We start from the raw sequence: 288,358 nt of genomic DNA on the forward strand, positions 1-288,358 counted from the left end.
GAGGACGTTCAGGGTTTCATCCCCCCCCTACAGAGCTTTGAACAACCAGTAAGATCTAGAAGAAATATTTTTCTGAAAGCTACAGAAACAATTAAAGGCCTGCAATAACACTGCAAGTGCTGAATCAAGAGAACACCTACTTGCCACCTTAGGACCTCGTTGCACCCTGACCACTCTTCCCATCACCCTCTGGCTCAGTGCAGAGCTGGCCCGTGTTCTCAGTGCAGATCCCTGCTCCCAATCCCAGAGCAGGCAGAGCATCCCTCCAGCACTTAGTGGGAGCACATGTGTCTGGCCCGATCTGTCTTGTGGTGACCTCACTGTCCCAGACTTGCCCTGCATGTAGAAGGCGGCACACACAGCTCTCTTACCAAGCGCTGTGGGAGAGCAGGCAAGCTGTGCTGCCTTGTCAAGGAGTTGCTGGCTCTAGGACGTCCAGTGCAGTGGCCAGGACCAGAAGGACACTGTTTCCTAGGGAGGAGGGGCACTCCTCTCCACGTAAATGGGGGACTTGCTAAGCCGCACGTGCATGCCCACGACCAGACACATGCACAGAAAGGACCAGGGCGGCCGCTACGCTTCGGGCTGCTTCTAGTCTGTAAACTCTTCCTGTGGGTAAACTATGAAGGTGAACAATTGCACAGGTCAATCTGCAAAGCCTGAGAAAGGTGTTTTCTTTTTTCTTTATTTTGTTAGCTCTTGGCATTCAAGGAAAGCTCTGTCCTAATGCTAATTGGATACAAACTAAGGGAACAGGTGCCCAAGAATCTAAATTCCAGCGATAACACATTAAAGTATCAAAATGTCCAGGTTTCAACAACAGATTACAAAACATACAAAGAAACAGGAAGCGATGTCCCAGGAAAGGAGACTATTAAAACACTAGAGACCATCAATGAGGAGGACAGACTGCGAGCATTTCAGACAGACATTAAGAAGTGTTCCTAAATATGATCAAAGAGCCAAAGGAAAATAGACTAAGAACTAAAGGCAATCAGGAAAGCAAAACATGAACAGAAAGAGAAAATCAACAGAGAAATGGAAATTTTGAAAAGGAAGCAAACAGAGCTGAAGACCACTGCAACATAATTTTGTGCTCAAGGGTTTCAAGAGCAGATTGGAGCTGACAAAAGAATCCATGAACTTAAAGGTAAGACTATTGAAATTATCCAGTCTGAAGAACAGAAAGAAGAAACAATGAAGAAAAGTGAACAGAACCTGATGAAACTGTGGGACAGTATCAATCACATGCATCGTGGGAGTCCCAGGAAAGCCAGAAGGGAGGAAGGGTCAGAGAGAATGTTCAAAGAAATGCTGGCTAAAACTCCCCACATTTATTGAAAGACATGAATGTACACACCTGAGATGCTCAACGAACTGAAAGAGTATAAACCCAAAGAGACCCACACCATGCCATGTAATATCAAACTGTTGAGTGCTAGAGATAGAATTCTGAAAGCTGCAAGAGAGAAGCAACATGTCACTTACAAGAGAATCTGAGTAAGATTAAATGATCATTTCTTATCAGCAACCATGGAGTCGAGAAGGCAGTGGGAAGTCATATTTAAAGTGCTGAAAGCAAAAAAATTGCAACCAAGAATTCTATAACAAGCAAAATTATCTTTCAAAAATGAGTGGATTAAATCATTTCCAGTTAAACAAAAAGTGTGGGACTACATCACCACTAAATGACTCTACAAGAAATGCTAAAGGGAATTCTGCAGGTTGAAAGGAAAGAACACTAGATGAGTCCCTGAAGCTACATGAGAAACAAAGATCTCCAGTAAAGATAATTAGATGGATCAATCTAAATGCCATTGCTGTTGTATCTTTGGTTTGTAATCCCCCTTTGACTTCCTACAGGATGTATTAATAAAAGGCAAATATGCAAAATGTAATGATAAAGCAATGGTTTGGAACTCAATGTATAAATATATACTATATGATAAAAACTACTTAACAGTTGGGAGATGGAGGGGCACATAGTGGGTATATACTAGTGAAGTTAAATTGGAATTAGGGCAAATGAGATAGTTATAGATTTAGGATGTTAAATTTAAGGCCCATGGTAACCACAAAGAAAATATCAGAATATGCAAATTTATAGTGTCAGAAAGTAGATTATGGGTTAACTGGAGTGAGGGGGTGCAGGAGATAGGGGGTCAATGCAAAATGCAGGAGGGTTTCTGTTTGGGGTGAAGGGGAAGTTCTAATAATGGATGGTGGTGAAAGCACTATGTTTGTGAGTGTGATTAATCCCACTGAGTGGTACGCTTGGGGGGGGGAATATTTATGTTGTATATATGTTTCCACATTTTGAAAAAAGAAAGAAAAACTAAAGACAAAATGACAATTAAATGTGAACAATGATATTGGCTGGAATCTAAGAATGGAGGAGAAAAGACTCAAAAAGAAGTTATTAGGATATAAGAAAAAATTGGAGTATAGAATGTAAGCTTTATATCAATGTCAATATTCTTGAACTTGAATATTTTTGCAATTAAGATGATTAAGAGGTTATCCTTGTTTGTAAGAGAGGTCCATGGAAGATGTGTTCACAGAGTATGATGAGTGCAACCTTCTCTCAGATGTTCAGAAGATAGATGACAGATAGGTAAAAGATAGATAGATAAATAGATAGATAGATAGATAGATAGATAGATAGATAGATAGATAGATAGATAGATGATAGATAGAGCAAAGTTGACAAACGTTAGAATTCTTGATTCTGGGTATCTGGGGGAATGTGGTTGTGTAGGAGTTCTCTTTATGGTGTTTGGGTAATTTTTGTGCTTGTTCTGTAAGTTTAAAATTATTTTAAAATAAAAAGTGAAAAATTAATGTAATTTATCATATTAATAGGCTAAAGAAGGGAAATCACATAATCATATCATAAGATGCAGGAAAATTCATTTGACAAAATTCATGCTAAAATCTCAGAAAACTAGGAATCCTATTCATGATAAAAACTTCCCAGAAATCTGGGGAAGAGAGGAACTTCATAAAGTTGATAAAAAATACCTACATTAAAAAGAAACCTTTTACTAATATAATCAATATTGAAAGACTGAACGCTTAGGCTGAATGTTCCTAAGATCAGGAAAAAGGAAAGATATTTGCTCTCCCCAGTGACAGTCAAATTAGTATGCAAGTTCTAACCTCTGCAATAAGAAAAGCAAAGGAAAGAAAAACCTTAAGACAGACAAGGAAGAACTGAAACCATCTATTAGTACATGAGATGATAGTCTATGTAGACAAACACAAGGAATCTACAAAGTACTCAAATTAAAAGTGAGTTCATCAAAGGATTATAAACAAGAAAATATGTTCAACACCACCAGCCATTAGGGAAAAGCAAATTAAGACCATAATAAGGTATCCCTAAATAGTTATGAAAACCATTAAAATAAAAATATATTGACAATACTAAATTCTGGCAAATATGCAAAGAAATGGGATCTCTTAGGCATTGCTGGTGATATAGCCATTCCAGAAAATAGTTCGATGGTTTCTTAAAAATGCTAAACATTCATTTACCATGAACCTAGCAACTACACTCATCAATATTTATCCCAGAGAACTAAAAATTTATTTTTAGATAAAACCTTGTGCAAAACAGCTTTACAGAATTGCCCCAAACTGGAAACAAACTCTCTTCCAATAGGTAAATGGTTAAACAAACAGTGATACATTCATACCACAGAATAATTTACAGCAATTAAAAAGAACAAACTACTGATGCTCTCAACAAGTTGGATGGGTCACAAAGGTGTAATGATGAATTTAAAAAAAAAAAGAAAACTGATTTCCAAAGGTCACATCCTCTATAATTCTATAATGGTTTTCTCAAAATGACAAAATTATATAGATATGAGAGTTATAGAGATGAGAAACAGATTGCTATGGGTGACCATCAAGGTGAAGCATGAGAAAGTTCTTTGGGATGATGTAATAGTTGTACTTCTTGATTTTGGTGCTTACAGGAATCTAACCATGTGGTAAATGACACAGAACCAGACAAGGTCAATATCTCAGGTTTGATACTGTACTTTAATTGTGTAAGCCCTAACCATTGGAGAAACTGGAAACAGGGTAAGTATCACCGCTCTGTACTGTATGTATCTGTATGTCTTCCCTATATTCCTTCACAGTGATCCTTGCAACTGAATTCTCTTGAGGTTGTCGTGTTTCCCCATTGAATTTAGTAGAGCAAGCTTTACTATGAAACTCTAGGGCCACATGTTGGTCCAAAGGAGAGACACCTAAAGAGACATCGACCCCTCCAACACAGGTGTCAGGGTCAGCAGCAAAAGCCTGATGCATGAGTCACTGGACGAAAAACGTTTTACTGACATGGAGAAGACACAGAGCAAGGTCAGCTTTGCTAGTGGGCATCGGTTTCCCATGGACGGTGGGTTCAACTGTGGCTGAAGCAGGGTGAGGTCCATGGGCAGCACGCCTCCGTGGACTTGTGTGTCACAGTGGAGGAGCCCACTCCCTCCTTGCCAGGGACAGAAACACCTCTGGTGTGAGCTGGAGGTCAGGAGACATGCCCACCCGAGCCAGGCCGTCTCCAGCGAATCTTCCCACATGCTGGGGACAAGAGGGGAATGGATGTATCTGCAGTCCCCTTACCTGTTGGGGGATTGTTTTGTCCCACCAGGCCAATACACCTGAGCTGAGGATACATTTATGGGTCCCAGGTCTCAGGGAAAAGTGGCAGGCTGTGCTAGGGCTACCCGCTACTACATCATGTTTTCCATGATGCACACTCACCTCTAAAGTCTTTGTCAATGACATCTGCATTACAGTAACGTTAAGAAGATTTTTTTCATTTTATATATATTCATCTATTACATGATTTTTAATAAAAGCATGCCTCTTTTCATACAAGGCTTTCACAGCAATTTTACAAACAGTAATTAACTTACCTACATAATATCCTTAAGGAAAATGTAGTTACTACTCTGAATGGCCTGTTTTCTTTGTCCTGGGAGCTTTTGGTTGAAAGGGCAATCAATCACATATAGATAGATAATTCAGTACTCCCTAAATTTTTATTTCTCAGCATTTCACACCTGCATTTCTTTATATAATGCTAAGTGACATTTAATAAACAAGAAAAATTGAAGAAGTGTTTCATTCCTCCCTTAAGACAAGAATGAGACTGTGTGTGGGAAGTGGAGTAAAATGAAGGGAGCATGGTAGAATCGCCTGGGGTGCTCTGGCTTGTGTCCCAGCCCACGTGCTCCCTTTGTCCATCACACTACAATACATCCCTTCTGCTCATTGCTTCTATCAATCAAGTGAAGCTAATGTCTTCCTTGCATGCCCAAATGATGTTTTGCGGTTATACAAACTAGGAAATGACTCACAGAACTCATGATAAATGCCCAATGATGCTCTTTTTGAATGAAATGAGAGTACAGGTAGGAAAGGAACAAAAACCACAAGGCATAGTATCCGAGGGGAGAAGAGTACAGGCTGGGTCTCCACTCCTGGGGCTCTTCTGAATTTTTCTGAGTGCCCCATGGAGTCCTCACTGCAGTACCTGTGACTGAAGGAAAGCCTGAAGGAGAGGACAGACTCCCTCAGTGTGTGGTGTGCCCGAGAAATTTGCACTGTCCCACCAGCTTGCCCTGGGTCTTCATCACTTTGTTAGCTATTCTAGCTGAATGCTTACTGGTTGCACTTGCCAGATGAGCCCTACTCGCCTCTCCTCTTTCCTCCAGACTTCGTCCTTCTTTAGAGTTTGGTCCATTTAACTACTCTGGGAACTCAACTCTTTATTGGGTTGACAGTGGTCATGAACTTGGAGTTTGTTCTAAGGGTGGAAAAGAGACTCCTAATGCTCTACAATCGGGGATAGAAGCCAGAAGTCCCATGTGCTGGATTTTCATTTTCATTCAGCTCAAAATACTTTCAAATTTCTCTTTGAAACCTCTTTGAGATCTAATATTGATTTCTGATTTAATTCTGTTGTCGATTCCAGAGAATATACTTTATATCACATAAATTCTTTTAAATTTTCTGAGACTTGTTTAATGGACCAAAATGTGATCTGTTTGGTGACATTTCATGTGGACTTGAAATGACTGTGAGTTTCACCACTGTGGTTGGGTGGCGAGTTCTGTAAATGTCAATCAAGTCTAATTGTTTGATGATGATGCCCAGGACTTCTCTGTCCTTACTGAATTCTGCCGATTGGTTGTTGAGAGATGGGTACTGAAACCTCCTGTTGTGAGATTTATCTATTTCTTTATGTTTTATCAATTTTTTGCCTCATGTATTTGAAACTCTGTTATTAGGTGCATGTATGTTAGGAATAGTATGTCCTCTTGATAAAATGGCCTACTTAGCATTGGAAAATGACATTTTAAATCCTTGCAATATTCTTTACTCTGAAAATCCTTTGGTGTTAATATAGCCACTCCGGCTATTTTGTTTTTGACTAGTGTGAGCGTGGTATATCTTTTTCCATGCTTTTACATTTAACCTCTCTGTGTCTTTATAATTAAAGTGTGTTTCTTGTAGGCAGCATGTAGTTGCGTCTTGCTTTATTATCCAGTCTCACGATTTCTACAGTTTAATTGGTGTTTTTAGACTATGTACATTTAATATGGTTATTGATGTGGTTAATTTTAACACTGTCTTCTGCTGTTATTTTTTATTTTCCCTGTATGTAATTTGTCCATTTTAAAGCTATTAAGGTTGTAGATGCATTTTGTAAGAGGGTGCGTTTCATAAATGGCTATTAGATATACACTGGATTCTCTCCACAGGTTCAGCTCTTCCTCAGGAACACACTTGGGAGACAGGATGGTTTCCCTACCTCAGCCTGCAAAGGTTGAAAGAATCACAGGTGAAAGAACAAAGAGACAGGTTACAAGGCAGAAGTCCTATATTTTTTACTTCCAAATAGCATGGATGAAAAAAGACAGTAGTGCCTAAAATAGCATATTTGTGTAGTTGGAACAATTTTTTCACTGATTGAATTCAGAACTAAAGTAGATGCTTAAATTCCCCTCAGAAGTAGAAAAGACAGGGTGACTGAGAAAAATCTTGGGAGTATAAAGCTCAATAAGTCCCAGGAAGTGGGATGAGGATGAGGGAATTCACAGAAAACCGACCTCATCCTTTTTCCTAGAAAAGCTCAAAATCAGAAAGGAAGGTAAGGCTAATGGGGTAAGCTCTTCTCTCTTCCTCTCTCCCTCCCACCCTCCCCCTTCTCTCTCCCACTCACCCCAGACAGTTCCTGAAATTTTAACAACTTCTGTGAATTAAGATGCAGTTCAATGAGAGAAGAAACAAGCACATCTGGATGAAATTACATTAGAAACAATGCAATTATCTTAGAAGAAAGTGTCCCTGTGTGACAAGTTCGATTTAGTTATTTATTTACTGGGTATTTAAGTTCTCTATACACTGTTTGGCTGTGTTTATTTAAGTCACATTTACTTTGTTTATTTACATTTTGTGCCCTTGGATATTGCTCCTTCCTGGTACTAATTAAATTTTGAGGAAAACATTAATAATAGTAATTCCTATTATTACGATCATTTTACCTTTGAGTAATTTCCCTTCTAAGGTAGGAATATACTCTTTGTTTCTTTGTTTGTTTTTGTCTTTATTTTTTTAATATTACATTCAAAAAATAGTAGGTCCCCATATATCCCCCACCCCCTTCACCCCACTCCTCCCCCCATAGCAACGATCTTGTCCATCATCATGAGACATTCATTGCATTTGGTGACTACATCTCTGAGCACCACTGCACCTCATGGTCAATGGTCCACATCATAGCCCACACTCTCCCTCGCTCCACCCAGTGGACCATGGGAGGACATACAATGTCTGGTAACTGTCCCTGCAGCACCACCCAGGACAACTCCAAGTCCTGAAAATGCCCCCACATCTCATCTCTTCCTCCCATACCCCACACCCAGCAGCCACTATGGCCACTTTCTCCACACCAATGCCACATTTTTTTCAATTACTTATCACAACAGTTCATGAATAGAATATCAGTTACTGGAGTATACTCTTTGACAGCACTGACACTTATACCAGGTATTGTGTCACGGGGATTTTGTTGTTGTTACCAGTCGGAGGTAAGCAGGACTCACACTCAGAGCTTTCTACCCTGCTTTTTTCTTTCACTCCTCTGGGTAATGGCATGTGACCGTATGACCTGATGAAAACAGAGTTCTAATAGACACACAAAACATATAAAATAGAGGCATAATTCAGCCAAATTATTTATAAACAAAAAGTACTGAGTGATTGATAGGTCAATGATTATGTTCTTGGGCAGGCATAAAAGTTGAAAAAGGAGCAGACTTTCAAAATAATAGCCTTACTCATACCTTAAATAAGTTGGTTAATTTTCACATCTGTAAGGTGGAGATGATTAAACCAAAACGACTGGATCTTTTTCTTTAGCAATAAAATGTAATTATGTGCGGAAAAGTGTCTGGCAGAAATGTTAGCTTACAATATGTGCTTCACAGCTTTATGTTTCCCTTTCTTTCCTTATTTCCCACCGCAAAATACCTGGAAAACTCGAATAATTAATTTCCTCAGAACTCTGACATTTAAACGTGGTCGGCGATGGATAAATCAGGTGCCATGGTGTGTGATTTCATAAGAACAAAACTCTTGCAGAGCTCATCATCTGGTGGAATCACAGTAATGGTCCTTATAAAAATTGCTGCTCTTTAAAAATTAGCGCCTCACTGTACCAAGTGTGAGAGACAAGGGTCATTTACTCAGCAAGCCTCAGTCTCCTGTCGACACTGAAAAGTGGCTATCAGAATGTACACTGTGGACAGACGGGACGATGGTTGTGCCATGCACAGGCGCTGGGGGCCTGCGTGGGGGGCCCTTGGAGATGGTCCTGTCGAGTAGAATCATGGAATCGTGCCGTTTATTTACTGAGGTGTGCTGACAGGCCAGAGGCAGGGAAGGATGCAGCGGAGTGGAGAAAAAAGCCTGTGATTGGGAGAGAAGATGGACTGGTGGGACATGCCTGTAGCTCCCCTTTGTTTTTTGCGTGATGAAATTTCCTGATAATGCAAAAAATAATAATTACTTGATCAGTAATGGCCTCACTGTATGGCTTATTTGTATACCTCTTCATCGCAGATGAGCTCAAGTAACTGAAAATACGGCCATATTTTTATGAGGAGTGCAGCTGTTCAAACAAACAGCAAACAGAGGGATGCAGGCCAGGCAGGTTTCCAGGGGTCCCTGCCCCCTCTTGTAAAATCTCATGCTCCCAGGACAACAGGTCAGAAACATCCTGATTCATTTCCTCTTGTTGTGCTTCTCTACATGTGCTCCCATGTAAATTAAAATACCAAGGAATTTGTGGACAGGCTAAAGAGTGAGCTATCAATGTTGAATAATCATGATGAGGGAAAAAATCCAAAATGTTTAGTCATTTCTGAGAGGTTTCAGCTGACAGGTGTAGAATTCCAAATGTACAGATTCCAAAATTCCACACTAAGATGATGGGTTGGCTTGTAGCACCTATTTCACCTCTCCCAAGTCTTCTTACAAAGATCACTGCAAACGAGCAGACAGTAAAACAGCCTGGGTGTGCCGCTGTCCCCGTGTTGTACCTAGGCCTATCGGTTATGAGGCGAGAAGGACTTCTCAGGTATTGCACCTGCGGCGGGCCTGGGGAAGTGCAGCAGACCTGCGGCATCTTGCCAGGAAGGGGCCAGCGATATCCCCTGCTCTCCCTGCACGCCCACCTCTCAGGGACCTGGGCCTTGGCTGAACAGGAGTAGCTGAGCTGCCCTCCTGCCTGGGGGCTTCTCCGTGAGGTCGCTGGAACTATTCACTCCACAAGGCCCACGCGTTCTTTTTACAGTTATTTAAAGATCACCAAATCCCATCAACATCATCAAAAGTATAAAATAATAAAGCTGTGCCACAGTAAAGAGCACAGGTTCTGGATGCAGATCCCTGTCTGCTGCTTGCCAGCTGCATGAACCAAAGCAGCTTCTCAACACCCATACCCGAGGGCGGCTGGGGCCTTGTCCCATGTGTGCAATTGTTCAGTAAGTCCTAGTTGTTAAGTTGAGTAAGAATACAAGTGGGTAGGTGGGATGCCATTACATTTAGAAAAAATGAAGAGGGGAGAAACAAATACCTGCTGTTTCCACCAAGGGCTGAGGAAATCCACATACTGTCTGTGGCAGGGAAAAAAATTAAATGTTGCCTTAGATCATCCAAGAATAAATCTTCCCCCAAATAGAAAACTGTAGTACAAGAGTGGGAGATGCTTGAGGCATCCAGCAGTACTCCCAAATTTGAATAAGAGTCCCGGCTACCTAGCTGAGAAAGGAGAGGACGATCTTAGTGCCCACCGGACAGACAGTGTTGAGATCTCCACTCCCAGCTTGTTTACTAGAGCAATGCCAGGCTCTTCAGGTCCAATTCAGAGCAATAAAAGGCTAAACAAGAAGATGTGTACTGTATATTTAAGTGCCTGGATCAAAAAGGACGGTGTTGTGCAGATAGTACATTCAGAGGAAAATAAACCTTTGAACAAAGATTTACTTCAAAAAAGGAGGAGCCCTTAGGAGGAATTAGAAAGCTTGGGACTGTTCGGAAGGGTACTTAACGGGGAGCCGCTTGGCGAGTTTTGCTGCACCTCCCTGGAATACCTTCACTTGTCACACTGTGAACCTGGTACCACTGCTAGCTGTGTTGTTATAATATCAGACTTCTAATTGCTTATTTTACATTAGGCATGGAACTAAAGGTTTTATACAGGAGGGAATGGCTATTAAAAAATGCGGAGATGCAAAATGCAAGTACATAACTTTGTCTAACCTTTCAGACATTTCTATCAGAGCCTCTAAGTGGCAGAACTAGGAGGAAAGGAAAAATATGCTAATTTCCTCATCCTGGGGATTGCTTGTAGATTACTGCTTTTACTAGACATCGATTATTCGAGAAAGAGTGGTTCAGGAGTACTTTCATAGCATAGTCCCCAATTTTATTTATTAGACTGGAAGAATGAAAAACATCAATAAGACATCAGCAGGCAGTCTTATATTCCAGTTTTGGATGTGGCTTTGGTCAAAACAAAAACAGGAGCATTTCTGCTCTCCCTCCATCTTTTTTTTTTTTTTTGAAGATTTATTTTTTATTTCTTTTCCTCTCCTTCCCTCCTCCCCCACCCCCCGCCCCAGCTGTCTGTTCTCTGTGTCCATTTGCTGTATGTTCTTCTGTGACTGCTTCTATCGTTATCAGCAGTACCAGGAATCTATGTTTCTTTTTGTTGCATCATCTTGTTGTGTCAGCTCTCCATGTGTGCGGTGCCATTCCTGGGCAGGCTGCACTTTCTTTCACGCTGGGCGGCTCTCCTTACGGGGCGCACTCCTTGCGCATAGGGCTCCCCTACGCGGGGGACACCCCTGCATGGCATGGCACTCCCTGCGCAACATCAGCACTGCACGTGGGCCAGCTACGCACAGGTCAAGGAGGCCCGGGGTTTGAACCATGGACCTCCCATGTGGCAGGTGGACGCCCTAACCACTGGACCAAGTCCACTTCCCCTTCCATTTTTTTCAATACTTGATAAACTCATCACTACTCAAGACAGGAGGAGTGTTGCTTGCTCTCCTGAGTTTTTCCCATTTCACCTCCAGAGAGAGCACAGTGCTCTGGGTTCACCTTGACCACCTGCTATGCTGTGCTTTGAATTTTTCTGTTAAATGGTTGTCCTAGGAGACTATAAGCAACTTGTGGGCAAGGTTGGTGTCATCTATCTTTGTTTTCTATGGTAGGAAACTAGTCTCTCATGATTGATAAAGTGCAAATCTTACATAAGAGCAATAAAATAGTCCAAAAGGTGACAGGAGTATGGAGTGTCCACCTATGCCACATCAAGTGCCTTCTCCACTCAGCGGGACACCTGTACTCCAGAGAGTCAGTGGGTCATCGAGCTCAATGGGAAAGCAATCAATTTAGGATCCATCCATTAATTTCCTTTGTCTTTTCTGTTTTGAATCTATTATTTTTCTTAAATTTGATATAGGTTCACAATGTCATAGTGTTTTCCTCTCCAGTAGCGTAGATGTTATATAATTTCCTCATTTAATCATTTTCTCCTTTTTCTCTTTCAAAAAGCAAGGAGCTGGTGGTTGGTTGCCACTTGTGTCCAATAAATATCAGTGGCTGCAGATTGGCCTTGGAGAGAGAAGGGAAGGCACGGCTGTGGCCACCCAAGGAGGGTATCAGAGCTCTGACTGGGTGACCAGTTACCTCTTGATGTTCAGTGAAAATGGGAGGAACTGGAAACAATATCGATGAGAAGAGAGCATCTGGGTACATTTCTAATGAAAGTAATTGGTACATATTGCTGCAGAACCTGAAGAATTATCTTGAAGACATTTCCAAAGTGAAGGTAGGAGGTGTATATTTCATTGAAATAATTGAAAAATAATCTTGTTATAATAACTTTAAATAGTAAGGATGTCTCAAATACACAAGTCATGTATAGTTTAGGCAATGCCTTGTCATGATTTTACACGCGTAGAATCAATTCATTATTTTATTTCTTCTGATTTCATCTCATGTTTCTGAAAGAGAAAAGTTTTAAAGTACAATAAATAAGCAATTTCTGTATATGAAAAGTTCAGACACACAGACTTTGAACTTGAATTGTGTGTCCCTTATTATCTAGCCATTTTTAATAAGCTATAGGCTGTAGATCTCCTTGAGAGTCTCTGGAATCTTAATTATTTTAAATTTCTTTACTGCAGTGATATAATTTCTGAGTATATGCTTTTTTGATGAATTCTTTTCAACTCTTGTGACTTTTTAAAAAAGTATTTATTTTATTCAAACACATTTATTATGTAATAGCTGGAAGTAATGCATATCTATTTAAAACCTTGCTCTGCCTTGATTAATACAGTCTAAAATGTGATGGACAGATTCACTGTAAAATAGGTCTGTCAAAAAGGAACACTGTAAATTCTGCATTGTATTTGTAATTTGACTCTCCCCTCCCTGCCCGAAGAAAACATACGTGTTGGAGGAACCATAAACACATTTGTTTTCTTGTTAAGTAGGTCAGAGGAAAGCCATATCCAAGGCAATGCCTTCTGTCCTTCTACTTACCCTAAAAGATCATGTGCCTAGGGGGAAATTGAGTCAAGAATAGCATCCTATAATCCAAAACAGCAAAATTAACAACAGTGGACAATGCCCACAATCTTATCAACTCTAGGAGTATGATAAGCTTTCGCTGTAGTAAGTGGTTTACTTTCCCCTAAATGTCACTGTGCCTTTCATTCTTGCCACCCAAGAGCTTAATATCTTTGTCTGGTGAGGACTGGAGCATTAGTATGTATTTGGTGAATGAATGAATGAGTGAATGAGTGATATGCATCCTCTACGAAGGTGCTTTCTTGAACACCATGGTGAAAGTGACTCCTCCAGTTCTGCACGGCTCTAGGACTTGTTTTAAACCAAGCCAGTGGTACTTAACACTGTAAGGAGGCACAATGCTCCCTTCCACTATTTTGAGTTTTTTTCCATATAATAAACTTTATTTATAGAGAAATTTTAGATTACATAAAAGTTACATCAGGGAAGTGGACTTTGCCCAGTGGTTAGAGCATCCATCTACCACATGGGAGGTCCACGGTTCAAACCCTGGGCCTCCTTGACCCATGTGGAGCTGGCCCATACACAGTGCTGATGCACGCAAGGAGTGCCGTGCTACACAGGGGTGTCCCCGATGTAGGGGAGCCCCACGCGCAAGGAGTGTACCCCGTAAGGAGAGCCGCCCAGCGCGAAAGAAAGGGCAGCCTGCCCAAGAATGGCACCGCACACATGGAGAGCTGACACAACAAGATGACGCAATGAAAAGAAACACAGATTCCCATGCCACTGACAACAACAGATGCAGACAAAGAACACGCAGCAAATAGACACAGAGAATAGACAATGCAGAGGAGAGGGAGAGAAATAAATAAATAAATCTTTAAAAAAAAAAGTTACATTAAAAATATGGGCAGGGAGTGGATGTAGCTCAAGAGCTTTAGTGAATGAGGTCCAGGACTAAATCCCTGGTATCTCATAAAAACAAATGAAAAATCCAGCTCTCATTGAAAAGCAGATGTAGTTCAATGGTTGGGCATCTGCTTCCCATGTACTTGTACAAGGTTCCATTCCCAGTACTTCCTAAAAGAAAAAAAAAATTCACACTCTCCCCCTCCCACATTTTCCCCTAATAATAACATCTTACATCACTGCTGTACATTTGGTATACGCGATGAACAGATATTGAAGTACTGCTACTAGTCAAGGTCTATAGTTTATTTTATGGCTCACACTTAACTATACAGTTTTATAGGATTTGACAAAATGTATAACGGCCTGTATCCATCATTGCAAAATCATGCAGAATAATTCTAATGCTCTAAAAATGTCCTATGTTTTACCTTTCCTTTCCTCCCACTCCCTTCAGAAGCTCTAGTAACCAATACCTTTATATCACAGTTTTGTCTTTGTATCTCCTGCATCCACCACGTGAATGGCAAATGGTCACCATTAAATGAATTCATTTTCTACTGTATGACTAACTGTACAGAATTTTGGAGTTTAACAAAGAGTTAACATTACTTACAAAAACCCAAAAAATAGACCAGAGGTTATTAGAGTGAGGGTTCAACTATGGGCTACAGACCCCAAGAGAACGGGCATGAAGCAAGACTTCAGTTGGCCTCAAGAAAATCATTATGATGTGGATTGTTAGACAATAAATAAGGAGGACACTCTAGGAAGTAGAACTTATGGGAACAAAAGTATGGATAAGGAATGAGATGCACAAGAAATAGTGAAATGACTGTTCAGCTGGAATCTAGAGAGAATATGAACAATTTGATGGAAGTTATAAAATTGCAAGGAATGAGAGTCTCAAGACTGTATTATGAAGTACCTATGAAGATAATTGATTTTCTCAAAACATGAGCATCTCAGATAGCTTTTTCCTCCCCCCTGCCTCCCTTGCTTCCTTCCTTCCTTCCTATGAGCAAGGGAGCAAGTAAGTGAGTAAGGTAGAGTTTTAATAATACACCCTTGGAAAATGTGAGCTAAGTCATAATTATCATATTCTTGACTAGGTATGCCCCTTCTGTCTAGCATTTTCTTACCAGAGCTTCCTTCTCATAAATAAGGTTCACTAGTTGATTTTGTCTTGTATTTATCATTTCTTTGAATGCATGGGCTGACATTGACTGTTCTACAGTCTTATCATTGATACTTAAAATATTTTTTAAAAGTTATTACCTACTTTATTAGAGTTACTGCCTTTTACCTTGGCATTAAGGTAAGATTAATGGAGAAAGTTAAAATAAATTAAGAGATTTGCTTTTCTGCCTAAAATATCTGCACTCTTGATAAAGACAACTAGGATACTTTTATCAGCATATCATCATCCTTCTTAGCACAGCTCCATAACCATAGCTGTTTTACTGCTATATGCACACTCCTCTAACCTTCGTTCACCAGGAGAACAGAGTGTGTTCTCAGCCCTGTCCTGGAGGCTTACTCCTTTACTTTTATGTTCAGGATGCATTAAAAATTCATTCCCCAGCCTCATATGTTTCTTGGATGCTCTCCTTATCCTATTTTTTAATGATTTTTGCATTTGTTTGTCTCAGTCTGTTATTTACATTAATGCTTTCTATTATTAAAGATCCACAGTTTCTTATCTGCAATGTTATTAAAATAGTAAAATCTGAAGAGACTCATATTCATTTAGCAGCAAAACCTGACAGAGTTAACTCTGGGGCTGTCCACAGTGTGTATATACCTTGCTTAATGTGGGTATCAATATGTTTTATTCCAGAAATAGTAATGTGTACAATTACCACCTGTTCACTAACATTTGGTGAATACACAGGATAATCTTTCCAAAATCTAAAAAAATCTGAATTCTGCAACCAACCAGGTACCAAAGCTTTAGATAAGGGATTGTGCAACTGCCCTATCAATCACTGGCATTTGCTTATCCAAATAGATTAAAATCTTCATATACATTCTTACTAACTCTGTGCCTCACATTAACTGCTTCCACATTGACTGGACTAGGGCTTGGATTGGGAAATAAATAGTCAAACCAACTAGAAATAATTGCCAAATTCATGAACTCTTCAGAGTAATAAAAGGTGTGCTCAAAAGAGAGAAACACTCTTATTTAAACAGGATTAGGTGTGGCTTTTCTGAATAACAGAGGAACCCTCACTATTATTTTACTTTTTGTTACTGAAGTGTATTTCAGGATACACACTCATTTGGTGCGAGTAATTAATATTCTCATTTGATGTGTCATTTGAAAAGGTACCATTGTTCAAACAAGGTCAAAAGAAAAAATGTAGTGTGGCAGTTTGAGACTTTTATGGACCCAGAAAAATTATGTCCTTAGCGCTAATCATTCCTGTGGGTATGGACCTATTGTAGATGGGCCCTTTTGTTTAGGTCACTTCAATTAAGGGCCTTTTGATTAGATCACTTCAGTAAGGCATGACCCAGGGTGGGTTTTAGCCCTCTTAACTGAAGTCCTTGATAAACAGGATGAATACAGAGAGACAGAAACACACTGAAGCTGAGAGAAAGCCAGAAGCCAAAGCAATGAAATCAGAAAGAGAAGGAAGAGACCGACAGATATAGCCATGTGCCTTGCCATGTGGCAGAGGAGTCCAAGATCACTGGCACCCAGATTTCTGGGAGAAAAGCATCACCTGAAGAAGCTTGATATGGACATTTTCACAGCCTCAGAACAGGAAGCTTATACTTAATAAATTCCAATGTAAAAGTCAACAACCCGTTTCTGGTATATGGAATCCAAGCAGCCTAGCAGACTAAAACACATGCTTAGAGAAGAGGGCAGATAAAAGGTAATTTGTAAAAAAATACATATGCATAAACATATAAAAAACTTTATGTATATATAAATGTCGTAGTAGTAATAACCTAAGAAACCACCGGGCTTAATAGGCCTGTCCAGGAGCAGGAAGGAGATAGAAGTTGTGGTTGGCATCAAGCCTAGCCGTGTCCAAAAAATGACCCTGAGTCCCGCAGGGAGATCATCTAGTGATGATGGTACTGATGGTACTTTGCTTTTTGTTTTTTTGTTTTTCTTTTAAGATTTATTTATTTCTCTCCCCTTCCCCACCCCCCACCCCGGTTGTCTGTTCTCTGTGTCCACTTGCTGTGTCTTCTTTGTCTGATTCTGTTGTTGTCAGTGGCACTGGGAATCTGTGTTTCTTTTTGTTCCGTCATCTTGCTGCATCAGCTCTCCGTGTGTGCGGCACCATTCCTGGGCAGGCTGCACTTTCTTTCGTGCTGGGCAGCTCTCCTTATGGGGTGCACTCCTTGTGCGTGGGATTCCCTATGCGGGGCACACCCCTGCGTGGCACGGCACTCCTTGTGCGCATCAGCGCTGTGCATGGGCCAGCTGCACACGGGTCAAGGAGGCCCGGGGTTTGAACCGTGGACCTCCCATGTGGTAGACGGACGCCCTAACGACTGGGCCAAGTTTGCCGCCCTACTGATGGTACTTTGGTACTGACCAAAGTACCAGATTAGTGTTCACAGACAAGCCATCCTCCCCAATGAATGTCTGTGAGAATGAAGAATCAAAATCTATAAGGAAATATAGCCAGATGGACAACTTCCAGCCCCAGGAGGAAGCAAGCCTTCTAGCCTCTGAAACTGTGAGCCAGTAAATTCCTGTTGATAAGCCTACCTGTCCTGTGGTGTTTGTCTTAGCAACGTGGGAACAGAGACACTCACTTCGTTTCCTCTGTTATGCTTCCCTACTCCTGCCTGCAGGGAATGCCCATCGCCTTCCTCACACTCCCTAAGGCAGAAGAATTCCCCGGGGGAGGGGAGCAGCAATTCCTTGCCCCGACTCCAGTTTGCTTTGCTGGGTCCACAGCTCCTAACACAGTGATTGGAACTTGGTGGTTGCCCAATACACATTATTTGAGTGAATAAATAAACAACTCCAAGTCCAGTGCTCTTTGCATTACACACACATTTCAACCTGCAGCCCCGCTCACACCCACACTTGTCACTGCTGTGTTTTCCTACACTCTTACACTTTTCTTTCTTATGATTTTCTATATTATTATGGTGACTATATAGTAGTTTGTCTTAATTCTCTAAGTTATTTTACAAACCAGTCTTTAGAATAAACTTTCTGTCGTGTTTGGTAGGGTTAAAAGTCTTCAAACGAAACTGTAAGATGAGCTCCCCTTAGAAAGAGATTTGTGCAGGAGCCCATCTACCATGAAAGGGCAGCCGTGGTTAGTTGAAATCCCTGCTGTCTGCCTTGTGTATGAAGCTGGCCTTGACCAGGTTAGGCAGGCATTTCAGAGAAGAGCGTGCGCACGTGTCGGGAGAGCATTCATCCTTTGAGTCGGGCAGCTTTGGAAATAGGATAAAGAGAGGGAGCTGCGTCTGCAGCCACACCATGGAGAGGAGCCCAAGAAAGGCGGGTCTGGGGAAGGTACCCCTGAACGTGGGGCCCCAGCCTCCGCTGGTCCCTTCAGAGCACAGAATAAGGCCTCACGACTGAGTTAGGGTTCCTAGCCCTGGAATCACTGGGGCGCCTTAAAACCTGTGGATTTCTATTTCCCATTTTAATTCTTGCTGTAAATTTTAACTACTGCATATTTCATGGAGCAAAGGAATGTAGTTGTTTCCAATAAAGAACTTATTTAGATACAAAGAAGCATCATTGACAGCATTTTCTGCCTATCTCTGGCTTTACAATCTCCTGTGCTCTATTACCCGTGTAGCCAGTGCTTAAAAATGTCAAGGGAGGTCCGTTTGTACCAGGTCCATTTGTACCTGGTCCATTTGTGCCAGGTGGTCACTCTCTGGAATTCTCCCCTAGAAGAGAAGCACACAAGAACTCTTATCATTGATATAAAGGCAGTGGCCACCAGAGGTTCTGAGGGATGGGAGTGGGAAGAATAGGGGTAATATGGGGACATTTTCAGGACATTGGAGTTGTCCTGCATGACACTGCAGAGACAGATACAGGCCATTGCATATTTTGTCATATCTTAGAAAATTGTGCTGGCCAAAGTGTAAACTATAATGTAAACCATAGTCCATGGTTAGTAGCGATGCTTCAATATGGGTTCATCAGTTATTACAAATATACCACACTAAGTAAAAAAAGAAGAGAACCACAAAGAACTTCCTCAATCCAGTTCTCAGTTCACATTTCACTTCCTCATAGTAATTCTTTGACACCTTCTCACCCCACACACCCACCCTCCCCCCAACTATCCTTCGGTCTTGTCACTTCCCTCGTGTTGGGGTTGAATCATCCCTCACAAAAGGCAACCCCCGGTCCTGTGGTGAGAGCTCGTTTGTAAACAGGTGTTATTAGTTAAGGTGCCCACGCTGAATGATCCAATATGGCTGCCATCCATAGGCTGTCCATAGGATGCCATAGGATGCCATAGGATGCTGTCCATAGGATCTCCATAGGATGCCATAGGATGCCATCCATAGGCTGTCCATAGGATGCCATAGGATGCCATCCATAGGCTGTCCATAGGATGACATAGGATGCCGTCCATAGGCTGTCCATAGGATGCCATAGGATGCCGTCCATAGGCTGTCCATAGGATGCCATAGGATGCCATCCATAGGCTGTCCATAGGATGCCATAGGATGCCGTTCATAGGATCTCCATAGGATGCCATAGGATGCCGTCCATAGGCTGTCCATAGGATGCCATAGGATGCCGTCCATAGGATCTCCATAGGATGCCATAGGATGCCGTCCATAGGCTGTCCATAGGATGCCATAGGGTGCCATCCATAGGCTGTCCATAGGATGCCATAGGATGCCATAGGATGCCATCCATAGGCTGTCCATAGGATGCCATAGGATGCCATCCATAGGCTGTCCATAGGATGCCATAGGATGCCGTCTATAGGCTGTCCATAGGATGCCATAGGATGCCATCCATAGGATCTCCATAGGATGACATAGGATGCCATCCATGGGATGTCAGCAAGGAAATTGGACAAAAAGAGAGAAGCCATGGGAGCAGCCAAAAGCTGGAAGTCAGTGGAACTCAGAAGAGAAAGAAGACGCTTCCATGTGCATTGCCATGTGACGGAAAAGCCAGGGAACCCCAAAGATGGCCAGCAGCCAGCTCCAGAAGGCCAAAGTCTTGGTGGAGAAGACATCACCTTGCTCATGCCTTGATTTGGAACTTTCAGCCTCAGAACCACAGGCCAATAAATTCCTGTTTTTTAAGCCAATCCATTCTATGGTATTTGTTTTAAGCAGTTGGAAAATTAAAACAAAATGTTTTATATTTCTTCATGTTAATCATTATTTCCTGTTATCATGTTTTTAATTTTGTTTTTAGAATGTCTCTTCCCACAAGAATAATTTTATGAAAAGAAAGAAAATGCTATCTGAATAATATTATGTGGCTGTTCAATTTTTTAAGAACTTTTAAATGTTTTCTGCCAAGAAAATAAATGTATCCATAATTAAATATTTTTCCTATATGTGTTTAACATTTCATGTCTTTATTCCACAAGTATCATCTTTAATCTGCATGGAAATTCAGTTAAAATATTTCTCAATGTCAGTCATTTTTGTCACGATTTTAAATAATACCCATGAATAATTGGTCACCTAATGGAAAAGTTATTACATAAAATATATATTTATTTTTTATTAAGTTAAAGTCATACTAGGGTTATAAAAAGTGGTTTAAGAACAATGTTTTCTTTCTCTCTCGCGTTGTTCAAATATTATCCTCCTCCGTAAATATTCTGCTCGGAGATTAGCATGGGGGAGCCCACCCATGGCAACGGGGCGCTTTGGGCACGGTCAGAGGGCCCTTTCGTTGGTCTCCTGGGCCCTGTGTGAGTTTTCCCGTGATCTTCTCCTTTATTTGGGGGCCGATTGGAGCACCTGTAAGACAGCTAGAGGACGATGCAGAAGGGTGAAGGGAGCTGGCACTGGGCAGAGGGAGGGCAGGGCTGAGGACGCAGGCCCCTGCCCTCCCTGGGGCTCTGGCTGCCCAGCCCGTGGCTCGCAGCGCGCTTCTGCTGGAAGGTACAGGAACTCTTCTCTACCTGTGCCAGGTGCTGACTGCAGCGTCCCACTCGTTGCTCCCTGAGGGCAGGCGCAGTCGTGATCCAGAAAACTGCTCCCTCTGGGCTCTGAGCGGGGCAGGACGTGGAAGGGCTTCCCAGCCCCCGGCTTCCGAACCCCAGGGGCACCGCGTGCAGGCTCCAACCGGCCGCGTGGGCCTCGGGCTACTGAGGTCATGGCTCCTTCTCACTCTTTCTCCGACCTTCATGTGACGCTTCTCAAATCAGAGAAAATTGCCCTTGTTCTCACCAACTGCACGTCAGCAGGCCCAAGTGTACACAAAACACTGCCACGGGAGGTTCGACAACCCTCTTTTCCTTGAGGTGCAAGGAATGGAAGCAAGCCTGTTGGCTAATGTTGCAGCTCATGTTATCCCTCTGGGAAACTTCCGTCTCGCGCCATGCTCTGGATTTCCCCACACTTTCTGGTTTAATCTTGCACAGTCCCCCAAGGGCCACAGTCTCCATGGAAGTGAAAGGGCTTGTTTACTGATGACCCCTTTTCACCTTTCCTCTAGTTCCATTTCTGTCATACCAAGAGAGTGTGAGACTTAATGATGCCCTGCTTGGCATGAAGCATTCTCAGGTGATTTTAATTCTAACTACAATATATTCTATCTGCAAAGCAAAGCTTGGAGGAAAAAGAGCAAATTGATGAGAATACTGCTAGAAATGCATGGTAATTGAAAGGGAAACATTTATTCAAGCAGGTCTCGAGACCCCAGAGCAGCTGAGAACTTAGAAATTCCCTTAAGGTGGCTCTGTACCAGCCAGCAGCACAACATCTAGGGAAAAATGATCCAGCAATCTCCCAGTGCTCTAGGGACTTTTTTCCCCACAAACTAAGGGACACTGTGAGGGGAGGGAAACTCCCCGAGTTATTTAAATATTATCCCATGAGTTATTTCAAGTAAATATGGACTAAATCAGTAGGATATGTGCTACACAAACGTTTTGCTTTTTTCCTCTGGATTTTCTATTGGATCTGAGTTTTCAAAATAGACACCATTAGATCACTCAAAAGTTAATATTTCAACCAAGTTACTGGTCTGAGTTCAGTAGTGAGGTCTGAGTCCTCCAGGGCACAAGCCACTGGGTCTCCAGAGGCAACACCTGTCACAGGGAGTTGAGACAGCCAGTGCGGTGTCTGAGAGGCGTGCCAGTTACATCAGTGTCCTGAGCAAACCCACCCCCTCAGAAGACTGCAAAACAGACTAAAGTGATGACTGCCTGGGGAACTGCAATTGAAAAGCAAGATGGCAGCTCTGGGTGGAGCTGTGAAGTGAAGGCTGCGTGATGATCAAAGGGCAAAGGGAAATATGCGGCCCCAAACTCTTCCAGCTCTTCCCCCACCCTTTGCCTTTATTCAGATGACCTAACCCCTGGGAAGCACTGTGATGATACCAAGCTTAATAGGGCTAACTGATGTAGTCCACAATAACAGTTCTGTTTTGTAGGTGTTCTGTCCTTTTGTCATTCTTAAAATAAATATAGAACTTCAAAGCTGTCTTAGTTAGCCAGGGCTGCTATGACAAAGACCACACACTGGTTGGCTTAAGCAACCAACAGGAATTTCCTTCCTTACGGTTTTGGGAGTCAGAAGCCAAACATTAAGACTCTGGTGAGGCTGTGTTTCCTTCAAAGTCTGGAGCGTTCTGTCCATCGCAATCCCCATCACAGGGAAATCTCTCCCTCTAGTTTCTCCTCCTTCTGGTGGCTGCTTCTGTGTCCAGTTCCCTTTGTTTATAAAGACTCCAGTCATACGGACTAAGACCCTGGCTAATTCACTCTGGCTCATCTAAATAGTGTCTTCGAAGGTCCTATTCACAAATGAGTCCAGACCTTAACTAATAATAGCATTTTCTTTCTTTTTTTTGGTTTTGAAGTTAATATTTTTTGTATTTTTTTCTTGTTATTTTTTAATTTTTAATTTTTAAAGAAGCTTTAGATTACATAAAGGTTTCATTAAAAATGTAGGGGATTCCCTTATGCCCCACTCCCTCCCCTTCCCCACACTTTCCCACATCAACAACATCCCTCATTAGAGTAGTGCATTTGTTACAATTGATGAACGCATATTGAAGCATTGCCACTAACCATGGAAAGGTTCAATTCACAAACGGGTTTATACTCACAGCGTTGAAGGCTAGGACTTGAACGTGTATTTTTTGGGAGGGACAGGAGTTAATCCCCAGCAAGCATCGTTTTGTTTCAGTATTTGTGGAAATCCTCAGATACTTTTTTAAGCTGCTCTGCCTTTCAAATGACCCTCTGCCATCATCCCGAAGGAAACATTCTCTAGGAAAGCCCAGCTTACCAGCTGTATCCCCAGATTGCTCACGAGACTCCCAAATGGCTTTCAATACTTTCACCTTCTGAAAACAATTACCCTACAATTTGTACAGACTTTATAAAAGGCCTTCATTTTTAATCCAGTGACATTGACAAATCAGAGCAGTTTGTGGGCTAAGCAATTTTCTTTCAAGCCAGGTATCATCTATTTTAGTTCAATCCAAGGTATTGATAAGCAGGACTTTACACTGAAACATTGGCTATTGTGATAAATTATCTTCGCAGGAAGTATAACTCTTCATGTAATCAGTGAAAGTTCTACTTAAGGAATAATGACGTATTCTAGTTTCTTCTATACATATTCACTGGACAATGGTTTTCCTTTTCAGATAAAATTCCTCCATGTGCCTCTGTAGAAAATTCCTATGATTCATGTAATGAGGTTTTATTTTGCTTGTTGTTTTTTTTTAATCTTTACTGACTATTCTATTTTAGTTGTTCTTTTAGAAGTATACTTTTACTGAGAGACTTTTAAAAATCTATTTTGTTTTAGAGCAATACTTGTTTGTGTATTCTTAAATGTCACAGTAAATATAAATGTACTTTTTTGGTCTTAATCAGTTGAAACTGAGCTGAGCGTCTAGAGTCCTGTAGAGGCAGCTTTGAAAAGGGGAGTCATTTATAAACTATGTGAACCTGGGCGGTTTAACTTTTCTAAGCTCTAAGTTCCTCATCTGTAAAATGAGCGTAATTTTTGTGAGGATGAGATGAGACACACCATTTGAAGAGTTTGGCTTTATACCTGCCTTATAATAAGCTCCCATAAGAATTCTGTTATTTTTGTTATTTTTATTATCATGATTAATTTTACTATGAAAAATAGTCATTGACTTTGTTGCCATGCCTTTGTGCTTTGAAACTTTTCCTGTGAAGCAGTTTCATTGCTATTCTTTTACTTAATTTTGCTCACTTTATAGTATACTATTCCATTCTTCATAAACTTTAATAGGAATTTTATATAGCTAGATTAAATATAAATATATAAAAACTGAAACATGCAAATATATACCTATATAAACATGCTAATATGAATGGTGCTATTGCCTCAGCTTTTCCAAATTAATTAGTCTCTAGAAGGCAAAATAAAAACAATTTATAGGGGAAAATATCCAATCAAGCAGGTTTAGTTCCCTGTCAAGAGTATGCATACATTTAAGAGTTGACCAAAATCACTATCCAGAGTTGTAAAGTGTTTCAATACTTATATCTCCCATCATATTGTCAATATAGAATAATCACTGTCTTTTTTTCTAATATTTCTTAATGTTATATTCTCAAATTTTACTTCTCACTTCTTTGTATAGTTTAGTCTCAGGCTTCATTTAGAACTTTACTTATTTTTGTAGCAAGGAAGGTTTTTTATTCTCTCATTATAGTGACCATGGAAAAACTAATGTTGCAGGCCTTTCTTCAATAGTATCTATTTTTACTTTCCTAAGTTATTAAGTACATTTCAATTTAAGAGCAGAAATGGAAGAAGAAGCATACAGATAAGAAAGCATGTCAAAATTACCATCCTTTACTTCTTCAAAACACAAGAAAATCACCTGGAAGTGATTTTAAAAAGGAAATGAGTAATGCGCATGTTTGAAATATATTTAAAAACCAGAACTTATCTGCCTATGTATAAATCATTAGTTAAAAATTAAAAGAAACATAGGTTATAATAAATACAGAAAGAATAAAATACCAAACGGGGAGGGAACTAACAAATGTCCAAGATTGAAGTGAAGGAAAAAAAAAAAAAGATGAAAACACAGCTGAGGGGTATAAAAGGAGAATTTCATAAATCCCTATTCTTGGGTATGAAGACTCAATATTGTAAAGATGTTATTCCCCTCTAATGATTAATAAAATGAGAACCTTCTAAATTTTACTTGGAACATTTTGCATGTAAGAATAACCAAATCAATTAGTAAAAAAGAATACTGAAAATGGGGTCAGTCCTATAAATTAGGAAACTACAAAATAAAGCTTGGTTGGATGCCAGGATATTAGTACAAGGATCAGTGAAGGAACAAAATAGTGCCTATTAGCAAACCTAAATATGTGTGCTGCTATACCAAATGCAAGGTGTGACATTGTAAGTCAGCAAGAAAAGAACTGTTCAATAAATGGCAACAGGACCCCTGGGGAGCCATCTGGATAAAATAAATAAATCTGGATCCTACCCCACTCCTTTCCTCAAAATAGATTCTACAAGGATTAATTATTTGAAAGTAAATCATCCATAGAGACAGAACTATAAAGAAATCATGGGAGAAAGTTTACACATGTAGTATTGGAGTGGACATGTATTTCTAAGCAAGATCCAAAGCCCAGCCACATGAAAAGACTGATAATTTAGATTAAGTGGTAAATACGTGATAAAAAGGCCACCAGAAGAATACATGACTGAGTTAATTTCCTAATTTATAAAGTGCTCTTGTAAATCAGTGAATAAACATAAAAAACAATGTGAAAATGAGAAATATATTAAGGACTAGTTAACAAGAAGAAAAAATGACTCATAAGTATAGGAAATGATGTTCAGCCTCTTGAATGAGCTAAAGAAATACAGTTAAAATTGCAATGAGAGCCTATTTAACTTATAAGATCAGAACAGATTAAAACATCTGCTAATGTTGTGGTATTTAGAAAATCACAAACTATAATATAGGAAAAAGTATTTATTTTATTTTATTTTCATGGTTTCATATTTACCTTGAATTGTCTTAATAATATAAACAAAGCTATGATATCAGGTATATTATTGCTTAGTGTAGGTTCAGATCAGAAAAATCAACTATAGAAAATTCTTCATAATACCATATTCTTAGATCAAGTAGTCATTGGATCTAGGCGTGTTTCTGCTGGATCAGATCACAGGTGTCTGTGTATGTTTGGAAACACATGCATCCCTCCCACGTCCTGGATAGATACTTACAAGAAAAGCTCTTTTTCATGAGTAGCAAGACCTGAACCCCATGGCTTCTCCACCCATGTTTCTAGTTCCCCTGGGTGACCCACCCGTGATGAACCCTCTGCTTACAGTATCACCAGCACATTACTCCTCTCCCACAGGCCCTTCGAGTTCCCTGGGTGCTGTGAAAGACCATACTTTGGAAAAATTTCCAGACACTAGTCCTGAGGGCGAGGATGAGGATGAGGATGAGGAAAGAAAGACAGGCAGTGAATACACTGGCAGGTAGCATCAGAAGTGTGTCTATAAAACAGAAACAAGTCAGAAGTCAGATTTGATCTGCAGTCTGCAAATGAGAGTATTTGGATTTGAACTCCCTTTATTTTGTATTCTTAACGCCCTTATTAATCATTAAAACCAGCATCCAGGTGGAATCTGAGCCTCCTCTTGACATAAAGGTGCAATGGACACAACCAATCCAGTGTCCACATAGAAGAGGTGGCATTGGATTGGGAAAAGTGGACATAATGGACAAAGGGTATGGGGAAAGGCAGGAAGAGATGAGAGGTGGAGGCGTCTTCGGGACATGGAGCTGCCCTGGATGGTGCTTCAGAGGTAATCACCGGACATTGTAAATCCTCACAGGGCCTACATGATGGAATAGAGGAGAGTATGGGCCATGATGTGAACCAATGTATATGAGGTGCAGAGGTGCCCAAAGATGTACTTACCAAATCCAATGGATGTGTCATGATGATGGGAACGAGTGTTGTTGGGGGGGGGGAGAGGGGGGGTGGGGGGGTGGGGTTGAATGGGACCTCACATATATATTTTTAATGTAATATTATTACAAAGTCAATTAAAAAAAAAAAAAAAAAAACCCAAATAGCTTGTCTTTCTTTCAGAGCCTTGTATATTTCAAAGGCACGATGTCATTGTTTTTAAAAGAGAGAGAAGAGAAAAATTACTTGCACAGGGGAGAGAGATCCCCAGGGGCCCCAGGATCTATTGTGCTACACTCCAACTAAAGCTTTATTAGTTCTGGCTGAGAGGAAAAATAAATTCAGTTTCAGAAATAGCCTGTATTTATTGTATGAAAGTTTGTAGAGATTAGAGAGAAATAACCTAAGCACTCAATGCAAAATTACTCTGACAGTAGTTTTTCACCCTTGCTTCCCCAAATAATAAAAAGTTAAATGAATACTAAATTACATAGACTATTGGTTTCCCTCCCTTGAATCACAGTAAAGAAGTGCATTAATTAATTCAGCAAGCTCAAGTGAAATCTAGGCTCTCTAAAGAGCGTGTATGTCCATGATGTCAGGTGACGACTAAAACACCACTAAACTGAGAGCACTGGGCCTCTCACATCTCATTCAGTTGCTATAGAAAAACTTCTGAGCACACACATTGATTTCCTATAGGACTACTTTAGGTTTCTCTTATTGTTTTGTTTAGCTTTGTAATATTGGGAGATTTTCCTTACTCTGCGCTCAGCTTTTGAAGATGCGGTACAGAATGTTTTGAGAAAATTATTTCTTCAAGGAAACTACATTTGTATGCTGTGAAGCTCTAGATAACATCTGAAGTCAGGTTCAGGAATATATATTTTCTCGCCTTTGCACGATCTCTATGAAACCTTCTTGGGCATTGACAGGGTCTTCTCATCACGGGCTCCTGTCGGATCATATCTTGGAATAAGGTGCTCTCCTACCAGAGCGCCAGGCAGTGCTGGGTGTCTTCCTCTCTTCCTCTCTTCCCTCCTCTTCTTTCCTCCCCCTCCTCTTGTCCCACCTTCTGTGTGTTGTATTTTAAACACCTGGAAGGAACTTTCTGACTGTTTCTTACCAAGTTGATGTTCAGAAGCCTCATGTTCTGAGATAAGATTGAGGAGGAAAAAGCAGAGATGGGGCAGGAGAGCTGAATGTGTGTCGTAGCAGATGTGGAGTGGAAGAAGATTTTGACATGGAACAAACAAAGTAATCCCCTAGTAATAGAACCTTTCGACACTGATGGCCCTGTCTGGACCATGGCCTGGACAAATTAAATTGGAATGTTGGGGTGGGGCCCAAGCAGCGTGTTAAAAGATCACCAGTGGTACCAATGTTCCCTCAAGGTTGAGAGCCACTGTCCTAGGAGTGTATAGACTACAGACTGGGTCCCAAGAGGCACAACTGGGGATTTTCTCCAGCAATGCCCAGCTGCCAGTGTGCAGCACCCGAGGAGGACTGACCCAGGGCCAGGTTCTATTGGGATGCTGCCAGGTGATGACCAGGCTTGGCCTCTGTGGGGATGATGCCAGGTGACGGCAGGGCTGGCCTCTGTGGGGAGGCTCCTAGGTGAAGGCAGGGCCGGCCTCTGTGGGGATGCTCCTAGGTGATGGCAGGGCTGGCCTCTGTGGGGATGCTCCTAGGTGATGGCAGGGTCGGCCTCTGTGGGGATGCTCCTAGGTGACGTCAGGGTCGGCCTCTGTGGGGATGCTCCTAGGTGATGGCAGGGTCGGCCTCTGTGGGGATGCTGCCAGGTGATGGCAGGGCCGGCCTCTGTGGGGTGCTGCCAGGTGACGGCAGGGCCGGCCTCTGTGGGGATGCTGCCAGGTGATGGCAGGGTCGGCCTCTGTGGGGATGCTCCTAGGTGATGGCAGGGCCGGCCTCTGTGGAGATGCTGCCAGGTCATGAAAGGGCCGGCCTCTGTGGGGATGCTCCTAGGTGACGGAAGGGCCGGCCTCTGTGGGGATCCTCCTAGGTGATGGCAGGGCCGGCCTCTGTGGGGATGCTGCCAGGTGATGGCAGGGCCGGCCTCTGTGGGGATGCTGCCAGGTGACGGCAGGGCCGGCCTCTGTGGGGATGCTGCCAGGTGACGGCAGGGCCGGCCTCTGTGGGGATGCTGCCAGGTGACGGCAGGGTCGGCCTCTGTGGGGATGCTGCCAGGTGATGGCAGGGCCGGCCTCTGTGGGGATGCTGCCAGGTGATGGCAGGGTCGGCCTCTGTGGGGATGCTGCCAGGTGATGGCAGGGCCGGCCTCTTTGGGGATGCTCCTAGGTGAAGGCAGGGCCGGCCTCTGTGGGGATGCTGCCAGGTGATGGCAGGGCCGGCCTCTGTGGGGATGCTGCCAGGTGATGGCAGGGCCGGCCTCTGTGGAGATGCTGCCAGGTCATGAAAGGGCCGGCCTCTGTGGGGATGCTCCTAGGTGACGGCAGGGCCGGCCTCTGTGGGGATCCTCCTAGGTGATGGCAGGGCCGGCCTCTGTGGGGATGCTGCCAGGTGACGGCAGGGCCGGCCTCTGTGGGGATGCTGCCAGGTGACGGCAGGGCCGGCCTCTGTGGGGATGCTGCCAGGTGACAGCAGGGTCGGCCTCTGTGGGGATGCTGCCAGGTGATGGCAGGGCCGGCCTCTGTGGGGATGCTGCCAGGTGACGGCAGGGCCGGCCTCTGTGGGGATGCTGCCAGGTGACGGCAGGGCCGGCCTCTGTGGGGATGCTGCCAGGTGACGGCAGGGCCGGCCTCTGTGGGGATGCTGCCAGGTGACGGCAGGGTCGGCCTCTGTGGGGATGCTGCCAGGTGATGGCAGGGCCGGCCTCTGTGGGGATGCTGCCAGGTGACGGCAGGGCCGGCCTCTGTGGGGATGCTGCCAGGTGACGGCAGGGCCGGCCTCTGTGGGGATGCTGCCAGGTGACGGCAGGGCCGGCCTCTGTGGGGATGCTGCCAGGTGACGGCAGGGTCGGCCTCTGTGGGGATGCTGCCAGGTGATGGCAGGGCCGGCCTCTGTGGGGATGCTGCCAGGTGATGGCAGGGTCGGCCTCTGTGGGGATGCTGCCAGGTGTTGGCAGGGTCGGCCTCTGTGGGGATGCTCCTAGGTGATGGCAGGGCCGGCCTCTTTGGGGATGCTCCTAGGTGAAGGCAGGGTCGGCCTCTGTGGGGATGCTGCCAGGTGATGGCAGGGCCGGCCTCTGTGGGGATGCTGCCAGGTGATGGCAGGGTCGGCCTCTGTGGGGATGCTCCTAGGTGACGGCAGGGTCGGCCTCTGTGGGGATGCTCCTAGGTGATGGCAGGGCCGGCCTCTGTGGGGATGCTGCCAGGTGACGGCAGGGTCGGCCTCTGTGGGGATGCTGCCAGGTGATGGCAGGGTCGGCCTCTGTGGGGATGCTGCCAGGTGATGGCAGGGTCGGCCTCTGTGGGGATGCTGCCAGGTGATGGCAGGGCCGGCCTCTTTGGGGATGCTCCTAGGTGACGGCAGGGTCGGCCTCTGTGGGGATGCTCCTAGGTGACGGCAGGGCCGGCCTCTGTGGGGATGCTCCTAGGTGACGGCAGGGTCGGCCTCTGTGGGGATGCTCCTAGGTGATGGCAGGGCCGGCCTCTGTGGGGATGCTCCTAGGTGACGGCAGGGTCGGCCTCTGTGGGGATGCTCCTAGGTGATGGCAGGGCCGGCCTCTGTGGGGATGCTGCCAGGTGACGGCAGGGTCGGCCTCTGTGGGGATGCTGCCAGGTGATGGCAGGGTCGGCCTCTGTGGGGATGCTGCCAGGTGATGGCAGGGTCGGCCTCTGTGGGGATGCTGCCAGGTGATGGCAGGGCCGGCCTCTTTGGGGATGCTCCTAGGTGACGGCAGGGTCTGCCTCTGTGGGGATGCTCCTAGGTGACGGCAGGGCCGGCCTCTGTGGGGATGCTCCTAGGTGACGGCAGGGCCGGCCTCTGTGGGGATGCTCCTAGGTGATGGCAGGGCCGGCCTCTTTGGGGATGCTCCTAGGTGACGGCAGGGTCGGCCTCTGTGGGGATGTTCCTAGGGGATGGCAGGGCCGGCCTCTGTGGGGAGGCTCCTAGGTGATGGCAGGGTCGGCCTCTGTGGGGATGCTCCTAGGTGATGGCAGGGTCGGCCTCTGTGGGGAGGCTCCTAGGTGACGGCAGGGTCGGCCTCTGTGGGGATGCTGCCAGGTGATGGCAGGGCCGGCCTCTGTGGGGATGCTGCCAGGTGACGGCAGGGCCGGCCTCTGTGGGGATGCTCCTAGGTGACGGCAGGGTCGGCCTCTGTGGGGATGCTCCTAAGTGACGTCAGGGCCGGCCTCTGTGGGGATGCTCCTAGGTGATGGCAGGGCCGGCCTCTGTGGGGATGCTCCTAGGTGATGGCAGTGCCGGCCTCTGTGGGGATGCTCCTAGGTGATGGCAGGGCCGGCCTCTGTGGGGATGCTGCCAGGTGATGGCAGGGCCGGCCTCTGTGGGGATGCTGCCAGGTGATGGCAGGGCCGGCCTCTGTGGGGATGCTCCTAGGTGATGGCAGGGCCGGCCTCTGTGGGGATGCTCCTAGGTGATGGCAGGGTCGTCCTCTGTGAGGATGCTCCTAGGTGATGGCAGGGTCGGCCTCTGTGAGGATGCTCCTAGGTGATGGCAGGGCCGGCCTCTGTGGGGATGCTCCTAGGTGATGGCAGGGTCGTCCTCTGTGAGGATGCTCCTAGGTGATGGCAGGGTCGGCCTTGTGAGAATGCTCCTAGGTGATGGCAGGGCCGGCCTCTGTGGGGATGCTCCTAGGTGATGGCAGGGTCGGCCTTGTGAGAATGCTCCTAGGTGATGGCAGGGCCGGCCTCTGTGGGGATGCTCTTAGGTGATGGCAGGGTCGGCCTCTGTGGGGATGCTCTTAGGTGATGGCAGGGTCGTCCTCTGTGAGGATGCTCCTAGGTGATGGCAGGGTCGGCCTCTGTGAGGATGCTCCTAGGTGATGGCAGGGTCGGCCTCTGTGGGGATGCTGCCAGGTGACGGCAGGGCCGGCCTCTGTGCGGATGCTGCCAGGTGACGGCAGGTTCGGCCTCTGTGGGGATGCTGCTAGGTGATGGCAGGGTCGGCCTCTGTGGGGATGCTGCCAGGTGATGGCAGGGCCGGCCTCTGTGGGGATGCTGCCAGGTAATGGCAGGGCCGGCCTCTGTGGGGATGCTGCCAGGTGATGGCAGGGCCGGCCTCTGTGGGGTTGCTGCTTGGTGATGACTCTGATACATGATGCTAAGCAGATTTGCAAAAGTGGATGTGAAAATAATGTACTCTGGATGTAGCTGGTAAAAGGAGAACAGTGAGATCATGAGACGCTGATAAAATCAGAAAGAGTCCAGGTATCAAAAATGTTATTGAGTCTTTAAAGCAGGTAGGATGTGGGAGGGAGAGAGCTGGAAAGATCTAGAGGTGTACGGTCAACACACAGAATTTAAGTTCATATGATTTCAAGATGGCACTGCTACCCAGATAAAGACAGGTCTAGTCCTGGAAGGGTGCTGAGGGGACGCAGCTGGAGGCCAGGAGCTTCAAGGAGATTAAGTCGAGGATCGTCTCACCATTTTCCTCAGCGGTGCTCAAGTTCTGAGTGTGGGGTGGGGGAAATGGAATTAAATATGATGGCATACTTAGAGTTTAGAATATAACAATGGCCAGGTAGTGTTGAGAAAGCCAGAGTCAAACGCTATTTTTCTCAAAGATAAAGAGGTATTTTCTCATTTGTTTGTATTTTTATTGTGAGGGAGGACTCTGAAGTTGACAGGACATTGATGAACATGCTTTCAGACCCCAGGACTAAAGGGGCGAGGGAAATGGAGCTAACTGCACTCCTGCACGTTACCAGGTGAGGGGTGTCCAGGTGAGACCCAGAGCCGACCCCCTGCTCGGCGGCAGCTCCTCGGGAAAGGGCGGGGCTCCACTTCCGGTCGCCCGGGCGTCGACTTCCGGGCGCCTGTTAGCCGCGGTCTCTGCACGTCAGCTGCTCCTCAGGGGTGAGCGCCGGGGCAGGCCTTCTCCCCTGAGGCTCAGGCCGCGGGAAGCCGCCTGCTCTCCAGTCCTCAGCGTCTTCTGTAGCCGGCCCCGAGGGCCGGTCCTCGAGAAGCAGCCGGAGGGGAGCACGGAGGCGGCGGGAGGAGCAGGGGGCGCCGGGGAGGAGCCACGCCTGGGGGGTAGGGGGGAGGGGAGGAGCCACGCCTGGGGGGGACGGGGGAGGGGGGGAGCCACGCCTGGGGGGGACGGGGGGGAGGGAAGGGGAGGAGCCACACCTGAGGGGGGGGACGTGGGGAGGGGAGGAGTCACACCTGGGAGGAGGGGGGAGGGGAGGCGAGGAGCCACACCTGGGGGGAGGGGAGGGGAGGAGCCACACCTGAGGGGGGGACGTGGGGAGGGGAGGAGCCACGCCTGGGGGGGACGGGGGGAGGGAAGGGGAGGAGCCACACCTGAGGGGGGGGGACGTGGGGAGGGGAGGAGTCACACCTGGGAGGAGGGGGAGGGGAGGAGCCACACCTGGGGGGAGGGGGGAGGGGAGGCGAGGAGCCACACCTGGGGGAAGGGGGAGGGGGAGGGGAGGAGCCACACCTGGGGGGGAGGGGGAGGGGAGGGGCCACACCTGGGGGGGAGGGGGAGGGGAGGGGCCACACCTGAGGGGGGGAGAGGGGAGGGGAGGAGAAGAGGGGAGGGGGCAGGCGGCCAGCCCAGACGGAGGAGCATGAAGACAGCAGAAAGAGCAGGGGCCCCGGGGAGGAGCCCCACCTGCAAGGGGGGGGTAACGGGGGGAGGGGAGGGGGAAGGGAATAGGGGCGGGGACAGGGGAGGGGAAAGGAGGAAGGGAGGGGGGAGGAGGAGGGGGGAGGGGCAGGCGGCCAGCGGGACAGAGGAGCAGGAAGGCGGCAGGAGGGCACGGGGCGCCGGGGAGCCACACCTGCAGGCCGAGGAGGTTGGGGGGGTGGTCAGCCCACTGCCCACCCTCCACCTGCCTGGGGCTGGGCGCCTCCCCCAGCCTCATTTTCTGTCCATTGAAATTTGCTCTGTCATATTGACATTTCATTTTTAATTAATTTTCCCATTTAATCTTGCTCAGGGGTTGAATTTGCTTTCCTTTTTCTTTTGCTGTTTCCCCCTTGAGTTTAGCTTTATTAATTCTAAGTTATACCTGTTTTTCAGTTACCCCTCTCCTCTTATGTCTGCCACTTTACTCTGTGTGCCAAAGGCAAATGCTCTGCCTTGGCTCACAGTGATGCAAAGCCATGCTGGGAAGTCTCATTGTCCTTTTCGAAAATGGTCTCGTGTAGTAAGTGAGAGCACATTCACTCTGAACAGAGATCACGTGCTTGGTAAATCCCGGGGCACCCCTGGGCACCCGGCCACCCATGAATTCCCGAATGTAGTTGATGCCTCTTCAGCCTTATTTTAAAATGGAATATGATACTTAAGAAGACCACAGAAACGTGGGTTTTGGTTTTTTAAAATCTTGTGTAGCTTACGTCCCCCATTGAGTGCATTTTACACAATACAGGGTTGGAGGAATGCCATGGGCTGGATTGTGTTCCCACAGAGGCGTGGAGTCCTGGCCCCCAGCACCTCAGGACATGATGTTACTTGGAAGTGGGGTCGTTGTGGACAGAGTTAGTGAAGGTCGGTCCTCCTGGGTAGGGCCCTGGACCCGATGTGACGGCTGATCTTCTAAGGAGGGAGAAGAGAGACACCGCCCACCTGCCAGCCCGAGTGCCCTGGAGGACAGCGCAGGAGCTGGGGAGCCAGGCGGTTCCCGCACAGCCCCAGGCGGAGCGCGCGCTGCGGCTCCTGGAGTTTGGACTTCCAGCCTCCAGGATCTCGAGGCGGGAAACTGGTGGTGGTGAAAGTCAGTTTGTGACGCTCTTTTATAGCAGCCCCAGAAGCTGGGAAAGGCATGACTCACAGGACCGCCCTGTGAGAGGCAAGTGCTGTGCTGGGAGGAGAGACCCTAAAGGGGCTGGGCCAGCCCGCGGACGAGTGACCACGTGGTCAGGAGGGATCTGGCAATCCCGGAGGTGAGTGAGCACATGGTCAGGAAAGCAACTCCCTAGCAAGTTGTCTGGGAACTAGAAACAAGCTTCCTCAAAAGACAGACTAGGAAAATGTTTTGCTTTTTCATGCCAATGTATATGTGGAGAGAAAAAATTTCATTTTCTTCCAAATTCCCTTTTCCCTATATTCTCTTTCTCAATCTAATTATCCTTTCCCAAGGTGAAGACGAAAAACCAAGGTTTAACTCTGAGAAAGCTTAGTATAATTTTGGAAGAGATTGTTTAAAATTAACTGTCTTAAAATAGTTAATGGTAATCTGTTTAAAATTTTACATTTTGCTGGGGTTTCTAGCTTATTTGTAGGCATAAAGGAAGACGACTATGAAATTTCCACTTAGTCACCTTTTATTTATTAAAATAAAACAAAACCCTTGACATTCTTTTTCAGTCTTTTCCTATCTTCTTCCTACCCTACCTCATTCCAAAGTGCAGGGGAAATCATTTGCATTTTCCATAATGTATTATAGTTACAAGGCAAGTATACACCTGCCTGCAGCTGTGATTTCAGGGCACTCACCACTACCTCGTTTTTGCAAATGAAGACATGGGCAGTCAAGGAGGGTAAGTGATTTACTCACACAGTTGGGGTTTTCTGCCACAAAACCCAGTGCTGACTCCTCAGCTTTTACATAGGTCATAGGTGAGCAGAAAATCCCCGACTCCCCCTGGAATTAGTTATGTAAGCGGAAGGTGCCCTGAGTATGGAGGGTCCTGAATGCAGTATGACGGGTCCTTGTAGGAAGAGGGGATTTGGACACGGGTGAGGCCATGTGAGGGGAGCAGGCAGAGAATGAAGAGCTGGTGCTTGCTGCCCGCAGAGGCAGCGGGTGAGGGACTGCAGGGGAGGGCCTCCTCAGGCTCAGGGAGCAGGGCCCGGGGCACCTCCTCTCCTCCTCGCTTCCCTTGAGACTATAAATTTCTGTTGCTTTAATTTCCCTAGTTTGTGGTGCTTTGTTAGGGCCGCCCTAACAAGCCAAGACTGTTTTAGTTTGTTTTTATTTTTAATATATTTTTATTTATTTTTAAAAGATACATGGATCACACAAAATGTTATATTAAAAAATATAAGAGGTTCCCATATACCCCACTCCCCACACCCCACTCCTCCCACATCAACCACCTCTTTCATCAGTGTGGCACACTCATTGCATTTGGTGAATCCATTTTGGAGCACTGCTGCACAGCATGGATTATAGTTTACATTGTAATTTACACTCTCCCCCAGTCCATTCAGTGGGTTATGGCAGGATATATAATGTCCCCTACCTGTCCCTACAGTATCATTCAGGACAACTCCAAGTCCTGAAAATGCCTGCATATCACACCTCTTTTTCCCTCTCACTGCCCTTAGTAACTCCCGTGGCCACTTTCTCCACATCAATGATACAATTTCTTCCATTGCTAGAGTCACAATGATTCTATAGTAGAATACCAGTAGGTCCACTGTACTTCATATTTTATTCCTCCATCCTGAGGACCCTGGGATGGTGATGTCCATTCTACTTCTAAATCGATAGGGGTTTATATCCCACATGGCTGGAGGATGAGACTCTGCCCACAGCTGTAGACTCTCTCAGTTCCTTGGTGTGGTGGTTGACCATCCTCACTTCCTTGTTAGCTTTCCTGGGTGAGTCCGACGAACCAGAGAGTAGGTGTTGGAACACCACTGAGGCCAAGGGCCCAGCTAGCACATGGATAGTCCAGAGATTCAAGTCTCCCGAGCATACACCAACCCCAGCGCCAACCACAGGTTCAGTAAAAGTGACAGAAGAGGCATGTGTAGAGAGGTCACATATGAGTCCAACTCCATCACAGGAGCACAAATTCCAAAGTAGGGCCCACTGGCAAGGACTGAACTCCAGAGCCATCTGTCATGGCTGTAGGACCTGGGTGTCTCTGTGACCTCAGGAGCTCCACTGTTTGAGGTTGTATCTACTTTAGCTGTCTCTGAGATTCTGCTGAGATGTGCATAAGCACAACCCTTCTGATGGTCTTAGTTTGTGCACCAAGGAGTTGCAAGAGGTTCACTGATAGGAATGGCAGAATCCTGCAGCGATGGTTTAAAAAATGCTGGTTACTATCCTGGATTAAATCAAATCTTCATGATTTGAAGGTGGAGCTGAAAGTTTCATGCTAGTATTAGCACTTTGTAAATTAATTGATTGGTTTTCAATAAAAAAATGAACCATGAAACACACAGAAGACTGTTTCAACAAATATAGCACTCAAAATCTGCAAACAAGAATGTTTCTCTGTGACAAGGGACCAATGGCAGAATTCTGTCCTTTAGGAATGAAGCTATATTTGAAGTGATTACTTAGAATTGAAAAATTGTCATTGTGTTTGTGCTGTTTTCATTTAGAGTTCCTACTCAAACTGCTATGATCATTTTAAGAAAACTAAGCTCATGCAGAAACATAGGGAAATAGTATTATATAAGCCTATGGATCCTACTCTTAGCAGGTTCAATTTGTAAAGTGTTACGTTCTAGGAAAGTAATTATAAATTGGTAAAATGTCCTTTTATCACACTATAGTGCATTTTTATTGCTTGATTTGAATGCTCAACTCAAGATTTTTCTCTGCAATGTACTCAAGAGGAGAAAGCTATCCATTGTTGTGTCATAATGCTATCTTAGAAATACTCAGCCATAGTCTTTATAATTTTTTTAATGTTTGGTACATAGAACCAGCCTGAGGCAAAATAGTCAAGTATTCAAAATTAATCTTTTGTAGTTTCCCATGTCATTTACCTTTTCATTATCTACATTTCCCCAGCAACTTAATCTGAGAGCATTGTTGTCAGGAATAAATGAGACTAAACTATAAACTTTTCTAGGTCAGCGACCCCTCTGTCTTCTTTGCTGGTTGTGTTCCAGAACCTAGTACAGTTCCTGAGAATGTTCTAGTATAATAAATGGTTTTGAATGAATAATGATACAAGGTACTAACTCATGGGAATCCCCACCAAAGGACATTTAAATTTAATAAATGTGGGACTCCACCTTTAAAAGGCTGCAAGACTCAAAATAACAAGTATTTAGATGATGGCTCCTTAGACAGTATGTTAAGGGATAGAGGAGATTTTTTTAAATTAAATTTTTTATTAGCGAAGTTGTGAGCTTGCAAAACAATCATGTATAACGTGCAGCATTCCCATACATCACCCCACCACCAACATCTTGCATTGTTGTGGAACATTTGTTACAAATCATGTAAGAACATTGTAAAAATATTACTGTATCTATGGTCCAAAGCTTATATTTGGTATATTTTTTCCATATACCCCTTATTATTAACACCATGTATTAGTACTGTACATTTGTTATAGCTCATCAGAGAACACTCTCATATTTGTACAGTTAACCACAGTGTGTCATCCACTACATGGTTTTCACTGTGTTATACAATCCCATGACTTGTACACTCCATCCAAAGTGTACATTCAGTGTCTCTCACTTCCATCAGAGTTGTGGTGTCATTGCCTCAATAAATTTCAGAACATTTTCCTTAGTCCAATAGGGAAAATTCCATACCTTCCTGTTATTGACTCTTAGCATTCATGTAATACCTTCTTTGACATTGATGCAAGAATATTATAATATTGCTGTTAACTACAGCCCATAAGTTACATTAGTTATATTTTCCCCATGTATCATAGTATTCTTAACACCTTGAATAGTGATGTACATTTGTTCTGGTTCATAGACAGACATTCTTGTATTTGTATTATACAATCATCAGTCACCACTGAAATCACTCACAGTCCCTAGATTATTCTACAGCTTTCTTCCAGTTGACATTTACATCCAGAGAGTACCATTTTCAGCCACAGTAACATTTATAAGTAAGTGTAGTTAGTTATACTTACTATAATCTACTATCTTCAAGACTCAAAATAGTAAGTATTTAGATGATGGCACCTTAGATACTATGGAGCAATACAGTGGATATTTTGAGAGAAAGTGACTATTTCTGTTATACTTCAAACTACACTTTATAATTTGCAAAAGAGTTAGAAAGTCAATTGTGTTTATTCAAGTGCTGTGGAACCCATAGTAAAACACATTTGGCTAACATAGTTGTTTCTGCTATCTCACTTTTGTTTTTCAACATTTTATATATGAGATAAATCTTTACGTTCAAGTATTTTAAAGAATATAATAAAACACATCTGCATTTTAACATTTTTTATTACTGAACTTTGCAATAAAATATAGGAAATTAGCTCTACTATACTAAAACAAGAATTTTATTCTATAACCTCAAATCTAAAATCTATAAAATAATCTGGAAGAGAATTTATGAAATTAGTGTTATCTTGGAAGCTAAATATGGCACAGTATGGGAAGGTTTGTTTTATATACATATATTAAAGGGAGAGAAAATCAATACATAATATGTATCAGCTATAATTACATTCCTAAGAGAAGTAGTAAGAAGTAGTAAGACAACTAGAAATAATCAGCCTACAACATTTCTGACATGTGGCTGATAAGCTAAATATATAGTATCACATAACTGAGACTGGTGTTATAGCCAATTCTTAGATTTTCTGAAGGCATTTCATAAGAAACATTTATCAGGGAAGCAGATTTGGCTCAACAGATAGAGCATCTGCCGACCATATAGGAGGTCCAAGGGTCGATCCCCAGGACCTCCTGGCTCGTGTGGTAAACTGGTCCACGCACAGTGCTGCTGCGCGGGAGGAGTGCCGGCCCACGCAGGCATGCCCCCACATAAGGGTGCCCTCAATGCAAGGAGTGGCCCCTGAGCAAGGAGAGCTGCCCTGCATGAAACCACAGCCCACCATACAGAGAGCTGACACAGCAAGATGATGCAACAAAAAGAGGCACAGATCCCCAGTGCTACCTGATGAGAATACAAGCAGACACAGAAGAATACACAGTGAATGGACACAGAGCAGACAACAGGGGTGGGGGGAGTAAATAAATCTTAAAAAAAAAATCTACACCTTGTATCATTGTGTACTCTTATTTTCTTAGTTGCCTATGGTTTAAAAAAAAAAATCACAAAATTAGAGCCAGCATTATTTTACAGGGAAAACAAAAATCCTTCTAAACTGTAATTTAAATTGTATCCCCAAAGGTTTTCACTTTGAATACTTCATTATTATTTTCTGTGACAAAATGAGATCTCCCCCATCCATAAATTGTACTTCAAACACATATATTTAATTCAGAAAAGCACGGCCTGCTAAGAAACTTCTTTGCTGGGCAAGCTTCTTGGCAAGTGAGGACGTGGTGTGTCCTCCCACAGTGCTGGGGCCATGCACTGGGGCAGCAGCCTGTGCTGGCCTGTCCTGTCCTTTCTGCTTGAACACCAGTACTTTTACCAAACTGAAAAAATCCACAAGTTATGAGGCTCATCCTTGATTGAGTAGTGACTACTCAAGTAATTGAAAATAATGCCAATTGAAAAGTGAAATACCCTTGAACATCTTGGAGTTTGGGTGTAGACTTAAGTCAGTGGATTTTTTTTTAACAGATTTTGGTGAAAATAATATCATATTCACAGTTCATAAAATGTATAAACAATTTCATAACCTCTATAAAATTCATTCTTGCATTGAAAATATAGAGACAAGATAAACATGTAATATATTTGTGCTTTCTCCATATTGAGCATGGGTTTAATCAACAAGAAACAGCTGATTCTGCCCTTCAATTTATATCAAATGAATTAACATCCTGCTAATAAATATTAGCTTCTAGCTTATTATATATAGATGAACAAGGCTTTATTTTTAAATTGTCTTCATTAAATTAAATTAGTGAAGATTAGTTTTGAAGAGTATTGGCCAAAACATATGACCATTTTTTAATGGTTATATTGATTCTTTTCTCTTGTACAAAGTGTACTGAGAAAGATTTTGGTTTTTATAGCTATAGTTTTGAGTTTAGTCTTTTTTGCTGTTTTTCCTCAGAAAAGCATTCACATGGGATTTTGGCACATCTAAACATTTTCCAGTCTAAGAGTTCTGCTGTATCATATGAACATGTACCTTCAAAATAAATATTTGCAGAAATAATTTAAATTAATCCATGCGTTACTAGTAAAGATTTGCTATTTTTTCTATATAAACCATTCACCCTGATGTTTTTTCACTGTCTACCATTATATTCCATCGTGTGGACATTTATTTCAAACAGTAATATTCCATGCACTTCAGGCATTATCATGAGCTTAAATTCTCTCTGTGAAAATTATGTGAAGATGGAACAAAATGCAATCATTTACTTTTAGAAGAAGCCAGGGAAGGCAATGTCTTTCAGCCTTAGACTTGTTAGGGCAAAGCTTTAGATTTTGAAATAAAAACTATATAATGTATTTTAGATAAATGATACAAAAGAATTGTCTTTTTGTTTGTTTTTAAGCTGCAGTGTTAAATGGCAGAAAGGTAACCGAAGACTATGGCATCGTTTTTGGGAAGAGGCTGCATCTACTTTCTAAGAGATCTGTAAGCAGTAAATTCCCATCATTTTGGCAGTGACGACAGGGTGTTCTAGCAGACCCACGGGGACCGCAGCCTGCTTAGGGCCAGCTTCAGATCACCCTCAGCTCCAGGACGCAGTGAATTCCACTCGGCTTACGGACGGTGTAGCCCTCAGTCTAGTTTTATGAAAGTGAAGTTCATCAAGATGGACATGGAGTGTTAAAGAGAAAGGAGGGAGTGACTTCTTGAGTGCATGCTTGTGAATCAGGCATGTCCTAAATGCTTTATTTATCATGTACTTTTCATGAAGTCCTATGTGGAAATGGAAACTTAGCTAGGTGAGGAAACATTGCTTAATTTGCTCCTACTCACTCAGACTGAGTAGAGATAGAATTCATTTCTCTGAGAGTTTCAGAGGCAGATTGATTTCTTCTTTATCCCAAACATAGAGTAGCCACACACACTGGATTTTGTAAAACTGTCAAAAGTTAAGATATTCATCAAGTTTTCATTCCATATTTTATCTGATCATCGAATCCTTAGTCTCGGTCTTAGAACACTAATTTTGGTTGTAGTTTCTGGTTCATCATCATTCTGGCATTGCTCATTATCATCAGTGGCAAATACAGAACCTAAATGGCTTGTAACTCATTCAGGACTCCTGCTACTCCCGTTCTCCAGTGGAGAAGGAGGGCGAAGTAAGGGAGGGAGGAACTGATGTTAAACACAAGCCCCTGATTTGGGTAGGTGGAAGATGAGCCGAGACGTGGAGGAGCTTAGAGGGAAAGTGAGAAGTGTTCACTTAGCAGAGGCATGTCCTGGGCCAGTCAGAGGCAGGTAAAAAGATACCACCAAACGGTGTTTTGGTGATTGTGGACCGAAAGGGGAAAATGAGTAAAAATCAGAAGACTCAAACCTAGCAATAGCCATCCCTAGAATAAAGGAGTAATGCAGCCAAGCAGAAGATTAACAATTGGATGAATGACCTGTCCTCTGAGGGGTTCTTGGGCTCCCCTACCCCTTGGTCACCACCCCTTGTGGACCTTCCTTTCTCTTCCCTCCGGGCTGGGGAGGGTGATGTCAAAGGGAAGGTGATGTCAAAGGGAGGGTGATGTCACAGCATGATGTCACAGTGAGGCACACAGGCCGCGTTCCCCAGTGGCCCATGCAGGGCTGGGAAACCCACTGCAGCTGTAGGATAACCACCAGGATGGGACCAGCAGGTCAGGGGGAAGGAAGCTGGCACAAAGCCGTAGCCCAGGCTGAGCCCTGCCCCTGCCCACATCCTTGGACTGGAGACAACCCACCCCAAGCTTCAGATCCCAGGGTGTGGTCCAAGTGAGGGAGGAAGAGGCAGGAGGATGCACGCCCAGAAGAAAGGGGGAGGTCTACACAGAGAGACTCACAATAAAGCCTGGGTGAGGTGTGCGAGGAAATGCAGTGTAGCACCAGCATGCTGCAGGAGAGAAAAATAGAGACAGAAAGTAGAGTGCAGCTTGCCTAGGGTGTAGGAATGAGGCAGGGGAGAGCTGATGCAGAATGAGTGTGGGGTTTCTGTTGGGTGAAGGGAAGTTCCTAGTAACGGGTGGTGGTGAGGATATTGTAGTATTGTGTATACGATTGATCCCACTGAGTGGTATACTTGGTGGGTGGGGCGGGGGGGCAGTTTGGCATGGGAAGATTTACATTGCAAATAAGTTTCCATAGCTTAAAAAAAAAAGATAAACTAAAGAGAAAAATGACCATGAAAAGAATGGGATCTAAGAATGGAGGAGAAAATTCTCAAAAGGAAAGTATTGTGTCTTAAGGAAAAATTAGAACATGGAACATAAACTTTATATCCATGTTAAATTTCTTGAACTCTGATGACGTAACTAGAAAAAGACCTTGAATAAAAGGGTCAACTCAGACCAGCAGAATATTTCAGCCTACACATAGTATTAGGTGTTAAAAACTGCTTTTTAACCTTGAATAAAAGGGAGAAATGGAAAGGACAAATGAATTTTTATGGCTCTAAGTCTCCAAGAAAGAGTCGGAAGGTCATCAGAGGGGTCGCACTTATGCATGTCTCAGCAGGGTGCCAGAGACAGCCAAAGTAGATACAACCCCCGGTACTGGTTCTCCTGAGGGCTACAGAGACCCACAGGTTCTATGGTCATGGCAGATGGCTCTGGAGTTCAGTGCCTTGTCAGTTGACCCTACTTTGGAGTTTGTGTTCCTGAGTGTGATGGAGTTGGACTCAGATGTGACCTTTCTACACATGCCCCTTCTATCATTTTTACTGGACCTGTAGTTGGCGCTGGGGTTGGCATATACTCAGGAGACCTGAATCTCTGGACTGTCCATGTGATAGCCAGGCCCTGAGCCTCAGCAGACTTGTGGCTCCTACCATCTGGTTTATTAGACTTACTTGGCCAGCGAACAGGGAGGTGAAGAAGGTCAGCCACCACACCAGGGAGCCAAGAGTGCCTACAACTGCAAGCAGGAGAATCACATCATCAGCCATGTGGGATCTAACCCCCTTCTTGATTTAGAGATGGAGTGGACATCACCATCCCAGGGTCCACAGGATGGAGGAATAGAGTATGGATTAGAGTGCACTTACTGATATTCTACTATGGAACTCTTGTGATTAGTAAATATCCTTGTTTGTAGGAAATATACATAGAAATATTATGTGTTCAAGGATGATGATGTGTGCAACCTGCTCTCAAGTCTTAGGAAAATGATAGATAATCAGACTGGTAGATGGAATGGTATGGCAAAGGTGGGAAAATGTTGAAATTGGTGGCTCTGGATCTGTGTACCTGGCAGCAGGTGGGTATGCTGGAGTTCTGTGTATGTGTATATGGGGTTTGTGTTATTTTTGCAACTGTCCTGTAATTCTGAAATTATTTCAAAATAAAAAGTTAATAAAAGTGGATGGGAGAGTAAAATAGAAAGGCCAAAGAAAAAGCTACTGAAGAAGAATGTACAAAATAAGAGAATTAAGAGGATAAGAAAAGGCAATAAAAATAAGCCTTTAACATAACCATCCTAGGGTCCACAGGATGGAGTAATAGTGTATGGATTAGAGTGGACTTACTGGTCTTCTGCTGTGGAACTATTGTGATTAGTAATGGAAGAAATTGTAGCACTGATGTGGAGAAAGGGCCATAGTAGCTGCTGATGGAGGTGAGAGGGAAGAAGAGATATGATGTGGGGGCATTTTCAGGATTTGGAGTTGTCCTGAGTGGTGCTGCGGGGACAGATGCTGGACATTGTGTGTTCTGCCGTGGCCCACTGGGTGAACTGGGGGAGAGTGTAAACTACAATGTGGACCACTGTTCATGTGGTGCAGCAGTGCTCCAAAATGTATTCACCAAATGCAGTGAATGTGCCATGATGATGGAGGAGGTTGTTGATGTGGGAGGAGTGGGGTGAGGGGGGTGGGAGGTATATGAGGACCTCATATTTTTTGAATGTAACATTCAAAAGAAAATAAGAAGAAAAAATAAGCCTTTAAGACTTGTTATGTGTGTGGTTGGGGGCGGGGGAGGGAGGCTTCTACTTTTTATCTGTCCTTTATTTTTTGAGTTTTCTAATCAAGCATGCATATACTAGGATGTTTTGCTTGTTCATTCATATATTGATTTTAGACATGCACAAGGGTTATCAGACCAGTGAATCTATGAGCCATATTTTGCTTTTCTCTGTTATTTGTCCCAAAGCAAACAAAATAAAAGGGTAAACAGAATGAGTCTTCAAAATGTGCACTTATAAATCATGCAATAATAGAAACAAATGAAAGAGCAAAATATTTGTGTCTGTGTAATAAAATATCTGACCGACTGATTAAGAATGGAGACTTTTTGTTTAATGACTTAAATCACGTAGTCAGGTACCTTTTGTCCCTGTCCTGGAGCTCACAGAACATCTTCTGTGGACAGCCTTCCTGGGATGACTGTCTGTCTTAGCAAATCAGTCTCTGACTTACCTATGAAATGCTGGTTACATGTGGTGAAGGATAGGTATTGTACCAGAAAAAACAAAAGACCTCATACTTCAACTTGCTTTTGAAATATACATTTATTTTTCTTTTACCTACCATTCAATATTTAACTTTTTCTGAGTTGTAAGCATTCATTTCAAATTTATTGTTAATTATGTGGCTTTGGTTATTTTCGCTTAGCAATACTGCTGACTCAAATATTTAAATGCCAAGAAAAACATTTTTCCCAAGAAAACTACCAAAGTAGCTTTAAAGCACAGTTAGATGGAGATTAGCTGCTTATTTTAACATATTTTGAAACATAAATGGTTAGATTATGTTTAAAATAACACTTTCTTTAAATGCAAATATGCTATTATAAGTGCTGAGCAGTTCTTTGTATAAATAACAGAAGAATTCTGGGATAATAAGCATATTTATCTTATCAACCTAGTATAGGACTATATAGGACTAATAAGCATATTTATCATATTAACTCTGCATAGTCAAACAGAATCTGATTTGAGAAAGAAATTTGGATATGAAGGTCTTTAGTCACACCTCTTGGATTGTTTACCTGTTTCCTGGCATTGAAATGGACAGTTATCCTCTTAAAAAAAAGGAAAACCTTTGAGTAGTACTTAAATCTAGGTAGGTTTGGATTAGAATTATCATTGAATTTAGATTTAGTATTTAAGTACATCCCTTTCCTGTTAGGGAATTAAGAAATTGCCACTGAATGACATTTAGGCCAATTTAGGCTGCTTTGGTACAGGCTAGATCTGAAACTATTTACTGGGAAGTGGAATTTTTGTTCAATTCAGCGAATGTTCTTTTGACCAGCTATTCTCCTTTCTTGTGTTAATGAAGATATGAACACAGTAATAGTTAACGAAGGTATTAACACATTTACTTATTCACGTATTTTATAGTAAGCATAATTAGTAATCTCATTCTCAGAAACATTTACTGGCACATTGACCAAATTCTTGAGAAACAGCACATTGTTGCTCTTTACCGTATAAAGGTCTTAGGAGATACAAGCAGATTTGTCAAATGTCTGTCTGCATGACATACTGATTGTAACTCAAAAGTGTGAATGTCTAGGAAGCAATCTTCGCTTTGTATAAAAGGTATGTTTATGCCAGGTGTAAAGGGTGAATGCAGTACAAGAACATCATCTAAGACTCATTCAGTAGAACTCATATATTACACCTGTTCAATATGCCTCATTGATAATTGCCTGATATTTCTGTTAGTCCTAAGGTATTTTACTTTTTTCTCTAATTATCTTTCTTCTTCATCATCAATATTCATCAGTATTCACAGTTTTAGAGCTTCACTGCAATTTCATAGTCTATTTGATTTTCCCTAAAATGTCATTAGCCATCTTCTATGTTTTTCAGAGTTCAGTCATTTTTAAGTTTTTGAAAAGTAAATACATATTCAAACACACAATACTAACTGATTAAATAAATTGAAGAAACTTAAACAAAGCAAATCTTACATTCAGAATAAGTGGAAGATGTGTAAAGTCACAAATAGAGAAACTCTAAGCTAAACTTTAAAAAATTTTAAGCAAATAAAAGGATTGCATGGATATGATTTTAATCAAGTCTCTAATTCTTAAATAACCATGTTACTTACAGTCGCAAGGTGTTAAGAGGCCTGACATTTGCATAATCAGATGAAAACCACATCAAGCTGAACCTCAGAATTCATGCTGTGGGAAACAACCTAGCCTTACAAATATATGTTGAAAGATAGGATTAATTATATATACTAGATGTACTGTCAGGGGCACCTGTAGGAGATCATGATAAAGAATTGTAAGATCAAGCCTGATAAAGAAATATGAAAAACAGGGAGTCAAATTTAGTTTAATGTAACAACGGACACAAATTGTGTATCTCCTATTAACTAAAAGCAAAACGATGTGTAATAATCATAGTTTTAATTCTATTTAAATAGAGTTGAAAATTCACTGCAGCTCTGTAGCCCCTTGCTGGCTACCTGCATATATTCAGTGTATTTATTTTTCTTAATAGTAAAATCAGCGAATTCTCTATTTATGAATGGCATGTTACTTTGGGTCTTGGTTTCTTTTTTCCCAGCAATTTGGCTGCCAGAATGGAATTTCTTGAGTGAGTCTTTCTGCTGGGCAAATTTATAGGAGGATTGTGGCTACCTTTAATCAGATTATAGATGCTGACTGCTTAACAATCTCCCTTTGTCCTCTTTGGCTCAAAGGGATTGGGTTCCCAGGGAAAATTCCAAACTCTGACTGAAAATTTTGACTTAATGTTGAGCAAATAAATAATATAGGCTGTAAGTTCCTGTCTGGTTCACCACAGGCAGAAAACTATTGGAACACAGCTTGTTGCCATTAGGCATACTCTTTAAAGGCTTATTTCACTCTGTTGTGTTTGGAATGGATATACTTAGGAAAATCCCGCTTTGCTATGGCCAAAGAAAAGTTCTGAGATACGCAAATTGGCATATGTACAGAGATTTTTTTTTTTAATTCTCATAAGAAGCCAATGGGTTATTGGTAAGTCCGGGATGAATATTTACCCAGGAAATAAACAAAGGGATGAATCGGACGGCCATAAAGAATGAAATAAGAAACTGGAGGAAGTCATACAGAAACTGGACGCTCTTCAGGTTCCAGGTTCTCAGCTCTTCTCTGCTTCTCTCCTCCTCCTCCCCCTGCTTTTCTCTACCCTCTGCCTTAGTCTGGGACCTGGAAGGAGGGGCAATGCCTTCAGGTGGACGGTTCCTGATACCCTTGGGAACCTGGATGACTCCCTTTAGGGGGGCCACAGTGTCAGCCTTACTCAAATATCCTGATACCTGGTACCCAAATCCCTATTCCACCTCTGCGATCCCCTCAACCAAAAAATGCAAAACATAGGTAGGAAATCAGGAATGAGTAAGAGAAAAAGGCAAAGAATCATGGAGAATTTGGACAAGAGGCTTTGTCCAAGAGTAACATCATTGGGTTGATGATGAGTGACAGCTTCTGCTCTGGTTATCTTGGAGGAAGGGAATAAAAATAGAAATGATACTACAGCAAAGTGGGAACTTAAACCACAGTTAAACAAAACCACTCATTTTCATGTCATCATGAAGAAAATCAGCCTTACCTCTTTGGAGCGCCAGTGGCTCCGGTGTCTTTTAGGAGTTATTAGGAGTGCGGGGAGGTTGGGAAACAGTATGCTTGCATGTGGCCTTTCTCCCAGCTGATAGTGCCATTTCCAGAGTTCTTTCCCATTGCTCTAGGAAGATTTGCAAGAATCCATCAAGGTGCTCTGCAGCATGTTTTCAGCCTAAGCATACCTGGCGTGACAATAGCTGCCGTGTGAAGTGTTGCCTCTCGCTGACTTGCTCATCTAAAGGAAAAGGCATCATAGGAGCCAAATGATAACCCCCAGTCAGGGATTACCATGGACTCAGGAACCCACCTATCTGCCCTTCCAGCCATTCACGTTGATCTCTGAACCTTGGAAATCCCATGTGGAGGACCTCTGATGGCAGTTCTTGAATCCTATCTGAAAAAGTGTCCTGGGAGAAGCTGCAGTGCTGCACTCGTAAACCAGGGGAGTTCCCTATTAATTTTCATCAGTTCACAAAGGCATTTCCTAAACTAATGGGGACCAATCCAAGAGCATTCCCAGCTAGACTATGGGAACTCCAAGGTAGGTGGCAGCCTTTCTGCCAGGAATTCAAGCACAAGTCAGGGAAAAATGCATGTATGCTAAGAACAGTTTCTCAGGCTGGGTAAAATATGGAGAAAGGTAAAAAAGACAAGAAAACCTTAAGACTGCAGTGTTAACTGCCCGTTTAGAATATTCACAAAAGGGAACGAACCTTTATCTGGGAACCACCAACAAATAAGTGGGCACCCCTAATGGAAAGTCAGTTTGTCACTATGGTAAGAAGCCTGGATATTAAAAAAAAGAAATGCTGGAAGAGATTGAGCAAGATGAAAAAGATGCAGCCTAACACTGAAGCTATATCTCCTTCTCCAGGAGATTTTCCTTGAGGAAATCAGACAGGAAATAACTGGCAAATATTGCAGACTTAAGGAGCAGTATTGACCTAATGGGGCAACTTTGGGGCTGGGAATGGGAGAAACTTATGAGACTGTTTTGTTTTCCCTGCCCTTTCTTGTAATTTCTACTGATCTTTCTTGTTTTAAAGTTGTGGGTGTCTCTGGACGACGTTCCTCCTGTTTTCTCCTCAGAGTTTCTTGTGCAAATATGTCCTCAGAGGAACTTGCCTTCTCTTGTCTTCTGATGTGTCTGTTCCTACGTTGGAAGGGACCTGCTGTGTAAACTAATGACTGCCATATTCTGTGCTATCGATGGAGTATATTTGGAACTTCTGGTAGTAAAGGCACCTGAATTGGTAAATATGTGCCTTCTGAAACAAAAGGGAGACTTGGAGAGTGGCAGTTTCCCCTGATGCTGGAAATGCACCCCAAAATTACAGGATCCACCTTCATAGACCCTAGGAACAAATGTAACAGTTTAATAAAATTGAACAATTCCATTGCTATAGCTTACAATAATAAAACCATGCTCAGGTATAAAGCACTACCTTTCTCTCTTGCTCAAATACAAAGAATAGAACTTGCAATTTTTAAAAAAAGACAAGAATAATTATAATAAAAAAGGGGCATTTGCCTTGCAATACTTCCATATTTCCTGGGAGAAAGAAAGGAAACTAGGACAAGAAAGGTAGACCTGTTAATGGATTTGTACAAAATCTTATAAAAATAAATAATTTTGTGATTTCTCTGGCACCTGAGGTACGTGACCCTGGTACTATTTTAACCTCAATACCTGAGTCACCTAAGGATTTTTCAGTAGTAGATTTATGTTCAGCTTTCTTTTCTGTATCTTGAAATGAGGAGTCAAGTTTCCTCTTTGTGTTTACCCAAGAGAGCGTCTGATACTTCTAGCAATGGATCCCTTAGGGATTTAGAAACTTACCTACTACATTCTCGAGGCATTTACAAGAGAACTTAGAGATTTTCCCACCTTAGGGATTCACAGTGATTCACTATGTGGTGGTTTTTTGCAGACTCCGACCTGTTTTTCATAACCCCCACTGCTGAAACTGCTCCCACACTAACTGGGTTGTAAAGCTTCCATTCCTCTTTGTTGGTGTCCCAGGTTTTATCACAAGCCTATGGAGAGGAATTTATTGTGTTTAACAGCTCCACGCAGACTAGCCTTCATTAGCTCAATCCACAAAGATATGTGCAGTTAAAAGAAAGTTTACCTAGAAAAAAACCTTTGCCTAATTATATTACAATAGCAAAAATCACAGTTACTGAAACTGCCCTGTACTAACCCCCTAGAATAACCCTCCTTTTTGAGCTTAAGTTTCTCTTCCCTCTCTGAAGGATAATGACTGCGGTAATCCAAGGACGAGTTTCTACTTTCTGCTTTCTCCCATAACTGAGAGTAGATCTTGTGCAAGAACCAACTTGCAGTCCTGAGTTTGAATGCTTCCTAACCCATCCCAATGTGCCAAGGGCCCAGAAATCCCTACCCCCACTTCCTTTGCTTAAGTCCAGTAAATACCCCTCACCCTTCCTGCTAGCAACCCTCTAGTCTCCTCCAAAGTCTTGGCTAAATAAATCTTCTTTTCTCAAAATCCCAGTGTCTACTGATTAAATGTAAGTGCATCAGGCAGAGCTCATTTTCGTTCCATAGCACTAACATCTTGTTTATAAAGAAGGTGCTTTATTTAACTTTACCAAAAATTTATGCTTTCCAAGGACATAAAGCCTCCCTAGGTAACCTCCAGTTTTATCAAACTGAAGTCAAGTCTTTGGGACATTAGTTATTGGCTAACAGATAAAAAATCATTCCATCCCAAAGTCTGCCTGTTTTACAAGTGAAACCACCAACCTCCCCCCCCCACACACACACGCAAAAAATAACTGCGTTAACTTTGGACACACACAACCCCCAACTGCGTTAATTTTGGAGATTGGCTGGATATTGCAGGTAGTGGAGCCTACCTTTTGTCTAAAGGCTCAGCCTCCTGCTGAGATGTTGCAGGAAGCATGGTTAGAAGCTTTATTGTAATCAGAAGGAGCCTCACTCCTTGGAATTCCCAAACTTGCGATAAACCTTTTCAGTTTTCTGTCAGGAGAATAAAAGCTGAGAGGGGTGTGCTCACTCAGAACTCAGGCCTTGATGATACCTCCAGTGCTTGCTTCCTTCCCTGCCTTATTGGCTTCTGCTCTGGGAATGCCAGGCTGTTTGCCAGCCATTAGTAACTCTTTTGACTGAAAAGGTTCCATTTTGACCTACGTGTGCCTCCTGCTGCTACTACTGTTTTACAAGCTGGTACAGCACACTTGTTAGGGAAAGACCAGATTGTTCCAAACATGCCTTATTGTGTAATCCTGTCGGTATTCCCAGCAGGCGTAACCTTTAGAATGCAGCTACTCTGTTGCCAGCTCATGACTCAGGAAGTGAACTTTGACCACCCCAGGTCGTAGAAGGGATCCTCCGCTGGGTCCCGTGGGTCTGATACCCCCATTTCCGGTGCTGATTTAATAGTGTTCACTAGTAGAGCTGGTGTGAGAGACACACACAGGAATATAAAAGCATCTTATGCAGTAGATGTGTTAGAGATTTTTTCTGAGTGTACATTGGAAATGATTACGAATGTAACAATAAGGTGAACTAATTTTTGGTATTTTTTCTCTTCCAAATCACTTGTGAGGGCTAAAAGCTAAAATTAAAGATAGCAAATAATATTCTAAGAGTATTTGAAACCATCAGCGGTAACTGTTCTTAGACTATCAGGACTATGAGCTGTTGCCGTAACGCACACTAATCATAGCATGTGGGTGTGTATCTAGCATCTGACAGCAGGAAGCAGGTGGAATGGATCACCCAGCTTAACGCCCACATTCTAAGATTCCAGTGTGCAAAGATATGGATCTGCTCTCTGCTCAAATATATTAACTCTGTCTGATGATTGGTTACTGACAAGGAAAATAGCCAATTAAAGAAATTGCAATTTGCAGTTAGAATAACAAAAACACTTAGGCCATTTACTTAGTAATGGCTCTTCCCTAGATAAGATACTAATTTGGCCAGATTAGGAAAATGAGGAATGACAAAAAAGAGTGGAAACATTGTGCTTGTCATTTGCTCTGTGGTTGGTGGGAAAGTACTGAGTAATTGGTTTTGGTGAGTCTAGAAAAGAAGTGGAGGCACCTCTGAGCCATCCATGCGAAGAAGGTGGACCCTGTTCTGAAGAGTGGGACCAAAGCCTGGCCCAGAGAACCCGAACCAAATTAAGTTAGGTTAACCCTGACAGCTGAGTCAATTTACTTTTCTTTGCTAGGCCCCAACTATGTGTTAAACATTGGTAAGGACTGTGAGGATTAAGAAAGGTGTAAATTTTGGGAACCCTAAGCTTAAAATTCAGCACTGCACACAGTTCTTGCCCTTGAAGAATTCCTGATCTTACAAATCATGACTCTAAATGCCAGAAGAGACTGGTCAATCCAAGTCTCAGAGAAAGCAGAGAGCACCAGTGTGAGGCCTTAAACTTTAACAAAACACAAAGTATCCTCATCGTGAGAGCAAGAAAAGGATTTCCTGATCAAACTCACACAGCCAGTTAGTCAAAGGACAAGTGAGATGAACTGTTTTTACAAGGCACTTTACTATTTCATTAATGGTGTCACTTAAAACCAGTGGTGATACCCCACTAAGAAATCCTATGAAACTGTTAGGTATTTAGTTGCATTCAATATATACAGAGGACTAAATGACTAGTTCTGCTTTCATCTTCATCTGAAATATTTTTTAAATAGCATTCAAATTCTAACCTGATTCACAACTTCAATGCTTTTCCTGTTTTGAAAGTCCATTCCCAAATTGTCATTAGTGAGCACATACCAGGAAGTATTTATTTGAGGCATCTTTTTTAGCACAAACTACATTTTGTTTTAGTCTTTTTCACTTACTATTTGAAGTATGGAAAATTGTTTTTTTATTTTTTAAAAATTGTAGCATGCTCATATATCAAATGATACTCAAATACATTGTTGATATTAAAATTTTCAGTTATATATTCAATTAATTAAAGACATATGTCTAGTTATAGTCCTCATGCTGCTGTTGATTATTCATTCACTTGCTCTATAACAACTGGGCTTGTTTATGCCTTAAAGTTAAGTCACTATTTCAAGCCATGGCCTTCTCGTGCTGGAGAAAACCTTAGAATTAATGTGTATTACATCCTGTAGATAAACTGAGGTGTTGAGAGTTTACATCCATCTTAGACCTAATTAATGCAAAAGTCAGTAGTACCATCCACATTTCTTAATTCCTAGATTTCCCTTTCAATAATGCTATAGTAAGATGAAATCACACTTTCCTTATTTATGTTGATAAAGTATTCTACAGGTTAACAAATACATTAACAAAGTAATGACTTCAAGAGCAGTTACTGTAAAGTAAGTACAACTGTTCACATAGCTCATTAATGACACTAATTTAAATGAGCAGCATATTTGCATACTATATCATTATCTATCATCCTTTGAAAATTATAGGGACAAAAACCATACCATTCCTGCCTCACTCAGCTAATAAAGTTTTCCCATTCCAGTCATTAAATTTCATTCTCAGTTTGAAATTTAAAATTTTTCTTCCTTGAATATTTTTTAACCACTGAATTTATATCCTGCAGATGATACAGTGCTGTGATAACCATAATCCTGACTTACACTGAGCTTGCCCGCAATGCTATTGGAGCAGTATGATGCTCAATGTACCTGTTTATAAGGTACTGGGATTTATAAAGATTTTTAAAGCAACAAAAGGCCCACTTCCATATACTTTAAACTCAGATCCTTAGCGCCCTTGGAGTTATAAAAGAGTGCCTGGGGGCTATGTCTGGGTGTGTGGGCTGGGAGGGTTTGCAGCTTAAGGGTGAATAAAGGAAATTTCTATCAGAACAGTAATGACAACAGTGAAAGCGGCATTGACTGTTGCTTGTTTGGCAGATGCTCGTCCTACACTAAGAACTTTGGGGCAGGTGAGGTTCTTCTGAGGATCAGATGCCACTGTTGCCAGGTTTCAGAGGGGAAGCTGGCTGGCGTTCAGTGGGTTGCATGCCTTCCCAGTCGCTAACAAGTGCGCGGACTCTGACCCGGTCCCTCACATGCTCCTCCGTGGGATGGACCACTTGCAGGAGACTCCAGAACTGCAAAAAGCCTTCGGCACCAAAGGCAGGGGTGCACTCATCCTGCTGGATGACGTCCTGTGCAAAGGGCCCTGTAACACCCCCAGGGGCTCGTCACCTGCCCACATCCCTAGGGGACTGGAAGGCTGAGGGTTAAAGGACAAAGACTCTTGGGTCTAATGCTGAGGCCACTTCCTTTGTTGATTTGATTGTTTTATTTGGACATGGGCTGCCAAGGGTTGGGCAAGTCACATTCCTCCATGCATGGTCTGCTTATGTCCCTGTTGTCGCCTTAGGGTTCATTCACTCATCCATGTATTGATTCATTCATTCAGCATTCCTATCTGTCGCAATACCTGTTTCACATTCCCCCATTCCAGTTGGTTTTCTTTGTATGTGCTCCTTTTTTCTTCCTATCTTTTTTCTTTTTAGAGAAGTTGTAGTTTTACAGAACGGTTGTGCATAAAATACCCACATACCTCCCCACCAACAGCACCTGGCTCTGGTCTGGAACATTTGTTACAGTTGATGATAGCAAATGTTTGTAATTATACTATTAATTAAATTCCATAGTTTAACTTAGGGTTCACTGCTTGTGTAGTATAATTCCATGGAATTTATTAAAAATTTTTTGTTACCATATGTAAAATCTAATATTTCCCCCTTTAAATCATACTCATATATATATTTCAGTGCTGTTAATTTCATTCAAAATGTTGTTCTGCCATCACCATCATCCATTACCAAAACATAGCCATCGTTCATTTTAAGCCTTAATGTCCCATTCTTTAACACCACCCCATTCCCTAGTAACCTATATTCTAGATTCTGACTCCAAGAGTTTGCTTATTTTGATTGTTTCAAATCTGGGGGTTCATAGAACGTTTGTCCTTTGGCATCTGGCTTATTTCACTCAGCATAATGTCCTCAAGGCTCATCCATTTTGTCCCATGTATCTAGACTTCATTCCTTTTTATGGCAGAATAATATTCATTGCATGTGTTTATCACATTTTATTTATCCATTCATCAGTTGATGGACACTTGGGTTGCTTCCATCTTTTGGTAATTGTGAATGATATCACCATGAACAAGTGTACAGATACCTATTTGAGCCCCTGCTTTCATTTATCTATTTTTTCCTTTGTTGCTTGTGCTTTGGGTATAAAGTCTAAGAGAACATTGCCTAACCCAAGATCCTGAAGATGCTTCCCTATGTTTTCTTATAGGAGTTTGATAGTTTTAACTCTTATATTTAGGTCTTTGATCCATTTAGAGTTGATTTTTATATATAGTGTGAGGTAGGGGTCTTCCTTCAGTTTTTGCAAATGGAGATCCAGCTTGCCCAGCATCATTTGTTGAAGAGACTATTCTTTCCCCATTAAGTAGTCTTTGCCATCTTATCAAAAATCAGTTGGCCATAAATGCAAGGGTTGATTTCTGAGCTCTTAATTCTATTCCATTGCTATATGCCTGTCCTTGTTCCAGTACCATGCTGTCTTGATTATTGTGGCTTTTTAATAAGTTTTAAGATTGGAAAATGTGAGTCCTCCAACTTCATTCTTCTTTCTCAAGATGGCTTTAGCTTTTCAGGGCCCTTCCTCTCCCATATAAATTTTGTGATTAGCTTTTCCATTTCTGAAATATAGGATGTTGGAATTTTGATTGAGATTGCACTGAATCTATAAATTGCTTTGGGTAATATTGTCATCTTAAGGATATTTCTTCTTCCATTCCATGAACATGGAATATCCATCCATTTATTTAGGTCAGGAGTTCTTAACATGGGTCTATGAGCTTGAATTGAAATTCAAAATAACATTATTCTTGAAGGGATGTGTTGGTGTGTATGATTTATTTATTAAATAATACACAGTATAGTGTGGACTTAGTAAGGAGTCTGTGGTTTTTACCTAACTGGCAAAGGGGTCCATTGAACAAGAAAGGTTAAAAAACCCTAATTTAGGTTTTTTAAAATTTATTTTAGCAATGTTTTGTAGTTTTCTATATAAAAGTTCTTTACTTTCTTAGATATATTCCTAGATAATTGATTTTTCAGTTGCTGTTATGAATGGATTTTTTCTTGTTTCATCTTCTGGTTGTTCATTGCTTGTGTATAGAAACACTATTGATTTTGGGGTGTTGATATTGTATCCCACCACTTTGCTGAATTCATTTGTTAGCTCTAGGAGCTTTGTTTTGTATTTTTGAGGATTTTCTGTTTATAGGAACATATCATCTGTAAATAGGGAAGGTTTTACTTCTCCCTTCCCAGTTTGGATGTATTTTATTTCTTTTTCTTGCCTAATTGCTCTAACAAGAAATTCCAGTACAATGTTGAATAACAGTAGTGACTGTGGGCATCTTTGTCTTGTCCCTGATCTTAGAAGGAATGGTTTCAGTCTTTCACAATTAGTAGTAGTTAGCTATGGACATTTCATATATGCCCTTTATCATGTTGAGGAAGTTTCCTTCTAATCCTAGTGTTTTTAGTGTATTTATTTTTAAAAATGGTGTTGTATTTTGTCAAACACCTTTTCTGCATCAACTGAGATGATCAAGAAATTTTTTCCCTTTATTGTGTTAATGTGGTGTATTGCATTAATTGATTTCTTTTTGTTGAACCAACCTTATATACCAGGGATAAATTGCATTTGATCATGGTGTATGATTCTTTTAATATGCTGTTGGATTTGGTTTGTTTTTGAGTTTTGCATCTAGATTTATAAAAGTTACTGGTCTGTAGTTTCCTTTGCTTGTGTTATCTTTATCTGGCTTTGGTATGAGGGTGATGTTGCCTTCATAGAATGAGTTAGGGAATGTTCCCTTTCTTCTGTTTTTTTGGAAGCCTTTGAGCAGAATTGTAGTTAAGTCTTCTTGGAATGTTTGGTAGAACTCCCCCATGAAGCCTTCTGTCCTGGGCTTGTCTTTGTTGGAAGGTTTTTGTTTACTTATTCAATCTCTTTACTATTAATCTGTTTGTTGGTATATTCTATTTCTTCTTGAGTTAATGTAGGTAGTTTGCATGTTTCTAAGAATTTGTCTGTTTCATCTAAGTTATCTAATTTATTGACATACACTTCTATCATAGTATCCACTTACAGTCCTTTACATTTTAGTGGGTATCCCTTTACATTTCTATTTTTTATTATTTTGTATCCTCTTTCATTTTTTCTTGTTAGTTTATGTAAAGATTTTTCAATTTTATTTATCTGAACCAACTTCTTATTTTGTTGATTCTTTCTATTTCATTTTTCTCCATTCTAATCTTTATTACCTTCCTTCTGCTACTTTGTGTTTAATTTGCTCTTCCTTTTCAAATTCTTTCAGTTTTGAGATTACTTCTCTGATTTACAGTCTTTCTTCTTTTTTAATGTAAGCCCTTAGAGCTATAACTTTCCCTCTCAGTATTATCTTTGCCATATCCCATACATTTTGTTATGTTGTATTCTCACTTTAATTCACCTCAAGATATTTCCCAATTTTGCTTCTGATTTCCTCTTAAACCCCTTGGCTGTTTAAGAGGACATTGTTTAATTTCCACATATTTGTGAATTTTCCATTTTTCCCTCTTACTGATTTTTAGCTTCATTCTATTGTGGCTGGAGAACATACAATGTATGATTTCAATACTTTTGGATTTATTGAGACTTGTTTTGTGACCCAACATATGGTCTTTCCTGGAGAATGATCCAAGTGAACTTGAGAAGAATGTGTTTTGTTTTTGTTGGGAGCAGTGTCCTATATATGTCTGTTAGGTCTAGTCGGTTTAGTGTATCATTCAAGTCTTGTACTTCTTTACTGATCTTCTGACTAGATGTCCTGTCCATTATTGAGAGTGGACTATTAATGTGGAACAATAAAAGTCTTCCTTCAAATCTCTCAGTGTTTGCCTCATATATTTTGGGGCTTTGCTGTTAGGTGCGTATATATTTATATTTATGACATCTTCTTATTGAATTTTCCCCTCTGTCAGTATATAATGACCTTCTTTGTACTTCATAACTGTTTTAACTTAAAGTCTATTTTATATGATATTAGTATAGCTACCCCAACTCTCTTTTGGTTGCTACTTGCATGGTATATTTTCTTCTTTTCACGATCAACTTACTGTATCTTTGATTTTAAGATAAGTCTCTTGTAGACAATATAGTTGGGTCATGCTTTTATCCATTCTGCCAATTTCTGCCTTTTGACTGGAGAATTTAATCCATTTACATTTAAAATCACTGCTGCTGATACAGTTTCTTCTGCATTTTGCTAATTAACCTTTGCATGTCTTATACTTTTTTTGTCCCTCATTTCCATTAAAGCCTGATTTTATATTCTTTCTTGTGTTGTACCATATTGAGTGCATTCTCATTTCTATCTGGATTTTTTTTTCATCTGTTTTCTTTGTGTTTACCATGGGATTAAAATTTAACATCCTGTATATACAACAATTATATTTTGTTGATATTGACTTAACTTCAATAGCAGGCATATACTTTTTATATACCTTTTCTATACCTTTCTGTCCCCCCATCATTTTTTGTACTTTTTACCACTTATATCTTTCTACAGTGTATGTATGAAAAGATATATTTATCTTTATTTTTTATGCATTTGCATTTTAGTACCTGTAGTATGTAAGAAGTGGAGTTATCTATCGAATAATGCAAAGCAATACTATTGGCATTTATAATTACCCAAATTGTTACCTTTACAATAGGTCTTTATTTCTTTATGCTGCTTTGAACAAATGTCTAATGTCCTTTCCTTTCAGTCTGAAGATATCCCTTTAGCACTGCTTACAGGGCAGGTCTAGTGGTGATGAACTCCATCAGCTTTTGTTTATCTAAAACTGTCTTAATCTCCCCCTCATTTTTAAAAGAGAGTTTTGTTATATATAAAATTATTGGCTGGCAATTGTTTACTTTCAGCACTTTAAATATTTCAACCCACTGCCATCTTGCCTCCCTGGTTTCTGTTAAGAAATTGGCACTCAATCTAATTTGACTTCCTTGTACATAACAGGTTTCTTTTCTCTTGCAGCTTTCACAACTCTGACCTTAGCCTTTGCATTTGAGAGTGTAATCAATATATGATGGGGTGTATATTTCTTCATGTTTGTACTGTTTTGTGTTTTCAGAGCTTTTTGGATGTGCATATTAACATATTTTGCTAATTTTCAGAAGTTCTCTGTCCCGATCTATTTCCTCTGCCCTTTCTTAATTTCTTCTCCTTTAGGGACTGCCATATCATGTATATTGGTTTGCTTGATATTGTCCCATAGCGGTCTTAGGCTATTTTCACTTTTAATATTTCTTTTTTCTTATTGCTCTTCAGCCTGACCCATTTCAAGTGTCTTGTCTTCAAGTTCACTGATTCTTTCTTCTGCCAGTGACAATCTGATTTTGAAACCCTCTTGGACATTTGCCATTTCAGTTATTGTGGTCTTCAACTCCAATAGTTCTGTCTGGTTTCTTTTTAAAATCTTAATCTCTTTAGTGAGACTCTTATTGTGTATTCATTTCTTTCCTGATATCCTTTAATTCTTTCTCTGCATTTTCAGTCATTTCCTTGAGCATTTTTAAGAACTTTTAAAAAAAGTTTTGCTTAGTATGTTCACATTCTCATCATCTTTGTTGGTGGCTTTTTTTTTTTTTTTTTTTTTTGTATTTTTATCCTCTTTCTTTGGATGGGCTATCATTTCTTGTTTCTTTGTTGGACTTGTACTCATTTGTTGCATACTGTACATTTTAATATTTTAAAATGTTGACTCTAGGATTTACTCCCTGGGTTGTCTGTTTCTTGGTTTTGTAACCAGCTAGTGATTAGACAGAAGTTTACTTGACCTTCAGCCTTCCTATTAGGAAGGTTAGCCCAAGGTGAATGCAGAGCGCAGGATTTCCCTGTCTGTATGGGCCTCTGTCTTGTTCTGGGCTTTTGTTTGTTAGTTGTTTGAGAGTTCCCCTGTTTATAGGAGTTTGGTTGCCCCTCTGTTTCTGAGAGAATAAACCTCCTTCTCCTGGGTATTGGAAGCAAGCAGGCCTTTGTCCTAGACTGCCCAATTCTACTGATTTTCACACTTCTTTCTTTGTCTCAAACTGCATTTGCCTGGAAAGAAAATTCTGGGAGGAGAGGCTTTCCTAGTTTTGCCTTTCCCAGCTAAAACGGGGCCAGGAACCCTCAAAGTGAGTTCAGACCTGCTCCAAATGCCCTGTGGAGGGGTCAGGAAGGACACCAAACACTTCTCTCAAATCTGAGCTTTCCTGGCGTGCCTGGCACATGCAGCCCTTCTGCTAGCCTTGTCCCACGCCCCTCAGGAAGCCCTGCATCTTTAAATCCCCACCGCCTCTGCCTGAGTCAAGGAGGGGCTGATGCAACGGCAGCCCTCAGAGCCAGGACCCAGGGATCCAGATCTGCTCATCAAAATCCACGACCCATGCTCGGCTGTGCACACCCCTGTTCTTGGGGATGAGCAGCCTCCCAGGGCCTGGCCCCCATAGTGGCCTGCTGCAAGAGTGGGGAAGGACACTGGTAGCCTTCTCCTGGAGAGAGCAGTTTCCAGTCCTTTTCTGGAATTTATCAGCCTCTTTCTCCTGCTCTTGCCTGGATGCCGTACAGTGTTCTCAACTTGGGAGCTTCAAAATCGTTGTTTCAGACAGTCCCTGCCCAATTCATCGTTGTTTTGGTGGAAGGCCTGAGTCCTGGGGTGGCCTACTCCACTGTCTTTCCTAGAAGTCTGTGTGTGTTCTTCAAAATTTATGGTTGTTTTCTTTGCATATATTTAAACTTGCATGTTATATTTCTTTATATCTTTCATTCTGCTTTTTATTTCTTAATTTATACATGGGTAAAATTATATGGCTCATACAAATATGTTTCATAGTGCAATGATAAATATAACATACTCATTTTTCAGTACCTGTAGAGACATCATTTTAATTGCTTCATAAAATGACATCAGGGCATATGCTAGGGTAATTATATTCCTAATGCTCTATACTTAGTACTAATGCAATTTATTCAGTAACACTTAATAAAAATAACCAAGTAACTTAATCAAATATACTTCTTCACATATCATTTGGTGAGCAGATTCATGTTATCTTTCATTTGTATAGTTCCTTAAATTTTTCCAGGAACTTTCAGAAACATCTTCCAAGAACCGATAATTTGAGCAAAGACATTATTATCCCCATGTTACTCATGAAGAAGCTGAGATGGCAGAAATTAAAATTTTGTCTGATATCATCTCAGTCAGGCAATTTAAGGAAGCAGAATTAGAACTCAAAGATTCCAGAACAATTCCTTTCTACAGACAGCATCTTGCCACTTAACCAGGATATCTAAAATTCAGATTAAAAGTGGACTTGAAATAAGAATTTCTTTTAGTACACATGAGCATTTAGGAAATATTAAAAGAAACTGAGCCTGCTAAAGGACTGATTATTTTATCCAAGTTTTCCCAATATTCTTGTGAGTACTCAAGGAAATAATGTGTGGAACTGCAAAGTATAGTGGTAGCACATGAGATAGACAATATTATTTTTAAAAGTCACTGAGACTTATTTCTCTGTAACTCATCATTTAAAATGAAGAATTGCTTATAAAGGTTTTCTTAAGAGAAAAATGTTTCAAAATGACAAGTATCTAGGAGAGTTCTTAAAAATAATATTTGCTAATGAATCTTACATTGACAGAGTAATTTTTCCCAGTGTTGGCTGTCTGTCTGAGTATTTAATATTTCATCCAAGATTATTGATGCATTTAACATAATGCAGGAGGCCAGGACTTTATATGAGAATATAATTGACCCTTTCCTGTGATGGTTGGCTTTGACAAAAGTGTAAACAAATTAAAAGCTGGGTTTTGGGAGTTTTTCAGTAATGTCACTAATTCCTACATAATTTATCTAGGAAGCATACATACAGCATGTAAGTGGACTCCATGCCACAGATTTCAGTTGCTTTCATATGTACGTAAAGAACATGCTATGGAAGTTGATTGTCTTATCTGACGTTCATTTTTGGTCACTGGGTTCAATATTCATTTGGGATGTCCTCAAAACCAGCGAATCCACATCAAACCTAAGTGTCTTTTAGCAGGAGAGAGGTTTTATGTATCTGAATATCAGAGGAATGTTGTAAAGAGAAGAATTATTTTATAATCTTCAAAATGCCTTATATATACTAGCTGGTATAATCCTTCCCAAGATTGCCAAGTGGTGATATTAGCCTACTTATCAAGGGAAGATGGTGACAGCCCCCAAGGCTGCAAGACTGGTGGAGGCAGGAGAGAATCTGAATGGAGGACTGTGGCTTCCAAAACCCTTCTCTAAAACCACCGCTCTCAACAGTGCTGTCTGTTCCCCTACTATTTATATAAATGAAGATTTAAGCTTCTGAAAACTGCTAATGGCTGCATAGCTCCACAGAGAAGGCATATTCCTATTCTTATGTAGCCTTCATTTTCAGACTTGAGGAAACAAGGCAGGACTAAGGCTTTGTGTCAGTCATTCTTTCATGCCAACTTGTTATGTGCTGCCTGTGAACTCATGTCTGTTCTGGAAAGTCTCAAAGCAAACTTCGAATAAATTGCGTAAAAGACAGCACCACATAGTTTTCAATAATGTAAAATGTTTCAATAATAAACTCTAAATGTTGTGTCAATGAAATTCTAATATGTATACTCTCTCTGAAAAATGTATTCCATGTAATTTCTGAATGTTTAAAGAACCATGGTTCCTTGGGTTTGCATCCTAAGAAACTGTGTTATAATTCTATGTAATATATTAATAATGTGATTCCTTGAAATTCAAATGAATTAACATGTTCATATACATATATTAGATCATTTGAATATATTTAAAATCACACATAGCAAGTGTTTGATTTTATATTTAGATTTCTGACATTGTAAAGAATGTATTCTTTATCTGCCCTGTTCATAAGTTGTTAGAATCATCTGTTTAAAAGTTATTAAATATTAATCAACCTTTTTAATTCCATTGAACAAACATAGGCATTTAATATATTCTTAGTGCTATATGATGCTATACTCACATCAATGAGAAGTATATTTTTCAGAGTTTATATTTTAAACAAACTTGAGAAAGAAATAATATTTTCCATATAAAGACAATAACCACTTTTGTTTCCAGAGGTTTCCAAAGAAAGATTTTTGTATTGCATTGTTTGTACTTAGAGTTTTAAAAATTGTCAACTACAGACAAAATTGATTTTAATTCTTGAACTGAATTTCGATGTTGAGGTCAAAACGTAATAGGAGCCACAGCTCCCACCTTAGTGGTTTAGTCTGTATATCTTAGATATTGAACATGGGATAGAATCTAAATAACAGGATTCAGAGTCTGAAGGACGAGCTGTCCCTGGGACCATCTGCCAGCTGCACCAACAGTTGCCAAACAGCTTCACCACAGTTGCAGCAGCCACTGCTCAGCAAGGGCTTACCTGCAGTCAGGGTGAGGGCTTACCTGGAGTCAGCTCAGTGAGGGCTCACCTGGAGTCAGGGGTGAGGGCTTACCTGGAGTCAGGGTGAGGGCTTACCTAGAGTCAGGGGTGAGGGCTTACCTGGAGTCAGCTCAGTGAGGGCTTACCTGGAGTCAGTTCAGTGAGGGCTTACCTGGAGCCAGGGGTGAGGGCTTACCTGCAGTCAGGGGAGGGCTTACCTGGAGTCAGCTCAGTGAGGGCTCACCTGGAGTCAGGGGTGAGGGCTTACCTGGAGTCAGGGGTGAGGGCTTACCTGGAGTTAGGGGTGAGGGCTTACCTGGAGTCAGCTCAGTGAGGGCTCACCTGGAGTCAGGGTGAGGGCTCACCTGGAGTCAGGGGTGAGGGCTTACCTGGAGTCAGGGGTGAGGGCTTACCTGGAGTCAGGGTGAGGGCTTACCTGGAGTCAGGGGTGAGGGCTTACCTGGAGTCAGGGGTGAGGGCTCACCTGGAGTCAGGGTGAGGGCTTACCTGGAGTCAGGGGTGAGGGCTCACCTGGAGTCAGGGGTGAGGGCTCACCTGGAGTCAGGGGTGAGGGCTCACCTGGAGTCAGGGTGAGGGCTTACCTGGAGTCAGGGGTGAGGGCTTACCTGGAGTCAGGGGTGAGGGCTCACCTGGAGTCAGGGTGAGGGCTTACCTGGAGTCAGGGGTGAGGGCTTACCTGGAGTCAGGGGTGAGGGCTCTCCTGGAGTCAGGGGTGAGGGCTTACCTGGAGTCAGGGGTGAGGGCTCACCTGGAGTCAGGGGTGAGGGCTTTCCTGGAGTCAGGGGTGAGGGCTTTCCTGGAGTCAGGGGTGAGGGCTTACCTGGAGTCGGGTGAGGGCTCACCTGGAGTCAGGGGTGAGGGCTTACCTGGAGTCAGGGGCAAAGGCTTACCTGAAGTCAGGGAGGAGGTTTTATCTGGATTTGGGGGGAGGGCTCACCTGGAGTCAGGGTGAGGGCTAGAGCAAGGGGTGAGGACTTACCTCCCGTAAGCGGCTGATTGCCTTTCAGACATTATTGCACTCAATGGTACCCAGATTTTAGAGTTAGGTTTTACTGAACCAGTTTTATAGATGAGCAAACTGTGCTATAAAGTGGTAGATCTGGAATGATGTTTCTTTACCCACATCAGCGTCAGGTGAGCAGGTAAAGGATGTGGATGGACCTTCTTCAGTCCCATTAAGGGTGTGGAAGGGGTGTAAATGATTGACTGAAGGAGGTAGAGCAATTGGTAATTCTTGAAAAATGATGTTGACATGAGTAAAGAGGGTACACTCACTGGAATAAAATGATTGTCAGAGTTGACATTCACTAGCAATAAGGAAGTGTCACCAAATCTGACATACATGCCAGCATTAAAATTGACCTCATTCCCTAAGGCCTTTTCTATGTTCTTATTCCTGTTTACATATACCAAGTGAGTGATGCCTAGCCAATGCAAGTTCCTTCCTCCCTGTGCACTTTAAAGACCAATTTATTTGTTTGCACAAGCTGAGGAGGTCAGTGGGCTAGTGGCCCTCAAACTGCCTTCTCAAACTGCAGAGATTCTAATATTTTATACCATTGGGATGCTAATGAGTAACTGGTGTGGAGGTGGCACAACTTCCTGGATTAATACATGTTCAGGGGCTGGGCAAGATGGAGGGTGGGAGCCAAACCAGGGTGAGTCATACGGTCTAGCATAGGGGTGTAAGAACAGAGCTGAGCTACAAGGGTTTTCATATAGATATTAAACCGAGAAGGTGGCGTTTTACCATCACAGTAGTAAGCATAGACAGGGTAAGTCTAGTTCTGAAATAACCGTAGCACGGGTAGGTCAGTCCAGAATTACCGTCACAACAGTAAGCATACACAAGGCAAGGCTAAATCTAGAGCAACAATAAACGGGTGAGGCCAGTCTGGCCAGCTTCAGTCATTTCAGGTATTAGCCTTTGGCTATTTTATAATATAAAGGCATCTACATAATCATTTAGTAACCATCATTAGTAATTCTTACCCCTCAGTTACAGGAAGCTCTCTGGTGGTCTGAGGGTACACAGACCAATGGCTTACTCAATCTGTGTTGTTGTTATGTCTGGCATCGTGTTTAGAGAAGCAGAATAACAGGCAGCCGTCCTTGCTGCACTAAGAACAATCTGGCTGCCTTCCTTACCCCTGGCCTGCTCTTGTATCTTTTTTAACTGAATGCTTCATCCTACTGTGAGAAAGTATCATCAAGTATGGATACTTTCTACTTCCTGATTTCATTATGTCAAGTAAAGGAGTATCTACCTTAGACTTTTCTGTAATGTCGCTTTAATTGTAGGATCAGTTTTTAAAAGGCTGTGGAACTCTTCAGTCATTAAGCTACCACATTTTGTTTAGGTTCTTGGCTATGCTGCAGAAATGAATTTCAAGAGCAAATCAGGTGAGTTAGGCCAGTAATTTATTCAGGCATGGAGAGAAGAGAAATAAGAGAAAATAGATTCTGGGTCCCAGGTGAAGAGGAAGGAGCTGCAAAGTGGTTAAGCAGGGAGATTCACAGACTACCATTCCCCATTATAGGTTATAAATGCCCAAGTTTTATTGTGTGGCCACATGGCAGAGGAAAAACAGCAAGAGCAGTGTGCAGAGGCAGAGGGCAGGACAGGGGTGCAGAGATGAGAGAGCACATGAGAGAGCGTAGGCCTTGTGCTGCTTTTTGAACTGTTAATCATCCTATCCCTTTGCTAATGGCAGGGGAGGAGTTCTGGCCATTTACCATTTTGATTGCTTATTTCTCCCATCAGTCTCCCAGGAGGGCCCAATGATAAAGTCCTTGTGGAATATCCAGGGCTTCTCCTGGCTTCCGGAGGAAGTCTTCTTCTGAGTGGCAGAATCTTGGGGAGGGAATTCCAGCAGCCGTCTTGGGGATTACTGATGTCCATGTAGACTCTCTGCCAGGCTCCAGATCCATCTGTTGATTCCCTATCTTACTAGCCTGCTTCATTTCCCCCTCAGAGAGTTTACACCTTTATTCTTAAAGGGGTGCTGAAGGGATTTGGTCATTTTTCTATAGCTACTTCTTCTGGTTAGGGGCAGTAGGCCCCACCTGACAAGATGTGAAACCCTCCTGCTATTCTATCTTGGTTGGAGGAAGATGGATCTGGCATCCTGGGTGAAGCTGGATGAAGTCCCCATATGGCTAACAAGATGTTGATTTCTGGAAGAAATGAACTAGACTCTTGAAAATATAGGGTCCCACTAAGAGGATACCAGACCACAAAAGCAGAAAAGCCCAGGTGCCTACAAAGGTGCATTTACCTGAAGTTGATGGGAAAGAGTATTCTTCCTTCAGTAGAATGGGGAGAAGCATTGCCCTTTTTTTTAGTTAAAGGAGATGAAAACAGGTAAGGTTTCTTAAAGGGAAGTCTGGTTTGCCTTCCCCCTAGCAATAGACATTTGGGCTAGAGTTAGAGGGAACAGCTGACTTTGACATAGGCACTACTTAGCTTTTTCTCTTGAAGAGGGATTTCAGGCTGTCCAATGACTGGCATTCATACATCCCATCGGGTAGTTCTGGTGAGCTGGCACTTTCTTGGGCAACTGGCTTCACTCAGGATTAGTGTACCAAACTGGAAATTTCTTCAACAGCTGTGGGAGTGGTCAGAACTACAGAGTAAAGTTCCTTACATTTTAGTGAGGCTTGTTTTCTTTCAAAGTTTTTATCTGAACCTGGTTTGCAGATCCTGAGTGAGGAAAGTGTGTTTATGGACTATCTCAAAGGGACTAAGCTGAAGTGCCCACCTCATTTGCTGTTTTCCTTTGGTGGGAAATCAGTTAGCCCTGGTAGGATGGCTTGTGGATCTGCCAGCCCTCTCCAGGCTATGAGTGGGACAGGTTCTGGAATAAGGGCTAGGAGGGAGATCTGGATTAAGCACATTCATTAACTACTTAGAAAATGAAGTTTACCAGGACTTTTAACATGTTTAATGTTTTTCTGCATATAGTCTAGAATAGAAAAGATATCACCATAATCATCAGGCATATATCTAGAATAGGGTACAGGTACAGTACTTAATACTAATTAATGCATTATCTAATACATAAGTTTCTCTTTGAGCTGCAGTTAATAGGTTTGCATTCCAGGTTCACAATATCACACATGTTATCTCTCTGTGGGAGCAGATTATAATGCCAATTGTGTTTAACTTCTACTCCCCAGTACTCTGGTGATCATTGCTCCACTTGTTATGTCCTTCACACAGCCAGCATGCTGGAGCACCATTGACCCTAGAGAGAAGCTAGGAAAGTAGGTTCCAGTATTCCACTGGCCTGATGCATAGCGCCCTTCAACACTATGAAACAGTGCCAGTCTGGAGGTAATATCTATTGTACATTTGGCTATATTGAGCCATCATTGGCTACTGCAGGAGTTTGAAGCTGCAGTGTAGTTTCTATTGATTACAGGAACACAACCAGAGATGTAGTAGATACCTTTATTGTTTTAGGGATCAATGTAGCAGTTTGATATGGTTATGAATTCCAAAAATAGATATTGGATTATGTTTGTAATCTGGTCTGTACCTGGGCATCATTAAGTTATGATTAGGGCTTTGATTGGGCCACATCATTAGGGCATGCTAAAAGACATGGCAAAGGACAGAGTTGAGGGTTTTTGATGTTAGAGTTTTGATGTTGGAGTTTGATGCTGAAGCCTTAAGCTGGAGCCCTGGGAAGTAAGCTCACAGGGGAAACAGAAGCAAGCCCCAGGAAGAGATGAACCCTGAGCCAGGGAAAAAGCAAGACCCTGGAAGGGAGGAACCCAAGAAGCCTGAACCCTCACAGATGTTGGCAGCCAACTTGTTCCAACACGTGAAAATAGACTTTGGTGAGGGAAGTAAATTATGCTTTATGGCCTGGTATCTGTAAACTCCTGTCCCAAATAAATACCCTTTATAAAACCAACCCATTTCCGGTATTTTGTATCAGTGCCTCTTTGGCTGACCATTACAGTCAGTGACCAACCTAGCCAACAACTCAAATGGCGAGGCAACCTGCAGTGTATTGAAGAGCTGGTTTGAATGCACAAGAGAGTTTGACAATGCTGAAGTCTATCTCTTGACTTTTATACATCTTTTAAACATTTCCAATGCAGTGTGTTACATATCAAATGAACTTTTTAGTACTTTGCTTCTTATTTCTACACTTTTACTGTGAAGGTGTTAATTAGCAGGTAATCTTAGTTACAGTTTCTAGTAAGTTTTTATTTTAAGGTGAATTGGGTACTTTATTAACTAAGCCACAAGAATTTTATTAGTAACAACTTTGTCAAGTTTCTCTGCTTTTCTAGCAGTTGAATCAATTCTGCTTGTGCTTTATACATTAAATCCACTAGCAAGACAATATTTACATTTAAAGACATTACCTTTAGGTTACCTTTCACTGTTATCCAATTTCTAACAGGTGAACCCCAAATCTGATTTCCTGGCACAAGCAAACTTAGAAAGGTAAACACAGATTTCAAAGTTGAACACAAAGCTAAGCACAGATTGAAACAGAAGAGAGAAATTTTATACTTTTAGCATTTCTAGGAACTCTTTGATCTTATTTGATGGCACATGAGATTTCTTTATCTTGATCACTATTTATACCTTTTATAGGCACAACTGAGTTTAAACTGAGAAGGCTTTTTCTAAAAGGGAGTTATTCAAAGTCTGAGGTTTATTTCCTCATTTCTTTAAGGAGACATGATGTGAGGTTTCTGGGCCTCAGATTTATCTGTCCTCTTTTCTTACACTGGTTGAACTGGAATTCAGGGTCCTATACAGAGGCTGCTTTTGGTTATACTGTGACCATGTAGACCAGCAGTAGGCAGAATTTCCTGATTCCTGAGAAGCCACTCCTATGGGGAGTTTGCTGGTAGGCTAGAGGCTGTGCCCATTATTCTAGGAAGAATGAAGAAGCACCTTTCAGTTGACTGATCTGGCATCCCAGAGTCCTCATCTGACTAAAATGTTCATGGCTCCACATAATGTGGAGCTGCAGTTCTGTCCCAGCGTCCTGAGAATTTCAGTTTTCAGAGCTTATCTGACCCACAAGCATCCTTGTGGGTAACCTAGGTCTTGGGGCATATCTGATTCCTAATATCAGATCAATGCACCCAAGCCGAGTTGGTGGGAGACTGCGCAGTGGCCCCAAATCACAGCACCTGAGATGTCTGTCCCAGGGGATGTTTGGCTGCTGTCTGGATGGATGCACCCAAAGAATGGGGGCCATTCAATTTACTGCTCTGGTTCTCAGCACTCCTACATTCCAGGGCCTGAGACTGACTCTACTGTTACCCAAACAGAAGTTCCTGAGTTAAATCTCAGGAAACATTTGGCTGCTCTCTCAATCAAAGCGACCAACCCTTCAAGTTTTTGGGAGACATTCGGTTACTTCTCTGGTTCCAGCCACCCTGGCAATCAGAGAACCTGCCACCAGGCATTTCCAGGGCCTTCCTGGACTTGGGAGACAGATCAAATAGATCAGACACCCTCCATGCCGAATCCTGCTCCCTCCTTGGAGAAGAGGCAGAAAGCTTCTTCCTCCTATTCTTTCAGAAATCACACACAGTCCTAGTTCTATGACTTTACTGTCTGGTAGTTTCCCAGCTAGACCAGCCATCAAAAGGCCATTAAGTGATTTGAGATTAATCGTTCTAGCTAACAGGACTTGAGGCCCTGAGGCAATAGCTTCCTTGCTACCAAAGGTATTTACCCAGTTTCACAGGTTTTAAGATATATCAAAGCATTCTAACACAAACTTGTTAAGGAGAGAGTCAGTAGCAAGAAGTAGGAAGGTAAAACATGGGTAAAGGTTAGATCAGGGGTATCCTGGCCTGTGACCGCCCTGGGGAAGGGAACTCCCATGGCATCCATTTTGGCTCTGCCCGCTGCCTTCCTACTTCATCCCCTAGGTAGCTGGGTGTGGTCAGATAGGAATGCCGCTTGCAAAGGCGTGGACCCGCTGGGAGGGACAAGTCCCGGCTTTCCACCATTGACATGCACCCTCTAGGGGAGAGGGCAGGAGAAGGCAATGGTAGGAAGGCCCTAGGAGTAAGCCGCCAGCTGCTGAAAGGACTTGAAAAAGAAGCTTCACTCTGCCAGGTAACCTCTATCTTGGTGGGGCCATGATTTAAGCCATTGCCCTATGACCCAGCCATCCTGGCTGGGGTCAGATCTCACAAGCCTGGGTGTGTGGCACAGACACAGAGAATTTCAGAGCCCTGGCCCCTTCCCTCCCAGGGTTATGTCCTGTGGGGGCTTGTAGGCAAACCCATTTAAAATAGAAAACCAAAGGAAGGCGTTAAATAAGCTGTAGGCCATAGTTTCACTCAACAAGAAACTCCCAGATGGGCTCACCAAATATGTTGCTGGATTTTGTCTAGGTTCTTGACTATGCTGCAGAAATGAATTTCAAGAGCACGTTGGGGGAGTTATGCCAGTAATTCATTTCAGGTAGGGAGGGATGAGAAATGGGAGAAAATAGACAGATCATGGGTCCCAGGTGAAGAGGACGGTGCTGAAAAGTGATAAAGAGGGGTGATTTACAGGCTACGATTCCCTATTACAGGTTATAAATCCCCAGGTTTTACTTGCATGGCCAAATGGCAGAGGAAAAATGGTGAGAGCGGGTGCACAGAGGGCAGGACAGGGGTCCACAGGTGAGAAAATACAGCTTAGGCCTCACACCTGCTTTTTTTAAAATTATCCCACCCCTTTGCTAATGATGGCAGGGGAGGAGTTCCAGCTGTTCATAACTTTGATTGCTAATTTGTCCCATCACTCTCCCAGGAGGGCCCAATGAAGGTCCTTGGGGAATATCTGGGGCTTCTCCTGGATTCCAGAGGAAATCTTGTTCTGAATGATAGAATCTTGGTTTGGGGGTGGGGGGGTCTTCCAGCAGCCATCTTGGGGTTATTGGTGTCCCCTTGGACTTCTCGCCAGGTTCCAGATCCATCTATTGATTCCCTATCTGAGTAGCCTGCTTCAGTTAGGAGTATGTTTCTCTGGAAAGTGGATTCAGTCTGAAAACATGGATATGATAACTGTCCTACCTCCAGGGAATCTTTCCTACTCCCTGGACCTTCATTCCTCATTTACAAATTATGGGTGTGGCACTGGAATAATATCTGGGTCCCTTCTTGCTCTCTCATTTTAGAGTGTGGGGTTTTTATCTTGGATCCTTTACAAGTTACAGCTGTGCTTGATTGCCCTGACCATGTGCTTATATGGGAGTGTCTTGACTGCTGGGAAATGAGGGGTGGTATTTGTGGGCAACCATTTTAGAGAAGCAGGCTTTACTGGGGACACCATGTTTATAGGCGTTATATAGTATTGAGGAAATTTAAACTCCCTGGAAATAAGTAAACTTGGATCACTGTAACTAAGCCGGAGACTGAGGAGAGGTTAACACATCCTATTAAATGTCAGCAGAGGTGCCAACGCAAAGGTGATGTTCTGTAGCTACCTTCTTCTCCTTCTCCGTGTTCTCCAGGAAACACCAATGCAGACAGCGCGGTGCCTTGCGGGTTCCAACCTCCAGCCGAAGCCAGGTTCCTGTGCTTCCTCCCAGGAGCCTGGAACCCCAAGGGCAGGATTAGAATGTGGACTGAGGTGGACAGATGCGGATATAGTAAGTGCTGCTTCCCTTCCCGCTGAAATGAACCCTGCCATGGGATACTGTAAAAGTCAAACTACAAAGTCTTTTAAATGGCTGCCCCCTCTTGATGTAGAGGGGGACGGGACTTAACCATCCCAGGGTCCACAGGATGGAGGAATAGAGTATAGATTACAGTGGACTTACTTATGTTCTGCTGGGAAACTATTGTGATTAGTAAGAGAAGAAATTGTAATACTGATGTGGAGAAAGTGGTCACGGTAACTGCTGAGGGCAGGGAGAGGAAAGAAGAAATATGATGTGGGCGCATTTTCAGGATTTGGAGTTGTCCTGGGTGGTGCTGCAGGGACAGATTCTGGACATTGTATGTCCTGCCATGGCCCACTGGGTGGAATGGGGGAGAGTGTAGACTACAATGTAGACCACTGTCCATGTGGTGCAGCGGTGCTCCAAAATGTATTCACCAAATGCAATGCATGTGTCACAATGATGGAAGAGGTTGTTGATGTGGGAGGAGTAGCGTAGGAGGGATTGGGGGTATATGGGGACCTCATATTTTTTTAATGTAACCTTTAAAAGAAAATAAGAAAATAAGAAAAAAAAAGAAGGGGCATTTTTTAGACATTGGAATTATTCTGCATAATATTACAATGATGGACTCCAGCCATTATATATCGTGTCAGCACCAATAAAATTATGTAGGGCAAAGTGTAAAACAATGTCAACTAGAGACCGTGGTAAATAGCAGTGCTTCAATTTGTGTTCATAAATTGTAACAAATATACCACACTAATGAAAGATATTGTTAATGTAGGAAGGTTTGGGGGATGGGTGGGGTACAAAGGAATCCCCTATATTTTTGATGTGACATTTATGTAATACAAAGCTCCTTTAAAAATAAAAAATAGAAATTATTTAAAAATAAATAAATAGATAAAATAAATATCTGTAGAAGGAGAACTGGTTTTTATGGAAAGTCTTTTGTGTCTACCTGTGACAATGTAATCTTTACTTACTATCTTGTATAATTGAATTCAAAGGAGTCTTTGAAATTAGCTTCATTTACCTTTAGAATCTCAAAGTTTAACAAAATACTTGCAACATGGTGGACACTGAATAAAACCCATGAAATTCATACTAATAGCAGATAATGCTGTCTTTTCTGAAACTGAGGTGCCGTTATGGGAATCTGATAGTATATTTTCCCATACACTACTTGTGCCACTTGAAGGCTCAGTTCTCTCTCCAATCTCCTGTTTTCATCACCGTAAAGGCTTTTGAATATCACGATGTAGCATCTCTTGATCTTCATTTGGAGAAACATATGTTTACTTATCGTCAGGTCTCTTTTCTCATGTATTAGATTTGATAAAAGTACTAAGTATTGAATTGATATGCTCATAAGCACACATTAAAAGCTAGCAGTGATGTTATATGGCAGGACTCAATTATACGTTTGCTATTTAAGGGCCCAGAATATAATTGTATGGCTACTTTATATTATCTCTTATAAAATGTTTAAAATTATTATCAAAATAGAGTATCACACAAAATATTCCTTTAGAGAACTGGAGAAAAACCCACAGAATAAACTGGATGGGGAGATCTTCTGTGGCTTGGGTTTGGGTCAGGCTGGATTTTCAGATCACTTCATTTACACATAGTCACCCCCATTCTCTCCCTCATCATAGCTTTAACCTTGCAGAATACTGATTTTCTAAAGCATAATAATAATATCTATCATACATGCAGTATTTAAGGTCAAAGATACTCTGCTTTATAAACATTTTATTATTTAACTCTGGCACACCCCAATTAATTTCCTAAGACAACCACTGTTTTCCAGTATGCCCACTTCTAAGCTATATTTCATATAATGATGTTGCTTTAGTATCAACCTTTTGTTTCCTTCCCTCTCTGGATCCTTAGCTTGATGTTCCTTTGTGAAGAGAGATTTCTCCAGCTGCTTGAATTAGAGGTTGGTACCAGGAAGAGCAAAACTGTGTGCCTGGTTCCTGAAGGACCAGTTGGCTTTTAGGTCCCATCAGTCCTGCTGGCTCCCAACTTCAAAAGCATGAGCTGTTTAGCACAAGGGGTTACTGGCAAAAAAACAAAAACAAAAGCAAAAACAAGACAGGTGATATATCACCCCTCCTTGAAAACAAACACAATGTACATTGTCATTATTTCCCTTAGAAGAAAAAATGTTCAAATGTTGGAATTTATATTTTTATTGTTGACAGTAATATAATACTTTATGGTTTATGTTAATAATGACAGTTTTTATTATTTTCATTTGCATTTACAATGCACTGTTTATATTCAAGAACTTTGTTTATCATGACATTGAATATCTCTTAGATACAAGCTTTCTTTCCAGATCCCATTTCCTCCGCTCCATTTCCAATGATGCACTCATAGTTTCTTGAGACATGATGCATTGTCATGGATTCCTAGCGTGGCATGTGCATGTTCTCTATCTCAAAGCCCCTTTCCCCTCTTCTAGACTGGGATTGGTGTAGGGAGGCCCTCCGAGTCATGGCTCACCTGAACACCAAGACAGAGGGAGGAGGTCACCAGGACATTCTTGGAACCTCTGGATTTTCCTCGTTTTCCAAGCACGTTTGCATGCTCTGCTTTTTTTCCCCATCCTGTAAATATTACCATGTTCAGCAAATTTGTTCTAGGCCTTTTATACTACCCCAAGCTCTTTCTGGGCATTCTCTGGACATTAACCAGGTTTCAATATCATTTATATACTTGGACTGTAACTTCCAAATCTACAGCCTCAACCCAGATCTAAGTAGCTCCAGCCTCTCACACTCATCTCCACAGGGTACCTCTACCTCACTGGTCCCGTGAGCACTTAAACCTCCATTGTCTAAAATGGAATCATTGTCCTCTCTTGCCTTCTAAAAACATCTGCCCATTTTCCATTGCCTTCTATCTCATAAAATGAGACCAGCAGCCACCTCTTGACCCAAATCTGAATCTGTCTTCTAAATAAAATTGGAATCTGCCCATTTCTTTTTCCTGGAGCTTCTTATCTCCAGCATTTACCTCTCCAGTCTTTATTCCATACTGTAGTTAGAATGACTGTTGAAAAAATGCAAATTTCATTCCCCAAACTTGCTTGAACCACACCTAAATTGCTAGAAAAGCTTCCCTCAACCCTCAGTTAAAAAGCTCTCATCTGTGTCTACATTGTCAACCCCATCTCTCATGGAGAACATAAAGGGAAACACCGAGGTGCTTATTCCAGAAACCTGGAAGCCCTCGGCCCATCTGTACCCTTGCCCTGCATGCTCTGTGAACCCCAGTATCTGTATATTCTTCCTCCACATTACAACTTGTGTGATTTCAGTTCTCTCTAACTCTTCTCACCAACCTAATCCACACTGGGTGTGATGGTTGATGTCATGTATCAACTTGGCTAGGGCGTGGTGTCCAGCTGCTTGGTCAAGCAAACCCTGTCCTGATTGTTACTGTGAGGGTATATTGTGGTTTAAGCCAGTAGCCAGTCTATGGCTGATTATATCTACAGTCAACAAGGGAGCTGCCTTCAGCAATGAGAGAAGTGTCATCTAGTCAGTTGAAGGTCTTTATGGGAAGACCGATAATTTCGGCAATCAGAAAGAGGAATTTCTATCTCTACTATCTTTAGCCTGCTTCTCCTGGGAAGTTCATTGAAACCTTCATCAGAATTCCCAATCTGTGGTCTACCCTACAGAATTTGGGCTTGCCATCCATGGTCAGTTGAACCAATTCTATAAATAAATTATATATCTATATTTTTTCATGTGTATATACATCTCCGTGTCATATCTCCGTGGCTCCTGTCAGTCCCGTTTCCCTGAACCCTGTCTAATACACCCACTCTCATCCAGATTACTGAAATTGCTTTCCAACGTGAGATCTCCCTGTCTACCCTCAGAGCTACCTCCATTATATTCTCCACACTGCTGCTCAAGTTACCTTTTAAAAATGTAGATCAAATACAATCGCATCCCTGTTTAGAATTTTCAGAGGCTTTCCATTGCTCCTAATATGACATCCAAACTTCTCTGCAAGGCTGATAAATTACTGTCCCTGAATAATTCTCCACCTCACCTCTCTTCACCATCTCACACGCCACCTGTTCCCCTCCACTGTTGGTTTTTTGTTGTTTTCTGTCAGGCTTTTTGCTGACTGGAAGTTTGTGCACCTGCTGGAAATGCCCCTTCCCCGTTTCTTTTCACTTGGCTCTCTCCTTGTCGTTCTTTAGGCCTGGGCTCGAATGACACTTCCCCAGGTCCTTGGTCTACGTGTGGTTCCTGATTTTAGGTCCTCCCAGCAGCGGTGGTTTGCCTCGGTGGGCCCTAGTCCCCTTCTGTGAGCATATCTGAATCTGTGGGCCTCGTCGCCCTGTTTCCTTTCTCCTTATTAGACCCAGGGTTTAGGGGTAGGGTTAGTTTACTCCTGAAGCAACTAGTACAGTCAGCAACATACTGAGCGTACCATGCGTCTTTTTTGAATGTATGAATGAGAAAATTTTTTTAAATGTCTGATAGAAGAAAATGAATCTGAATAATTAATGAATCAAAATTTCCGATATTTATTTCACTCCTATATTAACAATTCACATAAAGCAGTTAACTTGGAGATTAAGTTTTGGTATTGGAGACTAATAATTCCAGTCATGTTAACAGATATAACACAGCATAGTCATATTTCCATACTTTCTTGTTTGGTATTCTCAGTGCATCTTTGTGTAGTAGGGAAGGCAGTTATCAATCCCCAAACATTCCCAAGTGAGCGTCCACAGAGAAGGACTACATGTCACTGTTAGAAAAAGCATGAGAAGCAGAAGGAGCACATGGATCCCCGTGGCCCTGAGGGGTCATAACTGCAAAGTCCCTTGAAGGAGAATGGAGATGGATAGTTAATTGGCAGCATATTTGCTACCCTCAGAGAAATGCTGTGAAAACCACTTTTTCCTCTGTCTAAACATTTGTTTTTTATCATGTGCATTCCTCTTTTTCCTTGGGCCAAGTTCAAATCATTTCAACTGCAGGTTCCTTACATTGCTCTGTTTTTTACAACATATATATATATATATATGCATAGTAATAGAACAACCCTTTTCCTGTTGATTTCTCAAGGGCTTAGTATCCTTTCCATCTCTTAATTGCAGCATCAAGTACCTATTCTACAGCACTCTAGTGCTCTATTATTTTCACTGAATAATACTTTAGCATTGCTTTCATCTGTTTCTGTTAAATTGGGATTAGGCTTCTATTCATTTGTAAATCATGTATAGTAATTCATGAATAAAAAATAAAGAAAGGTTAGTGTTCAAAGTTGATTTCAAAAATAACCAAGAAGAGATTGGTCCACAACGTTTTCTCTCCTTTAATGGAAGATCTGTTTGTGTGTGTGTGTGTGTGTGTGTGTGTTTTGGAGAGAGGGGATGCTTATTATTATTATATTTATTATATTTTGGCATCTTCTCTTTTTTTGGTGGGGGTCTTGGAGGGGAGGAGTCTTTTTTAACTTTTAACTTTGAAGCTCAGCCCAGAAAATTAATCGAATACCAAAGGGTTCTTTGCATGAAGAATTATTTTATAATGTCCCAAATTGAGATCTCTTTCATTACTCAGGGTTCTTCCTCTATTCACCCAATTACTATTGCCTATTCTAACTTAAAAATCTTACAAATGGCTTTACATGCCATTCAGACCCCATCTTAATGAGCAATGTTATTGTCAAACAGTCATTTCCTTTTTGGCCATTCCTGTTACAAAGTGTAGTCTATATTTTATGTCCAGGATATAGTGCTATGGTAGTCCCAGCTGATATTTGAGGGGTTTTACCTGGACTTATTTCCTTGAGCAAGCCCTGAGTTCCCCTGTCTAACTTCTCAATACCATGAGACAGCCATGCCTCAAGGGAAAAAGCAGAAATGAGTGCTTTGAGCTTTTCTCCTTCCAGTGGTCTCGGCATTCTCATATCATGACTACCTTAGTAGCTAGTCCCTCAATGACTTCAAGCAGATTTTAAAAAAACTTTATTTGATCTAGATTTCTGTTTCTTCTACATTTCATCTTCTGCAAGTTTGCCTGTTACAACTGGAATTTCAACTACAATTTCTTTTCAATGTCATTGAAATGTACTGAAGAAAACAAAGTGCTTATGCTATTATATGTGAGCATATGATGGAATTAATATTCTGAAAAATCCTCTTGTTACAAAATGCTTAGGTGCTAGGTAAATTTCAACAACTATTTCCAATAAATAAGTAGAAATCTAAAATAAGATGAAAGAAAAATCCACATCTGTCAGTAATAAGTAAGTTGTGGAATTGGGATAGGAGTCAACTCCTAATGGATCCGAGAGTCTGTGCAGTTAGCAATTGTACAACGCGTTTTCACCTGAGAATGAAAAAGGAAGGGAAAAAAGTGGAGAAATGGAAAAGAAGGACGGGGAGAGGTCATGCATGAAGATTGAGGTGGGAGATCAGAATCTTTACTGAATATGTAGAAACAAAGCATATTTTGCCTAAATTCCTCTCACTAAACCTAGAAAGCAAGAACATGTGTGTGAATAAGGACAAATGTTTTCTAAGAAAGCTTCGCCTGTTCATGGATTAAAGATTCAATATTATTAAATTATCATTACCCCTGAAAATAATCTGTAGGATCAATGCTACCTCAACTACATAAAAACATTAAACGTTACAATTAATCAGCACCCAGGGGAGCAGATGTGGCTTATGCAGTTGGGTGCCTGCCTCCCACATGGGAGGCCCCAGGTTTGGTTTCTGGTGCCTCCTAAAGAAGATGAGCAGATGCAGCAAGCTGACACAATGAGCTGATACATGAGCAGACACAAGAAGCAGGGAGTGGATGTAGCTCAAGTGGTTGGGCACCTGCATCCTACATAGGGGGTCCCAACTTCAGTTCCCAGTGCCCCTGAAAGAAGATGAGCAGACACAATGAGCTGATGCAACAAGCAGACACAATGATCAGGGAGCGGATGTGGCTCAAGCAATTGGGCACTTGCCTCCACATGGAGGCCCAGATTTAGTTCTGATCCTCCTAAAGAAGATGAGTAGATAATGAATGGACACAATGAGCAGAGACAATGAGCAGAGAGATGAGGGAGTCATCTGTGGGGCAGGGGGAAGGGTGTGAATTAACATCCGAGCCATCAGATCAATTAAACCACTACATACCACCAGAGTGTCTAAAATTAAAAGGAGCTAAAATACCAAGTGTTTAGGAAAGATGTGGAACAGTCAACTCTCATGCAGGGCTGGTGGGAATGTAAGAATGATACTACCACTTTTGAAAAGAATCTGACAGTTTCTTATAAATTAAACATTAATTTACCATCTACCCCAGCAATTTCAATAAAAAAATTAATGCATATGTCCACACAAAGACTTATACACATGAATGTTCATTTCAGCTTTATTTTCATAGCTAAAACCTGGAAACAATCCAAATGTCTATCAATAGATTAATGTATAAACGAATTGTCATATATCATATGTATCAAACTGTCATATGCAAGCAAATTGTCATATATAGGGGAATGCCCCCTCAGCAGTCAGTGGGAGCAGACTGTTGATACATGTAACAACATGGATTCCTCTCAAAAACATGACGTTCAACAAAAGAGAGGTCAGACACAAAAGAATACCCCATACGATGCCACCGTAACTTCCAGCACTGAGGAAATGAATCCTTGGCAACAGAGAGGTCGTTCGTTGCCTGGGTCTGAAGCTGAGGGGAAAGATTAATACAAATGGCAATTAGCGGTTAACATGCAATGCTCTGTATCTTGATTTTTTGTGACATTCACAGGGAACACACATTTGTTAAAATTTACTGAACGGTAACCTTAATGAGGGGATGTTATTGTGCATAAAAACTTCTATGAAGTTGATTTTCATGTTTCCACTTTGAAAATAATGAGCTCTTTATTAGTATTTAGGAACTTCTAAATCTACCCATTCCTGATAAATTGCCCCCAGGCTTTTGTGTGCATCCCAGCTACGCAGTTAACTTTTTAAATATGCAGATTCCTGGGCCCTCCCCCGCAGCAGAAATTTTGATCCACTGGCTTGGTTGGGGCTCCTTGTCTGAAGGACTTCATGTAAGTTACTCCCAATTGATTCAATTCACCACGGCCTAGAGCAATTTAAGAATTTTCCATGGGACACTTGTGTTATTTTTATCCCATTCTAGATTGACTACCTATTTCCAGATGGCTTTTGTGAGGTGGGCAGAAATAACCACAGTTCGGGATATAGATATATCCTTTCTCTGTACTGTAAGCTCCTTAAAGGTACCTCCGTGTCTTACGCATTTTTATCTTCCACGGAGCACATGGCATGAGCTCCTCAGTGTCAGCCACAGGAAGGAGGACGTACACATAAGCTGCTCCCTGCAGAGCCCTCCGCGCAGGGTGCCTGTTCTCCCCTCCCTGGGCAGGATTCGGGGCCTGGGACTGAGCAAGGAGTCCTGGCCCTCCCGGGGTTCTCTGGACGCGTGGGGAGGCTGCGATGACCGCCTCAGCTTGAGATGGCTCCCAGGCGCCCTCACCTGTGACTGCAGCGCTGCCTGGGCAGGAAAGAGCTGCGCACCTGCAGCTCTCAGCACCTCTCCCTCCTTGCCGGGGGGCTCTGACCCTGGGAGTGGAAACGGAAGGTATCTGGGTCCTTCAGAAGCTCGTTTTATCATGTGGAACTGCCTACGTTCCTACAAATTCCCCAAGTGCTCCTTTAAACTAGGTGCCACCTCTTTTCTCTGTTCAGTGCTCTAACAATATTAACTAATTTAATCTTGGCATCAACCTCGTGAGGGAGGAGCTTTTTAATTTTCAATTCATAGATGAGGAAACTGAGGCACGAAGAGGGATGGTCAGAACGGAGCCAATTCTTCTCTGACCTCGTACACTGTCGTCTGATATGGACCAATACACGTGACCAGAAGTGGGACCAGATCACTAGGGAAAACGGAGTTCTTGGTCTAATCCTGGAGGGCTGGTATCGAAGGGACCACGTTACCCATGCTAATAGATGTTCAGTGATCAAAAACGTAACCTCAGCTAATAAAGCTAGTAACTATGAACTCATTCATTTAAAATGAGCTAAGCACTCCCTACTTCCAAGCTAGAGTCAAGTTCCTACATGCGTTTCGGATGGCAGGTGCTCTGCTCTGAGGATTTTGAGGAACTTCTGATTCCTGTTCAAACCCATAAAAGGACACCTTAATTTTTCAATATCCTACTACAATTCATTTTATATAGTTGAAAGGAATTTTCTCCCCAAAGGTTTCAGATAAATAATTGCATTAAATATGATATCGAATGCTATTATTTTATTTTAGGGTTATCTTCCAAATAAATATGATAATGAGTTATTTGTATTAATTATGGCTGTGAAAATTTTCAGTTGCTCTTACCAGAGTTTTAAAATGTTAAAATATGACTTTTGTGGACAAGTGGGAAAAGATTAACCTTAGCACTTTTTTGCTTCTCCAGAGGATGGATCACGTTCAGGGAGATGGCTTGGGAATTTTCTGCCACCAGCTTTCTTGGAGAGCTAATTGCTGCTTTACTGAACCAAACTCTCAAATCGTAGTTGAGTACTTTGTACTATGTTTTAAACCTGGAGTGTTTTTCTATTCACTGATTTGTTTTCAATAAGATATTGATTGATATATATAATGAGTCAAACATGGCTAAATTTCTAGATATAAGTATTAACAATTGCAGTGGAGAAAAAGTCAAGGACAGAAGGATTTTTAGGTGATTGTTTCATGTCTCCTTTTCTGAAAAGTTTTTTACTATTCCATTTTGCCTGAGGGGAACATTCTAGGAAATACACTTCACATGCCTTAGATCAATACTGCTATTACAGAGTAGTTCTGGTGAAGATGAGATAAAAAAAGAAAAATTAGTTCTAGGGAAGATGAGATTAAAAAAGAAAAAATAGGTTAAAAAAAAAATTCCAGGCCCTACATTTTCAGGAACAAAATTTTAGTTAGCTACCAAAAATGAAAGAAAATAAAAGAAGCCCAAATATTAGCATTTTCTTTAAGCAACTCATAAAGACTCAGTCATGGCATTGCCAATATGTGAACATGTTTCATTAGTCACCTCAAGGTTTCTCTACTTTATTGCAATCTAATAATCATAGACTGTTTCATTTGGAGTTGACAGAGTTTTGTTCTTATCATACACATTCAATTAGTTTATAAAAAGGAATAGCAGCTTAGTTTAGATAAGTTTAACACAGACTGAGGTATTTATTCACTGTACACTTAAGACATTAATTCTTTATAAGTACCTTAACCTGTGAGACAAAAACCAAACTTCTGAGTTTTCAAGTGACAGCTTCATATAAAATGGATAACTTTCTGAGATGTAATTTACTGTGAATAGTTTATATAGTCAGAATGATATGTATAACCATGAGAAAAGTAGCAGTAATAGTTTTGTGAAATTAGATGTGGTAACTACTTACCATAAACAAATACACAACTAATTTCTTGGCTTGCATGGTATCAGCTAGTCAGCTACAAATAGCTTCATATTGCATTGGTTTTCCATGCATCATCGCATATTATACAAATACATATTTCAAAGAACAATTGCTTCTTTTTACTTTTGAAAAAGATGAGAGACTTTTGTGGGTACTCTTGGTTCTTCTGAGTGTCTAATATCCCATTTGCAGTTGATTTGACACATGTCCTTTTCTGTTATTGATGGAACATGACCTGTTTTTGGATGAACTGAATGTTTCTGTAGAGATAGAAGATCCTGTCAGAAAGCTCACAGAAAATAGCAGCATCGTGAATCTAACTGGTTTGCAGTAGAACAAGCCTCAAAGTGCTCTAAGGCTCTGGTTTCTCCACAAAGCAGCAGAGAAAACACAGAACATTTGTACTCTTCAGTGCTGCTATTACTAACAGCTCTGAAAAAAACATCAGTGTATTGAAGGGCCTTGACTGCCTCAAAAGCAGTATTTAGCTGTTATGGTATGTGTGCATGTGTCTTCTACAAGCAGACCAAATATTTGCAAAAGTAAGTACATGAGTAAGAATTATGAGAAGTCAAATCTTCCGGTTTACTGACATTTAATATAAGAGTGGTCTTGATATAAGCAAGGAGAGTTTATGTAGTGGAAGTATAACTTCTTTCTTGACCTTTATTTTGCTTTTTTAATAAAACAGAATGAGAAGAAATAGGCCACTAAAAAAAGTAGGAACCATTGAGAATACATAAAAGTGTTTCTAGGTCATGCTGCTTGGAAGCATGGTAGAAAGTTCCAACAGTAGATTTTAGGTATATCGACGTCTAAATAGAAAGTAGATTCTTGGCAGCAGTAGGTTTCACCTCCAATGAACAGACTAAAAACGTAGCATGTGTCTATGTGCATATGTGTGTGTATCTACCTGCATATTTTCAATGTGCTCATGAACAGCATATTTATATTTAGAATAGGTGGTTGATTTTGATGAACAAAGTTCCCTGTTACAGAGATTTGATTTAAAAAATCTGTAAACCCAATAAGAGATTCTATTTCTTTGAAATTCAAAACCATGCAGACTGATGGAATTCTACTCTATGGACAAAAGGGAAATCACATCACCCTGGAATTAAATAAAGGAAAACTTGCCTTTTTTATTCATTCAGGTAAAATGTATTTGTAACTTTTTATCAGTAGTTTAAAAAGAAACATATTTAGATGAAAGTATGTTTGTTGGTATTTAATCTTCTCATATTTAGGGAGAGGTAGTATAGAGTTGATCATCCAAATTAAAACACCTGTAAGTATGTTAAAAAGGCACTCTTCATAGTTACATTGGGACAGTGAATGCAAGGTAGGGCTGTCTCAGGGAAACCAAACTGGAAGTTTAAGAGTATTCTTAACAGATTCATTGTCACCATGGATATATTCCTTTTATATTGTGTAAAACCATATGTATTTTGATAATTGTGCAATAAGACCATCTATCTATCTATCTATCTATCTATCTATCTATCTATCTATCTACCTATGTATCTATCTATCTAAGAGAGTATGAATATGTGTGTGTATATATATAAAGTATTATAAAGAGGAGAATATGAGAATAAGTGCCTATAAAATTTTGGGGTAGTGCTGATAATGAGGTTCTACTGAAGAGCATATTTACAAGAAAAATTAGAATGCAATGATCAATAAGAAAAAAATTAATGAATGTAAAAGGAATTGCAACAAAGTGTAGAAATGAATAAAACTGGGATAAAAATGATGTGAAGATAATGTGAGAGGGAAGCAAATGTGGTTCAAGCGATTGGGCTCCCACCTACCACGTGGGAGGTCTCTGGTTCAGTTCCTGATGCCTCTTAAAGAAGACAGCAAGCTGGCACAGCAAATGACACAACAAGAGACAAGAGAAAAAACATTAGAGACACAACAAAGCAGGGAGCAGAGGTTCCCTGCAGTGCAGCAGAGTACCTCTTGAAGAAGACGAGCAAGACAATGAGCTGACACAACAAGATGACGCAACAAGAGACACAAGGAAGAAAAACATACTGAGAGACACAGCAAAGCAGGAAATGGAGGTGGCTTTAGCAATTAGGCACCTTCCTTATACATTGGAGGTCCTGGGTTCAGTTCTGGTGCTTCCTAAAGAAACTAAAGAAGGTGAACAGACACAGCAAGTGTAAACAACAAGGGGATGGGAAGAAATAAAAAACAAACAAACAAAAAAGCAATAACATGAGAGAAAGTCAAATGACCACTCTCTAGGATGGGGGCATAAAAGGAAATCGTAATGCTAAACTGAGTGAAAGCCATGATTTTAAACTGAAGTAACCGAGCCTTCGTTTCCTCTCCTGCCAGGCGATGCCCCGCTGCCTGCCCCTGACGCCCGTGCTCGCCTCTCCCTGGGGAGCCTGCTGGACGACGACACTGGCATTCTGTCCTCCTCGAGCTCCGCGGCACACGCCAACTTCACTGTGGACAGACACACTCAGCGTTTTCAGGCAAAGGGAGGACCACGTTACGTGGATCTTGATTGTGAGGTCCTTATTCATTGTATAATTTTAATTAACTGTAACCTGCAGAAGAAATCACTGCTTCAGGAAAGTGCCCTTTCAAAGAAGATCAGAGGTAGGCTGACTAGGATACAGCAATAGGGATAGCCAGGCACTACTGAAATGCTGATGACCACATAGGTGAAATTATTTTGGATCACCTTTTCCATATGAGAGTAAGTGGCTGTCACAGGTTTAGGAAATCATCTACCAATGAAGACGTATCAGGGCAGCAAGCAATATTATTAATATATTCCTTTGGAAATTCCATTTTATGCATTACATCTGTTGTTTGAGTAAGAAGACATAGCTGGGAGATTTCCTTTTGTTTTGGCTCCATCCTAGCCAGTGCAGCATTATCTAGGATCGCTTTGAGGAGTTGACAGCATAGACCTATGTATCAATGGATTTATTAAAGAACAAGAGCATCGCATGCACACAGCAACAATTTCTTAGTATTTGTTAAGAGTTTAATACTTCTTGCAACCCATTGCCCATATATTTCCAGGCTACATGTAATTTAACATCTGTTCTATCAGATTGTCACAGCATACCTTGAAGGTGAAGTATCAGAGCAAACCAGGAAAGTTTTGGTTTCATCTGGTATAAATAACCCGAGCAGATAAGACCTACTAAAGACCCTGATCCTGTACTAGATTACCCCTGATTTATTACCCTAATTTATTAACATAATAGGAAAAGATAGTACCTAATGCAGGGGCCATCAAATTAGAATGTTTGGGCCAAATCTAGTCCACAGCTGGTTTTTGTAAAATATAATAATAATAAAATAAATTGTTGGAAAGCAGCCGTGCCCATTACTTTAGGTATTGCCCTTGACTTCATCCAGGCTATAGGGACAGAGTTGAGTAATTGCCATAGGAAACATGTGACTCGCACAGCCAACAATGTTTACTCTGGGGCTCTTTATAGAAGTGGTTGCCCTACCCCTCCCCTAACGTTTATAGACAAAGGACTGGTGCCAGAAATATGTGTAACACAAAATGCCACTATAATACAACATTTCATTTTAAATTAACAAAACATGCTAAACCTGTTAATCATAAGTGTTTTAAGCAGATAATCAGAAAAGTTACTAAATGATATTTGTGTCAACTTTCTAAAGATCAGCTCTGGAGGGATTCTGGTATCTGGAAGATCACTAACATTCCCATGTAAAAACTTTCATGGATGTTTAGAAAGTCTTTATTACAAGGGAGTGGATATCATTGAATTAGCCAAGAAACACAAACCAAAGATCACCATTATGGTAAGAAAGCCTAAGTGGGAAGGGAAAAAAAGGAGGTGGTATTAAAAAAAAATGTTCCTTTTATGTCCCCATTTAATATAATATTTTAAAAATCAACCTTTACTCTTTTAACAACTGCCTCTGTAATATAACAAAATGTATTATGCATTAAAAAGGTAAAAAAAGATATACTTCGTGAATCATGGTTATTTTAATTTTGCGTTTTTATATTTATATGATCCACTTTGCATGGAAATAAGAATTTATATTTCTATTTTGTTTTTTTATTATTCTCAGGAGACCAGTTCTTTTGCAATGAAAATCCCCAATGAACTATTCCCTGGCCAATTGCAAATTCTCCTAATCTGTTAAAAAACTTTCAGTGTTTAAAATTCAAAATACTTAAATCTCAGGTTAAAGAATGAGCCCATGTTTAGTATAAGCAAGTTATAGAAGCACAGCATGGGAATATTTATTATTATTGCTTTTAAAGTATTTTTTTCCAGTCTGTCTCATAGGATGTTGGCCCAAAACCTGAAAGCATCTTTGGCATTATGTCTCCAAGACACAAAATGAGCACATCTCTTCAATTAGCATGAGAAAAAGGGGAAAAGAAAAGTTCAGCCTGATGTAAAGAATATGCACATGGAAAACTACAAAACAATGCAGAGAGAAATTAAAGGACCTCTCAATAAATGGAAGGACATTTTGTGTTCATGGACTGGAAGACATAATATTATTAAGATGTTAATTCTACCTGTGGCAGTTTGATATTATTGATGAATTCAAAAAGAAATATTGGATTATGTTTGTAAACTGGTCTTTTCCTCTGGCCATATGAGATTATATTGGATTCAGACATTTACTTGATTAAGTAATCATGTAAACCTCTTGTGCCAATAGGACATTGAGTCCCCACCCCTTAGTGGGTGGGAACTCGCAGATAAAAGACAGGGCAAAGGACAGAGTGAAGGCTTTTAATGTTGGAGTTTTGATGTTGGAGTTTGATGCTGAAGCCTTAAGCTAGGACCCTGGAAAGTAAGCTCACAGAGGAAACAGAAGCGAGACCCTGGAAGGGGGGATCCCTGAGCCAAGGAAAAAGAATCCTGAGGAAGGGAGGAACCCAGGAAGCCTGAACCCTCACAGACTTCGGCAGCCATCTTGCTCCAACACATAGAAATAGACTTTGATGAGGGAAGTAAATTATGCTTTATGGCCTGGTATCTGTAAGCTCCTACCCCAAATACATAGCATTTATAAAAACCAACCAATTTCTAATATTTTACATCAGCACCCCTTTGGCTGACTAATACAGACTTTGGTACCAAGGAGTGGGGAAGTGCTTTTGCAGTTACCAAAATGCTGAAATGGTTTTATAAATTAGTAAGGGGTATTTTTTGAAGGAATTGTGAATGCTTGATTGAAAGACCTAAGAGACTGTTGGTAGCAATATGGAGCGTGAAGTTATTTTTGAAAAGGCCTTAAAAAGAAATAATTGTGGGATGGATGCTAAAGAGACTTTTTATGATGCCTTAGAAGTAAATGATAAAACTATTACTGGAAACAAGAAGAAAGGCAATTTGTGTTTTAGTTGTGGAGAACTTAGCAAGATTAACCCCTGGTGTTTTATGGAAGGCAGAATTTGAAAAAGGCGAGCCTGGGCATTTAGCTGAAGAAATTTCCAAAGTAAACTCAGAGAATGTGGCTTGGCTTCTGCTTGCTGCTCATAGCAAAATGCTAGATGAGAGACATATGCAGAGGACTGAACTGTCAGGCACAAAGAAAACAGAAACTAATTCTGGAAATTCCAAGCCTCTGGAAATCAAGCTTACAGGTGAAAGTGCCCCACTGGAGGACTTAACTAAACTTGGAACTTGTAAATCAAGATTGAAGATGCAGTCATCTCAGAAAGATTTGTGGAAAGTCTTTCTCTCTGATGGCTTGGACCCCTGCTTCCTGCATGCTAAACCAACAAGGTTTTTGAGAGAATTGTATGAACAAAACCACTGTCAGCCTGGAATAAAAGGGACATGGAAAGGAGAGATTGAAGGGGAAACGACTTCAAGAGGAAAACCATGGCAGATGAGATCTGGAATTAAGATATTACCTTGGACCAAGAGAGGAATCCCACCCATGTCTACAGAAAGAGTGAGTTTACCTGAACAGTTAAAGAGGGTGGATGTTCCTGTCCGATGTTCTGGGAGAGTTTAGCTGCCCTTCAGTACAAAGAGGGTGAAGCACATTCCCCAAGGATTAGGCAGTTAAAGTCAGCACCCCACATGTCTGAGAGGGCTGGACCTGTTCCCCAAAGGTTCAGGAAGGCCAGGTGATCAACTTGTTGCTCTGAGAGGGTTGAGCCTGTGTGTCAAAGGTTAGGGGGAATGTTGTCTTCACATCACTGGACTAGGGGGTTAAGACACTAACCCAAAGATTGGGTAAGGTGTGGCAATCACCCCAACAATCTTGGAAGGAGAGATCTGGAGCTTGGTCGACACCCACATGCTTGATGAGGGTGGAACCAAGAAAATGGCCATTGGGCAAGCTTGTAGAAAGGGTGGGTTCCCATAAGATGCCAAGGAGAAGAAACTCTGATCTTAAAAATGACTCTCAGACTTTGAAATCGAATAGAGAATGCCCTTGAGGTCTACTGAACTGCAGAGAACTTGTGACTCGTGTTTCCCTCCAAATTTCTCCTTATTGTAATGAAAATGTTTATCCTTTTTCTATCCATTTGTATATACTGCAAGCAGATAAATTGTTTTGTAATTTCAGAGGTATATAGCAGATAGGACTTTGCCCCAGGACAAACTGTATTTCTTTAAATTGATTGTGATATGACTTAGTACTTGCATTGTAACTGATTTAAGGTATTTTGAATATTGTAATGTCTTTTTGGAATTCAGAGGGTGGAGTGTAGCAGTTTGATATTATTGATGAATTCAAAAAGAATTATTGGATTATTTTTGTACACTGGTCTTTTCCTCGGGGCATATGAGATTATATTGGATTCAGATGCTTACTTGATTAAGTAATCATGTAAACCTCTTGTGCCAGTAGGACGTTCAGTCCCCACCCCTTGGGTGGGTGGGAACTCACAAATAAAAAGCTTGGCAAAGGACAGAGTTGAGGGCTTTTAATGTTGGAGTTTTTATGTTGGAGTTTGATGCTGAAGCCTTAAGCTGAGGTCCCAGAAAGTAGGCTCACAGAGGAAACAGAATTAAGCCCCAGGAAGAGAAAAACCCTGAGTCCAGGAAAAAGAAGACTGAGGAAGGGAGGAACCCAGGAAGCCTGAACCCTGACAGACATCGGCAGCCATCTTGCTCCAACACATGGAAATAGACTTTGGTGAGGGAATTAAATTATGCTTTATGGCGTGGTATCTGTAAGCTCCTACCCCAAATACATAGCATTTATGAAAACAAACCAATTTCTGGTATTTTGCATCAGTACCCCTTTGGCTGACTAATACATTACCCAACATGATTTGTAGATTCAACACAATCTCAATAAAAATTCCAATAGCCTTGTTTGCAGTAATGGAAAATCCAATCATCAAATTCAAAAGAAGAGTGAAGTGTCCCTGAATAGCTAAAATCACCTTGTAAAAGAAGTGTGGAGGACTCACACTTACTGATTTCAAAATGTATTACAATGCTACAGTAATCAAAGCAACATGGTACTAGCAGAGGACAGACATGTAGACCAATGGGATTGAACTGAGAATTCAAAAATAAACCTTCATACCTAAGCCCAGATGATCTTTGACAAGGTTGCCAAGTCCACTCAGTGGGGAATGAAGTCTCTCAACAAATGTTCCTGGGAAAACTGGATCTCCATTTCAGAAATGGATATACAGAAAAATTAATTCAGAATCGATCAAAGACCTAAATATAAGAACCAAAACTATAAAAGTCCTAGATGGAAATGTAGGGAAACATCTTCAGGATCTTGTGTTAGGCAATGGTTTATTAGACTTTACACAAATGTTCTAACAACAAAAGAAAAAAATTAGATAAATAAGACTTCATTATAATTAAAAGCTTCTGTACATCAAATGTCTTTATAAAAAAAAAGACAACCTGCAGAATTGGAGAAAATATTTGGAAACAATATATATGATAAGGGTTTAATATCCAGAACATGTAAAGAACACCTACAATTCAACAATATTAAAAAAACAACCCAATTTTAAAAATGGGCAAGAGACTTGAACAGAGTGATCTCCAGAGAGTTAAAGAAATGACCAATAAGCACATCAAAAGATGCTCAGCATCATTAGACATCATTATTTTGCATTAGAAATACAAAATAAAATCACACTGAGATACCATTTCACACCCATTAAAATGGCTGCTATTAAGAAACCAGAAAATTATAAGTTTTGGAGAGAATGCAGACAAATAGGAAAACAAAAAGGAAGACTTGTACATTGTTGGTGGGAATTTCACATAAAAGGCAAAGATATATTTGCCTAATTATAATATACCTATGTTGGAACATAAGATAAATGTCATGGATTTCAAGCTTTTTTTGGGTAAAATGGTGCAACCTCTGTGAGAGACGATCTGGCTGTTCCTCAGGAAATTAATTGCAGAACTGCCATATGATCCAGCAATCCTTCTACTAGGAATATATTCAGAAGAACTGAAAGCAAGGACATGAGCAAATATTTGCACACTGATGTTCATATTGGCATTATTCATAATTGCTAAAAGATGGAAGCAGCCTAAGTGTCTATCAAACAATTAATAGAAAAACAAGATGTGGTGTATTCACACGATGAAACATTATTCATCTATAAGAAGAAATCAGTTGGGGATGCACATGACAGTATGGAAGAACCTTGAGGATAATATGTTGGGTAAAATAAGCCAGACTCAGAAGGACTCAAAAGGATTATTTTATCAACTTAAATACAATGAGTATACGTATGGAGTTGGACTATGAAGTGTAGCTTGGTGAGAGATGTAATGTGGGATAAGAAGGAGAAGATGCTGGATATATGTAGAATGTTTACTAAGGTCACATGTAAATGTAGTAAGGTTGGACTTGATGGTAACATGTTATAATAAATCTAACACTGTTGATTTATAGATGCGATTGTGACTGAAATGAGTAATCTAGGAAGATTGTTAGTTGGAAGACAACTGGAGGATAATTCTGAGAATGTACAATATTGATTTTGGAAGTAGATGAGGATTGTGGTTAATAATATAAATACAAGAATGTTCTACTACAGGTGTTAAATATGTGGTGCTGCATGGGGAAAATATAACTAATGTAATTTATGGACTATAGTTAACAACAACATTGTAATATTTTTGTAGTAAAAGCAAAGTTGGTACTATATTTTAAAAGTAAAAAAAAATGAATATGGGTTTGGTTTTATGAGACATGAACACAATTAAGCATTTTTTTCCTTCATTTTTTTTTCATTAATAAGGAGACCTTAACTATGTCATTTAACTAATCTGTGTTCACTTGTGTATCTTTTTGAACACTAGAGGAACAACTGAATTAGCAGTTGGAATTAGATGAGACAAAAGTACCTGAAAAACAACTTTTTAGAATAATGTTTACATGATTTGTTGAGCTGCTGTGTTCTGTTTCTTTTATTTTTTGTGTGTTTTAAATAAAGTTGTTAATTTAAAAATGTAAAAAGAAGAGAACCACCACCCTAAATCTTCTCAATATCTTCTTTTGTTTTGTTTATAGGGAAAGGTGTCCTTCTCCTGTCCACACCCACAAATTGTCCCTGTGACTTTTCTCAGCTCCAAGAGTTACTTAGCCCTGCCAGGAATCCCTGGAGAGGAAAAAGTGTCCTTCATGTTTCAGTTCAAACATGGAACAGAGCAGGATGTCTGCTGTCTGATGCACTTGAGTGTGGCTCGTGGGTCCTTCTCTTTCTTAAGGATGGAAAACTCAAAATGAGTCTTTACTGGGTAGGACAATCATGGAGGGACATCACAACAGGTAATAAGAGTTTCCCTGAAGCAATTCAATGATTCCATCACCTCTGGGTTCCCTACAGCCCTTACACACAACAAGAAGATGAATCATTTTTCATACATGAGTGAGAGCGATAATGAGATATTCAATGCCTGTATTTGGAGAACTGGATTGTCCTTTCCATTTAGGTGATTCCAGACCGATCGTGTCTGGAATGTACCGCTGCCACTAAAGTGCTCTGTATTTCCTTTTTTTTCAAATTTCACCTTCTCCTTGTTTTTCTCCATATTTTTGCTTAACATATTCTAGGGTTTTATTGTAAGATGCATGTAAGTTTAGACTTCTTTAACTTCCTATAAGGAAAATTTTTACCTTCATCTCTTACTCTCTGATAATATTTTAAATTTTTTATTGTGGTAACATAAAGTTTTCCATTTAACTACTTTCAGATATTCAAAGAAAAGTTATTCGAGTGTTCATGAAAAGTTTAGGTGATCGATGGGTTGATGGTAGCATCACAGTGTGAATGTAATTATCACTACTGAATAGTACACTTAAATTGCTCTCTGACACCAAATGACTATTCTTGGGAAATAGACATTTTTGCAGACATACCCCCATATACAAGAAGAATGTTGGATGTCCCTCAACTTCCTTTGCTGACACACATAACCAGCCTCCATTCTAAAACATCCAGACGGGACCCCATGAAACAGTCAATATGCTGTTTTCTTTACTTTCCTTTTCCTTCCCTTCCCTGCCCTTCCTCCCTTTCTCTTCTGTTTCTTCTTTTCCTTTCTATTTTACTTTAAATGCACCCAGAGTGGTGGTGGAGAATATTTTAGCCACATTGGGCAATTTTTAACTATTGTCTTATGGTGAAGGGTGCTAACAAAATCCAGAAGTAGTTTTCTGATGGCTGGTTGGTTTTCTTCAATAGCCCAGCACAAGGAAGAATCTCTGCCCCCTCCACTTATTGTCCATCTGACTTGAGCAAATCACTGACCCTCCCTAAGCCTCAGGTGTTTCAATTTGTGAAATGTTAAATGCTAGATTGTAGGGAAAACAATGGGAAGGAAGGAAATCTAAATTTATTAGCACAGTGCCCACTCCAGAATGGTCCCTCTGGTCCTCCCCTCCACCTCCCACCTCCAAGGACCTAGCTTTATTGGGCAAATGTGTTGCTATGCCTGCTGGAGTTACCATCTGAAATCCCCAAGGGGCAAACTGAGTAACAATAGAGGATAACTAATCTGCTTCTGATGGGTAGTGTGGTGTGGGCAAGTCTGATAACTTCAGGGCCAATTGCATTTGCAAGTTTAGGACTAGATCTGAGAGTATCATCACCAAATGGGGACATTTCAAAGATAGTAAGAAAGAGGGCCAGGAGAAGGCTTAGATATCGCTTGATCAAATACTCAAAGAGACCCCTTTAGCTAGTTAGATACATACTTGACTAAAACTTTGGACAGAGCTGTATGAAAGCAGAATTTTGAGACCTGCGAAGAAGGAATTCAGAGAGTGGGCCCTTGTTAAATACTTCCTTTATCTGAAACAATGGGTACAGGTCCCAGGTTTTATAATCTGTACTCACTGCTGACCCAAATGAAAATGGGAAGACAAAACAGAGGTATTCAAAAGTGTTCTATCTCCTTTATCTTTTAAAAATGCAAGGCTATTTTCCATTTCCTCACAAATAGGACTTTTTTTTCAAGAAAGTGTGAAATCATGATCCTCTTACAGATATTGTTGCAGCATTGAGGAGGATTCTATGATCGGGTATTGAAAGCCAGGACTCGAGACCTTCGTGGGAAGGAAGTTTATTACAGCTGGCCGGCCTGGTGGACTTGAGTCCAAAAACCATGCCCCAGACCAGTCTTTTAGGTTGCTTTTATACAGAGAGCATGGGAAAGGTGGGGTTAAGAAACATTTGGCACAAAAAGTTTAAGTTTTGGTTTGTCGGGGCTTGGGAGCTTTCCAGGAACCATGTAAGCGTGAATACACACACAGCCCATATCATTCTTGAGTACACATACAGCCCATATCATTCCCCCTTTGATGCCTGCTTAAATTCATTGAGCTTCAGCATCACTATTATTGGAGTCATGAGGTGGGTGGCTATCATTGTTTTTACTGCATTATTTATTAAAGCGAGTACCTTAGCTATTAGTAAGGGGAGGAAGCAGGGAAGTATGATGAGACATGGAAGGAGTTCTAGCTGCTCACCACTTTGACTGTTTATTTTTTTCATCAATTTCCCAATGATAAAGTCCTTGGGGAATATCTGGGGCTTCTCCTGGCTTTCAGAGGAAGTCTTTCTAAATGCAGAATTTTGGGGAGAGTCTTCCAGAAGCCATCTTGGGGGTTATTGATGTCTGCATGGACTTCTTGCCAAGTTCCAGATCCACCCATTGATTCCCTATCTTACTATCCTGTTTCATTTTCCCCTCAGAGAGTTTACCTTTAATCTTAAAGGGGTGCTGAAGGGAGATGATCTTTTTTTTTCTGTAGTTACTTCTTGCTGGTTAGGGGCAGTAGGCCTGACCTGACAAGGTGTAAAACTCTTTTGCTATTCTATCTTGGTTGGAGGAAGATGGATCTGGCATCCTGGGCAAAGCTGGATGCAGTTCCCCTATGGCTAACAAGATGTTGATTCTGGAAAAAATTAACTTAATTAGAATTTTGAGAATAGATGGCTTTACTAAGAGGACACTGGACCACAAAAGCAGAAAAAGCCAGGTGCTTACAAAGGCTGGATTTTCCCAAAGTTGATAGGAAACAGTATTTTTCCTTGAGTTATTTTACGCTGTTGGTTAACTCTAGAAATTGTAATAGACAACCGAGTTAGATATAAATTGCCAAGCATTTCCCTTTTCAGTTAAGCTATAGATGAAAACAGATAAGGTTTATTTTTAACAGGATGTTTGGTTTGTACTAGCCCTAGCAACAGGCATTTAGGCTGGGGTTAGAGGGAACAGCTGACTTTGACATAGACACTACTTAGCTTTGTCTCTTGAAGATATATTTCAAGCCGTCCAATGACTGGTATTCAGGCATCCTGTCTGGTGTTTTTGGCGAACTGGTACATTCTTGGGCAGCTAGCTTCATTCAAGATTAGTGCACCAAGCTGGACATCCTTTAACTTTAATAGCTGTGGGAATGATCAGAACTACAGAGTAAAGTTCTTTACAGTTTTGGCTTTAAATGAGTAACTCCTGGCAATTTTTTGACTGTTTTTACCAGACTTTGTCTTGAACACCCATTTGGCTAAGCTGGTTTAGAGTCACAAGGTAGGAGTGGAGAGGGGGCCCCTCAGGATCTGACTTTGGGCCCTCTACCATGTAGTGTGGTTCAGTTAAGAGTTTGACACACCCTTCTTTGCACCTTTGGGGTCTCTAGTAATTGAGGCTGGTATTTAATTAACCAGCTACCTGTAAGCCACTGGTGGCCCCTGGCCTCAAGCACATTCTTCACCTGGTGTGGGGTGAAGACTGAGAGGTTGCTCCCAAGTTAGTTTGGTAGCTTTTTCAATTAAAAGGGCTGTTGGTCCCACTGCTTTCAAGGAAGGTGGCCATGTGTTATCTTAGAGAGATGTTCATTAACTACTCAGAAGATGAAGTTTACCAGGACTTTTAATGTGTTCAGTGTCCTTCTGCATATGATTTAAAAGGAATATCACAATAATTATCAGAAGATTGAGGGAATAGAATATAGGTACAGAACTTAATACTAATTAACATACCTCTTAATGCATAACTTTCTCTTTGAACTGCAATTAATAGATTTAAGTTTCAGGTTTGCAATACCTTACATGTTATCTCTCCATGGAAACAGGCTATAATGCCAATTGTGTTTAAGTTCTACTCACAGTACATACCAAGTGGAGCAAAGTAGGTGTTCATTGCTCCACTTCATATGTTCTTTACAGAAGCTGCAGCACCGTTGACCCTAGAGAAAAGCTAGGAAAGTAGTTTTCATTATTCCTCTGGCCTGGTGCACAGTGCCCTTTGGCACTATGAAACAGTGCCAGTCTGGAAGCAATATCCATTTGGCTGTATTGAGTCATCATTGGCTGCTGCAGGAATTTAAAATTCAACATAGTCTCCACCAACTTCAGGAGCACAACCAGAGATGTAGTAGATACTTTTATTGTTTTAGGGTCAGTGACCAACCTAGTCAATAACTTAAATGAAGAGGCAACCTGCAGTGTATTGCAGGCGTGGTTTGACTGCACAAGAGAGTTTGACAATGTGGAAGTTTGTCTTTTGACTTATATATATATATATATTTTAAAACACATTCAATGCAATGTGTGACATATCAAATGAACCTTTTAGTATTTTTGCTTCTTATTTTAGCAGTAGAGGAAAAACTTTCTATTTTTTAAAGAAAAATAAAAACTGGAAATTTGAAATGGAATAAAGGTAATTTTTCATTACCACCACTTGAATATGCACATTGAGGTGACTTTCAGACAGGTTTTATTGCTATGAAGTGAACATAATTCTGGTTTCTAGTTAATAATGCTTTAGTTTAGAAGATGCTTTTACAAACTCTTTATAATTGACCACAACCACATAGTCTGGCTATTTTACCTTAGATTACAATTAGCAAATCGATGGAATTTATGCATTTAAGAAAGGGCAGATTTACATTTTCCTTTTTAGCTTAATTTCATTAAACATGAACTTACAAAGACAAACTGATTTTTAATTATTTCTGCTTAGAAGAGTTTTAATCTGTTACACCTGGCCTCTCCCTTGGAGCTCTTTCAAAGAGAGGGCCCTGGGAGCTGGGTAGGTCAAAGAGTTCAGGAAAATCCTTTTCCTTTTCTCAATAGTTGCTGTATTTAGATTTCTCTATGAGCAATTTGAATAATGCTCTTTTACAAATTATTTGTTAATTTGATAATATCATCCAGATGTATGAAGATATACACTGAGCAAATAAGCAGACATGAATAGTTTGACATGGAAACACAACTTAAAGCTACTTAAAACTTTCATGTTTTTTGCAAAACAAGTGTAACTATAAGAGAACATTTGAAAGATCTCCTTGAAGGCTTTCCTTTGCGGGCTTCCCCAGAGTAAGGGTTCATAGTTTCCCCCCTTTGTGGCTTCATGTAAAGGAAGGTGGAATGGTTTGCTGAGGTCTGGGAGCCCAAGGCTTGATGCTTCCATGAGGGCTCACTTGAGAGTGTTGAAGACTTTCCTTTAATTTGCACTATGACCATGCAGTTTTGCACAAGAATTTTGTTTCTTAATTAATGGCTTATAATCAAAATGTCCCCAATGCTTTTATACAATTTTCTTTTGCTTTAGAACCTTATATTTTACTTTGACTTTAGCAGACTTTGGATGAGCAAGACTAATGATATGTATACTCACTGAGGCTATTAAAGCCTCAGGGACCAGTAGGAAAGGAGACAGGCATGTCTTAAGTTTGTTTTCTCCTGAGCCATAGGGGCAGAGGCTGTTAGGCTAAATTTACCCAAATATAATTTTAGTCATTATCCTTCTGATATTTTATAATATAAAGGCATCTATAAATAATCTTAACTCTGAAATAACCATAAGCAAAGGCAAGGGGTGAGGCCAGGCTTGAAGTGACCATAAACATAGGTAAGGTCAGTTTAGAATTTAGTTACAGTTTCTAGTAAGTTTTTACCTTAAGATGAATTAGGTACTTTTATTAATTAAGCCACAAGAAGTTTATCAGTAACAACTTTGTAATTTTCTTTGCCTTTTCAGCAATTAAATAAATTCTACTTGTGATTTATGCATTAAATCCACTAACAAGGCAGTATTGACATTTAAAGATTCATTTTTAGGTTACCTTTCATTGTTATCCAGTTTCTAAGAGGTGAACCAGAAATCTGATTTCCTAGGCAGAAGTAAACTGACAAAGTTAAACGCAGATTTCAAAGTTGAACACAGAGTTAAGCACAGATTAAAACAGAAGAGAGAATTTTATACCTTTAGCATTTTTAGGAGCTCTTTGATTTTAATTGATGGCATATGAGCTTTCTTTATCTTGATCACTATTCACAACGTTTATAGGCATACCTGAGTTTAAACTGAGAAGTTTGAGGTATATTTCCTTATTTTTTAAGGAGACATGACATGAGGTTTCTGGGTCTCAGATTCATCTGTCCTCTTTTCTTACACTGGTTTAACTGGAATTCAGCATTTTATGCAGAGGCTGTTTGGGCTATACTGTGGCCACATGGACCAGCAGTAGGCAGAATTTCCTAATTCAACAAGAGAAACATAAAGTTCCCTAATTTGATTCATAATTTTTACACTTTTGGTATGGTTGTTTCCAAGCTTTCCCTCATTTCACATTTTTTATTTTTATTGCTTTTAAGATGTGGGGCTAAAGAGAACTCATACAGCATTAACTCACAACTTTTTGGTTTCTTTGTTTTTCTACAACTCAAAGAAGATTTGAACATTTGGGACCTTTTACCTATTTTTTTTGTTGTTGCTGTTTACAAAACAAGTTTAATTGCAATATAGTATTAAAATTCAAAGACCTATTTCTGGTCAAATTTTTCTGTCCTCTAATCTATATCTAGACCAAGCTTCATTACAAAAATTTATTTATTTATTTTTCTGTAACCAAGATCCCCCAAATGTAGGCCAGTTTTTCAGGATGCATCCTAGTGGGCAGCACTGGGGTACTGATGCCTCATTCCCCATGGCAGCAGAGAGTGAGAGAGAGAACAGCCAAAATGAAAGCACAAAAAAGCAGCAGGCTTCCCCTTAAAGGGAGTGAGAGAGTGGGACTCTAACTCACAATATCTCTCCCACTACCACCAAACTTTTACTACCTTAGCGAAGGTAAACAAAATGCTAACTTGTGTTATTATTTTTATTAAATGTTTTTAAAACATTCCAAAGCATTCTAACATAAACCTGTAAAGAGAAATTCAGTTGTAAGAAGCAGGAAGGTGAAATGTGGGTAAAGGCTTTCAGCATACAACTTAGTGGGGTCCTACTTTGTGTGTTTCCCATGTTCCCACCTCATGTTGGTGCTGTGCAACACACGTTCAGCCTTTCACTTTATCCATCTCCTGCCGCTCCCCTTGTGGGGACTTAGAGCACCTGTTAGTATGGCAGGATGTTATAAGCCACCGACTCGGATGAAGGACCCTTAACAGAGCTCCTCCACTGCCTCTCACCATACAAGGTCACCACAGAACCATGGATTGGGACTCCTCACTTGCCCCCCAAGGATTCTTTGTGTCTCACATTCTCACTTCTCACATGCACACAACCACCCTCCTGCCCTTTCTTTCTCAGACCTGGAGAAGACGGTTTCCTTCCTCTTGGGTGTACTCAGGTCTTCCTGGGATGTGGTCACGCTCCCCTTCTGACTTTCAGTGTCAGGCTTTCCCTATGCCCCCAGGGGACTTACCTATCTGATGGAGTTCCTTTACTTCATTCCCAGGGTCTCCTCCAGAACTTTTGGAGCCCCTGGTTCCTTGGGAGGGTCTAGTGGAGCCCGCTACCTTATACTGGCCTATCAGAGTCCAGGGCACCTCAGGCAGGGGGTTTGCCAGGACCCTCCTGGTCTCCACAAGGGATCTGAGAGGGGCAACTAAATGCGACCATCTCTGACTTTCTCAGCGAACCCAGATGAGCCCCCAGAAATGTTGCAGCATTGAGGAGGATTCTATGATCGTGGTACTGAAAGCCAGGACTTGAGACCTTCGTGGGAAGGAAGTTTATTACAGCTGACCAGGTCTGGTGAACTTGAGACCAAATCCAAGCCCCAAGCCAGTTTTTTAAGTTGCTTTTATACAGAGAGCATGGGAGTGGTGGGGTTAAGAAATATTTGGTGTAAAAAGTTTAAGTTTCAGTTTCTCAGGGCCTGAGGGCTTTTTGGAAACTAGGTAAGCTTGAATACACACACAGCCCATATCATTCTTGACTATACACACAGCCCATATCAATATAAAATGATTTTGTTTAACTCAGTAATTAGGGAGAGAACCACTTGGGGAAACAATTGAAAATAAAATCTCCTGACAATACTGTGAATCCTTTACACAAAGGTAGAAGAGAATTTAACAGTTTTATTACTGAATAATCATTAAGCCAGAGTTTGAAGTGCATCACAGGCAATCTGCCAAAGAGATTGGAAAGACAGAAAGAAATCTTACCTTTTATGTAGTCAAGCAGATATATCTAATATGGTTGTGTACTCAAGATAAAGGATAATTTGTCCACAAGAGGACTTGCTGGTACCACTTGGTACTGTATGTAGGTTATATGTATGTCCTCAACTCACCTATGAATTAGGGGTGACTGTCAGTATTAGCTATTTGCCTTTATCCAAAGGTAAAATAAAAGTTTATCTCTAAGGTAACAGGTAACAACTTGGAGTGAGTCACTTACAACCCCCAGATATTGAGAGATGGGGAAGCTGTCTGCTTTGGTGTTTACATTTCAAAGAAATGCCTCTGAGGCCCTCAAAAAATATCACTGGCTTGTAAAACTTGAAAGTCTTATTTGGCTTGTTAAAAGATACACATAACATCTCAAAGGGAAAAAGGAAGAATTTACAATTGCATATTTGCTAAATGAAAATCCTTAGGAAAAGGAGAGTGGGTAAAATCTCTGTCCTTTCTGGCACCAGGGGAAAATTGCTTTTCTTTTTTTTAGATATGTATTTAACCTTACTTATATTACTATTCCTTATTTCTGTTTCTGCTTTATATATCACTGATAATTAAAAGGGTGAGCTGAACTATGAATATTGGTTTTTATTTTTTAAGAAATACTATATTCAAAACTCTAATAATATAGTAACTTTACATAAATGCACTTTTAGAAAGGAAATAAATCAAATGCAAGTCATTTAAATAATATGCTTCCTAATACCTTCATCTGAAATGGTAAATTTTTAGAAAACTTGACATTAATCTAGTGATTATTATGATATATTTGACCTCTCTTGAGGCAGTGTTGATCTTGACTTAATTTGAAATATCAGGATGGTATAAATTTGATAGGTATCATGAAGCTAATTTCATTTTTAACCCAATCATTGGCATGTATCTTTGACATATTACCTGGTGAAAGAAAAAATGGAATTTTCCTATTGGTTTTTATATGTTTAAAATAATGTTTAATTTTACCATAAAAGCAATATATTATGTTATCATATTACTTCACAAGATTAACTTTATAGGTAATAATGAGAATCATGTATACCCTGCATGTAAATACATTTTTAAAAAACTGAGTACTTGTGATAATAAGCCTTTGGTTCTTTCTTAAGCATTTTCTTATCAAATAGTAAGTGATATTTTTAAGAGAAAGTGTACTCACAATTATACAGAAAACAAATGAATTCATGTCAGAGATTTTATTTAACTCATCAGCTAATGATAAAAACAGTAAGCTATTACAACCATTCAAAGAATTCAAAGTACTACATATATACAAGCAGATAAGGAGTGCGGGAATAAATTTACAGATAGATGCAAAGTGGATCAAGAATCATTTGCATTACACCTGTCATAACTGATCTGCATGTCTGTGGAAAAAATCGTTTTGCATTATTGTCAGTTTCCTAAATGGCTCAGACAGTGAACAGTGCAGTTGGTCTGGATGGGCACTGAGGAGTCTCCTCCCCTCCCGTTTCAGGGCACAATTACTCCTGACGTAATTTCACCATGTTGCCTTCTCAATTCTTTTGAATTTTTTCTTTTTGTTCAATTCAAGGGAGCAAATAAATTTTGCATTTGAGGATTGGCTAAATTGTGCTTTTTATCCCACTGGGAAAGACTTTTGACATGTGTACATTAAATTTGCAGTGTTACTTTAAACACAACAGAATTTATTACAGTGACTCTCTAGAGGGGATGAAGGGATAATATGGTTACGTATGCATCATGGTCATATTAAAATAAATACTTTCATTAAGGAAAGGTGGCTTGATTTTTTTTTTCTCACAGTGACTGGAGATGTAAATTATTATAACATGCATACATAATGCCAATATTTTATTATCATTTAAAATGGAATCACAGCTAAATTGTGTTGAATGTGAAGGTAAACTGAATTAAAATCTGCCAAAATGCTGAGTTACCATCAAGTGTTTTCAAAAATCCTGTGAATCCTTGTGTGATGCTATTTGAAATTGCCTTTATCATTATTTCCTCTATGAACCCCTCCCTGATCTGGTCCCCACCAAGCTCTGCTTACTTATTACGGGATTTTCCCAGTCCTGCCCTGGAAGGCTTAAAGTGTGGTAGCCCTGCTGTGATTTTGAGCATTTCTGCACCCATTGCCTAAAGGAGAACACCAACCATGTAAACACACTTATCTCACTTTACTGGCAGGGCCAGGCAAAAGCAGAATTACAGCTTTTCTATCTTGTTTCTACCTTGTTCACTTAAATGGGATTCGTGATGGCTCTAGACCTGACAATAGAGTTCTTTTAGGCTTGTCTTGCTCAGGGGAAGCCATTTGGTCTTCCTTCCTCACTTTGGCTTTAGACTGTTCCTGCCTCACACCTTAAGAACTGGTCTCTTCCTTAGACTTCTACTCCCTGAAAAGGGGATCAGTACTCATAGTTCCCAAACATAGTTTTGTGCTCACAAGAACAATATGGAAACCTACACCTTTGGCGTAAGCAGTAGATCTGGGCTTGGAAAGGCAACTTTAAGAGACAGCCTAACTTGTTGTTGCCCCCTTGAGTACTGGTGTATGTGGACCTGCCTTTTGCACCTCTGTGACCAGCTCTACCTAAACTGCAGACTTGTATTTCTCCTATAGGCAATACAAGTGATATGGACTGATGGTTCATGGCAAGAAGTGTCTGTAGAAATTGAAAACTGGTATCAGAAGTTTATACTCTAGGACATAGACATGAAAAGTTGTATTTATGCTTTGTTCTGTGGGTTTGTATAGCTTGAGGGTAAAGAGGAAAAAGATAGAACTGCATGCAGAAGTGTCTACCATCTGTCTATCTGTCTATCATTATCTCTCCATCATCATCATCTATCATCTATCTATCTTCTATTATCATCTATCATCTCTCTATCCATTATCTACCATGTATCTATTCTCACTACCTATCATCTATCCATCTTCTATCATCTATCATCTATCTATCCATCATCTACCTATCCAGAACCTATCATCTATCATCTATCATCTGTTTATCATCATTTATTATCAATCCATCATCTATCATCTATTTATCATCATCATCTATCATCTGTCTATTCATCATCTATCTTTAATCTATCTAATCTTCATCATTATCATTATCTATTTCTCATCATCTGTCATTTATCCCTCATCAATCTATTATCTGTCTATTCCTCATCTATCTATCATCTATCTATCCATCATCTATCCATCCATCTATCTATCCATCCATCCATTCATCTGTGGCAGTTTGAGATTATTTTATGAATCCCAAAAAGAGAAAGATTATGTTTTTAAACTAATCTGTTTTTCTTGATATAATACACTTTGATTATATTGGATTCATTTGAGGGGCCCTTGGTTAAACTACCTGTTAAGATTAGGGCTTTGATTCAGCCATGTCAGTAAGGCATGACTCAGGTTGAGTCCCCACCCCCTAGGTGGACCTATACAAATGGACACTTACTCAAGAAGATACATGGGAAGAGAGAGAGCACTGTCATTTTTGATCCTGGAGCCCTGGGGAGAGATGAGCCATTTGCCTGATAGTTTGCAGTTGAGCCCAATAGAGAAAGCCCAAAGAGATGAACCCTAACCAGGAGCAAGAGGACTGGAAGCCCAGAGGGGAAGGAGAGGCCAGGCAGAGATCAGCTACCATCTTGCTTCAACACATGGCAACTGACTTTGGTGAGAAAGCAGCCTCGAGATGGCCTGGTAACTGTGAGCTTTACCCCAAATAAATATCCTTTATAAAAGCCAACAGATTTCTGGTACCCCTTTGGCAGACTAATACACCATCCATCATTTATCTATCTATCTTTGTGTCTGTCTGTCTGCTGTCTGTCTGTCATGTATCTATCAGTTATCATCTATCTATCATCTGCCCATCAATCTATCTATCCATTATCTTATTATCATCGAACATCATGTATCTATCATCTTTATCCATCATCTATCAATTTATCAAGCCATCATCTATTTATCATCTGTCTATCCATCATCTATCATCTATCTTTCAATCATCTGTCTATATATCATCACTATATCTAATTCTTTTATTTTTAAGAAAAGGTCTGGAAACTTATGCCCCAAACTCCCTCCACTGCCATCATGACCACTCTTAATTACTTTTATAGCTAAAGGACATAATTAAACAGGAAAGGAATCCCCTCCTCTGTGAGCAAAGTGAAGAGCATTTGTTCAGAGTAGTACAGACAAGTCCAAACTTGCCTCCATGTTATACTCAGTGGGTTACTTTGGATAACTTGCTTTTTCTCTGTCACCATCTTTTAAATGGGATGAAATGACCCAATGTTTAAAAAGGTGAAGTGGGGAGTAAATGATGTACCAATGAAGCCCATAATAAAGTTCTGCCTTGCAGTTACAATACAATAAAATTTGGTGATTTTGATTCCAAAATTAACCCTTTGAATAATTGTTCAGGCAAATGACATCACTTAAAAGTTAAATTCATGAACGTGTATTGCTGTAAAAGAAATGGAATAAAACGTTGTGTTTGTATAACCCAGCATACTGGGTAATGTCTTCACAAAGAATGTGACAAGATTTCCCTCTTCTCTTTCCTTTCTCCCTCATTCCCATTTCCATTTGCTCTAGTTTTTTTTCCCCCCACACATAAAATGTCCACAGTTGGCAGTTATCTGTAACTGATTTCATTTCCTCCAGGGGCTGGAATGAATGGCGGGCGGTGGCATTCTGGTCCTCGCCTGCTAAAGGGAATCCCCTGCGCGTCTGGTGGATGGGGATTCTGCCTCCACTGCCCATTCCCTTGGGCTGGACACGTGGCTTCAGACAAGACCTGCTATTTTGGAGGTAAGTGAAGGCCACCATCTATATTGACAGTTGAAGTATTTATCTCTCTCCTGATTTGAAATCTGGGTCTCTTGTCATTTTTTTTTTAGGTTACTACTAAGAAATAATTGATTTCTTTCAATGAACATAAATACATCTTCTTTTAAAGAACGCAAAAAATGATGAGTCAATTGTTTTTACCAATGCAAAAGTAGATTTCTGCAGAAAGTTTATTTACTGTTTCAATACCTTAAAATTTCACAGTTTTAACAGAAAAAAAATTTTACCTCACAGTAAGAAAACAAATAAATGAAATCTTTCTTTTTGCTGTTGTGATGTCAGATATCACTGTGATTCTCTCTGCTTCATGGTGATTGTATTTTCTTCTCTGGGACTGTTAGATTTTTTCTGTTTCCAATGTTCTGAAATTTTATAATGATGTGCTTTGATGTGAGTCTTTTTTTGATCCATTGTGCTGGGTTCTCAATAGAGATCGGATTAGAAATTCATGTCTGTTACTTCTGTGAGATATTTTTGAATTATTTAACAGTTTTCTCCCCACAGTTTTCTATTCTCTCTTTTGGGAACTCTGTTATTTAGAGTTTGCATCTCTTATTTCATTGTTCTAATTTCTTCACTTTTCTCTCTTATTTTCCATCTCTTTGACATTTTGTACTGTCTCCTGGGTCTTTTAAAAATATACTTTATCCTCTATTTCCACTCCATTTTAAATATCAGCTCACATATTTTTATATTCTATAAGTGTCTTTTTAAGACTTTTCTAGTAATCATTTAATGTATAAATCTCCCTCAAAACACTGCTTTAGGTATGTACCACATATTTTGATATGCTATATTTTCATTTCTGTCCAGTTCAAAATATTTTCTAATGTCTTTCTTATTTTTGTCTTTGACCCATGAGTTAAAGCAAGATGTTTAATATTCAAATATTTGGGATTTTTTCCATATTAGAAAAGTTCAAATAACCGAAATCTTTCAAACATTAATTATCATAATTAGGTTTTTACAACAGGTAAATAAATTTAAACTTCTATCAGACAGTTTGTCAAAAGCAAATCCTATTAGTCAGCCAAAGGGGTGCTGATGCAAAATAGCAGAGATTGGTTGATTTTTATAAAGGGTATTTATTTGGGGTAGGTGCTTACAGAAGCCACGCAATAAAAGCATAATTTACTTCTCTCACCAAAGTCTATTTTCATGTCTTGGAGCAAGATGGCTGCCGACATCTGTGAGGGTTCAGGCTTCCTGGATTCCTTCCTTCCAGGGTCCCTCTCTGGGCTCAGTGCTCCTCTCTTCCTGGGGCTTGCTTCTCTTTCCTCTGTGTGCTCACTTCCCAGGGCTCCAGCTTAAGGCTTCAGTGTCAAACTCCAACATCAAAACTCCAACATCAAAAACCCTCCACTCTGTCCTTTGCCATGCCTTTTATCTGGGAGTCCCCACCCACCAAGAGGTGAGAACTCCATGCCCTAATGACGTGACCCAATCAAAGCCCTAATCATAATCATGCCCAAGTACAGACCAGTTTATAAACATAATCCAATATCTATTTTTGGAATTCATAACCATATCAAACTGCTACGTCACTTATTTATTTAAAATCTTACTAACAATGTGTCACACATCTGTCTATAACTATTTACTATTACAACAGCACTCAGTTCATGGATTAGAGAGAGGGAAAGGAAGGGAACAGAGAGAGAGGGAGAGAGGGAAGGAAAGGAGAGGGGGAAAAGAGGGAAAGAGAGTAAGAGAGAGAGAGAATTTTTAATGGGAAGGAAGGGACAGTAAATACCAAACTGGATATAAAGACCTTGGAAATAATAAACAGTAATGAAAAAGTGGGAGAAAAGCATATTAAATGAACCCACAGTGTAATTGGTATTATACTGGTATAGTTAAAGAAATGCAGACTGTGATTTGGGGGAATGGAGAGGAAAGTTGGCCTTTTGACTAACCAAAACATTAGCAACAAAAGCCTGCCCTGCAGCCTAGGGTGGCTGGAGACAAGGAGTACAAAGGTGAGGCTTGCACACCTGCAAACACTTCGACAAGGCTCAACCTCGTCAGAGCATGGATTCAAAGCTCCGTATCACCACATGCTGTAAGAAAACACAACCTTCTTGAGTAGGAGCATTTTCAGCTGCTTAGGAAGTCCCATGATGGATACAGGTACATACAGCCACCTTTCACGCAAATTTAGAAACTACCAAAACATTTATCATATCATTTAGGTAATACAACTACTGTCCTTCTTACTGGAAAGCAGTTTTTCTCTCTCCTTGTATCAAAATCCCATGTAATCAGGAATATCGGCTTAGTAGAAAAGAGTTCTTACATGCAATCCTATGCATTGCATTCTGGTCTGTGAGTGTTTTTTCTGGGTGTTTCACATGAACTATGTACATTTCCAGAATATACAACCGCACATGTTCAAAGTCTTCACTGAGCTGACCACTGGCTCGCAGTATAGGTTTACATGTACTCTATTAGTTTCCTGGGCTGCTGAAAGCAATACCATGAAATGGTTCAGCTTAAGCAACGGAAATTTATTTGCTTATGGTTAGAGTCAGAGAAAATGTCCAAACAAGTCATCATCAAGGCGATGCTATCTTCCCGAAGACCAGATGCCTGCGATCCTTGGCTCCTCTGCCACGTGGCAAGGCACACGGTCGCGTCTGCTGGGCTCTCCCTTTCTCCAGGGTTTTGTTGATTTCAGATTCTTCTGCAGCACTGCTCTCTCTCTTTCATTCCCTCCCTCTCATTCTTTCTCTCGTTCTCTCTCTCATTCTCTTTCATTCTCTCATTCTGCCATTCTCTCTCATTCTCTCTTGTTCTCTCTCGTTCTCTCTCTTGTTCTCTCATTCTCTTTCTCTCACTCTTTCATTCTCTCTTGTTCTCAGTCATTCTCTCTTATTCTCTCATTCTCATTCTCTCATTCTCTCTCTCTCATTCCATTGATGAAGCAGTAATAAGAGAAGGTGGGCCACACCCCAACTGAAGGCTCCTCCTCTAGGAGGCCCTGCTGGCAGTGGGTTCACACCCACAGGAATGGTTTACCTTTAAGGACTGTCCTTCTGGGACGCATACCACTTTAAACCACTTCTATTTATATCTCCAGTAAGATGCTTTTCTCCTTTCACAGACAGAGAGTCAGCCTGAAGAGTTAGATTTTTAGACTTCAGTAAGCTAATTTATCTTGAACGGTCATGAGTCCTCAAAGCATGTGCTCTGTATTCCAACCTTCTCAAAAGCGTGAAGTTAGCCTTAGGGTAATACTCTGTCCCAGACTGTTAGTGCTCTTAGAAACGCCATGTGCTGATGAAGACGCTGAGTTAAGGGTTTCCAGGTATGCTATGAGCCAGATGTGCTACTGGCAACAAGATTGTCTCTAACACAATTTTTTCAGACAAAGCTAAAGAGAACTGTAAACTGGATGGGATGTTCCTTATTAGGATGAAGTTTGTCTTCTTTATCTTTATGATTGCAAGTGCAGATGAAACAGACCGTGAAAGAAAGAACATTTGAAAATTTATATTCTTCAATAATGTATATTCCTATACATTCCTACATCCTTCAGAAACCAAGTGATGCTCCTGTAAAGCCAGATGAGTAAATGCAAGTAATGCTCCGTGAAGGAATACGTAGCCCTCTGTGGTAGGCAGATGGAGCCTTTAAATATGTACCAGGCAAAGGGACTTGGAAGATGTAAGAAAGTTACCAACTCGAAAACAGGGCATGTCCTGAGCTACCCAGGTGGCCCTTGCGAGCTGGGCTTTTACTCTGCAGAGGAGAGATGGGGCGGCGGGGGAAGGTCAGGGCAAGGAGGCCTCGTGCCCCGTTGCGCTTTGTAGACCGAGGGGCAGTGAAAAGAAGGAGGTGGGCGGCCCAGGAGCTGAGCGTGCCCCTGCTGACACTGATGGCAGGTCAGGAAAAGCTGGCCTCAGTCCTCCGTCACCAGGAGCTGGGGGCTGCCAAACTAGGAAGAAGCCGGGAAAGAGCCCTCCTCCCGTCTGCCCACAGACCTGTGAGACTCTAAAGGGCCTTGTTTTAAGCCTCTACGTTTGTGTTAATTTGTTATGGCAGCAAAATAAAACTGACACACATCCCAGCCTCCATCTGAACCTCCACTCACGTACATTTCCACTCAGTACAAAGCACCCGGACAATGGTCAAAGAGAGAAGAGCTTCTCAAATGCCTGTTGAGCATTTCCTGAAAAACACACAAACAGCAAGGAGGCTAGTTTCCCTTTTTGTTTTTGTTTGTTCTTTGGTGTGTGCGTTTGTGTTTATTTGTATACACAGAGCTAATATAATACACATCCTCATGAACCACACAGGGGACAAAATAGTAGAAATCATACTATCAGTCTATTACTATTCATGACCAGGTAACTGAGGTGATATAAGACCTGACATACACTATGATAGCAAAATTCCCCTTGATCCAAAATTATTAATATGTGAACAGTTTGACATAAGCATGCAACAACCAGAATGCAGAAATGCACATACCTAGGTGAAAATGTACTTGCTTCAAATATTGCAGATTAAAATTACGAGTTGCCTTCAGGGTTTCCATTAAGCAATTTCTTCTCTGATACTTTTTGTTTTTTTAGTATTTTCATTGTGAAGTACTCCTAAAACCAAGGTATAACTGGTGAAATAAAGAAGGATGAATATGTTTGGAATCTCTTTTCTTCATAACCAAATCTGTATGGCCATACATCCATGATCAGGCCAAATTTGCAAAAAGATGATAAAGCATTACAAAAAGGGGATTGTTAACCTCTACTTCCTCTTGTTACCATACAGAAGGTAACTACTTGTTGGCGGCTTGATTTATTTTTTTTTTAGCTTTAGCTCTTATCAGATATTTAACTCTCTCTTTATATAACTACATACATATATAATTATATATATGTGTGTGTGTGTGTGTGTGTGTATATATATATATATATATATATATTATATATATATATATAAAATCCATTGTTCTCTTCAGAACAAGCCAGAAGCCAATGTACTGATTTGCAAAGTAGGGAGGAAAAAAAGACTAGAAGGCATGGTCCCCTGAGTAAGGTGGGCCTTGACTCTGTTGCTGTAGGCCTTATACGAGAAGCCCTGGGGAGGGCCGGGAAGCTGGACATCAGCTGAAATGGCCAGGGAAAGGAGGGGACCTGGCCGTGTGCTGGGAAGGCCAGGGAGGAAGCCACCCTTCCAGCCTCTGAAACCGTGACCCCGTCATTCCCACTGTGTAAGCCAACTCATGGTGTGGCATTTGTCGTGGCAGCCTGGAAACTAAAGAAATACCCTCTCGTAAGAACTGTTGCAACTAGTTTTCTGCTTGATTCGGGAAATGTAAGCCATCTGAAGATTCCAAGGCGACTGACTGGCAACACTGAGCCTCTTAGCATTTGACTTAGAATTTCTGCCGTCGCTATTTAAAATCATGGTAGGCACTGTCTTTTCAGGCTACATTTTGAATCATAGCAGACCCCCGCTGCTCCTGCTGCAGCCCTGGGGAGCTCTACAACAAGCATCAGTCCAGCTGCATGGCTGTCTCATAGAACCATTAACTTCTGGACGCCCCAGAAAGTTCATTCCAATGGGTGCAATCTTGTCTTCAAAAGAAATGTTTTCATGCTTATTTCCTTCTTCTTTGAATTGGAGATTACTTACTTTTTTTTTAAGATTTATTTTATTTATTCATTTCTTCCCCCACCCCCATTGTTTGAATTTGCTGTGTCTGGTCTGTTGTGTGCTGGTCCTTTTTTTTCAGGCAGCACTGGGAATTGAATCTGGGGCCTCCCATGTGGGAGGGAGGCGCCTAATGGCATGAGCTACTCCACTCCCTGCTTTGTTGCGTCTCTCATTATGTTTTCCTCTGTGTGTCTCTTGTTGCCTCATCTTGCGGCATCAGCTCACTGTGCCAGCCTATTGCATCAACTCACTGTCTTGCATGTCTTTATCCAGGAGGCACCAGGAACTGAACTGGGATCTCCAACGTGGTAGGATCACTTGAGCCACATCTGCTTCCCTACTTACATTTCTACAAAAGACTTTTTTTAATCTGACAGATTCTGGAGTGTCCAAAAACAGCAATTATGTGTCATAAAACTGAGGTTGCCAAACCTTCTTGGAGAAGTTTGCCTCTTGAGAGGTTTTCACATCAACGATTGACGTGGGAGCAAGGGAGGTGAATGCCAGCACCTCATGTCCCTTGTCCAGTTACCTGGCCAGAGCCGGCCCTGGGGCAGCCCTGGGCAGCACCGGACCCCTCCCCAAGCCACTGCCCCCAGCCCTGTCGCTGCTGCTCCTCCTCTGAGCCCTTTATGTTTAACAAGGATGTTGGATGAGAAGATTGTAAATTATGGGCTAAATGCACATCTCCCAGGCTTAGTTAAAGGATCGTATACTGCCACTGGCTTTAAACAGGTTGCCCTTTATGGATCTTTCCCCATCCCTTTGTGATATAGAATTGCCACAGTCTGAACGATCACTATTCCCTTCCCTTCTGTTTTATGTGCTGCTTTTTCTCACGTACCATCTGCTAGTTTTCCAGACCTTTGGCTCCTCGGGAGCATCTTATTGCTTTCCCACTGCCTAATAAAGAAAGGTCTTGTGTTGCCCAAAGTGACTAACACTTAATCAGTTATTCCAATTTGTATTTATTGCCAAGTGATAATGCAGTGAAAATTTTTACTAAGTCTGGGAGGACATCGGCTTTCCCTGGACAGTGTAAACAGAACATTTGCTTGCTCTGAGCACAACTAGGGAAATGCAACTGAGAGCCTGGAGCTTGGAGGGGTCAGAGTTGAATGAATCTTCATCCTGGGGTGTTCATGGGAAAAGTCTTTTGCCACTAGAAATGCTATTTAATTCTGTCAATAAAACCTACTTGCCAAGCAGTGCTTGAGTTGCTTCCTGATATAATTATAACCTTGCATTTTACTACTTGTTTCTTTCTAAAATTATTTTGACATTATGGTATTATGCTACAGGGAAAGTAAAATTCTTCCCTAAAATAGTTTGTAAATACATAGATTATGAATCTATTTGTCTAAGCACTGAAAATCATCTGGAGCAAACTTTACTGTGAAATGAAGAATAACAAACAATCTTCAATGTTTCAGTTATTTCCTTCCTCATATTCTGAGTCTGTGCATATCTCCCTAATAATTGTTTGAAAACCTTGTCATGTATGGTAGATTTCATAACAAGCCTTAGGAATAAATTATTCTAAAAATAAATAAGGCAATTTATCCAAGAGCTATCATTTAAAAAATAAAAGATGTAGAAGCACCAAAAGGGATAAGAAGGAAAGTTCCAGCCATTTTTAAATAGACTACAGAAAATTACCTGCCCAATTATGAATATAGTATCATCTATTATATTTTAACATTCTACAAATAGAGTTGATTATGTCCACTTACTTGAGAGCACATGCCATAAATATATACATGATAATATAATAAATATTTTGTTTTTATTCATGCAAAAATATTCTCTATTTGTATAGTGAAACATTAAATAAGTATACTTAGGAAAATATAACCAATAATTTAATAAAATATACCTATCTGTTATGTGAATAGACCATATTTTATCAACTGTTCCATTTAATATTGTTAGACAATTTTCTTTTTTCATTTTTTTACTGTTATAAAAATTACTTTTATAAATACTGTTTTGCATGTCTCATGTTTTCCAGCAGTTTTTGCAGTTTCCTTGAGTGCCTATTTAACTGAATTTACCTGTTTATCTAGTACACTTTGAGAAACAACACCTCTATCTCCATTTTTTTTAAAAGATCTATTTTATTTAGTTATCCCCCCCCCCCTTGTGGCTTGCTTGCTGTCTGCTCTCTGTGTCCTTTTGCTGCGCATTCTTCTATGTCTGCCTGTCTCCTTTTTGTTGCATCATCTTGCTGCGCCAGCTCTCCGTGGACGTGGGCCATCAGGTCTCCGTGGGCACGGGTGAGCTTACCTTCACAAGGAGGCCCTGGGCTGCGAACCCAGGGCCTCCCATATGGTAGATGGGAGCCCAACTGATGGAGCCACAGCCGCTTCCCCTCTGCCTCCATTTTCAGCAGATCCATTCTACACTTGGGAAACACCCTTTTGCTCAACTAATATTCATTACCCAGTTCAGATGGTGTAGTAGTTTGATATTATTTATAAATTCCAAAAATAAATAATTGGATTATGCTTGTAAACTGGTCTGTTCCTCCGGGTGTATTAGATTTATTAAATTCAGAGATGTCATTTATACTTGACTAAATAATGATTAGAGCTTTGATTGGTGCATGACTCGGCAGAGGAGTTAGCGGGAGTTTTGATGCGGGAGCTCTGGGAAGTAAACACAGGAGAGGAACACAGAGCAATAGAGACAGCTCCTTAGATGAGACAGAGGCCCCAGGAAGAGACGAGCCTGATGGTCTACAGCTGCAGCTGAGCCCAGAGAGCAGTGAGCCCTGGGAGAGAGATGAGACTTGTCCCAGCCTACAGCTGAGATGGGAAGGAGCTGGGACCACAGAGCCTTACGAGGAAGAGGAAGCCTGAGCCCTGGCAGAGACCGGCAGCTGTCTTGCTCCAGCACGTGGCAACAGACTGTAGTGAGGGAAGTAATTTACTCTTTATGGCCTTGTGACTGTCATCTTCTACCCCAAATAAATACCCTTCATAAAAGCCAACAGATTTCTGGTACTTTGCATCAGCACCCTTTTGGCTACTCCTCCTGAATCCTGTGCAATGAAAGTGACAGAATGCTCTTTTGTTTTCTCAGTAAATTCAATTCCTGGAAAAATACTTGGTTACTACAGTTTCCTGTAAGACATAGCATCACTAAGAATCCAGTAAATGAAATCAAAGAGTTTAAATTCTGTAATAGTCTTAATGACTTAATGAGTCTTAATGAGTTTGTCTTATTGTTATATTCTTCCTTTTCCATTGTCCTTTTATATTGGCCCAGAGAAAATGGGCTTGATGGATAAAATCCAAAGTACTTTCTTCTTTAACCGACTTGTAAATTTAGAATGGCCTGAATATGCAGAGCTGAAGAGAGTAATTTCGCTCCTACAGTGCAATTTCTACCATTGATTGAAACTAATTTAGTCAACTGTACATTTTAAATCAATGCAAGGACAATCTGTTTCAGAAAGGAAGAATATGAACTGTTTTTTTCCTTTTTTTAAATAAAGCAGTACACCAAGCAAAAATAAACAAATGGGAAAAATACCAATTTCCTGATGCCAGATGAATAGAAAATGTTATTTCTACCAAAGAAAATCTGAGAGATAAAGACTTGGGCAAATCACTAGTGGATGCAAAGTTTTGGTTCACAACATATTTATTATAACATGAAGTTTAACTCACCTATGTGGACTTCTTCCACCTGGAATTTCATAGTTGCCTTTTGAATTTTAATTTTTTCTTAGTCTGAGATTACATCTTATAAGCAGCACACTGCACTATAGCACGTTGTGCAGCTATCTTTATTTTTTAGCTAGAGAAGTTGTAGGTTTACAGAAAATTCATGTGAAAATATACCCTCCTATTAATACTTGCCATTAGTGTGGTACCTTTATTAAAAATTGATGGAAAAATATAATTGTAGTATTAACTATAGTACATGGTTTGCATTAGGGTGTTTTTTCCCAATATACCCCTCCATTGTTAACACATTATATTATATTATAATTCATGAAAGAATATTTTTATAATTGCACATTTACTATAGTACATCATTTATAATAGGGTTCACTGTGTTGTATACTCCTATATCTTTTCTTGATTCTAGTTCTAAAATTTCCCCTTTTAACCACATTTATCTATAATTCAGTGCTGTTTATTATACTCAAAATATGTTACCATCACCACCATCCATTTCAGAAACACTACAATCAACCCAAATAGAAATTCTGTACAAATTCAGCATTCATTAACTCCCCGGTCCCTACTCCCAGCCCAGCCCCTGGTAACCTATATTCTAGATTCTAACTCTATGAGTCTGATTAGTTTAATTATTTCATATTAGCAGGATCATATAATATCTGTCCTTTTGTATCTGTCTTATTTCACTCAACACGATGTCTTCAAGGCTCATCCATGTTGTCCCCCGTATCACGACTTCATTCCTTTTCAATGCTGAGTAATAATTCCATTTTATGTATGTGCCATGTTTGCTTATCCGTTCCTTGGTTCAGGAACACTAGGGTTGCCTCCATCTCTTGGCAATCGTGATATGCTGCTAGGAACCTTGGTGGCTGTTCGAGTCCCTGTTGTAATGTATCTTGTATTTCCTGCATTGGTGTCTGAAATTGAGAATGGCCCGATGTCACATTCTTTTAAATTTACGTTTTGTGGAATCTTTGTGCTCTTCAGTACCACACCTTGTTCCATGACATGGTAATAGCAGATTGTCTATCTCAGTGTGTGAATTCCCACATCCTCCTGTGTGAAACCCTGCGTGTCCAGAGCACCTGTGATAGCACTGGCTTGAAAGCTTACCCTAGTCATTTCTGGTTGCAGTGGCGTACAGTGGTCATTTTTCCCATCATTCTCAAAAATGCTTAGACAAATGAAACTAACCTCAGCTAAAATTTTCTGGGATCTTGGTCTATTTATTTGTTCATTTCATAGCTAGAACCATGACATACTTTATAATCAGACATTTTCTTTTAAGTTTCATAACTTTTTCTTGGGCTTTTGTTTTGTTCCTAACAGAGAGTTATTGGATTCATTTTATTTAGGAATAACCTTAGGAATAACTCTAGGAAACAACACCTAGTGAAAGGAATGTTAACAAAGCTGTTGATAATCCCAGGATGGTCATTATTTTTAAAATTTTATTGAATTAATGTCCTTTGAGTTCTTATCCTAATGTTCTTAATCATCTTAATTGTTGCTAAAGTACAATAGAAATATATAAAGTCCACTCTATATCTCATTTCTCAGAGTTCTGAAATATCCAAATTCATGTTTTTTAAAAAAGATAAATGAAAAATTTCAATGTTCAACCTTTTAAAAAATGACATTAAATTTTATGTTCCTAAATCTATATGAGATGATATCTAAGGTTTAATGAGCTAAAAATGTCTTAACTATGATGGAATCTGAAGTAGGAAGATATATGTCTTCAGCTATTAAAATAGAAATGTAAACCCAACATTTATCTTTTATAGACAATTTCAGGGCAGAAACCAGAATGCAGCCATGAGGAAAATGCTGAATCTTCATTGACTATGTTTTTGAAAGTATACTAGTGATTAACAATATAAGGTCAAAGGTTAATGAAAAACACATAAGTGTGAATTCTATATGTTGTTTAAAAAAAAAAACACAACAACTTATAACACTATAGAGATGACTCAAGTCCCAGGTTAGAAATATTAATGTAACATGAGATCCTTTAATATTTAGTATTTATATAATTGGAAAAACAAAGAAACCATATTCCACAAATTAGAAAATAATGCTGTATTATCAATATAAACAAGGTTATTTGTTTGAGGCAAAGACTAACATTTTTTGAAGATTAAAATGTTATAATATACAATTAAATTATTAACTAAATGTATGTATGGTTTGACATTAAACCATTTTGAAATGAGAAACCTCTTTCCTATTTGAATATTAAAATAAAGTATGCATTTAGGCCAGGGGTAAGCAAACTACAGCCCATGACTTATTTGTGTACAGGCCTGAGCAAATAATTGGTTTTTATTTTTTATTTTTTAAAATCTTGTAAAACTAAAACAAGAATGTACAACAGAGACAGTATATGTCCCTCAAAGCCTAAATTAGTCACTGTCTGGCTCTTAAAGAAAACATTTGATCCAGATAAATGCCTTGTAATTTTCTTTGACATTTATGTGGCTCTCAAGTAGTTGCCCTTAGCTTCAAAGGCATTCAGCAATTATTGTGCTTTCTTTCTTTAGCCATAGAGAGTATTTTCTGCATTCTCCTTACTCATTTGTGACACATGGATCAAAGTTTCATTATTTAGGCTTTGTATTGTAACTCAGTAGAGGGTGGGAACAAGTTCAAGTCACTAATTTCCTATCTACTTTGACTGATGTGGAGGTACTGAAATTATTTACTTTAGGTCAAAGTAATGTCCTTTCTCATACTTCTTATAAAAGCACTGCCCTTCTGAGAAACCCAGGGAGAAAGGGGAAAATAGATCATAGACATTGCTATTTTTAATTTAAGTGAAACCTGTCCATGACTGTGATGGGACTTTTAAAATTGAACTCCCAATATTGAAAATAATAAAATCTCAGTTTTATTTCTTTTTATTCTTGGAATATACTACAGCATTATTTTTAAAAATATTTTGTAATGTGCTATGGCTATGTAATGAGTCCTGTTACTTTTTGCATTATTTACATTGGATTATATGAGATTCAAATTTGTCTAAAGCATCTAATACAAAAAAAAAAAAAATTACTAGTTAAGTAAATCTAACTATTCCTGGCAAGTCAGTATAAAAATCTGCTTACAGGTGGCAGACTTGGCCCAGTAGATAGGGCATCCGTCTACCACATGGGAGGTCCGCGGTTCAAACCCCGGGTTTCTTTGACCCGTGTGGAGCTGGCCCATGCACAGTGCTGATGCATGCAAAGAGTGCCGTGCCACACAGGGGTGTCCCCCAGCATAGGGGAGCCCCACGCACAAGGAGTGCGCCCCGTAAGGAGAGCCGCCCAGCGCAAAAGAAAGCGCAGCCTGCCCAGGAATGGTGCCACACACACGGAGAGCTGACACAACAAGATGACGCAACAAAAAGAAACACAGATTCCCATGCTGCTGACAACAACAGAAGCGGACAAAGAAGACGCAGCAAATAGACACAGAGAGCAGACAACGGGGGGGGCAGAGGAAGGGGAGAGAAATAAACGAATAAATAAATCTTAAACAGAAAAGAAGTGTATTTATAAAAACAAAAAAAAATCCACTTACAAATATTCCCAGATACATACACCACAACACATAAAAACACCTACTGTAGAGTTAACATTGCTTTTAGATCAATGGGCACTCAGCCACATTTCTTAAGTAGCAAGTTTCAAACTTTATAAATCTCACATATCCTAAAACAATGTGACCTCTGATTTCATTTCTTACTTAAATTTCACCTCCATTGTAAATTTCTTTCACTCACATTACATGGTACCAAAAGGCATTATCTGTTAGATGAGAGTTTTAGAAAGAAACCCAGCTTCCCTTCTGTTACACGTGTGGTAATTCCTGTTCTAGGACTTCACAGGGTTAAAATTTCTCCGTATATCTTTGTTCTCCAACTCGCAGTTCCTCCGTTTGCCTTTGTACCTTTGTCACCTCCTCTGAGTGGTGTAGCCTTCTCATAGATTATGTGGAAATGCGCTCTTCGGGTACCTGTAGACAGGAAAGGCACCGCCTTTCGTGCAGTAAATGCTGTGCATTTGTCATAATTGCTGATTTTCTCCCGGGCGCCGCTCCGTGCAGGCTGCCCCCACAACAGCTCGAGTCCTGGATGTGACAGCCCCCCTTGGGGCTTCCAGGGCTGCCTGCAGCGCATCTCCATCGGCGGCCAGGAGGTGGACCTCATCGCCGTCCAGCAGGGGGCGCTGGGGAGCTTCAGCGACCTCCAGACCGACACCTGCAGTTCACAGGTAAGGGAAGTCGAAAGCCACTTTGCCATGCTTGTCTTAAAAATATAGACAGCTGGGGGGGGGGAGGGGGAATCCATCCTCTTTTTTTGTTGTTCTTTTTGAGATACTGGGGACTGGGTATTGGTATGTGGGAAGCTGGGCTCAACCACTGAGCCACATCCAGCTCCCCTGAGTTGTGGTTTTTTCTTTTGTTTTAGTTTTGCTTGTTTCTCATCCTTATTTTTTTGAAGAGGCCCCGGGACCTGAACCCAGGGCCTCCCATGTGGGAAGAAGGGGCTCAGCCACTTGAGCCACATCTGCTTCTCCACCCTCTTTCTTTTTTCTTCTGTGTTCTTTGCACAGGGAATGAAAGAGTCATATTTCAATGAAGATAAGAAAACTGCATCTTTAGTTTATAAGTTTTTAGCTTATATATGTTCCCAAGTTGTTCTCTTCAAAGACAATAATGCTAATGCACTTTAATTAATAGTGGGCTTAAATGCATTAAAATGTACTGTGTCGTTAATTAGGACATCTTGAAAGGACAACTGCTCAATTAAGGCAGGTCAAAGATGCATGTGGTCAGTTACAAAGCCAGCTTTTGCAATCACAAGCCTGCCAGTTGGATGATATTTTCACAGGAAGGGATTTCGATAAGTTGCTATTCTCTTAATTTGCACTATCTACTGCCCAATATCACCTACGGGGAAAAGAAAAAGTAATCTCTCCTTCTACAAAAGTTTGATCCACAGAAACTGAAGATATGTGCATGATGATATAGACTCAATAAAAGTGGGGAGTGCTGATTATCACAGAGCAAGATAAAAGAATTTGTTGAAGAAGATAATACAATAAAAATATTTTAAAAATTGAACATTATGGTATTTGGCTAAAAGAATCACCTGTCCCTACCCAGAAAAGCAATATTCCTATATATGATATTATTAGTGCCTTCCCTTTGATATTTACTTTCAATAGATAAATGTAATAGAATAAAAAATATTATCTACACATGGTAGACCTTTTAAAGCTTAATGTTAGATGAGTAGAGTAGGAACTGTTAGTCATCCTATTTTAAACACTGATTGAAAATTTATCATCCATACATTGATTTATAAACCATACATTGTGTTTATTAGAAGAATGTAATTCCCACAAAATGAAATATTCTGACGTAGGAACTTGATTCATTTCATGCAGAATAATTTTCCCATAGGTGCATTGTGTTGATTTGCACAAAAAATTCATTCGCATGTGAAGGATGGCTAAAGTGAGCATTTGTTCAGTGACTCTCCATGTTGACTTCGGGATTCGAATTCCTGACACAGATGTGAGAATGCGTTCAGTAGGTCTTCACACACCGGCTCTGGAACCCTAAGCCTTGATGAAAGGGGCACTTGGAAGGCTTCCCCAGCCTGCTCACGGTGCCTGCTCGCTGGTCAGGGAGCAGCCCCGCTCAGCTCTCAGGGGGTGGGCAGTTTCAGGTCCACCCACACTGTCAGTGCGGAGAGCTGCCGGCTCAGCTGCCACGCCTGTGTGATCTTCTGAGCTCTTAAGACATTATTTGGATACCTTGTCAATTAGTCACAAAATATGATCAGTTCACTGTGTATCTGTTACGAGGGGATATCCTCAAGTTTTCTTTCTGTAGTTTCCTCTTACTGACAATCTCTGTTTTAAAATTTTTAATCACTCTTCTTGGATTATTGTAGAAAAACATAACATAAAGTTTGCTGTTGACCATTTTAAAGTGTACAATTCAAGGGGCATTAACTACTTCCACAATGCTGTACAACCATCACTGCCACCTTGTTCCAGGCGTTTTCATCACACAAAAAGGCAACCCTGTACCCGTGAAGCAGCTGTTTCCCATTCTCCACCCCGCCTATCCCCGTCCCTTTGAATTTGACTCTCCTGCACATTTAATTAAAATAGAATCATACATTATGTGGCTTTTGTGTCTGCTTCTTTGACTTGGCATAATGTTTTCAAGGTTCATCCATGTTGTCAGGTGCATCAGTATTTCATTCCTTTTCATGGCTGAATAATATTCCATTGTTTGTATATTCCATATTGTGTTACCCATTCATCAGTTGATGGACATTTGGATTGTTTCCACCTTTTGGCTATTGTGAATGCTGCTGCTGTGAACATTTGTGTGCAACTTTTTGTTTGAGCACCTATTTTCATTTCTTTTGAGTATATACCTAGAAACAGGATTGCTGGGTCATAGGGTAATTCTGTTTGAGGAACCACCAAACTGTTTTCCACAGGGCTGTACAATTTTACCAATCCCACCAGCAATGTACGAATCCCAATTTCTCCACACACTGATCAACACTTGTTGTTTTTCTTCATTTTTAAAAAATTATGGCCATACCAGGAGCTATCAAGAGATACCCAGTTATGGTTCTGATTTGCATTTCTTGTGATTGACAGCCATTTGTAAATCTTCTTTGGAGGGATGTGTATTTAAGTAGGATTGCCTTTTCCTGTTTAGTTGTAAGAGTTCTTTTTCTAGATGCTAGGCCCTCGTCAGATACACAATTTGAAAATGGTTTCCCTTAATTGCTGAATTGTAGTTTCACTTTCTTGATAGCGCCCTTCGATGCACAAAAGTGTTAATTTTTTATTGATTCCAATTATCTGTTTTTTTGTTTTGATGCTTGTGCTATTGGTGCCATATCAAAAAACCATTACTGGAAGCAAGCTCATTCATGATGATTATGTTGTATTGTCAGAGTTTTATGTTTGTACCTGGTTTTTACCTCTTATATTTAGGTTATTGGTCCATTTTGAGTTAATTTTTGTATACAGTGTGAGTTAGGGGTCTAACTTAATTCATTTACATGTGTACATCCACTTGTCCCAGCATCATTTCTTGCAAAAACTATACTTTTCTCATGAATAGTTTTGATACTCTTGTCTAAAACAAATTGACCGTAGATATTGGTTTGTTTCTGGACCCTCAGTTATATTCCTTTGGTTTACGAGTCTGTCCTTCCTTCAGCACCACCCTGTTTTCACTGCTGTAGTTTTGTAAGTAAGCGTTGAAACTGGAAATGGGGAGTCTACCAATTTTGTTCTTCTTTTTCAAGATTTTTTAGCCTTTTGTTTTCTCTTCAACTTCATATGAATTTTAAGATTAGCTGCTTCATTTCTGTAAAAAACTAAAAGGGTTTTGAGATTGTTATAAGGATTGCACTGAATCTGTATAATCAACATTACATCTGTACAATTAACAATATTAAGTCTTTCAATGCATAAAAATGTAATGTATTTAGATTTTTCTAGGTCTTTAATTTCCTTCAGAAATGTTTTGTAGTTTCCAGTATACGAGTCTTGTATACTTCATTCTTAAATAGTTTATTGTTTTGAATTCTATTGTAAATGGAATTGTTTTCTTAATTTCCATTTCAGATTATTAATTGCTAGTGCATACAAATACAATTGACTTTTTTGCATTTTAATCTGGTATCCTACATGTTTGCTGAATTTGTTTATTATTGCTAACTGTGTGTGATTGCATAGATTCTTTTGTACTTTCTATATGTCAGATCATGTGCCTTACAGATAGAAATAGCTTTACTTTTGTCTTTGCAATTTGGATGCCTTTTATTTATTTCCTTGCCAATTTTTTTTTCTGGCTACGGCTTCCATTGCAATGTTAAATAATGATGGTAAGTGGGCACCTTTGCCTTGTTCCTGGTCTTAGGAGGGGAGCTCCTGCCCTTCATCATTGTGTATGATGTTAGCTGCGAATATTTCACAAATGCCTTCTGTCAGGCTGAGGACGTTCTCTTCATTCCCAGCTTGGTAAGTGTTTTTCTCATGAAAAGTTGTTGAATTTTTTCCAAAGATTTTTTATGTAATGGTCAAGATGATGATGTGTTTTCCCCTTAACTCTATTAATGTGGTGTAAAATACTGATTGGTTTTCAAATGTTGAACCTCTCTTACATCCCTAGGATAAAACCCAATTGGTCCCAGTGGGTAATCCTTTAAATATACTGCTGGCATCCATCTGCTAATGTGTTTGAAATATTTTGTGTCTATGTTCATAAGAAATAATTGCTCTCTAATTTTATTTTCTTTTGACATCTTTATCTGGCTTTGATATCAGGACAATGCTGGTCTCACAAAATGAATTAGGAAGTAATCCCTCCTCTGCTGTAGTTTTTCAAATATTTTAAGAAGGATTGGTGTTAATTTTTCTCTAAATATTTGGTAGAATTCATCAGTGAAACTATCTGGTCCTAGGTTTTTCTTTGTTAGAAGTTTTTTGATTATTGATTCAGTCTCTTTGTTATAGGTCTGCTCAGATTTTCTAATTTTTCTTGAGTCAGTTTTGGTAGTTTGTGTTTTTATAGGAGCTATTCACTTAGGTTATCTAATGTGTTTGCATGCAGTTGCTCATAGTATTCACATATAATCACTTCTATTATTATGAGATTGGTAGACATGTTCTTACTTTAATTTTAGATTTCAATAATTTAAATATTCCCACTTCTTTTTCTTTGTCAATATATCTAAATGGTTGTAAATTTTGTTGATCCTTTCAGAGAACTGATTTGGATTTCTTTTTTACCTCTGGTGCTTTTTCTCCTTTCAGTTTTGTTTATCTTCTTCCTTTTGATAGCTTTGGTATAAATTTTCTCTTCTTTTTCTTTAAGGTGAAAACTTAAATTATTGATTTACAATCTTCTTTAATGTAAGAGTTTACAGCAATAAATTTCCCTCTGAGCATTGTTTTCACTGCATCCTATACATTTTGGCATACTTTATATTTTTGTTTTCATTTGTCTCGAGTAATTTCTAACTTCCTTTGTGACTTCTTTGATCCATTGGTTTTTTTAAGAGTGTGTAGTTTAATTTCCACATATTTGTGAATTTTCAGGTCTTTGTTATTGATTTCTAAATGCATTCATTCCATTGTGGTCAATGAAGATGCTTTATATGATTTGAATCTTTAAAAATTTTGTAACCTAACAAAATTTTCTATTCTGGATAATCATCCATGTGTACTTGAGAAGAATATAAATTCTTCTGTGGTTTGCTGGAGGGTTTTACATATGTCTGTTAGACCTAGTTGGTTTATGGTGTTGTGAATATTCTCTTTTTTCCTTGTTGATCTTCTGCCACCATGTTCCATTGCTGAAAGTAGGGTCTTGAAGTCTTCCACTCTGTATTAGACAGCCAAAGGGGTGCTGACGCAAAATACCAGAAATTGGTTGGTTTTTATTCAGGGTATTTATTTGGGGTAGGAGCTTGCAGATACCAGGCCATAAAGCATAAGTAACTTCCCTCACCAAAGTCTATTTTCACGTGTTGGAGCAAGATGCCTGCCAATGTCTGCAAGGGTTCAGGTTTCCTGGATTCCTGTGGGCTCAGCTCCTCTGTTTTCTCCACAAGGTCAGCTGTAGACTATGAGGCTCTCTAAGCTTTGCCTCTCTGCACAAGGTCAGCTGTAGACTATCAGGTAAACGGCTCTGTCTCTCTCCCTGGGGCTCCAGCTTCAGCATCAATCTCCAACATCAAAACTCCAACATTAAAGTCCTCAACTCTGTCCTTTGCCATACCTTTTATCTGTCAGTCCCCACCCACCAAAGGGGTGGGGATTCAATGCCCTACTGACACAATAGTTTTACTTGATTAAGTAATCAAATAAACCTCTGAATCGAATATAATCTCATAAGCCTAGAGGAAAAGATCAGTTTACAAACATAATCCAATATTTCTTTTTGGAATTCATCAATAATATCAAACTGCTACACTCCACTCTCTGAATTCCAAAAAGACATTATGATATTAAAAAAAAAAAACTTAAATCAGTTCAATGCAGTAGTAAATCTTATCACAATCAATTTAAAGAAATACATTTTGTCTTGGGGCAAAGCTCCGTCTGCTATAGACCTCTGAAACTTACAAAAAAATTCATCTGCTTCCAATACACAAATGGACAAAGGATAAACATTTTCATTACAATAAGGAGAAATTGGGAGGGAAACATGAGTGGCTTCTCTACAGTTCAGTATATCCTTCTGCAAGGAATCCTCTGCTCATTTCAAAGTCTGGGAGTCATTCTTAAGAAGATGGTTTCTTCTCCTTGGGACTATATAGGGACTCACCCTTTCCACTGGCTCGCCTAATGGCCATTTTCTGGGTTCCACCCTCATCAAGCATCTGTGCATCAGTCAAGCTCCAGACCTCTCCCTCCAAGAGTGTTGGGGTGATTGCCACACCTTTCCCAATCTTTGGGTTAGAGTCTTAACCCCCTAGCACAGTGCTGTGAAGATAACATTCCCCCTAACCTTTGGCATATAGGCTCAATCCTCTCAGAGCAACGAGGTGGCCACCTGGCCTTCTCTAATCCATGGGGACAGGTGATTAACCTGAGCTTAACCGCCATAATCCTTGGGGCATGTGCTCCACCTTCTCTGTACCCTGGGGCAGCAAAACTCTTCCAGAACATCTGGCAGAAACATCCACCCTCTTCAACTGCTGGAGCAAACTCACCCTCTCTGTCCAATGGGTGGGGTTCCTCTCTTGGCCCAAGGTGATGTCCTAATTCCAGATCTCAGCTTCCATGGTTTTCCTCTTGAAGTCGTTTCCCCTTCAATCTCTCCTTTCCATGTCCCTTTTAGTCCAGGCTGACAGTGGTTTTGTTCATACAGCTCTCTCAAAAAGTCTGTTGGTTTAGCATGCAGGAAGCAGGGGTCCAAGCCATCAGACAGTAAGACTTTCCACAAGTCTTCCCAAGATAACTGCATCTTCAACCCTGATTTACCAGTTTCAAGTTTAGTTAAGTCCTCCAGTGGGGCACTTTCATCTGGGAACTTGATTTCCAGAGGCTTAGAATTTCCAGAATCAGTTTCTGTTTTCTTTGAGACTTAGTTCGCTTAGTTCAGTCCTCGGCATAACTCTCTCATCTAGCATTTTGCTATAAGCTGCAAGCAGAAGCCAAGCCACATTCTCCAGGTTTACTTTGGAAATTTCTTCAGCTAAATGCCCAGGCTTGCCATTTTCAAATTCTGCCCTCTATAAAACACCAGGAGTTAATCTTGCTAAGTTCTCTGTAACTTTAAAACATGGATCATCTTTTCTCCAGTTTCCAATAATAGTTTCATCGTTTACTTCTAAGGCATCATAAAAAGTCTCTTTAGCATCCATATTGCTATCAACAGTCTCTTGAAAGCAGTCTAGGCCTTTTCCATCAAGCATCTCACAATTCCTCCAAAAAATACCATTTATAAAACAGTTCCAGCATTTTGGTAATTGCAAAAGCACTTCCCCCCTCCTTGGTACCAAATTCTGTATTAGTCAGCCAAAGGGGTGCTGATGCAAAACACCAGAAATTGGTTGGTTTTTATAAAGGGTATTTATTTGGGGTAGGAGCTTGCAGATACCAGGCCATACAACGTAAGTTACTTCCCTCACCAAAGTCTATTTTCACGTGTTGGAGCAAGATGGCTGCCGACGTCTGTGAGGGTTCAGGCTTCCTGGGTTCCTCTGGGCTCAGCTCCTCTGTTTTCTCCACAAGGTCAGCTGAGGACTATCAGACCAACGGCTCTGTCTCTCTCCCTGGGGCTCCAGCTTTAGCATCAAACTCCAACATCAAAACTCCAACATTAAAAGCCCTCAACTCTGTCCTTTGCCATGCCTTTTATCTGTGAGTCCCCACCCACCAAGGAGCAGGTACTCAATGCCCTACTGACACAAGAGGTTTGCTTGATTAAGTAATCAAATAAACCTCTGAATAGAATATAATCTAATAAGCCCAGAGGAAAAGATCAGTTTACAAACATAATCCAATATTTCTTTTTGGAATTCATCAAGAATATCAAACTCTTTACCGACTGGTATGTGTGAAGCAGTGCTGTAGGGTTTAGACAGGTCCTGTACAAGTCAGCGTTAAGCCTTCCTTTCCCGCTTGCACTGAGACTAAAGGTGCCTTCTTGGGTCCTTTCTGAGCATAAGTACTGCCCTGTGCATGTTCACACTCAGCTTTTCCTTCAAGGCTTTCAGCTAAAATAATATTTGTCCCAATTTATCTTTGCCCTAGGCGGCATTAGCTTGTTTGTTTGCCTTTAAATACTTTTAAGGAGTACTCTCTAGATATCCACTTCTCCACCCTTAGAGAGTTCCAAGCTAGATCCTTCATGGGCCACCCGGACAATTCAAAACAGACAAACACAATTGTGTGAGTAGAGGGCGCCTCTGCCCCCATCTGAAACGAGGTGCCCACACCAAGAAAAAGAGCCAGTCCTCCCTGTCGGGGAGGAGGTGCGGCCAGAGGAAGCTAAACTGCCTCAAAGCTCCCCTACCAGGTTTCCTTCACCACCTCCTTCACCAAGCATTCACATGGAAACCTTTCACTGTTTTCCGAGTTCCGACAAGATTGGTTGTGATAGTTTTCCCCATATTTTTTTTTTTTTGGAGTATCTGTGGAGGGATGGGTCTTAGAAGTTCCCTGCTACCTATTTTTTCTCTGCATCCTATTTTTATTTGTTATTAGGGCAGTTGTGGGTCAACAGAAAAAGTCATGTAGAATATATAGAATTCCCTTGCACCCACTAGCACGCAGTTTTCCCTATTGTAATTCTGCTTTAGTATAAAACCTTTGCTACAGTTGATTACACAATATTATTATAATTATACTATTAACTAAAGTCTGTAGTTTAGATCAGGATTCACTGTTTGTGGTGTACAGCCTGATGGCTTTTTAATTTTTTAAATTTTGGTAATATATATATAACCTAAAATTTCCCATTCTATTCACTTTCAAAGATACAAAAATTCAGTGGTGTTAATCACATTCAAAATGTTCTGTCACCATCATCACCAGCCATTAGCAAAACTTTTCCATCATTTCAAACATAAACGCCACACCGATTAAACATTTACTCCCCGTTCCCCACACTTACCCAGCCCCTGGTAACCTGTATTCTAGTTTCTGACTCTGAATTTGCATATTCTCCTTATTTCATATAAGTTAGATCATACAATAGTTGTCATTCTGTGTCTGGCTTATTTCACTCAATGTGATATCTTCAAGGTTCACCCATATTGTAGCATGTATCAGAACTTCATTCCTTTTTATGACTGAATACTCTATTATATGTCTTTACCATATTTTGTTTATCCATTCTTCCGTTGATGGACACCTGGGTTGTTTCCATCTTTTGGCAATTGAGAATAATGCCACTATGAACATCAGCATGCAAATCTCTGTTTGAATCCCTGCTTTCAATTCTCTGGGTTGTACCTGTAAGTAGAATTGCAAAGTCTTATGGTAATTCTGTACTTAACTTTTTGAGGAATTGCCAAAGTATTTTCCACACTGGCTGTACTATTTTATATTTCCACCAACAATTATGAGTGTTCTTATTTCTTCACATCCTCTCCAACACTTGTAGTTTTCTGAGTTTTAAATAGTAGCCATTCTATTTTAGTGGATAAGAAGTCCTATCTCATGGTGGTTTTGATTTGCATCTCCCTGACGTCTAATGTTGTTGAACATATTTTCATGTGCTTATTGGTCATTTCTTTATCTTCTTTGGTGACAGTGTCTATTCAAGCTTTTACAAATTTTTAAATTAGGTTGCTTGTCTTTTTGTTATTGAGTTGTAGGATTTTTTATTATATTCTGAATATTAAATCCATATCAGAGACCTGTTCCATTATAAAAAATACATACCGTAAAATCAGTTGGTTAAAACAATAAGACTTCATTTGCTCATAGTTTTGGGACTAGGAGAAATCCAAAATCAAGGATTCAGCAAGGGTGTGCTTTCTTCCTAGAGGCTGTGTCATTCTGAGGCTGACTGCAAAGGGTCCTTAGTCCTTGTTTTTTCCATCACATGGCAATACACACCGTGGCCTCTTCTCCTTTCTCTTCTGGGTGTCACTGACTTTCAGCTTCTGGCTGGTAGCCTTGACTTCTCCGTCCATGTCCAATTTCCTTTGCTTGTAAGGCTTCAGCCATGCTGGATGAAGGCCCACCCTCATTCAGTTTGGGCACCCTTAACTAATAACTTCGTCAGAGGTCCTGCTGGCAAATGGGTTCACACCCACTGGACCACAGATTAGAACCAGAATATACCTTTTATATGGAAAATGGTTCAATCCCAAGCAGTTTTCCAATCTTTTCTCTCATTTCTGTAGTGTCTTTTTACCTTCTTGATAAAGTACTTTGATGCACAACGTTTTTAATTTTAAACAAGACCCATTATTTTTTCTTTTCTTGCTTGTGTTTTGGTGTAATAGTTAAGAAATCATTACCTTGCACAAGGTCCTGGGTTGTTTCCCCATGTTTTCTTCTAAGAGTTTAGAGTTTTGGTTCATCTATTTAGGTCTTTGATCTATTTTGAGTTAATATTTGTATATGGTGTGATGCAGGGGCCCAATATCATATTTTGCATTGGCATATCCATTTTCCCAGAACCACGTATTGAAGTGACTATAGTCTCCCCATTGAGTGGACTTGGTAACTTCGTCAAAAATTAATCAGCTATAAGGGAACTGAGAGTGTCTACAACTGCAAGCAGGAAAATCCCATCCATCAGCCATATGGGATCTAAGCCTCCTCTGGATTTAGAGGTGGAGTGGACATCACTATCCCAGGGTCCACAGGATGGAGGAATAAAGTATGGATTAGAGTGGACTTCCTGGTATCCTACTATAGAATTATTGTGACTCTAGCAATGGAAGAAATTGTATCACTGATGTGGAGACAGTAGCCATGGGAGTTGTTGAGGGCAGGGAGAGGTAGGAAGAGGTGTGGTGTGGGGGCATTTTCGGAACTTGGTTTTGTCCTGAATGATATTGCAGGGACAGATGCAGGACACTATATATCCTACCATAACCCACTGGATGGACTGGGGGAGAGTGTAAACTATAATCCATGCTGTGCAGCAGTGCTCCAAAATGTATTCACCAAATGCAATGAATATGTCACAATGATGAAAGAGGTTGTTGATGGGGGAGGAGCAGGAGTGGGGGTGGGAAGTGGGGTATATGGGAACTTCTTATATTTTTTAATGTAACATTTTATGTGATCTATGTATCTTTAAAAAACAATAGTAAAAAAGGGGAAAAAATCAATTAGCTATAAATGTGAGGATTTTGTTTCTGTACTTTCAATTTGATTTCTTTGGTCCATATGTCTTCTGTTGTGCTTGTAATGTGCTAGGTTTTAAAAAAAAAATTTTATTAGGTACTGGGAGCTGGGGATTGAACCTGGGACCTCATATATGGGAAGCCGGTGCTCAACCACTGAGCCACATCAACTTTCCTGAGTTGGTTTTATCGTTTGTTTGTTGTTTTGTTTTTTCAGGAGGCACCAGGAACCAAACTCAGAACCTCAAGTGTGGGATATGGGCACTCAACTGCTTGACTCATATCCACTCCCAACATGCTGTTTTGATGACTGTAGCTTTGTAATAAGTTTTATAAATTGAGAAGTTGAGTCCTCCAAATTTGTTCCTTTGCAAGATGGTTTTGGCTATTAGTGACACCTTATCCTTCCATATGAATTTAATGATTGGCTTTTCAATTTGTGCAAAGAAGGCTATTGGAATGTTAATCGGATTTGCATTGACTGTAAATCTCACTGGGTAGAATTTATATCTAAACAATATTATCTGTTAAATGCCTTTTCTGCATCAATTGAGATTATCATGGGTTTTTTAGCCTTCATTCTATGAATGTAGTATATTACATTAACAGATTTCCTTATAGTGAATGATTCTTGCATTCCTGGGATAAAAACCACTTTTAATTGTGCTGTTGGATTCAGTTTACTAGTGTTTTCTTGAGGATTTTTTCATTTATATTCATGAGGGATATTGATTAGTAATTTTCTTTTGTTGTGTTATCTTTATCTGGTTTGGTATTAGGATAATGCGAGCCTCACAGAATTGATTAGTAAGTGCTCCCTCTTCAATTTTTTGGAAGAATTTGAACAGGACAGATGTTAATTTTGCTATGAACATTTTGTAAAATTCACTAATTAAACTATCCAGTCCTAGACTTTTTTATTGAGAGGTTTTTGATTACTGATTCAATCTCATTGCTTATTACAGTCTGTGTAGGTAGTCCGCATGTTTTTAGGAATGTGTCCATTTTATCTGGGTTATCTAATTTGTTGGCATACGGTTGTTCTCTGTATCATGTTATAATCCTTTTTATTTCTGTGGGGTCAGTAGCAATACTACCACCCCATTTTATTTCTGATTTTATTTTTATCATTTTCCTTTTTCTTTGTCAGTCTAGCTAAAGTCATGTTGATTTTATTTGTTTTTGCAAAGAACCAACTTTTCGTTTTGTTTGTTCTATCCCTAGATTTTTTTTTTTTTTTAATTCTCAAATTCATTTATTACTGCCAGGATACTAATTTCCTTCCTTCAGTTTACTTTACTTTGTTTGCTCTTTATACTTCTCCAGGTGTTGAGTTAGGTCTCTAATTCGAGCTCTTTTCTTTTTAATATAAACATTTAGGGCTAAAAATTTCCCTCACAGCATCTGCCATTGCTATATATCTAAATTTTGATAAGTTGTGTTTTCATTTTCATTTACCTCATGATATTTCCTAATAATCCTATGACCTCTTTGATATTTGCATCAAGTGTGTTGATTTAATTTCCACATTTGTAGGTTTTCTAGTTCTTTGTTATTGATTTCTAGCTTCATTCCATTATTGATCATAGAAGATACAGTGTATATCAATATTTTAATTTATTGAGACTTATTTTGGAACCCAACTTAGAATCTATCCTGAGAATGGCTCATGTGCAGAATGTGTATTCTTTCTTGGGTAACATGTTCGGTACATGTCTGTTAGTTCTTGCTGATGCATAGTGTTGTTAATGTTTTCTTTTTCCTTATTTATCTTTTGTCTGGAAGTTCCAGCCATTATGGACATCTTATACTATTAATGTAGAACTGTCTATTTCTCCTTTCAAATATGTAAATATTTTCTTATTATGTTTTGGGACTCTGCTTTTAGATGCATATATATTTGTATTTGTTATATCTTCTTGTTGAATTGGTCCCTTCATCAGTATATAGTGTCTTCCTTTGTCCCTCATAAGAGTTTTTTGACAAAGTCTATTTTATCTGATAATTTGTGGCTTCTCCACTCATTTTGGTTACTATTTTCATATATTTTTCCATCCTTTTACTTTCAATCTACTAGTGTCTTTGAGTTGAAGGTGAGTCTTTTGTAAGCAGCATGTAGTTGGATCACGATTTTTTTTTTAATCAGTTCTGCCAATCTCTGCCTTTTGACTGGAAAGCTTGATCCATTTACATTTAAAGTAACTGCTGATAATGGAAGATGTTCCTCCACCATTTTTCTTGTTTTTTTTTTTTAAGTCTGAGACAATTTTTGTTCTCCAATATTCCACTCCTGCCTATTCTCATAGTTATTAGATTTTTAGTAATGAACCATTTTGAATACTTCCTCATTTCCTTCTGTGCATATTTTCAGATATTTTATTATGGTTACCATGGGGCTAAAATTTGGCATCCTAAAACTATAACAATCATGTTTGATTAGATATCTACTTAACTTCAATAGCATACATATACCTCTTCCTGTACCCCTCTATCCTCCCACCCTTTAGTTGTACTTGTTACAGATTACATCATTATAAAATATGTGTCCAAAGCCATAAATATATCATTGCTTTTAGGCATTTGCATTTTAGCACTTGTAAGAAGTAAAATTTGGTTTACATACAAAAAACAAAATACAATAGTACTGGTTTTTATGATTACTCCTGTGGTTCCTTTTATCAGAGATCTTTATTTCTTTCACCTGCTTCAGTCTACTCTCTAGTTCTACTGTCTAGTGTCCTTTCAGTCTGTGGACCTGCCATTAGCATTGCTTACAGGGCAAGTCTAATTGCAGCATACTCCCTCGGCTTTTGTTTATCTGGAAACGTCCTAATTGCTTCCTTATATTTGAAAGACAGTCTCACTGACTATAAAATTCTTGTTTGACAATCATTTTCTTTCAGCACTTGAAATATTTTACCTTACCACCTTCTTGTCTCCATGGTTTCTGATGATTAATTAGCACGTAACCTTATTGGGACTCTCTTGTCCAATGATACATTGCTTTTCTCTTGCAGCTGTCAAAACTCTCTCCTCAGCCTTGGTATTTTAACAGCTTGAGTAATATATGGCTGGGAGCGATTCTCTTTAAGTTTTTTCTGATTAGGTTTTGTTTAATTTCTTACATGAGTATGTCCATGCCTTTCATCAGATTTGGGCAGTTTTCTGCCATTATTTCTTTTGAATATCCCTTCTGCCCCATTCTCTCTTTCCTTTTCTTTTGGGATTCCAATAAATTATGTAATAATATGCTTGATGGTAACGCACCCTTAGATTTCTTTCACTTTTCTTCATGTTTTTATTTCTGCTCTTCAGCTTGAATGTTCATTCTCTTATCTCTGAGTTCACTTATTTTTTTCTTCTCCTTTCTCCAGGCTGCTGTTGAAACTTTCCAGAAAAAATTTTTTATTTCCCCTCCCTGCAATATTTCTGTTGGGTTCCTTTTTATAATGTCTGTCCTTTTATTGAGATTCTCATTTTGTTCATTTAACATTTTTCATATATCCTCTATAAAGATATAAACTTTCTCCATATTTTCCTTTAGCTCTTTGTGCACATTGTGAGTCATTATTTTAAAGTCTTTTTCTGGGATATCCAAAGTCTGGTTTTCTTTGTTGATAGTTTCTGAAGTTTCATGTTGTTTCTTTGGATGGGCCATCATTTCCTGTTTCTTTGTTTTTTAATTTATTGCACACTGGACATCTTAATGTTTTCTTTGGAGGTGTGGTTTTCAGTTCTTTTTGTAAAATATGTTTTTATTACAGAAGTTGTGAACTTACAAAACAATCATGCACATGTGTAGAAATCCCATAAAATAACCCTTCACTATCACACCACACCATTGTGGAATATCTGTTACAGATTGTGAGGTAGTATCATCAGACTATTACCACTAACTATGGCCCATCACATACAGTTGGCATATATTTTTCCACACCCCTCTATTATTAACACAGTACGTGTTTGGAATTGATACAAGAATATTGCAGTTTTGCTATTAACTGTAGTCCATAGGTTACACTAGTATTTCCCCATGCTTCTCCACATTCCCACCACCCTGTAATAGTGCCATACATTTGTTCTAGTTCACAGGACATTCTTGAATTTGTACTATTAATCACAATTCTTATCCACCATTGGGTTCACTATGTTATTCAGTCCTTAGATAATTCTCTAACTTTCTTTCAATTGACATTTATATTCCAAGACTATTCTTTTCAGGCACAATCCTATTTATAAACCAGTTGCTAGTCACTTTAGTGTGTTACCATCAACTCTATCCATTTCCACATATTTACGGTCAAGTTAATTAACACTAACACATACATTAAGCATCAGTACTCCTCTGCAGCCCTTCTCTTATCTCCTAATAATGTATACTCTAGACTTTAACTCCATGCATTTATTCTTTGTATTTAGTTCATATTAATGAGACTGTGCAATATTTATACTTTTGTGTTTTATTTCATGTAGCATAATGTCTTCAGGATTAATCCATGTTATCATGTGTGTCCCAATTTCATTTCTTCTTACTGCAACATAGTAGTCCATCATATGTATATACCACATTTTATTTATCCGTTCTTTGGTTGATGGACACTGAGTTGTTTCCATCTATTGGCAATTGTGAATAATGCCACTATGAACATCGGTGTGCAGATGTCTGTTTGTGTGCATCTTAAAGTTTTAGTGTGATAACTTTGGAATATAATCTTGAGCTGTCTCATCCTTAAGTTTCTATCTGTTTAATGATATACCAGAGATTTCCTTCATTGCAAATTACTAACAAAAACAAATACAATGCCATTATATATCTTGTCATAACTTACAAAAAAGGGTGGGAGAGAATGTAAAGTACAGTGTGGACTGTTGTCCAAGCTTAGTGGCAATGCTCCAAGGTATGTTTGTCAGTTGTAACAAATGTACCACATTAATGAAGGATGGTGCTAGTGTGGGAAATGTGGGAGGTGTGGGGATCGGGGCATATGGGAATCCCCTTTATTTTTTATGTAACATTTATGTAATCTAAGTATCTTTTTAAAAAATAAAAAGGTATATTTTAAAAAAACACCAAAAGAAAGCCACTTCACAGTCTTTGGAAATTGGCTCTGTGTTGGCTGGTGCTCTCCTTCAGAGATTAGCCCTCCTATCAAGAGCATTAGCCCAAGGTGAATGTGTGATAGCCTGTCTTTCCTAAGCATGCATCTGGTGCTGGGAATGTGCTCATGGCCTTAGGAATTCCCATACTTAGAGGCATCTGAAGACCCCTCTGTGCCCTAAGGAGTATATTTTTCCCTCCTCTCAGGTGCACTATTGTATGTCTTGAAGTCAGTAACCCTTTGCCCCAGGCTGCTTCAATTTGCCTGTTTCTTACATTACTTTAGCTCTTCACAAGTTGCTTCTGCATGCAGGGCACTTCTGGGGTGAATGCCAGAAATGGTTCAGTCCTTCAGTCTGCCACCGGATATACCGGCATTGACATACAGACAAAGCACCCCAGTATGAACATAGGAGGTACTCTGCTCCCTCCAGGACAGGGTCAGGGGCCCACAATGACAGAGTAAGCTGATTCCACAGTGCGCTGGTGAGGAGTGGGTTAGGGGCCAGCAAGGGTGTCATTTGCTTCTCTTATCATTTTTATGCTGTATTTTTCTGATTTGGTGCTCACCCAGTTACTTCAACCTTTCAACTGTTTTCTGGAGCAACTAAAGGAAGATGGGTCTGCTGGTTTTACCTAGATGTTCAAAGATTCTGTGAGGGATGGAATCCTTTATTATCTTACACCACCACCTTCATCAACCCAAGGTCCTTTATCACATTTGAATTCATGAGACCAGTAACCCAAACCTAACCAAAAAGAAATAAGGAACTGATTTGGGTGATATACAGGAACTGAAAAATTGTGAATGTAATGAGATAGTTAAGAACTTCATCTTTAATTCTTTGGCAAAATAATTTGGCTATATACTAGTTTGAAACAGCTTGGGATCTGAAAAGAATATCCTTTCTGAATTTACTACTGTTTAGGTGTTTTGTTGTTGTTATTTTGTTATTACTGTTTTTAATTTGTTGTATTTCTCTCTTTAGGATTATTATTTTTCAAAATAATGTATAAATTGGTAAATAAGTTTTTAAAATTTCATTGCAACCATTAAAAATGATGATAAATTGAAATAGAAATATGTCCATGGCATATTGTTTAATGATTTAAAAACACATTGTCAAAAATCATGATATTTGTGGTCAAATTTACATAAAGTTATTTAAAATTTGTTTTGTGGTTACATGTATATAAACATTTACAGTGGCTTTATCTATGTTGTGGTGTTTTAACAATTTTTGCTTTCTTCTATATAATTTTCTTGACTGTGTGATTTCTTTACAATAATATTTATCTTTCTAAATCAGGAAAATTCAATAATGCTTTTTTTTAAGCCATATTTTTTATTTATTTCTCTCCCCTCCCCCCCCCCCCCAGTTGTCTGCTCTCTGTGTCCATTCGCTGTGTGTTCTTCTTCTGTGTCCGCTTGTATTCTTGTCAGCAGCACTGGGAATCCATGTCTCTTTTTGTTGTGTCATCTTGCTGCGTCAGCGGTGCCAATGTATGCAGTGCCGATTCGGCAGGCGGCACCTTCTTCGTATGGGGCGGCTCTCTTTATAGGATGCACTCCTTGTGCATGGGGCTCCCCTATGTGGGAGACAACCCTGCGTGGCACAGCACTCCTTGCGCACATTAGCACTGCATGTAGGCCAGCTCCACACAGGTCAGGAGGCCCTGGGTTTGAACCCTGGACCTCCCATGTGGTAGGCGGACACTCTGTCAGTTGAGCCAAACCCACTTCCCAATAATGCTCTTTTGAAATGAATTTTTAATCATGTAAACAAATATTCAAGTAACTCATCCTTAGTTCTAATAAGAGATGGTGATTTCTATGGGATATATGTGGTTCTTTGATTTACTTGAGGATCTTATGATGTATTTGTTTTTCAAGGGGAAATGGGGGCATTTATGGCTTTAATCCTAAAGTCATTTTAAATCTATGGGGCATCAACAAACTTATCTAAATTAATGTTCTTCAAAATTTCAGGTCCTGTGTTACCATGTAACTGAAGATAATCTCATTCTTTTCTCTTTCTCTACTTCTTTCACTCCCTTCCTTCCTTTCTTTATAAAATTTCCCAATGTAGTAATCCTACTTGACAAATCTTATAATTTTATGTAATTGCTACTGCTAGCCATGTGTGAAGTTAGTATTGTGCCATTTGGGACCACAACAAAGGTGTTGAAAACTCAGCTATCAGACAGATGATAGTTATCTGCATACTAATGAATTTACTAATCTACACTTTATCACTATGATTATACGTAGTAATCACGCGTCAGAATGAGACTTTCTATTATATACTGTTCTTCCACATTAACTTGTTTTTACCAAATGATATACTTGTTTTATGATGACTGAAAAAAAGGAAATTGTAATTTTGTCTGTCTCCTTTTTAGGTGTTTGCCCAGCTACTGTGGACAAGGGAGTGAATGTCCCCAGTCTTGGGGCAGTTTCTCCTGCAACTGTGCAGACACTGGCACATGAGCACAGCTTGCCATTCCCATAGGCCCCACCCCTCACTTGTTCTTGCTTCTATTCTGATTTCCTTATTATTTATTTTTAATAGTTATTTATCTGTATCTACATATTTATAATCATGTGGAAAATCATGGAAGAGTTAATATTTTAGTCACCAATTAATTTTTAGTTTATTTTTAATCTAACTCATTTAATATAAAATTTTGAGGTGGTCCACAGAAATATATATTAATAGTACCAAGTAGAACAATGGAAAAATAAGTATAGGAAAATAAAATATGGTAAAGGGTAAAAATAAAATAAAGCAAAGAATGTGAAATAACATTGTATTCAGTTGCTTCAGTAGTGCCATAATTTTAATTCTGAGAGTCCTTGCAGCCAAAGAAAGAAAGACTCTCAGTTTCAAGGCTCTCAATTTTAGTAAAATTAAAGATTTTGAAAAAAGCATTAGGTGGGATAGCCATATGGTAGTTTAAGAGGAGGAAATTAAATATCGGTTAGAAACCACAGGACTTTTAATATCTCTTAAAACTGACTTTCTTTGATGGGAATGATGATTATAAAGTGAATACTATAATATTAACACTTATTAAGTGCTTAAATATACCTCTCCTGTTCTAGTGCTTCGCATGGATTCATGTAACCCTAAAACACTCCTTAGAAGAATGCACTGTTATTTTCTACATTTACTTTTTACAAAATTTACTTATAACTGCTTTTCAGCGCTGAGACAAAAAGAGGTGATTTGACACCCAGGTAGCTATTGAACCGTTGAGCTGAAACTCCAGAGGGTACTCCCGGGCAGGTGAGCCACACACCAGCAGCAGCAGCAGCAGCTTGGAATTTGTTACAGATGAAGAGTCTCCTCTCACTCAAACCTACTGAGTGGGAATCTCTGCGGGCAGGGCCCAGGAACTGATAGGAATAGCCCTGCTGGTGATTCTGATGCACCCTACAGCGTTAGAACCCTTTCTATGAGATAACTTACTATAACACTCAGGAGTGTCTCTGGTAAGAATAAGCAGGTGTCTTTACTGGTGAATAGTTCTCTGCATATTTTAAAGCCTTTGCCGTTCTGTTGACTGCTGTTGACTGCTAGTTCATTAACACTTAGGTGCCCGTGACAGGGCCCTGAAAACCCCACAGTTTTCGCTTGTTGTACTTAGCTCCTGCTGTTTAAGGTGTAAGGGCGTCTTCTCTTTTGTATCTCTACTGACATTCCTGAGAAACTTCTCCTGAGGAGCACTCTTGCCCATCCCTGGGTAAGTAAGGAGGTACGCTGCAAAGCTACCAGTTACACCACTTCTGGTTCCTCCCACTGAGGCCACACTTGAAACTTTTAAGAACACTTCTCTATGAAATATTTAATTTGATTGACCCAAAACCTTCGGGAGGAAGGCAGGGGTCTGGATGGTAAGCTCCACGGTGCACTGGCATAACTGAAGCTCAGGGAACCAGCGCTGAAGCGGGCTGGGAGCCCTGCCCTCCCAGCTCTACCCCTACAGGAGCTGAGCAGGGGGAGGCAGCAGGAAGGCTGCCGTCTCACCTGCCCTAACACCTCTCCCTCTTCACCCAGCCCACTGCCCCCTCTTTTAAGTGCCAAAGGGTCGATATGGATTTGGTAATAAAAAGTTCTGTTTCTAAAGCCATTCCACTTTTTCTGGGAGCTGGGTGACCTCTGAAACCAGAGGTGTAATGACTCGGTAATGTCCCAGAGCTGGTCCAGGGACATACGTACGTCAGGTGCCCAGCCGTGGTTTTTAAGTCACCTTTTGAATCCTCCACCGCGCTTCAGCATCATCTCTTATCTGTTGTGTTCGGTTAATTATTCATGGTAAAGTATGACAATTAACTATAGTCAAAATAGAATGCCAAACAATTCTTAGAGAAAACATCAGAATATTGATCTATTAATTGAGGGGACTGTGTTGTGCTTCTCAAACAGATACAGCAAGAGAAGGCAGAATTTTGCCAAACCCGCAGTCTTTAGTAAGGAGACTAGAAAGCCGTGCCTGGTTATAGTGGGTCATCTTCTCTGAGTATGATTATACAATTAACACACATATTCAGTATTATTTCAATAAGTCAAATAATGCACATAAAGCAAAAGTCCCCTTATTTGTTCCCTATCCAAACCTAATCCCCACCCCAAATGTAACCAGCTATTAATTTGAGTATATCCTACCAGACCTTGTCCTATGTATTTATAAATGTGTATGTACTTAATAAATAGATACACAAGTGACAAAAACAAAGGCAAAAAACACCCATCCTACTTATATTTCCATGTATGAGATTTGTTAGAGCAAAATCATTGATTTTGAGCAATTTACTGGGAAACAGCGCTCATTTGATATTTGACCATATTTCCCATAAGGTTGTTTAGTTTTTAAATTTCTGCATGCAAAGAAGCAGTCTAAATCACTGATTTTATGAAGTGAGAGAAAAATAACTCCCATACCCTTCCTTGAGTTTTATCTTAAGTATTTGAAAACATTTTTCAATGAATATGTGGGAAAGTGACTGTAGATAATTCATCAAGATAAAAATGCAGTTCTTATAAAGGCATATATTCCCTCCCATTCCCATTTAAGGGTTTGTTTTTCCTATTCCGTCTCTGTCTAATTTGTCCTCTCTAACCACAACTTCAGTCTTATCTGCGTGGATGACTCGGGCAGGTCAACCTTTAGGCTCTAGAGTCACCTGCTAAGAATCAGCCACTGTCACTTCTCCCAGGAGCCATTAACATCTTTTCAGCTTCTTCAGTTGGGTTCTTTTCTGCCTCTCAACATGAGACAATGAAGAGTTTTCTTTTAAACTAACGATTAATGAGGTCCATCACCACATATGCTAATTAACTACGTATCTAGTACTTGGGAAAGGTTTAACTTGTAAAAATGAAACTATTTGATTATATCCAGAATAAATTAATATTATTTAGAGGGTCTTTCATAAAATTAGTTTTTCTCCTGTTTTGAATTTCAATTATCTTTAAGTTGTCGTTTGCAAAATACTTTAGTGAATTCCATTTGGAAATCAACTTTTTTTTTTCTTAATAAAGAGGAGTTCCTGGTTTGTGAATTATATGCATTTCTTTGAAATGATTGTAGGTTGTTTTTCAGTAAGCAAAGGGCATAAATACTGCATAAATGAAAAATGTTTTACAGCATTCTTATTGGATAATAGCAGATTTTCGGGTAGGTTCAAACTAATGTGCTTTAGATAGTTACTACAGGCAAACTATAGTTTCTCCTTTAATTATAGGGTTTAATTGTGAAGTACACTTACCAAGATTTTGAAAATATATTTCTATAGCACGTAGGATTCAGTCGCAGGTTTCCTTATAATACGTCTGCAGGTCTGTGGCACTGCACTTCAGAATCCTCATGCTTCCTTGCTGGAACACTAGAGAACATTTGTATAGAGAAACTGTGATAACTAGGCTTTGCCCGATGATGTTCCCAGGAGATTGTATCTCTTTACCACCGTAACCAGACCTTCACCTTGAAACACCGATCCCTGCTTGCTCCTTCCTCATACTACAAATATCTATTCAGCACCTAACAACATCCAATGTTTGTATTCGTTTTGACTGGGTAATTTCATTCTTCTCTGGTAATAAAAATAAATGTAATATTAGCATCATCATCTCTATTCCCCCATTTTAAAAAAAGCATTGTCATTTTTTCTTCTATCTAGTCGAATATAATGTTGTATGCGTTGAATAAAATGATGTTGGGTAATATGTAGCATGTTCTGTCATTCGAAGTAGAACCCCTTTCGACCCTGTTTGAAAATACGAGGGCTTCGTTCCATCGCTCTCCTCTGGTGAACGGTGTTCTCCTGGAGCTCTCTGTGAGCAGTCCTGCGAAGCCCGCAGCACAGAGGCCACCCTGCAGGGCTTATTACATCGATGCAGACGGAAGTGGCCCCCTGGGACCCTTTCTTGCGTATTGCAATATGCCAGGTATGTTAATAAACTTTCAGATTCATCATTTTGCTGTTTATGTGCATGCCCATAATGGACCAAGGAGAAACTTACATGGTTGGCAGCTTTGTTAAAACATGCAGTTTGATAGCTGTGTAACTGCTAGGTAAAAGGTTTATATGTGATTTGTTAATTTTGTTGTCAAAGCAATCTTCGTGTATTCATTGTTCACTTAGGTTGGATTATAGGCAAGAGTTAATGCTCTGTCTGGGTACCCAGTAGCTTCAACATCCTGCAAATACAGCTTTTTTTTTAAAGAAAATTAGTTTACTATTTCTTTTTTTTTTTTTTAAGATTTATTTATTTCTCTCCCCTTCCCCCCACCCCGGTTGTCTGTTCTCTATGTCTATTTGCTGTGTCTTTTGTCTGCTTCTGTTGTTGTCAGCGGCATGGGAATCTGTGTTTCTTTTTGTTGTGTCATCTTGTGTCATCTTTCCATGTGGGCTGTGCCATTCTTAGGCAGGATGCACTTTCTTTTGCGCTGGGTGGCTCTCCTTACGGGGCACACTCCTTGTGCGTGGGGCTCCCCTATGCAGGGGACACCCCTGTGTGGCAGGGCACTCCTTGCACGCATCAGCACTGCACGTGGGTCAGCTCCACATGGGTCACGGAGGCCCAGGGTTTGAACTGCAGACCTCCCATGTGGTAGACGGATGCCCTAACCACTGGGCCAAGTCCGCTTCCCCCAAATACATCTTATGTGTTCACAGGCAAGAAGATAAAATATAAAGTTTTAATTTTGTAATTTATATATTCTCTAAATTTAGGGAAAAAATGTCTTTGGTGCTAAGAAGTAACATGTATATGCAAATACTTTACATATGTTAGATAATTTAGCAATTTATATGGCATATAATTTTTCATAACCAAAGAATATCATACAACTATACCTGGTTCAGATATCAGCCTCTGAACATTGAGTACAATGCTAGCTGTAAGTTTTTCATATATGCACTTTATCATATTGAGAAAGCTTCCTTCTATTAATTTTTGGAGTGTTTTTATCAAGAAAGGGCTGTGTATTTTGTCAAATGCCTTTTCTGCATCAATCGAGAGATATGTGATTTTTCTTCTTCATTTAATTGATGTGGTTTATTACACTAATTGATTTTCCTGTGGTGACGCATCCTTGCATACCTGAGATAAAACCCACTTGATTCTGGTGTATGTGCTTTTGGATTCTGCAAGTATTTTGTTGAGGATTTTTGCATCTATATTCATTAGAGATATTGGTCTGTAGTTTTAGTTTTTCATAGTATCTTTATCTGGTTTGGGTATTAGGATGATGTTAGCTTCATAGAAGGAGTTTGGTAGCGTTCTCTCTCATTCAGTTCTTCAGTTCTTCGGAAGAGCTTGAGCAAGATCAGATTTAGTTCATCTCTCATGACTGACAGCGTTCACCTGAGAGGTCATCTGGTGCCAGGCTTTTCATCTCTGTGAGGTTTTTGATGACTGTTTCCATATCTTCACTTGGGATTGTGTCATTGAGGTCTTCCATTTCTTCTAAAACAGTATAGGTGGTTCATGTGTTCCTAGGAATTTGTCCATCATCTACATTTTCTAGTTTTTTGGTGTAGAGTTGTTCATAGTATCTTCTTATAGTCTCTCATTTCTACAGGGTCAGTGGTAATGTCCCCCTTCTCATTTCTGATTTATTCTTTTCCAAATCTCTCACCCATTTTTCTTTCCTTTCATGCTTCAGTACTCCTTTTTAGTATCTCTTATAAATCTGGTTTTTGTTAACATATTCTATCAGATTTTGTTTGCCTGTGAAGACTTTAAACTCCCCTTCATTTAAAAAAAAATCTTATTTATTTATTTCTCCACCTCTCCCTTGTTGTCTGCTCTCCATGTCCATTCATTGTGCATTCCTCTGTGTCTGCTTGTCTTGTCTTTAGGCAGCACTGGGTACCAATTCTGGGACCTTCCAGACTGGGAAAGAGGTGCTCAATCTCTTGCATCACCTCAGGTCCCTGGGCTGCTGTGTCTCTTATTGTCTCTCCTCTGTGTCTCATTTTGTTGCATCATTTTGCTGTACCAGCTCTCCACTTGGGCCAGCTTGCTGTGTGGGCCAGCTTGCCTTCACCAGGAAGCCCTGGGAGTGAAACCCTGGACCTCCTATATGGTAGATGGGAACCCAATTGCTTGAATCACATCCGCTTCCCTCCCCTTCATTTTTGAAGGACAGCTTTGCTGGATACAGAATTCTTGGCTGGCAGTTTTTATCTTTCAATACCTTAAATCCATCATACCATTTTCTTCTCTCCTCCATGGTTTCTAATGAGAAGTTGGCACTTAATCTTATCGCATCTCCCTTGCATGTGATACTTTGCTCTTCTCTTGCTGCTTTCAGAATCCTCTCTTTATCTCTGATAGCTCTCATTCTAAATAGTAGGTGTCTTAGGGTAGGTCTAATTATGCATATTCTGTTTAGGGTTGATTGTCCTTCTTGGATATTACTATTTATGTTTTTCATAAGGGTAGGGATGTTTTCAGTCATTATTTCCTCAAATATTCTTTCTGCCACTTTTCCATTCTCTTCTCCTTCTGGAACACCGATAATGCATTTTGCGTTGTCATTCAAATCCCTGAGACCCTATTCCAATTTTTCCATTCTCTTCTCTTTTTGTCTCCTGTCTTTTCCAGTTCAGATGTTCTGTCTTTAGAATCACTGATTCTATCTTCAAGCAGTTCAGATCTGCTCTTATGTGCCTCTAATGTAGTTTTAATCTCATCCATTGTGTCTTTCATTCCTATAAGGTCTTTTACTTTTCTTTGCAGGCTTTCAAAGTGTTCTTTGTGCCCACCCAGTGTCTTCTTAATATCCTTTATTTCTTTTGTCGTATTTTCTTTAAATTATTTGAAGCAATTCAGGAGAGTTGTGTGGTTAACACTGATTAACTGTCTTAAATCCTGAATCTCCAGGATACTTGGTTTGCTTCTTTGGCTGGGCCATCTCTTCCTGTTCCCTAGTATGGCTTGTAATTTTTGCTGATGTGTAGGCATCTGAATATGCTGGTGAATTTACTCTGATGGCCGATTTCTCTGTGTTACCTATTGTTAAAATTTTTTCACAGCTCTTCTTTGATATTTGGTTCAATTTATCCTAAGTCTTTAAAATTGCCCAGTTTAAGTTATCAAAAACATTCCAGGGGCTCACTAATGGGGTGCGGACTTTCTCCCAGGGGTGGGGTAAAGGGAGCTCTAAAAGCAGTTTCTCTCCATGTAGTGTGCACATAGGCCAGCAGGTGGCACACATTGGTGAACCTTTCCAGGGAAGTTTCTCTCTCTTGGTTTTCCAAGATTCAACAGAGATTCAAAGCGGGTTCCTCTGGCCCAGTTAACTGAAGAAAAGCCCCCGGCTCTCCCTCCCTTTCCCCCGTAACAGCTGACAGGGAGGAAGATCTCTTGCCCTCTCAGTCTGCTGCAGTGAGCCAGGGGTTTCACCCACCTGAATATCTAAGGGTTGAGGGAGCGAGCCCTTCCTGGCGGCCAGGAGGTTTAGAGGCTCACAGCTGGTTGTTCTGGCTTCTTTGTCTCTCTGTCCCTCAACCTCCTGGGAAATGTGAGTTGCTGTCCTGGTCTGCTGACCCCCAAAGCAGGTCCCGCAGGCAGCTTTTGGCTTTCTCCATTGTTTTTGTGAGAGAGCTGAGCCTTATCTGACTAATCCAATGCCATCTTCCCACAATCCCCTATGGTCTCTTGACCCCCTTTTCCTGGGGTCCCTATTGGTTGTTATTGTCATTTTGTTGTTTTCATACTCTGAGGTGTGACAAGGGTAAGAAGGTGACTTCTCAATGTAGAACTTACCTTGATTTGACTTTTAGTCCTTAAATGTATTATTTTTAAAACCTCCATATATGTGCTTTCCATCCTTTACAATCCAGAAAATTCCTGCCTACATTTTCCATTGAATAAACTACATATTTTTAAGAGGTTAAAATACAGCTACTGCCTCTGGAGTAGATTAGGAAGACATCCAGGCAGCTACTCACCTGCGGCAACGAGGTAATGATTTACACCACAAGGCCTGGATCCAGTATTCGGCACATTGAAGTGTCCAAGATGTGTTTCTTCTCTCAGGAGATTGTGGAGCTCATTTTATTATTATTTTTAATCGATGTGACAGAAAAACATCAGAAATTGTGTCAGCAGACATTCAGGTGGCCAGTTGCCACCTGGAATACTTTCTTTAGCTATTCAAGGCGTGTAATTCTTCATTGCTTGGCCACTCATTGAGAACCTGATATGCTATTAAACACTTTTATATAAAGAGTTGCTTCCTATTATATCCTACAGGTGTATGGTTCTCATCATCCCAGTATATATCTGGTATAAATTTATTTGATAATGAGAGAAATAGATGAACATACAGGTAAGGAAAATGCTGATTAAAAAGGTAAATATACAGGCAATACAAGCTTGCCTTCATTCTTGTGGTTATGTAAAATGTATTTTTAACTACTAGAAAGTCATTATATCATATACTTTTAGACATTATCACAAAAGTTTAATGAGCAGTTCTCCCAATATATTTTCTCATAGATGCTGAGTTCTGGCTTGTAAATATAGTGCAATTATAAATTTAAACCAAACTATTATTGCAAATAACACAGTAACACACATCTCCATGAAAAACAAACCACTGTTCACTACGATCTTCAGATAATATGATTTTAAGAACTTTATGATTTTAAGAATTCCATTCATGTTTCTACACCTAAAGAGCTGTGATGACTAGAAATACTTAATTCAGTGAAAGTCGCTCCGAATGGCACATCCGTGCTGACCCCTGCAGCGCAGCCACGCCTCCCCTTCTCCTCGGGATTCTGCGCGCAGTCCCCGCGTGGCCGTGCGTGGGCCGGGGGCGGGTCCAGGGCCCCGGCCGCCCTGCGCTCTGCGTCCTTCCCTCAGCGGCCCCCCCCCCCCCCCCCGGCTCGGCCCAGGGGAGCCCCGCGGGGCTGGAGCGGCGCTGGCTCCGCGCCCCAGGGCGGGCGTGCGGGGGCAGGTGCGGGCGCCGCGGGGGCGGGGTGGCGCCTCCTGCCGAGGCCCTAAGGCTCCCGTGTCCGCAGTGGGCCACAAGCTGGAGGTTGCGAGGCGCTGCTCCAGGAGAAAGTCCCAGGGGCGTCTACACCGCTCTGCGCGCAGCCGCAGTTGCTCGGTCTCCTGCCCGCCTTGGCTGGACCACAGAGGCACGGCCTCCTTCCTGACGGTCTCCGGACGCGCCTGTGCACCTGCATACAGGACAGGTGATGCAGGCTTCAAAAACATAAAATCAAGGCACAGTTTGCTGATGAAATTATAACTCGGTAACTCTGAAGATGGCCCCTCTGTGTGTCTTGCTCACAATTAGAGGATAATGGCTAATTAGGGCGAGTTGGGTATATCACAGTTCTTCCAGGAGACCAGTGGGAACCAAGAATGCATTATTCTTTGCAAAATATCTCCTACACCGTTTTCATTTCCTCCTTTTCGATTTCCTCTGTATGCCAGAATGTCACTGCTTATTTCCCAGCTTCATCTCCCACCTTAATTTAGGCTTAAATAATTACTGAAGTTATTGCAAAAGCTTTCCAGCTGGCTTTCCATGTTTTCCAAAATAGTCAATATATATCTTACTCTTCGTAAATGCCAATAATCCTAATGACACTCTGCTTCCATCATAACTGTCTTCTGTTGCAGAAACTCTAATGGCTTAGGGTGCCCCCACCACCACACCCCCAGATTCCAGGATCTCCCACAACCTCCTACAGAACTTGCCCCTGGCTTACTCAGCTTCCCACTACTCCCAACAGAGTTGTCTTATGATACATTGCAAATAATTAACTGTTAATAATAAATACTGAAGCTTACATTTTTCTTTTTTAAATTTAGTAATCAAAATATTACATTGGTAACATCACAAAGTTGTTCTTAAATTTTTAGTCCAAAATCTTCCAGAAAGAGTTGGAAAAGTGCTAGCATCTGACTCTGTTTTAGTTTGCTAGGCTGCCAAGGCAAACTAAATGCTTAAAATGGTCCTTTGGGAAGAGGATGTGGCTCAAGTGATAAGGCCTCCACCTACCACCTGAGGCTTCCTGGTGAAAAAGAAGAGAAAGCATGCCAGCACAGTGAGCCAGTGCCCGCGTGGTGAGCCAAGTGCCCACGTGAGTGCCCGTGTGGTGAGCCAGTGCCCATGCAGTGATCCAGTGCTCATGCAAGGGAGTCACGCTGCAAGATAATGATGCAACAAAAGAGGGGCGAAGGGGAGACACAAAGCGAAGTGCAGCAGTAAACCAGGAACTGAGGGGGTACAATTGACAGGAAACCTCTCTCCACATCAGAGGTCCCCAGGATCAAATCCCTCTGACTCCTAGAGGAGAAAGACGAGAAGATAAGAATAGAAAAAAACAAAAAAGAGAAATAGATACAGAAGATCACACAGAGAATGGACACAGACAGCTAAAAAATAGCAGGGTGGGGTGCGGAAAAATAATAAATAAATCTTAAAAATAAATAAAATGGTCATTTATTCACTTATAAGCTTACTATTCTGAGGCCGTGAAAGTGTCCAAATCAAGGTACCATCAGGAGATGCTTTTCTCCCCGAGCCTCAGCTATGGGGTCTGGCACATGACAGAGTTAGTTGGTCTCTGCCTTCTCCTCTGGGCTCCATTGCTTTCAGCTTCTGCTGCTGCTCCTTTGGCCCTTTCTCTCTCAAGTTCCATTGATTTCAGCTTTTTGCTTTTATGGCTTTCTTTCTTAACTTCTGTGGATTCCTTTTGAGCTCCTGCGTCTTTTCTCTCTATTTCTATGTTTTTTTCTCTCAGCTTCATTTCATTTTTAAAGGACCCCAGGAAGACAGTAAGGATTCAAACTTATTAAGACCACTCTGGGATATTTCTTACTGAATATAATCTAACCAAATGTTTAACTTAATCTAATCTAACCAAAGGTTTCCACCTACATAGGATCACACTCACAGGAGGGCCAATTTAAGAAAAAACATAATTTTCTGGGGTCCAAAAAAGACCAAGACTATCACAGACTCCCGTCTGTAGGTGGGGCTTGCAAATCCACACCTGCACCTCCTCCTAAGCTGCATCTCTCCTGGCTGACCGGCCACTATAGACATGCCCGTGCCTGTGTTCCTGCCATATCCTCCACCCAAATGGCCTCCCTCCTCGTTTTCCTCTCTCAGATCTTACCCACTGTGCTAGATCCACGCAGACCCCTGCTGAACTGTCCCTTCTCAGGCTAATCTGTCATTTCTTTGAATGTTCATCAGCCAAATTTACCTATTAGAAAGAGCAGAGGACTTGTTTCATTTCCAAGTGCTAAGGTCAAGTTGCACATCTACCACTTAGTAGCCATGAGATTTGGTTAATGGCTTAATCCTTCTGGAACTCTTTTTCCCCATCGTTGTGATGGTCCCAGTAGTTCTGATCTCATGGGATTTCAGTGAGATTGGATGGGAAAATGTACATAAAGTTCGAGGAATAAACAATTCTCATTCCCACATCTCTTGTTTCTTATATTTATATTTGACATTACGAAGTTTAGTTGTTATTTGTTAGTTCTTTGCTTCTGAATTTTAATCAGCAATTATAGGAAACTAAACAATGTCTATGGAGCAAAATACTGTATGTAGGATTAGTTCACCAGGGAATGCAAGGTGAAGGGAAGAAAGTGAGCAAGTCTAAGGAAACCAGAAAATCCCATGGCTCAGTGAATCAGTGAGCAAGCGTCACACGTCTTCAGGTGTGGACTTGTCCAAAGCTGGAGACTACAGATAAGTAAAGAGACCCTACCTGTGGCCAGCACTTAATTTATGCATTTTCTCCTTATTATTGATTGGACTTTACCTCTAGATATAAAGATTATTCTACAACAACAAAAAAGTAATTTTTAATTTGGAGAATGGGATGATTGAAAATGAAAAGAATTATAAGTTTGCAAAACGCCTTCAGGATGAAGATTAGTGCCCCTTTTCTATGCACACTCAACATACAACCAGTCCTCATAGGTATGCTTTATAGAGGGCATGATAAAGCTAGAAAAATTCTAATGTAACCATTTAGACAAACATCTGTGATGGAACTAATATTTTCAGATTCTCTTGAGTAAGTGATGCATTAGGAGGATGACATGGCCTAATTTTTCATTCCGTTGACCTGCTTTGCTATGCCAGTGGGCACAAAGGGTTAGGAGGAAATTTCACGTTATACTTTGCAACACTGTAAAAAGTAATTGACATCTGACTATAAACTGTACTGATGTCTGTCCAGAAATTGGGGTTTAATTGGTCTGGGATATATCCTGGGCTTTGGAATTTCTAATAGGTCCCCAGGTGATTCTAATGTGTAGACAAGTTTGGGAACTAGTAGGTAAGGACTAATATAATTGAGGAAATGGGGCATTCTACTCCAGTAATTGACAACTTTCTATTTCTTCTCTTTTTTAGAATATATTTCTCCCTCATGATTTTCTCATACTTTTATTAAACTTTTTATTTTGAGATAATTTCAGATTTGCATACAGTTGTAAGAAATAATAATAATAAAAAGAAATGATAGAGAACACCTTAGTATCCTTTATTTACCCTGTTACCTTCCAATGGCACATCTTGCAAAACTACGGTGTTACATCACAATCAGGGCATGAACATTGAAGCAGTCAAGATATACCATGTTTTCATCACCACAAGAAGTCTTCATGTTGCCTTTGTTTAGCCACCTCCGTTTTCTTTCTCCCACCCACTAGCGTATAACCCCTAGTAACCATTAATCTGGTCTCCATTTCTATGATTTTGTCATTTCAGGAATGTCATATCAGTGGAACCATACAGTATGTAGGCTCGGGAGATTAGCCTTGTTCACTCCACATAATCCCCTCAAGATTCAGCCAAGATGTTATGTGAATCAGTAGTTTGTTCCTTTTTATTGCTGACTAGTATTCCGTGGTATGGTTGTACCCATTCACCCGTTGAAGGTTTTTAATATTCTGAATGAAGGTGCTGTGAACATTTGTGTGCATATGAACATAAGTTCTGATTTATCTGGGATAAATGTCCAATAGTGAAGTTTCCAAGTTGTTTAGTAATTACATATTTAGCTGTGTTGAAAACTGCCAAACTCTTCCTAGAGTGGCTGTACCATTTTGCATTCCCATCATTAGTGAATGAGGTTTCCACTTCTTCCACATCCTCACCAGCATTTGGTGTTGTCACTATTTTTTCTTTCAGCCATTCTGATCTGTGTATTGGTATCTTATTTTGGTTTTAATTTACTTTTCCCTAAATGACTAATGATGTTGATGAGCATATTTTCATATGCTTATTTACCACCTTTATATCCTTCTTGGTGAGATGTCTATAAATGTTTTTTGGAGTATTTGCTTTTTGGCTGTTGAATTTTGAGAATCCTTAATAAATTCCAGATGCCAGCCCTTTGTCAGATATGTGGTTGACAAATATTTTCTCCCACTCCATAGCTTGTCTTTCCATGCTCTTCACAGGGTCTTTTGTAGAGCAAAATTTTAATTTTGACAAGGTCCAGTTTATCACCTTTCCTTTCATGGCTCATGCACTTTTAAAAAGTGTCATGGTTGACATTTTACATTTAATTCCATGGTCCATTTTGGGGTAATTTTTGTGTAAGATATGAGAGTTATGTTAAGATTCACCCTGTGTGTATATCTGTGTGGTGTGTGTGTGTATGGATGTCCCATTGCTACAGCACCATTCATTGAAAGGCTTTCCCCATTAGACTGAAGTTACAAATTCGTCAAAAATCAACTGGACACATTTATATGGTGTGTCTATTTCTGGACTCTCCATCTGTTCCTCTGTGCTCCCACCAATACCATACTGTCTGGTCACTGTAGCTATGTAATAGGGTAGAGTTATTCCTTTCATTTTATTTTTATTTTTCAAGATTAAGTGATTCTAGAGTCTGTGCCTTCCATTACATTTTAAAATAAGCTAATATATGTCTAGAAAAAACCTTGTTGGGATTCTGATAGGAATTGCATTAAACCTATAGATCAATTCAGAGAGAGGAAATTACCTCTTCACTATTTTGAGTTTTCCAATCGACAAACACAGTAAGTTGCTCCATTTAGTTAGGTCTTTGATTTCTTGCAGCACCGTTTTGCAATTTTCAGCTTACAGATCCTATTCATGCTTTGTTCAATGCATATATATTTAATTTTTAGAGTGATTGCAAGTGATACTGTGTTTTAAATTTGTTTTCACATTTTCATTTTTAATATATAGAATTGAGATGATTTTTGTGTGTTTATTTTATATCCTACTACTTTGCTGAACTCATTTATTAGCTCTGGAAGTTTCTGAATATTCCTTGATATTAGAGATAGAAGAGTATTATCTCTAATCATGACATCTACAAATAGGGATAACCTTATTTATTTATTTTCAACCTGTATGCCTTTAAGTTCTTTTTCTTGCCTTATTACAGTGGATAGAACTTCCAGTATTCAGCGGAATTACAGTGAAGAAAGTGGGCACCCTTGCTTTGTTCCCTGTCTTAGGTGAAAGACATTCACTCTTTCACCTCTAAGGGATTTTGTAGATGCTCCTTACCAGATTGAAGGACTTCCCATCTATTTCTAATTGGCTGAACATTGTATTACAAATGGGTATTAGATTTTGTCCAGTTCCATTTCTGCATCAATTGATATGATTATAATTGTTGTGTTTGTCTGATGAGATGATAATTTGCTTTCATTGATTTTGATTGATTTTCAAATGTCAATAATCAGCCTTGCATGACTGGAACAAATTCCATTTGGTACCAGTGTATGAATTATTTTATACATTGCTAGATTTAGTTTGTTAATATTTTATTGAAGACTTTTGCAGATTTCTTTAGAAAACTCTGTATTTTTGTTCTTGTTATTTGTTTTTTATTTTTATTTTTTATTTTTGCACTATTTTTTCTGGTTTGGTGTAACCAAACTAGTATTTAGGCCTATACGGCAATGAAAATAAGGTTGGGACTGTTCCCTTCTCTATTTTCTGGAAGAGATTATGTAAAATCAGTGTTAATTCTTCTTTAAGTGTTTGCCAGAATCTTCCTGTGAAACTATATAGACCTGGAGAGTTCAATTTTTCAGAGGTTTAAATTATGTATTTAATTTCCTTAACTGTTATAAGTCTATGAAAATTGTCTGTTTCATGTTGGATCAGTTGTGGTAGTTTGTACTTTTTGAGGAATTAGTCCATTTCATCTAAAATTTAAAATTTATACATGTAGAGTTCATAGGATTCTCTGTTTATGCTTTTGGTGTCTGCAGTATATGCAGTGATATCCCTTTATAGTCTTGATATTAGCAAATTTGGCACCTTACTTTTTTTTTTTCTTTGACAGCTTGATAGAGATTTGTCAGTTTTATTGTTTCTTTTTAGAAGAACTATCTTTTTGTTTCATTGACTTTATTATTTTCCTGTTTCACTTTTATTGATAATCTGCTTGTTATTTCTTTCCTTCTGCTTGCCTTAACTTTTCTCTTCTTTTTCCAGTTTCTTGATTTAAGAAATTAGATTATTGGTTTTAAAACTTCCCTCTTTTCTAATTTAAGTATTTAGTGCCATAACCGATTTTATAAATACAGTTTTAACTGCATTTCACTTATTTTGATATGTGATATTTTCATTTTCATACAATTTTAAGTATTTTTAAAATTTGTTTGAGACTGATCTCTGACTCATGGATAATTTGGAAGTGTGTTTTTTTAATTTCCAAGTGTTTGGAGATTTTTTAAATGCCTTTATTGATTTCTAGTTTCACTCCATTAAAATCAGAGAACATACTGTGTATGATTTAAGTTATTTTTTTAGATGTTGAGGTTTGTTTTATGCCCCAGGATATGTTCTTAGTGACTGTTCCATGGGTGCTCAAAAAAATATATGTATTTAGCTATTGTTGGGTAAAAAATTTGCATATATCAATTAAATCCTTTAGGTTGGTTATATTGTTCAGATCTTCCATGTCATTGTTGTTTTTCCTCTACTTGTTCTATCACTTGCTGAGAAGGGCGTTTTGAACTTCCCTTCTATAATTATGGATTAGTCTACTTCTCCTTCAGCTCCAGTAGTACTTAATTCATGTATTCTCAGTCTCTCATGTTTCATACAAATTTAGAATCATTATGTCTTCTTGTTGAGTGATCTTTTTTGTCATTATGTAATGTCGCTCACTTTCTGTAGTATTTTTCTTTGCTCTGAAGTCTACTTAATTGATATCGAAAAGCCACTCCTGCATTTTAAATTAATGTTTTCATGGTATATTTGTCCAATCTTTTGCTTTCAATATACCTATACTAATGAACTTGAAGTGACTTTCTTGTAAACATTATGGAGTTGGGTAATTTCTTTCCTTTTTTTAAACACTTTTATTCACACATCATTAGTCCATCCAAAGTTTAGAATCAGTGACTCTCAGTATAATCACAGAGTTGTTCATTCATCACCACAATCAGTTTTAGGACATTTTCATTACTGCAGAAAGGAAAATCTCATACCCCTTCCAGTCCACCATTATTGAGCCTTAGCATCGGAATAGTGCCTTTGTTACAATTGATGAAAAAACATTATAGTATTACTATTATCTATAGTTGATAATTTGCATTAGTTGTATTTTTCCATGTGCCACCGTATCATTAACACCTTGTAATAGTGACATATATTTGTACTATTTCAGGGAAGAACATTCCTATATTTGTACTAACATCATCATCCACAACAGGGTTCACTGTGTTACACAGTCCCAAATTTATCCTGTAGCTTTCCTTCTATTGACACATACAACCTTAAACTCCCTTTAACCGTGATCACACCCATACTTCAGCACTGTCAATTACCCTCACAATAATGTGCTACTATCACCACTGTCCATCTCCAAACATTGCAATCAACCCTATTAGAACTTCTGCACATACCATGTATCAGCTCTGCATTATCTACTCCTGGTAACGTATATTCTAGATTTTAACTCAGTGCTTTTACTCATAATTAGTTCATTTTAGTGAGATATACAGTATTTGTCCTTTAGTGTCTGACTTATTTCACTTAGCATAATGTCCTCAAGTTTCTTCCATGTTTTTGCACATATCAGGACTTAATTCTTTCCTACAGCTGAATGATAATCCATTGTATGGATATACCAGATGTTTTATCCATTCATTGTGCTTGATGGACACTTGGGTTCCTTCCATCTTTTGGCAATGTGTATAATGCTGCTATGAACATCGGTGTGAAAGTATCTGTTTATGTCCTTGCTTTTTAAAAAATATATTTTTAATTTATTTTTAAAAGTTACTTATATTATGTAAAATGTTACATAAAAAAATTTAAGGAATTCCCATATACCCTACTCCCCGCACCTCCCACTTTTCCCCACATCAGCAACTTCTTTCATTAGAGTGGTGCATTTACTGCAATTGATGAACACATTTTGGAGCATTGCCACTAAGCATGGATTATAGTTTACATTGTAGTTTACACTCTCTCCCACTCCATTCTGTATGTTATGGCAGGATAAATAATGGCCTGTATCTATCTTTGCAGTGTCATTTAAGACAATTCCAAATCCCAAAAATGCCCCCATTTCACATCTCTTTTTCTCTCTCCCTGACTTCAACAACTTCAGTGGCACTGTCTCCACACCAATGATATAATTTCTTCCATTGCTAGAATCACAATAAGTCTATAGTGGAATATGAATAAGTCTACTCTAATCCATATTTTATTCCCCAATCCTGAAGATTCTGGGATGGTGATGCCCACTCCACTTCTAATAGAGAGGAGGCTTCAATCCCATATGGCTAATGGGTGGGACTCTCTTGCTTGTGGTTGTAAACTCTCTCAGTTCCTCGGTGTGATGGTTGTGCATTGTCACCTCCTTGCTACTTGTCCTGGGTGAGTCCAATGAACTGGAGAGTAGGTGTTGCAACTCCGCTGAGGCTCAGGGCCCAGCTGGCACATGGAAAGCCCAGAGATTCAAGTTTCTTGGATGTACACTTACCAGCTCCAGTGCAAACTATAGGTTCAATAAAAAGGATGGAAGAGGCATATGTAGAGAAGTCACATATGAGTCCAACTCTGTCACGCTCAGGAGGACAAACTCCTCCTATATACCTATACTAATGAATTTGGCCCACTGACAAGGTATCAAACTCTGGAGCTCTCTGCCATGATCATAGGACCTGGGTGTCTCCAGAACCCTCAGGAACCCTACTATTTGGGGTAATATCTACTTTGGCAACTATAAGATCCTGCTGAGATGTGCATAAGCATTACCTCTCTGATAACCTCCTGACTCATTTTGAAGACTCTTAGCCATATAAATTCATTTTTCTTTACTGTTTTCCCCTTTTATTCAAGATCTTTTCCCAGTTTCATCAACAGCCAGTGATTGGTAGTAATCCCTCAGTGCCAGCGAGGGATTATTCCCCAGGAGGCATGTCCCCACACTGAGGGGAAGGTAATGTATTTATATGCTGATTTTGGCTCAGAGAGTGGCCACATTTGAGCAACATGGAGGCTTTCTGTAGGTAATTCAGTAGGTAACTCTTAGGCACCCTGCAACACTAGGCTGAATTGCAATTTCAAGAGTAAAAGGCTCATAAGCATAGTCATCAATCTCAGGGACCCATCAATGGGCCATCTTTCTTCACTAGTCATTGCCCCTGTAGTTGGGGGAATGTTGCTGTTCCATTACAGAGTGTGGCAGAGCTCCCCAGGATAGGAATTCAGGGTTCATTCAGTTGTTGAGTGGATCCCACTGTGGTAATGCCCCATTAACATTTGAATATATTTATATACCTTATACGTGACCTTCCTCCCATGTATCCCCCATCACTGACGCCCCACACCAATGATCCTCCCTTGCCATGGTTGTAACCCTTCTGTGACTCAAAATTCTTCAAAAATGAGATAGTAATGATAGGTTTAAACATAAGAAATAAAATGCATAATAATTTAGAAAAACTAAAATTTAAATAAAGTAAAAAAATTTGGGGTAATAAAAAAAGGAAAATACTTAAAAACATTTTTTTAATATATTGCCCTTCATCACTGTAATAACTGTTGTCCTATATGTACAGTGGCATTTTCTTCCATTTCTTCCCCAGTGTCTTACTTTTTTTTTCATTATGTCTTCAAAGAAGTTTTAGGTCACAGTAAAGTCACATACAGAATATAGGGACTCCCATATATCCAACATCTTCCCCCTTTTCTCCCTTCCCAATTAATAACCTTTTTACAAGTGGATAGTATCTTTATTACAACTGATCTACAAATATTGAAACATAGCTACTAGCCATGGTCAGTAGTTTACATTATGATTTACATTTTAGACATTATACTTTTATAAATTTTTGATGAAATTTAACATGGCCTGTATCCATCATTGCAAGGTCATGCAGAACACTTCCATTGTCCCCTAACTACCCCCTCTTCCATCTCTTCCATTTCTCCCACCCCCTCCCTTTGGGGCCCACAGTGACAACCAAGCTTCACTCCTTCAAGGATAAGATTCATAGATACTTGTAACAATGCTGAGGGCTTGACACACTAGACTGTCTTTCCCTATTAGGAACTGCCCATGTTCTCAAGAGACACCCTCCCCTCTGTTTGAGAACATATTGGGCTTCCCCAGTATGGGAGGCCAACTCCTCCCCACTCATTATGTGGATCTCCTCCCACTGATACAACACACTATGACAAAATGATCACTCACACATTCTCTAGAAGACTGCCCCAGGTGCGCTCTGTCCCCAATTCCCCCCATCCAAACTCTAAACCAGTAACCCTTCCTTGTCACATTGCCCAAAGAGTTTTCTCAACATTGTAGTTTCAACCACATACCCACCAATCTGCAGGTCTCACTGCTCCCTCCCCCAAACCTCCCCCCAGTTCCATGGACCATCCAACCCATCCTCCCCACCCTATCGCCCTGTCAAGCTTGCACCACCCAACCCAATAGAATCCCTCGCCCCTACCATATCCCTTCAGTGCACAACTACTCACTTCCACCCTAGCATAGATTTTGCCCATGTGGGCATTGGTTTACATCCCTCTTCTTCCTTTCTATTTCTTGTAAACCTTTCTTCCAGACTCTAGCTCTCTGAGCCAGCTCAATTTGCTTAATTCATATCAGAGAGGCTGTATATATTTGTCTTCCAATGCCTGGCTTGCTTCACTCAACATAAGGTCTTCAAGATTCATCCATGTTAATCCATGTGTTAGTACTGTACTCCTTATAACTGAGTGATATTCCATTGTACATATATCCTACATTTTGTTTATCCATTCATCTGTTGATGGGCATTTGGGTTGATTCCAACTTTTGGCAATAGTGAATAATGCTGCTATGAGCATTGGTGTGCATGTATCTGTTCATGTCTTGCTTTTAATTCTTCTGGGTATATACTCAGCAGTAGAATTGCTGGGTGGCATGATAGATCTATAGTTAGTTTTTTGAGGAACTGCCAACTGTCCTCCACAAGGGCTGCACTATTCTATATTTTCACCAGCAGTGGATGAAGGTTCCCATTCCTCTACCACCTCTTCAACACTTGTAGTCCTCTGTTTTTTTTTTTAATGGCCACCAATATAATGGGTGTAAGATAGTATCTCATTGTAGTTTTGATTTGCATTTCCTGATAGCTAGTGGTCTATTCAAATCACTTGCCCATTTTTTAAATGAATTGTTTGTCTTTATTTTTGAAATACAGGATTTTATTATATGTGCTAGATATTAGGTGCCTATCAGATAGATGGTTAAGAAATATTTTCTCTCATTGAGTAGGCTAGGCTGCCTTTTCACTCTTGACAGACTCCTTTGAGGTGAAAAAGTTTTTAGTTTTGAGGAGGTCCCATTTATTTATTTTTTCTTTTGCTGCTCATTGTTTGGGTGTGAAGTTCATGAAGTAATTTCCTATTACAAGGTCCTATAGATGCTTTCCCACATTATCTTCCAACGTCTTTACGGTCTTGGCTCTTATATTTAGATCTTGAGTTGATATTTTTATGAGGTGTGAGATGGTGTTCCTCTTTCAATTTTTTGGACATGGATATCCAGTTCTCCAAGCACCATTTGTTGAAGAGACCATTCTCTCCCAGTTTAGTAGGCTTGGTGGCCTTGTTGAATATCAGATGACTGTATATGTGAGGATCTATTCAGAACTCTCAATTTGGTTCCAATGGTCAGTACGTCTATCCTTGTACCAATATAATGCAATTTGGACCACTGTAGCTTTGTAGTATGTTTTAAAGTCAGGTGGTGTGATTCCTCTGATTTCATTTTTCTTTTTCAATGTCTTTGGCTATTAGGGGACTCTTGCCTTTACAAATAAATTTCATAGTTAGATTTTCCAATTCAGTAAAAGATGCTGTTGATTTTGATTGGGATTGCATTAAATCTGTAGATTAGTTTGGGCAGTATAGACATATATATGTCATTCATGTCTTTAGTTAAATTTATTCCTGGGTTTTGATTTTTAAGTTACTATTGTAAATGGTATTTTCTTCTTGATTTCCACCTCAGATTGCTCATTATATGTCCTCACTTTCAATTCTTCTTACCATATACCTAATAGTGGGATTGCCAAATCATATGGCAATTAAATACTTAACTTCCTGATAAACCGCCAAACTGTCTTCCACAAAGGGGCCACCATTCTGCATTCCCACTACTAGTGAAAAAGTAATCCTATTTCTCCACATTCTCTCCAACATTCGTAGTTTTTTTGAATAATGATTATTATAGTAGGTGTAAAATTATATGTCAATGAAGTTTTGATTTGCATTTCCCTAATTACTAGAGATATTGAGAATTTTTGAATTTTCTCTTTGAAAGGATATCTATTCAAGTATGTTGCTGTTTTCTTAACTGGGTTATTTGACTTTTTACTGTTCATTTGAAAGATTTCTTTATATATTCTTGATATTAAACCCTTATTGACTATATGGTTTTTAAATGTATTCTCCCATTGAATGAGCTCCATTTTTGATTTCTTAGCAAAGTGAAATACCTTTGCAAGACAAAAGTACTTAATTTTAAGGAAGTTCCAATTAATTATTTATTTTTTCATTGTCTGTGCTTTGGGTGTAAAATCTAGGAAACCATCACCAAGCTCAAGATCTTGAAGATGCCTCCCTACATTTTTTCCAGGAGTTTTATGGTCCTGCCTTTTACATTTAGGTCTTTGATCCATTTTTTATTAATTTTTAAATATGAAGTTAGATGGAGTTCTCTTTCATTGTTTTAGTTATGAATATTCAGTTCTCCTAGCACCATTTGTTGAAGAGACTTTTCTGTTCCAATTAAGTGGATTGGGTAGCCTTGTCAAAAATCAGTTGATGCGAACTCTCAATTCATTCCATTGATCAATATAGCAATCTTTATTCCACTACCATGCTGTTTAGTAACTTTTGAATGACAACACAAAATGCACAAACATATGCATTATAGGCATCCCAGGGGAAGAAGAGACAGAAAAGGGAACAGAAGGTGTGTTGGAGGAAATAGTGGCTGAAATCTTCCCAACCCTACTGAGGGAGATAGATGTACATGTCCAGGAAGTGCAGTGTATCCCAAACAGTATAAATCCTAACAGTCCTACCCCAAGACATATACTTGCCAAAATGTCCAGTGCTCAAGACAAAGAGAGAATACTGAAAGCAGCAAGAGAAAAGAGAACCATCACATACAAAGAAGGCCCCAGAAGATTAAGTCCTGATTTCTCATCTGAAACCATGGAGGCAAGAAGGCAGTGGTATGATGTAGGGAAGATGCTAAAAGAAAAAAAACTTCCAGCCAAGAATTCTCTATCCAGCAAAGCTGGCATTCAGAAATGAGAGAGAGTTCAAAATATTCACACATAAACAGAAATTAAGAGAGTATGTCAGTAAGAAACCTGCTCTTCAAGAAATACTGAAGAGAGTTCTGCAAATTCAAAGGGAAAAACAGGAGAGAGAGAGTTTGAGGAGAGTGTAAGAACAACTGAAGAGATAAAAAGAGAAATAAAAACAACATATGGCATATATAAGCCTAAACAAAATTTGGCTAATGTAAGTAATTCCTTGACAGTAATAACATTGAATGTTAATGGATTAAATTAACCAGTCAAGAGACACAGATTGGAAGAATGGATGAGGAAATATGACTCATCTATACACTGTCTACTAGAAACCCACCCTACATCCAGGAATGCAAGGAAGCAAAAGTGAATGGTTGGAAAACAATATTACAAGCAAACAATAACCAAAAAAGACCAGGAGTAGCTATATAAATATTAGGCAAAATAGACTTAAATGCAAAACCATTGTAAGAGACAAAGAAGGACATTATATATTAATAAAAGTGGTAATCTATCAAGAAGAAAGAACAATCATAAACATTTATGTACTTAACCAGGATGCTTCAAAGTACATGAGGCAAGCATTGGAAAAACTAAGTGGAGAAACAGATACCTGTACAATTATAGTGTGTGACTTTAATACATCATTATCACCGTTAGACAGAACATCTTGACAGAGAATCAATAAAGAAACAAAACTATGAACAATACATTAGAGGATGTGGACCTAATAGACATTAACAGAACATTACACCTAAATACAGTGGGATATATATTTTCTTGAGTGCACATGCATCATTCTTTAGGATAGACCACATGCTAGGCCATACAACAATGTTCACTGATTAAAAGTATACAAAGTAATTTCTCTAATCACAATGGAATCAAGCTGGAAACCAGTAAAGGGCAGAGAACCAAACTCAGCACAAAGATATGGAAGTTGAACAACACACTTGTAGACAAACAATGGGTCAAGGAGGAAATCACAAAAGAAATCACTAACTACCTTGAAACAAATGAAAATGGCAATACAACATATTTAAACCTATGGGATGCAGCAAAGGCTATACTGAGAAGGAAATTCATAGCCATAAATGCCTATATCAAAAAAAAAGAAGCTAAAATCAAAGACCTAACTGCTCACCTGGAGGAATTAGAAAAAGAACAATAAACAAGCCCCAAAGGAAGTAGAAAGAAGAAAATAACAAAGATTAGAGTAGAGCTAAATGAAATTGAAAACAAGAAAGCACTAGAAAAAATAAACAAAACCAGAACCTGGCTCTTTGAGAAGATTAATAAAATTGACAAACCCTAAGCTCGACTAACAAAGAAAAAAAGAGAGAAGATGCAAATACAGAAAATAATAAATGATGAAGGGGCTATCACCACTGACCCCACAGAAACAAAGTGTATCATAAGAGGATTCTTTGTAAAATTATATGCCAACAAGATGGATAATTTACAGGAAATACACAAATTCCTAGAAACACACAAGCAGGCTACATTGGTGAAAGGAGAAATTGATAAACTCAACAGACCAACTATAAATAATGAGGAGAATTAGTCATCAAAAATTTCCCAACTATGAAGAGCCCAGGACTGGATGATTTCACAGATGAATTCTAGCAAACATTCCAGAAAGAACTCACACCAATCCTGCTTAAACTCTTCCAAAAAAGAGACAGGAGGGAACATTGCCTAACTCATTCTATGATGCCAACATCACCCTGCTACCAAAGGCAAACAAAGACACTGCGAGAAAGGAAAAGTATGGACCAATCTCTCTAATGAACCTAGATGCTAAAATTTTCAACAAAATACTTGCTAACCATATTCAACAACACGTCAAATGAATCACACACCACGACCAAGTGGGCTTAATCCCCGGTGTGCAAGCATCCTTGCACTGAAAATCAGTCAGCGCAACACACCACATAAACAGACTGAAAGAAAGAAAAATCACGCGATCATCTTCATAGATGCAGAGAAAAGCATTCATCAAAGTACAGCGCCCTTTCCTGATAAAAACACTTCAAAAGGCAGGAATAGAAAGAATCTACCTCAGCATGATAAAGGGTATATATGAAAAACCCACAGCTAACATCATATTCAATGGTGAAATGCAAAAACCTTTCCCTCTAAGATCTGGGACAAGTTTAAGAAACCCTCTGTCATCGCTCTTATTTAACATTGTGTTAGAAGTTCTTTCTCGAGCACCTAGGCAAGAAAAAGATATAATAGGCATCCAAACTGGAAAGGAAAAGTTAAAAATTTCAATATTTGCAGGTGATATGATCCCATATTTTGAAAGTTCTGAGAACTCTACAGCAAAGCTTCTAGAGCTTATGAACAAGTTCAGTGAAGTGGTAGGAAATATTAATATGCAAAATTCAGTAGCATTTCTATAACCCAAATAATGAGCAATCTGGGAGCTGATGTGGCTCAGTGATAGAATGCCAACTTTCCTTTATATAAAGCCTGGGGTTCAGTTCCTGGCCCTGATACCTCAAAAGAATCAAAATAAAAAGCAATCTGAGGAGGAAATTTAAAAATCCCATTTACAATAGCAACTAAAAGAATCAAATGCCTAGGAATAAATTTAACTAAAGATGTAAATGACTTGTACACAGAAAACCATACAACACACTTAGAGGAACCAAAGAAGACCTAAATAAGTGGAAAAATTTTCCCTGTTCATGGATAGGAAGACTAAACATCATTAAGATGTCTATCCTACCCAAACTGATCCACAGATTTAATGCAATCCCAATAAAAATTGCCACAGCATTTTTTTCTGAATTGGAAAAGCTAACTATGAAATTTATTTGGAAGGGCAAGAGGCCCTGAATAAAGACATATTGGAAAAAAAAAAATGAAATCAGAGGAATCACTCTACCTGACTTTAAAACATACTTCAAAGCTACAGTGCTCAAAACTGCATGAAATTGGCACAAGGATAGACATACTGACTAATGAAACTGAATTGAGAGTTGTGGTACAGATCCTTGAATACAGTCAACTGATATTCGAGAAGGCCACCAAGCCCACTCAACTGGGACAGAATGGCCTTTTCAAAAAAATGGTGCTTGGAGAACTGGATATCCATACCCAAAAGAATGAGAGAGGAACACCATCTCACACCTCATACAAAAATTAACTTAAGATGAATCAAAGACCTAAATGTAAGAGCCAAGACCATGAAGAAAATAATATAGGGGAGCATCTACAGGATCTTGTGTTAGGAAATGGTTTCATTAACTTTACACCCAAAGCATGAGCAACAAAAGAAAAAATAAATAAATGGGACCTCCTCAAAATTAAAAAAACTTTTTCACCTCTAAGGAGTTTGTCAAGTAAGTGAAAAGACAGCCTACCCAATGGGAGAAAATATTTGGTAACCATCCATCTCATAGGGGCCTAATATCCAGCACATATAAAGAAATCCTACACGTGGAAAATAAAAAGACAAACCTTTTAAAAAATGAGCAAGTGATTTGAATAGACATTTCTCCAAAGAAGAAATACCATTGTCTAAAAAGCACATGAAAAGATGCTCAACATCACTATCTATTAGGGAAATACAAATCAAAACTACAATGGGATATCATCTTACATCCATTAGACTGGCAGCTATTTAAAAGACAGGACTACAAGTGGTGGAGAGGATGTGGAGGAACAGGAACCCTCATCCACTGCTCGTGGAAATGTAGAATGCTGCAGCCATGCACCATGTCTGAGGACAGTTGGGCAGTTCCTCAGGAAGCTAACTATAGAAATGCCATGTGATCCAGCAGTCCCACTGCTGGGATATACCCAGAAGAATTGAAAGCAAGGATACAAACAGATATCTGCACACCAGTGTTTATAGTGGCATTATTCACTATTGCCAAAATTTGGAATCAGCCCAAATGCCCATCAACAGATGAAAGGATAAACAAAATGTGGTATATGCATACAATGGACCATTACTCAGTTGTAAGAAAGAGTGCAGTGTTAACTCATGGGATAACATGGATGAATACTGAAGAGCTTATGTTGAGTGAAGCAAGCCAGGCAGTGAAGGACAAATATTACATGACCTCACTGATATAAATTAAATAAATTGAGCAGACTCATAGAGCTAGAGTCTGGGAGATAGGTTTACAGGAGATAGAAAGGGAGAAGGTTGTGAGCTGATGCCCATATGGGCAAATCTCTTATAAGGTAAAAGTGTGCAGTTGTGCAGTGGATGGTATGACAGTGATGTACTGGTACTTTGGGGTTGGGTGGTGCTGGTTTTCAGGGGGTTAAGGTGGGGAGGGTAAGTTGGACTGTCCATTGAACTGGGGGGAGGGTGGTGGAACGGAGCAGGTGAACACAGAGGATTGATGGGTGTATGGTTAAAACTACAACATTGAGAATGTTCTTTTGGCAACACTGCAGGGGAGGGTGTCTGGTTTAGGGTGTTGGATTGGGGGGCATTCAGGACAGAGTGCACCTGGGGCAGTCTTCTACAGAATGTGTGAGTGTTCATTCTGTAATAATGGGCTGTGTCAGTGGTTGGAGACCAACATAATGAGCAGGAAGCTGATGGACTCCCATCCTGGGGAGTTCTGCTGTGTTCTCAAATAGAGGGGTGGGAGTCTTTTGAGAGCATAGGCAGTGACTAATAGGGAAGACAGACCAGCGTGTCAAGCCCTCATTGTTGTTACAAGTAACTATATATTTTGTTCCTCAAGGAGTGAAGCTTGGTGTTTGCCATGGGTCCTAAGGGGAATGGGAGTGAGGAATAGAATAGATGGAACATGGGGCATTTTGGGGGCAATGGAAGTGTTCTATATGATCTTGCAAAGATGGATACAGACCATGTTAAATTTCATCAAAATTTATAGAAGTATATGGTCCAAAATGTAAACCATAGTGTAAATCATTGACCCTGGTTAGTACCAATGCTTCAGTAATTGTACATCAATTGTAACAAATGCATCATCTGCACGTAAAATGCTATTAATAGGGGAAAGGGGAAAGGGGAGAGGATGTTGGGTATATGAGAATCCTCTATATTCTGTACATGACTTTTCTATAACCTAAATATTCTTTGGAGACAAAATGAAAAAAAAAAAAGACACTGGGGGAATAAATGGAAAAAATGTCATTGTGCATATAAGACCATAAATCTTACAGTGATGAAAGACAGTGTAAATTTTTTTAAATTTTTATCTTATTATTTTTTAAATTATTTCAAATTTTTTAAAATTTGTATTTTATTTATTTTTAAAACTGTCATTATTATTTCATTTCCTTATTAATTGTATTTGGTTATTTTGTTGACTTCATTTTTGAAGAAGTTTTAGATCACAGAAGGATTACAACTACAATGGGAGGAACATTGGTGTGGGGTGTTGGTGATGGGGGATGCATGAGAGGAAGTTCACCTGGGGCATTCAAACAAGGCATATGAATGAGTTCAAGTGTTCATGGGGCATTGTCACAGTGGGTGAAGATTCACAGAATAACCAAAAGAATATCCAGTTCCCATCCTTGGGAGTTCTCCTCTGTTCTCTAATGGGAGAGCAAACATGCCCTGAGTACCAGGGCAGTGACTAGTGAAGGAGGATGGGCCATTAATGGGCACTTTACATTGATGACTGTACTTATGGACCTTTACTATTGAAATTGAAACTTAGCCTAGTATTTTAGGGTGCCTAAGCATTACCTAAAGAGATCCTCCTTGTTGCTCTAAGCCAAACTTAGCATATAAATGCATTACCTTTCCCCTGGCATGGAACATGACTCCCAAGGATGAGCCTCCCTGGCACCAAGGGATTACTGATAAGTGCTAGCTAGCAATGCAACTGGAAAAAGTAGTTTACCAAAAGGGGGAAATTAGATTATATGGTTAAGAGACTTCAAAGTGAGTGAGGAGGTCATTCCAGAGTTTATTCCTATGCATGTCTCAGCAGGGTCTCATTGACTGCAAAAGTAAATATTGCATCAAATAGTGGGGCTCTTGAGGGCTTTGGAGACATCCAGACACTGTACACAGGGCAGACGGCTCAGGAGTTTGGTGTCCTGCCATTGGGCCCTACTTTGGAATTTATGCTCCCCAGTGAGATAGAGTTGGCTCAGGTGTGTTTTCCCTTCGCATACCTCTTCTGCTCCTTCTGTTTGAATCTAGAGTTACTCATAGAGTTGATAGGTGTATGTCCAAAAGAGTTAAATTTTTGGGCTGTCCATAGGCCAGTTGGGGCCTGAATCTCAACAGAGTTGCAGAATCTCCAGTTCATTGGACTCATCAAGGACAACTAACAAGGATTTGATGATGGACAATGACCACCCCAAGGAACAGAGAGTCTTTAACTTCAACAAAATAGTCCAATCCATCTGCCCCATGGGCTCTAAGCCCCCTCTCAATTAAAGGTAGAATGGACATCACCATCCCAGAATCATCTGGGTTGAGGAATTAACAATGGACTAGAGTAGACTTACTGTTATTCTACTATAAACTTATAATTTTCTAGCAATGGAGGAACTTTTATCATTGATGTGGAGGCAGTGGCTACCAGTGGTTCTTAGGGGAGAGAGAGGGAGAAATATGTGTAATGGGGGTACTTTCCGGACTTTGGAATTGTCCTGAATTTTGTTGCAATGACAGATATAGGCCATTATGTATCTTGTCATAACTTACAAAATTGTGTGGGAGAGAGTGTAAACTACAGTGTAAACTCTAATCCATGCTTAGTTACAATGCTCCAATATGTGTTCATAAATTGTAACCAATACGTTACACTAATGAAGGACATTGTTAATGTGGGAAAATATGGGAGGGGTAGGAAGTAGAGCATATGGAATACTTTATACTTTTTATGTAGATTTATGTACTTAAGTATCTTTTTTACAAAATTTTAAAAAGTATATTTAAAAAAAAAAAGATTCACCTCAGTCATTGAAAAAGCCAATCAATGTCATTGTTAGCCTCCAAACAAATAGCCAAGCCATTTACTGATAGGAAAACACATGCCTCCAAAAAATCTATAAGTCCTGACAAGGAGTGCCATATCATTTCTATTGTTTACTATATAACTAGTGTTTTTAGAAGACAACTGTGATGAGAGAAATTAGCATCTGTGCATAACATTAAATTTTCTCAATGAGCATGTCATCATCTCAAGAGATTTTATCATTAGCATATAAATTACTTAGGTTTTTATTTTTATTTTTAGTGCTAGTTTTATAGAAAATGCATGGTATCACATCCAAATAAGTAAGGTACTGATTTTCTCATAAAATAAAGCATATTTGGAAATCACTTAAGTCTATATACTGAAATATGGGGGGTAGAAAGTTGGTTAGTATTCTTAAAGAAATATGATCTATGCTGCAGGGGTAAGAAAAAAAACCACTTCTGAAATATATTTTCAATCTCTTTTCTTTCTATTTCTGTGCACACATACACACATTAAACCTGGGAATAAAAGGAACTGTTTTGGGGTGGTGGTAGTGAGGAGCAAAGGAGATGTCATCTTTCTCATATTTGTCTTTCAGATGGAACCACACTGAGCTGGTGGGTTGGAAGAAGCAATGAAACACTCACTTATTAGGGAGGTTCTCTGCCTGATGCTCAAAAACGTACTTGTGGATTAGAGGGGAACTGCACTGATTCTCTTTACCACTGCAACTATGATGCTGCCCGGAATGAATGGTGATTTCCACACGATTCTCCTGCACGAAATGTAGTTTTTGCTGCTTAACTATGATATTGAACAAACTGGTATAATAGAGAAACTAGATTAAAGTACATTCAAGCAAGTTAAAACTATGTTTGATAAAATACAATCAATAAATCTGAAGACTAAATTCCATGACCAATGATTTACTATTTCACTCTGAATAATATTTCGTGTGTACTTTATATTTTCTTAATTAGATTGAATACTGGTTGAGAAACTTACCACTCAGTGGATATCAAATTGTACTTTTTTTAAAGTTCAGTTCATGCATCAATCTAGTATTTACATACCATATTCATAACAATAATTCCAAAGATGAATTCTTCAAATCTTTGCCTTAAATAGATTTGGGAAATGTTTCATAGACTATAATTCTTTTAGGAATTCACAGTATATATAAACGCTTAAAACTCTGAGATTGTCATGCATAATAGGACTGCATTTATTTTGTGAAATCTTGAAGTTTCCCACATTCAAATTTTTTTTATGTAATACCAAGTCTTCAAGAATAGAATGTTTTGAGAACCACACTTTAAAATGACCACCATACTAATATTTAGAATTTCAAGAATTTGAAAATTCTACTTTAAGCTGTCTTTTGAGTGGAAGAACTTTCTCATGTAGATTGCATTGCTTCTTCATTAGAAGCTGGAAAATTGTTTTTGAAGTTATTGTTGGAATGTGTATTGGTTTTGCTTATTTGTGCTGGGAAATGCTCTAAATCTCTGGATTCATGTTTTGATATGTGAAAGCAACTCAAAAAGTTTTTACAAAACAGCTAGCAACTCAAAAAAGTTTTCTCAAAACAGCTAAACCATATAGACATTCATTTTTTAAAAAATATTAATGAAGACTTCAGGTGTCAAAACAATTTGGATAAAAAATATCTCATATGACCAATAGTTTAATCCCTGAAAGTTGAGTTTACCATTTCAAATGCACAGAATTCCACTTATTTACTGGCATAAACAAAAACTCTTTTACATCACTTTGAATAACATTTGGCACTGCCTCGAGCCATTTTGTTGGCAGGACGTGGCAGGGGGTGGTTTCTCCGGCCTCTAGCAGGCCGAGGCTAGGGATACTGCTAAACCCTGCAGTGCCCCGGGCAGCTCCCATGACCAAGAATTACCCCAGCCAAATATCAGTAGAGCTGCTCTTGAGAGATCTCTAAAAATGTCATTCCCCCCTAATTAATTTAGATGAATGGGAAATGGGTTTTCTTTACTCGTGTGGACTATAACCAGCTGACTTAAAAATCTGTGTGGAAATTAAGAGTGAAGTATTAGGCAAGATCATTTTTTAAGTTGGGGAAAAAGGTGAGGAGACTATCCTATCGGAAATCAATACATATTGTATTGTTGTAATAACTAATGTGGGTTGATACAATTAAGTGGACTAGAGAACCTAGAAATGTTAATAAGTTGTCTACCATCAGTCCTCTCAAAAGCAATAGTCTTTAACTAGTTAAGGCAATGGGGTTTTAATCTGAATTTTGGATATAATCTGTGTTTTTTTTTTACCATTAAAGATTTCTTAAGGATATTTAATTTATAATAATGAATCTCTTTATATGCATTACAGGTTTGCTTTATTCTTTATAAGATGAAAATCTTGAATAATGTAATCAGTTTATGTTAGTTATTTATATCAAATACCAATCTTTGATGCCTAAAATATTTTTTTAATTCAGAATATTTTACAAATAAAATCAGATTGCTGCGATCAATGCTAATTATTCTCATCTTTTGACATAAACCCATACAAAGGAGAATTTGAGAACTGAATCATTTAAAGAAATTAATAATTACTAGGTATTATAGAGATTTCCTACATCAGAATGAAAAACTGGACTAAGAACATTTGTCTGAGAAGCAGAAATGCACATGTAATTGAGACATAAAACAAAAATGCGAGCAGGTTGCAGGAGAGCAGGCCTTCATTTTGGCCAGAGAAGGCCTTAGTGGCACGACTCAGATCAGGCCCCCGGGTCTCCCAGCTCCTGTTCTAAATCCCTTCGTGTTGGATGCAGAAGTGATCCTTTATTTCCTCCAGTCACTTACACATGGGATGGTGATGGCACAAAAATAATAATCAATATTCATTATCTCCACTAGACTGTATGCTTTTAGAGCACAGAGACTGTATTTTTATGCCTGTAGCCAAAAGGCATGACACAATGCTGGCAAATAGAAGGTGTCACTAAGCATTTGTTGACAGCATTCCAAAAAGCATTCATGCACACATTAGTCTGTATATTACTTTTTTAAAAATTTTTATTGTCTTTTTTTTTAAGATACAATGATCACACAAAATGTTACATTAAAAAATATGAGGTTCCCATATGCCCCATTGCCCACCCCACCCCCACTCCTCCCACATCCACAACCTCCCCCATCATTGTGGCACATACACTGCATTTGATGAGTACGTTTTGGAGCACTGCTGCACTGCATGGATTACAGTTTACATTGTAATTTACACTCTCCGCCAGCACATTCGGTGGGTTATGGCAGGATAGACAATGTCCTGCATCTGTCCCTGCAATATCATTCAGGACAATTCCAAGTCCTGAAAATGCCCCCATATCACTTCTCTTCTTCCCTCTCCCTGCCCTCAGCAACTCCCATGGCCACTTTCTCCAGATCAATGCTACAGTTTCTTCCATTGCTAGGGTCACAATAATTCTATAGTAGAATACCAGTAAGTCCACTTTTATCCATATTTTATTCCTCCACCCTGCAGACCCTGGGATGGTGATGTTCACTCCACATCTAAATCGAGAGGGGGCTTAGATCCCACATGGCTGATGGGTGGGATTCTCCTGCTGACAGCTGTAGACTCTCTTGTTCCCTGGTGAGGTGGTTGACCATCCTCACCTCCCTGGTAGCTGACCTGTGCAAGTCCAACAAACTGGAGCGTAGGTGTTGCAACTCTGCTGAGGCTCAGGGCCCAGCTGGCACATGGACAGTCCAGAGAGTCAAGTCTCCTGAGCATACACCAACCCCAGCGCCAACCACAGGTTCAGTAAAAGTGACAGAAGAGGCATGCGTAGAGAGGTCACATCTGAGTCCAACTCCATCACATTCAGGAGCACAAATTCCAAAGTAAGGCCCACTGGCAAGGCACTGAACTCCTATATATTACTTTTAAGGGTAGAATATTAAATTTATCTTTATTTTTACTTCACATCTGCAGGATTGGTTTTTTGAATTGACAAAGTTATTTTCCAGTAATTACAAAATAACTTTAAAAATTAGTGATAGAGTAAAATTCCATGAAATGAAAATCTAAATCTAAATAGCACTTCTTACTATTTAGATTTGTATTGAATGATCATTTATATGGTCTCCCAAGACTAATTTTAGATAAGAAATGATCTGCTTAATTATGTTGAAAATAGTGCATGCTTACAAAAGTACATTGCATGTACTTGTCTCCTTTCTTCTCTGTGGTCATTTAGATCAAGAGTTGGCAAATAGATCAGAAGTTGGCTGACTATGGCTCGGGAGTCAAAATCCAGCCTACTGCCTTGTTTTTGTACATCCTGCGAACTAAGAATGGTCTTTCCATTTATAAATGGTTGGAAAAATATAAAGAAGAATATTCATGACACATGAAGCATATGAATTTCAAACTTCTTGTCCATGTATTAAGTTTCATTGGAACACACTGTTACGTCCATTCGTTATTGCCCTTAGCATTAATGCTTTCACACTACAGTGACATACAGTCCACGAAGCCAACGTTATTTCCTATACAGCCCTTCACTGAAAATGGTTGCCAACCCCTGACTTAGATTAATGGTCGCCTTTGTGTTCTCAAAATATAACTGTTTTAAGTATTCACATGAGTACTTGGTCCTTTAATGTTGGTTTGGAGCTAAAATAAGAGATTGTAGTTAATTTTGTCTGTATTCTAATCCAGATAATTTTAAGAGTTTCCATCCTATCTGTTTCCTAGGAGCAGCCACACCACATCCCTTTTCTGTGAGGAGCACCCCCGTCACTCGAGCTGTCATGACCCAGCAGGGCTGGCCCCATTCTGAAGCAGCTTACACCCTAGGACCTCCGCTCTGCCAGGGGCACAGTAAGTGGTGGCAAGAAAAGTTTTCTTTTCACAATAATGTTTTCTGGGTTTGAAACAGCAGTTTCAAAAGAGTAGACAAATGCTCTCATTTAGGCCAAAGAAAAAATAAGTGGTACAACTGAGAACAGGACAACTGACATAGAAACACAGTTAACACAAAAACCCTGTCTGTCTAATGATCAATGTTTCATAAGTGAAGTATTAATTTAGGGAAATTGACTTATGTTTTTTATTTAAACATAACTATGGAAATAGTATCACTTATGTATTAAATTTTCATTATATGATATTTAGTTCAGACTACTGTTGTGACAACTATAAAAACATCAGAACTTCCAGAAAAATTGAATGTTTGCTCAGCACTGTGATGCCAAAAGTTGATCAAATACTGAGAGAAAAGGAACCACAACCCAAAGCTCTACTGATTCATACATGCTTGGTGGTGATCCTGAATTGCCCCTTTCATAATCCACATATAAAATCCTCAATGCTAGAAGACATTGTTAAAATTTATATAATATTCCAACTGCTAGGCTTGAGTTGAAATTAGAACAGCAACTAGAAGTAAATGGCTATGTAAGCAAATGCATTTCAATATTTTACTTCAACTTTGTTACTGAAGTTTTTTTCTTTTGAGGATAAAGCTTCACATATCCAATATATCTAAATGTAGTTCATAAGTATTTTAAAAGCAAATATAATTTTCATAGGAGGTATATATTATCAATAGGGGATGAAATAGCCATGTGCACCATTCATAGTCGAATTTGAATATTTTCCTCTTTAATAAACTTGATTTTAATGCATAAAGATATACCTACTTATATTTTAGATCATAAATATTTGTTTTTCATTAAAAGTGTACAATAAAACAAACTTTTGTTTTAGAGGAAGATATGATTTGATAATCTCAGATTACATATAAACAGAAATTGATTATTATGGTATAAAAACAGAAAAGATGCTGGTATGTAAAAATTACATGCATATGTTTTAAAAACACCTTATTTTTTATCATTTTCTAATAGTTGTATTGCCAGTACACCTTAAACAAGTCACTCATTGTTCTGTAAAACTGAAAGATAAAACCAAGTTTCTAACTTACCTAACAAGTTTAATGTTCTAAAAAAATCAAACGACTTTATTTCCGCATCCCAGACTCCAAAGTAATGCAGGGAACGTGGAGAGGTAGCTTCTGGGGAGAGAACGAAGTGACTGTACAATTCACTGAATCAAGGAATGGATTAATAGTAAAGGAATAATTAAAAAAAAAAAGTACAGGTAAGTAAAAATGGAAACTGCCATTTAGTTTTCTAATATTAACTAGAGACGTTGGAAATCTTTACATGTTTCTGAAGGGGAGAAGATTGAAGGTTTGAGAAAGTTCCTTATATGATGTCTGACGAGTTATCCCTACATGCTAATTAGGGGAAGAAAGTAGAACCCCAAAGTTGAAGACAGGGTTAAAATGTGTACCACCGATGGGTTCCCCAATGCGAGGAAAAATGATGAAACACAGAAAGTACCTACCTGGCTCGATTCCGCAATCCCTACCCTGGCTCGATACATTTTTCTTTAAAACTCAGCTGAAAAGTGACCTTCTCCACGAGGCCTTCTTCTGGTCTGCAGGTCAGTTAGTCTTTCCTTCCTGGATTCTGATGTATCTCAAATGCCAAATTCTCTGGCTGGGTTTTAATTATTCCTGAAGGAATTTCAAGCCTGTCGAGAGCTCCTGCAGGGCATGCTTACCTTGTACTTCTAGCAAATGGATGACTGTCACAGAGCAGACAACTCACGACTGTTCAATGAATAAATGACTATTTGACAATCCCATACTTCACAAGACGCCTAAGTTTGTGATAATTTCTCAAGAAACTAGAACATGTGGTAATGGAGCACGTCCTTAAATGGCTGCCAGGTACAAGAGCTTTATGAAAGGAGTGTAGATTAAACTGAAATACCGATTCAAAAGCTTACAAACAGTCTCTGGTTATATCTGAGCCATTCCTCAGAAATACAGTCAGATTGGGCCATAGAAAGAGCTTGTCGAGTCAATACTCTGCTTGAAAAAAACACTTCTTGCTTTTTACTACGTTGCTTTTATGAGACAGAAATGCTTTCTGGTTCTTGTAAGGGAAAAAACCCTCCATATGACCTGTGTTTTTTATATTGTTCTTTTCAGAAGACAAGCATTGCCAACTTTTATTAAAATGCCTGGGAATGGTATCATTGAAAATTCCAAGATCTACAATATTGTGTTCATTGTGGCAAATTTCATTATATGTATTATTTAGTTTTAATTTATCTATTTATATTATTTCTTGATTTTAGTAAATATTATTTGATTTCAAGTCTCAGAGGCTCTTTCAGAGGCCCAAGCTTTGGAGCAGAAGCTGGGCTAAGTATAAAACCTTCTTCCCCTGAGAAAACTTTTAAAATGCTCCTTATCCGCGGACATCACCCCCTGCTGTGGAGAGGTCTGAGGCTGCCTCATTTCTACCCCAGCACGTGGAGGACACTGTTGGGAGAGACGGCTCCCATGGGCCTTCAGCATCTCCGCCCACTCTTGCTGAGAGGGCGGACGGCAAGGCTTCTCCGTCTCCTGCCCTGAAGCCAGCCACGCCTGTGGCTAGCTGTGCAGCAACCGTCTTAGTTCCCACACAAGTACCAGAGGCTAGTTACTTGAAAAACAAAGACGTATTCTCATCCTCCTGGAGGCTAGAAGCCTGAAGTAAAGTTATTGGCCATGCTCCCCAGAAACCTAGCAGGAAGACTCCTTCCGCGCCCCTTCTAGCGTCTGGTGTGTGCCACCATCCTCGCCTTGCCTTGGCTTGGGGATGCAGCACCCCAACCTGCCTCTGTCTCCCTTCTTCCCTCTATGTCTCCCCTCCTCACCAGTGATATTGCATCAGGAATACCCATCATTCAGTACGACCTCATCTTAACCTGAGTACATCTGCAAAATCCCTATTTCTGAGTAAGGTCATAGGTGCTGGGAGGTAGGACTTCAGCATCTTCTGAGGGGACCCAGTTCAACTGAGCAGGTCAAGGGGAGGGGGCTGACTTGTTTGCTACTTCACACCGTGCTTATTGTTTGCTGAAAAAGTGTTTGGCCCTTGTTCCCTGGGTGTCTTGCAAACCCGCTGTGTGCATAGCATCCACGTGAACCCACTGCATTGCCCCTGCAGGACCTGGACACAAGGGGATCTGGTGCGAACGTGCTGACGCTGAGCCTGCTTGCTGCGCTGCAGTAACAGAGTCCTTTGTCTCTGACCCGGGCGTCTCGGGTCTTCTGTTAGCATCCATCAAAGTGTGGCAAGCTAAATTTTTAGCTCGCAAGTAGGGTAAATTCTCAGACTCTGCACAGTTATTGTCAGAATTTTCACCCTTAAAGTTCAAATACTTGTCCAGTATGTCTCAGTATTAATCATTCTATATTATTTTTTCCTAAAAAAAAAAAAGTGTGCCTTTTTCAATCCAAACATTTAACATAAATGTTTTATTATGCTTTGAGTACATTTTAGGTTTCACTTGTTGGGGACTCTGGGACACTTGCTACCATTACATCGGCTTGTTTTCTCCTTTGTCCTTTGACTTAGCTTCCTCCTGCAATTGCAAAAACCACAAAATGGGTTGACTTAATAGGAATTTATTGGCTCGCAGGTTCAGAGGCTTGCTTCTTTTCAGAGCCGGTGTCTTCTGAATGGCCAACAGTCCTTGATATTCTCTGGATTTTCTGTCACATGGCATTACACACGGCGGCATCTTCTTTTTCTTCCCACTCCATTGACTTCCAACTTCTGCTCATTCATGTGTCTTTCTCTCATAGTTTCCAGTAATAGGATTAGGGCCCAACCCCATTCACTTGGACCACATCTTAACTAAAAATGCCATCTTCACTAGGTCCTATTTACACTGTGTTCACAACAGGAAGAATGGATTAAGATTGAGAATATGTTTTCCAGGGTCACAATTCAATCTACCACAGCCTACATACATTTTTTTTTCTCTAATTGCTTTAATCTCTTTGTCCCTCTCCTCTATATTTAATGAGATTATCACCTCTATATTTAAATATTATCTTTAATGTAAATAACATGGTTTTAGCTTTGTTAATGACATTTTTTGGTATTCTGATGTATGTATTATTTCTTGAATGATCAAGTTTAGGTCTCAACTTATTTTATTTTTCCTATACATTTTTTATCTCTTTTTAAAATTATCTAATATTTTTGCTCTTGTTTTACTGGACTGTTGTTTTTATTAGTCCCATATTGTGAAGACTTTACAGGGATTTTCACCCCCTTGGGTTGTATTCTTTCAGAGCCAGTTCTTTGCCATTTGTATGCTATGATCCATCTTTATTTCCTTCCTTTCTTCCTCCTTCTCTCTATCTCATATACTCTTATTTGTTTCTTTCTTTTCTTTTCCTCCCCAACCCTCCCTACTTCTTCCTCCCTTCCTCCCTCCCTTCCTTCCTATCTTCTTTCTTTCCCTCCCTCCTTCCTTACTTCCTTCCTTTTCTTTGCAATATGTATACATAGTTTCCATGCTTCTTATCTTGTTTTGATGTAGCCTGTGCATTAAATAAAAATTATTTCCAAGAGTACCTAGTCTCCAAGATGGCCAGATAAGTAAAATAGGCCCTACAGTCTTTGAATGTTCAGAAGGGATGTGAGACTGAGTGTGTATTCAGGGCTGCCTCCAGACGATGTGGAAGATATGCTAATCCAAACTGGCTTGGATGTGGAGAATATGTAACTCACCGGGAGGAAATAACCTATCTGATACTAAGATCTGAAGAACCTAACCAAAGGTCTGTTTACCATCACTGTTAGTCTTCCTAATCCTATATCCTCTGTATAAAAGGGTCTGGAAAAGGCTGTTCAGGGCTCGGTTTTTATTAGGACAAGAGTCCGCCGAGTCTGGCCGGTCGAAATAAACCAACTTCCTTCTCGGTATTCTCGTGTCCTGGCCTTCGAAACCGCGCCTATCCGAATTTCTCCACTACATTTCATGCTTTGCTTAGTAGTAGGCAGCTCTGTTCAAATACTTAATTCATTTATATATAATGCGACATCTATCTCCTCATATCTGACACAGATTTCTCTTCCCTTCTGAGCCTTAATTGCAGGGTTAAGAGCTGTAGTTCTGTCATTTTCCCATAATTTTAGAGATCAAGATGGTAAGGCGGAGCTTTTGCTGGTTTGATGGGTATATTGGCTATTCTCTGTGCTGCTTTCTCTTCAAGAATTTTTAAAATGCTCTGTACCGAGTATCCCACAGCCTTGGGTGTCTCGTACTCTATTACTAGATAGACCTAGACTTCAGGCTCTTCACCGAGTTAAGCATTAGCCCCTGGAAATGTGGACCTTTCGCCCTGCCTCTCTTGAGAACCTGACATCAAACACTGTTACATGGAGACTCTGCACTTTTGAGTATTTTTTCTAGATTATTTTCCATTCAATCAACTCACCTCAGCCCACCATTTCTCTTCAAATGTGGATGTATTTGCAAGACTCCTCAGGATGATTTCATTCACCTTCACCTCCCAGCAGGATTGCTGAGGGTGTGGTAAAGATGTGAGATATTCAAAATGGTCGCTCTGGCAAAAAAAACATCGAACATCAAAGCATGTCTTGAGGCATCTGTCACAGGTAGGAACTGCTTATCCAAAAACTTACCCCATCCCAGTTAGTCCAAAACCCTGGACTCAATCCAAATCCCTCTCTTCCCTTCACATTTCATATCCAATTCATCAGTAAATTTAATTGGTCTGATTTCAAAGTGATTCAGAATCCCACCATGTCTAACCACCTCCACCACCACCTGCTAGTGGGAGTCCCCGTCATCTCTTGACTGCCTTGGGTCTCTCTTCTTTTGCCTGCCTTCCATAGCCTACTCTTAACATAGAATTTTAATTCTCAAAATCATCACCATTTGGATATTGATGCCATGGCTACATGATATGAATATTCAGAACCACAAAATGAGGGCTTGTATTTGCTGTCAATGCTATAAGTATAAAATTTAGCTCTTACTTTTGTTTCAGGATTTTCCCCCTTTCATATGTTTCTCTACTTATAAACAGAGTCATTTTGGAATGCAGCTTCCTTCCACACAGAGACTTCATACCTTCTCTTTCCTGCTTTCCGTGGAGAATATGTTGCCGTCATGGCTTTCTCGTTGCCGACGTGGCTTTTTTTTTTTTGACCACAGCTTCCTCTGGGGTATTTGTCGAGAACCTGGGCATCACAGACTTTTTCAGGCCGGAGCTGCTCGGTGAGTCACCCACTCTGGAGAAGTCCACAGAATGTCCATTATTTAGCAGTCAGCTTTTTAGCCAAACAAAACTTTAATGCATTGTCATTCTCACTTTATCAGTTGTATTTCTATATTAAATAAATAAATTCTATGATCTTAGGTAATCATTTTGCCTAAAATGAGAAAGCAAGACAATGAGGCTAGAAGCTTGTGATGACCCAGAAAAATGTTGTGCCTTCTCTTAGCTAGAGCTACCTGCCATCAGGATTTAAACCAAATTCATCACATAACTGTTTACTGAATTTCAAAAATATTTCACCAGGCATATTTGTTTTTTTTTCATGTACCCAAAGCTTAATTCCTTACTGCCAACATGTCTGTTTAGTGTTTTTAAAATTGTATGAAAAAAAGGAAAAAAGAATTATAATAGTAAATTAAAATAAAATAAAATTATATGAAGCTTTGAACTACCTTTAAATAAAATTACCTACACATATAAAGCCAGTACTCTGTAGTGCTCTTTCTATGGGAAAATAGCACCACAGCTTAGGACTTAGCAAGATGAATAGTGAACTCCAAAGATAAATAATATGTTAAAGTCAGTTTGTTTGTTTGTTTTTCCCCTCCAGGATACAAGTTAACTTAGTCCTGCTATCCCAAATCGGACTAATGATTTTCTGCATCAGTGTTGTTTCCTTTTATAGTGAACTTATCATGGTGCTTTTTCTCATCTCTAGTCAAGAATACCTTCTCTCCCCCACGAGCTAACCTGTACACCAGTCATCTCTACTAATTCCAGCTCCTGCGGAAGTGACCTTCTCCTTCGATGTGGGGAACGGGCCCTGTGAGGTCACTGTGCAGTCGCCCACTCCCTTTATTTTATTTTATTTTTCTCCTCCCCCTCTCCCCCACCCTGCTCTTTGTCATGGGTTTTTTGTTTTTTTTTTGCTGTCTGTGTTCATTTCCTGTGTGATATGTATCTATTTCTTTTTGTTTTCTCTTCTTGTCTTTTTCCTCTAGGAGTCACCAGGATTCGATCCTGGGGACCTCTGATGTGGCGAGAGGTTCCCTGTCAGCTGTGTCACCTCAGTTCCTGGTTTCTGCTGTGCCTCGCCATGACTCTTTGACTCTCCCCTTCATCTCTCTTGTGTTGTGGCATTGTCTTGCTGCATGACTCACCTGCCTGGGCACTGGCTCACTGTGCAGGCATATTTTTCCCACCAGGAGGCCCCAGGGATCGAACCTGGGTCCTCCCATATGGTAGGCAGAAGCCCAATCACTTGAGCCACATCTGCTTCCCCCACTCACTTTAATGACAATCGCTGGCACCACGTGAGGGCAGAGAGGAACGTGAAAGAAGCCTCGCTGCAGGTGGATCAGCAACCCCAGAGGACACAGCCTCCCCCCCCTGACTGGCACGTCCACTTGCAGCTCAACAGCCAGCTCTTCGTTGGTGAGTGCTGTGGGTTCACGAGGAACTGTGCTGTAAGGGCAGAGACGGGCCGGAGAAGCCACAGCTGTAGAAGCAGACATTCTAGCAATGCCAAACAACAACTATCAATACTACTGACACCCTAATATCAAGGAACTTGCTGAGTGCCTCCTCCTCCATATCTCATTTGTAGGTATTACTGTTTACAGACAGGGGAGGAGCGACCCCCTGTAAGCAGACTCCAAACCAACCATAGAAGATCCCCAAACCCGGACGCCTCATATTTCAGGTGATCGGCATTTGTGACAGCTACATTTTTTCAATACTGTGTGAAAACTTATAATTTTTTTGCATTTCCTCCATTTCACTTCCAGTGGAGTGGAGAACCTATCTCATAACTGGGGCAGAAGCCTTCCAGGGCCCCTTCAGATTCAGACCTGACAAGCGCCAGCCTTTGCTTCTCACAGTTCTGCCTCCCTCCCAGGTTCTCTCCTATGTGCTCTGTGTTTATAGGCCGGCCTTGCTCCTTTATTCTACAGTCAGTGGATTTACAGCTTAGGGCTCTGGGTAATGGAAGTCTTCCCTTTAGTTTGTTTACTTATTGTTTGCTCACTGTTGTTTATCTTTCCCAAGGGGAAAAATGTAGTTTGCTATATTGCTTTTCAAACGATTCTGTCTTCTAATTTAGGAAGCAAGCAGATTAAGGAAGTAGCTCTTGATTACCCATGCCTCATACATTTTAAAGAAAATAACGGCACAGTTAAATTAGAAACTCAGCTAAACCACAAATTATCTCATCGCCTGTTTGGAGGAGGATACCTACACCTTCTGATCACTAGATGCTAAGGAATGAGTTCAAGTGCGTGGAAGTCTGCGCGTGTGGGGGGAGCTCTGTGTGGGGCGGGATGTCGATACCGTGGCTCCATAAACAGCGTTAAACGTGGATGGTTCCCTACATTAGGCTTACGTGACGCCTCTTCAAACACCTGCAACCGTCAAACTGCCTGAAAGGAGAAACACACAGTGGGTTAAAATTAAGGAAAATTTTTTTCTCGTTTTCAATCCTGGAAATAAGTTAATGGAATTCCTAAAAAAAAAAAATGGTGTAAAAATAAACCCAAATTAGCATTCACACTAAGCTCAAGTTTATAAAATTGTGGTGGATGAATCACTGGCTTCAGAATCACCATGATGTTGGCTTAAAATTCAGATTTGGGGAGTCATCCCAGTCCCACTAAATCAGAATCTCTGGGTACAGACCCAAGAATCTGCTCTTTTCAAAAGCTTTCCAGATAATTCCTGTGATCTTAACATTGAGGACTATTGCCTTATTGGCTCTACACAAGTGTTACAGGCTCTCTAAACAGTTCTTTGGCATTCTGGTTCCACTTTCACATGATTAAATATATACATATCTATTACTCACTTAATGCTGTACCACCATGTCCTCAGAGAGCAGTGGATGGACAAAAGGCAGACTTTGGGTAATATTTTCCTTCCAGCTTTCCTTTCCTTGCTCACTCCTTAATCCCTTTTCATACTTTATTATGGAGAGTTCTTCCAAATAAATTTATTTACATATATTATTATAAAATTTTTGAAAATGTATACATAATCATGATAATGTGTGTCATTGTTCATAAACAAAAGCTATAGTAATGTTGGTGAGTCTTTATTTTGTTCTTGTTTGAGGAACTAAAGTAAATATCTTTCTAAACTGAAGCTGAAAAAATATTTGCCAAACCCAACAACGTTTAAAAATTTATTTTATCCCATGTCATTCAAATTTTTGCATATTTACATATATGCAAAAGGATGTATGTTCAAAACCTTTTGACGAATCACAGTTTTCACCATTCTCTATAAGGCCTCTGTATGTCCACTATGTGTCTATAAGACATAAACTCCTGCAGGAGAGGCCAAGCACCGCGTCTCCCGGGCCCGTTCCCTTGCAGGGGGCACGGCCACGCGCCCGAGAGGCTTCCTGGGGTGCCCTCGCTCCCTGCAGCTGAACGGGGTGACGCTGGACCTGGAAGAGCGCCCACGAAGGCGCCGGGCGTGGAGCCGGGTGCCCGGGGCGCTGCAGCAGCTACGGACACTTGTGTCGCAACGGGGGGAGATGTGGGGAGAGGCCCGGGGGTCGCGTGACTGCGGCGCCTCTGCCTTCGCCGGGCCGTTCTGCTCGAAAGGTCAGGCAGAGCAAGGGCCAGGGGAGGTGGAGACCTGAGGGGAGCAACGCTTCTGACGTTATAAGGACAGGATACGACGGCTCTATGCAATTATATGCTATAGAACAGAATTGCTTCTGTCCCAGATTCTGTATTTAATTTAGAAGTAGACATGCCTAGTTTTGAGAAGCCCATGGTTACTTCTTTTCAAAAGGATATCCATCCCCCCTGGTTTCATTATTCAGAAGATCTTGATTTTCTTTTTAATGCTGATGCTTTTGAAACAACTTCATTGTCAACAATCTGTCCTTGGTCAATTCCTGAGTTTAGGATCATTGAAATATCTTTGATATTTATGGCAATGGCTTGAAGTAGTGCAATAAAAATTTTTAATTGAAATCTATTACTAAACAAATAACTAGCATTAACTAGAAGGAAAATATTTAATATTGATATATAAAACATAGAACCACTTAAACATTTTGTTCTAAGATGTGTAATTATCTGTTCTTAGAAGAATACTTGGATAATGATTATATGAAACGAGCTCTGGCATAAAATAAAATTTCTGATTGCTGATATTGGAAGAAGGTTGGTCCTTAAATCTCCCTATTCCTAATTCCTATAGGAGAATTGCTTCATGCTCTCTGGAAAGCAGTAGATTTCTTTTAAAAAGAGGAGGAAAAAAAAAAAAAAAGATCCTAGAGAGATACTTTTGAATGGTAGTGTAAGAAGCTCGTAGAACTTCTACAAAGTGAAACAATCATAACTCATGAAAATTATTAAGCAACAACAATTTTTTAAAATTCTCTAGCAGTTTTTTAAAAGCATACTTCAAATGGAGAAGAATTTATTCAAGAATTCTACTAATTTATTGGTAAGAACAGCAAAAACTTGAAACATTTCAGCTGAAACCCACTCATGGACTCTGTCCCATTTAGCATGATAGAATCTCTAATTTGTGTAGGTATTGTCAAAAAGTTGGAGCTTCCTGACCCCCAGTTCCCAGTCCAGCACTGCAGTTTCTCTCTGAGAGGGTCAGGTTGCCAGCATTTCTCAGCCTCCCACTTAGCTCCCGCTAGCTAGAACAAGGACATTCTATTTCTATTCCAGTTCTTGCGTGGAACAAAGCTTCTTCCACACAGCTCTTTTTTGTATAGGAAAGTGTGTTAGGGTGATCAAGTATAAAAATCTGCCCACTTAGAATAAAATTCTCTGAGGAGGGAATGGAGATAGGGGTTCAAGGAGAAAAAGATACTATGTAGACTATCCTACAGGTCCACCGAGCTTCTCACACTACCATTTTTATTCTAAGGGGGCAGATTTTTATACTTGATCACCCTAACAAACTTTTCTATACAAAAAAGAGCTGTGTGGAAGAAGCTCTATTCCAGGCAAGAACTGGAATAGAAATAGAATGTCCTTGTTCTAGCTAGCTTATAGAGCAATCTCCACCCCACTAGAGGCAAGCCAGGAGAATACCACCCCTACTGAGTTTTCTACTTATAAGCAGTCCACTCTCTCAGCCAGAGTGGTGAGGTAGAGTTTTAGCCAAGGGGGAGGGCAGGACATAAGAACAGGGAGCTCTGTAGATCTTCCCAAGTGAACTGACTTTATTTGGAACAGAGCATGGGCAAGTCCAGAGGGAAGGGTTCTGCTGAAAACAATGGACATTTTAGTGCTAAGCAATTAAGAGAAGGCTGGTAACTCCAAGATATCAAGACATGGAGCCATACATAGATAAGCTAGAAGTTTAACAGAAAGAGCTACTAAATAGGTAAAAGAAACAGCAGAAAAGAGTTCTCCTGAAGTCAGAACAAACTTCACAGACTGGTTTTGAAGACTACCCCTGAAAAGGGGCCTGAATTTAAATGGATCTGACTATGGAGAAATATAACTCTAGTATATTCTGAAAAACAATAAAGTGATAAACTGACAATGAATAGAGGTAAACTGCTGGGTTTGATATCAAAGACAGAGACATCTGAACTGAGAGAAAAGGGAACTCCACAGTCAAGAGAGCCATGCTAAAACCATAGTAACTGTGTGCATACCCAAGAATACACAGTGACACACTTCAGGGGAAATAGACTTCATTGAAAGAGTCCAGCCAACTCACAAAACACATAAAACAGTAACATCAACAGTGAGTCCTGGGGTGAGAGAAATCAATGTCCTGAGCTGTTGTAATATATTATCTGATATGTCCAATTTTCAACAATGAGAACTATAATATAAAAATATGAAACATGCAGGGAAGAGGATTTGGCCCAATGGATAGGACATCTGCCTACCACATGGGAGGTCCAAGGGTCAAACCCAGGGCCTCCTGACCCGTGTAATGAGCTGGCCCATGCACAGTACTGATCACACAAGGAGTGCCCTGCCATGCAGGGATGTCCCCCATGTAGGGGAGCCCCACACACACGGAGTGCACCCTGTAAGGAGAGCTGCCCAGCATGAAGAAAGTGCAGCCTTTCCAGGAGTGGCACCACACTCATGGAGAGCTGACACAGCAAGATGATGCAACAAAAAGAGACACAGATTCTGGGTGCTGCTGACAAGAATCCAAGTGGACACAGAAGCACACACAGCAAATGGACACAGAGAGCAGACAACTGGGGGAGGTGGGAAGGGGAGAGAAATAAATAAAAAATAAATCTTTAAAAAATATATATGAAACATGCAAAGAAATAAGAAAGTATGATGCACACGAAGAGAAAAGCATAGGCAACAGAAACTGAGAGGGTCCAGATGTTAGATTTAGCAGACAAAGATTTCAAAGAACCTGTTATAAATATGTTCAAAGTCTGAAAGCAACTATACATACAGCAGTAAAGGAAGGTATGATGACATTGTCTTACCAAATAGAGAATATTAATAGACATAAAAATTAATTAAAGAACCAAATTAAAATTCTGGCATTGAGAAGTATAATAATGAAAATGAATAATTCAGAATAGAGGCTCAACAGTAGGTTTAAGCTAGCAGAAGAAAGAACCAGTGACCTTAAAGAAAGATCAATAGAGATTATTCAATCTGAGGAAAAGAGAGAAAAAATGGTAAATAAAAATGAACAGAGCCTCCAAGAAATGTGGGGCACCATTAAATGTACCAACACACATGTAATGGGAGTATCAGAAGGAGAGGTGAGAGAGAAAGGAGCAGAAAGAATATTTGAAATAATAAGAGTTGAAAAGTTCCCACATTAATCTACACATGCGAGAAGATCAACAAAATCCAAGTAGGATAAAGTCAAAGAGATTTATACCTGGATGCCCCATAAGAAAAATGTTGAAAGACAAAGAAAAATCTTGGAAGAAGAAAGAGAAAAATGTCTTGTTATGTACAAAGGAGTGCTAATAAGATTATCAGTTGGCTTCTCATCAGAAACAATGAAGGACGGAAAGCAGTGAGATGACATATTCAAAGGGCTGAAAGAAAATAACTGTCATCCAAGAATATTATACCCAGCAAAACTATCCAGAAAAATGAAGAAAAAATAAAAACATCTCCAAATAAATAAAAACTAAGATAATTGGTTCCTAGCAGACCTGCCTTACACAAAATACTAAAGTAATTCTTTTATATGAGAGCAAGTGACCCAAGACAATAATTCAAATACAAATATAAAACAAAGGAACAAAGGTCACTGATAAAAGTAATTTTGTAGTAATTACAAAACACAATATAATTGCATATTCATTCCCTTTTCTCTTAACTGATTTAAAAAGGAATTCTTTAGTGCAATGTGTATAAAAATGTATTGTTGGGTCTACAACATAGAGAAATGTAATACAGTTGGAAAAAAAACAGCACAAAGTAGGCTAGGGGGAAAAAGCTGTACTGTAGAACAAAATGACAACAGATGGTAACAGAAATCCACAGAAATAAATGAAAAGAAGCAGACATGATAAATAAGAGGGTTTACAACACATACTCTATAAATATATCCTTGCTTTTCTTTCTTTTCTTAGCTTCTTTAAATAAATTATTTATTTGAATAATAATTACAATATATTATTATGTTTGTGACATGTATAGATGTAACATATTAGCACAAAAAGGGGTGGAGGAAATAGAGTTGTTATAAGAGTAACTTTTCCATATCTCACTTGAGTATAATGGTGTAAAACTGAATTAGACCCTGATAAGATGTGTAGTGTTAAGTCTATAGCAGCCACTGTGAAAATAACTAAAAAAACATAGTGAACAAATCATAAAAGGAATTAAATTGCTACTCTAGAGAGTGTTGGTAAGTATGTGAAGAAACTGAATCCTTCATATATTGCTAGGGAATGTAAAACTAGTGCAGTGGTTTTGGGAAAATTTGGCAATTTCTCTCAAAATATTAAACATAGGGTTATCACATGACCTTAATTCTTATTTCTTGAAATTGAAAAAGTAAAAATAAATAAATAAAAGTAAAAAAACAAAGCCAAACAAGCAAACTTCACTAATTATTTTATCTCCCAGGATATTTAAAGACTGGACTCATTCTTTAAATATATGAAAACAAGATCCTTGTCTTTGCGTTTTACTAACATGAAAGTTCACATGCCATTCCAGAGATTTCTGCATATTTTGAAACCGGCTCCTCTGTGATTTACGGTTTTCAAGAATGTTACACCGTAAGTGAACACCCCAGCTCCTTCACTGCTTGAGCTCATGGGGAGGTTGCTCTGACGAGGGAAAAAGTCACACGGAGCTTCAGAACCGTGCCCACTCCAAGCCTGTTACTTCACGTGAGCTCCTTCTGTGAGGAATACCTTTCAACTGTCCTTGCCAAAAACGGGGAATATCTTTTATGTGAGGGGAAAAAATGAATGAGAAAAAGAGCTATAATGACATGGACCTCTCCAAATTTCAAATTACAAATAAGGAAAGAAATCTTAGCACTCCCAATGGTCAGGATGTTTGTTCTTTGATTTTTCAGTCCTAACCATACTGTTTATCATAAAAGCTAGCATTTCAAGATGATAGTATGATGATTTTTCTTCCATTACAAGTTTGATAATCTTAAAGATTTAATATGACACTGTACTTCTTATTATTGCCAGAAGGTCTTTAGTATTGCAGATGAAAATTTGCAGCTCACTTTATAATAAAATATCTAGTTTTTATATGGAAAATATCCCCTACTATTTCTATGCAAAGCAGAGGAGCATTACCGTGGATGTGAAATTATATAAAAGACAATATAAACTTTATAGAAGACAAGGTCTCAAAATACATACAATTGTTCTTTATCTCATCAGTGATTGAGAAGTCAGTTATAGCATGTCTACATGAGAAGAAAAGTGAAGAGACAGTTACCCATCAGGGGCAACAGGGCATTCGAAGGCTTTCAGCATTGAAGCACCAGACAATGCTAAACTTTGTTGCATAGTGAGTCAGGACGAAAAATTCATTTCTAGATAAACCTGCAAAAATCGCTGACTAACAGGATCTCTATAGAAACCTTGTCTCCTGAAAGAAGTCCATTTCTTCCCTCTTTCTTGGTTATGGTAGAAGACTATTCTTTTTTTAAATCTGGTTTTAAAAAAATTTATGCACATGTCAACATCATATAAGTCTCATTAAAAGAAGTTGTAACTATGGAAACTGAAAGCCATTACAATATTGCATGATGTTTCATCATTTCATAAAATAAATACAATAGTCATAATTAATTTAGAGACTAGTTCAGAGTTTTCCTTATGTGTAATTTAAACCTTTTCATTTAAGAAAAGATTTGGGAGACTGCTTATTATCAACAGCTTTGGTCTTGACTTTAAAAGGGTATAATTGGACTCAGAATTTGACACTGGAATTGCACTTAAGTAATCACTACTCCAGGAAAGATAACTGTTGTATCCATCCAAATCTATGCTAAGTAGATTCAAAATTGTGCTCTATAATCTAGATGGAAAGCTTTATAAAATAAAAGTGCTCTATAATCTGGATAGAAAGCTTTATAAGATACAATTTTAATTTAAAATGTCATTTATTTTCCTCTTTAGGAAGTTTGGAGATTTAGATACAAGCTAGACAAACATCAAGATTCAGACGTTTTTAACTTCGATTTTAAAAACGTGGCTGATGGGAAACTTCACCATATGAAGATTGACAGAGAAGGAGTGGTTTCTGTAAGGTAAGGCAGCAAACTCGAACCCAGAATAACTAAAACTATGATTCTGAAAATGAATCACAATGCAAAAATGTGTAAATAAACATTAATAAAAGAGCAATCTATTCACTGAGGGGCTGGTTGTTCATGCTGCTTTAATTTTTTTTTGTTTTGTTAAGCAATGTAATTCTGTCAAATTTATTATTAATAATTGACCATTTGAAATGTCATGGTGTCCTTATCTGTTTTATTTTACTTGGTAGGGAATTGTCTAGTTTATCATGGTGACTATTGGTAGAATCCATTAATTGATATTTTAGTGGGAAACTTTTCTCATCTGATTATAGAAGAACAGATACTACAGCAATTTAAAGCAAGATTATAAAAACATGCAATATTTTCTTTAAAATAGGAATAAGAAAACAGACCTGAGTCAGAGCAAAGTAATTAAATTACACATTCTCACTGATTCTGGAAGGAAAATACTATACTTAAATCTGTACATTGAATTACATTTCTTGGCTTCAAGTTTCAAGGTTTCTCTTGAGATAAATAAAAGCTTTTAAGTTTAAAATTGCTGATTGCATTAGTGCGTGTGTGTGGATTCTACCAATCACAGATTCTTACATTCTAAAGAAAAATAAAGCAAGGAAGGGGGCTGATAGATGGCATTATAAAAATTGTTTATACAATGAGATTCCCCTTCCAAATGATTCATTGTTTGAAATTGCTCTCTTTAACCTTTGCGGTAACATTTATGAGAGGTTTCCATGGTCATTTTCCTTGGTCCCCCTTGCTTCCTGGGCTCTTCTCATCCACATAGTGCTCTCTTTGGATGTCTCCTTCTCATGGAACATGTATTATTTCGCCAGAGTTCAAGGAGACACGTCAGCCTGTGCTCGGGGACCCAGTTCAAAGTCCTGAAATCCCTCACATTGGGAAAGTTAGGTTGTTGTGGAATTAGAGAGAAGTTCAATTATTTGAGTATAGAGAGGCCAGGACTCAGGAATGATTTTGAGAAGGAAAAATGGTTTATTGACGGCCGGCCAGACTCGGGAGCTTTCTGTTTGAATCCCGAGCCCCGAACAAGATTTTCAAATGTCTTTTATACCACGAGGAAAGGCCAAATGGTCGCTTTGTTCAGTTCTCAATAGGCTTCAATTAGCATATATATCTTCCACATCTTAGGTAAACTTTTAGCATGGACTCCAGACATTCTAGATAAGCTTTTAGCATATTTACTTTTTGCATTTCCCCTAAATACTTAAAGTTTATAGCCCTTGCATTGTTAAACTGTTTCCTGGGACTGGAGCCTGTGGCTATTGTCCCTAAGGGCAGGACTGCAGCCTCTTACTGTTCCACACCCACAGCCTTCAGCTTAGGTTATCTCTGAAGAGACAAAGAGCCTTCCACCCATAGCCCACATCATTCCCCCCCTTTTGCCAAAGTTTAACTTGCTAAGCTTTGGCATAATTATTGTTGGAGCTATGAGGTGGATGGCTGTTTGTTGTTTTGATTAATTATTTATCAGTCTTTAGTACAGCATCTAGGACTGTTTTTAGAAGTTTAGAACTTTTCATTCTGGACAGCAGAATCTTGGGCAGGGGCCTCTTGCAGTTATTCTGCTGCCACTGGCACTCACATGGATTTCTAATCAGGTTCCAGATTCATCTATTACTTTTATTTTACTCTTAAAGAGTTTACACCTTTAATTTAAAAGGGGTGCTGAAGGGAGAATATTTCTTTTCTGTAACTGCTTCTTGCTGGCCATGGGCTGTAGTCATTGCCTAATAAGGTGTAAAACTCTTATTAATTTATTTTAACTGGAGGAAGATGGATCTGGCATTCTGTACGAAGTTGGATGAAGTTTTCATATGGTTAATAAGATGTTCACTCTGAAAGAAACAAACTTAATTAAAAATTTGGAATACCCATTTTTAAAAGAGGACACATTGGATTACAGAGGTAGACAAGGTTAGGTGCCTATAAAGATGGCACTCCTTCTTAAAAGCTGGTGGGAACAGCATATATATTCTTTTTTAAGTTATCCATCTTTAGAGAGAAATTGCAACAGACACTTAGCTTTGTCTGAAGACACATTCCAATATTATTCCAAGCCGTTTAATGATTGACACTCATTCACTCTGTCAGATGCTCCTGGTGAACTGGCACTCCTTGGGCAACTGGCTTCACTCAGGATTAGAACACTAATTTGGAAATACTCTTAGTTTTCACCTGTGGGAGTGATCAGAACTACAGAATAAAGATTTTTACACTTTGGTTTTCATTGTACAATTTCTAGCAATTTTGACTTGTTCAATAGGTGACTCACCATCAGCAAGCAAGCCTCACTTTTGCTACACAGCAGAGTAGAGCAGAATATAGAAGTTGACTGAGACTGGCTGAGACTGCCACTTTATTTTATAGACATGTTATTAACTGGTTAGAAAATGATTTTACCAGTAATTTAACATGTCTAATATACTTCTGCACTTGATCTAAAATAGAAAAGATAACATTACAATTATTAGGCATATATTTAGTACAGGATAAAAGTACAGCACTTAATATTAACTAATGTATTACTTAATGCATAAGGATTCAGACTTGCAATTATTAGTTTTGAGTTTCAGGTTTGTAATACCTTATATGTTATCTCTCCATGAGAGCAGGCCATAATGCCAATTGTGTTTAAGTTCACTTACAGTATCCTGGTATCATGGCTCCACTTAGCATGTTCTTTAACGCAGTGAGCAAGTTGCAGCATCTTTTATCTTAGAGAGATTTTCCAGTATTTCACTAGCCTGGTGCATAGTGCTCTCTGGCACTATGGAACAGTGCCAGTCTGGAGGCGATATCCATTGTACACTTGGCTGTACTGAGTCATTATTGGCTGCTGCAGGAGCTTGAAACTGCAATATAGTTTCCATCGACTTCAGGAGCAGAACCAGAGACTGATATAGCACATATTTTAATTGAGGGGTCAGTGACCAGCCTAGCCAATAACTCACATGGAGAGGCCACCTGTAATGTATTCAAGGCTTGGTTTGAATGCACAAGAGTTTGACAATGTTAAAGTTTATTCTTTGTTTTTATATATATTTTAAACAACTTAATGCAACACATATATCAAATGACTGTTTACTTACACAATTTTACTATGAAGATAACAGTAGGTACTTTACTTTAGTAATAGAGGAAAAAATATTTTTCATTGTTAAAATGAAAACAGAAGACTTCTAATATAATCAAGATAACTTTTTATTACCATTTACTTAAATATGTACTTTGCGGTGGCCTTCAGACAGGTTTTATTATCATTAAGTTATTTCTGCTACCAAAGTTATTTCTGCTACCAATACTAATCTAAGTTTTAGTTAACAATGACTTCTCTAGAATTAGAACTATTTGAACATTTTCAGTTTGGCAGATGTTTTACAAACTCCTTATAATTGACTATAGCCACGTTGACTAGACACTTCATGTTTAAATAAACTTATTAAATTACAATTACTAAAGAAATTTACTCTTTATTTAAGAGAGCATATCTACAATCTCTCTTTTTTTTTTTAGCCTAATTTCACTAATGTGAACTTACAATTTTCATTACTTTAAAGATTTCGTACATAATGTTAATTTAGTTTATAAATTAACTATGGGAGATTACACTCAAGTTAAATAAAATTGAAACCATAATAGTTTATGCAAGGAATGTTCTCTTTTTTTCTTACAGGAAGCTAAAAACTTCTTTTCTTTAAGTTATGAAAATTATTAATTTAAAAGCATACTGACTACTAGGTTTTAAAACACATTACACAATTACTTAATTTTTTTAAATCATAACCCAGGAAAGATCTCTCCATAGTTTTCATGGACTTTCCTTTACTTACTGAAATTTGTTAATAGAGCCACTAATTACCTTTATTTTGTTGGAAAGAAATCTTCTGGAAGAAAATAAGGCTTACCAGATTGTGGAGAAGAAAATAATTTATTCTTAATCTTGCAAGAAGGGGTGCAGAGCCAGATATGGCTGGTGCCATGAACAAAGAAAAATGACACAATTTATACTCCTAAGCCTAGCATGCAAGCTCTTCTTCTGTTTTTCCATAGATTGGATACTTCCAAAGTTACAGCTTATCTGAGATTTAACTTTCCCACACAAAAGTTTGATTTAACTGCTTCCTCTATCACATTCCAACCATTTTAGTTTTTACCTGCTCCCCCCTTTGTCAAATAAGGAATAGAATTTAGTGCTGAAATGGCACCGACTTAGCTCCTTCTTGGGCATCCTTCCACTGTCTATAGGACTGGCTTAAACTGGTCTCCTCCACTGCTGTCCAACCTGGGAGTGGGAGACTGAGGCAGCAGGCCGCCAGGTTACATCAACATTTTCTTATGTGAAAATTAACCTAATCTTTGTTTTTTTGCATTTTATGGCTGACAAAAGGTTTAAACTGGGAAATTACCAGGCAAACTGATTTTTAATTCCCTAGCCTAGTAGATAGATTTGATCTGCTACACCTAGTCTTGCCTTTAAAGCTCTTGCAAAGAGGAGACCCTTTCCCAATTGTTTCTATAATCAGATTTCTATGACTTTTTCATCCTGCTTAGTTTAATTTGGGCTTTAAGAATATTTATTTACATGTATAACTGCATATTCAATTAACAATTTGAATAGAGCTCTCTTAAGAATTTTCATTTGTTAATTTGATATTATTATCTTGATGTATGAAGACATACACTGAGCAAATGGGCAGACACAAAGAGTTAGACACAGAAACAAAACTCATTGATATTATTTATAATTTGCATTATTTTATATACTGTTTAGCTTAATTTGGGGTCCTGAAATATATATTACTTATAACTGCATATTTAACCTCAACAATTTGAGCAAATAGGCAGACATGAATAGTTTGACACAACAACATGACTTTAGTTACTTTAAACTTCTAATTCTTACAAAACAAGTGTGACTGCAAAACATTTCAAAGACTTTTGAAACTCTTCTTAATTTGCACTATGACCATGCAGTTTACTACAAGAATTTTCTTTCTTACTTAATGGATTGTAATAACCAAAATGTTCTTAATGCTTTAGCACCATTTTGTTTTAGAACTTTATATTTTACTTTGAAATTAGCAGAATTTTGGATAAGCAACAAGATTAATTTTATATATATTTACTGAGGCTATTTGAAGCCTCAGGGAGACAGACTGCTTTCTCTCATGAATTGCCACTCTTAGGAACACTGACTGTCAAGGCAGGAGACTTCTCCCCTTCCACCCCCCTTTTTGATTTTGGAGATAATAAAACTCCAGTGGTCATTTAACCTTATTCCATCAGGCAGTCATTTATTTAGTTTACACTTGAATTCATGAGAGAAAGGGTTACTAATACCAGGAGAGGAGACAGTGATGTCCCAGCTCTTCTCAATTATGAAATAACCATAGGCAAAGGCAAAGGGTGAGGTTAGGCTTGAAGTAACCATAAACAAAGGAAAGGTTAGTTTAGAATTTACACTTAAATAATAGTTTCAGGCTAAATTCGCCCAGCTATAATCTCAGTTATTGTCTTTCCACTGTTTTATAATATAAATGCATTTATAAATGATTTTAACTCTTAGTTACAGTTTTTATTAATTTTTTTAAAAACCTATTAATTTTATAACATCTTTAAATACCTTTCATTCGACTTATAACATATTAAATGAACTTAACCATTACTTTAATTTTTCCTTTAAAGTAAAAGAATAAATCTCTTGCAGTTAGTTTGAAATAAAAGGCTACTTTTCAGGATTTGATTTCTAGAACATAAAATGTTCTTTTAAAAGAGGTAAGACTCTTCTTCAAACACTGAGGAAATGATGAGGTTAAAGCACAAGAAGCTATTGATAAAAGATTTTCTTTGTATATTGATCTTACTCAATTTTAATCATAAAAATTTTCCTTCCACAAACCGTCTACACTTTCAGTATTCATTCAGGTTCTGTCCCACACTCTACTCTTTCCAATAATCAATCATTTTATCTTAGGACAAAATCATCTTCTGTTTCCTTAACAATAAAAACACACTCCATATATCCCACATACTAAGTTACCAGGCAAACTTCTTACAACATATAATTGCCATTAATACTAAACAAGTTTGTTAAAATAATGAACTTTTTTTTCACTTTAAATACTTAGTAGCATGTAATACCAGAAACAGTTTTTTTGGAAGCAAGTTGGCAGGGGAGACTGGCTGCCGAATAAGTTTGTTATAAAATTGCCTTTTATTATTATTATTATTAATTCAGTTTTTGTTAAATAATGACCTTCTGCAATTAGCCATTTAAATACCTTAATTTAAACAATGCTTTGTAAAACTTTTAATATTATTTATACTTTTAAGACAAATTTTACCTTCACAGAACACATTCTCTTACTTAAAGTTACTACAATACCTTCTAAGAACCTGGGAAGAATGCAAAGGTATTTTGGCTTTGACACCCTAAGGAGGGAACTTTACTGCATTTATTCTGATTCTGCTTTCCACCCCCTTCACTTCCCCCCCTTCCAGGCAGTAGGGTGCACAACCAACAGGAATGTGGCTTATGAATAGAAGGGTGGACTCACTGGAAAGGGGCAAGCCGCTCTCCCCTTTCCAGCTTTCAGCTAAAATGGGCAGACAGAACCTACTCAAATTTGGCAACTCTCTTAGGGACCCAGCCACCCTGACTGGGACATCCCCAACAAACTTGGGTGCGTGGCACAGACACAGATGGCCTCCAAGCCCCGGCAAAGGGCCAGACCAGAGACAAGACAGCAGAGCATGCACAAACATCTAGACTCCGCAAACATCCAGACTCCTCAGCTTTTGCCCCAGAATCATTTCACCCCCTTGCCAATGGCAAGGGAGGGCTCCAGCTCAGCTGTAATTCTACTTTACATAAGGACACAACTCTAACACTAGCATTGAGCTGACACAGACAGAAGCACAAAGGTCACTAATCTGACTCACAAGTTTATATATTTATTTTCACCATGGCTGCCCCCACAGCCATCACAAACCTCAGAACACTTAACATTTGGTATAAAGCGAATTCATTCACAAATTAGCACCATAACAAAAGATTTCAGCTAGACTTTTCTACTGTTTAAACTTTACACCCAGACCAAGCTCTACCAGAAAAGCCGATCCATTTTCCTGTAACCAAGTTTTGTTTTCCTTAATCTAGACCAATTTCCAGGACATTAGGACTTGAACTTATAAATAGCCCTTCCTATTAAAATCGAGACTCCACTCCTTTAGTGGATATAAGACTAGTACCAGATTCTAACATGCAGTTAGACAAACTCAAAACACCAGGGCTTTTCCCCGGTTTTCCTCCTTTTCCCAAGCCTAGAGAGAACGGCTTCCCCCCAGCCTTCTGGGGCTACTAGGGTTCTCTCGGGAGGTGATCAGCCTCCCCTTCCTAGCAATTAAAGCTAGGGCCTTCCCGACTATGCTCACCCGGGGAGTCTTACCTTCTTCCATGTTCGGAGTTCTTTTTCGTTCCCAGAATCTTTCTCTTCAGACCTTCCATTGCCCTCGATTTTTGTCGGGAAGATTCTGGTGGAGCCCACATCTTTTCTGGATTAAATTTAATCCAGGGGCACCCAGATTTGGGGTTCACCTGAGTCCTCCCGGCTTCCTCAGGGATTTGGAACGGGCAGCAAAATGCTACCATCTCTGGCCTTCATTTGTTGTCCCATCTGGGTTGCCAAAAATGTTGTGGAATTAGAGAGAAGTTCAATTATTTGAGTATAGAGAGGCCAGGACTCAGGAATGATTTTGAGAAGGAAAAATGGTTTATTGACGGCCGGCCAGACTCGGGAGCTTTCTGTTTGAATCCCGAGCCCCGAACAAGATTTTCAAATGTCTTTTATACCACGAGGAAAGGCCAAATGGTCCCTTTGTTTCAGTTCTCAATAGGCTTCAATTAGCATATATATCTTCCACATCTTAGGTAAGCTTTTAGCATGGACTCCAGACATTCTAGATAAGCTTTAGCATATTTACTTTTTGCATTTCCCCTAAATACTTAAAGTTTATAGCCCTACACTCAAATAATTGAACTTCTCTCAAATTCTACAACCATATGAAGATTCTTGAAATGAAAGAACATATAAAATAGAATTTGCAGTCCTGTTCAAGGACTAAATGCATTCAATGTAAAATCAAGGAGTGGAAGAGAAGGATGGACAATTTAGAGAAGAAAATAGTAAATTTTCAGACCTCCCCTGTGAGGAGAAATGTAGGGAACAACAGAGGGGAAGGAAGAAAGAAAGAAAACACATCCAATGCTCCCCTTATTGATATGACTGGGGGAATGAAATGGGTGAATAAGCATTACTAGTATTAATAAAAGAACGTCTAGGTTTCATATAACGTAAAATAATGTGCTTTTGATTATGAGTGCTAGGAAAGTTCAGAAGAACTCTGAAAACACAAAAGGGAAAGAGGGGACAGGAAGAAAACTGATCAAACCAGGAAAATTAAAAAAAAGGAAAAACAGAAGAAGATGAAACATACAGTGAGTAACACATGATAAAATAGTATAAGATAAAAAGAATAAAATCAGGTATAGTGATTGTTAATCTAAATGTAAATGGACTAAATTCTGTCATGACTAGCTGTATAAAAATGTTAAATGCACTTTTGGGTATTGGGGGAAAAAATATGCACCAACAGCTAGCAGGTAACAGAAAATAAATTTAAGAAAGGAATTGTGATATTAATATCAGAAAAGACAATTTATTAGAAGAACTGAACAAGATAAAGAGGAAAATTATCTTGGGATAAAAGGTATAATGTATCAAGACAATATAGAAGTCATAAATCTGTTTGTATCTACAAAAGACCAGTTGAATAGAATGGGCCAAAAACAATTAGCGAGGATTTCCAGAGCTCTGTCTTCATCTCCAGGCCACATTTTAAGTAACTCCCTTAGTTACTGACTATGAACCCCATTAAATATGGATTTTAATGATCTATTTAAAAAAATTAAACGCAGAGAATTTCATAAGTTCATCCCACATACTGCCTTCCTATGAGGCTGTTTGCACAGAGCCAGGCCTCGGCATTTGAACCAGCACTAGTTAAAAACCTGCCTCTGCAACCCCAAGAAGCTGCGAATGCCTCTGGTGGTCATTTCAAGGAGAAAGGACAAAGGGTTCGGAGGGAGTTCCACGTTGCTGTTGCGCAGACAGTGCGCATTCCTGCCCGATAACCGGTCATGCACCACTGCTTGCCACTGCGGAGACCCCGGGGCCCCGGACGCGCGGCACGTGGGTGTCCAGGGTTTCCCCCCTGCCCCCGCGTGAGCGGCGCGGGCCGCGCCCTGCAGGCAGCGCTGCTGCTCCGGGGCCGCTCCGCCCGTGCCACGTGGCCGCGCCCTGCAGGCGGCGCTGCTGCTCCCGGGGCCGCTCCGCCCGTGCCGCGTGGCCGCGCCCTGCAGGCGGCGCTGCTGCTCCCGGGCCCGCTCCGCCCGTGCCACGTGGCCGCGCCCTGCAGGCGCTGCTGCTCCCGGCCCGCTCCGCCCGTGCCGCGTGGCCGCGCCCTGCAGGCGGCGCTGCTGCTCCCGGGCCCGCTCCGCCCGTGCCGCGTGGCCGCGCCCTGCAGGCGCTGCTGCTCCCGGGCCCGCTCCGCCCGTGCCGCGTGGCCGCGCCCTGCAGGCGGCGCTGCTGCTCCCGGGGCCGCTCCGCCCGTGCCACGTGGCCGCGCCCTGCAGGCGGCGCTGCTGCTCCAGGCGCCCGCTCCGCCCGTGCCACGTGGCCGTGCCCTGCAGGCGGCGCTGCTGCTCCCGGGGCCGCTCCGCCCGTGCCACGTGGCCGCGCCCTGCAGGCGGCGCTGCTCCCAGGGCCCGCTCCCCCCGTGCCGCGTGGCCGCGCCCTGCAGGCGGCGCTGCTGCTCCCGGGGCCGCTCCGCCCGCGCCACGTGGCCGCGCCCTGCAGGCGGCGCTGCTGCTCCCAGGCCCGCTCCGCCCGTGCCGCGTGGCCGCGCCCTGCAGGCGGCGCTGCTGCTCCCAGGCCCGCTCCGCCCGTGCCACGTGGCCGCGCCCGGCTGCGCGGAGGTGCAGGGCGCCGCTGCCTCGGGGAGCCGACCTGTCCGCTGGCGGGGAGCTCAGGTCGCGGGCCCTCGGTTCATGCGGGTAGACTGTTCTTCATTCAGATATTTGTGACTTTCTCAAAATTCCCCCTTTCTGCTTGCGTCTGTCAGTCTGTCATCGTCCTTTTCTACTGTAGGTCATTCCGGACTAACAGATGAGGGAGAGCCCTTAAAAAAGCAGATGGAAGCGATTCTGCAGTAATTGGAGGTACAAAAAAAGAATGACCTTGTCCTTGATGTTATCTTTTTTGACAATGATGGATTATTTAGAGTACTGGAAAAATAATCTAAGAATCAGCACTGAGTGATGAAGTGCTATATCTTGTGTTTATCTTCCAAGATAATATTTTCTGATTTTAGCTTCTCTGAGATGCTTGGTGTAAGAATTCCCTGAACCGTAATTTTAAAAGAACAGTTACAAAACTAAAATTGAGAATTTCTTAATTTAAAAATAGCTGTATTCCCTGTATCACATGGGATGTTTGTAAAGGTATTAGCTCTTTTGACAGAGCAACATGTCCTTATACTCAAAGAAATGGAAACCTAAGCACATACTTTGTGATACTTTTTGAAAAATGGCAATTTGCATAGTTTAGATGCTTAGATTTCATTTTATTATGGTAAAATACAAAACATAGCTTACTATTTTAACTATTTTAAAGTGTACAATTCAATGGCATTAAGTTAATAATGCTGTGCAACCATCTCATTTTTAATCTTAGTTTAGAAAGACTTTTTCTAAAAAATGGAGGATTCCATGGTTATTTTTATTTGAAAAAGTAAAATTAAATGCAATTGAATATCTCTTCCTGGTAATGAAAACAGAATACTCTCTGAAATGATATTTATCCAGAACTGCTTAAAAAATTATATTCATCCTTTCTTATTAACTTTATTGGATTAATGAAATGTCATTTTTTTTTTTTATTCTGCAAACTTTGTATAGCTCATGCAAAAGCAAACTGTTTTTCTTCTGGAGAGATAGTAAACAATTCAGACAAGCCCTAATCAAATTTCTGAGGATATTAACATTTCCATTTCTATCTCAATTTTTTCTTCTTTAATGAATGAGGTATAAATTAAAAATACATGACCCAATGAACAAATAAAAACAGTTTCCTGTGGGAATGTGGTTAATAGTGCATGTCTAAAAGGAATACATTTGTGTTCAATTTTAAATTTTAAATCAAATTCTAATACTAAATCAATCCTAATTTTTAGGAGAATATTTTTCATTACAATGTAAAAGCAATTTCAGTATGCTCAATATTTTCAAAATAGGATCCCAAGTTCAAAAACATTTACAAGATGTCAGAATTAATGCTCGACTTTTGCCTTATTCAGGGCCTGAAGAAAATGGGATGATTGAGGACAAAATCAAAGATCTTGTCTTTGGAATTTTATTGCTTTTGGTCACATATCATTGGCAAGATTTACAGAGTAAATGAAGGGAGGTATTGCTGCTAAACAATAAGTCACAGTAGTATTTTTCTGCTATTCCCCTGAGAAATTCTTACTTGGTCCTGATGTAAAGGATAGAATGAGTCCATGGAAATCTTCACTTGGGGCTTCACAAAGGCTGTTTGTGTCTTCTAAAAGTCACCAAGTGGAAATATGAATGAAAATATTTGTGGATTATCTTAAATTTTTAAATCGGGCAGTAAGAGCTTGCTCGTAAGCATATTTATTTGCTTTGAGCATAAATTTAAATTTCATTCTTCACTAATATGATTGCTTCAGCTAATAGCCTGGTGCTTTAGCACCCTGGCTATGAATTCGAATCTGAAAGAGTTTCTTGAAGATGCTGGTACACAGACCCACCACTCAAATATTCTAATCTGCTGGTTTAGTGTTAGGTAGGTTGACCATCGCTAGCATAGCTAACGGCTTCAGTGTGCTAGAACATTTATCCCTGGCTATTTCAAATAACCCCCATTCCACATAAATTAACTTAATAAATATCCCTACAATATTCTTGGTAATCAGAATTGATTACATGCATAGTACAGTATCACCTTTTAAAACTGTATCATCATAAAAGTATTATAATACAATTTAATTAAGATATACCCATTTGTTGTGTTAACAATAACATTTGCTTATTCTATGATGGTACTATAAAGCATATACTATAATTTAAAACTGCTTGCCTGTTAGCATGAAAGATGTATGTGGTCTTAGAGACATGTCTGTGTTTGTGGTTGTGAACTGAAGGCGTTTGCTGAAATCTGATCATAATATACTCAAGGAAAAAGGTCTAATAAAGTTGTATCCAAAAGTCATAGGAACTCAAAAGTAAACCAAACCCTATCAAACCACTTGACTTTAAAATTCTTGAACTGTGATGTTTCCATTTTATGATATAGTAGATACTGGGTTTATTTTAACCTAACTTATTAAGCAGTGATGCCATACAGTCTCTGACTGGGCCAAAGTTACCATTTATATTCCGACTGTGTGTGTTTCCTCTCTCTCCTCTCCCTAGGGGTGATAGTGGTTTTCATATTTATCTTGCTCTGCGTCACTGCCACAGTTATACGCGTTTATCAACAGAGAAAGTTATACAGAGAAAACGTATACAGAGTCAGACATCTGAAAAAAGAATGCTGAGATCGTTCTGAAAAGTGAGCGCTGTGTGCAAAATAGTCAGAGAGTATGCCTTTTGACGGTCAGCTGTGGCTGACTTCACTACTCTGACCGCTTGAGTTGCCACCGTCCAGCCTCAGAGGCCCCTCTCCCCTCAGCAAAACACATGCCTTCACTAACAGTTCACATACCTGTGAATTAATAGTTGACTGCTGGAGAGTCGCCTCATCCATTCTGATGGATCTTCCAAAACTGAAGTTTAATTTGTGTAATAACTGGGGTTCAAATGGGAAAAGAACTATGTTGCTGTGGTCCTACCTTCTTTTTAAAAAATACAACAGAACTTTTTTAAAGGTAAAAAAGAAGTTAATCTCTAGTATTTCGTTACGTGGAAGTCTAGCTGTGGCCTCTTTACTGATGCCCCGCTGACGTCTGTAAAAGAGGGACACTTCTTAGGTCATCTTCACTCCCATTTCCATCTTCCTGGCATTCGGAGCCAAGAGCACAAAACTTTACAGCCTTCCCTGTCTGATGCTCAGCACAATGCACTAGAGGCCTGGAAAAATCATCATTCTTTTTGGTTATATTGCTTTTTATAATTGACTGTTTATAACCATTTTGATAACTTTTGGTGTTGAAATAACATTGACTGTTAGCTATGAAATTTTAATATTGAATTTTGTAATGTAACAAAAATCCCATAGGTAATAAGGCATAGAGGGTGTCAACACAAGATAATCTGCCCTTTTTTCTTTGTAATTTGTATTTAAAGTCTTTTAAAATTGATTACACTTTTAACTAAACTTGTGACCAGATATAAATGCTACTTCTTACACTGAAAGTTTTATATATTCATATCTATAATACCTGATTGAAGCATAATCTGAAAACTATTTTTCCCAAAATATTGAGAGATTGTATCAGTTTTTCTTTACCCTTCTTTCTCTTTTTCTAAAAGGTTATCATCGACACGCCTTTGTTTTCTGTAACTGTATTATACAGAACAACTTTTCAATTTATTAGGAATATGAATTTAAACTAAAGAGAATCAATTCTTTTTCTAAAATTTGAACTGTTTTGAGCACAATGTCCCTATGTGTTATCTTCTTTTCTAATTGTTTTTGGAACATGAAGGATTATCCCTCTAAGGGAAGACAGAATTCTATGATCTGTATCAAGTCTCATTTTTGTTACAGTTCCTTGATCATGGGGTCAATTTTTCATATATTACCCAAAATTCAGTGTGTTACAAACTGGGACATATCTTGGTAGATTATTCACTAACATCACAATGGCAGAGAATATTACCTGTATGGGGACAGTGGAAAGAGTATTTATTTGATATATTTGATAATTGCTTGGAACTATCATTTGGATTCAATAAACCAATTATATAAAAACAACGGTATGCTCTCCAAATCACAGCTACCAGGTACCAAGGAATAGTTAGATCATGTAGTTTGTTGACATCAGGACCAGTTGGAAATATACAAATTTAGCATCGTTATTACATATTAAATTTCCTCTTATCTGTGTTATTTATTTGAAAGAATGGATGTAGATATTCTCTGGATTGTCTCCTCTCAAAATGTTTCTTCTCCAAGTACTATTATCTATATTGATGTTTATTTAAATCAATGAGGAAGGATTTTAAGGGTCTTAATTACTACAATAATATACAATGGCCACACCTTGGTGAACAATGTGTGGTGTTTATTCCCAAAGGCCTGATAAGGCTCGGAAGGATTCAACAAAGATAAAACAGTTTTTATCTAATATGTGTAGAGGTCATGTATTCATGGAAGTTTTTACAGACATTTTATTCTCCAGACAATTAATTGCTTTGGTAACTAGAACTTTGCAGTTTAAAGAGAGTAAAGCAGCACAGCCTACTGCTAAAACAGCAAACAAGAAGCATCAAATTGCTTTGATCTAGAGAGAAGGGAAAAGAATAGCAGCTGTGTACGGCAGGGGAAGCATAGAGAGATTGTTTATTATTACTGGAGTAATGAAAGTGCTCTAAAAATGATTGAAGTGATGAATGCACAAATATGTGATTACACTGAATACCATTGACTATACACTTTGGATGGATTTATGCTTTATTAATATGCATCAATAAAATTGATTTAAGAAAAAAAATGCTTTGGTATATCATCCACCATCAGTCTTCTCTATTGATTTTTGGGCTTTATTTTCTTATTTGAAAATAAATGCATTTTTGGAATAAAATAAGAAAAATATTTTAAAGGTGTTACATAAAACTTAAATGATGGAATTATGCTGTGTTTTTGCCCTAAAATATTAAAAAATGTGCCTATGAATGCATTCTCAACTGGCATGCGCATTACTTTATCCTTCTGTATATACTGAGATTATTATTACATGTTGACTCCTATGAGCTGGTATTTATCATCTGGTAAAGTTTTTCTTTTAAATTATCAAACACAAAGTGAAAGTAAAAGACACAAATATCTACGGATTGTTAGAAGTAAAACTACCTATCAGTGAGAAATGCTAAGTATTGCCAGAGAATAGGCATTTAACAATTTACTGAAATCTGAATTAAGTGCCTTGTTGCTGTTTCAGGAAGGTTAGTCACTAAGTGCTCTTTAAATATATAGATGCTCGTTGCACTCTTCTATGAAATACAAGTAAGAAGAGAATAATTTCCCAAATTTTGTTTTAACACTTAATTAACACTCTTCATTTGAGAAGATTGAACTTTCTGATTCTTAAGAGCTTCGAAACCTTAACATGAAAATAGAGTGGCTAATATGACTTTGAAGGTTTATCTCTGTAAAATGGTATCATCAATGAGCAATATCATTTTGGTTATGGCCCATACCCAAATAGGACATCATTCCAATTCTTTATCCTTTAAGGAGAGTCATCCTTTTAAGCACAAACCTAACGTATTTTGATAGTAGTCAACAACGTTTTCTGATGCACAATCTATTCTTTGCCATGTGTCTATTACTATGGAGAGTCTCAGAGTCTAAGTGAAAACATTTTTCATTGACTATGACCCTTCATTGTAACAAAGACATGGGATGGCATGAATCCCATAATATCTACATTGTTTTTACCTTCCTCTTCAGTTTAAGAGAAGAGGACACAAAGACACAGATATGAAAGCTGATTTCTCTAAAGGGACAATACCAATAAGTTGTCAAGCTTGGACTAAACTGGCACTTCTCTCTCTGATTTCCATTATGAGGTGAGGACCTCTTTATTAGCTTCCCCAATATTATGTAGCAGAGTAGAGAGATGTATTAGGTTACTTGATACTCTGTTTACCAAGAATGACCAACAGTTCTGGATTTTTGCTCATATCTTTTCCAAAAGAATATTTAATTGAAAATCTATTTTGATTGTTTTTTTTTCTTTAATAAAATATTACTTTCATGGTATATGACTTAAAGGCAAACAAATGTTCTTTTTACCTAGGTTATTCTGGAATCCACAATAAGAGTGACCCAATTAAGTTATTAAAGTAATCTTCAAGTTGGAGAATGAAATGGACTCATTTAAAATGAAACTGATTAGTTGGTTGGTTAACTGATTGTCTTCTAACTTAAATGCTAAGTTATTTATAGACTCCCTGAGTACCGTCCATGGGTTCTGGCTGATTTTTCACTTTTTCAAAGTCTGAGCCATAACAACACGGAAGAAATAAAGATCAAAAGAAAGGTGATACAAATGAAATATTTTATGCATAAGGTGGTTACAGAACCATACTTTTGTTTGTACATGCCAATAGCTACATAGGAGCCCATGGAAACATTTGTAAGTTCTGGGGTGTTAACAGGTCAAATATCATTGTTTGCCTAAGATGAATAAAATAGTATTAGTTGTAAACCTTTCGGTTTATATATAACCAATTTTAAGGACCATGAAAATGTTTATAAACTGTTGTAGTAAATAAGTTTAAAGAAAGAACCAAGTTTATGTGAAAAAAATTCTTATTCTAAAAAATTATAATTTTTTATTATAAATATCATTCATCCAACTATATTCTTTCTCCTTACAAACCTTCTAATAGGTGTAGCTGATGCTAAACTTACTGCTGAACAGGCATTTATGTCCTACGTTGGTGTAACTTGATTGCATATATGAATAATGTTTAAGAAGTAAAGGTAAAATTGCCATTACTGGAACTAGTAGCAGGACTTATTATGCATTAAGTACAATGCTAGAAAAATATGCTGAAGCACTACTTCCTTCAGTATTTCCTTTTACAAATTATTGATAACACAATTTATTGCCCATAGATTGATCATCACCTAAAATTTGCATTCTATTGTCATTATTTATATTAAAAGGTGAAACACTGGCTTCAGCATGTACCTTTTGCTCTATGAATGAAAATGTCCACAATCACAAGAGTGAACTTGCACTTAGATTTAGGAAAATGTTGATCTTACCTAGCTAGTGGTACTGCCTAAACACTTAAGAGAACTTGTAAAAATGAACCTATAGACTCTACATGAGCACTCTGTATGACTGATTTCTATTGTAGTTCTTAAATCATGAAGGAAAATCTACTATTTTCATTTCTTACGACACACACAAAGGTTTTCATTGCTTTATCGTACATGTTATACAGAACCATACAGGTTAGAGTGCAAGTCCTGATGTTTCTAACCGCTCTAATTCTATCAAGGGACTTGCTCCTATATTCTGCAGTGAGGAAAAATTAAGAGCTAAATTTTCTTCTTGCTCCAGATATTTAAGAAATGATTCATATATTCTAAAAAGTTTTTTTCACTTTCACTTTTGGTCAAGTAGAGTAAGAGGGAGATGTACCTCGTGCATTCGACAACCAAAAAGCAGACAAAATGTATAAAACAGCACTTTCTAAAACATTGCACATAAGGCACAGAAAGACAGCGATGTCTGTGAAATGGAAAACGAGTGGGTGCCCAAGACTGTCCAGCTTATTGCCTTGAGGGTTTCCAGGCGGGCTGCAAGGAGAAAGGAGAGGGGAGCCTGGTGCGTCCTGGGAGACCCCTGAGTTTCTGAGTCCCGCTGTGCAAGGTGGCTGAAGAGCAGGGGACGGAATCCTGAAGAGGAGGGGCAGCCACGAGAAACCGGAGTTCTGCAAAGGGCTGCCTTCCAGTATGCAGCAGAGGATGAGTGAGCACGTGTGTCAGGAAACTATTGGAGCAAATGGAAAGAAATACTCAACGATATTTCAGAATAAATAAATTAATTTTTAAAAGATTTCAGAAACATTTTTTACTGTTAAAAATTTTTCAGCTTTGCGCAGTGGCAGTACTGTCGCCATAGACTTATCCGAGGTGTGATTATTGCTAATTGAAAACTTCTCCAAATATCCCATCATGATGACTTGAAATACAGTCAGCATTGGCAAATTTTGACATCTCCATGGAGATTGAGCGAAAAAAAAATTTTTAATTATCAACTGCCTAAGTAGTCTTTCTAGACATTTCTTCCTAATAACTCCCTCAAGAAATATTAATATCACAAATGTATTTTATATCTATTATATTCCACATGTATATCTTTTCTTTATACTTAAATAAAGTTTTTCTTTACCCAAGACCTAGTTTTTGTCCCCTTGAGGGCAACAGAACCCCACTGAGCATGCGTAGATTAGAGGGTTCACACAGCAGGAACAATGCTGGTTCCTCCCATTAAACTGGAAATCCTCACAGTTACCAGGGCTTTGGGGAGAGTACACGGAAGGTTTGTACATCAGTAGTGGCAAGTTAGTCCTAGACTCTAAATTGCTATGGCCCCACTAAAAAACTTAAAATCAGAACCCAAAAGAAAATCAAACTGTTTCCAAATAATTAACTGCATCTCTGAACAAAATGCAAGAATGTTTATTCAAATTTTAAAAATCCAATATCCAACAAGTTGAAATTCACAATACCTGTTGTTCAATAAAAAAATAACTAGGCATGCAAAAAAGCAGAAAAATATGACCTATAATGAGGAGAAAAATCCATTACTCAAAAGCAACCAAGAACTGATGCAGATGTTGCATCAGTATGTTAGTAGATAAGAATATTAAAATGGTTATAGCTATCTTCGTATATTCAAACAGTTAAGTAGTAATATTGATTGTATAAAATTGACCCAAATCAACCTTCTACAGATAAAATCTTCAATGATATAAAAAATACAGTGGATGAGATTAAAGCAGATAAAACTTTGCAGAAGAAAGAGGAATAAACTTGAAGAAACAAAAACTATCCAAAATGAAACACACAGAGAAAAGAAAAACACAAACACACAAAATGAACAGAGCATCAGCGAGCTGTGGGACAACGTCAAGCTACTTAGTAAGTGTGTAATTGAAGTCCTAAAAGGAGGGACAGAATAGGTAGGGCAAAAATATACGATGAAATAGTGACTGAAAATTGTCCACATTTGTTGAAAACTTTAAACCCACAAATTTGGCAAGCTCAACAACCCCAAGCAAAAGTAACATTAAGAAAACTACATATGGCACATCATGATTAAATTGCTAAAACCCGCAGTGACAAAGGGAAAAATCTTAAGTCAGAGAGAAAACACAAATTCTGTACACAAGAAGAAAAATAAGGATTACTATAGATTTCTTTTTGAAAACAATGCATGTAAAAAGCAATGTTGTTCAAGTAAGAGTGCCCACGTGGTGAGCCAAGTGCCCACATGAGTGCCGCGTGGCGAGCCAGTGCCCACGTGGTAAGCTGAGTGCCTGCATGGTGAGCTGAGTGCCTGCTCGAGTGCCTGCATGGTGAGTCAGTGCCCACATGGTGAGCGAGTGCCCACGTGGAAAGCCAGTGCCCACATGGAGAGCCTGTGCCCATGTGGTGAGCTGAGTGCCCACATGGAGACCCAGTGCCCACATGGTGAGCTGAGTGCCCGCGTGGAGAGCCAGTGCCCACATGGTGAGCTGAGTGCCCACATGGTGAGCCGGTGCCCACATGGAGAGCCAGTGCCCACGTGGAGAGCCAGTGCCCACGTGGAGAGCCGAGTACCCACATGGTGAGCTGAGTGCCCACATGGAGAGCCAGTGCCCACATGGTGAGCTGAGTGCCCGTGTGGAGAGCCAGTGCCCGTGTGGAGAGCCAGTGCCCACGTGGAGAGCCAGTGCCCACATGGAGAGCCAGTGCCCACATGGAGAGCCCTTGCCCACATGGTGGGCCAGTGCCACATGGAGAGCCCGTGCCCACATGGTGAGCCACTGCCCACATGGAGAGCCCGTGCCCATATGGTGAGCCAGTGCCCACATGGAGAGCCAGTGCCCACGTGGAGAGCCAGTGCCCACATGGAGAGCCCGTGCCCACATGGAGACCCAGTGCCCACATGGTGAGCTGAGTGCCCACGTGGAGAGCCAGTGCCCACATGGTGAGCTGAATGCTCACATGGTGAGCCCGTGCCCACGTGTAGAGCCAGTGTCCACATGGTGAGCTGAGTGCCCACATGGAGAGCCAGTGCCCACATGGTGAGCCAGTGCCCACATGGAGAGCCCGTGCCCACATGGTGAGCCGAGTGCCCACATGGAGAGCCGAGTGCCCACATGGTGAGCCAGTGCCCATGTGGAGAGCCAGTGCCCACGTGGTGAGCCAGTGCCCACGTGGTGAGCCAGTGCCCGTGTGGAGAGCCAGTGCCCATGTGGTGAGCCAGTGCCCGCGTGGTGAGCCAGTGCCCACGTGGTGAGCCAGTGCCCACATGGAGAGCCAGTGCCCACATGGTGAGCTGAGTGCCCACATGGTGAGCCAGTGCCCACATGGTGAGCTGAGTGCCCACATGGTGAGCCAGTGCCCGCATGGAGAGCCAGTGCCCACGTGGAGAGCCAGTGCCCACATGGTGAGCCAGTGCCCACATGGAGAGCCAGTGCCCACATGGTGAGCTGAGTGCCCACATGGTGAGCCAGTGCCCACATCGAGAGCCAGTGCCCACGTGGTGAGCCAGTGCCCACATGGTGAGCCAGTGCCCACGTGGAGAGCCAGTGCCCACGTGGTGAGCCAGTGCCCACGTGGTGAGCCAGTGCCCGCATGGAGAGCCAGTGCCCATGTGGTGAGCCAGTGCCCGCGTGGTGAGCCAGTGCCCACATGGTGAGATGAGTGCCCATGTGGCAAGCCGAGTGCCCACACAGTGAGCCAGTGCCCATGCAAGTAAGTCATGCAGCAAGATGATGACACAACAACAGAGAGAATAAGGGGCAAGTCCAGGTGAAGTGCGGCAGAGACCAGGAGCTGAGGTGGCGCAATTGACAGGGAACATCTCTCCACGTCAGAGGACCCCAGGACCGAATCCCTGTGAATTCTAGAGGAGAAAGACGAGAAGAGAGGACAAAAAGAGAAACAGATAAAGAAGATCACACAGCAAAGAGACACAGCAAAAACAGCAGGACAGGGGAGGGGGCGGGGAAGAAAAACACTAAAAAAAAAACAAATAATGGGTAGGGGAGCGGATGTGACTCGAACAGTTGAGCGCCTGCCTCCCACATAGGAGATCCAGGGTTTGGTTCCCACTTCCTCCTAAAGAAGAGAAACAATGAGCAGACAAAGAGCAGACAGCAAGAAGGGGGAAAAAAGAGAAATAATGGTAAAAGTTGACAAAAGAAGATATACCTCTTGGCAAAACGTACATGAAAAGATGCTCAACATGATTAGCTATCAAGGACATACAAACTGAAACAACATAATGACTTACATGAAAAATATTACAATACCAAGTTTTGGTGAGAATATGAAGCAGCTGTAACTCTCATATATTGTTGCTGAAATGTAAGATGGTACAACCACTTTGGAAAAAAGTTTGACACTGTTTCACGTGGTTAGATGTACACCAACCTATGGCCCAGCAATTCTAATGCTGGGTTTTTATGAAGAGAAATGAACATATGCGTCCACCACGGGACTTGTATGAGAATGTTTGCAGTATCTTTATTCGTAGTATTAAAAACTGTAAGCTACCTAAATGACCATCAGCAACCAAAACAAATCGCATTATATTCATGAAATGGAATGCTCCTCAGTAAAGCAACTAGCAAGCTACTGGCACCTGCAAGAAACATGACTGAATTGAAAAAGTTCATGTGAATGAATACATTCAGACACTGAAGAATGAATACTAAACTTCTGAAAAAAGCGAAACTGAGATACCACGATAGAAGTCCCATCAGTTACCTGGGGATGTGGAGTGAGATGCTAGCGAACTGCAAAGAGATGGCACGTTTGGAAGTGGTGGAAATGTTCTTGAATCTCGATTGGGTGTACTTGCATTGGTGTAGACATTTCTCAAAACTAACTGAATGTGCATTTGAAGTCTGTACATTTTATTGTATATAAATTATACCTCAATAAGGACTATATATGTTTGTGCACATTATGATGTATCATATATTTCATATATCATATCCATATCATTAAAAAAAATGGAAAGTGCTGTATTTGGGAGAAATTGCAGGAGATTATCACTTTTTATTCTTTTCTGCATAAATCTCTATTACTTTCACAGTTATTAATAAAAGTTCAAAAACTCGTGAAATCTCCACTGTCCCAAGGCAAATGCCCGTCTGTCCTGTGCCGTGTAATCGCGTCGTGCCGAGCCGTCTACACCCTCTTCTTCCTGCCATCTAGCTCACCTCCCGTTCCTGCAGCCTTCCCCAGTAGACACTAGGTCTCCAGTGACATCTCTATCCTTTTGGAGATGCCTGTGGAAACCCTGTAGACAGGGGGCATATTCCTAGACCTCACTCAGGTTGCCCTGGAATTATACATATTGATCAAAGCATTGTTAGGTCTTTGCTCTATTTACATCAACATGTCTTTGTGAAATTAGATTTCAAGTCCATTTCACTTCCAGCTTCCAGGAGGCACCTGGTAACCTCTTATCGTTTGTAAATTTGCTGAGGTCATTTAGACAAATCCATTGTAAAAATCATCCATCAATTCTCAAGCTGATTTCAAAAAGCCTGTTACACTATATCAGATTATTCAGCATTTCTTCGTTTTTTGTGTAATATCTGACCCTCACTAAATCAAATTAATCACAACCCAAAGCCCAATGATGTACATGTCGACTTTCTGGTATAAATATAAGAAAACAATGAAATATACCTTTGGCATTAATTTCTACAACTTTATTGTTACTGTTCCATGTGTTTCCAAAGATATTTGGAAAAACGTATCAAATATATCAAATATATCAATTTAATTTTCACAAAAAGTTCTCCTTACTGTCCTTCCCGGGTCTCCAGCTGGATCGCAATGCACAAGTAAACTGCGGGAAAAGTCCTGCTTCTTAAACAGCTTAAGCTATTATTTTTACACTATGGCAGTGCATGTGTTGACATACTCTCTGGGAGTTGCTCCTTCAGTGATTTGTTGGGTTGACAACAAAAAACACTTTTTCTTTGATAACAGAAGCAAGTAAAACATGTCTTTATTCCCAAGTATTTGTGGGGTGATATACCCTGAAAATAAATTCATCTTAACATTGACTTTTTAAAAAATCGGGCTAATGTATTTAAATGTTTAAAAATGACCAAATGCAGGTCATTACACATATTTACTTAAATTTATTTAGCACCCATATCCTAGAGACAGTTCTTTATGCTGATACATAAGTTTATCTAATAATTGGAGGGGAACAGTTTGGAAACTTAATATTAAAAACAAATATTTGAACATTTCTATCAAGACTTAGTCAATAAAAAGACCAGGACTTTGAATTTTTTATAGTGGATAAATAAACTACAATGCTTAATTCTAGATAAGCATCCTTAGTACCTGGAGATATAATTTTATTTTGCAGAGCCCCTCCTCTCAACTCTGAGATAAGAAGTATTTTTTAAACTGCCATTACCAGTTTGTGTCCAGTGGGTAACCCTGGGGAGTGCTCTGTAGTTTTACTCTGGGGTGATGTCTAGAGGAATTGCATCAGGATGGATATTTGCCGTAGAAGGCGGCCTCTGCAGGGTGGATTTTCTGGGTTGATAGGCGAAGCAGCAAGAGCGTATCACTGGAACTCTAAGTGCAGTGATTTGAAATAAAGCAAATTGCCTCATTTATAAGTATAAAGAAAACACATATATCACTTAAACTGAAACCTTGCTTAACTATCTGATGCCTAGTTTTCACTGTTTGGAAATTGGTATGCACAATTTCTTTTTGCTCTAGCCCTGTTTTAGGGTACCTATGTAAGGAGGTTGATTTTCTCTTCAGTAATTTCTGACAACCAATATACGGCTACATTCTTGGCTCTCAGGAGAATTTCTATATTCCCTAACTCAGAGGTTACACAGCACTAGCTATTCCAGCCAGTGAAACCACAGAACCGTCTGACGGGTGCAGCCCGCTTCCAGTCCAGCCTTTGTTGCTTCTGTTACCATAAGCACAGCATTTCCAGTAGACAAGTCCCCCGATCCCGCCCTACAAAGGACAAACAGGTCTTTTAGTGAGAAGGTGATTTATTGGGAGTGCGCAAGCAAGGAACTGGGGGAATCTTCCCAAAAGCAGTTCAAAGTGAAAATAGGAGCTAGGGTTTGTATAGGCAAAAAGAAAAGAGATAGTTGAGAAGAAAAGCAAGTTAAAAGAAAAAGAAAGAAAAACAGTGGATGCCCGAGGTCCTGTGAGGAGGATATGTGCAATTTCTCAGACACGTGTTCTCTCAAGCACAGCTGACCTGTTCTTGACTTCAATGGCTAATAAACCACAGTTCAGCAGGTGCAAGGCTCCTTTCTCAGATAACTGCCCATGGATATCAAGCTTTTTGTCTCTGGGAAAAGTCAGATTTATCCCACTCCGTCTGGTTTAGCTTTGAGACATTATCTTATTCCTGTAAGCAAAACTGAGAAGGTCTGGCTAATATCCTTCAGGGAACTAAGTGTAGAGAGTAAACTTCTAAAATTAGATGGATACAAAACCAGCTCAGTTAGTTTCAGAATTTTCAAAGGTACTTAAATGAAGAAACTTCAGCAAGCACATTTTCCAGCTATCGCTTCTCGTGAACATTTTCCCAAGGCTTCTTGAGTCTCAGCTCTTCACCACAGGTGCTTGGCTCTGCTGACTTTCCTGTTAAAAACCGTGCCTTCTCTTCTCCAGTCCATCCAGCACGCTCGTGCTAGGTAATGCCGCCTCTTTCTTTGGGTCTTGGCTTAAGAGGCATTGCCCGGGGTCTCCTTCCAAATCTGTTCCTACCTAACAGCGTCTCCCGGGTCTGTGTTCTTTTCCGTCAGAATGGGTGTCTCCATTCACTAGAGTGACGAAGTGACCCAAGTCTGTCCCTCCAAGCACCTGGAAGAAAGCCGAGCTCAGGTCCACTCAGGCACCCACCCCAAGCCGAGATGCACGTGGGGGACTCAGCAGGCAGGGCCAGAACTTAGGAAGAGTTCCAGCAGAGAGCGGGCAGGCCGGAGAGAGGCGGGAGGGAAGTGGGGAGGTGAGGAAGGACGTGTGAGCGACTTGACCAAAATTCCACAAACTCGACATCTGGAAAGAAACATTTAATTTTGGCATATATGTTAGATTTCTTTTCTTTTCAATTTTAAATAACATATGGGAGAGAATATGGAGAGTTTAAGGAAAATATTTTTCTTGCCAATTTTTAGGGACACTTAATAATTTAACGAAGCCCTAAATGGAGACTTGATTTTAAAATGTTTAAATGACATGGTCGAGTGTGTTATTTCGTTGGGAAGGGCCACTCAGAAAGGTCCATTTTAAGCAACTGTTCTCAGTTTTCACAGATAGAGGATAAGTTAGGGATATATGTATGTTTTTAAGGAGGGATTTGGGCTAGACATTAAGAAGAATTAATTGGCCAGGAGGTTGTTAATAACTGTCACACTGACTCAATTTTGGGAAACATAAAAGAAATAGCATGAATTAGGAAGAGTCTAACTAAGAAAGAGATAACCAGATCAGATGCCCTTCAAGGATTCTTTGAGATTTCTTTAGCACATGATTCTGAGATTTGGTATAATTATGTCATTCCTAATAACTAGGGGTAGTTAAAAATATGTAAGGATTTTTTGTTTGTGCTTGGTAATTTTAAGGATTACTATTTATAATCTTTAGTGGGATCACTACTAGAATGGTTTTTATCCTGCAAATAAGCAAAAAAGAAAATCATTCTGTCAAAAAATATATACTAAGAATATAAAAATATACATAACATTTTATTAGGTAGCATATTATATATTGCTTAAAAGTGCATTTCTGCCTTCTGCCTGCTACAATTAATGGCCTCTGTATGTGATCACTGTCACTGTTGAAGGTTTTAGGAATTAATCATATTTCTCATAATTAGCTGCAGATATGTGAGTAGTCAGTGCTCTAAATTATTGAAATCATTATGTGTTTTCATAAGGAAACCTTGAAAGCTAGTCATTCAACATGCCTTTGAAATAAAATCATAATAATATTAAAAAAAGAATTAAAGACTGTATACCTTTGACAATAGGAGCATTAGAAAATCACTTCAAGTCTTTGCCATTCCATAGTAGAGCAATTGTTTCTCATCCAGTAACTATTATTTTCAATTTTAAAAACAGAAGTTTCACTATTTTTTCCTTACGTTTCAGGCAACATATTGCTTTTAACCAAAAGGAAACATGGGGAAAGGAAAACCTTGGTGAAAATGTGCACTTTCACATTTTATGTTGGGCACCTTACATCATATTGTAAAAATACATTAATCAAAAGAGTGCCATAGTCTGCTCTGCAGCATATGCAATTAATACGCTGCTCAAGTTGTTAACACTGATGAAGTCTTAAAGGAGACTCTTTTGTCCTAATTTTGTATGTTTGCAGATGCCTTGCTTCACATGGTACTGAATGCTCAATGCCATTCACAAAATTTCAAAACATAACCAGCACCCAGTTTGTGGGTGAAATTCCTATAAATGAATGTACATAAAGTGCTTGAGGAAATGTAACTGCTTACTGGAGCTCTTTATTGGTCATAAATAGTTATTTTAAAGGAAAATCTGAGATTGATAATTCTTCATCTCAACTAAGAATGGAAGATGTTTTATATCTCTGTCCCATACCATGAAAGTGGTGTTTTCTGATTTTCAGTCTCGACCTTTGAATTTTACTGATATTGTCAGTCTCCTCGAGGACAGAGACTGGATTTTATTTTCTCTGAATCTCCAGAACCCAGGCTAGAGTGGCGTTCACTTAGTTATTTCCTTAAAGAGCTTTCAGTCAGTAAATAAATGCATGTGTTAAGGAAACATACTCCCAAAGTTTTCCTAACATGCAATCGAAATGTAGACGAGAAGAGGAGGGACTCCACCTTTGAACAGATACAATTGCAAATAAGAGTTTCAGCAAATGCTTCTGCGGTGCTTATAAAATCCAAGGGATGGTCCTAAATGCTTTACATATGTTAAGTCATTTAGTCACCATAACGACTCCTTGTGGTGAGTTACTACTACTATTCCCATTTTGTCAACGAGGAAACGAAACAGGTTTAGTTGAAACAACTTTCCACAGGCATACAGTTTATAAATCATGAAGTTGGGTTTTGAACCCAGGCCTCAAGCTCCTACCTAACCCAAAGGCGAGTCCAATAACCAATATGCAATATTGCTTCTAATAGAAGAAATCTTGGTTTTGGAGTAATGTCAACAAAGAGCATTATTTCACAGTAATAATTACCAATACATATCATTTCCTTTGGGATTAACTTTCTCTTATTTCCATAAAGTTTGTAATAATTTATGCCAATAAATTTAGTGGCTTAAAATAAATGTAGATGACAAAAAACACTACAAAAAAAAGAAACACTACAAATCATGTAATACTATGAAATGAATGTAAGTTAATTTTTTGTAAGTGTTTTCTTGGGTGGAAAACTTGTAATGCAGATTTTGGATATTAAAAGGAACCTTGAAGAACAGCTTCTAGAAATACTTTATTTGAAGACAATAGAAGGCTTAAAACATAAATTGGAAGTGGTTGTGCAGCCCTGGAGATAGTGGGTGGGGTGTAGAGACTGACTGCTAAATATGTGTAGGTATTTTTTAGGGGGTGATGAAATCATTTGGAACTAAATAGAGGAGGTAATTGCACACCATTGTGAATGTACTAAATGCAACTGAATTGAACATTTTAAATGGTTTCTTTTATAATATGTGAATTCACCCAAATTAAATAAAAGGAAAAGAAAACATAAATTAGGAAATTTACATTGTATTTAAGAAAGTTTTTTTGAAAGACAGTCATTAGAATAAGACAAAACTGTTTTAAAGATTGCTTCCTCTTTCAGCATTCAATTGTTAAATCATTTCATCCACACTTTTTAAGAATGTTTTGAAAATTTTGCCGTAAAACCCAGACTGACTTTGTAGAAGGATGACCCCGTTTACAACTGTAACCATGTGAAAACTATTTAAACTCAATTCCAGTTTTAGCCAAGTGTAAAGCAAAGAACTAGTAAAACTCTAAAATATACTTTTGTTATATTATACAATTAATTTATCATTTTGCTCCAATGGGCTGCAGTAGGGTTGCCATTGGGATTCATTTGCATTTCAGGAAGCCGGTATTGGTAGAAGTTAAAGAAAATGGACTCTGATATTAAGATGTAACAGATTTAATTGTATAACACAATTAAAATTGTCTTGTCTCCTGGCTGAGTCTCCCTGTGGAATTACATGTTTAAAAATAAAGCCCAACCCTCAAAGCCAGTCAAAAGTCACTGGAATCTTATGAACCATGTCCCAGTGTATCTAATTGAAAAGCCTCAGGCACGTCTCTACACTTTTCTACTAATCCTTATATTTCAATCTCTCCAGCTGCTGCAAGGCCCTTCAGTTGCTCTCCCTTAACCCTTAACCTGACCGCCTATTAATACATAATTATTTGCCACTTTTCCCTCTTGGTCTTTCCTTTCTACCATCAATGCTTTTTTCAAATTAAAATTAACCAATTGCTCTAAACCTGCTTTTAGCAAGTGTTCATCTAACTGTATCCCTTAACCTGATGCTGCACATCAAAAGCCCAAGGCGTGCTGGAAACCTGGCTGCTCCCCTGAAGGCAGAGGAGAAAGCAGAGGGCTGACAGCCCCTTCGCTTAGCTCCGTCAGCCTTCAAGTGTCTCCAGGCCAGGCCCTGTGTGTTTATACTGGGCCTGCCTGCAGCAGTAAACTCAAGCAGTACATTATTCATTACTGAATAATTTTATGCTGCAATTTAATTGCTAAATGGGACAAGACACAACTGTTCTAGCACTTCTACTGGGCTGAGTTCCTTGCAAATGGAAGCGTAGAACAAATAAAGTTGAATAATCACCTTGGTCTGTCCATTACGGTGAAAACTGTTTCTATGTTTGTTGCTTTGGGTTCTTTGTTTGTGTTTATTTGTGGAAAAAGAAAGCAAACACTAATTGGAAAGTCAATTGTTACTCTGCTCACAAATGAATAATCTGAGATGCATAATAACATATCTTTTTTTCTCTTAAGATTTATTTATTTAACCCTCCCCCCACCCCGCTGCTTGCTGTCTGCCTCTGTGTCCATTCACTGCGCGTTCTTCTGTGTCTGCTTGTCTCCCTTCGTTGCGTCATCTTGCTGCACCAGCACTCCACGTGGCCCGCCATCAGCTCTCCGCAGGCGCAGGCCAGCCTTCCTTCACAGGGACCCGAACCCAGGGCCTCCCATATGGTAGACGGGCGCCCAATCCCTTGAGTCACCTCCGCGGCCCAACTTACCTGTCTTACTTTCTTCTTTGGTGACTAATGCAGTTCCTTGCGTCGTGGGAATGGTCGCATTGTGCCCCTGCGTGCTATTAGCAAAGGCTCTGCCAGCGGGCTGGAAAGCAGGGTTTTCTATTGCAGTGAAAGCCGCAGCTTTTGTTTGAACCCCAGGAATTTCGCAGAAAGGCAACTCTTTCTAGAGGGCAAAACCTGAATGGCCTGAATGGGTTCATACTTCTAAAAAGGCTTACTGGAAAAGGAAAGTCCCCGTTCATAGTCCTCGTGGAGAGGGCTCTGTCTGGCCTGGGCCTGCCGGTGGCGCTGCCTGGCAGGTGAACTGGAGAAGCACACCATGAGGGACGTGCCATCCCCGGGGGCGCTGCTGACGCCAAAGGCGCTTGCCACAGGGCCCTGGGGAGAGCACGGCAGGCGCCCCGCAATCCAGTGACACCCACGGGAATGGGCTAGTGTAAAACATCATCTTCTTTGCTTTTGGGGATTCACAAAATTCAAACTGCCACAGGTAGCTTTGGAGAGCCCTGTATTTTATGCATGCTTTTTCTGGTAAACCCATACTTACGTAATTTTTAAAAATCAGTCTCATTTTGAGGGGCATGTATTTCCTGGCTATGTGTACTATTGGATACATAATAGCATCTCTAAAATTCTAAATGAAATATTAGTTTGCAAATTAGATAAAAATTAATATGCTTTGAAAACTACAACAAACAATTGTGTTTTTGTACGATGCATGCAGTACATGACCTTATGATGAGTTCTAGATTTTATCATGCTAAATGTCTTTCCTTGACTGACTTTACATTCTAATCTAGTCCTTGACAGATTGACTGAGGGCAAATAAAAAAACTGCATTTGGTTTTGTGGTTTAGCAGGCATCATTCAGTTTGTGCCCCCAAGAACTCTTTCAGGCCAAGGTAAAAAATTTCTAATATCTGCTCCTGATCTTCTCACAAACTGACTCAATAGCTTTGGTTCAGGCACCTACTCTTTCACATCATTACTGAAGATCTTCTTTCTTCATGCAGCTTCAGTGCATTGTCTGTTTGCCTTTCTTTTCCACCTGCGGAACTCTCTTTAGCATCTGTTGTCTGGTTGGCCAGGGTTTATTTATCTGAGAATATCTTAATCTCTCCCTCATTTTTGAAAGACAGTTTTGTCAGATAACTGGATGTAGAACCCATGGTTAGCAATCTTTTTGCTTTCAGCACTTTAAATGTCATACCACAGCCTTCTTGTCACCAGGAGAAATTGAGCCTTAATCTTATTGAGGCTTTCTCATGTGTGACATGTTGCTTCTCTCTTGCAATTTTCAGAATTCTATCTTTGGCATTCCAGTTTGATTATAATATGCTGTGGCATGGGTCTGCTTGGGTTTATTGTGTTTGGAATTTGTGGAGCATCTTGGAGGTATATATTTAAGTCTTTCATTAAATTTGGGGCATTTCAAAGCACTATTTCTTTGAAAATTCCCTCTACACCTTTCTCTCTCTCCTCTTTCTGGGACTCCCACGATGTGCGTATTTAGCTGCTTGATGGTGTCCCGCAGTTTCCTCAGGTTCTGCTCACTTCTTCCTTTTTCCCTTTTGGCCCCCAGACTGGATGACTTCAATCGTCTTAGTTTCAAATTCACATTCTCTTTCTTTTGCTAGCTCCAATCTTCAGTTAAAAAATCTAGGGAATTTTTTAATTCAGTAACTGTGGTCTTGAGCTCTGTTTCATTCCTTTTCATAGTTTCCACATTGATATTGATATCCTGTTTCCCATAGTTCCTTTAGTTCTTTGTCCAGGGTTACCTGTATCTCTTTGAGCAGATTTAAGATTGTTTTTTTAGAAGTCTTTGCTGGTATGTCCCAGATCCGGTCCACCTCACTGAAGGTGTTTAATGCTTTGTTTCATGACTTCTTTCATTCTGTGTTTAGTAATCTTTTATTGAAACCTGGATATTTTCACATTTTAGTGTGTGAATGCCAGAATTTAGACTCTAAGGCAGATGCTCAAGCTTGTATCCAGATTATGTTATGAGAGAGCTTTCCTTGATTGTCAAGAGCAAACAAGAATGTTTGTATGGTATATTTGTCACAAGTAATGAACAAACACTGATATGTTACTATTAACTAAACTCCACTCAGCTCAGATTTCACTAATTTTCCTTAATGTCCCATTCTTGTTCCAGGATGCCATCAAGACATCACTTTACATTTAGTTGTTATGTGCTCTTAATCTTCTCTTGTTTGTGACAATTTCTCACAGAATTGAGGAGTATAATCAGATATTTTGCAAATGTTCTTCAAGTTTGGTTTCTCTGATTTTTTTTCATGGTTAGACAGGGGAAGTTTTGCCAGGTTTCTTCAATGACAAGTTAATTTATTTCCTTCCCCAATCTTTTCCACACTCCCTTTTGGAAGCAAGTCATTCAGTGAAGTCCACACAAAAAGACAGATTATATTATTTTTAAAGAGGGCAGTGACACAACATAACTATCATTTAAGGTAGGTAATTCTAGTATAAGTTTATAAATATTAAAAAAAATTGTTTCTGCAAGATTCTACTATTTGAATCATAGTTGTATGGTCTGGTCACCATTAGAAATTGCATGTTTGACAATTGTTCTACTGACATATCTACAAATAGTTGATTCAAACAAGATAAATCATATTTGTCAATGAATAATCATTTAATATTCCAATCTGCAGTCAATCGTGGTGATGATTTACATTTGACCTAAATCTAAGGGTATTTATGATCAAATACATTCTTAATCCTGATTTTAACTGAACAAATGATACATAATTGTTGGCTAAAATCATAGCTCTTGATCTGCTACCAGATATCTCTGGCATTTGTTTTCTCTAAATCTTTCACATGTGATAAAATAATGGAATTATTGAAAGTACTCAATTCTTGAAGTCTATTTGATAAAGATATCACATTTTACATTGTTTAAGTTTCTTTGTTAACCTTTTCTTTTTAAATTAACTTCTAGGTCATTTTACCTTTGCTCTCTGCTTTACAGTCAATTATTAGGCTTGGCAATGCAAGTGAGTATTGAGGAGATACATTTTCTTTGTAGACAGACAAAGGAAGCCTGCATTATAATTCTGATACTATTAGTAATATTTAAACCGGCATTAACGCTCATTTTTTGTTCTTGCTGAGTTGAGCTCACCACAGATTTTCAGGTGAATTATATAAAAATAGCTCGATTTTCCAAGGGAGATCCTGAAAGAGTAATTTAACTGACTTTTTGAAAACTATCTATTCTATTCCTCAACATGCATGTACATATTATTATTTAAGAAACACAAAATACCTTCTATTGTTCAATATGCCACAAACCAATATTTAAAAATAAGCAGGTGATAGCTGTGATTAAAAAGGAGCTGCCGTGTGGGAGGAGTAGCACTTTAAGGTATCAGTCATTAATGTGTTATGTTAATTGTTTAGGCTGTTAGCTAGTCAATGGATCTATAATTCAAGAAGATGAGATGCAAACATTTTCAAAATGGAGGAAGGGAAGGATTCTCCTTCAGGAAGCAAGACAAGGCTCAGAACTCACTGTGGGACCACGGACTGAGTTCATCGGAAATTGATGCAAGGATGGTTGAAGCCCAAAAGATCCTGGATTGAAAAGGGAATGAAGAGGAAGATAAGATGTTTCTGGAATAATTTTGTATGGAAATATCTCTGATGGGTATTTTAATGAACACAAGCGGTTCATCAAGCGGTTGTGAATATGTCTGCTGGCAGATTATACAGGTAATACACCGATACACTCTTTTAAGTGTGTGTGATTAATTGAATGAAATCTAGGGTTTTGACTTTCAGTCAGAAAATATAACTATAAATATATATTTATATTTATCTATAGTCATAAAATATAACATATAACTAAATATATATAATATGAAATGAGAAAGATATGACATAATCAGCACATGTAAAATAGACTTAGGAATTTCATCCACAAGAGACCTGACTTGAGACAAAGATGTAAATAGAACTCCCAATGAAAGCACACCTTTCTGCTATCTCTTACATAAGTCCACTGCCCAGAGTGGGATCCCATTTACTTCAGTTGGTCAGAGAATGCCTGTGTGCTGTATCACACTGTGGTAACCATACTTTACCATGGTCATAGAATGATGACTAGAATGGAGAGGGCACTAAAAACTATATCAATGCCCTATTCGAAAGTCCTCAATTTTCCTGAGATCAACAGAAAGTTATGGACATGTTGACATATTTCCACCTAGAGATGACTTCTGTGCTTGCTTTGGCAGTACATATACTAAAATTGGAACGATACAGAGAAGATTAGCATGGCGCCTACACAATGGTGACATGCAAATTTGTGAAGCATTCCATATTTTTTATATATTCATCTGATATTTGACAAGGCCACCAAGTCCACTCAACTGGGAGAGAATGGTCTTTTCAACAAATGGTGCTTGGAGAACTGGATATCTTTTTGCAAAATAATGAGAGAAGAATACCATCTCACACGTTATACAAAAATCAACTCAGGATTGATCAAAGATCTAAATATAAGTGCCAAGGCCATAAAGACCTTGGAAGACGACATAGGGAAGTATCTACAGGAACTTGTAATAGGAAATGGCTGCATGAACTTCACTCCCAAAGCATGAGCAGTAAAAGAAAAATTAGATAATGGAAACTCCTCAAAATTAAAACCTTTGCACCTCAAAGGAGTTTATCAAGAAAGTGAAAAGACAGTCTACTCAATGGGAGAAAATATTTGGCAACCATATATCGAATAGGAGCCTAATATACAGCATATGTAGAGAAATCCTATATCTCAAAAATAAAAGGACAACCCATGTAAAAATTGGGCAAGAGATTTAAACAATCACTTCTCCAAAGAAGAAATACAAATGGCTAAAAAGCACATGAAAGGATGCACAACTAGCCATTAGGGAAATGCAAATCAAAACTACAATGAGGTACCTTCTTGCACTCACTAGACTGGTTGTTATTTAAAAAACAGAGGACTGCAAGTACTGGAGAGGATGTGGAGGAATGGGAACCCTCATCCACTGCTGGTGGGAATGTAGAAGAATCCAGCCACATGGAGGATAGTTTGGTTCCTCAAAATCTAGTTATAGATCTGCCATATACCCAGCAATTCAACTGCTGGGTATATACCCAGAAAGACTGAAAACAGGGACGTGAGGGGAGTGGACTTGGCCCAGGGGTTGGGCATCCATCTACCACATGGGAGGTCCATGGTTCAATTGACCCATGTGGAGCTGGCCCACACACAGTGCTGATGCACACAAGGAGTGCCGTGCCATGTAGGGGTGTCCCTTGCATAGGGGAGCCCCACATGCAAGGAGTGCTCCCTGTAAGGAGAGCCACCCAGTGCGAAAGAAAGTGCAGCCTGTCCAGGAATGGCGCCGCACACATGGAGAGCTGACACAACAAGATGAGCAACAAAAAGAAACAGATTCCTGTGCTGCTGACAACAATAGAAGTGGACAAAGAAGAAGACACAGCGAATAGACACAGAAAATAGACACAGAGAACAGACAACCGAGGTGGGGTGGGGGGAGGGAGAGAAATAAGTAAATAAATAAATCTTTAAAAAAAAAAAGAAAACAGGGACATGAACCAATATATGCACACCAATGTTCATAGTGGCATTATTCTCTATTGTCAAATGTTGGCATCAACCCAAATGCCCATCAACAGATGAATGGATAAACAAAATGTGGTATATACATACAATAGAATACTACTCAGCTGTAAGAAGGAATACAATACTAACACACGGGATAACATGGATGATTCTTGAGGACCTTATATTGAGTGAAGCAAGCCAAAGCATTGAAATATACTACAAATCCTACATGACCTCTCTGATAGGAATTAAGCAAATCGAGCCATCTTAGAGAGAGAGAGTCTGGAAGATAGGCCTAGAGGAAATAGTGAGGGAGAAGAAGGTTGTGTACCAATGCCCACATAGGTGAAATCTATGACAAGGTGGAGGTAAGTAGTTAAGCAGTGAAGGGATAAGATGGGGATATAGGGATACTATTGGGTTGGGCTGTGTAGGCTTGACAGGGACTAGGGTTGGGAGGATGGGTCAGATGGTCCATGGAATTGGGGGGGAGCAGGTGAATGTGGGGGATTGGCAGAACTGTGGTTGAAACTATAATGTTGAAAAAACTCTTTAGACAATATAATAAGTAAGGGCTCCTGGTTTAGGGTGTTGGATGGGGGCATTTGGCACCTCGAGCAGACTTCTAGGGAGTGCGTGAGTGCTCACCTTTTCATAGTGCATTATATCAGTGGGTGGAGACCCTTACAATGAGCAAGAAGGTGGTGTACCCCCATTATAGGGAGGCCAGATATTATCAAACAGAGGGGAGGGTGTCTCTTGAGGGCATGGGTGGCTCCCAATAGGGGTAGACAGACTAGTGTGCCAAGCCCTCAGCATTGTTGCAAGTATCTATAAATCTTGTCCTTCAAGCAGTGAAGCTTGGTTGTCACTGTGGGCCCCAAGGGGAGTGGGAGAAAGGAAGAGAATAGGTGGAAGAGGGGGGTAACTGGAGGGCAATGTAAGTGTTCTGTATGATTCTGCAATGATGCATACAGGCCATGTTAAATTTCAGCAAAAAGATATAAAAGTGAACAGTCAAAATGTAAACCATAATGTAAACTCCTGACCATGGTTAGTAGCTATGTTTCTAAATTTGTACATCAGTTGTAGCAGATGTAACATTCACATGTAAAAGATCATTGTTGGGAAAGTGGGAAGAGGGGGATGATGTTTGGTATATAGGTGTCCTCTATATTCTGTATGTGACTTTACTGTGACCTAAAATGTCTTTGAAGACATAATGAAAAAAAGAAAAGAGGTAAGACACTGAGGAAGAAATGGAAGAGATCACCTTGTATGTACAGGACAATACCTAAAGGCAAAATGTAAAAAAAAATTTTATATTTTTCATTTCTTAATACCCATTTTTTTACTTTATTTTAGTTTTTCTAAATTATGTATTTTGTTTCTATGTTTAAACCTATCAATACTACTTCATTTTCCTATTAATTGAATTTGGCAAAATATTAAACTTCATTTTTGAAGAAGTTTTGGATCACAGAGGGGTTCAACTATGGCAGGGGTGGAGAACTGATGTGGGGTGTCATTGATGGGGGATACATGGGAAGGAGTTCACCTGGGCATGCATATAGGGTATAAAAATATGTTTGGATGTTTGTGGGGTATTGACAGAGTGGGTAGAGATTCACATGACAATTGAGGGTCTGCTGGGCTCCCATCCAGGGGAGCTCTGCCATATTCCCCAATGTAGCAACAATTCCCCAAGTGCTAGGGCAATCACCAGTGAAGAAGGATGGTCTCATGATGAGCCCTTGATACTGATGACTATGTTTATGAGCCTGTGTGCTTGAAATTTCAACTAGGCCTAGAGCTGCAGGGTACCTAACAGTTACCTCCTGAGAGCCTCCATGTTGTTCAAATGAGGCCACTCTTTAAGCCAAATTCAACATGTAAATGCATTACCTTCCCCCCAGAGTGGATCACAACTCCCAGGGATGAGCCTCCCTGGCACTGAGGGATTACCACTAAGCACTGGCTGGCAATGCAACTAGAAAAAGACCTTGAATAAAAGGGGGAAATGGTAAAGACAAATGAGTTTATACGGCTAAGACACTTCAAAATGACTTGGGAGGTCATCAGAGGGGCTACGCTTCTGCACATCTCAGCAGGATCTCAGAGACAGCCAAAGTAAATACAACCCCAGGTAGTGGTCCTACTGATGTCTACAGAGACACCCAAGTCCTACAGTCATGGCAGATGACTCCAGAGTTTGGTGCCTTGCCAATGGGCCCTACTTTGGAATTTATGCTCCTGAATGTGGGGGAGTTGGACTCAGATGTGACTTCTCCACACATGCCTCTTCCAACCCTTTTATTGAATCTGTGGTTGGCACTCGGGTTACTTGAATCTCTGGGCTGTCCATGTGCAAGCTGGGCCCTGAGTCTCAGCTGTGTTGCAGCACCTGCTCTCCTGTTCATTGTACTTACCCAGGTCAGCTGAAAGGGAGGTGAGGATGGACAACCACCACACCAAGGAACTCAGAGAGTGTACAGAGGCCGGCATGAGAGTCCCATCCACCAGCCATGTTGGATCGAAGCTCCCTCTCAATTCAGAGGTGGAGTTGGCATCACCACCCCCAGGATCCTCAGGATGGAGGAATAAAATATAGATTAGGGTGGACTTACTGGTATTCTACTATAGAATTATTGTGACTCTAGTAATGGAAGAAATTGTATCATTGATGTGGACACAAAGGCCATGGGAGTTGCTGAAGGCAGGGAGAGGGAAAAGAAAGTGTGATATGGGGGCATTTTCAGGACTTGGAGTTGTCCTGAATGATATTGCAGGGGCAGATGCAGGACATTATATATCCTGCCATTACCCACTGAAATAGACTGGGAGAGAGTATAAACTACAATATAAACTATAATCCATGCTGTGTAGCAGTGCTCCAAAATGCATTCATCAAATGCAATGAATGTACTATACTAATGAAAGAAGTTGTTGGTGTGGGAAAAGTGGGTGGTGTGGGGAGTGGGGCATATGGGAACCTCCTCTATTGTTTAATGTAACATTTTGTGTGATCTATGTATCTTTTAAAAATAAATGAAAAATATATTTTAAAAAGTGAGTTGACTTCTGTCTCTCTTCTTTGGAAAGGGTCTTTCTCCAGTCGTCCAGGAGATTTCCTGGTCACATGCAAGAACACTGAAATGTGTGTGGGGATGAGGGGGTGGTGGTGGTGGAGGTGGTGAATGCTCCTGGGGAAACATTCAACAAATGGGGAATGGAAAATGGGACAGAATGATTCAAACACTGAATGGGAAGACTGAACCAACAAAATAAGACAGTTTACTCGTTTTTACCATCAGGGTGATTATTCAAGTTCTCAAGTCATAAACTCTTTGAGCAGGCACAAAATAAACCAGACATTGCCAACATGAGAGAAACTCTAATATGTGAGTAGAAGACTCATAGCCACTTTGGGTTTCCCAGGAGACAGAGTCCAGAACAGCCCTGAGCAGATGACAGGGGAGTGACGTGGTCGACTTAGTGTGAATGAAGGAGAATGGTGACGGGCTGGGTGAGAGGGGGGACAGCAGAACGGTAATCCTCTGACATCATGCCCAGAGCACCCTGACCTGTCTCTTAGTATACCCTCTGCCCTGCTCAGGCACGTGCATGGTTGGAAACCTAAATTTACCATCAACTCAGGAAGGCACAGACTGGGCCAAACAAGCATTCATTCTTTTATTTCAATTTCTTATGCTCTTTCAACTTTTACAAAGTGACTTTGGTAAATAGTTTATGGAGCAGAGTGAAATTATTTATTGTTATTGAACAGATAATAGAATATTTAATGAAGAAACACAATACTAGGTAAAACATATGTATTTTTAATAAATGGAGAGGTTCAATTTATTAATAAACTGCAGATAATTCCCTTCCCTCACCCCTTTTCCTCTGGGGACATTAGGCAATATCTGGAGATATTTTGGTTGTCATTAGTAGGGATGGGCACAAGGCACTCGTGTCTAGTGGATAGAGGGAAGGATGCTGCTCATCATCCTATAAATGCACAGGACAGTTCCCATAGCATAAAACCATCCAGCCCCAAATTCACCTGGGAAGTTCAAGAAACCTTGCGCTCCACTTAGTGGTGGTCTACCACCAGCTAATAAAGTCTGAACTTGAAAATTTATTGTGTGATTATTTAGGAATCCTCATAATTGGATCATGAAAACTGATGATCATAAAAAAATCAAGCAGGTTCATTTTTTAAAAATGAGCCAACATAAAGCAGTTTACATTCTGATATTTATAATAGGACAATTTGAGGTCATTTTGGAATAACAAGAGTTCAATTTATACTTGGTGCTCGATAAAGAAAGTTGGTCAGAGAAGCTGTTCCATCACCTTCAAATGAAAGATTTGCAGAGAAATCTTTCAAATGAAAGATTTGTCCAAGTTGTTCAGCTAAAATATGCATTTTAATAATGTCTCTATCATTTTCACAGGAACAATTCAATTTTTTCTTCTGGAAGCATCCCCACCCCCCTTTATCAGTTCATTTCTATTTTTAAATAAATGGAAATTGTTTTTTAAAATTTTCACTGGGGACAGAACCCAGTACCTCGCACATGGGTAGGAGGTGCTCAACCATGGAGCTACAGCCACTCACCAAATAAAATTTTTTATTAAGTCAGCATTATTGAGGTATAATTTACATATAAAAATCCATCCATTTTAAGTATACAGTTTAACTCATTTTAACAAATGTATTCCGTAATGTAATCACAACAGTTAAGACAGATTCACTTTCATCACCCCGAAATATACCCTCATGTCTTTTTTTTTAAATCTTTTTGCATTTTTGTTTCTTGTTTTTTTCTTCTCATGTCCTTTTGCAATCAAGTTCTTATGCCCACCCTCAGCCCCTGGAAATCATTGATCTGTTTTCTATTACTATAATTTTGCCTTTTCTAGAATGTGATATAAAGGGAACCATACAGTAGATAAATTTTTCTTTAAAGCAGTTTTATTGAGATATAGTCACAAACCGTACAATCCATCCAAAGTTTAAAATCAATTGCGTTTACTGTAACTACAGAGTCGTGCATTCATCACCACAATCAATTTCACTCCAAAAAGTAAAACTGCAAATCCCTTAGCAGTCACCTCAATCCCTCCATCCTTCCCCATCCCTATATAACCACCATCTAATTCCATCTCTACAAACATATTTATATTTCCTCTTTATATATGTGGAATGATAGAATATGTAGTACTTTATGTCTGGTTTCTTTCATGCAACATAATGGCTTCTTTGGATTTTTTTAAATTATTGCAATTTCTTAAAATTAGAAAAATTGTAGGTTTATAGAAAAATCATTTAAAAAATACAATGTTCCCATATACCCCCTATTGTTGACACTGCATTAGGGTGCCTTTGATGCAACTGATGAAAGAATATTAAAATATTACTGTTAACTGCCCAAAGTTTACATTAGGTGTATTTTCCCATATACTACCCTATTATTATATCCTTGTAATAGTGTTGTACATTTGTTGTAATTCATGAAAAAACATTCTTATATTTGTACTATTTACCACACTCTATCATCCACAACAGGGTTCACAATGTTATACAGTCCCATATTTTATTTCTAACTTTTCCTCCAGTAACAAAACTTTCCCCTTTCAACACATTCACAAACATAATTCAGGACAATTACACTCATGATGCCCTTTCATTACCATTATGCATTTCCAATTATTGACAATCAACTCTAACAATTACTGCACAAATAATGCATCAGCTCCCCATTCTCAGAACCCCCCCCCCCATTCTATCTTCTGGTAACTATAGTCTCGATTCTAATTCTGTGAGTTTGCTTATTACAATTAGTTCATATTACTGAGATCAAACAATATTTGTCCCTTTATATCTGGCTTATTTCACTCAGCATGTCCTCAAGGCTCATCTATTTTGTTGCACGCATCAGGACTTCATTCCTTCTTACAGCTGAATAATATTCCACAGTATGTATTACTACATTTTGTTTATCCATTGATCAATTGATGGACACTTGGATTGCTTTCATCTTTTGGGGATTGTGAATCGGTGTGCAAATATCTGCTGAACTTACTGCTTTCAGTTCTTCTGGGTATATACCTAGTAACAGGACTGCAGGATCATATGGAAATTATATACTTAGCTTACCAAGGAATCGCCAAATATCTTCCACAGTGACTGCATCATTCTATTAAGTTGGTGCAAAAGTAATTGCGGTTTTATATTGTTGAAATTTTCCATTTGATACTGGAATACATTCTTAAATGTGGTTATGTTATGTCATATATTACTTTAATGTGCATTTCTTGCTTTATAAGTCATTTTGCTAATGACTTATTGCTTACTATTTATTTTATATTTATTTTAGACTATGGAAATAATGTTAGAGAAAAAGCAAATTCAAGGGATTTTCTCTTTTGAGTTCAAAACAACTCACAACATCAACAATGCATTTGTCCAGAAACTGCTAATGAACGTACAGTGCAGTGGTGGTTCAAGAAGTTTTGCAGGGAAGAGGATTTGGCTCAACTGATAGAGTGTCCGCCTACCACATGGAAGTTCCAAGGTTCAAACCCAGGGCCTCCTGACTCTTGTGGTGAATTGGCCCATGTGCAGTGCTGATACACGCAAGGAGTACCATGCCATGCAGGGGTGTCCCTCACGTAGGGGAGCCCCAAACTCAAGGAGTGCACCCCGTAAGGAGAGCCACCCTACGCGAAAAAAGTGCAGCCTGCCCAGAAGTGGTACCTCACACATGGAGAGCTGACGCAGCAAGATGACACCATCAAAAGAGACACAGATTCCTGGTGCCACTGACAAGAATACAAGTGGACAAAGAAAAACACACAGTGAATGGACACAGAGAGCAGACAACTGGGGAGGGGTAGGGGAGAGAAATAAAAAATAAATCTTAAAAAAAAAAAAGAAATTTTGCAAAGGAGAAGATGAAAACTTTAAAGATGAAGAGTGTAGTGGCTGGCCATCTGGAGTTGACAATGACCAAGTGAGAGTAATCATCGAAGCTAATCCTCTTACTGCTACACGAGAAGTTGCCAAAGAACTCAACGTCGACCATTCTACAGTTGTTCAGCATTTGAAGCAAACTGGAAAGGTGAAAAAGCTTGATAAATGGGTGCCTCATGACCTGATTGAAAATTTTAAAAATCGTTGTTTATGAAGTGTTGTCTTTTATTCTATACAACAACAGCAAACCATTTCTCAATCAGATTGCAATGTGTGACAACAAGTGGATTTTATACCGCAACCGGTAATGACTAACTCAATGGTTGGACTGAGAAGAAGCTCCAAAGCACTTCCCAAAGCCAAATTTGTGCCAAAAAAAAAAGGTCAAGATCAATGTTTGGTGGTCTGCTGCCAGTCTGATCTACTACAGTGTTCTGAATCCTGGTGAAACCATTACATCTAAGAAGTATGCTCAGCAAATCGATGAGATGCACTAAAAATTGCAATGCCTGCAGCTGGCATCAATCATCAGAAAGGGCCCAATTCTTCTTCATGTTGACACCTTATTGCACATCGCACAACTAACTCTTCAAAAGTTGAACAAATTGGGCTATGAAGTTTTGCCTCATCTGCCATATTCACCTGACCTCTCACCAACTATCACTTCAAGCATCTTGACAACTTTTGGCAGGGAATACACTTCCACAACCAGCAGGATGCAGAAAATGTTTTCCAAGAGTTCATCAAATACCAAAGCACAGATTTTTATGCTACTGGAATAAACAAACTTATTTCTCATTGGTAAAAAATGTATTGATTGTAATGGATCCTATTTTGATGAATAAAGATGTGTTTGATCCTAGTTGTAATGATTTAAAATTCATGGTCTGAAACCACAAATCCTTTTGCACCAACCTAATACATTCCCACCAACAGTGAATGAATGTTCCTATTTCTCCACATCCTCTCCAACATTTGTTTTCTATTTTTTTTAATAGTGGCCTTTCTAGTAAGAATGAAATGGTATCTCATTGTGGTTTTGATTTGCATTTCCCTAATCCCTAATAGCCACTGATACTGAGCACCTTTTCATAGCCATTTGTATCTCTGCTTTGGAAAAATGTCTATTCAAATCTTTTTTCCATCTTTTAATTGGGTTGTTTTCTTTTTATTTTTGAGTAGTAGGATTTCTTTATATATTCTGGATATTATACCCTTATTAGATACGTGGTTTCCAAATATTTTCTTCCATTGTGTAGGTTTTGTCTTTTCACTTTCCTGACAAAGTCAATTGAAGTACAAAAGTTTTTTATTTTGAGAAAATCCCATTTATCTATTTTTCATTTTGTTGATTGTGCTTTGGGTGTGAAGTCTAAGAAATCATTGCCTACCACAAGATCTTGAACATGCCTCCCTACATTTTCTTCTAGTTTTTTGGTCCTGGCTCTTATAGTTAGGTATTTGATTTATTTTTAGTTAATTTTTATATAAGGTATGGAATAGGGGTCCTCTTTCATTCTTTTCCACAAGGCTATCCACTTCTTCCAGCACTGTTTTCAGTGTTGAAGAGACTCTTCTGTCCCAGCTGAGTGGACTTGGCAGCCTTGTCACATATCAATTGGCCATAGAAATAAGGGTCTATTTCTGAAATCTCAGTTTGTTCCGCTTGGTCACTATGCCAATAGCGTGCCGTTTTGACCACTGTAGTTTCATGCTTTAAAGTCAGGAAGTGTGAGTCCTCCAATTTTGTTCTTCCTTTTCAGGATGTTTTTGGGTATTCAGAGTCCCTTACCCTTTCAATAAATTTAATATTTGACTTTTCCATTTCTGCATAGTAGGCTATTAGAATTTTGATTGGGATTGCATTGAATCTGTAAATATTTTGGGTAGAATTGACATCTTAACAATATTTAGTCTTCCATTCCAAGAACACAGAACGTCTTTCCATTTGTTTGTCTGCTTTGATTTCTGTAAGTAAGGTTTTATAGTTTTCTGAGTTTATATCCTTTACTTTCTCGGTTGAGTTTCTTCCTAGATATTTGGTTCTTTTCATTGCTATTGTAAATGGAATTTTTTTCTTGATTTTCTGCTCAGATTTCTCATTATTAGTATACAGAAACATTACTGATTTTTATGTCTTCATCACGTATCCTGTCCTTAGCTTTTGAGCCATGCCTGGGACTCTGCATTCAGGAGAGCTGTCTTGATGCTGTTGCCTTGTGTAAAACTGAAGCATATATATTTGCAAAACAAAAAGTTTCTTTTTAAATGCAAGTCAAAATGTGTTTTTTCTATCATATCTGCACATTTTACTGTATATTTTGTCTTTCTCATATTTTTCTCAGCAGAGAGTAGCTCTGAGCCATGGCTTTATCAGATTGTCAGTGATTGTGGGGGGATATGACTGTCATAATTTAAAATAGTCACAAATCAACTGACTGTTCCAAACTCATATTTACGCCTCTACTGCTACAATCTGAATAATACTTTCAGTCAAAGGGAGCATAATTCAATACCAGGATATTCTGCCTTGACAACTAAAATGTTTATGCATTTTCCTAGATTTATTGCTTTAAGTATTCTAGGCTAATAGCTTCAGTTTGCATAATAATGAAGACAGTAAATAAAGTTTAAGCATGAAGCCTCTTTGGTTTGGTGTTTGTGTGGTGCTGCTTTTTAAATGATCACGTAAGTCTAGCCCAGGTGGACTAACCTATGAAGGACAGGCAGTCCACGGCCTCTCTGTGAGGCTAGAGCGGGGCTCTCAGGAGACGTGCGCCCCCGCCAGGTAGGAAGGCCTGGGGTACGGTGCTGTAGGTAGGTGTCCCTCCTGGGGCACCGACATGTCAGAGGCCCCAAGGCCCCTCCGGGCCCCTGAAATACTGTGTGCTTCAGTTACTTGTTATATAAGACACTCCTCAACCCTTAATGACTTAAATCAGCAGCAGCCATGGTAAGAAATAGGAAACTAAAACGAGCAAAAATATGACTCCCGGCCAAGATGTCACGGGCTCCTCTGACAGCAGGAACTGTGCAGATGTCCACACGGATCTGCCGGCTTTCAGCAGGGACAGGGGCCAGGAGGCTGGAGAGCTTTTCCCAGGCACCACCTTTGACCCTAAATCTTCTTTGGCTCTCAGGAGAGGAACTTTCCTGGAAAGAAAGAAAGATGGAGAGGGAAAGAGAGAGGGAGAGGGGGAGAGAGAGAGAGAGAGAGGTAGTGAGGAGGAAGGAGAGAGAGGTAGTGGGGGGGGAGAGATAGAGAGGGGAGGAGAGGTAGTGGAGGGGGGGAGAGGAAGGGAGAGAAAGGAAGAAAGGAAGGAAAGAAGAGCCAGGATGGGAGGGATGGAGGAAGGAGGGAGGGAGAGAGACTGAGATTGAACTTCCGGCCAGCTGGGTGCAGCAGGAGCTCAGAATCTTCATTTCTTTCAACCATGATAAAAATAGGTGAGATTTTTACAGTAGAGCCATGTTCTCCACACAAACAGGATCTTTTCCTAAGTGCTTTCTGTCTAAGGCCGGTTTTGCCCCTTCAAACCTGATGTTGTAGCAGTGCAGCTTCCCTAAATTCTTTTATATGACAACAGTCATGTAGCAGGTAGTATTTTGGGTACATTTAATATATTCCTGGTTCTGTGTTAAGCCCTTTAATCATCACGGCAATCTTATGAAGCAGGTGCTATTAGGAGCTTAGCTTTACCCAAGTGGAAACTGAGGCTTAAAGAAAGGATATGTACCAAGGGCTGCCAGAGTCCATCCTCACTGTCATTACATGACATGACTACACAAAAAGGCTCAAAATAGCATTTCCCTGGACATAAGAGTTCAATTTAAGACAATGATAATGTAGCCTGCATGAATCACAGCAGAAGCTTCAATCTTCTAATCAAAAGCCCTGCGTCATTATAAGCAAACGACTTTTAAAATTATTCTCTCTAGAGAGCCCTACGTATTTATGCCATGCTTTTATTTTATTTTTTTATTTTGATTTTTTAAAATTACCCTTTGGTGGCTTTCCGAGAGTTGGGTTACTAGTGATATGATGAAAACCTAGACCCGTGCATGAGTTCAGGTGGCATCTTTCCATCAGCCAGCAGGGCTGAGAGGTTTTGTTGCTGCTGGTATTTGTTGTCAGTCTTTCATCACTTTTTGTCAACCTTGCAGTTGAACTGTTCATCGTTAAAAGAACACTTTGAATGGGACTACATTTTAACAGATGTTTCACCATGTGAAATCTCAAATGGGATCTGTTTTGCTTACACCTCGAGTTTGTTTTGAGACAGGCCATATACTTCCTACGTCCCATTAAGCTCCACAACGTCCACGCGCTGGGATTCCCAGACTTCTGCTTCTACTTGGTTTCATTAGAGCCCAGATGCACGGTTGCAAAATGCTGCTAAAATCTCCCACTGAAACTCAAACCTTGAAAGCGAGCATTATAGAAAAACAAGCTGCAAGTTTGGGAGTTTGTTATCAAGGGCGGTATAGAAGACGTTGGGTTCTTTAATCGTTGGCTGGTTTATTTTTGCCCTCACAGGGAAAATGAACACGTATTTGTAGAGAAAGCCTCCTTCCCCCTCTTCTGTATTTTTTCTTTTTTCTTTTTTTTCTTAGTCCCCTATACCCACTTTTCTTTATCTTCCCCTCCCTATCACAGATTCAGTTGGGCTTACTTATTGTCTTTCCACAAAGGACTAAGTGAATTTCCATTTTTCAGATGGGGAAACTGAGGAAAGAGGATACAGTGACTTGCCCCTAGTCACTCAGCTCCCACATATGGAGAGCGGGGGTCAGCCCAGGCAGTGTGGCCACACACAGCTCTCAACAGCGAAGACCTCTCCGTGGATGGAGAAGGAAAGCGTGTGGGACAAATGCTATCAGCAAAGCCACAGAAGGGGAAGGAGAGCCAAGAGCAGTGGGAAACGGAGTAAAGATTGGGGTAAGAGTTTGAAGGAATGTGAGACGTGGTTTGGTTTGGTTTTATATTCTATAAGGAAAAACACTAAGCCTCAAAATACGAATCAACCTTGTACAACCAGTAAGGGAGTATAAGGAAAGTAACAGTTGATGCCTCAGGACCGTCTTTAGGTAGTCCCTCATCTCACCCTCACAGCAGGGGGTGCCCTGTCAGTCGCTATTTAGAAACAAGGATACTCACATTCAGGTAGTGCAGGCTCCGAGACTTGCTGAAGGGTGTTGCAAGGAAGAGGGTGGGAATTCACAGCTGGACCCTTCCGCTAACAGTCCGACAGTCTCCTTCCATACATGTTGTTTCCTCTCATCCAAAGGCCTCGCCCTTTTTCACTGAAAGCACAAAATGATATCCAAAATAAATGTGTGAAACCAAGCCAACAGTTGGAGAATCCCGTTTTCAGGTTCTCTCAACATCAGGCATCCCAAGAGAAGTGATCAAGCGCACCTTCTCCAGCTCCCGGTCAAGCACTGCGTAAACACAACGGTCCCAGGGAAGAAGGTAGAAAATTCACTCCCCTCTTTCACAGCCAATGAAAAATTCAGTTATTTAAACGTAAAAGGAAACCAAGTGAACTGAGAACTAGTTCTCCAGAATACTCCCAACTGAGTCCATTTTCTTTTCAGAGACATATTTCTCTTTGACAATGAGAACCTTTTCTCCTGGCTTCCACTCTGATTTTCCTGACATAGGGAAATGCTCTTTGATATATTTTTTTAAATTCCTCCCCCCACCTTGCAGCTTTTTTGTTTCCTGTCTGCTCGCTCTGTCCATTCGCTGTGCGTTCTTCTGTGTCTGCCTGTATTTATTTATTTTTTATTCCACCCCCACCTTGCGGCTTGCTTGCCCTCTGCTCTCTGTGCCCATTCGCTGCGTGCTCTTCTGCATTCTTGCTTGTCTCCCTTTTTGTTGCGTCCCCTTGCTGAGTCAGCTCTCCGTGGGGCCTGGGCCACCGGCTCTCCGCGACACGCGTGCGAGCCTGCCTGCACAGGGAGGCCCCGGCACGCGAGCCCAGGGCCTCCCACATGTGGACCGGAGCCCAGCTGAGGGGGCCGCAGCCGCTTCCCCTCTCTGATACATTGTAATGCCTCATGGCCTCCGGGTTCCTTGGAATAGCTGGCAGAAGGCAGGCCCCCTGCACGTCTTAAAGCTGCTCTAGGACAGACTCTAATCCCCCTCCGTGGACATAGAGGGCTAAGAAATTCTGAGGAAGGAGAAGACATAAACTGAGTTGAGGAGCTTTCTGCTCACGTTGGCACATCCTAGCAGTGCGCACTCTTTAGAGAAGACAGCCTCCCAGCTCTGACTCCCGAGCGTCCAGGCAAGGTCGGCCTGAGAGGCTGAGCGTGGGGCCCCGGCCCAGGCCCCCTGCGTGGTCTCGAGCCACGTGTGGCGTCAGGCATCCCGGGCTCTAGGCGAGCTCCGTGGGTGCGTGGAGTGAGCTGTGTCCGTGGCGTCAGGCATCCCGGGCTCTAGGCGAGCTCCGTGGTGCATGGAGTGAGCTGTGTTCGTGGCCGTCAGGCAGCGCTGGGCTCTAGGAGAGCTCCGTGGGTACGTGGAGTGAGCTGTACCCGTGGCCGTCAGGCAGCGCTGGGCTCTAGGAGAGCTCCGTGGTGCGTGGAGTGAGCTGTGCCCATGGCCGTCAGGCATCCCGGGCTCTAGGCGGGCTCCGTGGGTGCGTGGAGTGAGCTGTGTCCGTGGTGTCAGGCATCCCGGGCTCTAGGCGAGCTCCGTGGTGCGTGGAGTGAGCTGTGTCTGTGGCGTCAGGCATCCCGGGCTCTAGGTGGGCTCCGTGGTGCGTGGAGTGAGCCGTGTCCGTGGCGTCAGGCATCCCGGGCTCTAGGCGGGCTCCGTGGTGCATGGAGTGAGCTGTGTCCGTGGCCACCAGGCATCCCGGGCTCTAGGCGGGCTCCGTGGTGCATGGAGTGAGCTGTGCCCGTGGCGTCAGGCATCCCGGGCTCTAGGCGGGCTCCGTGGGTGCGTGGAGTGAGCTGTGTCTGTGGCCATCAGGCATCCCGGGCTCTAGGCGGGCTCTGTGGTGCGTGGAATGAGCTGTGTCTGTGGCGTCACGCATCCCGGGCTCTAGGCGGGCTCCGTGGGTGCGTGGAGTGGGCTGTGTCCGTGGCGTCAGGCATCCCGGGCTCTAGGCGGGCTCCGTGGGTGCGTGGAGTGGGCTGTGTCCGTGGCGTCAGGCATCCCGGGCTCTAGGCGAGCTCCGTGGGTGCGTGGAGTGAGCTGTGTCTGTGGCGTCACGCATCCCGGGCTCTAGGCGGGCTCCGTGGGTGCGTGGAGTGGGCTGTGTCCGTGGCGTCAGGCATCCCGGGCTCTAGGCGAGCTCCGTGGGTGCGTGGAGTGAGCTGTGTCCGTGGTGTCAGGCATCCCGGGCTCTAGGCGAGCTCCGTGGTGCGTGGAGTGAGCTCTGTCCATGGCTGTCAGCCCCGTGCTCTAGGTGGGCTCCGTGGGTACGTGGAGTGAGGTGTGTCTGTGGCTGTCAGGCATCCCGGGCTCTAGGCGGGCTCCGTGGTGCGTGGAGTGAGCTGTGTCCGTGGCTGTCAGCCCCGTGCTCTAGGCGGGCTCCGTGGGTGCGTGGAGTGAGCTCTGTCCGTGGCTGTCAGCCGCGGGCTCTGGGCGGGCTCCGTGGTGCGTGGAGTGGACTGCGGCCCTCGGCTGGACATGTTCTTGGTCGTGGCCGTGACCCAGGAGCTCCTCCAGCTGCCATCCAGGAGTGCTGTGGCCACGCCAGGTCCAGCTGCGCTTTCTCCTGGGTTCCTGGAGTCCTTCGAGGGCAGGGTCAAAGTCAGACAGTGAGAGAAGCCATGGGGAGCAGCGGAGCGTGGAGCCGACAGCACCCAGGGAGAAAGGAGAAGCCCTCCCAGGTCACCGCCCATGATGGGCAAGCAAGGAGGCCACAGCTCGCCACCGCATAATGGGGCGACCCCACAGAGCGCGCCTCCAGCTCGGAACCCGCGCAGTGAGCTCCCGGTCCTGCGCAGTCCCTTGGGGGCACCTGTTCTAGCCGCTGGGAGATGAGGACCTCAGTGCCTGGCTGTGGGACTTCCTCCAGGTGCTGGGGAAATAATTTCCACACCTACTGACTAGAGGTGATAACTTTTCACTCATAAGGGTGTTGTAAAAGTTTCCGCTAACAAATGTGAATTCTCGAACACAGCGTTCAGCATTTTAAAAAGCCTTTTAAAATAACTTAAACTTCTAATTTTTTTCTTCCAGGGCCTAGCAAAAATTGCAATGTTTGGTGAATAAAACAATAATTAATTTATACTAAAAATGTAATGTGTGTTTGATTAGCTGTGGGAAGCTGCCTCTGGCACAGGTGCTGTATTGACCATCTTGTTGCTAAGCGCTATGTTTAGATACTAACCCGGTTAAGTTTCCTTTCCCCGCCCTCGCTGGAGCAATTAAGTTTCTATTCTTACGCCACTCCCCGGGGGCTCCAATTGGGCACTCCCTAAAGAGCACAAAGTCTTTCCTCGGACATTGCCAAATAACCATCTGCACGTGCGTGTGGCACGAGAATCAAAATCTAGTTAACCAATCATTTACAGACACGTGTTGTCAGTGTGTACCACCTCCTTCATCCCTGGCCATAAGAACCCCTGACTGACCCTCAGTAAGCAAGGCTTGGTCAGAATCCTGTCTTGTCTCCATTCTTTGTGTCTCTTGTCCCTTTTTCATTCCCACTCCCTCCCTCAGGTCTCGGTTCGACTGATCTGCGGGTCGGGTCAAGTGGTGCCGGAACAGTACGAGGGGTCCAGTGAGGAACGCCGATCGAGGAACTGGCCAGTTCACAAGAAAAGAGAACGCAAGAAGAGAGAATCAGGAGGACGCCGCGAGGGAACCTGCCTCACGGTCGAGGCCTCGGTAAGTGATCGGCGATCATGGGCAAGAAATGAGCCAGCATGAGACATTTGTAGAAGGTCTCCAAGAGGCAGTAAAGACACAAGGAGTAAAAGTGGAAACCGATGATGAATCTTCTAATACAGAATCGGGTGAATCTGAGGAGACGGTAAAGTCTCGACCTCCGCCATACGTTCCCTATCCCTCAGCCCCAACTATAGTGAAGCCGGTAGTCGACCCAAGGAAGGAGTTACTAGAAAAAATAGAGAAACTAAAAGAACAAATCCAGTTAGAGGAAGAGCACCAAGAACTTATATCCCAATTAGAAAAGCTGAAAACAGGAAAAGCAGAAAGTGAAACTAAAAATATAGAGCCCCGCGCCAAGCCACCCACCGAGGAGCAGTGTTAAGGAACCCCCAGGCTTCTAATCCTTTAACTACCTTACGTGAACCTGAGGTTTTCCCTGTAACTGAAACCACAGATGACCAGAATCAGGCCTGGAGACACCATAGCGGCTTTGTCTTTAAACTCATTAAGGAAATTAAAACCACAGTCACCCAATACGGAGCTACCGCTCCCTACACCCTAGCTATTGTAGAATCCATTGCTGAAAACTGGCTCACCCCCATCGATTGGCACACTATTGCCCGTGCTACTTTGTCTGGAGGGAATTACTTGTTATGGAAATCAGGGTATGTTGAGCTTTGCAAAGATACTGCCAGGCACAATGCGCAAGCGGGCAACAGGTGGATCCTAGGTATGCTAATAGGAGAAGGAAATTATGCTTCCAATGAAACCCAAATGCAACATGATGCAGGCTTATTTGCACAAATTCAAGCTGCAGGCACTAGAGCTGGAGAAAATTACCTGCCAAAGGAGATCTTAGTTCCTCCCTCACTAGCATAAAACGAGGACCGGATGAGCCTTTTGCAGACTTTGTACATCGGCTCATAACCGCCACGGGGAGGATATTTGGAAATGCAGAGGCAGGCATTGAATTTGTAAAACAATTAGCTTATGAAAACGCAAATGCCGCTTGCCAGGCCGCAATCCGCCTGTAAAGAAAAAAGACAGATTTGTCTGGCTATATTAGATTGTGCTTGGACATAGGAGCTGCATATCAACAGGGTCTAGCAATGGCAGCAGCCCTACAAGGGTTTACAGTTAAACAGTATCTGGCCCAGCAAAATAAAGGGAAATGCTTCACCTGTGGTGAAGAGGGTCACTTTGCTAAAAACTGCAAGGGTCATAAGCTTAGACCAAAAGGGACACTGCAGCTGAGCGCTTCTGGCACTCTAACCCCGGCACTAACCATGCCACAGTTCTGTGGAAAGACCCACTGGATAATACTTGGCATGGACCGGATCCATTCCTAATATGGGGCAGAGGATCAGTTTGCGTCTATTCAAAAGAACTAGATGCAGCCAGGTGGCTGCCGGAATGATTGGTTAAACAAATGGATAATAACAATCTATCCAGGGTAGAGGACTCTCCCTGAGATGAATACTGCTTTCTTGCAGGAGAGTAACCAATGCTGAAACCAATGCAGCTGTGCGGCCCCCCTGGAATCCTTCTATGCAGCTTCGTCACCATCGTTGGAGCCCTTCTGTTATACGCCGGCCAGACCTGTGTAGCCCCCGACTACATGCTGTGCAGCTGTGAAATGCAGGAGCAGCTGCTGCCCGCCCTGCAGAGCCCATCACGCGCTTCTACGGCGACAGCCCCCTGTGGAATGGGTTGAATGGACTGTTACCCTACACACTCCCCCTCTTGGGACCTCTGCTCGGCTTACTAATACTTCTATCGCTAGGACCTATTCGCTTTAACAAGATTATGGCCTTTCTAAAGCAACAACTGAATGCCATAAAAATGCAGCCCATACAGGTCCATTATCATAGACTGGACATGGTGGACTACGATGAGGGGTCTAACCACTACTTGCAAATGGATCCAGCCAGTAGGCCTGATCCCAGACCATGAATATCTCGTCAGTATCTTCTGAGGCGCTGGACTGGTTAGTCAATGACGGGCAACTGGGCCAGGCATTCTCACGACAGCAACAGCCTAAGACAGGGACGTGGCCTTTCACTGCCACGATTCTCAATGACGGGTAAGGTCTAATGCGGTCGTCTGTTTGCCAGCCCTGACCTAAGACAGGCACAGTCCCCCCAGAACGGGCCGTCTTGCCAGTCTTCCTTTTCTGCTAAAAATATTAAAGAAAAGGGGGACCTGTGGGAAGCTGCCTCTGGCACAGGTGCTGTACTGGCCATCTTGTTGCTAAGCGCTATGTTTAGATACTAACCCAGTTAAGTTTCCTTTCCCCACCCTCGCTGGAGCAATTAAGTTTCTATTCTTACGACACTCCCCGGGGCTCCAATTGGGCATTCCCTAAAGAGCACAAAAGTCCTTCCGCGGGACATTGCCAAATAACCACCTGCATGTGCGTGTGGCACGAGAATCAAAATCTAGTTAACCAATCATTTACTGACACATGTGCTGTCAGTGTGTACCACCTCATTCATCCCTGGCTATAAGAACCCCTGACTGACCCTCAGTAAACGAGGCTTGATCAGAATCCTGTCTTGCCTCCATTCTTTGTGTCTCTTGTCCCTTTTTCATTCCCACTCCCTCCCTCAGGTCTCGGTTGGACTGATCCACAGGTCGGGTCAATTAGCAAAATTGGAACCTTTTCTTTAATTTTTTGTTTTACAATTCTATGGTATTAGATAATTAGAAAATATAATATAGAGGTATTTTTTACCTTTAATTTTTTTTCCCATTATACAAGGCTTCCCCCAAAATATGATTGTTTTCCAAAAAAAATTTTTCCCCATACCGAAACTTACAAAATTATTCCAAAAATGGTTGGACTAGTCACTGGGTGACTAAAGCAATTCTGATGAAAGTTGTAGAACTTCTAAAGTGACTAAAGTTCTAATTTTAGCTGATTGCTAGAGGTTTATTTGGGTATAATTTAGGTTCTAATATAGCAGCTTGTGATAAACACTTTCTTAGAGATGTGTTTTCCCTGTGAGCTGAATTCCTCCAGTGTGTTCTAATAGCTTCCACAGGTAAAGAGATCCACAGTCAAATACACCTGGTAAATGCTCATTGTAATCCGGTAAATGCTAGTTTTAAACAAGAATCTTCTTCGAGCCTTTAATATGGTAATATATATTAGAAAGCTTCAAAAGCAATATGGAATATGCAGCCGTTACTACATTCGATTGGGCATTCTTTTACTGAAACTTCTCCAAAGAATCTAATTTTAGGAATCATCTCTGGGACTTTTAGCTCCAGGAAATGACAGTAACTGTATAACCACAAAAATCACTGTAAGAGATTTAACTGTTAAGGTCAACTCTTTTATTTATTTTCTATTGACTCAATTCAGAAAATCTTAATCTGAAAGAACACAGTTCATGCACAATACACAGTACATCCCGATTCTCTGGCCAAACTCAGTGGACACACAGGCTCACTTTGAGTTTCAGAGCCAGCGCACAGGGATTGCACCTGGCTGGGGGCAGGGAGGGAGGGCGCAGCACCGGCAATCCCCACAAGAATGATGTTTTTTTGAATTTCAATTCAAGCTCACAGACCCCTTGTTAAGAACCTCTGATTTAAGGAAATGTTTCTTCAATGAAGATTGCTGGAAATAATTTAATTAGACCTCCACTACTGAAATTTTGTTACCTTAGTATTGTTATAGGATAACAGACCACTGTATTAAATTATAATTAAACACTGGTAGAGTTCTTCAAAATTATGACATGTTTACAATAATGCAATCTATTTATTTCTTCAGCGATTTTCAATTTATTACAATTAGGTAGGTTTATCTTCACATGCTGACCAACAAGTTCACAGATTCTTCTTAAAGTTTACTTCAGGTTTGAGAAAAAACGTTTAAAAAGTGACATGGAAGTGCGGACTGTCACATATTTTCAGACCAGCAAGTGAGCTAGAGCACCCCACAGTTATCGTGGTCAAACGGATACACGACTTTTGGGCGCGAGGTAGCAGAAGGTGCGGGAATGCCTTTTCCTGAGTATTCTCCCTTTCTCACACACGGTTTCCTTTGGTTCTGGCCTCTTTCCTTTTGGGGACCTGGTTAACTAAGTGAAGTTGTGAGTTTAATTGCACACAGAAAATCTTTAGGGTTCAACTAAATTTATGTCACTGAGATTGCTGTCAAAGTCAAAACAGCAACTGACAGAAAAATTTTGGTCTTAGAAGGTGGTGATGATAATGCAACACTGTGAATATAATTAACAGCTTTGAATTGTACACTTGAAAGTGATTAAACTGGGACATTTTAGGTTGTATATATGTTACCAGGATAAAAATTTTAAAAACAACCAACCATAGAACTGTGCAACACAGACTATGAACATTAATTAGTTAATGTATGCTTATAATAATACTGGTTCATCAGTTGTAACAGGCGCCACATTCCTGCAAAATGTTAACCATAAGGAAAACTGTGTGTGCAAAGGGGAGGTATATAGGAACTCGGAACTTTCTCAATGATTTTTTTGGAAACATACAACTTCCCTAATAAAACAATTATATAAAAGTAAAATAAAGAAAACCAGCAAGCAAAACTTGACAGCTGTTGATTGAGAGCTCTTGAGGACTTGAGTTCCAGAAGGACAGGCCCAGTATGTGGTCCCAAATCTCATTTTGTTTTCATTATTCTATCTCAAGATTTTAAGCTTCAAAAAATGGGGGAAAAAATGAATGCTTTTAAGAATTTGTGCATTTTCCTGATGGTCCTCATTTGATTGAAACCTGTAAGAGCACGTGAGAACGTTGGTTTTTCTAGCTGCGAAAGCCATGCTGTCTGCACTCCACCATGTTCTTGAACCTATCTTTTTATGTTACTTTTAATTTCTCATTTGACATTATTGAACACATTTCAGAAGCCTTAGATAAATTTTAAGTAAACTGGATAGAAAGTTTGTATATGTCTCTTTCTCAAAGTTGGGCTTTCTTTCTCATTAAAATTGGTAGAATTATTTTAAGAGATTAATAGAGAAAGAACTTTCAGAATAAAATAGGAGTTCTTGTTAAATTATATCTCTTTAGAAATGTAATTCATCCTATCCAAAACGTGTACATTTTCCCCCAGGCTATGGCCCTCTAGACCTGGAAATATTAAGAAGGAACCGTCTCAGTGTAAAGCATCCTGGAGATGTTGTGGGTCAGAGCACGCCAGCTGATAGCTGACTATACGTGAATCAACTGAATACTCAGATGTATCTGTGAAACCAAGATAAAGAGCAAACACCTGTCCACTAGAATTTATTAGCTAATATAATGTTTTCTCTTTATCTCTCTGTGATTACCATTAAAACCTCCTAGTAATTTATTTTAGAGGAAAGTTGAAAGTGACATTAAAAATAACAGAGTTTTATGTAAACTATATCTCTGAGCAAATACATCATGAAGAAATGTTCCTTTTAAATTAGCTGTCATTCCTACTGAACATTTAATTTACTTGAACACAAACCAGTAACCAAGCACAAATATAATGCTAATTTGTTTATAGCCATAAATAGTTAGCTAGGAAAACAGTCGTATCTGGATTTAAAATATACCCTAAATATAATACTTCATGTCTGTGACATTCTATAGGGATACAAAAATGCGCATCTCTGAGTATCCAGTCATAATTAGAAACATTTTTCACAACAAAAGTAATCTTTCAGGCAAAAATACAGCAGAAAGTTCCAGCTTTGGGGTAGAATAATCTTAGCTATTTTCTTCCACAGTTTTAAAAATAGTCAATCAAAAACAACAAAACAAGAAAATCCTGGTGTTGGACTGAAAAAATATTGTTGAACTGTTTGCACATTCTCTCTCATTCTTTAGCTTACTTGCTGGTTGCATTTTTATTGGAGAAAGCTGTGTTAGTGAAAATCCAGCTAATATTGCTATACAAATTCAAGTCACTGCTGAGGACTTTAAAACATTTAATATTGGCATGGTGTCTTTAATATAAAAAAATACAACTTAATTTCTCCTGCTATACTTCTTACATCTGTGATTTGTTCTTCCTTGTCATTTCCAATCCTTTTATGTACCTGAGAATTGGTTGTGTGTATTAGTCTGCTACAGTGTTATTAGAGTCCACAACAGTTACCTCTTAAAAGAGATTTATGCATATTTCTTAGGGCATCATTTATATCAAATACATGGTTTTTTAGCAGAATATTAAAATTCATGTTACTATTGTCAGTTGAACAGTTTTATCACGGTTCTCTTCACTTGCAGCCTCCTCCTACTATGAAATAGGTCTGAGTCTCTAACAATTATTTAACAGCCATTTAATGGCACCTACTATGTGCGAGATAAGGTTTCTGCTGCAGGGGTACAGAGCTGGTTGGTCCAGAGCTTTAGCCATGGGTGTGGGTACGGGTATATTCTAAGATGACTTTAGCAGAGCTGGTGAGGATGGAATAGATACAGTCAACTATCCTTGGAGTCTAATCTGCAGTTCCACCAAATCAACCAGCTAATAGAATGAGAGTGGAAGACTGACTACATTGGAAAGCAGGGAACTCGGTCTCTCTGTTGAAACTGCCACTAACTAGACAGTTTTCCTTTATAGAAATCAAACAGGAAGCTCGGACACTTGGGCCAGGCAGATGGTTCAAAAAGAGTGTCCTTCAGTTCTCCACATTTTGTAGTTTTCTGGAGAGGTGACATTTTCAGAGGAAGGCTTCAACAATTCTGTGAAATCTTCTTCCCACAAAAAGATTTTTTAAAAATTGTTTATTTTCAAGAAAATTCTAAAATCCTGCATGTATAATTACATGCAATGAACATTAGTATGTTACAGGCAATGAGAAACGTAGAATGCTGTTTCCTTAGTGTTTGCCATCCTTATTTGTCTTCAGAACTTATCATTAACACCTGATATGAGCCTTGGACTGGAGCTCTACAGAAGAATTGTGGCTATTGCTACTCTGAAAATCTCTTTATATTCCATAATTATGCCAGATATATTAAAGAAACAAAACATGCAATTTAAAGAAAACACAAAAGCACCCAGTACACTATGGTGGAATCTGTACAGGCCACGTAAAAGAGACAATCCTCCAATTAATTAATTCCATTTTCAGATTGTTCATTGCTTGTATATAGAAATACAATTGATTTTTGTATATTGATCTTATATACTGAGACTCTGCTATACTTGTTTATTATAAGTGTATGTGTGTGTGTGTATGTGTGTAATCCCCAGAAGTTTTTTACGTGCAGGAAGATGCTGTCTGAAATAAGACAGTTTTAATTACTCCTTTCAAATCCATGTGTTTTTTTCTTTCCTTATTGTATTGACTATAACCTCCGGTACTGTGTTGAATAAAAGTGGATATTTTTGCTTTCTTCCCAATCTTAGCTGGAAGGCATTCAGTCTTTCACCAGTGAGTATGATACTTGCTGTTAGATTTTTATAAATGCCCTTTCTTGGGTTGAGAAAGTTCCTTTATATTCGAAATTTAGAGATTTTATCATGACTAGGTTTTGGATTTTATCAAATGCTTTTTCTGTGTCGGTTGAGGTGATCATGTGCTTTTGTCCTATCCTATTTAATGCTACATTATAACAGTGTTATAATGTTTGTTATAACATTATAACAAAATTATAATGTAATTTTGGATTAAATCACACTTGCATCCAGGGATAAATCCCACTTAGTCACGGTACAAACTCTTTTGTATATGTATTGTTGGATACAGCTTGCTAAAATTTTCTTGGGGATATTTGAGGTTCTAACTTCATGAGACATTTTTGAGTGTAGGTTTCCTTTCTTGTGAGTGGCTTCTTAAAACTTTAAAAATACAGCTACCCATATGATCCAGTCATTTCACTTCGAAATATTTGCCCAAGAGAAACAAAAGGGTATGTCCATTTAAAGAGTCGTGCATATTTTCATAGCACCTTTTTCTGTAATAGTCAAAAAGCTGAAAACGATCCACTGACCCCTCAACAGTGGGTGCATAAACGATTGTAATATACCTATCCAATCAAATATTACTCAGCACAAGAAGGAATGAACTGCGGAGACATGAAAACATGGGTGACTCTCAATGGGAATGGAAGAAGCCAGGCAACAAGCAGTACATACTGTATGCTTCCATTGTTACAAAAGCCTAGACAATCCAGCCAGTCAGAAAACAGGTCCGTGAGCGATGGTGACAGAGTGGTGCGGCGAGGGAGGAGTGGGGGATTGCCAGGGGCTGAAGGGCTGGTGCCGTCACCGTCTCGATTGCTGAGACAGCTTCACCGCTAGCCCTGTGTCAAAACTGATCGGATAGTCCACTTGCACTATGTACTGCTCATGGTTTGTATGTCAATTTTACCTCATCAAGGATATTACAGGGTTTTGTTGGTTTTTTTTTAAGGCAAACTCACATTTATTACATCTGCAGAGGTAAGGAGCCAAAGTCAGTCTAAAGGTCTAAAGTGACTCAGACCCCGCTCCCTGCCCTGCAGTGTCACTCTTGCTTAAATACACAAATTCCTACTTAGCATTTGCTTCAGTTATGCATTAGCTTTTTTAAGATGCATAGATCACACAAAATGTTACATTAAAAAATGTAAGAGGTTCCCATACACGCCACTCCCCACACCCCACTCCTCCCACATCAACAACTCCTTTCATCGGTGTGATACATTCATTGCATTGGATGAACATAGTTTTTTAAAGTATTAAATGGAGAAACAGTTCTTCCAAGCCCAGGCTGAGACAGGAAATTTCCCTGTTGACATCATTACTGAAAAGACAGGTGGATATATCTGTTTGGATATCAACTGGCACATCACGTTCTATATATGTAAATCGGAACTGAGGATGAAAGTCTGATATTTAAAGAATAGCACTAATGGTGTGCAGCTAAACTAGCTCTTTAAAACAAAAAGGAAAGGAAACAATGCTCTGATTTGCTGATTTCTGGGGTGCAAATACTTTCCTCTTGGTTCCCATGGCAAAAGCTGTACATAATACCTGGCTGGTAAAATTCCTGAAAATTTATTAATTGACTCTGCCAGCTTCAAGCACAATACTGGTGACACTGTCAAAGAGCTGAGATGAGAAAAGGCATTCTAGAAGTGGGGCGGGGCTTGATACTGGTGAACTATTAGAGATAGGATGATGCAAGGTATGTACAAAACCATCACTCCAACTCTGTGGAGAGGGTGGAAAATGGAAAGAGTGAGGTGGACAGTGTCCTTTGCACAAATTTACATGCACAGCTCAGAATGTGAGCCTAGTTTGTCATTAAAACCCATGTTAGCAGATGGTCCTAAGAAGCAAGGTTACGGAGATAACTATTTGGTAGCACTATATAGATTTGATAGGAGGGTCCCCTAACTAGAAAGCGAAAGAGGGAAGGATTGTTGCCATCTTTTAGTTAAATAAGTGGTGGTGAGGTCTCCAGCAGAGACTATTTTCAATAAATACATGTGCAGAAGAGTAGTAGAATGACATAGGTTGGAAGACCATCAGAGAAATTGCTTTGTTTTTGCAAAGTGCTGAGGGTAACACCTGTTTCTTACTGAATGCTCAATATTTTCATTGTGCTTTGCTGGGATTTCAGTGAAGAACCCTAAGAGCTGCCCTCAAGCCTCTGGACCGAACCTCAATGCAGACGATGATTTGTTATTGTAATGCAGAAGATGATTCGTTATTGTAATGCAGAAGATGATTTGTTATTATAATGCAGAAGATGATTTGGGGTCTTCATGCATGAGCAACGCCAGTATTTTACTTAAATGATTCACTCATTCAGGTATTTGTTCAAACAGACTCTTTACTAACCCCTGCCTTCCTCCTCTCACAACTGCGCCTCTTCCAGCCTCCCCAATGTCAATTAATACCAATGCCAGGTTGCCTTCTGCAAAGGCAAAAAGCTTGCAGTCACTTTGACTCTTCTTCTACTGCCCTGCATCCCCTCCATCAGCAGGCCCTAAAGGATCTAGCCTAAAAAGAATCCAGATTCTCTGACCTGGCCTAGTATGACAGCCTGCAAAATAGCCTAACTGCTTCTGTCTTGCCTGATATTCTCCATGGAGCAGTTTTAGTAATCTTTGCAAAAAGTAAATCCTGTTCTTTAGGAAAAGTTCATCTCCCTCAGGATAAATTCCAAGTCCTTCCCAAGGTTTAGCAGGCCCTTTGCGATTTGACCAGGAGACCCATGGCTTGCTCCTTCCTGGATGAGGGCTACTCCTCAATTGCCAGCCTCTCTGGAGGGCCTTCTCTGACCAGTCTAGATGGAGCTGAGGTTCCTCACCCACTGGATGGCACTCTCATTCCTGCCTCTTCTCTGTTTGACCTATAATGCATTTAAGGTTTTCTTTGTAATTGCCTCCCCACACTGAAATAGAATTCTCTGGGGCATCAACTTTTGCTCATGTCTACTCCCCAAGGTGAGCAACAGAGACATGTGTTTGACCTCCAGGAGCACGTAATCTATTGGAGGAGGGCCACATTAATCAAACACACAGGTAGTGGCAAATTTAAAGCTGTGACTTGTGTTGTAAGCAAAGGCTTACGATTCCACAGAAGCCTGCTTTTCAGAGGAGTAGCATTTGAGCTGAGATCTGAAGGAGGGAGAGGAATTAATGGGAGGGCTTTTTGTAGTGAAAAGAGCATTTCAGCCTGAAGAACTGGCTGTGGCAATCCCTGCGTCTGGGACGAGCAAGGCTGGTTGTGGGTCCCGATCCACAGCCAGCTGACAGTGAAGAGGGGATGGAAACCCAGGCCATGGTGAGACCGGGAGAAGGGCAGGGTTTAGGGAGCCTCGAGAAGTTTCTGTGCTCTGTCTCCTGGGCGTTGGAGCAGTGAGGGATAAACTGTTGACGTTGTTTTAAAACGGTGGATAACATGAACCAGATTTCCATCTCTAAAAGGTAATTTTGATACATTGGGGATAACAGACTAAGAGGGATCAAGAGTCAATTGGGGAGACCAGTGGTGATAATTGTGGCTTTGAGGTTGCTACCAGTATAGAGTAGGCATAGATAAATTCTAGAGATGTTCTGGAGGTAAAAGTCCCATTGCTGATTAATTGTACAAGTGGGTGAGGAAGACAGGAGCCAACAAAGCTCTGAGGTTGTCCAGCTGTGAAGATGGCAGATGAATTCTCTGAAATGGAGAAAAATTGCCGGTTGAGTGTGAGAGGGAAAGTGGTGAATTTGGGTTTGTATACTTTTCTCCTGCTTTTAAAGTGTATATTCCTGCTCCTGAGGAAACTTGATCTCCAAATTATGAAAATTAGCTTGGCAAAATGCTTGCTATGTTTGAGAATTGATAGAAGAAAATCATTTTTCCTATCAGCATAGTTCAAAACAGTTCTGGCAAATGATTTTAAAATGTCCCTTTTAACCTCTATTTTTCCTTTGTAAAGCTGCAAAATAGTAATTTACTCATGCTTATCTACATGACTGAGTGGGCGACTTTGAGACTCAAGATGACTTTTTAAAACAATATTTGTCAGGAACAGATTTAGTTTAAAACATGGAATGAACAACTGTCTATATAATAAAGTAATATATCATTTGAAAATAGTTCTCTGGAAGATGCAGATTTTTTATTAAATTGCCACATTACATTGGACAAAATCTTATATTATTTGACCTAAGGCACAAACACCAGCACTTAAATTTGAATAAGTAGAAGCAGATAAATATTGAAATGCATTTTCATTTGAATTCAGCTAAAGACAACCTGAGCGATTTTAAATAGGTAGCAATGTTTGGGCTTGTCTATAAAATGTTCATTTATGAAAAATAAAACACTAAATCAAACACTTAAGCTTTTAACTTAATGATAAACAAAGGAACTGAATAACAGAAAAATTTTCTTCTTTTATCTAGATTACTTGCTCCATGAAAACAGCCGCAAATATGAACTCCAGGTCAGCATTAGGAATTAAAGCAATATAATATGTTTATTTTGCCTTTTGATCCAGATTGTTGAATGAAAGAACAGCAAAAATAAGGTTATTATTTCAGAAGAAATGTATCCAAAAGAGGTGTTTTTACATCTTGCACAATTTTCAATAAAGACAAATGTAAAAGGTGTTCTTAGAAATTTTTCGCTAATCCAGAACCACTTGCAAATGTCCTCCTGAGGTAAAATGTCACCTCCTCTGAAGTGAATCTAACATTAAAGAAGATTAGAACTCTTTTCAAATCAGACATTTACAGTGATTCCGAGGATGCTATCCCATTGTGTTGGAGACAGGTTGAAAAATGGGAATTAGGGTTGGGATCCATATATAACAATAATATAAAAAGATTTTTTTAACCTCTGGATCAATTAAGGAGAGTCATTGTAAAATAGCACATGGATTCTCATAGTTTGCATTTATGTAAATTCCATCTTTTTCCTCCTGAATTAACATATCTGCAAAGATTGCTACATGGGACATATATAATCATCATTTTGTTCTTGTATGAAAAGTACTTATGTTATGCTAAACATCTTTGAGAAAGTATCATATTTTTAGTGAATTTTTTCATCTTTTTGTTTTCTTAAACTTCTAAGGTCATGTTTCATTTAGAAACTGAAAGAGTGTTTTCTTTCACAGAATATTTTAATAATTTAGATGAGCATGCTATTTATTCTTTGGTATTTCAAACATATATTTATTTTCCAACTATTTATAAGCTATATGTATTTGCCCCACATGAAAATAATCAATATTTTACTTCTGAGATAAAATTGTGTTGTTGTAGTCAGTCTTGATCAAAATATATGTTACTTTCATTTAATCAAGTACACCATTCCAATTGTCATTTCTCAAGCTCCAATATTTTCCATATTTCTGGCTTCCCACTGTCATTACAAACTTCCTATGTGTGTGTGTCTGGATCTAAAACGGTTTCTCAGGAAAGTATTGCCAGTGATGAAACTTTTTCTGGAGTGAATAAAAGCACACCAAAAGGTCCCCAAATTATCTCATAATATTGTTATCGCAGAAAATCTTGAAGAGAAACATTTTAAATTAAAATTAAAAAGCTGTGAAAACGAAGAGGGAGAAAATGCTTGGAAACCTGATAAAAACTATAGTGATCTATGATTAGCAAAACGTTGCTTTCAGTCTTCAGCTGAAACTTCCTCTGGAGGTGGCAGCGTGAACGGGAAGTAAGGCCCTGGGGTATTCATTATTGTGGGTAGATGAGAGCAAACTGTTCTCGCGGGCATTTTCGCAGGACAATGCACATTTGAAATCCTCTCAAAATGGGAATAGTAATGTCCAATACCTTAATCCACATCTGAGTTATTGAATTCATTAAATGACTCGCCCGAATCTCAATTTCAATTTTACATGCGCACAGGAAATGCTGGGATCTGCGTCCTGTACTTCATTCTAGGAGGGCAGGTGTCAGGTGCGCGGGGGGCGAAGCCCAGGGAAGCAGGGCAGGGGTCAGCTCCATGAAGAGGGCGTTGGCCAAGCCAGGCGAGCCTGCTGGGTGGGCCCCAGGACCCTGGGCCGTGCCCCTCAGCGCCACGAGTCCTTCTGGATTCTGAGGTGGGGAGTAGAGTGTCAGTGGCCGGGAGAATCAGCGTTCCTAAGCGGGGGTCTAGTTAGAGATTGATACAATCAGTTGTCACACGGGATAACCCAAATGTCAGCAGTGCCTCGCGCTTACAGAGCTCTGCAGTCCGTTTCACCCATGCCATCTTTGAGCCCACTCAACCCCTAAAAGGGCCTTGCGGAAGAAGAAGATAAAATACTTTCACTGGCCTTAGATAACAGCCTATAGAAGGTTTTAAGAAATACATCTTGCTAAGGTCTGCAGGGATCACCCTCCCATATCAAGTATCAATTTGTTCTTGAATGCTGGTAATGGAATATTCTGGATAATACTTTATATGTGTCCTACCTTAATGAAAATACCTGAATTTATATTTTGCAAGACTCTTTAGAAAAACTTGCCACACCTGGAGTACGCGGAAATGACTCTCCCAGGGCCTGAGGGACCCATCAGATGAACTCACCGCGCGCCCACCTCAAACCCAGCTCCTGCTGTGAGCTCTGAGGAAAGTGGGAGACTCCCCTTTGTAGGGACCTGACACCGTCACTGGGGAGACTGAACCCCCACTTTGATGGAGAGAAAAACCTGGATAGGACCAAGGAACCGAGGTGGCTCCTCACCGCCTCTGTGCACCTGCAGCGTTCACTTCGCCCTCTGAGGGTCTCTCTGTTAAATATGGGGCTAGATTTCACGATTAGCAAGATCCCTTCAAACTTCCTGTGATGGCAAGCAGCGTGTAATTAAATTGCACAGTATTGTAACGATCAACAAGGGACTTCCGAGAATGCAGAGGGTTTGTGAGGAGCGGGAAGTGCCTGAAGGTATTCGGTCCTTGGCAGCTATAACCAGTCACCTTTTTCTTTCATTTATTGGGACAACAGTTGCTAAACGCAGAGACTTCCAGACAAACTGAACAATTGTTTAAGTAAATACCTCAGCTATTATTATTGTTTTAGGCTCAGAATAAGTTCCCTCCACTCCAGCCCCAACCCTGAATAAAGAACATCCACACCTCATTAAAGGATAAAGGTAGAGGGTGTTGGAAGAATGCTTTTGTTTTCCAGAGGCTAAATTCCTAAGCTTGTCGTTCCCACTCATGAACTATTTCTAGCTCGTCAGACCCTGAACAGTTGGATGGTAAATGGGTTATTTATTTGGTCCCAAGGCTGCGGAGGAGCTTTGCTGGTTCCTCGTCTTGCTTGACAGTTGCTGGCCTTGAAAAGAGCGTGATTTCCCACCTGTGCTCTGTTTAGCAGCAGGCAGAATGCGCCTAATGGTTTGGAGTCTCCCCTCTGCCAACTGCTACTCCAGATACTGATTTAGCTCAGAAGTGAAAGGAGCGTTTCCCATTTTGTGAAACTGTGGATTTAGGAAACTTGCTTTCTTCGATATGCAATCGGGCATGAAGCAGCCTTCTGCTTCCAGGCCCCTGAAGAATGCAGTGAGGTAACGGTGGAAATGAAAGACTGGCTGTGTGTCCTGGATTTAGGTCTCTTCATGACTACAGCACAGAGCAGCTCATAGAGAGAAAATATACAAGAAATTGGGTTCAACACTCTTTTTAAATTCCTTTAAGCGAAGTGCTCGACATTCACAGCCTGGGTTGCGTGAGGTGTGATGAATAAATTTGAAAATCACCTGGAGGTAAGGCAAAATGGAAACACTGAAGTCACCGTTTCTCTGAGACTGTTTGTCTTAAAAGTTATGGCGCTGGGTTAAAACTTTTCTTAAATCACATCTTGGTTTATCATGACAATCATTTTTTTATTGTTTTTTGTTTCATTTTCTTTTTTGTCACCATTAGAAATGTGAATAACACATGGTGGCCTGGAGGAAACCTAGTGCGGAGGGGCCTCTGCTGAGGTGGGTGTGTGGATCAGAAAGAGGCTGCATCCAGAGTCCAGGGCAGCCACTAGGCTGTGCCACCAACATGGCGTGGATACGGGACTTTATATTTAGTGGCTGCAGGAGCCTTATCAATGAAGGCAGTAGGCAGGAGTGGGAGAGTCTCACATACATATCCAGTTTATATATCAGTGAATATCAGTAAGAACCTTCCTACCATGAGGCTTCTGACTGGATCAGGCCTGATGGCCTTGGTGGTTTAGTCTTTCTCTTACTCCAGGTACCTTCTTACCAGGTCCAGAAAAAGTCATTTTGTTTATATGAAGTTGCTGACCTTGAAGAATGGAGTGGAGCCTTAGGGAAGTTAAGTAATGTGTACAAAGTTACTGTCATGATGAAAACCTAACTTTCTTGAATGCACACCAGTTATATTTCCAAAAAATATAACTTCCTCAACACAATAAAGGGCATATACAGAAAGCTCACAACTGACATTCTTTCCAATGGTGAAAGACTGAAAGCTTCCCTCTGAGATCAGGAACAAGACAAGGATTCCTACTGTCATGAATGTTATTTGGCATTGTGCTGAAAGTTCTTGCCAAAACAATTAAGCAAGAAAAAGAAAAAGGCATCAAAATTTGAAAGGAAGAAGTGAAACATTCTCTATTTGCAAATGATATGATCTTACATACAGAAAAACCTGAAAAGTCCACAACAAGGCTCTTTGAGCTAATAAATGAATTCAGCAAGGTGGCAAGGTACAAGATCAACACCCCGAAAAACCAGTAATGTTTCTATACACAAGCAACGAATAATCAGAAGAGGAAATAAGAAAAAATCCATGCACAGTAACAACAAAATTTATCAAATATCTAGGAATAAATCTAACTAAGAATGTAAAGGATTTGTACCTAGAAAACTACAAAACATTGTTAAGGAACTCAAAGAAGACCTAATACATGGAAGGACATTCCATGTTCATGGATTAGAAAACTAAATATTAAGATGTCAACCCTACCCAAAGTAATTTATAACTTCAATGCAGTACCAATCAATATTACAACGTTCTTTGAAGAAATGGAAAAGTCAACCATCAAATTTATATGGAAGGGTAAGGGGCCCCAAGTACCTAAAGCCATCTTGAAAAAGAAGAATCAAGTTGGAAGATTCACATTTCCTGATCTTAAAACTTATTACAAAGCCAAAGTAAGCAAAACAGCATAGTAATGGCATGAGGACAATATAATCAAACTGAGAGCTCAAAAATAAACCCTTACATCTGTAGTCAACTGATTTTCAATAGGGGAGCCAAGACCACTCAAATGGGAATGAAATATTCTCTTCAACAAATCGTGCTGGGAAAATTAGATCTCCATTTGCAAAGAAAACATCAAAAGGACCCTTACTTCACACCATATACAAGAATCAACTCAAAGTAGACCCAAGGCCTAAATACAAGAGCTAGAACTATCAAAGTCCGAGAGATATACATAGGGAAGCATCTTCAGGATTTTGTGTTAGGCAATGGTTTCTTGGACTTTACACCCAAAGAACAAGCAACAAAAGGAAAATTAGATAAGTGGGACTGCATAAAAAAAACTTTTTTGCCTCAAAGGAATTTATCAGGAAAGTAAAATACAGCCTTCACAATGGGAGAAAATATTTGGAAACCATATATCCAATAAAGGTTTAATATCCAGATATAAAGAAATCCTTCAAATTAACAACAAAAAGACAAACAACCCAATTTAAAAATGGGCAAAAGACTTCAACAGACATCTCTCCAAAGAAGACATACAAATGGCCAGAGAATACACTGAAAGATGCTCAATGTACTTAGCCATCAGGGAGAAACAAATCCACACCACAATGAAATACCATTCCATACCTACTAGAATGGCCGCTATTAAAGAAACAGAAAATAACAAATGTTGGAAAGGATGTGCAAAAATAGGAACACTCATTCATTGCTGGTGACAATGTAAAATGTGCTATTGTGGAATACAGTTTGGTGGTTCCTCATAAAGCTAAGTATAGAATTACCATATGTCCTGGCAATCCCACTACTAGGTACTTACCCAAAAGAATTGAAAGCAGGCACTTAAACAGGTATCTGCACACTGATGTTCATAGTGACATTATTCACAATTGTCAAAAGATAGAACCCAAATGTCCTTCAATGGATGAATGGTAAACAAAATGTGCTATATATGTAAAATGGAATATTATTCAGACATAAAAGGAATGAAGTCCTGATACATACAAACAACTTGGATGAACCCTGTAGACATCATGAAGAGTGACGTAAACTATACCCAAATGGATATATAATCTCACTGACTTGAAGCCATTAGAATAAACAAACTCATAGAGTCGGAATCTAGAATATAGGTTACCAGGTGATAGGGGAAGAATAGGGAATGGGAAATTAAGGCTTAAAATGGATAAGGTTCTTATTTGGAATGATGGAAATGTTTTGGTAATGGATGGTGGCAATGGTAGCACAACATTGTTAACACAATTAGCAGCACTGAAATATATATAGGAATGTGATTAAAAGGAGAAATGTTAGATTGTATGTAGGGTAACAAATAAAACTTTTTAAAAAATCCATGGAACTACAGTATGTAAACAGTGAACCCTAAGTTAAATCACAGACTTTAATTATTAGGACAATTATAAAAATGTGCTATCATCAATGTAACAAATGTTCCACACCAGTGCAAGGTGTTGTTCGTGGTGTATTTTGTGCTGATTGCTCTGTAAACCCAAAATGTCTCTAATAAAGAAAAATAATTTTAAAAATAGGCTATATTTTATTATGCAACATCTTTAGTTTCTACATTTCCCGTTTATTGAAAATTTCAAGTAATCTATATTCATATGGATGAGCTAAATTTGTTAGATTTATGTCATATAAGGAAAATTTGATGAGTTAACCCATTGACTAAGTGTCACAACAAAAGAACACCTCATAGTAATCAGAATCTTCATTGTGTAGTTATAAATACATTCCGAATGAAGAGGTGGTCTTTTTAGTTCAGATGGAGGCCAAGACAAAAACCTGTCTCCCCATAAAATAGATTACAGGTATGTGACCACATCAAGAGAACATGACAACACTGCCTGTCTGTAAGGCATTATGTGGGGCCCCATAGGATGCTCTGTAAATGCAAAAAGGAATAATATATATTGTCTGCCCTTAAGCGCATCATAAAAATAATGTCTTTGGAGCATCTACTCTACACCAGAGACTGTGGTTAAATGCTGTGCAGGCAGTTACAATCCCAACTGTACATATGGTAGACCTGAGGTAGCGAGAGTTAAATGGCTTGTTCAAGGTCACACAGTAACACATTACAATTCAGACTCATTCTTTTAACCACTGCATAGATTCGAAAGAAGGAACCAGACCAACCCACATATGATTCCATATGAAACTCTTGGACACGCTGCTGATTATAATCTCAGGAAGTCCTGCCAAGCGATTTCATTTATTTAAAAGGGAAATTGTTGCTCTGGCTGGCAATGTACTTACCGGGAGTCATTAGAATGGAAGAAGAAAGAAAGCACAAGTGAATTTGACATTTCAGAGTATTCTGGGCTTTGTCAAAGATATTTAAATTGCAAATGAAGTTTTGGCAGTTCCTGAAAAGGTATTATATTGACTGAAAGGAGATGAGCTTTGGGGTCAATCTTGAATTTTCTTCTTAGTGAAGGTTTGTGTTGTTGAAGGGTTGAATTTGCAAAGGCATCCCTCTGGTTTTGTGCTGTTTATATAAAGAGCTGTGCTTTCCTGAGAGCTTCAATTACATTATAGGAAAAATCTAAAAGTCGTAAGGACATGAGTGACAGCAGTAAATACCCCTTTTGTTGAAATAATCTTTGTGAAATTATCTTTTCCAATATTTTATAAAAGTTAGTTGAACCTGGGAAAAGTGTTTAAAATATTTAATAGGAAGATTAGGCTGAAATATTTAACTAGCATTTAATTTAAAGATTCAACATACCAAAGAGGAAAGAGGCTAACTTCGGAATCTACAAACTTGAATTTGAATCCTGGCCTGACCTCTTCCTCACCGAATGACCTTGAAGGCTACTTAAGAGGATTAGAAGTTGGGACCTGGCACTTAACAGCTGCTCAAAAGGCAGTCACTGTTATCCTTACTTATCTTTAAGCGTAGGGGGATGCTGGTGAAGTGCTGCTGCTGCTGCTGTTGATGATGCCGACAATGACGATAAATGTATCAATACCTCAGAAATGGTAGAAATTATTACAAGTGTTGAGTTACAAATATGTGCCTATTGGGACAGTGGAGAGCAAGGCCCGACACCTCAAGGTACATGAATATTATTGAAGAAATAATATATAAAAATTGATACAATGCATACATATAACATATGTAACAATAATATTATAATGTATATATAAAAAAGTTTTTAATCGTATCTTGTAAATAGTTCTGTAGGTGGGATGGGCATTTGCTAGAAGGATTCACATTCATTTAGGCAACTGAATGAAATATAAATAATTGCAATAACATATCTTGAATATTTTTGCCCAATTTCCAAGAAGCTTTATAAATTAAAATGCAAATAAATGGACACATTTCCATCTTGACATACTTTTTCTCACATTTAGAATTTTATAATGGGATATAATACTTATAAAATTTAAACATTAGGTTGGTATAAAACATCATAACTATGTCAGTTATATGGCTAAAAACCATCATTTTTTCCAAACACATGTGCACAACTTAAAGAAGCCTAACTTATAAGGACTCAGAATCTAAATGAGATTAACTGGTTATCTATGATTGCACCTAAGTGATACCCTACTGGCCTGGCTAGCTTTTAAGACCGCTGAATTTTGTAACACATGGTTACCAATAGAAAATATTTCAGAGATACTTAAAAACTTGTTTTAAGTGTCTCTTTAAATTATAATAATAGAAAAACAATGGTAGGTGATAGCTATTGTCTTAGTGAGAATTAATGCTAATTAAGGTAATACTGGAAAGCTTTTCCAATAAACAAATGGACTTTGAATCTCAGCAGGTGGCACACTGGAGCAGACCCACAACTAGACACACTGTCCTCGCGGTAGTGTATGTTTCAGTGGAAGGTGAGGGAGCTCGCTCTTTGAAATGTAGAACGTTAAGAAATTTGTAGACTTTCAAAATGCCTCGCTCTAAGACTCTTGTTTTATTGGATAATTGGGTGAACAATACACACCAGGTAGGCGAAAGAGTTCATTCTGTCGTTCCCCAAACAGTGTCCTGAGCTTCTGTCAATGGCAGAACAGCCTAATGGTCAACTGTTTTCTGCACTGGACATTAGGGATCTGAGAAGGCGCATCCGCTGCCCCAGCTCAGTTAGTGCATTGGGAGCTAAACCAGATGCGCCCGAGCAGGCATCTGTTGATTAGGCAGGCATTTGTTACGAGAGCTCCTGTCTCAGGGTGCCAGCGGTGGGTCACCTGGGTCAGCAACACAGGCACCATCCTTGCTCTTGTGGAGAGTACGAGATGTCGGTTTGAAGGAGCTGACAAGACACATTCCTTTTTTTAAGGCTGCCAGGAAGCAGGGCTGCTGTAAAGTTGCCAACAGGAACACATGCAGTGACCAGAGGTTCAGGTGAGTAAAGGCAGAGAGCAGGGCAGTGAGCGCAGATTGTCTGTGGGAAACAAGGGAATCCCGCCTAATTAAGGGCATCTATGTTCAAAACGACATCAAACCACCTTGCTTGCTAAACTAATTCCACATCCAAATTCAGCCATGATACCCTCTACTTTCAAAGAGTCCTGGGCGGTCTCCTAAAGAAAGCTTTTCCTAAAGAATGGTGCAAGATACAGTGTGGTGGGGCAGGTTTGGTAGAACCACTCCTGAGCCCAGCTTGAGTAAACTTTGAACCAGGAGAGTTATGCTTCTCAGTGTAACAGCTAGACTCATTTATAGGTTCTCTGCACATGGCTCTTCTGCCCTCTTATTGGAACCCATAATTAGCACTATACTTGAAAAATAGATGTCCCAGTGACTTAAATCATTGGGTCATCCATAGGCCAGTTGAGCCCTGAATCTCAGCAGAGTTGCAACACCTACTCTCCATCCAGTTCATTGGACTCACCCAGGACAACCAACAAGGAGATGCTGATGGGCAATGCCCATCCCAAGGAACAGAGAGTGTCTGCAACTGCAAGCAAGACAGTTCCATCCATCTGCCTCATGGGATCTAAGCCCCCTTTGAATTAGAAGCAGTGTGGGCATCACCATTCCCAAATTCTCAAGATTGGGGAATGAACAGTGGACTAAAGTACACTTATCATTATTTTACTATAGATTTATTATTATTCTAGCAATGGAAGAACTCTTATCACTGATGTAAATGCAGTGGCCACCAGAGGTTCTGAGGGATGGGAGAGGGAAGAATAGATGAAATATGGGGGCATTTTCAGGACATTGCATTTGTCCGGCATGACATTGCAGTGATGGATACAGGTCATTGTATATTTTGTCCTAAGTTACAAAATTGTGCAAGACAAAATGTAAGCTATAATGTAACTTATAGTCCATGGTTAGTAGCAGTGCTTCAATATGGGCTCAGTTGTAACAAATGTGCCACACTAATGAAGGGTGCTGTTAATGTGGGACAGTGCAGGAGGAGGGCATGGGGCATAAGGGAATCCCTTGTATTCTTATGTAACATTTATGTAATCTAAATCTTTTTAAAAATTTTTAATTAAAAAAAGAAACAAAATTGAAAAAAAAAAAGATTCATTCTGTGCCTGACATTCTGCAGTTTGGCTAGATTATCTGGGTAATATTTTAGTACAGGGAGCCACAGAAGTGGAGGACCTTGTCAACTTGCCATCTGAGAAGTCCTGAGACCCCAGCAGAACTGCTCTGGAGCAGGGCGCTGGCCCACCTTTGACCCCGTGCTGTCAAGCCCTCACCCGTCCTCCACTTCAGCCTAGCACCTCCTCTTTTATACACTCTGTGGCGTGTGCTTTTACAGGAGACACCATTTAATGAAAGGGTTTTGCAGCTTTAAAAAATTCAAAATCATGGTGAATAGCGGGCCTGGTGAGTGAAAAGTCTCGTGAGGGTTTAGTGGGTTATTATTATTAATAGAGAGGAAAAAGCTAGAAAGAGCCGTTCCCTCTCTTTACTTGCTGGAGTGCTGCCATTGCTATCAGCTCTCACAAAGTTGTGTATGTTTCTGTGAGCAACTCCAATGTCACCGTTTTCTAAGTGTGTATTCTCGGCAGCTCTTCAATCTCTTTCCCTCATTTTTTCATCTGTAAAAAAGAGATAACAATAACATAGGGCTGTTGAGAGGAGTACATAAATCAACGTAGGCCATGCTGTGAGTACAAAATGGGCAGATTTGGTGCTCAGGAACTGCCGGCCGTCCCTAGAGGAAGGGGACCTGGAAGGAAAGTGACGGTCGCTTTTCCGCTGGTGTGGTTTGCACCTAAATCAGGCTGAAACCACCCTCAAGTCTAGGTTCCAAAAGGGGTGTGGCGTCTCTGAAAGGCAGCCTGAGACGTGGGGAAAAAGGCTGTTTGGGATGAGGGAGGCACTGGGACAGGGCTTGGGCCCACAGGGAATTGCCTATTTAGAGAATTAGCTGTGGGACTGAGATAACCTGCTTTTCCTCTAGAAGCTCTTTCCCCGATTTGTCCAGAGGCATCCCTAGGTAAAGTAGGAAAGCCAACACTCAGCCTTTAGCTTCCCCGATAGGATTTGTGAGACCTCAACAGTACAGTGGAATTGAAAGTGAACTTTGTAAGAAGAGAAAAGGGGGTACTAAGTTCCCCAACTTTCCCTTGCATGTTAAAAGCCAACCCGGGCTGAATGAGAGCAGAGTGTTTTATTATCACCCACAGTGTCGAGGTGAGACACAGGCCTGGAGACGGAGACAATGCCCCCTGCAGAGGGAGGAACGGGGCAGAGCTGGAGGGGCTGCCCCGCTGCCCCGCTGCCCGGCTGCAGGATGCCGAGAAAGGCCTCGGGCCCTCCCTGCGTGGTCGGAGACTCGCCTCTGGAGTCCAGCAGGTGATTATCTACAGTTTCCTAAGAGGGTTCTCGCTCTCTCATCTCTCTATTGATCACCTAGATCATCTATCTCTAGCCTTCTCCATCCCTACTTCTCTCTCTCTAGCTAACCCTGGAAGTCTCGTCCCGGTCCACACATGGGACTGCTGAGTAGCATCTTATTTTCCATATTATGGGATAATTCCAACATTGGGTCAGATCACCTTTCATGTTCATATTCTCCCGGACCTCCTATTCCTTAAATATGAAGATCTGGCTGCTTTTATTAACTTGTTTTCTTGTAAGCTTTCTGAGTACTATTTTTGTAACAAAATTCCAAGACTCATAGACACTGAAAAATGCTGTTTTTTAACCACCGCTTGCTAACATTTGGGAAGGGAAGCTGCACTTTTCCCATGAAACTTGTGCTGTGAAGACTGTAAACTCTCGGAGGGAAATAGGTGTTTTACCTTCGCTTCTTTGGAATATGGGAACTATTGGACTGAAGAGGACCCTAGAGAGAATCTAGTCCAGCTGTCTCCTTTACAGATAAGGAAACTGAGGCCCAGAGGAGCTAGGTGAGTTGTAGGAGCTCCTACAGGGAGTGGCGGGACTGGACTCCCAAGCAGCATACCTCCAAGAACAGAGTTCAATGGACATGCCACGCCCACCCTCAGCACACACCACAAATCGGGGAAAGTGGTGCACAAGTCAGACCCAGCTAGAAAATCCACCAGGCAAAGCTTCCAGACCCACCGATGAACCCAGGGCTCTCGGTGCAGACTGGCCCTGAAGAATGACACACAAACCTAAGGAATTCTCCCCTGGGTCATGCACATTAGTTTCTGTGTTGGTTACATTTGCTAAATAATTACCTCATAAGCTCACTTCTCTGAAGAGACCTCCAGGAATTATCAGGGGTTTAAGTAGAGATTGTGCCTGTTTAAGGCCTGATGAACGTAATGGAAGTGGGGAGGGGAGTAGGTCTGCTAATATTTTTGTTCTTCAGGAACTTTTTATGGGCATGAAAAGTAACCTCAGTTAAAATCCAACATTTAGACTTGATAGTTACTAGAAAATGGAGAGAGCTTCTGATTCAGGCTCCCTGGGCATTGTTGGTGTTTAGTAAAATTAAAAGTCAATAATGAAGAAGGTTAATGTCTGCCACAGACTAGATATTCTGAAATGACTTCTTTTATAGCTTGTGTATTTTAAAAAGCAAAAGGGCCTTTATGGTTAGTGGAAATTTAATGAGAATTGCCACTGTCTTATTAGATGTTTACCACAGATGTTTAAGTAAGCCCAGAGGTCTATGGTTTAACACAGGAATAAATATTCAAATTCAAGTATATTGAATATTTTGGGAAATGTAGACTTATTTAAGAGCATACAAGCACTCATGAACCAATAGGACAAACAATTTCACTCTTAAAAATATAAGTTAATTAAGCACGACTAACACATTTCCCATGAGAACCACTACCCAACTTCTAATCAAACCCCACACTAAAGACTGAGCAGCAGAAGAGCTAAGCCCATTTCCAGGCATTTACTCAGTCTCTATTAGCCAATACAAGATGCCTGGCTTTCAAAAAGCTTACAAGCTATTCAAAAGGCAAGAACAATCACACATTCCCAAGATACCAAGCCATCATCAAAATCAGACTCCTCTCTGACACAGGCATTGGAATTTTCTGATAGGGAGTTTAAAGTAACTATGATGAGGATGGCAAAGGCTTTAATAGAAAAAGTGGAGCCAAGCAAGATCAGATAAGTAAATTCAGAAAAGCTATGGAAATTGTAATAATGAATCAAATGGAAATGGAGGAGATAAAAACCATGTTAACAGAGATAAAGAATGCCTTCAACAGGCTCATCAGTAGACTTCACCTGGCTAAGGAAAGAATTATTATACCTGAAGCTAGATCCATAAAAATTGCCCAGACTGAAATACAGAGGAGAAAATGGAAAAAGAAACAGAACAGTGCATCTGCGACCTGTGGGAGAATATCTGTAAAATTGTCTGATATATGCATAATTGGAATCCAAGAAGGAGAAGACAGAGAGAGAGTGGGGAAGGAGAAATATTTGGAAAAGAAACGGCCAAATTTTCCAGAATTAACAAATTAGCAACAGAGTGCAAACCGTAGAGGCAAGAGAATCAGAGAACATTGGGCGGGGGGCGGGGGGGAGCACACAACCTAGGCATATTATATCTTTTTCTAACTACTAAAAACAAAGACACCATCTTCATATTTTAAGGAAGTAAAGGAAAAACCTTAAGGGAAGGCAGAAAAGTTACCATTCTGATGCATGAGAGAGAGACACCCAGCTAAGCATAAAAGGAAACTGACTGGCTCATATAAATGAAAAGTACAAGGATAAGGTTGCTAGGCAGGATCTGCCTGGATTCAGCTGTGGAAAAAGGACCTCCATCAGGATTCTCTGCTTCTCTGTCTCTCTCCCACTTCAGATTCCAGATGACAGCAAGACGGTGGCATCAGCTTCAGAACCATGGTTTCTCACCTTCATTTCTACTGGGGAAAACATATGCCCACCTGTCTTGCAGAACTTTCATGATGAGTCTCACAATACCTCATTGTCTCCCATGGGCTCATTTTCCATCTCTGAACCAATGTTAGACTCAGGTGAACCAGACTTGAATATATTCCTCCACCTTGGATTGAGGGTGGAGGGAGCTTCCCTAAAATGACAGGGCTTGAGAATAGAGAAGAAAATCTTCCTCAAAGTGCTAATTCCACAAGGAAAAGTGAGTAGACATTGGGAAGCAAAATCACAAATATCCTCTGGAGAAGAAGACAAGAGACTCTCCCCAACCAAGGGGGCCTGAATAAGATCTGATGAGAAACCACTGCCATGTATCTGAGAGATGGTATTGAAGGATTCAACACAGAAGCTTCAAAACTATCCATGTCAAAGATGGTTATTCGTGTCAAAGTTACTCCACTTTGATCGTTGTGGCTTTAAGCTCGACAGCAGTGGTTCTTAATTAGAGTTGATCATTGCAATCACCAAGATAACCATTTCTAAAATGAAGATTCCCAGGCCTCACTTCAGACCAAATGAATATAAGAATAGGGGCTGGGCATGCACCCTTTGATAAAGCTCTGACATGCCCCCTACTTAAGCTGCTGTTACAGAATAACCTTTGAAATCCTACATACTTCTCAATCTCCTTCCAGGAGAGGCAAAATTGAGACTTTTCAATAGTCTCAGATTTGCTTAACTATATCCTATACTGTTTGTTAGGCTTATTACCTACTTGAATGAGATGAGATTTGTTCTGTTCAGGCTAACAGGACCTGTGACTGCCAGTAAAGATAAACTTGCCCACAGTAACCCCTATCAAAATAGAGTCTGGGAATTCTTTTTTAACACTGAAATGGGATCTGTATTATACTGGACACCAAAATATTTCTGGGTACAAAAAGGAATGGCAAGCCCTTTTTGGTCAACAAGTGTAGTGTTCCCTGGAGAAGAGCTTCTGGGATGAGCCTTTCCTTCAGTATTGGGAGGTGGGCAGGAGAAGCAGAAGTATATTATCACTGGACTGGAGAGGAAGAACCTATCTGGTTAGAATAGATTTGATAGAATAGATTTGAACCTATCTGGTTAGAATAGAATAGATAGAATAGATTTGGAATCCTAGATGCCACAGATCATTATAGATCTTCAGACTACCATCCAAAAAAATGATGGGGTTGGAGTGGCTGCATTCTACAGTTTCCATCAGCAGATGTTCCTCAAATATCCTCATTCTAATTCATCATAGGACGGTGCACCTTGACCTCCTCCTCTCAGATTTCTGCTTATCGTTTGCTTTACTCTGTACTAATTTCCTTTTCCAAGATTTCCTAATAAAAAACTTTAAAAGGGCTGCTTGACTAGAGAAAGCATGGAAGATAGAGTGAGTGTATGGGAGAAGCGATAAGGGGGAGTTAACTCATGTGAAAGGCCAGCTCTGGGGCTCCAAGCATGCCTGGAGTTTACGAAGAGGGATACTCAGCAAAGGAAAGGTGCTTGAGGGCTGTGTGGCCTGGTTTTATCCTGGGAGCCAGTGGGGTGAAATGGACATTTTTAAGTTCTCTTTGCTTGCCCTGGTCCATCTATCGAAAAATGAACATCTCAAGCTCTGGCACCTCCTGACGAAGCCTTCTTTACGGGTACACTCTTCTGATCAACCGTGACTTGGTCAGACTTTAGTTTTTAAAAAGGCTCCTTGGGACATGTATTCTATATGGCCTGACCTGCAAATCTTTGGAAATTTACAAGAGGTTTCATTGTCTGCTCTTAAACAGAAAGTCATTCTTTATTAAAACAGCCCAATGTGTACGTTTTTGTTTTTTGTTTTCCCCTTCATTAAATTAACTCATTTTCTACTAGCTACCAGCACTTGGGGAAATAAACAGTAAATCTTTCTTCCCCTAAAGCCCCTGGATTATACCAGTGTGGAAGTTGTAAAGAGCCCAGGCTTTAGAATTATCCAGCTGATGAATCAACTTGCAAAGTCTTTTTCACTACCAGCTCTGTGAAAACAGGCAAGTTCTCTAGGATCACCTCACCTCTATGACTTAATGGACTGACATGGTAGGTCCCAAACTTAACTGCACATTTAGAATCACCCGGGGAGATTTTTTAAAAACTCTATCCCCCTACCAATGTAATCAAAAGATGCCCAGGTCCCTGAGCCTCAGCAGAGTTGCAACTTCTATTCTCTAGTTTGTTGGACTTACCCAGGTCAGCTAACAGGAAGGTGAAGATCATCAACCACCACACCAGAGAACCAAGAGAGTCTACAGCTGCAAGGAGGAGAATCCCAACCATCATCCATGTGGAATCTAAGCCCCCTCCCGATATAGAGGTAGAGTGGACATCATCATCCCAGGATCCACAGGATGGAAGAATAAAATATGGACTAGAGTGGACTTATTGATATTCTACTTTAGAAATATTGTGACTAGTAATGGAAGAAACTGTAGCACTGATGTGGAGAAAGCAGCCACGGTAGTTGCTGAGGGCAGGGAGAGGGAAGAAGAGAAGGAATGTGGGGCATTTTGGGGACTTGGAGTTGTCCTAAATGATATTGCAGGGACAGGTGCTGGACATTATATATCCTGCCATAACCCACTGAATAAACTGGGGGAGAATGTAAACTACAATGCAAGCTATTATCCATGTGGTGCAGCAGTGCTCCAAAACATATTCACCAAATGCAATGAATGTGCCACAATGATGAAAGAGGTTGATGTGGGAGGAGTGGGGTGGGGAGGGGTATATGGGGACCTCTTATATATTTTTTAATGTAACATTTTTTTGTGATCTATGCATCCTCAAAGAAAAGACAATTTTTTAAAAAATGATGGGGGTGGGGTTAAGGAGTGGGGTATATGGGAACCTCTTATGTTTCTTAATATAACGTTTTGTGTGATCCATTAACTTAAAAAATAATAATTAAAAGAAAAAAAGATGCCCAGCTGCTTAAAGTTCAGCAGCCAGAGTTAGGCTACAGAAGTCAATGCCACCTTACCATACCCTTTAAAGCAGTGGGAAATAATGAGAGTTGTCGAGGATCCGTCACTCAAGTGGCACACAATAGCCTCACCTGATTCAGACCATTTTCTCGGGTCCCACAAACTCCCACACTCTCCTGTTGCCTTGATACAGATGAGACAAAAAGAAATGTGAACATACCCTAAATAGCATGTTCATTTTTTCATGTCTTCTTAATTTTCCAGTGAAATGCCTGCATAAGGGACTGATCTTACCGTCATCCAGGAGACAAACTTAATGTTTCCTAGGAATGCACTTTGGAGCCCACTAAAAAGAGAAGCAAATGTTCTTATAGGTGACCTGATACTCAGGTATTGTTCTTTCAGTGCTGATGAGTCAAATGACCATGGCCTGGGAGTGCTTGTGATTCTCCATCTACAGCTGTCACTTTACATGCTTTACCTAGGATGGCTTGAACAGGCAATTTGCCCCTTGTAGCAAATCCTAGGGCATGCTATACCATAGTTTTATTTCATCCCTCTTGGCACTCTCACTGCCACTGTTTTTCACCAGGGTGCTCACTGGCCAAAGACAGCCTTCTGCTCTGGGTGTTGGCATATGGCTGGTGGGAGAACCCAGGGTCAGGCAGTGGCTTTCCAATCCACTGGGACCTCTTTTACTAGGCCCTAAGTATAAACAACATAGAAGGACCCAGGGACGTGCCTGGGTGAAAGCCAGGTGTCACCAGAGTGGAAGCAATAACAGAAGTTGCAAGAGACAGTGATGACAAAGAGAAGAAATGTGTGTTTACAAAGACACTACAGAGAGGGTGTTTTGTGTTGATATTGAGAGCTGTCTGCGGAGCATGGAAAGTGAGCCAGCAGGTGAGAATTGGTCCACGCTGCAAACCTTCATCTCCTGGGATGAGCTGAGCTTGAGCCTCTTTCTTGCAGTCGAAAGACCCTAAATGAAGCGATCAGTAAGTAGCAGTTGAATTAATTATTGCACAGCTTATCCTTACCAAAATAACGTTATGTAGCTCTAAAACCTGGGGTGCACTCTGAGTTTAACATTTTGAGGTAATCTTAGCAGCAGGTGTTATTTTTCTTTGAGGGGTGAATGTTGTTGGCTCTACCATTAGACCATACATATATTATATAGTCTAATACATATTGTAAATACATATATTCACTATCTCAATCAGTGGCTTGGTCGTGTTTCTGGAAGGTCCAATGGACTTATTCCATCAGTTCCCACTTAATCCTGTGAGGTGTGACACTTTCTCACGGCTTTTGGGAAAAGCTTTCATCTTACCCTGTACTGCAATTCCTTGTTCCCTCTCTGCCAGCCTCCCTGTGTCAGCCAATCCATCATTCTACCTCCCGCTTTGCCCTTACTTCCAAAGCTTTTGAACAAAAAGATAAGTACATAAAAATGCCAAATGTAAATGTAAACTTTAACTTTAGAAGCAGGGAAAATATGAAGTAGAATAGGAGGAAAATACCGGCGGCGGGAGTGGGGAGGGTGTTAGGGTTACAAAAGGCTTCAAGCTGTGACTTCAGGGTCATAACAATCAAAGAAAGGGACACATAATTAACACAAGCCTTTCATCAAAGAGGAAAGGGTGTGATTTCCTTAGGGAAAGGAATGCTTTTCTAGCACTTAGTTCTGAAAGAAACTTCTCTTGAGGGGCTTCTAATGAGATTTTCTTGAGTGAGTGATTCTTGATCAAGGTTTTCTTTCCATCTTCCTTCCACTCTTCTCCCCTCACCTCTTGCAAACTCCTTTAGGTCCTGACCACAAGCCTGGAGCTCAGATGTGGAGAGGCGACCTAGCAAGGCGATCCAGCGCACCAATTTTGAAGTCAGACTTCCAGTCCGGATCCCAACACTACCTTAATTTCCTCATTTGAAAAACCAGGATAATATATAATTCTCCAACATAGCATCACTATCAGGACTAAGCAGGGTTGACCGTATAATTTGGCATCCTAATGGACACTCCAGAAAATGGAATGCTTTCTACCTGTTGAAATACCACCATGCTTTGACAGCATTTAATATGCATTAGTTGCCTATTTAGAACTAGCCTGTCTGTAACTTCAGCTTAGACTTTGTAGTTCAGGGCCCTTGTGTCTGCATTCCATCCTGTATGAAACAAAAGCTCTAAGCTATTGACTCCTGTAGAATACATGTAATTGCCTGGAAGGTAAACATAAAACCCAAACCTGCAGGATATTCACGCAGTAACCTCATGAACATGCAAACTGCACATTCACTGGAACCTCTAGGTTCTCTCTTTTCATTAAGTCAGATCACTTAGTAGTAAAGTATCTGGGCCTGCATTAAACCAGCTAATTAAAAATATTTTTAAAAAAGCATGATTTAATAAAATGCCTTAAATTTTATCAAAGTTGAAATAAACAATATAAGATACACATTTGCATATCCTAGAGAATCACTGATGAAATATCACTGAAGTTTCTTGGCCAGTTGTTTTTTCTATAGAATAAATTCCTATTTTGGTTCTTTGCCAACCAAACAAAAATATAACTCCAAACCAAACAAAACAGACAAAGTCTTGCATGAGGATCTGGAGCATTTACTGAGATAAGTTCATGCCCTGGGGTCATCTCAGAACCCCTAGAGTTGTGGGACCTGCCACCGAACAGGCCATGGGGCCCACATACTTCCCTTTCCTTTTGACCAACAGGAACCCAGAAACTAACCTTAATTTTGGTGATTATCCTATGCTTGGCCTCATATGTAATTATTTTGTCCTTTGTTTCAAAGGTTTTCTCTCTAGTTTTTATACAGTTAGCTCATCTCATTTGGAAAATGAGACTGAATAAATTATTGATAAATCAAATATTTCTACATTACATGTGAGAAAGTATGGTAGAGAGACCAAGAGACCAAGGTTTATATCCTTATTCTTGCATCTATTGGCTATATGGCCTGGGCATGTTACCTATTATTCATGAGCTCATGTTTCCTCATTCGTAAACAGAGAGACACTTTACCACGGATGACGAGGATGGAACAGGACACGGGGATGGAGGGGGCTCCACCACAGCGGGCTCCTGTCAGCCCCCAGTCAACACTAGCTGGATCCTCCGCTTTCCTCACCGGCTTTCCCAGCCTATCATCCTCTGTGTTGAGAGCAGCCGAGAGCTGGAACAACAGCCTCCCACCCAGAAAAGATAACACGGTGCTAAAGCAGAGTTGGGTGCAGGGATAACATAGTGAATTATCTCTGCCTCAGAACCCTAGTTTGCTCCTGTGAAGGGGAGGCTCAAAGAGCACACAGAACAAAGCATATATGAGGTTTTCTCTCAGGAACAAAGAGAAGGAAATATCCCTGGGCTGAGCCTCCAGGACAAGGAGGGGAAGGCAGGTGGGATGCGTGTCCGTCTCCTGCAGCTTGGCTAGCCATCAGCATCTTCCTCTCCTGGTCGCAGAAACTAGAGAATACGGAAAGAGAGTTCCACGAGTCTCTGTCATCTCAAGGAGATCAAAGGGAAGTGCATTCCTGCCTTGATAAAAAATGGGCTTTTTAAAAATTATGTGAAAATCTGCCTTATTGCTTGAGTCCTCACAACATTCAGTTGATTTTGCTGCCTTACACAAAATGTAAGAGCATCACTGGTTTTTACTTCTTCTCGTCCTCCTCCTTATCTTTATTTCCATCACTGAAAGTGATTAAGATACCTTGTTACACAGAAAGTTTGAAATTGCAACAAAATAATTTTAGAGCTTTAGTTAATTAGGAGGGAAAACACAATTAAGGACTAAAAATCTTGTGAGAATGAAAATGTCAAGATGAAAGATTTTAGTTATTAGCACTGCTCTTTGTTTTTCGTGGACTATAAAAAGTTTATTGACATTTTCTGTTGCACAAGATTACTTACTTCAGATGTTATATCATATGGATGTTAATATTTACTAGAGTTTTATGTCTGATTTTAAAGATGTGCCCACAAAACATGCCTTAGAGTCACTGGAGCAGTGCAAGATGCACATGCTACAAATGGAGAAAAAGAGGACAGGAACAAGGCCTGTCGTTCTGGTATTTGATGACCATTTAGATTCTTCCCCTTATCAAAGGAAGCACAGACGCCTCAGTACTGCGAAGTTCAAGGACATTTTGGATGCATACTATAAATGTTTAAAATGCTTCCATTTCTCTCAAAAGTCATACAATGCATCACCTTTGCAAAATTCTGATCTTTATGCTTTAAGTGAAGCATAGTTACTGCTGGACAACGACTTTATTTTGGACACCATGTATGAAATGACAGCAGCGGAGCAAGGTGTGCCAAAACTCAAGTCAATTGAATTTCATATTTACAGATGCATCGAGTTCTACAGTGGTTTTCGCCCTTTTGTCAAATAGATAAGTCAGGGCACAGGCCAGTTTTCCACAGTTCAGATTACCCAGCCAGTCCATGAATATTTCAGATACTTCCTTGAACAAATAATATAGACCACATTCCAACTCTATGTCAAGAAATTAGTTCTTAGATCTAAAAATATAATTATTGCTACACTAAAATGACTTCTTCTAATAAGAATGTGACAAAATATATAACACACATGCAACATGGAAGAGGCACTGTTTATGATTTAAGAAGCATTTCAAACTGCTAAGGAGCATGGCAATTTCAAATATTAAGTCCAGAATTGGGAAGATCAAAGCAGCTTAGTGAGAAGTTTATTTTTTTATTATACCTGAACATATAATATACCTCGCACAGTAGAGAAGGAAGAAAACATTGCTCAGTCTCATTTTGGCTGGAAACTTGAGCTTGTCATTTGGCATCTTTGGCCCATTTTATAGCCTGACTTTGCCATTCATGCCTCGCTGACTTTCAAGTATATTTATTTCTAGTCCAGATTTTTCTGCCAAGCCACAAAGTTTATGAACCGAGTCCACTTAGATGCGTCTCAGAAAATTTGGAGGGCTCTCCAAGCTCGGCCCCATCCCTGAGTTCCCTCTCTGGTGGCCAGCAGCGTCACTCCCCCCAGCATTCCCTTCTTACCACCTTCCGCTCTGTCCTCTTGCCACAGCGAGGTGGTGACGGTGACGAGGGTCTAGGAATTCAGCCCTGTGGCTGATCCCTTCCTTTCCAGAACTCGGAACGTGGTCGCTTCTTACTTTGATGACCGCTAACCTTTGTCCCCCTAGCATTTCCCTCATAGGGATCTCTTACAATGCAAATCTAACCCTGTCGCCCTGGCTTAAGACCCCTGATAGCTTCTTGCAGCTTTCGGGGAAATGTCCAGGCTTCACAGGTGGCAGAGGTGCATGCTGATGGAATGTAGAAAGAACAGAACACTGAGTTTGCCTCAACTAGATTGAAGGCCCCTTAAGTTGCCAGAAATTTGTCACTCGGATACAATTCCAAACCCTCTGCTTCTGACACCAGTGCCCTCTTTCCACCCACGAGCTCCTGACCCCACCCCAACTGGTATTACTCAACAACACACAGGTTAACGTGAGAAGATAGAGACCAGCAGGTGCAAAGAACTTCAGGGTATTTTATAGTCTCCTAATTCTCACAGTATCTTGGAAACAAGCTTCATCACAGCCTTGACTCCCAGTAGCAAACGTTCTAAATTATTTTAGAGATGAACCTGGTCATATCATAACGTGTTCAGTCCCATTGCCGTTTAACACTTCATCACATATCAACATGCTATACCAAATGTTTAGCTTAACACGTTCCTAACAAGGAGCAAAAGTGGAGATTTTGATGTTTCTCATGGGAGGCCATATCTTTTACATAATATACTATATATATATATATATATATATGTATATATGTTCTGCTGCAAATTTCAGCCATAGTCTACTAGCCATTCCAAAGTCTATGTGCCTGTGTGATCCAAAAGATCTTGATCTTCTGCTTGTACAGCACTGAACAGACTAGAATCTATAACTCATATTAGTCATTTTCATTTGTCAAAATGAATTATATAAAAAACTTTTAAAACTATGCCCAAATGTGAGGCATTATATCAGGCTGGGACATTTACATTCTGAGAAGTCAAAAACATAGCAAAAATGTAATTATATTTGTCACACCACACTTACAGCAAGAGATAAGAATGGAATTACATGAAAACACTTTCATCAAAATCAGTTAAAACAAAATTCAAAACTTAAACTTTACACAGTTGAGCCATCTAACTGCATGTAAAATACAGTTTCTGAACTACCTTTGACGAGTAATGAAGAAATGTTTATTAATCCCATTCCTATTCCATTTTTGTGGACTTCAGGCTATGTAATAATAAAGAAAAGGCAATAAACAGCAATACTAAGCAATGGCTTTCTCATCTGAATGCACAAACACTTTCTATTATCATCCCCATATGTAAAGATCCAGCAGCACATTTTAGGTCAACAATTTTTAAAATTTGTTTTTAATCCTTGTGAAATAAAGACAAAAAATCTTTTAACAAAATGAGAAATTCATGTAAATACATCATTTATAAACTTGTAAGCTGACCATCAAGCTCACATGTCTAATGAGATAGAAAGAGAAAACCAATCTTCCTGAGATGAAGACCGGTGGCGAAGTATACCAGCACCAGAAGGAGGTGGAGAAGACGACCTCTTGCTTGGTTTTATGCATTTAACAAAAACTTAATATGCTTACTATTAGTCAGGGTTCTCTAGGGAAACAGGACCAACAGGAGATATCTGTAAATGGTATGAGATTTTATAAAAATGTCTCACGTGACCAAGGGGATGCACAAATCCGAATTCCACAGGGCAGGCTGCAAGCCAGAGGCTCCAAAGAAGGTCCTTGATGAGTTCTCAGGAGACGCTGTCTGTCTGAAGTAGAGATGGAAATTCTCCCCCAGAATGCTGAAACCACTTCCCCTTTTAAGGCTGCCAGCTGATTGGGTGAGACGGCACTCGTTGCTGGCAGCAATCTCTTCAGTTGATTGTAGATGTAACCAGCCATCTATGCAGTCAGCTCACCGATGGTTAAAGTCCACGAAATGTCCTTGTTTTACAATTAGCCCAGGGCCACCATTACCTGGCCAAGGTGACACAGGAGCCTAACCATCCCAGCCTACTTTTGAAGCAAGCTAGTTCAGGGAATGAAAAGACGGATCTGGAACCTGGCAGAAAACCACGGGCGTGGGATAGGTGGCCATGGGAACCCTCCCTGAGGGAAAGACCCCCGAGATGGCTGCTGGAAGAACCTCCCGAGAAGTTCTCATTTGGAACAGGATTTTGCCTGGGATCAAGGAAGAGGCCCGGATATTCTCAAGGGACCTTGCCATTGGGCCCCCTGGGGAATTGACAGGTGGGGTAGCCAATCAGTACAGTAGCCAGCTGGGACTCTTCCCTCAAACATTAACATGCGGCGGGGCAATTAATGGTTTTAAAAGCAAGCTCAGAGACTAACTCAGCCCTGTTTTACCCTCTTTTGCCCTTTCTCTCCCTGCCCAGATCAGCTTGCAAATAGACCTGGGGATTTGTTATCTGTAATGGGGATTTGTAGTCTGTAATGGGGATTTGCAGTCTGTAAATCAGCCCTTTTTACCCCTTTTTAGCCCTTTTCTTTCTCTCCCTGAACCAACCCCCAAGTATACCTGGGACCCATAATTTCTTTTCTCTTGTTTTCATAATAAACCACTGGGCTAACTAAACTGGCATGTACTTAAAATTCTTTTTTTGTAAGATAGCCAAGAACCTAGAGGAAATCTGGCAACACTATGTGCCAGGCACTGATCTAAGCACTTTATAAAATTAACTTATCTTTATAACATTAAATGAGGTTCAGTTATTATTATTATTATTTTACCCATTTTCACATGGAGAAATGAAGGTTAGGAAACTTTCTCAAAGTCACCATCGGTAAGTGGCAGGACTTGCTCCAGAGTCCGTGTGCTGAAGAATGGGGCCACACTGCCTCTGCATCTCTTCTAAGAATCACTTACTGAACACCTAAAATCTGCCTGGATATGAGATTTTCAAATATTCTTTCCTCTTGACTTTCTGTTCCTGTTACTCCTGTACAGTGTCCTTTGGAGTCCAATTTATCGATTTGTCCCTTTATGGATTGTGCCTTTGGTGCCTTATCTGAGATGTATCTGCCTAACCCAAGGTCACAAAGGCGTTCTCCTGTGCTTGACTGTGGAGCCTTGTAGTTTCAGCTCTTCTATTTAGATCTATGATCCGTGGAGTTAATGTTTGTGTATGGTGCAAGGTATGGACCAAAGCTCGTTTCATTCCATATGGACATGCAATTGTTCCAGCACCATCTGTTGAAAAGACCTCTGTCCTCCCGTTACCTTGCCCTGGCACAAAGGTCAGAAATCAGTGTCCATATATGTGTAGACATGAGAGGTATTTTATATTGTTTTACAGATAGGGAAATGGAGGCTTAGGACTTCTAATGAATGCACACATGGTCACACGGGTATTAGGATTCTGCTGATCCCAAAGCCATTACTGTGTGGCTTCTGATTAGTTACTGAACGTCTCGAATTTCCCATTTCCTCTGTAAAAAAAATATAAAATAGAGTCACTATGGCTGAGAGATTTTAAATGGATGGGGGGTCATTCTGGAGGTTGCTCTCACGTGGGTCTCATCCAGACGCCACAAACTGCCAGAGTATGCAGAGCCTCAAGCAGTGGTGCCCCTCAAGCCCCCAAGGATATCAGGACCCCACGAACGAACCGCAAGACAAAGAACCCAGCTAACTATCCAACCTGAAAGACAGCTGGGATATCCCAAATATATACCAACCGCACACAACTTATCTGATCTTTTTCTTTAAAAATCCTTGCCTGAAAGCATCAAGCCAGGACAGGTTTTGGGTTCCGGCTGAACCTGTGCTCCCAGAATTGCAATTCTAATGAACACCTCAGGTGACACCTCAAATATAAAGTGAGCCTGAATTATAATTATAATTATGCCTACCTGAGTGGCTAGACCAAGCTCATTCCTTACTCATTTATTATTGCTACCTCTTCTAAAATTCAGTCCTTGCCGTCCTCTCTTCTTCTTTTAATATGAAACCACTGTCCCTGTGCCCCAGACAGAGAAAACGGTGGGTCCTGCAGAGGAGCCAAGGAATGGGCTGGGCTCAGGGCATTCTCCCTCCAGAATCCCACCTGGAGACTCCACTTGAGCAGGGCAGTGGAAGTGCCTAGAGTAGGGTCTCAGGAGGGCTCTGGGATCAGGATACCCCTTATGAGCCATCATGATGGGGACCCAGGCAAGCCAGGAGCAGAATAGTCCATTTGTGGGAGACCAAGAGAAGGGGCGGCCGTGGGGAGAGCACAGGTGAGGCACTTCAGCTGCAGACCTCGGTCGGTCATCTGTTTCGGGCATCTGGGAGGCTGCTGGCCAGCCTTTCTCACGGCTCCCGTCAGCCATCGCTAGATCTTTGTAATAAGTTCAGCTCATTTTTTCAGCAGTAATGAAAGTGCTATTGTTTTAGCAAATGATCCATAAGTTACAAGGTGATTGCAAAGCTGAAATCTATTTAAATAAGGAAATAATTAGGTTTAATTGTTATGAAATTGCAAACATACATTTTTTCCTAACAAAAATGGTAATTTCATACTATATACTAATATATGTCCAAGTGTATAGCACAGTACCTAAAAGTGCTGATCACGTCACTACCATTGTCCTAATTCTGGCCTTGTAAGAGCCTGTATTTGTTTATCTATCTATCTATCTATCTATTTACTTAGTACAGCAGGGCGGGGGATTGAACCCGGGACCTTGCATGTAGGAAGCTGGTGCTCAACCATTAAGCCACATTGGCTTCCCTGAGTTTTTCTTTTTTGTTTTTATTTTATTCAGGAGGCACCAGGAACCAAACCCAGGACCTCCCGTCTAGGAGATGGGAGTTCAACTGCTTGAGCCATGTCTGTTCCATATTTAAAATTTTAGTATATTTTATATCATGGATTTTGAGGGCTTTAATTTTAATTAAAAAAAAAACACTGCCTTAATATATATATTCCTCTTGATTACTGAGTTTTTTGGCAGTTGTTAATTTTTCTGGAGGTGAATGACGCGCTTGCCTCATGCTAGTCCTCCCCTGGTGCAGGTTCCTCATTAGCAGAGTAATAGTACAATCGCTGTATTACTAAAATGCTTGTGGAAAACAACTGATTTGCAAGCACCCGTTAGTTTTGCATTCAGTGTCCTTGATTCATTCAAAGCCAGTCTTAGAAAGTAGTCAACACTCAGATAGTAGAAAATCACCCACATATCAATGTTCATAAAATAAATACAATTTTCTGAAAGTTCAAGCTGTCAAATCCTGAAAGAAAGCATAGATTCTTTAGAATGTGACCTTAGGGAGCTGGAAATGGGACAAACAGTAATTCAGTATCTCTTCTCTAAGCATCATTCAGGTCCATTGTAAATGTTATCTCATTAAAACTTAAAACTTCTCTGAAAAGTAGGTCTTATTATTCCCATTTCACAAAAGAGGGAACAGAGTATAATGAATAAATCATTACAAAGCAAGTAAGTGGTAGAGCTAAATTTCAAATCTGCATGTCTTTGATTCAAAGTATTTCCACAGCACTATGCTGCACCTCATTTATTAATAGTTGGGGATAAATTTGTGTAACTGTGGATCATATTTTTAAGCTTTGAAAATCCAAAACAACACTTCTTTTCCAATAACTACTTTCCATGATCCTGGCATTTATTCTTTAAAGTAGGAATCAATGACTAGACTCCGGTGTGTCTGCACATTTGTGCCTCATCTGTGCTGTGGGTAGCCAGGGGGTTCTACGATGAAGCGCATTTCTTTATCTGCTTAATCCATCACTAGGCAAGCATTTACATCCTCCTTACCTGACTCTGGGCTAGACCCTGTGAACGTGACAGAGAGCCTCGGCCTTACAGGACTTCCAGCACACACAGTGTGCTGGGATAACTGACTGACCACCAAGAAAAAGGATAAATTTGTATTTCTGTGTTACATCTCACATAAGTACCAATTCTGGAAGTATAAAAATGTTCATGTAAAAGTTAAAACATAAAAGAAGCAGGAGGACTTTCTAGATATGATACTGAAGCTAAAAACCATAAAGAAAATATTATCTACTATAAGCCACCTTGACCTCAAAACTCTCTCATGTTCCCACTCTCAAAGCTGCAAATACAGATTCACTACTCAATACAAGTCCTTGTTTTTGGAGCAGTAGCAACATCCAAATCTAACAGACAGTAACGCTGTCAGCACAATGTTTATAATTGCTCCTAATTTTCTACTTGAAAATTCAGGTCCTGTTTAGAACAGTCCAGAGTCACAGTCTGAAGACCTGCTTACGGTGACCATGCCAGACAGAGGGGGAAAGTCATCTTCCCGTGGTGGTTCTGTGCAACAATGCCATTCGGCAGGGGAGAGAATGCAAAGCACAAGCATCAAAGAACCCGCCTGCAGTCATCGAGGACTTCAGCTTGGCCTGTAGAGCTCTGATTTCCTCAGCAAAGGCTGAGTACAGGCGAGCCTGCAAGCTTTGGCAAGAGCACAACCACGACCTGGCAGGAGCTAAAGAAAATAAGACAGGGAAGCCGGAAGAATGTCTGACGTTTACACCGTTAGTGAAACACGTTCAAAGCGTTTCTACACATTTGAACTCAGAAGGTGCGAAGGGAAGGAGCGGCGTCGAGACCAACCCCGAGTCCAACCCCCGCTGTACCCCGAGTGACCGGCAGGTGGAGCGCTGGTCACATAAGTCAGAGTCGACCACGCCTCGTGAGGCCAGGCCCAACCCCGAGTCCAACCCCCGCTGTACCCCGAGTGACCGGCAGGTGGAGCGCTGGTCACATAAGTCAGAGTCGACCCTGCCTCGTGACGCCAGGCCCAACCCCGAGTCCAACCCCCGCTGTACCCCGAGTGACCGGCAGGTGGAGCGCTGGTCACATAAGTCAGAGTCGACCACGCCTCGTGAGGCCAGGCCCAACCCCGAGTCCAACCCCCGCTGTACCCCGAGTGACCGGCAGGTGGAGCGCTGGTCACATAAGTCAGAGTCGACCACGCCTCGTGACGCCAGGCCCAACCCCGAGTCCAACCCCCGCTGTACCCCGAGTGACCGGCAGGTGGAGCGCTGGTCACATAAGTCAGAGTCGACCCTGCCTCGTGAGGCCAGGCCCAACCCCGAGTCCAACCCCCGCTGTACCCCGAGTGACAGGCAGGTGGAGCGCTGGTCACATAAGTCAGAGTCGACCACGCCTCGTGAGGCCAGGTCCAACCCCGAGTCCAACCCCCGCTGTACCCCGAGTGACCGGCAGGTGGAGCGCTGGTCACATAAGTCAGAGTCGACCCTGCCTCGTGAGGCCAGGTCCAACCCCGAGTCCAACCCCCGCTGTACCCCGAGTGACCGGCAGGTGGAGCGCTGGTCACGTAAGTCAGAGTCGACCACGCCTCGTGACGCCAGGCCCAACCCCGAGTCCAACCCCCGCTGTACCCCGAGTGACCGGCAGGTGGAGCGCTGGTCACGTAAGTCAGAGTCGACCACGCCTCGTGACGCCAGGTCCAACCCCGAGTCCAACCCCGCTGTACCCCGAGTGACCGGCAGGTGGTGCGCTGGTCACATAAGTCAGAGTCGACCACGCCTCGTGACGCCAGGTCCCACCCCGAGTCCAACCCCCGCTGTACCCCGAGTGACCGGCAGGTGGAGCGCTGGTCACATAAGTCAGAGTCGACCCTGCCTCGTGACGCCAGGCCCAACCCCGAGTCCAACCCCCGCTGTACCCCGAGTGACCGGCAGGTGGAGCGCTGGTCACATAAGTCAGAGTCGACCCTGCCTCGTGAGGCCAGGTCCCACCCGAGGTGCCATCCCCAGTCTTCCCTGCATCCGTCAGTGAAGCCACCGTCCACCCTCCTGCTTCTCTCCCAAGGAGCTCACGCCTGCTGACTCCTGATCACAGCCCACTCCTCTCTACTGCAAACCAGCCGCCTCGCTCTGGGTCAGCAGCGCCTCTTGCTGACCCACTGCTGTCACCCCCTTCCAGTTTCACACTTCCGTGTACCCCACAAACAACTAAAGCCATCTCTCTGAAATAGAGCTCAGGTCGTATCGCTCTTCTGTTCAGAACCCTCGGGTGGCGTCCCTGGACATTTAGGACGGCGACCAAACTCCCCAGGGGGCTTCACGACCGCACGACGCGCCCCTGCTGAGCTTTCTGGCCTTACTGCTTCCCGTGCTTTCTTTTTATTACACCTCAGTCCCACTGGCCTTCTTGTCTTTCCTCAAAAAAAACTGAACTTCTTCTCAGCTTAGTTCTTCTGTACCCCAAGGCACATTCTCCCTAAAAATTCATATGGTCTGTTGCTTCTCATCAGTGAGCACAGAGCAAGTATCACCTTCTCTGAGAGATCTTTCCTCAGCACCCTGGTTAAACAGTCTGTTTGTATCATATCAATATTTGGGTTATTAATGCATTTCCTTACTGCTCCTACTAGAATGGAAGCTCCATGAAATCAGGGGCACCTGTTCTCTTATTTTTTCAGTACCCCAGTATCTACAATAGTGTTTCTACATGGCATGTCTCAGTACATTCTGGTTGCATAAATGAACAGCTTCTTTTTTCCAGATGAGAAAACCAAAAGCAAAATATTCAAGTGGCTTGAACATGCTTCTAAAAAATGCTTAAGGACTGGAACTTAGACCATGTGCTCTTTTTCTTAACCATGCTTCAATGATATGGCTTTTTTATAGTTCATTTATTTATTTATTTTTGCTTTTGCTTCCTTTTTATAAAAGCAATTTTATTGATATATTCACATACCATCCAATCTATCCAACGTGTATATTCAGTGACTTTTCGTATAATCAGAGTTGTGCATTCATCACGGCAATCAATATTAGAGCATTTTCATTACTCTATAAAGAAAAGCCCCAACCACCCTCCTAAGCAGGCACCTCTCAGCCCATCTATCTTCCCCTGCCCTACAAATCCATTTGACTTGATTGGGCACCTGCACTTGATGGCAGAGTCAGAGAGCTCTAGAGGGCAGCTTGAGAGATGAGGGTGGCAGTGGGAAAACGAAGGCTTAGATCAAGAAGCAACCACTATTTCCATCAACACTGCTTTCTAAAGAACGGTTATGAAGAACGGGGTTGATGTGAAGTTCTGGGTGGAGGAGGTTCGTAACAGGTAGTGGTTGGAATCTATGCCCTTCTGTTGGCTGGGATACTCGTGGAAATGCGGCCACTATTCAGGAAGCATATTTTCAATTACCAAGTAGCTGTCAGATTTAAAATGGGATCTGCTCTAAATATGTCTTAGTATACCCACAGTAACTTTTCATCTCTCTTTATAATCATGTAGCTATTAAGCAGAATTTTTGCCAGTTATTTGTAGAAATCATCACAATGTATTTTAGAGAATATTATACCCAACTGAAACTTATTTTTAAAGAATATATGGAGATATATATATACACATACACACATATACATATATATGTGTGTGTGCACATGTATTAGAGGATGGACACGCTCATTCCATAGGAAACATCCAGGAGCAAGCTGCTCCCTGACACATACCTCTCTTTTCCGAAGGAGCAGGGAAGCAGTTGTCATCTTGTCACCCTCAGTTCACTCAGAAGGCATTTCAGAATACTTTTGAATCTTTGAGAATCATCTTCACCTTGAGACTTCCCATTGTGGTAATGAAAGCCATCTTGAGAGGTTTAGAGCATTGCCAACTGCCATTTAAGCATATTATTTATGAACTCTGTGCTCTTTAAAAGAAAAAAAAAAGCAAATAACTTCTCTCACCTTCAAGAAAACAAAAAACACAACCTGCTCCTCTTATAAATTCAAAGGTCTATCTTCTCATTCAAATTACCATTTTTATTGTGTACTTTTATTGTGTATTGAGAGTACTCCTCTCATTCAAAAAACAGGAAAAGAATCTTTTTCTTTCATTCAAAGGGAAGAATATGAGACATATGTGTTTTTTAGAAATTTTCTTCAGTGAGCCACACTGGTAAAATAAATACAATCACCAATTCCTTTTTTAGGATGCAAACCTCAGATTTCAACATGTAAATGAGCTAAGAAGCTTGAGAATGTCTGCCAAAGACTATAAGACATGAGCATGCATTTCAGAAGTTATGTCTAATACAATATTAATATTACTAATATTATATTAATATTAATATACAATACTTAATAAATACTATGTGCAAGATAGCATGCTGAATGTTATGCATGGATTACTCTTAATAAGACTGTACTGTTAATATTCTCATTTTACCCACAAGATGAGTGATCGAAAGTTTAGAAGTCGAACATGTTGCCAAGTGGTAGAGCCACATCTGTCTCTAGAATCTGAGCACTTGACTTCTATGCTCACCTGCAGCCAGATATTAGCAGGTATCCTGGACTGCATAGGGTTAACCAAGGTAAAAGACCCCTGTCAAAACACTGCAGCTCAGTTGGAGTCCTCCAAAAAAGAAACTGTCATGCTAATTCCTTTGAATTGCCAACTACAGGAAAAATTCACCTTGACAAGGTCATATTAAAGCCTCTCCAGAGATAAACTCAGAGCCTGGCTTTGTTTTCCTCTTTTCCTTTCGCTCTTAGATCTGTGCTCCGTCTTCCCATTCCTCCTGCCAGCTCTGCAGTCCCAGGCCCTCCTCTCACCGCGAAACTCTTTCACCTACTGAATCAGTCAGCCAAGGGGAGCTGACGCAAAACACCAGAAACGGGGGGTTTTCATAAAGGGCATTTATTGGGGTAGGAGCTTCCAGTCACCAGGCCATAAAGCACAAATTACTTCCCTTGCCAAAGTCTGTTGCCACATGTTGGAGCAAGATGACTGCCGGCATCTGCCAGGGTTCAGGCTTCCCCTTCCCAGGGTCCATTTCTTCCCAGGCTCAGCTCCTCTGTTTTCTCCACAAGGTCAGATGTAGACAATGAGGCTCTCTAGGCTTTGCCTCTCTCCTCAAGGCTAGCTGTAGATATCAGGCGACCAGCTCTGTCTCCCCAGGGCTCGATTCTCTCTGGGCCCAGCAGCTCTGCTCCTCTACTTGCTTACTTCTCAGGATCCAGCTCAAAAACCCCCAACTCTGTCCTTTGCCATGTCTTTTATCTGTGATACCCACCCACCAAGGGGCAGGGACTCAACACCCTACTGATGTGTCCTAATCAAAGCCCTAATCATAATTTAATCAAGTAAAAGTGAAACAACTGACAGACCAGTTTATAAACATAATCCAATACCTATTTTTGGAATTCATAAACAATATCAAACTGCTACACCTACCCACAAGGTCACCTTTTTCTTCAATAAATTTCTTCTTATCTATCCAATAGCTATCCAACCAAAAAGTCTCAAAAACAAAAACAAAAAAAGAGCCAGACCCATCCCCACTCCCCTTATTGTATTTTTACATTCTTATGGGATTTTATGACATGCTTATCAAAATGTAACTAAGGACTGAAATGGTGAAAAGCATGGAACTAAAATAAATGTAAAGTATGCACCAAACTCATGGAGTAAGAATATGGAATATAGGTTCCCAGGGGATTGGGTAGGTGTAGGGAATAGGGAGTTAAGGCTGGAACCGCACCACACAAATAGTGGCCCCTAAGTTAAACCATTGACCATAGTTAATAGCACAATTAGAAAAAAATTGCTCTCATCAGTTGTAAAAAGTGTTCCATACCAATGCAAGGCGTTAATAATAAGGTGGTATATGGGAATCCTGTATTTTATGCTTGATTGTTCTGTAAACTTACAAGTTCACTAATAGAAAAAAGAACTGAAAGATAATACTACACACATGCAAAACACATTAGTTATGCACATAATTTATAAAGAAGAACATTTGCAATCACAATCTCAACATTTTATAATAAAATTTAGGATGGGAGCCAGACTTATGAAGAATGAAGAATGCTGCCCTAATTCTCCATTTCATGTTAGATAGCTATACTTGGTGAATTTCTTGATCAACCACCCTGTATGATGAAATAGTTAAGAACAAGAGAGGGTAAATTGAGAAATGGAAACTAGTTGATATCCTGAACTTAAGCAGCATCATTAAAATTTTTTTTTAAGTAAAAAAAAATAACAATGAGAGAGCAGAAATGAAGATTTTAGGTAAGGATAACTGAAAGGGTAAAAAGATATACAATAGTAAGATACGACAATGGAAAAAAAAGCCAAAGGATAAAAGGAACAAAGTAAGTAATGACTTTACAGTAATAACATCGAACATTAATGGACGAAACACACCAATCTAAAGTCATATTGGCAGCCATCTATATGCTGTCTACAAGATACCTACCTTAGATGCATGGAACAATCAGGCTGAAAGCAAAAGTTTAAAAAAATTACACCACACAAATAGTGGGAGAAAAAGATCTGGAGTAAACAAACCAACATCAGAAAAAAACAGATTTTATATGCAAAACTGTTATACGAGATGAAGAAGGTCATTATATATTAATGAAAGGGACAATTCACCAAAAAAGAAATAACAATATTAAATATTTGTGCACCTAACCTGGTGCACCCAAAATACATGAGGCAAAGAGTAGCAAAATTGAAGGGAGAAATAGATGTCTCTACAAAAATATTATAGTTGGAAACTTCAATACACTATTCTTAGTATTGGCTAGAGCATCTGGACAGAGAATAAATAAGGAAACAGAGCTTGAATTATGTGATAAAATGAACTAGACCTAACAGACAGTTACAGAGCATTGCACCCTGAAAGAGCATGTTATACATTCTTTTCAAGCGCTCATGGAGCTTCCTCCAATATAGGCCATATGTTAGGTCACAAGACAGGTCTCAAGAAATTTAAAAGATTGAAATTATACAAAAGCATTTCCTCTCATCATAATGGAATAAAGCTGGTAATCAGTAATAGGCAGAAAAAGGGAAAATTCACAAATGTACGGAACTTCCACAATATACTCTTAAATCAATGGGTGAAAGTAGAAATTGCAAGCAAAATCAGTAAATATATTAAGAAGAATGAAAACAACAACACAAGATATCAAAACCTATGGGATACAACAAAGGCAGATGTGATGGTTAGGCTATTGTATCAACTTAGCCAGGTAATTGTGCCCAGCTGTTTGGTCAAGGAAGCACTGGGCTAACTGCAATACAAGGACATTTATGGACTTTAGTCATCATTGAATTTACTGTAGTGGTAAATCATATATATCCAGTTATAATTACATCAATCAGGGAGATTGCCATAAGCAGTGAGTCGTGCTTAACCCAATCAGCTGAATTCCTTAAAAAGGGACATGATTCCAGCATTGAGAGAATTTCTCAGCTCATATTTGGACAGCCAGCATCTCCCAGAACTCGTCAAGAATGTTCATTTGACTTTCATTGGAGCTCCTGGTGATGGCCTCTCTGTGGAACCCGGACTTGTGCATTCATGGCTGTGTGAGAGACTCTGATAAATTTCTTACCATTGTCGGATATCCCTTGTTGATTCTGTTTCCCTAGAGAACCCTGACTAATATAGCAGATCTGAGCAGGAAATTTATAGCCCTCAATGTTTGTATTAAAAAAGAAGAAAAAGTGAAAATCAAAGACTTAACTATACACTTGGAGAAACTAGAAAAATAACAGCAAACTAATCCAAAGGAAGCAGAAGGAAAAATTAACAAAGATTAGAGCAGAAATAAATGAAATTCAGAGCAACACGAAAATAGAATCAACAAAACCAAAAGCTGGTTTTTCAAGAAGATCAATGAAATTGACAAACCCTTAGTTAGACTAACAAAGAAAAAAAAAAGAAAGAAGATGCAAATTAATAAAATCAGAAATGAGAGCAGGGACATTACCACTAACCCCACAGAAATAAAAGAGATCATAAGAGAATACCATGAACAACTATATGCCCACAAACTAGACAACATAGAAGAAATAGACAAATTCCTAGAAACACACATACAAACCACACCAAACCTAGAAGGAATCAAAGACCTCAACAAACCAATCACAAGGAAAGAGATTCAACGGTTATCAAGAATCTCACAAAAATGGAAAGTCCAGTACCACATGGCTTCACAGGTGAATCCTGCCAGTCATTCCAAGAAGATTTAATACCAGTTCTTGCTCAAACTCTTCCAAAAATTTGAAGAGGAGAGACTGCTACCAAATTCATCCTATGAAGCCAACATCACACTAATACCGAAGTGAGATAAAGATGCTATAAAGAAAGAAATTACAGACCAATTTCTCTAGCAAGTATAGATGCAAATATCCTCAGCAAAATACTTGCTAAATGAATCCAAAAGCACATTAAAAGAATCATACATCATGATCAAGTGGGTTTTATCC

At 40.2% G+C, this 288,358-nt stretch overlaps 2 non-coding genes and 1 pseudogene across 2 annotated transcripts; all 3 read left to right on the forward strand.

Moving 5' to 3' along the window:
- Positions 1-81,871: 81,871 nt before the first annotated feature.
- Positions 81,872-198,474, forward strand: LOC101445115 (contactin-associated protein-like 3; annotated as a pseudogene).
- Positions 198,475-207,198: 8,724 nt separating this feature from the next.
- On the forward strand, positions 207,199-207,335 carry LOC111760780 (U4 spliceosomal RNA). Its single transcript, XR_002794382.2, has one exon. It is a non-coding gene; the product is annotated as a U4 spliceosomal RNA (small nuclear RNA).
- Positions 207,336-222,893: 15,558 nt separating this feature from the next.
- LOC111760781 (U6 spliceosomal RNA) lies at positions 222,894-223,000 on the forward strand. The gene has a single exon (XR_002794386.1). It is a non-coding gene; the product is annotated as a U6 spliceosomal RNA (small nuclear RNA).
- The last annotated feature ends 65,358 nt before the right edge of the window (positions 223,001-288,358 follow it).

This window comes from Dasypus novemcinctus, chromosome 8 (genome assembly GCF_030445035.2).
Source record: "Dasypus novemcinctus isolate mDasNov1 chromosome 8, mDasNov1.1.hap2, whole genome shotgun sequence".
In the NCBI taxonomy this organism is placed as follows: domain Eukaryota; kingdom Metazoa; phylum Chordata; class Mammalia; order Cingulata; family Dasypodidae; genus Dasypus; species Dasypus novemcinctus.